Genomic DNA, 288,358 nt, shown 5'->3' with positions numbered 1-288,358 from the left:
GAAGACAGGGGCCTTCCAGTCTTCCATTAGTACAGTACTACAGCTACACACCTGGACCCCATCACGCCTAGCTCTTTATCTTCCCTATTTTAAACGTCCACCCCCACAAAGCTCTGGCAGCCAGAGCTAGGTATTGATATACGGCCACTGAGAGAAGATAATCGTTTTAAAAACGAGTTTACTTTAGTTACGTTCAATCTGATTATCGGACGGCAAAAGATAACAGTTAAGTCTGGGGGGAATTTACAGAACAGAGACGAACAATTTGCTGGCAATATGAACATTAAAATAAAGAATGGTCTCTCAATTCACCCATGTGATCAAATCAGTTGCTTCCAGTCCTCATGTCTCTCCTCCATGTGTTCATGGCAAAGCACGAGGGTGTTATTCTTTCGGATTCCTGCACACAGGAGGCAGATTGAGAGAAACAGACCAAACAGTCTGCAGTGAATTAACAAGTAAGAGAAGCATGAAAGCAGCCCCTCCCCTCTCCCCCTTGCTGTGTGTGACCCAAAACAACACTGACTAAGGCCAGTGTTGTCACCAGTATTATCCTAGTATCTTACACGTTCCTAGTCATAGCCACAACAATGAAAGATCTTGACCTTCTTCACTAGAACCAAACAATGGAGGGTGTAAACACAAAACCTTGGGCTTCGGTAGATATTCTACGACCAATCCATGTTGCTTCGTAGGGAGTTCACTACTGGTGATAGCATTACTCCTCCATGCTTACACAGGGTTAATAAACTGTCTTTCAGACAGACTCACTTCTTTGGTCAGCTACAGATTGACAGTGTCAATCCTTTTAATCCTAACTCCCACCTCTAAAAGACTGATAATGCCTTATGGCATGAAATAAATATTGAGAGTATATCTTCAGACAGCCCAACTTTTCATTGCTCTGTAAGCACATGGGCACCTAACACCCTCTGTCATTTAGACAGCCAAAGTGTTGAGTTGGAGTATTGGGTGCCACATCTTTTTAAGTAGCCTACACCTCCACACAGCTGGACATAAATGAAGGCAACACACCACACTCAACCCGAAGAAGCACAGGTGGTCAGTCCGCTTGCACCCCCCATACACACACTTTTGATTTGCGTAAGTGTCCGTCCTGATGTTTCATGTGCTGACTCTCGCTACTCTGTTAAAACCAGCAGCACAGTGCTAGATATCCTGCTCCAACCCAGACCAAAGCACACATTTATTTAATCGGAGGGTATTCATTTCTAAAGGAGATGAAGGGCTAGTGTGTGAGATCGAAAATGAAAACCTTGTGATCCTTTGTTTACTGTAGTACAGGACACAGGGGCTCAGTATGTTCTCTCACAAAATAACAATTTATAATTGTGTTAGGGGAAGTAGAAAGCTTACAGGACAGGAGGCTTAATGTGGTATTGAAGGACAAAAGGAAATGGGATTTGGGGATCTTTCATTTCAAAAGGATACACCAGGGTGTCCATGTGTGTGTCTCATTTGGATGTGTGTGTGTGTGTATATTTGAAAGCTAAATCAACCCATAACACTCCATGGTGAAACTGATCCAGCTGCTTAGCTGGGGCACCAGGCGACCTTCCTCTCCCTCCCCTTGGCCCCAGACTGTTATGCTTGTCCCTGGGGACAGCCAGGAGAGGGCAGCGGGGCTTCTCTCAGCCAGTAGCAGCCTGCCATGGTGGTTGTGGCACAGTGGGACCAGAGAGTATGCACACGGAGCCCCTTTAGAGAGTATGCACACGGAGCCGGGGATCGATGACTGACTCACTTGCCCGCGAGGGAGTACAGGAGGGGGGGCGTTAAAGCTATTAGCCTAGCGTCCTCACGGCAGTTCAGACCACTTTAGAGAATATCACAGTAGACGTCACCAGCATTAGCCCTTCCCCTCCCTTTGTCTTTACTCTCTCTCTCTGACCTTCTCCTCTAATGTTTCTGTATGTTTATCCTCTGTAGCTTCCTCTAAAACCAGTAATGTTTTGGTTTTAGAGATTCTCTGACACTGTTGTATACTTTTTTGCCAGTAGTTCTGAAAGTAGTGCTCACGAGCCAAAGGTGGTCCCCAAAAATTGTGCACTATGTCACAGATGTGCAGATATTGGCACCATGTCATTGCTGTTTCTCTCACTCTGCTGTGTGTGTGCATGAATTAACTACACATTTACACATCCAGCCCAAAACAATGATACTTTGGGCACACAATACTGTACATGCTACATCTACCTGGATGGATAGTGCAAGGAGTTTCCTTATTATAGACGCATATTATAGCAACCATCCAGCTGCCCTGCGGCGTTGTGAAAAAATGCTTACTTACGGGCCCTTCCCAACAATGCAGAGAGAAATCATTTAAAAAAAATAAAAGCAATAATACACAACGATAACTTTATACACGAGGTACCAGTACCGAATAGATGTACAGGGGTACAAGGCAACAGGATAAATAATAAAGAGTACCAGCAGCACATGTGATTAGTCAAAAATGTTAGAGCAAAAAAGGTCAGTGCAGATTGCCCGAGTAGGTATTTGGTAAACTATTTAGCAGTCTTATGGCCTGGGGGTAGAAGCTGTTGAGAGTCCTGTTGGTACTGCTTGCCGTTAGCAGAGAGAACAGTCTATGGCTTGGGTGGCTGGAGTCTTTGACAATTTTTAGGGCCTTTCTTTGACACCGCTTGGTATAGAGGTCCTGGATGGCAGGGAGCTTGGCACCAGTGATGTACTGGGCCATACGCACTACCCTCTGTAGCGTCTTATGGTCAGATGCCAAGAAGTTGCCATACCAAGCGGTGATGCAGCCAGTCTGGATGCTCTCAATGGTGCTGTAGACCTTTTTGAAGATCTGAGGGCCCATGCCAAATCTTTTCAGCCTCTTGAGGGGGAAGAGCCATTGTCATGCCCTTGTCTACTTGAAACATGTAGGTATTAGCGTATGCTCTGAGTATGCGTCCTGGTAATCCGGCTGCTCTGCGGCCTTGTGCATTTTAACCTGTTTAAAGGTCTTACTCATGTCAGCTACAGAGAGCGTGATCACACAGTCGTCCGGAACAGCTGGTGCTTTCATGCATGGTTCAGTGTTGCTTGCCTCAAAGTGAGCATAGAAGGCATTTAGCTTGTCTGGTATGCTCGCGTCACTGGGCAGCTCGCGGCTGGTTTCTCTTTTTAATCCATGATAGTTAGCAAGCGAGAGAAGGAAGGCGTGAGAAAATGCCAGAGATGTTAACTTCTTGGCGTACCCATCCTGTTAGCGTGATCATTTTCGTCAACATCCGCTGAATTCAGAGCGCCAAATTCAAATTAAATTACAAAAAATATTACATTTTCATGAAATCACAAGTGCAATATAGCAAAACACAGCTTAGCTTGTTGTCAATCCACCGGCGTGTCAGATTTCAGTAAAGCTTTTTGGCAAAAGCATACCAAGCGTTTATGTAAGGACATCTCTCTCAGTAGACAAAATATTACAAACAGCTAGCAGCCAAGTAGATTGGTCACGAAAGTCAGAAAAGCAATAAATTAAATCGCTTACCTTTGATGATCTTCGGATGTTTGCACTCACGAGACTCCCAGTTATACTTTAAATGTTCCTTTTGTTCCATAAAGATTAATTTTATATCCAAAAACCTCCATTTGGTTGGCGTGTTTTGTTCAGAAATCCACAGGCTCGTGCAGGTCATGACGGGCAGACGAAAATTCCAAATAGTATCCGTAAAGTTCATAGAAACATGTCAAAGTCTTTTATAACAATCCTCAGGTTGTTTTTATAATAAATAATTGATCATATTTCAACCGGACCGTAGCTTTATCAATAGGAGAGAGAGAGAAAATGTCTGCTCCAAGCTGTTGTGCATGCAAAACTCTGCTGGCACCCTGCCATCCACTGACGCGATGTGATCGTTCTCGCTCATTTTTCAGAATAAAAGCCTGAAACTATGTCTAAAGACTGTTCACATCATGTGGAAATCATAGGGAAAGGAATCTGGTTAATATCCCTTTAATTGGAGGGAAGGCATGAATTGGAACAGGGAGATTAGTTTCTCTTAGGCACTTCCTGGTTGGATTTTCCTCAGGTTTTTGCCTGCAATATCAGTTCTGTTATACTTACAGACAATATTTTGACAGTTTTGGAAACATTAGTGTTTTCTATCCTAATCTTTTATATGCATATTCTAGATTCTGGGCCTGAGAAATAGGCAGTTTCATTTGGGTACGTTTTTCATCCAAACATTAAAATACTGCCCCCTACACTCAACAGGTTATTAAGAGTGAGAGAGGTGGAGAGAAGTTCACTAGTTCATTCAACTGTAACAATATATTTGAGTGACAAGTGCTTATTGTGCACAATTATTTATGTTTTCAATAAACATTGGAGACGAAATATAGTTGACATGTTATCAACCATCTAAGCTAACCCCCTTCTATGTTGCCCTATATTTGCGCATGCATCTGTTTTAATGCTCAACATCCAACCCGTCTATATGACAAAAATGAGAACAATAGTAATTGTTTTTTCTGATGGTATGAATTCTTGAAGAATCAATTGGAGCTCTTTACCAGAATAGCAAGACAACACAATTATTTGATACAATCAACAGTTAATGACACTAATCAAAATATGTACAAACATAATGAGAATGATGGTGGAAAAAAGTAGGGAATAGAGTGAAAGATAAGAGGTAAAGACCTCGAGATAAGAATATTAAAGAGGTTATACTCAGTCTGTGAGCAAATTCTGTTGTGGCAACTTTGTTGTTCAGGCCATCTGTTGTCTCTTTTCTTGAGTTGCAGAGCCTATGCTCTGAAGTGTCTTCTTACTGGCTTAAGTTTACTGTTCAGGCTACACTAGCTAGTCTTTAATCTTCACGGAGACTGCTTAGAAGAAGCCACTGCTGTCCAAAAGAAAACATTGCCGCACGTCTGAAGTTCGCAAAAGAGCATCTGGATGTTTAACAGCGCTACTGGCAAAATAATCTGTGGACAGATGAAACTAAAGTTGAGTTGTTTAGAAGGAACACACAACACTATGTGTGGAGAGAAAAGGCACAACACACCAACATCTAAACCTCATCCCAACTGTAAAATATGGTGAAGAGATTATCATGGTTTGGAGCTGCTTTGCTGCCTCAGTGCCTGGACAGCTTGCTATCATCAAGGGAAAAATGAATTCTCAAGTTTATCAAGACATTTTGCAGGAGAATGTTAGGCTATCTGTCCGCTAATTGAAGCTCAACAGAAGTTGGTTGATGCAACAGGACAACGACCCAAAACACAGAAGTAAATCAACAACAGAATGGCTTCAACAGAAAGAAATACACCTTCTGGAGTGGCCCAGTCAGAATCCCAACCTCAACCCGATTGAGACCCTGTGACTTGACCTCAAGAGAGCAGTTCACACCAGACATCCCAAGAATATCTCTGAATTGAAACAGTTTTGTAAAGAGGAATGGTCCAAAATTCCTCCTAACTATTGTGCAGGTCTGATCCGCAACTACAGAAAACATTTGGCTGACATTATTAAATCCATTTTACCAAATTTCTATCAGCATGTTAAATGTGCAACCAGAGGGGGGGAAAAGCTCGAGACCACCTTTACTCCACACACAGAGATGCATATAAAGCTCTCCCTCGTCCTCTATTGGAAAAATCTGACCATAGTTCTGTCCTCCTGATTCCTGCGTACAAGCAAAAATTAAAGCAGGAAGCACCCGTGACTAGATCAATAAACAAGTGGTCAGATGAAGCAGATGCTAAGCTACAGGAATGTTTTGGTAGCACAGACTGGAATATGTTCCGGGATTCCTCCGATGGCATTGAGGAGTACACCACATCTGTTATTGGCTCCTTCAATAAGCATTTATTTGGGCTGCATTCTGAGGTGCAGTTAACAGTAATGAACTTATCTGTCACGTTCTGACCTCAGTTCTGTTGTTATGTCTTTGTTTAGTATGGTCAGGGCGTGAGTTAGGTGGGTTGTCTATGTTCCTTTTTCTATGTTTTGTGATTTCTGTGTTTGGCCTGGTATGGTTCTCAATCAGAGGCAGCTGTCAATCGTTGTCCCTGATTGAGAACCATACTTAGGTAGCCTGGTTTCACTTTTGAGTTGTGGGTGATTGTTTCCTGTGTCTGTGTCTGTACCACATGGGAATGTTTCGATTTTCGTTTGTTCATTCACGTTGTTATTTTGTATTTTGTAGTGTTCCGTTTTCTATATTAAAATGGACACTTACCACGCTGCACATTGGTCCGACCTCTCTTACTCCTCGTCAGAAGAAGAGGACAATCGTTACATTATCATCTGCAGCAGAGGTACCTGTGGGTCTTCCTTTCCTGTTGCGGTCCTCATGAGAGCCAGGTTCATCATAGCACTTGGTGGTTTTAGGGACTGCACTGTAAGAAACTTGAAAAAGCATTTGATTTTTCCATATTGACTGACCTTCATGTTTTAAAGTAATGATGAACTGTCATTTCTCTTTGCTTATTTGAGCTGTTTTTGCCATAATATGGACTTGGTCTTTTATCTTTTATCTATCTTCTGTATACCAACCCTATCTTGTCACAATACAACTGATTGGCTCAAACACATGAAGAAGGAAAGAAATTCCAAAAACTAACCTCTAACAAGGCACACCTATTAATTGAAATCCATTCCAGGTGACTAACTCATGAAGCTGGTTGAGAGAATTCCAAGAGTGTGCAAAGCTGTCATCAAGGCAAAGGGTGGCTACTTTGAATAATCTCAAATATAAAATATATTTTGATTTGGAACACACTAAACAAACACTTTTCTGGTTCCTACATGATTCCATGTGTTATTTCATAGTTTTGATGTCTTCACTCTTATTCTACAATGTAGAATAATGAGAAAACCTTGAATGAGCAGGTGACCAAACCTTTGGCTGGTACTGTACATACAAAAAAAATAAAAAGACATCACAACATACTATCCCTTCCCTCGCACACCCTCTCATATCCACTGTTGGCCATAATTCTTACTCCTGAACAACAGAAGGCTACTGTTCAAAAAAGGAAATTAAAGGCTGCCATCTCAAGAAAAAGTTATCAGTACAACCTTTCAAAGTGTATTAAAAAAATCTGAAGAAAATACATTACATCTTTCAACCAGGCTGATACAGTGGGAAGTTTGGAGTATTTCCGATTAAGCAAGATCTGCCGACAGGCTATGAGGGAAGCAAACGCTACAACGGCGGCTTTAAGGAGAGTATTAAAAAAGGATGACCAATACTCAGTCAGCTTAGAACATGAATAAAACATATGGGTGGGGTCTGCCAGTGCCCTCGCTGTGCCCTCACTGTGCCCTCGATGTGCCCTCGCTGTGCCCTCGCTGTGCCCTCACTGTGCCCTCACTGTGCCCTCGCTGTGCCCTCACTGTGCCCTCGCTGTGATTTAACATCTATCACGTGTCATTTGTGTCTGGGAGGAATTTACTAAGTTTGTCTTTGATGTAGTGAATTCTGTGCAAGACCTTGAAGTGAATTAAACTCAACAGAGCATATGAGGATGTGGAGTTAATCCTAAGAAAGGCCTCCTCCCACCAGTCAAGGTCACGTTCAAGTTCACTACCCCAGCGGACTTGATTTTGTTTATTGGAGAGAGTTCAGAGGAAAGCATGTCATATAATCTAGAATGGCAGGGACAAAATCTCTTCTAGCAACATCTTGGGAGATAGTTGGGAAAATGAGAGCGAACAAAATTACGGGATGGAAAATAGCAGAAAATATTAGAAGTAGTCAGATTACATTTAACTGCAAGATCATTAAAACTTAAATCATTAAAAACAAACTTCTCATCTAAAAATACATATTTGAAACATACTAAACCTCTCTTTCGCCACAAAACAAAAGCCTGGTTGAGTTTGGAGGGTTAAAATAGGTGGTTGTTACAGATGGGGCTTAAAAGAGAAGGGGCAGAAAGTCTAAAATGTTGATGAAAATGTTGATGTGCTCTCTACTTTCAAATTTTCAAAGTAGAGAGCACAATGAGGTTTCCAGTATACTTTGAAGGACACAAGGGCAGTGAGGCACAAGTAAGAGCAGAAAGGGAAGATGATTGGCAGGAGTGTGCTTCTATTGAGCTCCAGTTGGTACTTAGGGCAGTGAGGTAAGAGCAGAAAGGGAAGATGATTGGCAGGAGTGTGCTTCTATTGAGCTCCAGTTGGTACTTAGGGCAGTGAGGTAAGAGCAGAAAGGGAAGATGATTGGCAGGAGTGTGCTTCTATTGAACCGTTCAGATTTTTTTTGTCTCTGTCTGTTCACTGAGTTCTCATTAGCAAATTATATTTCTTAGGAACCTGTTTTCAGTTCCTACTGCTTCCACTGGATGTCACCAGTCTTTGGAATTTGGTTGAGGTTATTCATTTGTGCAATGAAGAAGTAGGCCATCTAGGAACTGGGTAACACTGTTGAGAGTTGCGCAAGACGTGAAAAGTAGCGTTGGTTTGTTGTCTTCCTGTATTGAACACAGATAGACCCGTCTACAATTTGATCGATTATTAACGTTTAAGAATACCTAAAGTTTTATTACAAATTGTCACGCCCTGGTCGTAGTATTTTGTGTTTTTCTTCATGTATTTGGTCAGGCCAGGAGGGTGTGACATGGGTTTTTGTATGTGGTGTGTAGATAATGGGATTGTAGCTTAGTGGGGTGTTCTAGGTTAGTCTATGGCTGTCTTAACTGAAGGGAGCTCTATCTAAAAAAAAAAAGGTGGTCTATGCGAGTCTATGTTCAATAATACAGTTTATGTCCCTGCCGAAGATGAGGCAGTGGGTGTCAAGATTAGGTAGAGAGGCTAGAAGAGATCTAATCTAGTGTCAGAAATTTAGAGTCATCCCAGTTGGGGGCATAAACATTTGCAAGTACTACAGGGGTCTGGAAGAGGTTGCCACTAACTATTGTATAACGTCCTCCATGATCTGAAATGATCTGTCAGGGTGAAAACCGTACAAGTTTGTGACTCACTATTGATGTTACGCTTTGTCGTTAAAATTAGAATGAAAAACCTGTCCAACCCATGCTTTACGCAATCTAGTATGGTCGTTAACACGTACAGTACCAGTCAAAAGTTTGAACACACCTACTCATTAAAGGGTTTTTATTTATTTTTACTATTTTCTACATTGTAGAATAATAGTGAAGACATCAACACTATGAAATAACACTTAGGGAATCATAAAGTAACCAAAAAAGTGTTAAACAAATCAAAGTATATTTTAGATTTGAAATTCTTCAAAGTAGCCACCCTTTGCCTTGATGACATCTTTGCACACTCTTGGCATTCTCTCAACCAGCTCCATGAAGAATGTTTTTCCAACAGCCTTGAAGAATTTCCCACGTATGCTGAGCCACTTGTAGGCTGCTTTTCCTTCACTCTGCATCCAATTTACCCCAAAATCTGGTCACTACATGATTACATATGTGTTATTTCATAGTTTTGATGTCTTCACTATTATTCTATAATGTAGAAGACTAACCGTTGAATGAGTAGGTGTGTCCAAACCTTTGACTGGTACTGTACGTATTATGTTATTTATCATATGGTCCCCAGGAGGATCAGCTGATGTTTATGTGGATCCTAATAAATACCAAATAGTATTCACATGGCCATTGTTGCTCTTTGTTTTGTGTATAGTTTGGGACGTTTATGGGGGTTTTCTTTCCAGTGCCAATGTAGTCTTATCAAGAGTCGGATAAACGAACAGTGTTGAATGCTCTCGGTGTGTGTGTGTGAGGGGGTCTGAGTGTGTGCGTGGTGTGTGTGTGTGTGTGTGTGCCACTGTGGCTGTGTGTAGAAAACTGGTACTTGAACTGATACACACTCTTGAGAAACACACAAACATTTGCACAGACAGACAGACAGACAGACAGACAGACAGACAGACAGACAGACAGACAGACAGACAGACAGACTTTTAGACTAATGTCAGTCTTTGTGTGTGTGTGTGTTGTGTGTGCATACTTGTGTGTTCTGTTAGTGTTCATGTTACGTGCTCGAGCCCCATTGTGGTTATGCTTCCAAATTACAATGAGGGAAAATAACCAGGTCAAGCTTGGAGTGAATAGAAAACTTGAAAGGGAGGGAGGTAGAGAAAGAGAAGTAGAGAGAGACTATATTAAAATGTGTCATACAGAGGGAGAGAAGAAATTAGTAGGGAGGGGAAGAGAAGGGTAGGAGGAAAGAGATAGGGCGGGAGGGAGTGTGCTTGGTGGTCGAAACACAGCAGTCTGGCCTTCTAGACTTACAGCAGGGGTGGGCAATTCCAGTCCTCCAGGGCCTGATTGGTGTCACAATTTTCCCTAGCCCCAGCTAACACACCTGACTCCAATAATCACCTAATCAGGATCTTCAGTTTAGAATGCAATTTGATTAATCAGCTGTGTTTGCTAGGGATGGAGAAAAAGGGTGACACCAATCAGGCCCTGAGGACTGGAGTTGCCCACCCCTGAATTACAGGAACTGCAACAAGACAAATCCTTATAGAAACACTTCCTTACAGGAACTTTGTGACAACAAAGCAAGTCCTTATAGCATTCTTAATACAGTAATACTCCAACAGCATTTCCTTATTTACTTTCTGTGGATTGTATCACAGTCGAAACCTCAACAAAACATACAGTCGTGGTTTGTATTGGCAGTTGAACAAAGTTTGCTTTATTTCAACATGGGCTGATTTCACCCAGTTGCATATGACCCCCATTCTAATCCCTATACCATGGTTTCAGGTATGTGATCAATGTGTGCCATTCCTCTGAAACTGGATGGCTAGCTAGCTAACAAACAAAAAGTTCCTACCGTTAGCTTGCAATGTAAACATTACCAGCTACTGTACATCGACAAATGCGACACTTATGCTGCTTGAGGCAGAGCCCACAAAGGATAAGGAATTAACCTACACAAAAGTTTAATGAATTAAGTGTCCAGTTTTATAATCACTCCAGTGGTGATTTTAAAATGTAAATCTTGGTGGGGCAAAAAAATATACACAAAAGTTCGAGGTCACTTAGAAATGTCCTTGTTTTTGAAAGAAAAGCTTTTTTTTTGTGTGTGTCCATTAAAAGAACAGTTAACATTTATTTAACAATGCCTTGAAAATGTCCTGGTTTCCATGGTTTCCATGCGTTTGATGCCATTCCATTCACTCCATTCCAGCCATTATTATGAGCCGTCCTCCCCTCAGCAGCCTCTACTGGGCTGCTCGGCCATGAAATCCCATTTCATGAAACTCCCGACAAACAGTGTTGATGTTGCTTCCATAGGCAGTTTGGAACTCGGTAGTGATTGACAGATGATTTCAGCCCTCTGTGGTCCCTTTCTGTTAGCTTGTGTGGCCTACCACTTCGGCAGCGGATCTGTTTTTGCTCCTAGACGTTTCCACTTCTCAACAACAGCACTTACAGTTGACCCGGGCAGCTTTAGCTTGACAGAAATTTGATGAACTGACTTGTTGAAAAGGTGGCATCCTATGACAGGGCCACTTTGAAAGTTACTGAGCTTTTCCACACGGGCCATTCTACTGCCAATGTTTGTCTATGGAGATTGCGAGGCTGTTTGTTTGATTTTATACACCTGTCAGCAACCAGTGTGGCTGAAATAGACAAATCCACTAATTTGAAGGGGTGTCCACATACTTATGTATATCTAATTTAGCTCACAGAGTTAAAAGGTTTGCTTATGTGAGTGGGCTTGTTCATTCCATAGCACATTGCGGCACTACTTAGCATCAACGTAACCACCTCTTTGTAAATAATAGTGCACACATAGATATGGGAAATTGGCTGAGACCACAGGTCCATCCTCAACCCATCCAGTCATTCCTTTCTCTTGTTCTTGTACAGGGGACACACTCACAAAGTTGTCTTGGATGTGTCTGCCAGGATGTACTTTTCCTTTTAAACTCTCTTTTTCTCCCCAGGAATAACCAGTAGTTCGTTCAATGTCCCACACACACGCACCACTTGGCAGTGCTACACCTTGTGTATGTCAGACAAAGTAGACAAATGCAGGCAAATGTAAGTGCTCCTCATAACTAGAGCCAGGAGTGTACGTGCAGTGTGTATGTGTGAGGTCCCTTCTTGTCTTCCCACTCTCCACAGAGAGCAGAGAAGTGACTGAACTTCAAGGATAGGCTGCCATTTATATTTATTTGACTTTTATCTAACTAGGCAAGTCAGTTAAGAACAAATACTTATTTACAATGACAGCCTACTCCAGCTAAACCGGGACATACCAAGACGCTCTCTCTGAGCAACAACCAATACAGGACATACCCAGAAGCGCTCTCCTCCTAACAAAGGAACACTGTCTTTTAAAGCTGCAGAATGAGTCGGTAATACAGCTGAAAGGGCGGGGTCAGAGCTCCAATCAATCATCAATGTGGCCGACCAATTGGCTGCTTAGGACTTCAGGAAGCCATTTCTTGAAATATACACATAAACAAATACAAACCCAACACAGAAACTGGGGAATGTAACAGACTCCCAATCACGGCCGGATGTAATACAGCCTGGAAATGAACCAGGGACTGTAGTGAAGCCTCGTGCACTGAGATGCAGTGCCTTAGATCACTGCGCCACAATAAACCCCTCTCACTGCAGCACAGCTTTGCCTTAGTACCACCCAAACACACACAGGAACACATATATGCACAAAGTCCCTCTCCTTCTTACTTCTCCCTCTTACTTTCTTTCTCTCCTTTTCTCTCTCCCTTTCTGTCTTTCTGTCACCCCTCTTTCCTTTTCATCTTCTATGTCTATCTGCACCTCCCCCTCCCCCCTCTCGATTGTTGGCGGCAGGGTGAGAGTGCCGGTGAAGCGCCACTGGAATGTCTGTAATAATTATAATATTGAGAGGAACCACACAAAAGTGACAGAGGGAGAGATGGAGAAAGTAAGAGATGAGGGGAAGTCAAGGAATCCACGCTAGTGGTAGTCATAGCGCCTGCCAGAAGGGGGGGGCAGGGAGGAGTGTGTGTTGTGCGTGTGTGGTGTGTGACAGGATTTTAAGACCCTGAGTCACTTCGAGGGGAAACTGAACCAGACCTGGCTGGACTGACACTTTAAGATTGTCAAAGTAATCCAAAGGCTTTCAATGGTCTCACTTTGTTATTCATACTTAGAAAAGTCAGTAGGTCGTAGTGAATGGTGCTGGGTTCTGTGTGTGCGAGTATGTATGTGTGTGTGTAAGCCAATCCCAAGCCAACTATGTGGTCCAAGCTATCTGGTGACTCACCAATTGGAGCCTGTTGATTGACAACCCCTTCCTAATGTGCCTTTCAGCACATCTAGTGTGTGTGTGTGTGTGTGTGTGTGTGTAATCTCCCTCCCGTTGTCAAAGCAGAACCATAAACAGACCATACACGTGTCTATTTTAGCGTAACTGTACCTAGCTGTAGGTATATCCTCACTACAAATAGTAAATCCTACTATATTAAACGCAGACACTTTGGAGAGTTCTGTAGCAGTTGACATACACACTCTCCAAATACTCACACACAGGGTCAGATCTGATGTACTGTACACACACACACACACACACACACAGTACAAGCAAACAGTACAAGCAAACTGGAACTGGCATTACTCTCTGTGGAGCCATGGCTATCTGGAGTGTGTTGGATGACATACCAGAACAGCCTGACAAGGCCAGGGCCAGAGCCATACTAAAGGGCGGATAGATTGGCTGGCAGGCAGGCAGGCAGGCAGGCAGGCAGGCAGGCAGGCAGGCAGGCAGGACAACAACAATGCAGCATCTGTGTCCGCTCTCCTTGAGCGATTACATTCCCTAACCCTGCCAAACCCTTCTATGTTTTCTTCTCATCCCCCTTATATGGAAGAGGCTCTCTCTCTTTTACTTCCTTGAAGTGAACTAAAACATACTGTTCGTATACTGTATCCGTGTTCTGGGTGTAGGTGCGTTCTGGGTGTAGGTGCAGGCTTTTGTTCCAACCAAGCGCTAACACATCCGATTCTCCTAATGAAAGTCTTGAATAAAGACTATGATTAATTTATTAGTAGAACCCACCACGTTACTGGTTGGCCAGAACAAAAAATTGCTGTAGGATGTACATTATATCCTGAACTATAATAGCTCAATGAACGTATCAGTCATGAAACTGAGTGTTTATATAGTCGTAGACATCACAGCGTAACTGTTCTCAGATCAGCTTTCTTGGCACAGACTGACACTGATACTGAATACGTGATACTGAACCTGTGCTGTGCCCTGATACTGATAGTCGTAGACATCACAGCGTAACTGTTCTCAGATCAGCTTTTTTTTGGCACAGACTGACACTGATACTGAATACACTGCACATGCTCACTTCAGTAAATATTTATACCACATGTTTTATAATATCAAATATTTGCCCGGCGATATTCAGTCCAGCTCAAAACTTTCTCAACACGTCACAGAAAGTCCGTCTGCCTTCAACGTCAGACTGTTCGCCCACCATGATGCATGGGTGTCCCCTATCTACGGTTGAACTAAACTGGATAGTTGAATAGAGTCTTGGCAGTGGCATTCGACATTGTGATCAAAACTTTGCATTGTGAATCCTTCAGTGCAATCCCAGATAGATGCAGTGCAGTGCTAAAAAGCCAAAAGCAATAGCAGCTACTTTAAAAACTGGGCTTTTTAAAAAATAATGTATTTTATACCGTCAAAATATCCTCCAATGTGTCTGCAAGCAAACCTGAGCCCATAATGTCCATTCTCTACCACCACAGCTGTTCAGTCCTCACTCTGTTTTAGAACATCCGCTTCTGCTATCAGCCCTTATCCACATCCTGTATGCCAACCTATAAGAAGGCATGCCCTGTGCTGTGCCCTGTGCTGTGCCCTGTGCTGTACCCTGTGCCCTGTGCTGTACCCTGTGCCCTGTGCTGTGCCCTGCGCTGTGCCCTGCGCTGTGCCCTGTGCTGTGCCCTGTGCCCTGCGCTGTGCCCTGTGCCCTGCGCTGTGCCCTGCGCTGTGCCCTGTTCTGTGGCCTGTGCTGTGCCCTGTGCTGTGCCCTGTGCTGTGCCCTGTTCTGTGGCCTGTTCTGTATCGTTCCCTGTGCTGTTTCGTGCTGGTGAACAGCTGGCTGGGGAACCAAAAACTACAGGGAACAGATTGTGGCAAAACATTGAGTCGAGTGCCATAATTGGTTTTGGCCCGAGGCTAGGTGTTAGTTAAATTGGGAGGTATTGAGTTGGACTCTGAGAGAAAAATCATCCATAAAAGAACAAATGGTTGGAGTGAATATTGTTTGGCCAGAGTGATATGGGTGTTAGCTACACTCACACTAACATCTGCTAACCATGTGTATGTGACAAATACAATTTGATTTGAAATCAACAGAAGGAGAGAGGCCAAAAGCTTGTGATGTCTGTCACTGGATAATGGGACTATAGCCTAGACCAGAGGCAAATAAAATCCCTTCCTTCTAAAACGTGTCACACAATAATACAAATCATGTGTGAAGGGGATATACTGTATTTCACAGCAATATACATGTAGTAGAGGTGATTTTACAACGCCGACACCGATACCGATTATTGGAGGACTAAAAAAAGCCGATGCCGATTAATCAGCTGATTTTTATTATTTATTTATTTGTAATAATGACAATTACAACAATACTGAATGAACACTTATTTTAACTTAATATAATACATCAATAAAACTATTTAGCCTCAAATAAATAATGAAACATGTTCAATTTGGTTTAAATAATGCAAAGACAAAGTGTTGGAGAAGAAAGTAAAAGTGCAATATGTGCCAAGTAAAAACGATAACGTTTCAGTTCCTTGCTCAGAACATGAGAACATATGAAAGCTGGTGGTTCCTTTTAACACGAGTCTTCAATATTCCCAGGTAATAAGTTTTAGGTTGTAGTTATTATAGGAATTATAGGACTATTTCTCTCTCTATACCATTTGTATTTCATATACCTTTGACTATTGGATGTTCTTATAGGCACTTTAGTATTGCCAGTGTAACAGTATAGCTTCCGTCCCTCTCCTCGCCACTACCTGGGCTCGAACCAGGAACACATCGTCAACAGCCACCCTCGAAGCATCGTTACCCATTGCTCCACAAAAGGTGCGGCCCTTGCAGAGCAAGGGGAACAACTACTCCAAGTCTCAGAGCGAGTGACGTCACCGATTGAAACGCTATTAGCGCGTGCTAACTAGCTAGCCATTTCACATCGGTTACACCAACCTCATCTCGGAAGTTGATAGGCTTGAAGTCATAAACAGCTCAATGCTTGAAGCCCAGCGAAGAGCTGCTGGCAAAACGCACGAAAGTGCTGTTTGAATGAATTCTTACGAGCCTGCTGCTGTCTACCATCGCTCAGTCAGACTGCTCTATCAAATATCAAATCATAGACTTAATTATAACATAATAACACACAGAAATAAGGTCCTTAGGTCATTAATGTGGTCAAATCCGGAAACTATCATTTCGAAAACAAAACGTTTATTCTTTCAGTGAAATACGGATCCGTTACGTATTTTATCTAACGGGTGGCATCTCTAAGTCTGAATACTGCTGTTACATTGTACAACCTTCAATGTTATGTCATAATTATGTACAATTTTGGCAAATTAATTATGGTCTTTGTTTGGAATAAATGGTCTTCACACAGTTCGCAACGAGCCAGGTGGCCCAAACTGCTGCATATACCCTGACTGCTTGCACGGAAAGCAATAAAAGTGACAAAGTGACACAATTTCCCTGTTAGCAGGCAATATGAATTAAATATGCAGGTTTAACTGACTTCTTAACTGACTTGCCCCGTTAAAAAAAGGTGTAAAAAAAATATAAAAAAATCGGTGTCCAAAAATACCGATTTCCAATTGTTATGAAAACCTGACATCGGCCCTAATTAATCGGCCATTCCGATTAATCGGTCGACCTCTAACATGTAGTCTATTAATCAATGGTTATATGTAATGCGTAGTTCGATGTGTAACTAAAGAAAAGCCAGCCCTTACCATTTGGAGAAATTCCACAATTAGTATGGACCAGGCTCCATTTTGCTTTCACGCGGAAAAAAGTAAGAAAGAGTATCCAAACCTCTATCTCTCACTTTTGTCTTTCAGAATGCGACCCATGAGATTGGTGAGGAGGTGGAGGACGGGGTGGTATACACCATCACCCTGCGGAAGGTGCAGATGCTCCACCACCGCCACCACGTTGGTGGCAGCGGGGCCGTTAAGGGCCAACGCTGGCTAGGTGTGGACGCATCGCTCAGCCTGTATGAGACGTGCAAGGTGCGCACCATCAAGGCAGGCACGCTAGAGAAGCTGGTGGAGTACATGGTGGCGGCGTTCCGGGGCAACGACTCCACCTACGTTACCATCTTCCTCTGCACCTACCGCTCCTTCGCCTCCACCAAGCAGGTCCTGGACCTGCTGCTCAACAGGTGAGTAGAGGGGGAGAGAGGGAGGGATACATTGGTGCATTAATGGATGGATACATCAGCTGATATCTCAAAGTGCTGTACAGAAACCCAGCCTAAAACCCCAAACAGCAAGCAATGCAGGTGTAGAAGCACGGTGGCTAGGAAAAACACCCTAGAAAGGCCAAAACCTAGGAAGAAACCTAGAGAGGAACCAGGCTATGTGGGGTGGCCAGTTCTCTTCTGGCTGTGCCGGGTGGAAATTATAACAGAACATGGCCAAGATGTTCAAATGTTCATAAATGAGCAGCATGGTCATATAATAATGAGGCAGAACAGTTGAAACTGGAGCAGCAGCACGGTCAGGTGGACTGGGGACAGCAAGGAGTCATCATGTCAGGTAGTCCTGGGGCATGGTCCTAGGGCTCAGGTCAGTTGAAACTGGAGCAGCAGCATGGTCAGGTGGACTGGGGACAGCAAGGAGTCATCATGTCAGGTAGTCCTGGGGCATGGTCCTAGGGCTCAGGTCCTCCGAGAGAGAGAAAGAAAGAGAGAAGGAGAGAATTAGAGAACGCACACTTAGATTCACACAGGACACCGAATAGGACAGGAGAAGTACTCCAGATATAACAAACTGACCCTAGCCCCCCCGACACATAAACTACTGCAGCATAAATACTGGGGGCTGAGACAGGAGGGGTCAGGAGACACTGTGGCCCCATCCGAGGACACCCCCAAACAGGAAGGATATAACCCCACCCACTTTGCCAAAGCACAGCCCCCACACCACTGAATGGAGGGTGTGGATGAGAGGGTGGAGGAATGAATGTCTTGATGCAGGGATGGATATATGAATAGATAGATTATTTTTTTTACTAGGCAAGTCAGTTAAGAACAAATAATTTCAATGACAGCCTAGGAACAGTGGGTTAACTGCCTGGTTAGGGGCAGAAAGACAGATTTGTACCTTATCAGCTCGGGGATTTGAACTTGCAACCGTCTGGTTACTAGTCCAACACTCTAACCACTAGGCTACCCTGCTGCCCCAGTAGATAGATGACTAACAAACTGATTTCCACCGGTCTAAAGTCCATTGCTCGTGTTTCAAGGCCCAAGCAAGTCTCTTCTTATTGGTGTCCTTTAGTAGTGGTTTCTTTGCAGCAATTCGACCATGAAGGCCTGATTCATCTCCTCTGAACAGTTGATGTTGAGATGTGTCTGTTACTTGAACTCTGTGAAGAATGTGTATGGGCTGCAATCTGAGGTGCAGTTAATTGCCCATTTCTGAGGCTGGTAACTCTAATGAACTTAACCTCTGCAGCAGAGGTAACTCTGGGTCTTCCTTTCCTGTTGCGGTCCTCATGAGAGACAGTTTCATCATAGCTCTTGATGGTTTTTGCGACTGCACTTGAAAAAGCATTCAAAGTTCTTGAAATGTTCCTCATTGACTGACCTTCATGTCTTAAAGTAATGATGGACTGTTATTTCTCTTAGCTTCTTTGAGCTGTTCTTGCCATAATATGGACTTGGTCTTTTACCAAATAGGGCTGTCTTCTGTATACCAACCCCACCTTGTTCAGGTATGCCAAGCTCCAGCACCTGCCTGGCTCAGAGGGCCACAGACTGACTCATGATGATCGCACAGATCTGAGGAAGTAAGTCTCTGTCTGACTCAGAAACACATTGTGGACAATACTTCTCTCAAATAGCCTCCTTTTCAACACATACTGTACAGTGACAGAAAACAGAGAAACTTACATAATTTTCACATTTTGTTGCCAGGAATGTGTAATATTTACACGTACAAGGCATTATTCTAAGACATAAGAAAGGAAGCCACTTAATCTGTCCTACAAGCTAGTATAGTTGTAGGATCTTAATTTGATCACTCTTTTGTTGCTGAGAATTTTATTTCGCCGCAGGAAATGCAGATGAACTTCATGATTTACATAGATTCACTGAAAACCTGCACTAACACACTGTTATAGTAACAGTATTCCACTTTTAATGTAGCCTAATTTTGACCAGCTAATATCCTACCCACTGATCAAGAAACATTATGGACTAAACACAGGTCAAATTAAAATCCTACATCTGTGTACCTTTTTTTTTCTCCTTGCCACCAGCACTATTCCGCTGACGTAAGCAGTTGTGCCATTATGGACATTGGATATGTTTCTATTGTCTTCATATACAGTGGGGCAAAAAAAGTATTTCGTCAGCCACCTATTGTGCAAGTTCTCACACTTACAAAGATGAGAGAGGCCTGTAATTTTCATCATAGGTACACTTCAACTATAACAGACAAAATGACAAAAAAAATCCAGAAAATCACATTGTAGGATTTTTAATGAATTTATTTGCAAATTATAGTGGAAAATAAGTATTTGGTCACAGATTTCTGGCTCTCACAGACCTGTAACTTCTTCTTTAAGAGGCTCCTCTGTCCTCCACTTGTTAACTGTATTAATAGCACCTGTTTGAACAAGAACAGTGAGCATAAATCCCAGAACCACACGGGGGGACCTAGTGAATGACCTGCAGAGAGCTGGGACCAAAGTAACAAAGCCTACCATCAGTAACACACGACTCAAATCCTGCAGTGCCAGATGTGTCCCCCTGCTTAAGCCAGTACATGTCCAGGCCCGTCTGAAGTTTTCTAGAGAGCATTTGGATGATCCAGAAGAAGATTGGGAGAATATCATATGGTCAGATGAAACCAAAATAGAACTTTTTGGTAAAAACTCAACTCGTCGTGTTTGGAGGACAACGAATGCTGAGTTGCATCCAAAGAACACCATATATACTGTGAAGCATGGGGGTGGAAACATGCTTTGGGGCTGTTTTTCTGCAAAGGGACCAGGACAACTGATTCGTGTAAAGGAAAGAATGAATGGGGCCATGTATCGTGAGATTTTGAGTGAAAACCTCTTTCCATCAGCAAGGGAATTGAAGATGAAACGTGGCTGGGTCTTTCAGTATGACAATGATCCCAAACACACCGCCCGGGCAACGAAGTAGTGGCTTCGTAAGAAGCATTTCAAGGTCCTGGAGTGGCCTAGCCAGTCTCCAGATCTCAACCCCATAGAAAATCTTTGGAGGGAGTTGAAAGTCCGTGTTGCCCAGCAACAGCCCCAAAACATCACTGCTCTAGAGGAGCTCTGCATGAAGGAATGGGCCAAAATACCAGCAACAGTGTGAAAACCTTGTGAAGACTTACAGAAAACGTTTGACCTCTGTCATTGCCAACAAAGGGTGTATAACAAAGTATTGAGATAAACTTTTGTTATTGACCGAATACTTATTTTCCACCATAATTTGCAAATAAATTCCTTAAAAATCCTACAATGTGATTTTCTGGATTTCTTTTCTCATTTTTTCTGTCTTAGTTGAAGTGTACCTGTGATGAAAATTACAGGCCTCTCTCATCTTTTTAAGTGGCAGAACTTGAACAGAATTGGTGGCTGACTAAATACTTTTTTTGCCCCACTGTATATATCTTGCCTGTCCTTCTCAGAATTGAATGTATGCTATTTTCACTATTGTATATATGTATGCTATTTCCTATCATTTTCCTGTACTTGATACACCCCTCTGTCTATGTACTTTATCTTTCCTATCTCTCAACTCCATTTTCCTCTTATTTTAATTTTTATTAAAGGTAGAGAAATTTGCCATCCAAACACATGTATTAAACTCTCTCCATCGCGCTCTCTCTCTCTCTCTCTCTCTCTCCACAGCACGATATCCTCCATCTTGGGGGCATGGCTTGACCAGTACTCTGAGGACTTCTGGAATCCTCCGGAGTACAGCTGCCTGCGACGTCTCATCTCCTACCTGCACCTCAACTTCCCGGGATCGGACCTGGAACGCCGCGCCTGCAACCTCCTGGCCCACTTCCACCGCCGGCAGCTCCAAGAGCCCGAGAGTGAGTGTAAGACACTCACCTAACCCCCGACTAAACTTACTGTATGTACTTTGAACCCTGACCCCAGCCCATGACCCCCTGACCCCAGCTGGTCATGTAGAGTCCATATAATTTGTATTAGTGGAAGGCCAGAGATGTTTTGGGTGGTACTCCAAATAAGAATACACTGCTGTTTGTGAATCCTTTTTTGTGTTACAGACAAAACTGTGTGACGTGATCGTGGGTGTCATGCAGTAAAAGTAGGACCAGCACAGTCAGACGCTCTATGACACACACCTGTATTAACTTACGACATTTCGTGCTACATCTTCAACGAAAGTTATATCTGAGGGTGGTCGCCCTCACTTCACTTACATTAAGGACTTTACAAACCCCAGCCGCTCATAAAAAGTGGTGAAAGTGTGTTTGACGTAATTAAGCTAATGAGTTGTGATGTCACCCCTCAGTGCTGGATCATGGCGGCTATCCCTTCACCTTATTGGAGGAGAATGGCTACGAGGATGACCGACTGGACTTTCTGAACTTTGACCCGGCGGTGGTGGCCGAGCAGTTCACCCTCATGGACGCGGTAAGATGACAAAACATTACAAAAACTCAGATTCCCAGCAGCACATGTCCTTGTACTAACAACATATCCTTATACAGTATTAACTCGGTCTTTGTTCTACTTTTAAATTACATTTAGTCTATTATTTTACATTATAATTTTCCACCATTGCACTTTATAGTGTTTAGTTACTTTCTCATTGTTTTCAAAAAGTTTGTATTTTTTCCACGCCAGATTTGAAACAAAATGAAAAATTAAACACCTTGTCCTTGTGAGCATTGGAGCCCAGATAGAGTCCTGCACGGGTCAGTTTTTTGGAGCCGCACCCGCCCCACACCCACCCCACATTCCAAGCCCCACACCCGCCCCACACCCGCCCCACGTTCCTAGCCCCACACCCGCTCCACATTCCAAGCCCCACACCCGCCCCACATTCCAAGCCCCACACCCGCCCCACATTCCAAGCCCCACACCCTCCCCACATTCCAAGCCCCACACCCGCCCCACCCCGCCCCACATTCCAAGCCCCACACCCGCCCCACATTCCAAGCCCCACACCCGCCCCACATTCCAAGCCCCACACCCGCCCCACACCCGCCCCACGTTCCTAGCCCCACACCCGCCCCACATTCCAAGCCCCACACCCGCCCCACACCCGCCCCACATTCCAAGCCCCACGTTGACCTTCCTAGCCCCACACCCGCCCCACACCCGCCCTAGCCCCACACCCGCCCCACATTCCAAGCCCCACACCCGCCCCACACCCGCCCCACATTCCAAGCCCCACACCCGCCCCACATTCCAAGCCCCACACCCGCCCCACATTCCAAGCCCCACACCCGCCCCACATTCCACTCTCTCGCTGCGTGGCTCCACTCTCTCGCTGCGTGGCTCCACTCTCTCGCTGCGTGGCTCCACTCTCTCGCTGCGTGGCTGTCTGCCTCACCGCTCACTTAGCCTAATGGACAACACAATTCATCACAACAAGCTCCTGTGTTTGTAAAAAAATATATTATCTTGATTTAAAAAAATGTTTTCGAGAATGTTTTCATTCCACCCACCAGTTGATTTTCTGCGTGGCTGTCTGCCTCACGCTCACTTAGTTCGGGTCCACTGATGCAGGACCCTCTCTCGCTGCGTGGCTGTCTGCCTCACCGCTCACTAGTTATCTTAGGCGAGGACAGAAGCTGCGTGGCTGTCTGCCTCACGTTTTCCATTCCACCCACCAGTTGATTTTTCTGGGGTATGTGACCTGATGCAGGACTATAAGCCGTGTTAGTTATCTTAGGAAGTGAAGAGAGACAGAAGACACCGAGGGCTTTATGCCCACTCTGCTGCTGAGTTACCACTCATAAACAAATGTCACTCCAAAGGCTTTCCTACGGACTTTTGTTGGGAGACTGGAGTGCAGCACACACTTTTATCATTCCTCCTCGAAGCCTTCTAAAGGATCTGCCTGCCTCTCTTTTCTCTCTCTTCTGTCCATGAAAGTGACAGCATGTTAAACTCATCTAAAATACATTACTGGTTGCGACCATTTTGTTTTATGGTTCTTACTCCCCTTTTTCCTCATAGGAGCTCTTTAAGAAGGTGGTCCCCTACCACTGTCTGGGGAGTATCTGGTCGCACCGGGACAAGAAGGGCAAGGAGCATCTGGCACCCACCATCCGTGCCACTGTCACACAGTTCAACTGCGTCACCAACTGTGTCATCGCCACCTGCTTGAGCGAGCGTTTGCTCAAACCTACACAGCGGGCCAAACTGGTGGAGCGCTGGATCGAAGTGGCCAGGGTGAGGAGCTGTTTTTAGTAGGAGTTGTTGTTGTTGTTGTTGTTGTTGTTGTTGTTGTTGTTGTTGTTGTTGTTGGCATGAGATTCTGAGGTGTCCTTGGCTTCAGTTCCTGCAGAGGCACAGTGTGTGTTGTGTAGCATGATGACTACAGTACCCATAATGCTATGTTCAAAATATTTTTTTTTAGTAAAAAAAAGTTCTGATGCTTCCCTTTCCTTAATAATACATTGTATTGATATGCCACCGGTGTTTAGTTGAGTTCATTGATATCTCCTTGATATTCATAGTCTTTTTTCCCTTCAGGAGTGTCGAATCCTGAAGAATTTTTCTTCGCTACGGGCCATCCTTTCGGCTCTGCAGTGCAACCCAGTCCACCGGCTGAAGAGGACGTGGGATGAGGTGTCCAGGGAAAACTTTCGCATCTTCCACGAGTTGTCAGAAATCTTCTCAGATGAAAATAACCATTCGCTCAGCAGAGAGCTGCTCATCAAGGTAGGATGTGTGCGTGTGTCTACAGTGCCAGTAAAAAGTTTGGACACACTTACTCATTCAAGGGTTTTTACTTTATTTTGACTATTTTCCACATTGTAGAATTAAAAACTATGAAATAGCACACATGTAGTCATGTAGTAACAAAAAAAGTGTTAAACAAATCAAAATATATTCAATATTTGAGATTCTTAGTAGCCACCCTTTGCCTTGATGACAGCTTTGCACACTCTTGGCATTCTCTCAACCAACTTCACCGTGAATGCTTTTCCAACCGTCTTGATGCAGTTCCCACATATGCTGAACACTTGTTGGCTGCTTTTCCTTCACTCTGTGGTCCGACTCATCCCAAACCATCTCAATTGGGTTGAGGTCAGTGATTGTGGAGGCCAGGTCATCTGATGCAGCACTCCATCACTCTCCTTATTGGTCAAATAGCCCTTACATAGCCTAGTAGCCATTGTCCTGTTGAAAAATAAATGATAGTCCCACTAAACTCAAACCATTCATTGCCCAACAATTTCAAATGCAATCGCCTGTTAAAAACTGTTTCTATATGTGCTCAGGCACGCACTTCCTCAACATTATCATAACAGAGAAACCAGACACATGCTCATTGCTCACATGGAGCACTCCAAACAAAAGGCAAATGAACTAATTTCAAATCTAGAAAATTATTGTTATAAAATTAAACCAAAACTTCTCACAAGTGTAGCAGCTTGTGAACTCTCCAAAAAACATTTCCACTCCAAGAATGAGAATGGTAAATGACTGTAATTAATACATGCATTAACATAAATTAATGTAACCAAATGATCAGGATAAACGGTACATTTACTACTGGTGACATGTGTAATGGGGAATAGATTTTTTTTAAATTAAAAGGGCAAACAATTCACAAAATGAAACAATGAATGAATTGGAGGGAGACAGCTGAGCCATTCTGGAGAGCGACTCGCCTATATCGCCACACACCCCTCCCCCTCTTCTTGTCTCAACGTTTTAAATTACACTCAAGACACATTATCTTCACACATATTTTAAAGATACTTTTCACTGATAGCCGAAACTCAATAATCAGCTATGCCTATGGTCACACACGCTGCCCAAATAGTGGGCTTCCCAAACAGGCCTACGAGCTTGTGATTTGAAACAATCCACAGCAATTTTTTAAAAGAAGCGATTGATCCTCTATTCTTCTGTGGCTAAGTAATGCTTTCTGGTGAAGTTGTTTGAATGATTTTGTTTATAGACACGATTCTGTGTATAGACAGGAGTAATTATATCATTTTGGCTCATTTATTTCCATTTACTTCCTTATTGGGCCCACCGCTATGACATTTCTCTCCTGTTCTATTGGTTTTCATATTTATTTTGTTGTCCAGAAGCCAAAGGAACAATCCCAGTCATATTATCCCTTTCTAAGATTCTGACAGAGATTTTTATCTCTTTCACTTATGGAACCGCTATCAGGTGGTCTGTTTAGAATGGTGTTTTCCCAGGTGTTCTGTTTAGAATGGTGTTTTCCCAGGTGGTCTGTTTAGAATGGTGTTTTCCCAGGTGTTCTGTTTAGAATGGTGTTTTCCCAGGTGTTCTGTTTAGAATGGTGTTTTCCCAGGTGTTCTGTTTAGAATGGTGTTTTCCCAGGTGTTCTGTTTAGAATGGTGTTGTCCCAGGTGTTCTGTTTAGAATGGTGTTGTCCCAGGTGTTCTGTTTAGAATGGTGTTTTCCAGGTGTTCTGTTTAGAATGGTGTTTTCCCAGGTGTTCTGTTTAGAATGGTGTTTTCCCAGGTGGTCTGTTTAGTTTGGTGTTTTCCCTGTTGGTCTGTTTAGAATGGTGTTTCCCAGGTGGTCTGTTTAGAATGGTGTTTTCCCAGGTGGTCTGTTTAGAATGGTGTTTTACCAGGTGGTCTGTTTAGAATGGTGTTTTCCCAGGTGGTCTGTTTAGAATGGTGTTTTCCCGCGGATCGCCTTCTGGCAAAAGTTTGAAAATGACCTTTTACTGGCTGCTTCATTACACGAGTTGTTGAGATGCATTACCTTAACATCCTGTTAAGATGCATTACCATAATCTAAATGTGATCTCTGTCATTCTGAGCACCGTGGGTTATGCACCCAATGCATATGGGTAATGTATATTTTGCAAATGGCCGGTAAATTCAAATCTTCCCGGTCAAGGGAATGTGTGCGTGCCTGTGCATGCATTATGTATTTGGGGGGCAGAATCAGTAAAGCATTAATAAATATATTATACACTTACGCACAGTTGAGTGATATGATGTCCTTTGTGTGGGGTCACACCCCTCTAGGACTACCCCTACACACACACTGATGGTGTCATCACTCAGGATCAGATGACAGGGTGTGGCTGACACACTACCCCCTGCAGTAAGTAGCATAATAGGGTAACTAACGTGTGACGTGTGTCACGCTTGGTGCCCAAAAAGGGCATTCTGAAATTAATTTGTGACACATAAAAACAAGACTTTATTCAGGTAGTTGAATGGACAGCAATACAATTTCTCCACCATCAAATTGAAAAACAAAGTATGTAATTCTGTCGTCAGGAGTTTCCCATCTTAATGTAATATCTTGGTGAAATGTCTGGTCATCTTCCCTATGAGTAGAGTTCTTACCTAACAATGTATGGCGCTTTCTGCACTTGGGAACATGATTCATTTAGCTAATCCATTATCAACGGTTATGTAACAGAACAGGACAGAACGATATAAAGGGCAGGTCATGGGTCATCTTCACTTGGACGTGGGGGTGTGTTTGTTTGGAGGGATAGTAACTAAGCCCACTTACGCACATGTGGACCTCAAACCCTAACATTCCCCAAATTCCAAAGCACACACACACACAGATGTCAGGGCATCTAGAGGTAGCCATTATGTGTGTATTAAGTATGGGTAGGTGTGTTATTGGGGGGGTGGGGAATCCCCCAGTGACATCATAGCATGGTGGTAGGCTGTGCCAGTTGAGGATATGCCTACTCTGCCTGATCCTCTGAAGTAGAATGTGGGAGTCTGTATGTTCACCATTTCATAGATTGATAAAGGACAGGATGCATTCCAGTGAAAAGTGTGTATTCTTCCATTTAATTAACCGTGTTTAACCAAACAAAAACAGAACCCCGTGTTATTTGATCGCTGAAATAGGGGCTTAGGCATTTGATCTCACTGGGGGTTTTGTTGTCTGTTCTTCTCTCTGTCTAGGAGGGCACTTCCAAATTTGCCACCCTGGAAATAAACCCCAAACGAGCCCAGAAGAGACAGCAGCAGCCCCGAGACCTGGTAAGGACATAAAGATAGAAGGAATGCAACAAAGGAGGGGGAGATTGGCTGGACAGAGAGAGATAAAGGACTAAAAAGATAGAAAAAGTGGCTTTAGGGAAATGGAGGATGACATGAAAAGCAGGGAGGGAGTGAAGAGAGAAATGAAATGACCTGGCAGACAGATTTAAAGAGAGAAGAGGGCAGGAGAAGAGAGTAAAGGGGAGCTCAAAAAATGAAAGTGAAAGAGAGAAAAAGAGAGAAAAAGAGAGAGGGATATAGAGGGGTTGGGAAAAGAGAGAGAAGACAGAGATGGAAAGAGAGAAAGAGAGATATACAGTTGAAGTCTGAAGTTTACATACACTTAGGTTGGAGTCATTAAAACTTGTTTTTAAACCACTCCACAAATTTCTTGTTAACAAACTATAGTTTTGGCAAGTCTGGTTAGGACATCTACTTTGCAAGACACAAGTCATTTTTCCAACTTATTATTCACTGTATCACAATTCCAGTGGGTCAGAAGTTTACATACACTAAGTTGACTGTGCCTTTAAACAGCTTGGACAATTCCAGAAAATTATGTTATGGCTTTAGAAGTGTCACGCCTTGGTCATTGTATTTTCTGTTTTCGTTATATATTTGGTCAGGCCAGGGTGTGACATGGGTTTATATGTTGTGGTTCGTATTGTTTTTTTTTGTAGTTATTGGGATTACGGCCGAGTAGGGGTGTTGCATAGGCTTGGCTGCCTGAGGCGGTTCTCAATCAGAGTCAGGTGATTCTTGTTGTCTCTGATGGGGAACCGTATTTAGGTAGCCTGGGTTTCACTTTGCATTTCGTGGGTGATTGTTCCTGTCTCTGTGTAGTTGTTCACCAGATAGGTGTAATAGGTTTCACGTTCCGTTTGTTGTTTTTGTATTTATTAGTTATCATGTATCGTTCCGTTTTTCTTCATTAAAGACATGAGTAACCACCAGGCCGCATTTCGGTCCGACTCTCTTTCAACAAACGAAGAACGCCGTTACAAGAAGCTTCTGATAGGCTGATTGACATCATTTGAGTCAATTGGGCGTGTGCCTGTGGATGTATTTCAAGGCTTACCTTCAAACTCAGCGCCTCTTTGCTTTACATCATGGGAAAATTAAAAGAAATCAGCCAAGACCTCAGAAAAAAGATTGTAGAGCACCACAAGTCTGGTTCATCCATGGGAGCAATTTCCAAACGCCTGAAGGTACCACGTTCATCGGTAACAAACAATAGTATAAACACCATGTATAAACACCATGGGACCACGCAGCCGTCATACCGCGTTCTGTTTCCTGGAGATAAACATACTTTGGTGCTAATCAATCCCAGAACAACAGCAAAGGACCTTGTGAAGATGCTGGAGGAGACAGGTACAAATGTATCTATATCCACAGTAAAACGAGTCCTATATCGACATAACCTGAAAGGCCGCTCAGCAAGGAAGTTACACTCAGCAAGGAAGTTACACCAGCTCTGTCAGGAGAAATGGGCCAAAATTCACCCAACTTATTGTGGGAGGCTTGTGGAAGGCTACCCGAAACGTTTAACCCAAGTTAAACAATTAAAAGGCAATGCTTCCAAATACTAATTGAGTGTATGTAAACTTCTGACCCACTGGGAATGTGATGAAAGACATAAAAGCTGAAATAAATCATTATCTCTACTATTATTCTGACATTTCACATTCTTAAAATAAAGTGGTGATCCTAACTGACTGAATACAGGGACTTTTTACTTGGATTAAATGTCAGGAATTGTGAAAAACTGAGTTTAAATGTATTTGGCTGAGGTGTATGTCAACTTCCGACTTCAACTGCCTGTTTCAAGAGACAGATAGGGAGAGAGAGGAGGTGCCAGATGTAACGAAAGCACTCCCATCTTGGCCCTATAGATAAGGAGAGTAATTGGGTTTTGTCAATTAACGAACAGAAAACAAGCAGCCCCTCTCTCTGTCCTCACTGAACTCTGCTGACGCATTCACTTTAACACACAACACACAGGTGTGCATAGTCATTCATAGACAAACACATACACACAACACACAGGTGTGCATAGTCATTCATAGACAAACACATACACACAACACACAGGTGTGCATAGTCATTCATAGACAAACACATACACACAACACACAGGTGTGCATAGTCATTCATAGACAAACACATACACACAACACACAGGTGTGCATAGTCATTCATAGACAAACACATACACACAACACACAGGTGTGCATAGTCATTCATAGACAAACACATACACACAACACACAGGTGTGCATAGTCATTCATAGACAAACACATACACACAACACACAGGTATAGTCACAAACAAACACATACACACAACACACAGGTGTGCATAGTCATTCATAGACAAACACATACACACAACACACAGGTGTGCATAGTCATTCATAGACAAACACATACACACAACACACAGGTGTGCATAGTCATTCATAGACAAACACATACACACAACACACAGGTGTGCATAGTCATTCATAGACAAACACATACACACAACACACAGGTGTGCATAGTCATTCATAGACAAACACATACACACAAAACACAGGTGTGCATAGTCATTCATAGACAAACACATACACACAACACACAGGTGTGCATAGTCATTCATAGACAAACACATACACACAAACAAAACGCTCTCCACTTGCCCTTTCACTCTCACTTGTCGTATCCTCTTTAAAATCACTGTCTTTGATATTGGCCCACTTTGTAGCAAATGACTGTCATGGATGCATCTAATGTAGATAGCTTAGAGGAACAGTATTTTCTTTTTCAAAATTAAGGGGTTCATAGTTATTTGCTCTCTCTCGGTGGTGGATAGAAGGGAGACACCTTGTCACGCCCTGGCCTTAGTTATCTTTGTTTTCTTTATTATTTTGGTTGGGTCAGGGTGTGACATGGGGGATTTATGTGTTTGGCCTGGTCTAGGGGTTTTTGTATGTTTATGGGGCTGTGTCCTTTCTAGGTAGTTTGTATGTCTATAGTTACCTAGATTGGTTCTCAATTAGAGGCAGCTGTCTATCGTCGTCTCTGATTGGGAACCATATTTAGGCAGCTGTCTATCGTTGTCTCTGATTGGGAACCATATTTAGGCAGCTGTCTATCGTAGTCTCTGATTGGGAACCATGTTTAGGCAGCTGTCTATCGTTGTCTCTGATTGGGAACCATATTTAGGCAGCTGTCTATCGTCGTCTCTGATTGGGAACCATGTTTAGGCAGCCATATTCTGTGGGTACTTTGTGGGTGGTTGTTTCCGTGTCTGTGTTTGTTTCGGTTTTCACATTTGTCGTTTTGTATTTTGTAGTGTTCTCGTTTGTCGTCGATATTAAATATGTTGAACACTAACCACGCTGCATTTTGGTCCTCCTCTCCTTCAGCGGAAGAAAACCATTACACACCTATCTAGTGGTTATTTATGGAATCATTCTTACTCGCAAAAGGCTCACAGCTCAATCTACAGTCGTGGCCAAAAGTTTTGAGAATGACACAAATATTAATTTCCACAAAGTTTTTAAACCTAATCATTGTACGCAGAGGGAGATGAATAAATATTTGTATTTACTTTCATCTACATGTGTCCTCAGCGGGGGGAAAAGTCTGTAATGCATTATTTCATCACTAGCAAAGTCATACACACACACACACACACACACACACACACACACACACACTAACCCCAGTCTCTGTCTGTCTGTGTGTGTGTATTTCAGAGTGTGATGCAGGGGACCATTCCCTACCTGGGTACTTTCCTGACAGACCTAGTCATGATGGATACTGCCATGAAGGACTACCTGGACGTGAGAGTCACACACACGCACGCATGAACACACACCTTCTTAAACAATTTCTGTTCTAAAGAACATATTTTCTTGCTTACAGGGAGGGCTGATACATTTTGAGAAGAGGAGGAAGGTAAAGGAATGCAACATGTATTTAATGAGTGATGATGATGAAGATGAACACCGCATACTTACCCTTATATTTCCTCTGGTCTCGTAGGAGTTTGAGGTGATTGCCCAGATCAAGCTTCTGCAGCTGGCCTGCAACAATTATAACTTCACCCGCAACAAGCGTTTCCGACAGTGGTTCTCCGGTGTGGACAAACTCACTGAGGCCGAGAGGTAAGAGAAGGAACAGAGACTATTCCGTTAGAAATACATTAAATAATATGTTCATAAACGCTATAAATAGATGATGGTGGGTGTGACAAACAGTATGTATTAGAATGGAAGGGTGGGAGAGAGGAGAGGGACGGTGGAAGAGAGGGAAGGGGAGGACCAGACACTTGAAAAGACAGGAACACACACACACACAGTCTTCTTCGTGTGCTTTCCACAGCTACAGTCAGTCGTGTGAGATCGAGCCGCTGTCGGCGTCGGCCTCAAATACTCTGAAAAAGAAGAACACGGGAATCATCAAACGCTGGAGCGAGTGAGTAAAGAAGGAAATCCTCCCAAAATGATTGCGGAAAGTATTTCCGCTCAATGGGTGCAATGTGGGTCCGATTCAGTCTTAGGAAATGTACATCTTTTAGACTTACCGTATTCATTCTTGTAACGTGCTCTGCATGTGCTGCCTTGCGTTCTCTGAAATGTTTTATTAAACAACTGAAAAACACTTGTTGGCCAAAATATTTTCTCAGTCGCCAGCCGGCCAGCTCGGAGCCAGGCTACTGCAGTGCGGGCAGCTCTCACTCCAAGTCCTTTGACCAGCTGCGCTACGCCCCCTGCTTGGGGGGCTCAAGTGGAGGTGGAAGGGGTGACGGAGCAGACTCCCTGAGCGTCACCTCAGCCGGCTCCAGCAGCTCCGACGTCGAGGAGATAAATATCAGCTTCATCTCCGACTCGCCTGACGCCCACGAGCGAAAGGTGAGAGAGATGTTTTATTTATCAATTTACACTGGAAGGTAAGTTAAGAATACATTCCTATTTACAACAAAGACATGTCAGAGGACAGTGTGCTATTGAATTCTGTCAGTGTTGATGTCTGTAAGCAGGAAGTTGCTCCACTGTGTAAGATGTTGATGTCATACCATTGAGTCTACCTTTAAAGACCATGATACCAGTATGATCACTATAGCAGTGTCATAGCATATTATAACTCTTCCAGCCCACAAGAAACAGCCCATGTGAAGCCCACTGGTGACTGTAGCTCTTAATTCCTTTTCCGTAGACCTCCACGCCTTCCGTAAAACATGCCAATTCCACGTTAGGGAAGTGCGGCCCCTTGCCTGACCTGGCACCCACGGTACTATTTACTACTTCCTGTACCATGTTTCACCTACACTAGCTTGTGGCCATTTCACACTACCATCAAAGGACTGTGCTGTTTGCACTGTTTCTATCCATCTGTGTGACGTCACCATTACATCATCCCTGTAGCCATTTTTGGGGGCGAGAATGGCGTGTGCATGTTGAGTAGTTTTGATTTATGCGTCTGCTCACGTTGATCATCACCGCACTTTGACCCGTTTGTTTTGACTGGTTTCCCTTTGTTGTGTCTTTAATTGGGGATGAAGAGTTCACCTTGTATCCATACTGCTCATAACAACTCAATAGAAGTAGCATTTGTGGGTTTCACCCGGTCGCACATTCATCACTCCATATTTTTCATTGTGTTTTCTTCATGCATGTCATGTTCATGGCATGTTCAAGTCATACTATCCCATTACTCATAATGTAAAACACCCGTCTCAATTCCAGTGTTCCCAAATGTTTGTCAAAATACACTGGAATTCATTCAACAGTTTCCAAACATGTGAAATGTACCTGTTTTAAGATGCATTGCTTTCCTTGATTGCATTTCAATAGTCCCCCTCCTCTCTCTTGGTCTCTCTCCAGTTCTGGGAGTCCACTTCTCTGTCCTCCTTGGACGCCTCTGGTGTGGGATCTGGCTCGGGCTCCAGCAGCGCCTCCTCCTCCTCCATGTCCTCCACGCCCGTGGTAGGGGCCGGCTCCCGCTCGCACAAGCGCTCCGTGTCGGGTGTGTCCAACTACTCGTCGCTGTCACTGCCCCTCTACAACCAGCAGGTGGACGATTGCTGCATCATCCGGGTCAGCCTGGACGTGGACAACGGCAACATGTACAAGAGCATCTTGGTGAGCTGCTGCGTTCGTGATGATTATGGTAGATTGGAAAGAGAAATTCCCTACCAATGTGTTTGGTGGTTGTGGCGTCTGGTTGAGCCAATCCCAATGTCTTAATGTGGTCATAATGTGATCTCCAGGTGACCAGTCAGGACAAGACGCCGGCGGTGATCAGGAAGGCCATGGTGAAACACAACCTGGACCGGGAGAGAGCGGAGGACTACGAACTGCTGCAGAAGATCTCTGAGGAGAAAGGTCAGTCAGCTGTCTGTCATGCTCACCTCGAGACTGGAATCTGAAAGATACAAACCTCAGAGTTGATGCATTTTGAACTACATTCTAAAGTTACAAACATTTCCGTGTTCCTAACCCATTTCCAATTTGTTCCTAGTATCTCTGGTCCTACTGTACACTATAAGCCTTGTCTAACTATCTCTCCGTCCGTCTTCTCAACCATATTTTAACATTCCATTTTGTCTGTTGGTTCAATGTGTCTTTTAACCATACCTGTGTTTCTTTTGCACCCCCTTCCCTCCACAGAGCTGAAGATTCCAGACAATGCCAACGTTTTCTATGCCATGAACTCCTCGGCCAACTACGACTTTGTCCTGAAGAAACGTGGCTTCCCCAAGGTGGGCCGGACCAAGCATGTGGCCAGCTCCACACTGCCGCGCATGAAGCAGAACGGCCTGAAAATCGGCAAGGGTATCTTCTGAGGGGCTACACCATGTCCTCGCCCACCTCTCGCTTCCTGCTGGGCTCTCTGGGTGCCACCTTTTAGTACCACCCTTGATGTACCATGGTAGAGGGGCCAGCCGCCAGCTCGGTCTTGTGTTCGGCGTCTGAGCGTCAAAGCCTCAGAGGACTAATACAGCTGAGTGGGATGGAAAGCCCTATAGGCCAATGAACTTGCACAAATCACTTCCTGTTAGCTTCAGCTCTCTGTGGACGTCCTAATCGATAGTGAGCACTCAAGAAGGGAAAATGGTAACTGTATTTTATCCAGGTGCGTCTGAAAATGCCTTCCCTCTAAAGGAGTTACACTCCCTGTCATTTCTACAGAACCCTCCCTCAGCCGATGCTGTGTGTGTGTGTGTGTGTGTGTGTGTGTGTGTGTGTGTGTGTGTGTGTGTGTGTGTGTGTGTGTGTGTGTGTGTGTGTGTGTGTGTGTGTGTGTGTGTGTGTGTGTGTGTGTGTGTGTGTGTGTGTGTGTGTGTGTGTGTGTGTGTGTGTGTGTGTGGTGTGTAAAGTATTCAAGCACTCAGAGAAAGAGCGAGAGAGAGAGAGATGGACAGAGATGGAAACATGAATGTTGTGAAATGAACCGTGGTCTTTAAATGTCTAGTCTTTTTGTTCTATGTAGTGTAAAGGTAAAAAAGAAGAATGAAAGGACTGTTCTGGTCTGCTCCCTCCTTTATTTCTCTCTTTCATTAAGGCCTGTTTTCCTTGTGTACCAGGGTAGGGGTCAGTTAATTCAGGAGATAAATGAAGGAGAGGAAAAGAAAGAACTCTAATTAAAACATACTGGTCCACTCCGCGTGTGCCAAAGAGCAGAGAAGAGTGGACTATGAGATATGATCATAGACCGTTTTTGGGGAGCATAGAGATTGCAGTGGGGGAGTGAGTTTGCTTGCTGTTGAGAGATTCCTTGTCTATGACTCTGATGGAAGATAATCTGATATGACGAGTCCTTGGTTTGTAGTACCCCCATGTCTATCCATTTCTTACAGTATTGCAGCACTTATGATCAAACCTAACGGCCCTAATTACCAGCAACCACAAGGATAGGTGAAACAGATCAGGGCATGACTATGTCATCCATTTGAGCTCCGGTGTGTCCGTATAGCCTCTCCCTAGTCACATTATGTAAGTACTGCGTTATGAATGCATTCAACTGTGCTGGTTGGTGACAGTGATGGTTGCTGTATGTTTGTGAATATTGGGGTCCGGGAGTCTACTGCCCTTATGTCATTCATTGGACTTCCTATCGGTGGTGTTGATGGAAGTTGCTCCTAAGCCCTGATTTTCAAGGTCAGTTTATATTCCTACGTCCTATGACCAAGGTTAGGATTGAGGTTGTGAACGCTAAACCTAGATCTGTGGTTAAAGACAACTTCTGTAATGTGTCAATGAATGAGGGATGGCTCCTCTGTGCACATCTCAAACTTGTTGTGTCAGTTCCCAGTTAATGTGTAAGTGAGAGTTCATCCCGGAATGTGTGCCTCCCCAGGTGCCCAAAATATCTATATATCAGAGTGGGGTGGGGGGGATCTGTCATAAAGATGTCAACATTTCAGGTTTCACAAATGTTAGTCTGTGTGTGTGTGAAAGAGACTCTCTTCTGTGTCTGCATTGTCGTTGGTAAAAGTAAGGGCCAACGACTGCACCGATCAAACTAAGTTAGTCCCTCTCAGAAACACTGCCTGATCAGGAATATGTCCTCATGCCTCACCCTCTCACAATGATCCTCCTTAAAACCTTTGTGCCATCGCTCTCCATCGCTGTCTGAGACTCAGAACTCTTAACGATTACCTGTTCAATGTTTTTTCTATGTTCTTTTTGTATTTTTTTTGTATTATAAAAGACTCAAAGTCCTTTGTACTTTAGATTTTTTGTGTGTGTTTTGCTTTATTTATTAACTTGTAAATACTTTTGTAGCATTTTACATTTTGTTTTCTTTTCCCCATGCAATTTACAAATGAATATGTAAATATATATGCGATGGTTATACCACTGTATTTGCCACTTGTCTCCATATCCCTTTGACTTTGGTTGCTTTACATCAACCCTGTCTTTTGGATAATGGTCAGTTTTGATATTGCTTTTCCCCCTTATTGCGCTGTTTGTAATGGAGAAAAACCCACCTAATAAACACTTACCATGTGTCAAATCATCTGCATTAGTCTCTGCTGTACTACACTGTACGTAAGAATACCCCACTGAAAAACTTTAATGGGTATACATAGGCAGTCATAACACCATGGAGAGTTGCGGTATGGTTCATAAAATCTTTATCTTTATTTAATCTTTATTTATTAACATCCACGGAGTGACGTTTTCAAAATAAGTTGCTTTCAATACAGTGGAACAAAATAGTTTTAAAAAACTGGGACATCAAAAGATGTGAAATATAATTAAACATCAAATCAAATGCTCTGTGTACATATACAATACATCAGTTCAAATGTCCTGTTGGACAAATTAGCAGTGACTACTGTTGCTCAGAAACTACTTAGTGCTCTTTGTTAGGGCTCGATTCAATCACTATCGCAGAAGATCTGTGGTAATAGTGCAATTGAAATGTAGAGGTAAATTACGATTGAGCGTGTTTACCGTGAATGCTGTCACGCGATTCCCTAGAACATTGCCTTTAAATGTAAATTGTGATACAGATTGAATCAAGCTGGCGGGTTGGTATTCTGGCGACATCGTACGCCAGAATGGAAGAGCAGGAGCAGACATGACACCCTCTCCCCACACAAGGCACATAGGCTATCCCCTCTGAGTTGGGCTCCTTTTAAATACAATACACCTGTTGTAAAGTCCTGTTTTTTTTTCTCTGCTATCTCTTGTTTCATTGGATGACCATTGTGATGTGGTAATATGTTTTTTTTTTATGTGCGCCTATTGCACTTGATGAAATAAAGCTTTTCCACAGACAGGACACATAAACAATCAGTTGCCAGTTTATTAGGTACATCCATCTATTACCGGGTCGGAACCCCCTGTAGCCATGAAGGGATGCATCAGGTCAGCAACAATGTTCAGGTACACTGTGGCGTTAAAAACATTCGCCACACCATTACACCACCACCACCAGCCTGTACCGTCGACACCAGATAGTGGCCATGAAGTCATGTCGCTTACGGCAAATCCTGGTTCCGCCGTCAGCATGACGCAACAGGAACCGGGATTCGTCAGACCAGGCAATGTTTCGCCAATCCTCAATAATTGTGTTCTGCTGTTGGTGATCGTGTGCCCACTGGAGCCACTTGTTCTTGTTTTTAGTTAACAGGAGTGGAACCCGGTGTGGTCATTCTCAAATTCCATTCTACACATCATTGTTGTACTGCACCGTTATTTGCCTATTTGTGGGCCCGTCTCTTAGCTTGCCTGATTCTTGCCATTCTCCTTCGACCTCCCTCATCAACCAGCTGTTTTCGCCCACAGGACCGCCGCTGACTGAGGTTCTTTGTTTGTGGCACCATTCTCGGTAAACCTTAGACACGGTCATGCATGAAAAGCCCAGGAGGCTGGCCGTTTTGGAGATACAGGAACCGGCGCGCCTGGCACCAACGATCATACAACACTCAAAGTCGTTTAGGTCACTCGTTTTACCCATTTTAACGTTCAATCAAACAGCAACTGAATGTCTCAATACCTGTCTGCCTTTATATAGCATGCCATGGCCACATGACTCAATGTCTGTAGGAGCGAACCATTTTTGTGAACGGGGAGGTGTACCTAACAAATTGGCTACTGAGTGTATGATCTCTCCCCTGTATGAATCCTCATGTAAATTGTCAGAGAAATGTGAGCGGTGAAACACAAACTGCAATTAAGGGATTTCTCCAGTGTCGATTTCTCCCCTGTGTGTCTCGTCATGTGCACTTTCATATCTGTGCCAAAGCGGAAACATTTACCACAAAAGCTACTAATATGTAGTATGAAGTTTCTTACATGTGTGAATCCTTATATGCAACATGTATGCTTTCTGAATGAATCCTTTGCCACAAAAGTGATACGATTTCTCCCTTGTGTGGCTCCTGATGTAAACTTTCAGATGAGAGCTATTGCTGAAACCTTTGCCACAAAAAGTGATACTATTTCTCCCTTGTGTGGCTCCTGATGTACACTTTCAGATGAGAGCTTGTAGTAAAACGCCAAATGGATCTACCTCCTGGTCCTCTTCCCCTGTCTTACCCACCAAGGGTAGAGACAGAGATGACCTCGCCTACTGAAATACCGGATTGGGCAAAGCCACCAGAAGACGACTCAAGCCAACCAACTACTGAACCTGACTGGTGTCAGGAAGAATCACCCTCTGCCTCAAGTGACACCTCTGAATGGGAAAAGTGTTTCCTCATTGTTGCTAGAGTAATGGGCACTGTCATGACCAGAGGCCCATATATGCACTGTAAGAAAAGTGTTTCCTCATTGTTGCTAGAGTAATGGGCACTGTCATGACCAGAGGCCCATATATGCACTGTAAGAAAAGTGTTTCCTCATTTTTGCTAGAGTAATGGGCTCTGTCATAACCAGAGGCCCATATATGCACTGTAAGAAAAGTATTTCCTGTTGTATAAGATATGTCATCACCCTCTCTGCTCTGAGGGAATGGGAGGAGCAGCAGATCGGGTGCAGAGAATCAAAAGGTATATAAAGAGACATTTGCCATTACTTTGGCGCTGACTTCTTGAATCCTGAATTCATTTAGACAGCCATTTGACTACGGGTAATTGCCACCTGACTCAAATCACTTGTAGATTCTAATTTGCTGGAACTTGGGCTCTTGCCGTTTAGCTATTGGACAGTAGTTTTGTCGTCAGAGTGCCTTTCGCCTGGCAGAATCAGGATGCAAAATATCTTAATTGATTGAGCTCCTCATCCCGGCTAGGTATTTCTCGCCACAGACACTGCGGTAGCTCAGCGGAGAACCTCTGATCTCTCCAGTCTAACTTGGATCTCTAAATTTAGTTAAACTACTAAAATTATCCATAGATTCTAATTTGCTGGAACTTGGGCTCTTGCCGTTTAGCTATTGGACAGTAGTTTTGTCGTCAGAGTGCCTTTCGCCTGGCAGAATCAGGATGCAAAATATCTTAATTGATTGAGCTCCTCATCCCGGCTAGGTATTTCTCGCCACAGACACTGCGGTAGCTCAGCGGAGAACCTCTGATCTCTCCAGTCTAACTTGAATCTCTAAATTTAGTAAACCACCGACTTCAAGTCAACCTCTCAGCCAGTAGAGGGGAGTCGCTACCAACTAAATTCAAAAAGAACTCTGGCCGATTGAAACTCTGCTCCTGATCTCCTGGGTCTCCTCGTCATCTCTCAAAGGTAATTAAATAACTATTACAAGTATTTAATATAGAGATAAGTGTTATCATTGTACCAGGCATTTTATAGAGCATTAAGGCATTTGCATGTTTTTGATTAACGCTGTGTGTGACCGAGTAACAATTGTGTATTTTGAAGTGTGTTTGATTGTAAAAGACAAAAAACAGAGTGTTTTCAAAAATAAATGGTAGTCTTATTTTGTCTCGAGTAAACGGTTCTCTCAAAGACAGTTAACGGCACGGGAGATAACAACTCTGACACTCCCCGCTACCGGGACACTGGAAACGGAGATCGGGGCTCTATGACGGAATGAGTTACTGTTAAAAGACAAAGAGGAAGGTGTGTCCAGTAGTGATTCATTTAATTGTCTTATCGATCTATCTAAGTTTTATTTTCCAAGCGATACATAGCCGACGGGCAGAGTAGTGAGACTAAGTTGACTAAAGGTCCTCACACTTTAAACTAGATACATCACAGAGGGGAAACACTCAACCACAGGGAAATCATATAGAGACTGGTAGGACTAGTGCTTAATAATAACTCAAGGACCAATTAGTGGTGAAACAAAGAGTCTGGAGGATAAAGGTGGGGTTCACACATCCCAGCTAGAGCTAGACCGTTGAGAGTGACAAGGCAAAAGACCTCTCTACGCGGACAACGTTTCGATATAGAAAGAGAGGCAGGGCTACGCGAGCGGTCCTGGTTATACCGAGATAACCTGAAGTACCTATAGTGCCCTGTCCAATCCAGGGAACGGGACGCTAACCACCTCTAGCATCCCCGCTGCCGGCCAAGGGGCGGGGCTGAAGGTTTCGTATCGCGACAAGCTATTGCTGAAACCTTTGCCACAAAAGGTGATATGATTTCTCCCTTGTGTGGCTCCTGATGTAAACTTTCAAATTAGAGCTATTGCTGAAACCTTTGCCACAATGAGCACATTGATAGGTTTTCTCCCTTGAGTGGCTCCTAATGTGTTGGATCATATTAAAGCTGTTGCTGAAACAGTTCCCAAAATTTGGCCATTTTAATAATTTCTCCCCTTTGTGAATTCCCATGTGCATTATTAACTTAGTACTCATAGTGAAGTACAATGAGTCACTTTCACTATGCATTTTCATGTGACTAACTAAAGAAATCATGGAGATGAAATGCTTTCCACACACCTTACACCAATGAAGAGGCGGAGCAGCAGGACTTTGACTTACACAACTAGGTGATTTCAAATGGGACAACTCCATTTATTTCCTACCCCTATTAGCACTGATGCAGGACCTTTGACTAAATTAGAAACGTGTCATATCTGAAGACGTAGCTAGCTAGACTCTCTTACCCGGATGGACTCTTCTCCCTCTCTGTCACGGATGCCATGGTTGCCCTTAGTTTGAAGATGTAATCCGGAGACGGCTGTTTTATACAACAGCCTTCTGTGTGTTCTCTTTTTGAATCCGTCTGCATATTTGCAATTACATTTACATTTCAAACGCCAGAAATGTCTCCATCTCCTTAGCTATCATACTCTAATTCCACTGATTTCAAAACTCTCCAGAAAGCCCTCCAGAAAGCGGAGAGCAACACTTAAGCAGTTCTACTCCGTGACATCTTTCAAAAAAGTCACGTTAGAAAGGATTGACATGTAGCACGCTTCTGTCTGACAGGTGCCTTAGACCACTGCACCACTCAGGAGGCCCGGCGTGGCAGTTAACTTGAATATTAAATTAACTTAAATATGATTAGACTGTAGTTTACTACAGCGTCTGTAAATAAATATAGATAACGGAAAGAAGTGGAGGGCACTCAACCAACGTGAGTCGAAATGCGATCAAAAAAAGTTATCATCATTGAAAAGGAAAAGGCACATAGCTTAGGCTACTTTGGTGAGAGAGCGTTGAGCCTTTCCATTTTCAATAACTATTGATTACCCATTTATTTGTCTCTGTCTGCAAATCGTCCTCATAAAAGGTAGGCTATATCGTATAGGCCTATGCAGAACGTAATAAGTGTCATCCTTGCTGCTTTTAGTTCATTAGCCATACCTATGAGATCAGGTGTGCGTATGGTCTCTATTAAATAGAGTAGGCTATAGCCTAGGCATTGGTGGAGAAGCATGGGGCAGTTATCTTTCCAATGAAATGTACTTCCTAAATAGGCTATAATTTACTACATTGTCTAGAAATATTGATCAGACATATTTCTCTGTCTGAAAATATTCCCACTCCTAAAAAGTTTAGGCTATAAAAATAGCTTAAGAGAAAGTGCAAGTCAACTCTGCTCTCTTCAAACTACATCTAGCATATTGGCTGATATAGCACAGTAATACAATATAATGGCCATGTGAGAATCTCTGGTAATTTAACCTATTTCTTAAATATTTTTTTTGCATTTAATATTGACTACACGGTGCAAAATTGCTGGAACCATGTTTGGCAAGTGAGTTGCGTCACATACACCTAAAATAACATTGCGGGACTGAGGTTGGGTTTAGGAGCAGTTCTCGTGGTAGCGGGTGGGAGTCGGACTGTACTGTAAGGGTGGGAGTCGGACCGTACTGTAAGGGTGGGAGTCGAACCGTACTGTAAGCCAGTGGGTAAGGGTGGGAGTCGGACCGTACTGTAAGCCAGTTGGTAAGGGTGGGAGTCGTACTGTAAGGGTGGGAGTCGGACCGTACTGTAAGGGTGGGAGTCGGACCGTACTGTAAGCCAGTGGGTAAGGGTGGGAGTCAGACCGTACTGTAAGCCAGTTGGTAAGGGTGGGAGTTGGACCGTACTGTAAGGGTGGGAGTTGGACCGTACTGTAAGGGTGGGAGTTGGACCGTACTGAAAGCCAGTGGGTAAGGGTGGGAGTCGGACCGTACTGTAAGGGTGGGAGTTGGACCGTACTGAAAGCCAGTGGGTAAGGGTGGGAGTTGGACCGTACTGTAAGGGTGGGAGTCGGACCGTAGTGTAAGCCAGTGGGTAAGGGTGGAGTCGGACCGTACTGTAAGGGTGGGAGTTGGACCGTACTGAAAGCCAGTGGGTAAGGGTGGGAGTCGGACCGTACTGTAAGGGTGGGAGTTGGACCGTACTGAAAGCCAGTGGGTAAGGGTGGGAGTCGGACCGTACTGTAAGGGTGGGAGTCGGACCGTACTGTAAGCCAGTGGGTAAGGGTGGGAGTCGGACCGTACTGTAAGGGTGGGAGTTGGACCGTACTGTAAGCCAGGGGGTAAGGGTGGGAGTCGGACCGTACTGTAAGGGTGGGAGTCGGACCGTACTGTAAGCCAGTTGGTAAGGGTGGGAGTCGGACCGTACTGTAAGTCAGTGGGTAAGGGTGGGAGTCGGACCGTACTGTAAGGGTGGGAGTCGGACCGTACTGTAAGCCAGTGGGTAAGAGTGGGAGTCGGACCGTACTGTAAGTCAGTTGGTAAGGGTGGGAGTCGGACCGTAATATAAGCCAGTGGGTAAGGGTGGGAGTCGGACCGTACTGTAAGCCAGTGGTTAAGGGTGGGAGTTGGACCGTACTGTAAGGGTGGGAGTTGGACCGTACTGTAAGGGTGGGAGTCGGACCGTACTGTAAGTCAGTGGGTAAGGTTGGGAGTTGGACCGTACTGTAAGCCAGTGGGTAAGGGTGGGAGTCGTACCGTACTGTAAGGGTGGGAGTCGGACCGTACTGTAAGGGTGGGAGTCGGACCGTACTGTAAGCCAGTGGGTAAGGGTGGGAGTCGGACCGTACTGTAAGCCAGTGGGTAAGGGTGGGAGTTGGACCGTACTGTAAGGGTGGGAGTCGGACCGTACTGTAAGGGTGGGAGTCGGACCGTACTGTAAGCCAGTGGGTAAGGGTGGGAGTCGGACCGTACTGTAAGGGTGGGAGTTGGACCGTACTGTAAGGGTGGGAGTCGGACCGTACTGTAAGTCAGTGGGTAAGGTTGGGAGTTGGACCGTACTGTAAGCCAGTGGGTAAGGGTGGGAGTCGTACCGTACTGTAAGGGTGGGAGTCGGACCGTACTGTAAGGGTGGGAGTCGGACCGTACTGTAAGCCAGTGGGTAAGGGTGGGAGTCGGACCGTACTGTAAGCCAGTTGGTAAGGGTGGGAGTTGAACCGTACTGTAAGCCAGTGGGTAAGGGTAGGAGTCGGACCGTACTGTTAAGCCAGTTGGTAAGGGTAGGAGTCGGACCGTACTGTTAAGCCAGTTGGTAAGGGTGGGAGTCGGACCGTACTGTAAGCCAGTTGGTAAGGGTAGGAGTCGGACCGTACTGTAAGCCAGTGGGAAAGGGTGGGAGTCGGACCGTACTGTAAGCCAGTTGGTAAGGGTGGGAGTCAGACCGTACTGTAAGGGTGGGAGTCGGACCGTACTGTAAGGGTGGGAGTCGGACCGTACTGTAAGCCAGTGGGTAAGGGTGGGTGTCGGACCGTACTGTAAGGGTGGGAGTTGGACCGTACTGTAAGTCAGTTGGTAAGGGTGGGAGTCGGAACGTACTGTAAGCCAGTGGGTAAGGGTGGGAGTTGGACCGTACTGTAAGGGTGGGAGTCGGACCGTACTGTAAGCCAGTGGGTAAGGGTGGGAGTCGGACCGTACTGTAAGGGTGGGAGTCGGACCGTACTGTAAGCCAGTTGGTAAGGGTGGGAGTCGGACCGTACTGTAAGCCAGTGGGTAAGGGTGGGAGTCGGACCGTACTGTAAGCCAGTGGGTAAGGGTGGGAGTCGGACCGTACTGTAAGCCAGTGGGTAAGGGTGGGAGTCGGACCGTACTGTAAGGGTGGGAGTCGGACCGTACTGTAAGCCAGTGGGTAAGGGTGGGAGTCGGACCGTACTGTAAGGGTGGGAGTCGGACCGTACTGTAAGGGTGGGAGTCGGACCGTACTGTAAGGGTGGGAGTCGGACCGTACTGTAAGCCAGTGGGTAAGGGTGGGAGTCGGACCGTACTGTAAGGGTGGGAGTCGGACCGTTAAGCCAGTTGGTAAGGGTGGGAGTCGGACCGTACTGTAAGGGTGGGAGTCGGACCGTACTGTAAGGGTGGGAGTAGGACCGTACTGTAAGCCAGTTGGTAAGGGTGGGAGTCGGACCGTACTGTAAGCCAGTGGGTAAGGGTGGGAGTCGGACCGTACTGTAAGGGTGGGAGTTGGACCGTACTGTAAGCCAGTTGGTAAGGGTGGGAGTCGGACCGTACTGTAAGCCAGTTGGTAAGGGTGGGAGTCGGACCGTACTGTAAGCCAGTGGGTAAGGGTGGGAGTCGGACCGTACTGTAAGCCAGTTGGTAAGAGTAGGAGTCGGACCGTACTGTAAGTCAGTTGGTAAGGGTGGGAGTCGGACCGTACTGTAAGCCAGTTGGTAAGGGTGGGAGTCGGACCGTACTGTAAGCCAGTGGGTAAGGGTGGGAGTCGGACCGTACTGTAAGCCAGTGGGTAAGGGTGGGAGTCGGACCGTACTGTAAGCCAGTTGGTAAGGGTGGGAGTCGGACCGTACTGTAAGCCAGTGGGTAAGGGTGGGAGTCGGACCGTACTGTAAGGGTGGGAGTCGGACCGTACTGTAAGGGTGGGAGTTGGACCGTACTGTAAGCCAGTTGGTAAGGGTGGGAGTCGGACCGTACTGTAAGCCAGTGGGTAAGGGTGGGAGTCGGACCGTACTGTAAGCCAGTTGGTAAGGGTGGGAGTCGGACCGTACTGTAAGGGTGGGAGACGAACCGTACTGTAACTCAGTGGGTAAGGGTGGGAGTCGGACCGTACTGTAAGGGTGGGAGTCGGACCGTACTGTAAGCCAGTTGGTAAGGGTGGGAGTCGTACCGTACTGTAAGCCAGTTGGTAAGGGTGGGAGTCGGACCGTACTGTAAGCCAGTTGGTAAGGGTGGGAGTTGGACCGTACTGTAAGCCAGTTGGTAAGAGTCGGACCGTACTGTAAGCCAGTGGGTAAGGGTGGGAGTCGGACCGTACTGTAAGGGTGGGAGTCGGACCGTACTGTAAGGGTGGGAGTTGGACCGTACTGTAAGCCAGTTGGTAAGGGTAGGAGTCGGACCGTACTGTTAAGCCAGTTGGTAAGGGTAGGAGTCGGACCGTACTGTTAAGCCAGTTGGTAAGGGTGGGAGTCGGACCGTACTGTAAGCCAGTTGGTAAGGGTAGGAGTCGGACCGTACTGTAAGCCAGTGGGAAAGGGTGGGAGTCGGACCGTACTGTAAGCCAGTTGGTAAGGGTGGGAGTCAGACCGTACTGTAAGGGTGGGAGTCGGACCGTACTGTAAGGGTGGGAGTCGGACCGTACTGTAAGCCAGTGGGTAAGGGTGGGTGTCGGACCGTACTGTAAGGGTGGGAGTTGGACCGTACTGTAAGTCAGTTGGTAAGGGTGGGAGTCGGAACGTACTGTAAGCCAGTGGGTAAGGGTGGGAGTTGGACCGTACTGTAAGGGTGGGAGTCGGACCGTACTGTAAGTCAGTTGGTAGTGGGAGTCGGACCGTACTGTAAGGGTGGGAGTCGGACCGTACTGTAAGCCAGTTGGCAAGGGTGGGAGTCGGACCGTACTGTAAGCCAGTTGGTAAGGGTGGGAGTCGGACCGTACTGTAAGTCAGTGGGTAAGGGTGGGAGTCGGACCGTACTGTAAGCCAGTTGGTAAGGGTGGGAGTCGGACCGTACTGTAAGGGTGGGAGTCGGACCGTACTGTAAGCCAGTTGGTAGTGTGGGAGTCGGACCGTACTGTAAGGGTGGGAGTCGGACCGTACTGTAAGGGTGGGAGTCGGACCGTACTGTAAGGGTGGGAGTCGGACCGTACTGTAAGCCAGTGGGTAAGGGTGGGAGTCGGACCGTACTGTAAGGGTGGGAGTCGGACCGTACTGTAAGCCAGTGGGTAAGGGTGGGAGTCGGACCGTACTGTAAGGGTGGGAGTCGGACCGTACTGTAAGGGTGGGAGTCGGACCGTACTGTAAGCCAGTTGGTAAGGGTGGGAGTCGGACCGTACTGTAAGCCAGTGGGTAAGGGTGGGAGTCGGACCGTACTGTAAGGGTGGGAGTCGGACCGTACTGTAAGCCAGTGGGTAAGGGTGGGAGTCGGACCGTACTGTAAGCCAGTGGGTAAGGGTGGGAGTCGGACCGTACTGTAAGCCAGTGGGTAAGGGTGGGAGTCGGACCGTACTGTAAGCCAGTTGGTAAGAGTAGGAGTCGGACCGTACTGTAAGTCAGTTGGTAAGGGTGGGAGTCGGACCGTACTGTAAGCCAGTTGGTAAGGGTGGGAGTCGGACCGTACTGTAAGCCAGTGGGTAAGGGTGGGAGTCGGACCGTACTGTAAGCCAGTGGGTAAGGGTGGGAGTCGGACCGTACTGTAAGCCAGTTGGTAAGGGTGGGAGTCGAACCGTACTGTAAGCCAGTGGGTAAGGGTGGGAGTCGGACCGTACTGTAAGGGTGGGAGTCGGACCGTACTGTAAGGGTGGGAGTTGGACCGTACTGTAAGCCAGTTGGTAAGGGTGGGAGTCGGACCGTACTGTAAGCCAGTGGGTAAGGGTGGGAGTCGGACCGTACTGTAAGTCAGTTGGTAAGGGTGGGAGTCGGACCGTACTGTAAGGGTGGGAGACGAACCGTACTGTAACTCAGTGGGTAAGGGTGGGAGTCGGACCGTACTGTAAGGGTGGGAGTCGGACCGTACTGTAAGCCAGTTGGTAAGGGTGGGAGTCGTACCGTACTGTAAGCCAGTTGGTAAGGGTGGGAGTCGGACCGTACTGTAAGCCAGTTGGTAAGGGTGGGAGTTGGACCGTACTGTAAGCCAGTTGGTAAGGGTGGGAGTCGGACCGTACTGTAAGCCGGTGGGTAAGGGTGGGAGTCGGACCGTACTGTAAGGGTGGGAGTCGGACCGTACTGTAAGGGTGGGAGTTGGACCGTACTGTAAGCCAGTTGGTAAGGGTGGGAGTCGGACCGTACTGTAAGCCAGTGGGTAAGGGTGGGAGTCGAACCCTACTGTAAGGGTGGGAGTTGGACCGTACTGTAAGCCAGTTGGTAAGGGTGGGAGTCGGACCGTACTGTAAGCCAGTTGGTAAGGGTGGGAGTCGGACCGTACTGTAAGCCAGTGGGTAGGGTGGGAGTCGGACCGTACTGTAAGCCAGTTGGTAAGAGTGGGAGTCGGACCGTACTGTAAGGGTGGGAGTCGGACCGTACTGTAAGCCAGTTGGTAAGGGTGGGAGTCGGACCGTACTGTTAGCCAGTGGGTAAGGGTGGGAGTCGGACCGTACTGTAAGCCAGTGGGTAAGGGTGGGAGTCGGACCGTACTGTAAGCCAGTTGGTAAGGGTGGGAGTCGGACCGTACTGTAAGCCAGTGGGTAAGGGTGGGAGTCGGACCGTACTGTAAGGGTGGGAGTCGGACCGTACTGTAAGGGTGGGAGTTGGACCGTACTGTAAGCCAGTTGGTAAGGGTGGGAGTCGGACCGTACTGTAAGCCAGTGGGTAAGGGTGGGAGTCGGACCGTACTGTAAGGGTGGGAGTCGGACCGTACTGTAAGCCAGTTGGTAAGGGTGGGAGTCGGACCGTACTGTTAGCCAGTGGGTAAGGGTGGGAGTAGGACCGTACTGTAAGCCAGTGGGTAAGGGTGGGAGTAGGACCGTACTGTAAGCCAGTTGGTAAGAGTGGGAGTCGGACCGTACTGTAAGTCAGTTGGTAAGGGTGGGAGTCGGACCGTACTGTAAGCCAGTTGGTAAAAGTCGGACCGTACTGTAAGCCAGTGGGTAAGGGTGGGAGTCGAACCGTACTGTAAGCCAGTGGGTAAGGGTGGGAGTCGGACCGTACTGTAAGCCAGTGGGTAAGGGTGGGAGTCGGACCGTACTGTAAGCCAGTTGGTAAGGGTGGGAGTCGGACCGTACTGTAAGCCAGTGGGTAAGGGTGGGAGTCGGACCGTACTGTAAGGGTGGGAGTCGGACCGTACTGTAAGCCAGTGGGTAAGGGTGGGAGTCGGACCGTACTGTAAGCCAGTGGGTAAGGGTGGGAGTCGGACCGTACTGTAAGGGTGGGAGTCGGACCGTACTGTAAGCCAGTGGGTAAGGGTGGGAGTCGGACCGTACTGTAAGGGTGGGAGTCGGACCGTACTGTAAGCCAGTTGGTAAGGGTGGGAGTCGGACCGTACTGTAAGCCAGTGGGTAAGGGTGGGAGTCGGACCGTACTGTAAGTCAGTTGGTAAGGGTGGGAGTCGGACCGTACTGTAAGGGTGGGAGACGAACCGTACTGTAACTCAGTGGGTAAGGGTGGGAGTCGGACCGTACTGTAAGGGTGGGAGTCGGACCGTACTGTAAGCCAGTTGGTAAGGGTGGGAGTCGTACCGTACTGTAAGCCAGTTGGTAAGGGTGGGAGTCGGACCGTACTGTAAGCCAGTTGGTAAGGGTGGGAGTTGGACCGTACTGTAAGCCAGTTGGTAAGGGTGGGAGTCGGACCGTACTGTAAGCCGGTGGGTAAGGGTGGGAGTCGGACCGTACTGTAAGGGTGGGAGTCGGACCGTACTGTAAGGGTGGGAGTTGGACCGTACTGTAAGCCAGTTGGTAAGGGTGGGAGTCGGACCGTACTGTAAGCCAGTGGGTAAGGGTGGGAGTCGAACCCTACTGTAAGGGTGGGAGTTGGACCGTGTGTAAGCCAGTTGGTAAGGGTGGGAGTCGGACCGTACTGTAAGCCAGTTGGTAAGGGTGGGAGTCGGACCGTACTGTAAGCCAGTGGGTAAGTTGGGAGTCGGACCGTACTGTAAGCCAGTTGGTAAGAGTGGGAGTCGGACCGTACTGTAAGTCAGTTGGTAGGGTGGGAGTCGGACCGTACTGTAAGCCAGTTGGTAAGGGTGGGAGTCGGACCGTACTGTAAGCCAGTGGGTAAGGGTGGGAGTCGGACCGTACTGTAAGCCAGTGGGTAAGGGTGGGAGTCGGACCGTATGTAAGCCAGTTGGTAAGGGTGGGAGTCGGACCGTACTGTAAGCCAGTGGGTATGGGAGTCGGACCGTACTGTAAGGGTGGGAGTCGGACCGTACTGTAAGGGTGGGAGTTGGACCGTACTGTAAGCCAGTTGGTAAGGGTGGGAGTCGGACCGTACTGTAAGCCAGTGGGTAAGGGTGGGAGTCGAACCCTACTGTAAGGGTGGGAGTTGGACCGTACTGTAAGCCAGTTGGTAAGGGTGGGAGTCGGACCGTACTGTAAGCCAGTTGGTAAGGGTGGGAGTTGGACCGTACTGTAAGCCAGTGGGTAAGGGTGGGAGTCGGACCGTACTGTAAGCCAGTTGGTAAGAGTGGGAGTCGGACCGTACTGTAAGTCAGTTGGTAAGGGTGGGAGTCGGACCGTACTGTAAGCCAGTTGGTAAGGGTGGGAGTCGGACCGTACTGTAAGGGTGGGAGTCGGACCGTACTGTAAGCCAGTGGGTAAGGGTGGGAGTCGGACCGTACTGTAAGCCAGTGGGTAAGGGTGGGAGTCGGACCGTACTGTAAGCCAGTTGGTAAGGGTGGGAGTCGGACCGTACTGTAAGCCAGTGGGTAAGGGTGGGAGTCGGACCGTACTGTAAGGGTGGGAGTCGGACCGTACTGTAAGCCAGTGGGTAAGGGTGGGAGTCGGACCGTACTGTAAGCCAGTGGGTAAGGGTGGGAGTCGGACCGTACTGTAAGGGTGGGAGTCGGACCGTACTGTAAGCCAGTGGGTAAGGGTGGGAGTCGGACCGTACTGTAAGGGTGGGAGTCGGACCGTACTGTAAGGGAGGGAGTCGTTACCGTACTGTAAGCCAGTTGGTAAGGGTGGGAGTCGGACCGTACTGTAAGTCAGTTGGTAAGGGTGGGAGTCGGACCGTACTGTAAGCCAGTTGGTAAGGGTGGGAGTCGGACCGTACTTTAAGCCAGTGGTTAAGGGTGGGAGTCGGACCGTACTGTAAGCCAGTGGGTAAGGGTGGGAGTCGGACCGTACTGTAAGCCAGTGGGTAAGGGTGGGAGTCGGACCGTACTGTAAGCCAGTGGGTAAGGGTGGGAGTCGGACCGTACTGTAAGTCAGTGGGTAAGGGTGGGAGTCGGACCGTACTGTAAGGGTGGGAGTCGGACCGTACTGTAAGGGTGGGAGTCGGACCGTACTGTAAGCCAGTTGGTAAATTTATATAAAAATTTATGCAGCTTTGAATGTTTTTATGTGTGGTATTTTTGGGTAGGGAAAAAATTTACACTACCCTCCCCAGTGCAAAAAACCCCAAAAACAACCCTTCACAAAGCACACAACCCTCCACTATTTTGGACCAACCCTCCCCCCAGTAAATTGCGATTCTGTCTGTCACACCCTGGTCTGTTTCACCTGTCTTTGTGATTGTCTCCACCCCCCTCCAGGTGTCGCCCATCTCCCCATTATCCCCTGTGTATTTATACCTGTGTTCTCTGTTTGTTGCCAGTTCGTTTTGTTTCGTCAACCCTACCAGCGGTTTTCTCGCTGTTCCTGTATCTCAATTGTGCCGGTTGTCTAGTTTTCCCGGTTTTGACCTTTTCTGCCTGCCCTGACCTTGAGCCTGCCTGCCGTCCTGTACCTTTGCCCCACCTATCTGCATTACTGACCTCTGCCTGCCCTGACCTTGAGCCTGCCGTCCTGTACCTTTGCCCCACCTATCTGGATTACTGACCTCTGCCTATCCTGACCCTGAGCCTGCCTGCCGTCCTGTACCTTTGCCCTACCTATCTGGATTACTGACCTCTGCCTATCCTGACCTTGAGCCTGCCTGCCGTCCTGTACCTTTGCCCCACCTATCTAGATTATTGACCCCTGCCTGCCCTTGACCTGTCTTTGCCTGCTGCTGTTAGATGAACCTTTCCAGTGCAGGGGTTCTGCTAGCGGAACAACATTCCGCTGAAAAGGCAGCGCGCAAAAATCAAAAAAATGTTTTTTTAAATATGTAACTTTCACACATTAACAAGTCCAATACAGCAAATGAAAGATAAACATCTTTCAAAAATGCTTTACAGCTAAAGCACAACATCTGATTATGTTAGATCCCCGCCAAGTCGAAAAAACACACAGACATTTTTCCAGCCAAAGATAGGAGTCACAAAAAGCAGAAATATAGATTAAATTAATGTTGACATCATGTTACACAATGAATGGACATACATGTATGCTTTGTTCGATAATGTGCATATTTATATCCAAAAATCTCAGTTTACATTGGCGCCTTACGTGCAGTAATGTTTTGATTCCAAAACATCCGGTAATTTTGCAGAAATACTCATAATAAACATTGATAAAAGTTACTAGTGTTATTCACAGAATTAAAGATAGACTTCTCTTTAAACAGCTGTGTCAGATTTTTTTTTACTTTACGGAAAAAGCATAATCTGAAAACGGCACTCAGAACCCAAAACAGCCAGAGGAATATCCGCCATTTTGGAGGCAACAAAGTTAGAAACAACACCATAAATATTCACTTACCATTGATGATCTTCATCAGAAGGCACTCCCAGGAATCCCAGTTTTGACAATAAATTACTGATTTGTTCCATAAAGTTCCATCATTTATGTCCAAATAGCCATTTGTTGTTAGCGTGTTCAGCGCAGTAATCCATCTTCATGAAACCATATTGTAACGAGTGCGCTGAGAGTCGGGAAGCAGGTTCAGGGAGTGAGTGTTTTAATAAACAAAAGAAACAATGAACACAAAACACAAACAACGCCTGACATGAAACAGGAACAATGACGACTGGGGAAGAAACCCAAGGGAGTCACATATAAAAGGTAGGTAATCAAGGAGGTGATGGAGTCCAGGTGAGTGTCATGGGGCGCAGGTGTGCGAGACGATGGTGACAGGTGTGCGGGATAATCAGCAGCCTGATGACCTAGAGGCCGGAGAGGGAGTATAGGTGACACATATATTCTGAGGCTGCATTTAATGTAGCTGGGGATTTTAACAAATTCTATGAGCACGTTGACTGTCGCACTCACGCTGGAAAACACTGGATCACTGCTACTCTAACTTCCGCAATGCCTACAAGGCCCTCCCCCGCACTCCTTTCAGCAAATCTGACCACGACTACATTTTGCTCCTCCCTTCCTATAGGCAGAAACTCAAACAGGAAGTACTCGTGCTTAGGACTATTCAACGCTGGTCTGACCAATTGGAATCCACGCTTCAAGATTGTTTTGATCATGCGGACTGGGACATGTTCTGGGTAGAAAAGAGAATAATATCAACGTATACGCTGATTCAGTGACTGAGTTTATAAGGAAGTGTATAGGAGATGTTGTACCCACTGTGACTATTAAAACCTAAATCTAACCAGAAACCGTGGATAGATGGCGGCATTCACGCAAAACTGAAACCGCGAATCACCGTATTTAACCATGGAAAGGTGACTGGGAATATGGCTGAATATAAACAGGGTAGTTATTCCCTCCGCAAGGCAATCTAACAAGGAAAATGTCAGTATAGAGACAAAGTGGAGTCGCAATTCAACAACTCAGACATGAGGTCTACAGTCAATCACAGACTACAAAAGGAAAACCAGCCGCGTCATGGATACCGACGTCTTGCTTTCAGACAAACTAAACACCTTCTTTGCCTGCTTTGAGGATAATACACAGACGCGGCCTGCTACTAAGGACTGTGGGCTCTACTTCTCTGTGGCCGACCAGTTGGCTGGTGTGTTTACGGACATATTCAATCTCTCCCTATCCCAGTCTGCAGTCCCCACATGCTTCAAGATGGTCACAATTGTTCCTGTACCCAAGAATGCAAAGGTAACTGAACTAAATGACTATTGCCCTGTAACACTTCTGTCATCATGAAGTGCATCATGAAGTGCTCTCCTTCCTTCCCTCTCTCCTCCCTTCCCTCTCTCCTCCCTTCCCTCCCTCCTCCCTTCCCTCTCTCCTCCCTTCCCTTTCTCCTTCCTTCCCTCTCTCCTTCCTTCCCTCTCTCCCCCTTCCCTCTCTCCTTCCCCTCCTCCTTCCTTCCCTCTCTCCTTCCTTCCCTCTCTCCCCCCTCTCTTCCCTCTCTCCTCTCCCTTCCTTCCCTCCCTCCCTCCCTCCTCCTCCCTTCCCTCTCTCCTTCCTTCCCTCTCTCCTTCCTTCCCTCTCTCCTTCCTTCCCTCTCTCCTTCCTTCCCTCTCTCCTTCCTTCCCTCTCTCCTTCCTTCCCTCTCTCCTCCCTTCCCTCTCTCCTTCCTTCCCTCTCTCCTCCCTTCCCTCTCTCCTTCCTTCCCTCTCTCCTCCCTTCCCTCTCTCCTCCCTTCCCTCTCTCCCCCCTTCCCTCTCTCCTCCCTTCCCTCTCTCCTTCCTTCCCTCTCTCCTCCCTTCCCTCTCTCCCCCTTCCCTCTCTCCCCCTTCCCTCTCTCCCTCCTTCCCTCTCTCCTTCCTTCCCTCTCTCCTCCTCCTTCCTTCCCCTCTCCCCTCCCTTCCCTCCCTCTCTCTCCCTTCCCTCTCCCTCCTCCCTTCCCTCTCTCCTTCCTTCCCTCTCTCCCCCTTCCCTCTCTCCTTCCTTCCCTCTCTCCCCCTTCCCACAGCCCACTTGTCTAAATAACAAAAGCATTTAATTGTGTCGCTGGAACATATCAAAACAGATCCGCCTACTCGGGCCCTTTTTGCTGACCTTGAAAGATGGAGGCTCTTAAGCTCCGTTGCCATGTTTTCGACAGTCACGGTCTCTGACCATATCTCTTGTTTTCATGGCATCTTTGTTTAGTTGCTGATTGTGTTTGTAACTAAGCTCTCTAGATGGTTTACGGTTGAGATAATAAACAAGATCCTAACATCATTTAGTATCTATCTAATGGTGGAAAAGTTCGTTTAGGAATAAGACACCCTTGACTTGTGAAAAATGGAGGCCTAAATAACGTAATTATTTGAAGGAACAAAGAGCGACGCAAACTGTGGATGAATGAACCGTGATGCCTTTTCACCTTGTATAGCCTATGATGCTATCATGCTAGTGAGGATGATTGAATGATAGAGAACACAGGTTGTTGGAAACAGCATTAGTGTAGTGTTCCCGAGATGCTGGCTTTGTTAGGGCTTGGATGGAATGCACCAGGGTGGGATAATACACAACACTTGTTTACCTCTGAGGTCTACTACTGTTCTGTTTGTTGGAATCCTCCTCACCAGGTCCAAAACAAATGTTATTCTATCATTTTCCCTGCTAGGCAGTCAACAATTGTGATGCAATTGTCTCCAAAAGGCCCATCCAATTCTAGAAAACACATCTTTTTTTTTTCTTTTTTTTTTTAAATCTTGAAAACACATCCGTCAGCATGTCTGGCTCAAAGCATTGCTCTTTTCCTGTGGTTTTAGCAGAGGATCCATTGTGTGGCCTCGCTAGTGAACATCTCTCCTTTTTTTCTGGTGCAGATGTGATCTGTTGAACAGTGCATGTTGTGTATGTTGTTCTCTGGATGCTGATGGACATTTAGTCCAGAAAATACCCTATAGAGCGACAGACGACTGAATCTTTCACTGTGCACCCAATTTTTACAGGACAATAGAATTGACCATTGTTGAATTTGAATTCTATTAGGATGCCCATTAGCGGAGGTCACGCCGTCAGCTAATCTTCCTGGGGTCTGACACAGAACTAAAAATACTTTACTGAGAATGTGTCGGATAGCAACCTGGTCCCATTCTGTATGTACGGAGCCAACTCTTCTATCGTTGTCATGCCAAACACATGTTGAGATAACAAATGAATGAACACGGAAAAGCAGTTGGCTAAAGTAAAAACAGCCTGGACCACCAGGCTCGTAGAATGATGAGAGAGAGAGAGACAATTCCCATCAAGTCATCATTACATTCCAAATGGTGGCCACCGGTGTACAATGACGCTTATTGGGTTCATCTTTTGTTAGCAACGACCAGCTGAAGACGAGTAGAAGCTAAATTAGGGGTAGATGTTACCACCTGGTATTCACGATAAGTGTCTTAAAATGTCTCCAACAATGATGGGGAGACAAAACAAATGATTCGACTACTTTTCGTAGGTTGTAGCGTGATCTAATACCGTGTCTTCTCCCCCTTTCCCCTCTGTGAAGCTTTGGCGACCACGACCCGGCGGTGATCCACGAGAATGAGTCTCAGGCCGAGGTTCCCATTGGTCCGGACATGGAGATTGACGGGCAGAAGCTCCGAGATGCCTTCACCTGGAACATGAATGGTACGGCTCCACTATCCATTCCCCTTGGCTGGAAGACCGCTTTGGAGTTACAAACTCTAGTTTGGGATGTTATTCTGAAAATGACTTATAAAGGTTATAGAATCGCTGCCCAGCAACAGCTGCACTTTGAGCCACATCTCAATAGTCTACAGTGGCTTCCTTCCTATTCTAGTCTCATCTGCTTCGTCTGCACTGATCTGAAAATACACTGGTTAGATGGAAGCAATGCCTACTAAGGAAAAATCCTGCTCTCATCAGCCTTGTTCTTTCACATCAGGGTGATTATAGGAAAGAACATGAGGATAGGAATCCACCCAAACTATTGACATTCACCCCTGTTCATTCTCTCTTTGCCTCCACTCACCGTCCTATCCTGTCCCTCCAGAGAAGCTGATGACCCCGGAGATGTTTGCTGAGATCCTGTGTGACGACCTGGACCTGAACCCCCTGGCCTTTGTCCCGGCCATCGCCTCAGCTATCCGCCAGCAGATAGAGTCCTACCCCACAGACAGCATCCTGGATGAACAGACCGACCAGAGGGTCATTATCAAGGTGGGCACATGCACAGTCACACACAATCAATTCACTGCTGCAATGGGAGCACAGGCCAACGGCTGCATCTCAGTAATAACATGAAGGGGTTGTCATAACATCAGTCCTATACATACTGTATTTCTTAAACGTGTGTGTCTCAGCTGAACATCCACGTGGGGAACTTCTCCCTGGTGGACCAGTTTGAGTGGGACATGTCGGAGAGGGAGAACTCTCCGGAGACGTTTGCCCTGATGCTGTGCTCCGAGCTGGGCCTGGGAGGAGAGTTTGTTACTACCATTGCCTACAGCATCCGCGGCCAGCTCAGCTGGCACCAGAGGACGTACGCCTTCAGGTACCACAGATGCTCAAAACATACATATAAATGCAATATATGCATTTGCACAAACATAGACACAAACGCACCAAACAAAAACAACACTGAATACACATGTATGGACACACAGAGCACACCTAATGACACTGATGGATCCAGACAGAACCTTCCCAGTTCACACACATGCTCGGTCAGGCATTTTAACATCCTATGCATTGCCCAGTGTAATGACAAAATGGAGAGTTGGAGAGTTAGAAATTCCCGCAGACATATTTTGCAACTCTTTGTCTTTGTCTCGGCACATTTTTCAGCCTAAATTCAGCATTCCCCATACTGTTTTGTAGAATAGATATTTTAAATACTCAAGATGTAACGTTGTCAGTATCATGGATACTTGCTGGAATAAGGCCAGAACACATTTAGTTCCCTCAGTGTGATGTATTTTAATATGCCTCTTGACTTATTCCACATTTTGTTGTTACAGCCTGAATTCAAAATAGATTAAATATATTTTTTTTCTCACTCATCTACACACAATGTCCCATAATGACAAAGTGAAGACATGTTTTTAGAAATACATCCACAGGTACACCTCCAATTGACTCAAATTATGTCAATTAGCCTATCAGAAGCTTTTAAAGCCATGACATCATTTTCTGGAATTTTTATTCCTGTTAGAGACACAAAACCAGCGTTTAGTTTTCAAGTCTGCAGTCTTTTTATCGGTTTTCAAAATACACGAAAACATATTTCGTCAAAATGTAGGCAAAATTGAAGTGGATGCAAGCTCTTTAAAGGCACAGTCAACATAGTGTATGTAAACTTCCCACTGGAATTGTGATACAGTGAATGATAAGTGAAATAATCTCTGTAAACAATTGTTGGAAAAATGACTTGTGTCATGCACAAAGTAAATATCCTAACTGACTTGCCAAAACTATAGTTTGTTAACAAGAAATGTGTGGAGTGGTTGAAAAACTAGTTTTAATGACTCCAGCCTAAGTGTATGTAAACTAGTTTTAATGACTCCAGCCTAAGTGTATGTAAACTAGTTTTAATGACTCCAGCCTAAGTGTATGTAAACCTCCGACTTCAACTGTATGTGTTCTGTAAGATGAACTATATCTCACAGTGACATAAACATGAGGTCAGGTTGAGGCATTTGCATGTGTTGTGTGGTCTTTTAAGAGTGTGTGGGGAGGGGTTTAAAAGTTGGCTGCCTGCCTATGACTCCCAAGTTGGGGTCTGTTAAGGATTTTAATTTCAAACACACAGACAGCCTGCATCTTGTTTACACCACAGAGCGTACACACACACACACGCACACACACCCTTTAGCCTTCATCCATTATTCACAAGCATGGGTACCATGTGTTTTTCCACCAAAACAAAAGCTTCATCCATAGGGGGTTTCCAGCCAACTAAACACTAAAACGGTCCCTTTCGCGTCTAATGGCTCGTTTTACATGTTGAAATGTCTTAACGTTGTACAGATTTTCTCCCAGACAGACATACAGTGGTTCCTCCTTTAAAAGTTGCGAGCTTTCACAGCGGGCCTTAGAGGTACCCAGCATCACGGCTTCATTGCTCCAGACCACCACAAGGGGGAGGTAGAGCACTCATTATGCATTTGGGTCCCAAGGTTTTTATATGACCAATCATATCGAGTGGTTCCATTGACAAATTTGACGCGAGCCACCCCTCCCTGGCGACTTTCTTCAGCAAAGATGGCTGACAAAACATTACAGGGGAAGCAAATATCAATAGTTATATCGTCATAACGAGTCAAGCAAAAAAATTACAATTGAGAGGAATATGTTAGTTAATGTAGAGTCAAACGATTGTGCAGATTTTTTTGTCATGAAGTTAACTTTCTAAATAGTGATTTCGTAAAGTTTCTTTTTCAATCATCCAATACCAGGTTTTTTTACATAATAAAAAACAGTACATCCTGCCAGCACGCCCACAAGCATCCTGAATGACGCGTGGAAGAGAGCGAGGAACGAGGTGGTAGTAACAATCCAGGCTATTTGCTCTGAGACCGACATAATAATGTAATGAAACAAGCAGGGAGCAGATTTCGAACCCTCAACATTCTAGCCTAAAGTCCAGCACGCTACCGACTGTGCCCAAATGTATTCATTGGGGTTGGGGCCGATTGTGGCTAAAAACACTATCAATTGAAGTTAAAAGCCTACAGCTATTTTAGCACCGTTTCGTGCTGCTCTGAGACCAGCATGGTGACTCTGAGACAATCCTACTCCTTCCTCCCCGTCGGGGGATTGAACCCCGGTCTCCCGTCCTCACACAGGGATTCTTTAGCTAAATAGCCCAGTACTGTGCTGCCGACCGTCACATTATACAGCGCCATATTTTCCTTTCCATTCTAACAGAAACTCGGAGGGTTTTAAAATTTCATGGAATAGAAACACCATAATATTAATCAATTAATTAAGCAAGTACCAGTCAAAGGTTTGGACACACCTACTCATTCCAGGATTTTTCTTTATTTTTACTATTTTTTACATTGTAGAATAATAGTGAAGACATCACAACTATGAAATAACACAGGTCCCCCGCGTGCCCTGTATTCTGTAGTACAGACATGACCTGCTCTCCCTTATGTAAGGAATTAGGCACTTTCCCATGTTTACTACAGTATGTATTGTAGACTGCACAGTAGCCTAATAAACAAATAAGCACATTTAGTTAATAAAATAATGATAAAAAAAATATTCTTTCAAAATGCAGATGTTGATTTTTAGTTATGGATCCATAATGAATTACTATGGGAATAAATATCAATGATTTACAGAAATATTGGAAAAAAGTTGTCTAATGAAGGCAAAACATTTAGAATCCTCCAATCCTGTAGCCTACTTCCAACCATCATGTTGTACATCGCCATATTTTCCATTCCATCGTAACGGAAACACTGAGGATTTCGTTTTTTTGTTTTTCTCTGAATAGAAACACCATAATATTAATCAAATGAATTAATCAACATTTCTTAAAATAAATCCCATATACTATCTTATTACAAAAAAGGTTTAAAATTCTCTTTTAATGCCAACACGGAATACTATCAAATGCTTCTCAAATATGCCCCCTGGTGGTCACACTAGAAATAACTTGCCATAACAAAAAAAATGGCTGACAATTTAAATGACATGCCACTGAATGCTGCGGCAGCACGCAAGATGTGCCGCAGTATGACGCAGCTTTTAAAGGAGGAACCACTGTAAAGTACAGCCTGTTTGTTTGTGTGTTGTTCCTCCCCCACTCTGCCTTGCATAGTTTCTCATCGCATTAGCTTGGCTCTGTTAATTTGGGATGTTTTGTTCACATGGGCTGTTCCATTGTGTGTCACCTGCTTATCAAACAGTGGTGGTCGATTCCATTTCACCAATGGACATTTCATGAAATTAACTGAAATAGCAAATGGAGAAATTAGTAATCGATTGCCAACCCTAATGCCAATGCTTTTGAGTCATTTCAAGTCATTGATTGTGTGGAGAGTTTTTCTATCATGCCTTTTTGTTTTGCATTGATCTTTAATACTCTCTTCCCCCACTTGTCTGTCTTTTTATAGGGCTGATTTCAGGTCAATATTCTTTTGAATTACTTGAACTTACTACCCCTCTCCCCCCAAGCTAAACCCTCACCACCCACGTTCTCTTGACATGATCTGCCTTGGGAAGCTGAGTACATTTACACTTTATCTCTCTCTCTCTCTCATCTCATGTTGACTTGACTTTGCAGGGCTTGTCCACCCCAAGGAAACCATTTTGACTTGTATTATGAATTTAAAAAAGCCTATGAAGTTGTATGATATTCTGTTTCTGCCAAGTCAGGGAAAACTATGTAGTTCTCACTGTTGGTTGGTCGACAAACTGAACTACACACAAGTTTGAAGTTGTATTCGTTGTATGTACAGGGTACACATGGAATACGCCGTCCAACGAAATGCTTACTTGCAGGTTCTTTTCTCGACAATGCAACAACAACAAGAAATAATATAAGAATACAAACAAAGTAAATGGCTCGGTAGAACACAGAAAACTGTGTGGCTTATTGTTGTAACTATGTAGAGAGAGGATCAGAAATCCAGATGTTATGAGACAAAACGGTCCCACTGGTGCCTTTATCTCCCAGTTCTTCATTTGTCAAACTGAAAAGGCATGTGTTAGTTTAGAATCCCTTAAACCATGGGGATAAAAACAAACAGAAATGGAGGCATTTAGACTACAGGTATGTCAAATGCCGTAGTGGGCCGAGCAGGGGTTGATTGATGGATGCTGTATGACTGTTTTCATTGCTTTGGCTGAGTGTGCTAGTGGTGAATCTGTGCTTTACTTATCAAGATGGCATCTTCGTTAAAAAAAAACATGATCGTCACACAATTCGAATAAGAAATTTCACAAAACCTTTTTTAAAAGTTTGAATAAGTCATGATTTTATCCGTTTGGATCAAGGGTATGTCTATTCCTCATCAAAATGGCACTAGCACAAGAGTGACAAGGGTGGTCATTTTGTTTTTCTCCTCCAAGATGCCTCTTATTTCCTCTCCCACTTCTTTAACACAACATGACTGCAGCATGACTGCAGCATGTCTCATCCTGGGCGCTCTCTTCCTAGTTTTGCCGTCTCATTTCCTGTCGCTCTGTCATTTTCTGCAGTGAGAACCCCCTGCCAAAGGTGGAGATTGCAACACAGGCGACGCTGACACACGGTGCCCTCTGCTGGAGACCCTGACAGATGCAGAGATGGAGAAGAAGATCAGGGACCAGGACAGGAACACCAGGTAAAACCTAGTTCTTTCTCAATTCATCTTTCCGTTTTTCCTCCATCTTCCCTCGAGGAGATGGGATGCGAGGAATCACAGAAAGACCAATTGAGATAGCCTTACTTTCCAACTAGCGCCCTTGTCTCCTCTTCATCTCTATGTCCACTGTTGTAGAAAAGGAATACCACATTCAAACTGTTTTTTAGTATTTTGTTCATTATTCCGCTGTTAATACAATCCCAAATAATTGTGCGCGTGTCATCAGTCAAATTTTAAGATGGAACACGTGTCATCATGACAGTTTTTTGCTCTGGACAGAAAGTACTTTGCTCTGCATTGTTCTCTAACTTGAACACTTGACTGCTGACATGCACCATTTTTGGGGGGATTGTTGTATTAACAGTGCACTAATTAAATATTCAGGAAGAGACAACAAGATTCAGGTTTTTCCTCAAAATCAGACATTTATTTTAGTCTGCACCACTCAGACAATTGAAAACTGATCCGTATAAAACCAGTTATAATTTGGAATAGGGTATTTGGTCAGAAAAGTATGAAAACTTCTATCCTACATCGTATTTCCCATCTAAGAATGTTTTCTACCGTGTTGTATTTATGCCAGCCCATCTGCCACATGAGGTGTTTTGTTAAATGCGGAAGACACATTTCAGTTGAATGCATTCAGTTGTACAACTGACTAGGTATCCCCCTTTCCCATAGTAACCTATTTAATGTGGGTTCCTTTCAGGCGCATGAGACGACTTGCCAACACTGCCCCCGCCTGGTAGAGAGAAGCACCAATAAGCTACTACAGAGCCTCTAGTCCAGTGGTTCCCAACCTCTTTTTGAACCGCGGCACACCTTGATGGGATATACAATTATGCCCTGCACACCAAAAATGTCCCTATTCATTCATTTAGTGGTGATGACATCCATCTGATCTATATTGCATATCATCTATTTTCTGTGACAAATGTTTATTAAATAGGGTTTGTTTTAAGTATTTTCATAGTTCCTTACTCATTTGTGTATACCCCCTTTAAGAGTATCACGTCAATTTAGTTTTGAACGGTCTGTGTTACAGGTACAACCACGTACACAAAGCCAAGCTCCGTTTGTTTTTATGGCAAGAGGCTGTGGTATAGCTAATAAATTACTCTCGCTAAGCCTAATCAAACTTACAAGTGATAATGGTTATCACAGACTAAGTAAAATAATAAAAATTACTGGTGGCTCGTGATGCGAGTGCACTGGACTTGGAACAATGATACAGATGTAACAATGTACCATTTAATCTATTATCTGACTGGCACAGGTGCTCCCAAATCAAAATTCCAGAGTGTTCAAACATTTTTATCAAGATTAGGAAAGGTTTTGTGGCACACCACTGCTTCTAGTCAGCAAAACAGTCAACTCATATGAGCCCTCTGTGGAGACACACACACAAACAAACATGACAAAAGACAGTCAACTGGTCCCTTCTTACAGCCCCCATAATATTAAACTAGCTCTATGCTTGATTGTCATACTAATCCAGTACCAATGTCACATCTCTGATCCCAGATCAGAGACTGTTCAAGGAGCCTTATCCATTTCTAGCCCCTCTAGTGGTTCAACCGGTACTCATTTCTGATGAGATGCGGCGACGTGGTATATAAAAGGTGCCATGGGTAGAGTGTATTTGTCCGTATGAAATGTAGCCATTGTCGATCGTACGGACTCACCATCTAAGTGAGCTCTACCTGTAATACTGCTTTGATGCACTTATATCTCTCATGATAGACAATGCTGACAGACTTGATCTGTCTGTTAATAGAAACACTCAGACTCTTGGGAATAATGTAAAGTTATGTATTTATGCTGATACTTTTAGTACATTTTTTTGTTTTTAGTTTCCTTTTTTAATAAAATAACATAAACCAGACATTTGAAATGAATATTATATGTTGCTCTACAAATTCTTGTACATGGGGACAAAGATCATAGAGAAATAAGAAACGTCGTCCGAGCAATGGGGTTTGAAGGTAGGCCTTGAAATACATCCACTGGTACACCTCCAATTGACTCAAATTATGTCAATTAGCCTATCAGAAGCTTCTAAAGCCATGACATCATTTTCTGGAATTTTCCAAGCTGTTTAAAGGCACAGTCAACTTAGTGTATGTGAATTTCTGACCCACTGGAATTGTGATATAGTGAAATAATCTGTCTATAAACAATTGTTGGAAAAAATTACTTGTCATGCAGAAAGTAGATGTCCTAACAGACTTGCCAAAACTATAGTTTGTTAACAAGAAATGTGTGGAGTGGTTGAAAACGAGTTTTAATGACTCCAACCTAAGTGTATGTAAACAAGTTTTAATGACTCCAACCTAAGTGTATGTAAACGAGTTTTAATGACTCCAACCTAAGTGTATGTAAACTAGTTTTAATGACTCCAACCTAAGTGGATGTAAACGAGTTTTAATGACTCCAACCTAAGTGTATGTAAACGAGTTTTAATGACTCCAACCTAAGTGTATGTAAACTAGTTTTAATGACTCCAACCTAAGTGTATGTAAACAAGTTTTAATGACTCCAACCTAAGTGTATGTAAACGAGTTTTAATGACTCCAACCTAAGTGGATGTAAACGAGTTTTAATGACTCCAACCTAAGTGTATGTAAACTAGTTTTAATGACTCCAACCTAAGTGTATGTAAACAAGTTTTAATGACTCCAACCTAAGTGTATGTAAACTAGTTTTAATGACTCCAACCTAAGTGGATGTAAACGAGTTTTAATGACTCCAACCTAAGTGTATGTAAACGAGTTTTAATGACTCCAACCTAAGTGTATGTAAACAAGTTTTAATGACTCCAACCTAAGTGTATGTAAACGAGTTTTAATGACTCCAACCTAAGTGTATGTAAACAAGTTTTAATGACTCCAACCTAAGTGTATGTAAACGAGTTTTAATGACTCCAACCTAAGTGTATGTAAACAAGTTTTAATGACCCCAACCTAAGTGGATGTAAACAAGTTTTAATGACTCCAACCTAAGTGTATGTAAACGAGTTTTAATGACTCCAACCTAAGTGGATGTAAACGAGTTTTAATGACTCCAACCTAAGTGTATGTAAACTAGTTTTAATGACTCCAACCTAAGTGGATGTAAACGAGTTTTAATGACTCCAACCTAAGTGTATGTAAACGAGTTTTAATGACTCCAACCTAAGTGTATGTAAACTAGTTTTAATGACTCCAACCTAAGTGTATGTTAACTAGTTCTAATGACTCCAACCTAAGTGTAAATTGATTTTGCAACGCACGCGATGCGAGCGGTGTGGTCAGCTTGTTAGGGCCCACATTAAGCTGTCCCAACAGCAGTCCCAACAGCTGTCCCAACAGCTGTCCCAACAGCTGTCCCAACAGCAGTCCCAACAGCAGTCCCAACAGCAGTCCCAACAGCTGTCCCAACAGCAGTCCCAACAGCTGTCCCAACAGCAGTCCCAACAGCAGTCCCAACAGCAGTCCCAACAGCTGTCCCAACAGCAGTCCCAACAGCTGTCCCAACAGCAGTCCCAACAGCTGTCCCAACAGCAGTCCCAACAGCAGTCCCAACAGCAGTCCCAACAGCTGTCCCAACAGCAGTCCCAACAGCAGTCCCAACAGCAGTCCCAACAGCAGTCCCAACAGCTGTCCCAACAGTCCCAACAGCAGTCCCAACAGCAGTCCCAACAGCAGTCCCAACAGCAGTCCCAACAGCAGTCCCAACAGCAGTCCCAACAGCAGTCCCAACAGCAGTCCCAACAGCTGTCCCAACAGCAGTCCCAACAGCTGTCCCAACAGCAGTCGCAACACTATTACACCTGGCTATCAGCAGAGCCTTGTCTGGCAGCAAAACAGTTCTTTCAGCCATTTACTGCCTTTAAAAAAAAACATATTTGATATGACTGACTTGCTTAAATAAATGTGGTTTCTACTGACAATTGACATATACAAACTATTGGATGAGGGGACGACTAGCGGCTGAGAGGCAATCCGTCATTTCGAATAAAAGACGAAGTCAAAATAACGATTTGTTCAACACTTTTGAAATGCGACAGAATTCAGAACATCAAATCAAATGCGATGTGTCACATGCGCTGAATACGACAAGTTTAAACCTTACAGTGAAATGCTTACTTACAAGCCCTAAACAATGTAGTTTTAAGTAAATACCCCCCCCCCCCAAAAAAAAAAGAGCAGCAGTAAAATAACAATAGCGAGGCTTTATACATGGGGTACCGGTATAGAGTCAATGTGGAGGCACCGGTTAGTCGAAGTAATTGAGATAATATGTACATGTATTTAGAGATATTAAAGTGACTGTGCATAGATAATAACAACAGAGAGTGGCAGCAGTGTAAAAGACTGGAAGAGGAGGAGGGGGGGGGGGCAATGCAAATAGTCTGGGTAGCAATGTGATTAGCTGTTCACAAGTCTTATGGCTTGAGGGTAGAAGCTGTTAAGAAGCCTCTTGGATCTAGACTTGGTGCTCCGTTACCTCTTGCCGTGTGGTAGCAGAGCGAATAGTCTATGACTAGGGTGTCTGGAGTCTTTGACAATTTTTAGGGCCTTCCTCTGACACCGCCTGGTATTTAGGTCCTGGATGGCAGGAAGCTTGGCCCCGGTGATGTACTGGGCCGTATGCACTACCCTCTGTCGTGCCTTGCGGTCGGAGGCCGAGCAGTTGCCGTACCAGGCAGTGATGCAACCCGTCAGGATGCTCTTGATGATGCAGCTGTAGAACTGTTTGAGGATCTGAGGACCCAAATCTTTTCAGTCTCCTGAAGGGGAATAGGTTTTGTCATGCCCTATTCACAACTATCTTGGTGTGCTTGGATCATGTTAGTTTGTTGGTGATGTGGACACCAAGGAACTTGAATCTCTCAACCTGCTCCACTACAGCCCCGTCGATGAGAATGGGGGAGTGCTCGGTCCTCTTTTCCTGTAGTCCACAATCATCTCCTTTGTCTTGATAACGTTGAGGGAGAGGTTGTTGTCCTGGCACCACACGGTCAGGTCTCTGACCTAACTATAGGCTGTCTCGTCATTGTCGGTGATCAGGCCTACCACTGTTGTGTCATCTGCAAACTTAGTTATGGTTTTGGAGTCGTGCCTGGCCGTACAGTCATGAGTGAACAGGGCCCTGCCACTGCCACATCCAATGAGTGTAGGAGCCGGTGTAGTACAATTCGATCTTAGTCCTGTATTAATGCTTTGCTTGTTTGATGGTTTGTCGGAGGGCATAGCAGGATTTCTTATAATAATATAATAATATATGCCATTTAGCAGACGCTTTTATCCAAAGCGACTTACAGTCATGTGTGCATACATTCTACGTATGGGTGGTCCCGGGAATCGAACCCACTACCCTGGCGTTACAAGCGCCATGCTCTACCAACTGAGCTACAGAAGGTTCCGGGTTGAAGTCCCAGCTCAACCCTTTAGCTCAGTGTGGCTGTTGCCTGTAATCCATGGCTTCTGGTTGGGGTATATACGTACAGTCACTGTGGGAACAACATCATCGATGCACTTATTGATGAAGCCAGTGACTAATGTGGTGGACTCCTCAATGCCATCGGAAGAATCCCGGAACATATTCCAGTCTGTGCTCGCAAAACAGTTACAGAACTGTTTAGCATCTGCTTCGTCTGACCACTTTTTTATTGACCGAGTCACTGGTGCTTCCTGTTTTAATTTTGGCTTGTAAGCAGGAATCAGGAGGATAGAATTCTGGTCAGATTTGCCAAATGGAGGGTGAGGCAGAGCTTTGTATGCATCTCTGTGTGTGGAGTATTGGTGGTCCAGAGTTATTTTCCCTCTGGTTGCAAGTTTTCCTGCATTAATGTCCCCAGCCATAAGGAGCACCGCCTCTGGATGAGCATTTTCCAACTCATTGAGTGTGGTCTTAGTACCAGAATCAGTCTGTGATGATATGTAGACAGCGACTAAAAATACAGATGAAAACTCTTTAGGTAGATAGTGTGGTCTACAGCTTATCATTAGATACTCTACCTCAGGCGAGCAAAGCCTCGAGACTTCCTTAGATATCATGCACCAGCTCTATCCTGCTGATACAGTGTGTAACCCGACAGCTGTATGGTATTCATGTCGTCGTTCAGCCACGACTCGGTGAAACATAAGATATTACAATTTTTTATGTCCCGTCTGTAGGATATACGTGCTTTTATTTCGTCCCATTTATTTTCCAGCGATTGTACGTTGGCTAATAGTATGGATGGCAAAGGCAGATTATCCACTCGTTGCCTGATCCTCACACGGCACCCAGATCTCCTTCTGTGAAATCTGTCTCTTTCACGTGTCGGGTTGAGGGCCTGTTTGGATGTCTGGAGTAAATCCCTCTCGTCTAACTCATTAAAAAACATTTCTGTCTCCAATTCAAGGTGAGTAATCGCGGTTCTGATGTCCGGCAGCAACATTATGTACAAAATAAGTTAGAAACAATGCGAAAAAAACAAATAAAATAGCATGGTTGGTTAAGAACCAATACAATCAAATCAAATATATTTATATAGCCCTTCGTACCTCAGCTGATATCTCAAAGTGCTGTACAGAAACCCAGCCTAAAACCCCAAACAGCAAGCAATGCAGGTGTAGAAGCACGGTGGCTAGGAAGAACTCCATAGAAAGGCCAAAACCTAGGAAGAAACCTAGAGAGGAACCAGGCTATGAGGGGTGGCCAGTCCTCTTCTGGCTGTGCCGGGTGGAGATTATAACAGAACATGGCCAAGATGTTCAAATGTTCATAAATGACCAGCATGGTCAAATAATAATAATAACAGTAGTTGTCGAGGGTGCAGCAAGTCAGCACCTCAGGAGTAAATGTCAGTTGACTATTCATAGCCGATCATTAAGAGTATCTCTACCACTCCTGCTGTCTCTAGAGAGCAGGTCTGGGACAGGTAGAACGTCCGGTGAACAGGTCAGGATTTCATAGCCGCAGGCAGAACAGTTGAAACTGGAGCAGCAGCACGGCCAGGTGGACTGGGGACAGCAAGGAGTCATCATGCCAGGTAGTCCTGAGGCATGGTCCTAGGGCTCAGGTCCTCAGAGAGAAAGAGAGAATTAGAGAGAGCATACTTAAATTCACACAGGACACTGGATAAGACAGGAGAAGTACTCCAGATATAGCAAACTGACCCTAGCCCCCCGACACAAACTACTGCAGCATAAATACTGGAGGCTGAGACAGGAGGGATCAGGAGACACTGTGGTATCTGATGATACCCCAGGACAGGGCCAAACAGGAAGGATATAACCCCACCCACTTTGCCAACGCACAGCCCCCACACCACTAGAGGGATATCTTCAACCACCAATTTACCATCCTGAGACAAGGCCGAGTATTGCCCACAAAGATCTCCGCCACGGCACAACCCAAGGGGGGCGCCAACCCAGACAGGAAGATCACGTCAGTGACTCAACCCACTCAAGTGACGCACCCCTCCTAGGGACGGCATGAAAGAGCACCAGTAAGCCAGTGACTCAGCCCCTGTAATATGGTTAGAGGCAGAGAATCCAAGTAGAAAGAGGGGAACCGGCCAGGCAGAGACACCAAGTGTGGTTCGTCGCTCCAGAGCCTTTCCGTTCACATTCACACTCCTGGGCCAGACTACACTCAATCATATGACCCACTGAAGAGATGAGTCTTCAGTAAAGACTTAAAGGTTGAGACCGAGTCTGCGTCTCTCACATGGGTAGACAGACCATTCCATAAAAATGGAGCTCTATAGGAGAAAGCCCTGCCTCCAGCTGTTTGCTAATAAAACGGCAGCCACCCTCTCCGGCGCCATAAAAACACGGTCTGTTCTTACAGTATTCTCCCTGTACACCAAGTCAGGTAGGATAAATAAAGGGGACAATAAGCCGACAATGAAAGCTCTTACAATATTCGATAATGACATTTCTCTGAAACAGGCTATAGACTACATATGCACCACCGAGTCAGAACAGTAGGCTAGATTATGAGGGGAAAGGGGATCAAATTATTAGGGTGAGGCACATGGGCTACTAACAGCTTACAATACAACATACATTTAGTATTACTCTCTTAGCTACAGTAGACATATCTCCCTGGCATATTACAAAATTTATGCAGCAGTATACAATACATTTTTGGACTCACCTTGTGCTGTGCTCACTTGGTCCTTCGTGGTCAGATTTTGTCATCAAACTTTCATCAAAGTCTGGCATTCTCTGGATTTATGGTGCTTTCGTGACAACTGGGAACTCTGGAAAAAAATAAGGTAGAATCATGTCGTTAGTGATCTTCAGGTCGGAGCTCTAGAAAGAGGCCGTTTAGTTCTTGAACTTGCTGAAGTCAGAGTTCTCTGAGTTTCCAGTTGTTTTGAAAGCGGCAGAAGTCATGCTGGATTGACAGCTTGCCCAATGTTGAATGGTTATCCTTGTGAGCTTGGAAAGGAGACCCTTAAAGCCAGACTTGGACCATACATCCTCTCCACTGAATAGCAGGCTAGTGATTGCTTTGCAATGCTTGCAGTTAGCCACGGATTCCGTCCAAAACACTCATTGCGATTTTCAACTTGTTGTGTAATGTTTATGTCCAATGGCCAATGAGCACTGATACGTTTTACCTATAATTGCTCTACATAATTTCTCTGCATATGACAACAATTGAAAAGGATTTGCCAGTAGATTGCCAACTTGATTCATGATGATGACTGCTAGCTTGTTAGATAAGATTTTGAAAGTATGATGTTGACATGATCAGTGCAATCACAGCTACTGAGGCAAGGTAACACGGTCACCACCGATAAATCCATGATTATCGAAAACTTCAACAAGCATTTCTCAACGGCTGGCCATGCCTTCCTCCTGGCTACTCCAACCTCAGCCAACAGCTCCCCCCGCAGCTACTCGCCCAAGCCTCTCCAGGTTCTCCTTTACCCAAATCTAGATAGCAGATGTTCTGAAAGAGCTGCAAAACCTGGACCCGTATAAATCAGCTGGGCTTGACAATCTGGACCCTCTATTTCTGAAACTTTCCGCTGCCATTGTCGCAACCCCTATTACCAGCCTGTTCAACCTCTCTTTCATATCGTCTGAGATCCCCAAGGATTGGAAAGCTGCCGCAGTCATCCCCCTCTTTCCAAGGGGGAGACACCCTGGACCCAAACTGTTACAGACCTATATCCATCCTGCCCTGCCTATCTAAGGTCTTCGAAAGCCAAGTCAACAAACAGGTCACTGACCATCTCGAATCCCACCGTACCTTCTCCGCTGTGCAATCTGGTTTCCGAGCTGGTCACGGGTGCACCTCAGCCACGCTCAAGGTACTAAACGATATCATAACCGCCATCAATAAAAGACAGTACTGTGCAGCCATCTTCATCGACCTTGCCAAGGCTTTCGACTCTGTCAATCACCATATTCTTATCGGCAGACTCAGTAGCCTCAGTTTTTCTGATGACTGCCTTGCCTGGTTCACCAACTACTTTGTAGACAGAGTTCAGTGTGTCAAATCGGAGGGCATGCTGTCCGGTCCTCTGGCAGTCTCTATGGGGGTGCCACAGGGTTCAATTCTCGGGCTGACTCTTTTCTCTGTATATATCAATGATGTTGCTCTTGCTGCGGGCGATTCCCTGATCCACCTCTACGCAGACGACACCATTCTGTATACTTCAGGCCCGTCCTTGGACACTGTGCTATCTAACCTCCAAACGAGCTTCAATGCCATACAACACTCCTTCCGTGGCCTACAACTGCTCTTAAAAGCTAGCAAAAAAACAAATGCATGCTTTTCAACCATTCGCTGCCTGCATCACAGGCCCGACCAGCATCACCACCCTGGATGGTTCCGACCTAGAATATGTGGACATCTATAATACCTAGGTGTCTGGCTACTGTAAACTCTCCTTCCAGACTCATATCAAACATCTCAATCTAAAATCAAATCTAGAATCGGCTTTCTATTCCGCAACAAAGCCTCCTTCACTCATGCCGCCAAACTTACCCTAGTAAAACTGACTATCCTACCGATCCTCGACTTCGGCGATGTCATCTACAAAATAGCTTCCAATACTCTACTCAGCAAACTGGATGCAGTTTATCACAGTGCCATCCGTTTTGTTACTAAAGCACCTTATACCACGCACCACTGCGACCTGTATGCTCTAGTCAGCTGGCCCTCGCTACATATTCATCGCCAGACCCACTGGCTCCAGGTCATCTACAAGTCCATGCTAGGTAAAGCTCTGCCTTATCTCAGTTCACTGGTCACGATGGCAACACCCACCCGTAGCACGCGCTCCAGCAGGTGTATCTCACTGATCATCCCTAAAGCCAACACCTCATTTGGCCGCCTTTCATTCCAGTTCTCTGCTGCCTGTGACTGGAACGAATTGCAAAAATCGCTGAAGTTGGAGACTTTTATCTCCCTCACCAACTTCAAACATCTGCTATCTGAGCAGCTAACCGATCGCTGCAGCTGTACACAGTCTACTGGTAAATAGCCCACCCAATTTTACCTACCTCATCCCCCACACTGTTTTTATTTATTTACTTTTCTGCTCTTTTGCACACCAATATCTCTACCTGTACATGACCATCCGATCATTTATCACTCGTGTTAATCTGCAAAATTGTAATTATTCGCCTACCTCCTCATGCCTTTTGCACACAATGTATATAGACTCTTTTTTTCTACTGTGTTATTGACTTGTTAATTGTTTACTCCATGTGTAACTCTGAGTTGTCTATTCACACTGCTATGCTTTATCTTGGCCAGGTCGCAGTTGCAAATGAAAACTTGTTCTCAACTAGCCTACCTGGTTAAATAAAGGTGAAATAAAAAAAAATATTGACGTCATTTTATCTGTGGCCAATGACCTTGAGCCTTCTTTATTTTTACATTTTTAAAAAACTTTTACCTGTTTTTTGTTCAATTGTCTTGTCCCCTGAAACACGACCCACGTCATTTTATCTGTGGGCATCTGTAGCTAATCATCAATGACCTTGAGCCTTCTTTATTTTTACATTTTTAAAAATATTGTAGGGAGTTTCTTGGAGGGCTGTTTTTCCACTGTTCAATTGTCTATTCCTTAGAGTAGCCAACAGATAACTTTGCCCCCTTATTTCAGCCTTGGATGCCAGGTCCCCAGAAACCTCCATTTCCGCTCGGCTGCCAACCAAGCCCCGCACCCTGCCTTCCACATCTGTTGTATCAGTTCAACTCTGGAAAATCTGAAACTGAACTTTTTCGAACTTGGCAACATCCTCTTGCCACCTGAATAATGCATGTATAAAATATGTATATGTGTATGTGTATGTGCATGCCTGTGTCTGAGCCTGTACAGGCTTGTTCCCCCCTCAGGCTGCGTTCCTCCTCCTCGACATGCCAATATGATTCTCATTCTTCAGTGTCACCATCAGGTCAAGTGCAGGGGCCTCATTTATAAACGTTGCATATGGACAAAATATGCCCAGAAACATGCGTGCGCCAGTTCCCACACAAAAGTTCGAAAATAACATGCCCAGGGACTGCGGTTGAAAATCAGCCGGCTGGCTAAAACCGGCACTTTTACTGAAACGTTGATTAATGTGCACTATCCCTGTAAAAAATAAAATAAACTCAAACTCAATAACTGAACTCGGCGTGAGAATATGCTCATCCTCCCCCAAACTTTAGACCATGTGTATGAGCAGTTTTTAGTGGTTGAAGCATTACATTGGAAGAAAGCAAAAGTAGACTAGTAGTCGCCTTGTGCAAATGGGGAATATATGATGACACTTTTATTCACATAAAAAAGGGCTCAATAGAATAACAAGATGGAACCCTTAACCGTTAGTGAGAAGAGCAAAAATATATTTAAAGACCGTCCACACCAAGGACGATAACGCGATAACTACAATGATCAAAAAAACAAATATATATACACTACCGTTCAAAAGTTTGGGCTTACTTAGAAATGTCCTTGTTTTTGAAAGAAAATCTATTTTTTTGTCCATTAAAATAACATCAAATTGATCAGATATACAGTGTAGACATTGTTAATGTTGTAAATGACTAATGTAGCTGGAAAAGGCTGATTTTTTTATGGAATATCTTCATAGGCCCATTATCAGCAACTGACACTGCTGTGTTAGCTAATCCATGTTAATAATTTTGAAAGGCTAATTGATCATTAGAAAACCCTTTTGCAATTATGTCAGCACAGCTGAAAACTGTTGCCCTGATTCAAAAAGCAATAAAACTGTCCTTGCCAAGAAGGCCAGCATCCCGGAGTCGACTCTTCACTGTTAACCATTGAGACTGGTGTTTTGTGGGTACTATTTTATAAAGCTGCCAGTTGAGGACTTGTGAGGCATCTGTTTCTCAAACTAGACACTCTAATGTACTTGTCCTCTTGTTCAGTTGTGCACTGGGGACTCCCACTCCTCTTTCTATTCTGGTTAGAGCCAGTTTGCGCTGTTCTGTGAAGGGACACCGCGTTGTACGACTTCTTCAGTTTCTTGGGAGTTTCTAGCATGGAATAGAGTTCCTTTATCAGAACAAGAATAGACTGGAAAGTTTCAGAAGAAAGCTCTTTGTTTCTGGCCATTTTGAGCCTGTAATCAAAAACCACAAATGCTGATGCTCCACATATTCAACTAGTCTAAAGAAGGACAGTTTTATTGCTTCTTTAATCAGGACCAAAGTTTTCAGCTGTGCTAACATAATTGCAGAATGGTTTTCTAATGATCAATTAGCCTTTTAAAATTAAAAACTTGGATTAGCTAACACAACGTGCCATTGGAACACAGGAGTGATGGTTGCTGATAATGGGCCTCTGTACGCCTATGTAGATATTCCATAAAAAATCTGCCATTTCAATCTACAATAGTCATTTCCAACATGTCTACACTATATTTCTGATCAATTTGATGTTATTTTAATGAGCAAACAAAATAGCTTTTCTTTCAAAAACAAGGACATTTTAAATTATGTATACACATACACAGTGATATACAGTATACACACACACAGTACCAGTCAAAAGTTTGGACACACCTACTCATTCAAGGGTTTTTATTAATTTTTGCTATTTTCTAAATTGTATAATAATAGTGAAGACAAAAACTATGAAATAAAACATATGAAATCATGTAATGAATACCCCAAAAAGTAATTAATAAATCAAAAAATGTTTTATATTTCAAATTCTTCAAAGAATTTGATGACAGCTTTGAACACTCGTCACATTCTCTCAATTTACAGGTGTGCCTTGTTAAAAGTTAATTTGTCGAATTTCTTTCCTCAATGCGTTTGAGCCAATCAATTGTGTTGTGACAAGGTAGGGGTGGTATACAGAAGATAGCCCTATTTGGTAAAAGACCAAGTCTATATTATGGCAAGAACAGCTCAAATAAGCAAAGAGAAATGACAATTCTTCATTACTTTAAGACATGGTCAGTCAATCTGGAACATTTCAAAAACTTTGAATGTTTCTTCAAGTGTAGTTGCAAAAACCATCAAGCGCTATGATGAAATTGACTCTCATAAGGACCGCCACAGTAAAGGAAGACCCAGAGTTACCTCTGCTACAGAGGATAATTTCATTAGAGTTCCCTGCCTCAGAAATTTCAGCCCAAATAAATGCTTCACAGAGTTCAAGTAACAGACACATCACTATATCAACTGCTCAGAGGTGACTGTGAATCAGGCCTTCATGGTCGATTTTGCTGCAAAGAAACCACTACTAATGGACATCAATAATAAGAAGAGACTTGCTTGGGCCAAGAAACATGAGCAATGGACATTAGACCGGTGGAAATCTGCCCTTTGGTCTGATGTGTTCAAATTTGAGATTTTTGGTTACAACCGCCATGTCTTTGTGAGACGCAGAGTAAGTGAACGGATGATCTCTGTATGTGTAGTTCCCACCGTGAGGCATGGAGGAGGTGGTGTGATGGTGCTTTGCTGGTGACACTGTCTGTGATTTATTTAGAATATAAGGCACACTTAACCTGCATGACTACCACAGCATTCTGCAGCGATACGCCATCCCATCTGTTTTGTGCTTAGTGGGACGATCATTTGTTTTTAAACAGGACAATGACCCAACACATCTCCAGGCGGTGTTTTAGTTCTATTTTACCAAGAAGGAGAGTGATGGAGTGATTCATAAGATGACCTGGCCTCCACAATCCCCCGACCTCAACCCAATTGAGTTGGTTTGGGATGAGTTGGACCACAGAGTGAAGGAAAAACAGCCAACAAGTGCTCAGCATATGTGGGAACTCCATCAAGACTGTTGGAAAAGCATTCCAGGTGAATGCCAAGAGTGTGCAAAGATGTCATCAAGGCTACTTTGTTTAACACTTTTTTAGTTTTTATATGATTTAATATGTGTTATTTCATAGTTTTGATGTCTTCACTATTATTCTACATTGTAGAAAAAGTAAAATAAAGAAAAACCCTTGTTACATAAATTAAACTTTTGAGTGGTACCAATAAAGTAATTGATGTCACAATCTTCTTCATCCTGTGGAAGGTAAGTGTCCATGTTAATTTAATAGAACTGAACACGAGTTGAATAGCCTCAAAGTGCTTCATCCGAAAATCAAAACAGTCCTGAAAGGTGACAACAAAACTCTCCTCACTTTCATCCAGGTGGGAACAGGCTACCTAAGTATGGTTCCCTCAATCAGAGACACGCAGACAGCTCCTCTGATTGGGAACCATTCAGGCCAAACACATTGAAAACAGTGGAAAAACAACAATGCCCACCCCAGGACCCACTGGCAGACTTGACCAAAATGGCTCTTAAAATGAACTAAGGGCCGACAATTAGTTAACAGGTTAACCCCAGGAATCACAGCAAAATTGAGTTTGAACTATAACGATGGCTCCTTTCAGAGAATCTTTTGTGGGCCCTCTGATGATAAAACATTGACAACCAATCAAAGCCTGTTCTTGTGAAAGTTCTTGGTTCTCGGTGCTTGCAAACTGCTCAGGAGAAATTCATGCATTAGGCTTGCCTCAATCCTTTCATGTTGACATTTCAGAACAATTAATTATAGGATGACTTGGGAATGATTCCATGACAAACAGCGCATAAAGCATGGCATCGGTGGAAATCTTAGGCCCAGGGCAGCTTTGAACACAGTTGTTAGTGCCTTTTCTCCCGATGCCGTTTACAAAACACAGGTGTAAACAAATCAGCACATTAACGTCAGTAGTGGTGTGTGGGTAAATCTACTGGTGGAAATACTACCATAATACAACCAAACCAGTTATGATAATTGTTTTGTTTGGTCTATAGAAATGCGTTCGTAGAATAAGCCTCTGTGATATAAGGTCAATAAAAGAGAGAACTGCACACTGCTCTTGCTCATTAAAACTTGTTTTATAAGCCCAGAATATGACTTTGTGCACAAAAAATATGTGTTCTCTTTCATTCTGTTATATACCTATTCTTACTATAAAATATATGTGTGTTGTTGACTGATAAAGCGTGTCAGTTTCAAGTTTAGGAAAGCACATTTTCACTAGAAAAATGCACCTTTATTATAAAGCATTCCATGCATCATCGCATTTGCAGACTTATGTAAGAGCATACTATTTATTGGTAAGGTGATGAGTCGATTGGATAGTCATATTTAAGGCTAATAATATAACTCAATCACTGTTGCAGCTAAGAACACAGGTGATGTGCACATATAGCCCGATAGACGTAGCAGCTCAGAACACAGGTGATGTGCCTTTCTTCTTACATCTAGCTAGCACTGCAATCCATAAAAGGTGAAGTAGTTGACTCCCGAAGAGTTGCAGCTCAGAACAATGGTGAGCAGTTTTAAACTAATTCATTTCTTTAAAAATTAAAGAAGCACAGGTGAAGAGGCTTTTATTTTGTTGTATTTTTTTTCAGCTCAGAACCTAGCAGCTAGCTAGTTTAGCCTACTCAAACACCTGGCTCAGAACACAGGGATGCTATTTCTCCCTAGATGACGTTGCAGCACTGGAACTTTTCAGGTGAAGTGCCTTTTTTTCTTAACCATTAAAGAACGGATAGGTGAAGTGCCTTTGGCTCCCGAAAAGGTAAGAGGAGAACACAGGTGGCGATAAAGCTTTACTAATTTCTGGACTATTAAGCGCACCTGAATATACACAGGTGAACGGATTTTTTTTCTCCCGATTTTGTAGCTAAGAACACAGGTGTAGTATTTTGTACATAAATAAGCCTTTTCTCCCGGTGACGTTGCAACAAAAACACAGGTGATGTGCCTTTTCTCCCGAAACCGGCAGCTAACAAAAAGGTAAAGTGCCTTTTCTCCCGATACGCCGTTGCAGCAAAAATAAACAGGTGAAGTGCTTTTTACAAAAATTAAACAGTAGCCTACCAATAAAGTCATTGAAGTCACTATTTCTCCTCCTGTGCAGCTGAGAACCAGGTGAAGTCATCTCCTTCGATGCCGTGCAGTTGAATACCTCAGGTGAATTGCTTTTCATCCGACGTTGGATCGTTTTCATTGTCGAACACAGGTGAAGTCACTTTCATCCGGAGGCAAATGCCCCGTGAGCTCAGCTGCCCTTCAACACAGGTGAAGTGCCTTTTCTCCCGAGCAGTCCAGCTGCCCCTTCAACACAGGTCCAGTGGCCCCTTCTCACGCAGCAGTCCAGCTGCCTCTTCAGAACACAGGTGTCCAGCTGCCCCTTCTCCCGATGCCGTTGCAGCTCAGAACACAGGTGATGTGCCTTTTCTCCCGATGCTCGTTGCAGCTCAGAACCCAGGTGAAGAGCTTTTCCCCGATAAGTTGCAGCTCTTCACAGGTGAAGAGCCCGTTTTCTCCCGAAGGATGCAGCCAGGAATCACAGCTGAATTGGTTTTCCTCTTGATGGCTTCTTTCACAGAATCTGGTAAGTGGGCCCCCATGCTGTGCAACCCAGAACAAAGGTGTTCTTGTGAAAGAATTCTCCCGATGCGTTGCAGCTAACAGAACCATTCATGCATTAGGCCTTTCATCCATCCTTTCTTGTTGACTTTCTCACAATTCCTCAGGAATGTTTCTTTTCTCCCATGACGTAATGCGTTTAAAGAACACAGGTGAAGTGCCTTTTCTCCCGATGCCGTGCAGCTCAGAACACAGGTGAAGTGCCTTTTCTCCCGATGACGTTGCAGCTCAGAACACAGGTGAAGTGGCTTTTCTCCCGATGACGTTGCAGCTCAGAACACAGGTGAAGTGCGTTCTTTCATGCCCAGTTGTTTTCAGCGTGACGGATGATTCGCCTTTCCTGTTGACAGTCCGAGTGAGAGGCAGGTCAAACGTCAGAGGAACCTCATCCATATTTATGATGTCGTGCGGGCCGATGGCATGCTCCTCTATCTTTGCATCAGTGAATTTGCGGAAGTTTGAAACTTTTTCCTCGTAGTCGGGAGGGAGCTGCTGACACAGACTCGTCCGTACCCTGATGGACAGGCCCTTACGTCTCATAAATCTTAGACACCATGATGGTCCACCTCTAAAATCCTCAAACTTCATTGCGCTGGCGATTGTTTTTGCTTTCAGTTGGATCTGCACAGTTGAAACACCTCGGCCGTCTGCTCTCTGTGTGTTGACCCAGTCTTCAAGCTCATTTTCTCGTTCGGGCCATCTGCTTTTCTTCACTCTGAAAGCTTTTGTTGTCTTTTTGCACTGAGTCAGTTCCTCACGCTGATGTTTCCAACGTCTTATCATCGACTCATTAAGGCCAAGCTCCCGTGCAGCAGCTCTATTTCCTTCTCCAACAGCCAGATCGATCGCCTTCAACGTGAAAGCTGCATCATATGCATTTCTCCGTGTCTTTGCCATGATGAGGGTGACAAAATGACTACCGTAATCAGAATGATGGGAAGGTTGAGCGCGCTCGATTTACGTCACATTATGTGACGGTGCTCAGTTTTTTGGCGGCATGAATCTTGTGAAAGCCGGAAAAATCCATAAATTAGCCGCGTCAATGTATAAACCGCGAGGTTCAAAAGTATCGGCTTATAGTCCGGAAATTACGGTATACAATGAGCAAATGGTCATGGGGATAAAAATACCGGTATTTGTCCAATAGAAACTCTCATTTGCAACTGTTATACTAATGATTACACCCTAGATCACCTAGATGCAGGCAAGAGCAAGGCGGTATTGAATGTGTCCCTGTCTGTCGCCTTGATTACTGTGGGGCGGGAGCACAGAACAGCCGGGTTCCATTTCCAACACAATAGAACCTGGTCATCAAAAAAGAAAGGAGGACCAAGGCTCTCTTCATATAATGAATTAAAATGTGGTTACAGAATTAATTGGACACACCTAGGTGTTTTGTAACCACTCCCTCTTCAAATGAGGGCTAATTGGAAAAGCTGTGAAAAAAGATGGCATTGTATTATTTTTTTGTACTCCCTGACGAATGATATGCAGAATGATATGCAGAATGATATGCAGAATGATATGCAGAATGATATGCAGAATGATATGCAGAATGATATGCAGCCGAAACGTGTCAGATTTTTCAACTGTTGTTTCTATTGAACATGCCATACTAATAAAGGCATTTTAATTAATTATATGAAGAGGGCCTTTGGTCCTCCTTTCTTTTTGATGACCAATTTACCCCTTTTACCAAAGAGCACCTTCTGTCTACCAAAATGTACTATTGTGTACCTTAGTAGCGCTTCCCTTCCTCCTCTTTCACAATAGAACCTGGGTTCTATTTCAACACAATTGGACCTCAGTGAGAAGGATAGATTGGTACCAGATCTGCTTTGGGCCCTCAGCTCATGACCAAAAACATGAGCACAGTCCACATTGTCCGGGAACAATCCTTACAATAATGCCTGCACTTCAATAGGATGCAGTTGACGCAATCCAAATGTATTATGTTGCAATGATTTAATAACATTACTGATACAGCACTGTGATAACAGTTTTAGATGTTTGCAATTTGTTGCAATTTGTTGCAATTTGTTGCATGGTATTCATGTTATATGGCATGTTATATGTGGTCCTTCTGTAGCTCAGTTGGTAGAGCATGGCGCTTGTAACGCCAGGGTAGTGGGTTCGATTCCCGGGACCACCCATACGTAGAATGTATGCACACATGACTGTAAGTCGCTTTGGATAAAAGCGTCTGCTAAATGGCATATATTATTATTATTATTATATTATAAATGGCCCCCGTATGCAGTCTTTCTGCTAATAATCATTCCACAACTTTGAGAGATTCAATGTTAGCGGATGTAACGCCTCCGGGTCCCATAATGTTAGTCAGAATATTTCAATAGAAGTAATTCTTTATCGTGTGTCAGATATGCGATTTTGTTTTTACTAATGATCTTCCACTGACTTCGGCTACGCCAGTAAAATAAATAACTGACACCCTTAACATAGCCATTCTAAACTGTCTGGAGCTCTAACTAGCAACAGGCATGGTGCTAAATAGCTCAAAACCCAAAGGCATCGTTTTTGGGACAAATCACCCACTCAATTCTAAATCAACCTAATTTAGATCTATCATTGAATAATGTGGTGATTGAGCATGTTGAGGAGATTAAACTGCTAGGTGTAACCCTAGGTAACAAGCTGTCATGGTCAAAACATGTATTCAATGGATGCTTAAATGGGAAGAGGTCTGTCCATGATTAAGCGTTGCTCTGCTTTCTTAACATCTCAGTCGAACAGACAGGTCCTACAGGTCCTGGTTTTGTCACACCTGGACTACTGCCCAGTTGTGTGGTCATTTGATGGCAAAGAGGGACCTAGGTAAATTGCAGTTGGTCCAGAACAGAGCAGCACATATCGCACTGAGATATACACGGAGGACGAATGTCAGTAACACGCATGTCGATCTCTCCAGGCTCAAAGTCGAGGAGAGATTGACTGCATAACTATTGGTTCTGTGCGGGGTGTTGAAGGTACTGCACTGTCTGTTCAAGCAGTTGGCACACAGTTCGGAGACTCATTAGAACAACACAAGACATGTAATCAGACGTCTCTTCACAGTCCCCAGGTACAGAACAGAGGCTGGCAAACAAAGTATTAAATAAAGCCATGACTACATGGAGCTCTCTGCCACCCCAGGTAATTGAAGCTAGCAATAAAACTATATTTAAAATAACAGAAAATAACCTTAAGGCACAATGTGGACTGTGAAGAGCCATCTCCTGTTTATAAAGCATGAGGCAGAGGAAGGAGATTATGTAGTATTATGTTCACTGCTCTCAGAACAGCCTTAATTCATCGAGGCATGGACTTTACAAGGTGTCGAAAGTGTTCCACAGGGACGCTGGCCCATGTTGATTTCAACGCTTACATTACATTTACATTTAAGTCATTTAGCTTCCCACAGTTGTATCAAGTTTGCTGGATGTCCTTTGGGTGGTGGACCATTCCTGATACACATGGGAAACTGTTGAGCCTTGCACCTACAAACCCATTCAAAGGCATTTCAATATTTTGTCTTGCCCATTCACCCTCTGAGTGGCACACATACACAATCCATTTCTCAATTCTCTCAAGGGTTAAAAATCCTTCTTTAACCCGTCTCCTGCCCTTCCTCTACACTGATTGGATTTAACAGGTGACATCAATAAGGGATCATAGTTTTCAGCTGGTCAGTCTGTCATGGAAAGAGCAGGTGTTCCTAATGTTTTGTGCATTCAGTGTATATCATGTATTTTATTTGCTGTATTGTTTCTGGTTTGGACCCCAGGAAGAGCAGCCACTGGTTGCCTTGGCAGCGGCTAATTGGGGATCCCAATAAAATACTAAATACAATATATAAATATAAGTGAATTTAGTGAAACATTTAATTTGAAAACCAAAATGTATTCAAAATGTTATTCAAACCAAGATATTTTTTATTGGTATCCAAAGTATTATACAGCATTTATACAAAATTATTTACATAAGTAAAAATATATTCAAGTAAAAAAAAAGGAAAGGTGAATTGTTAGATTGATATCCGGGATACTTACATACACATGGTTAAAATACTGTGTTTGGGAGACATTTCAACAGACAATGCAGCCAAAAAACAACCAGTGCAAGTGAGGGCTCTTTCACCTCAGCTATGTGCAATCAGTGACATATCCGGTCACAGCTTGTAGACTTGTTTACGTGCTGCTGTGCGGTTTGTTGCTACCTGCCAACTTTACGTTTTTTTACTTTTTAATTACCGTTTTATAGTTACATTTTTTTCCTCGCTCTACTTTTTTCATTCAACTTTTTCACCCCGGACGCTTTATCTGGACGTGCTTTGTCAGGACCTCCACCAGCCGAAGCTAAGTCGTAACATTAACATGATGCCTTCTAATTGCAGTCACCGTACTCGTAATATACAGGAGAACGATCACCTTACGGCGAGGATAGCTGTGCTGCAAGCCCAGCTTCAGACACAATCGTTAGGCAAGGGTAATTTCAGTGTAGGAAACGATGAAACAGCGTCTGTGCCACCAGTAAGTACAGATAGTAGTATAAATCCCCTCGCACAGTCCCCGTAGCCGGACAACTTTTTCATGGCTTCTGGAGGAAAATGCTGTAGGAATGCTCAACCGGTGTTGCTCATTCAGCCGGCAGAAACCTTCAACCGGTTTTCCCCATTAAGCAGCGAGTTGGAGTCTGAGGCCGAGCCTTCTCTGATCTACTCCTCCCGTTACGGGGTCTGAGACACCGAAGCCTCCCACCATTAGCTCTGACAAATTGAAAACCATAGTCATTGGTGACTCCATTACCCGCAGTATTAGACTTGAAACGAATCATCCAGCGATCATACACTGTTTACCAGGGGGCAGGGCTACTGATGTTAAGGCTAATCTGAAGATGGTGCTGGCTAAAGATAAAACTGGCGAGTGTAGAGAGTAGAGGGATATTGTTATCCACGTTGGCACCCAGTTAGGGGGAGTGATGAGCTCTACAGCAGTCTCACAACTCAATCGCTGGTTGAAAACTGTTTTCTGCCCCTCCCAAAAGAATTTGTAGATAATTGGCCCTCTTTCTGGGACTCAACCACAAACAGGACGAAGCCTGGCCTGTTGAGGAGTGACGGACTCCATCCTAGCTTGAAGGGTGCTCTCATCATATTTACAAACATAGACAGGGCTCGAACTCCCCTAGCTCCACAATGAGATAGGCTGCAGGCCAGGCAGCAGGCTGTTAGCTAGCCTGCCAGTTTAGTGGAGTCTGCCACTAACACAGTCAGTGTAGTCAGCTCAGATATCCCCATTGAGACCGTGTCTGTGCCTTGATCTAGGTTGGGCAAAACATTCCTGTCATTATTGAAAGACATTGTGTTATCTCACACCTCAAAATAGGGCTACTTAATGTTAGATCCCTCACTTCCAAGGCAGTTATAGTCACTTAACTAATCACTGATCATAATCTTGATGTGATTGGCTCGACTGAAACATGGCTAAAGCCTGATGAATTTACTGTGTTAAATGAGGCCTCACCTCCTGGATACACTAGTGACCATATCCCGCAAAGGAGGAGGTGTTGCAAACATTCACAATAGCAAATTTCAATTTACCCCCAAAAAACGACAGAGTTTTCGTCTTTTGAGCTTCTACTCATGAAATCTTTGCAGCCTACTCAATCACTTTTTATAGCTACTGTTTATAGGAGTCCTGGGCCATATACCATGTTCCTGAGTTCCCTGAATTCCTATCAGACCTTGTAGTCATGGCAGATAATATTCACATTTTTGGTGACTTTAATATAAACATATGGAAAAGTCCAGAAACTCACTCCAAAAGGCTTTCGGAGCCATCATCGACTCAGAGGGTTTTGTCTCTGGACCTACTCACTGCCACAGTCATACTCTGAACCTAGTTTTGTCCCGTGGAATCAATGTTATGGATCTTAATGTTTTTCCTCATAATCCTGGTCTATCGGACCACCATTTTATTACGTTTGCAACTGCAACAAATAATCTTCTCAGACCCCAACCAAGGACCATCAAAAGCCACGCTATAAAATCTCAGACAACCCAAAGATTCCTAGATGCCCTTCCAGACTCTCTCCAAGGGCGTCAGAGTACAAAAATCAGTTAACCACCTAACTGAGGAACTCAATTTAAGCTTGCGTAATACCGTAGATGCAGTTGCACCCCTAAAAACATTTGTCATAAGAAACTAGCTCCCTGGTATACAGAAAATACCTGAGCTCTGAAGCAAGCTTCCAGAAAATTGGAACGGAAATGGTGCCACTCCAAACTGGAAGTCTTCCGATTAGCTTGGAAAGACAGTACCGCGCAGTATTGAAGAGCCCTCACTGCTGCTTGATCATCCTATTTTTTCAACTTAATTTAGGAAAATAAGAACAATCCAAAATTTATTTTTGATACTGTTGCAAAGCTAACTAAAGAGCAGCATTCCCCAAGAGAGGATGGCTTTCACTTCAGCAGTGATAAACTCATGAACTTATTTGACGAAAAGATCATGATCATTAGAAAGCAAATTACGGACTCCCCTCTAAATCTGAGTCTGCACAACACTACCAGGACCTAGGAACAAGGGAGACACTCAAGTTGTTTTAATATTGTATCTCTGGAAACATTGCTGAAAATAATCATGGCCTCTAAACCTTCAAGTTGCATACTGGACCTTATTCCAACTAAACTACTGAAAGAGCTGCTTCCTGTGATTGGCCCTCCTTTGTTGAACATAATAAATGGCTCTCTATCCACCGGATGTATACCAAACTCACTAAGAGTGGCAATAATAAAGCCTCTCTTGAAAAAGACAAACCTTGACCCAGAAAATATTAAAACGAATCGGCCTGTATCGAATCTCCCATTCCTTTCAATTTTTTTTGAAAAAGTTGCTCAGCAACTCACTGCCTTCAGTCTGGTATTAGACCCCATCATTGCACTGAGACTGCACTTGTGAAGGTGGTAAATTACCTTTTAATGGTGTCAGACCGAGGCTGCATCTGTCCTCGTGCTTCTAGACCTTAGTGCTGCTTTTGATACCATCATTTGATCACCACAGTCTTTTGCAGAGATTGGAAACCCAAATTGGTCTACACGGACAAGTTCTGGCCTGGTATAGATCTTATCTGTCTGAAAGATATCAGTTTGTCTCTGTGGATGGTTTATCCTCTAACAAATCAACTGTAAATGTCGGTGTTCCTCAAGGCCCTGTTTTAGGAACACTATAGTTTTCACTATATATTTTACCTATATACCTTTGACTATTGGATGTTCTTATAGGCACTTTAGCACTGCCAGTGTAACATTCCATCCCTCTCCCCTCACTACCTGGGCTCGAACTAGGAACACATCGACAACAGCCACTCTGGAAGCAGAGTTACCCATGCAGAGCAAGGGGAACAACTAAGTCTCAGAGCGAGTGACGTTTGAAACGTTAATAGCGCGCACTCCGCTAACTAGCTAGCCACTTCACATCGGTTACACCAGCCTAATCTTGGGAGTTGATAGACTTGAAGTCATAAACAGCGCAATTCTTGAAGCATTGCGAAGAGCTGCTGGCAAAACACAAGAAAGTGCTGTTTGAATGAATGCTTACGAGCCTGCTGGTGCCTACCATCGCTCAGTCAGACTGCTCTATCAAATCATAGACTTAATTATAACATAATAACACACAGAAATACGAGCCTTAGGTCATTAATATGGTAGAATCCGGAAACGATCATTTCGAAAACAAAACGTTTATTTTTTCAGTGAAGTATTTTTTCCTAACGGATGGCATCTCTAAGTCTAAATATTGCTGTTACATTGCACAACCTTCAGTGTTATGTCATAATTACGTAAAATTCTGGCAAATTAGCAATGAGCGAGTCGGCCCAAACTGTTGCATTTACCCTGACCCTGCGTGCAATGAATGCAAGAGAAGTGACAATTTCACCTGGTTAATATTGCCTGCTAACCTTTCTTTTAGGTAAATATGCAGGTTTAACAATATATACTTTTGTGTATTGATTTTAAGAAAGGCATTGATGTTTATGGTTAGGTACACGTTGGAGAAACGGTGGTCCTTTTTCGCGAATGCGCACCGCATCGATTATATGCAACGCAGGACACGCTAGATAAACTAGAAATATCATCAACCATGTGTAACTACTGATTATGATCGATTGATTGTTTTTTATAAGATATGTTTAATGCTAGCTAGCAACTTACCTTGGCTTCTTACTGCATTCGCGTAACAGGCAGGCTCCTCGTGAGGCAGGTGGTTAGAGCATTGGACTAGTTAACCATAAGGTTGCAAGATTGAATCCCTGAGCTGACAAGGTAAAAATCTGTCTGAGCTGACAAGGCAGTTAACCCACCGTTCCTAGACCGTCATTGAAAATAAGAATGTGTTCTGACTTGCCTCGTTAAATAAAGTTGTAAAAAAATATATTTTAAAAAATCGTCAAAATCGTTGTCCAAAGATACCAATTTCCGATTGTTATGAAAACTTGAAATCGGCCCTAATTAATTGGCCATTCCGATTAATCGGTCGACCTCTATTAGAGACAGCAGGAGAGGTAGAGATACTCTGAATGATCGGCTATGAAAAGCCAACTGACATTTGCTCCTGAGGTGCTGTTGCACCCTCTACAACCACTGTGATTATTATTATTTGACCCTGCTGGTCAATATATGAACATTTGAACATCTTGGCCATGGTCTGTTATAACCTCCACCCGGCACAGCCAGAAGAGGTCTGGCCACCCTCATAGCCTGGTTCCTCTCTAGGTTTCTTCCTAGGTTCTGGCCTTTCTAGGGAGTTTTTCCTAGCCGCAATGCTTCTACACCTGCATTGCTTGCTGCTTGGGGTTTTAGGCTGGGTTTCTGTACAGCACTTTCTGACATCAGCTGATGTAAGAAGGGATTTGTAAATAAATATGATTGATTGATTGATCACAATGTATAAAAAAGTGAGGAAATGGTATCAGTGGCCTGCACTGATACACTGAAACACCAATGGCTTTTTCATTGACGGTAGCTGCATGACAAATGGCTACAACATGAATAAAGTTTACAGCACCATCTTGGAGTAGTCAGAGAAGAACATGAAGGACGTTTTACCTGATGAGGTATCACTGTGAAAACTGATAGGCGATGCTTGGCTTCCAACACTGTAAAATCATCATATCAATGTTGTGTTAAAGGGACATTACACTCCAAAATAAACTTTGTCATGTCTTCAGGCCTCAAAGTTTGTCTAAAGTCAGGATGAATTCACAACCCTCTCGCTATATTGGCTCCCGAGTGGCACAGTGGTTTAAGGCACTGCATTTCAGTGCAAGAGGCATCACTACAGTCCCTGGTTTGAATCCAGGCTGAATCACATCCGGCCGTGATGGGGAGTCCCATAGGGAAGCGCACAATTAGCCCAGCATCGTCTGGGGTAGGCCGTCATTGTAAATAAGAATTTGTTCTTATCTGACTTGCCTAGTTAAAGGTCAAATAAAAATGTGCGTCAAACCCAAATAAATTGAAAAGGTAAGCACAGCAAATTGAATGTTGCTTATCTTTTCCATTCATTTTGGATTGTGGCGTATAGCGGGATGTACAAAACAGATGTTCTGTTGAAATCAACGACCTAGGACACTACTTTTAAGGTATCAAAACATCTGACAAACTTTGATTTTGGAGTGTAATGTAACCTTTAACTGTTAAAGGCAAAGCACTTTATTTGAGGTACAAATGCACCTTCCTCGTTGAGTCTGTTTGAGCACCTGTGTGTGTAATAGAAAGCTCAATGAGGCTGGAGAGAAAATGTGGGTCCCTGTCAAATAGGTTTACATGGCTACACCTGATAAACAATGGCATGAAAGAAAGAGGGACTGCACAGAAACATTGAGACTCATCTGTGGATAAAAAACATTTGACAATAAATAAGAATCAAGGCTATACATCAAGTAAAAATATATATATTCAGCAGAGCTGTCCGTGTGCTCTTTAACGTATCTCTGAAAGCCTGTGCATGGGCAGCAGGGTAGCCTAGTGGTTAGAGTGTGTGACTAGTAACCGGAAGGTTCAAACCCCCGAGCTGATAAGGTACAAATCTGTCGTTCTGCCCCTGAACAGGCAGTTAACCCACTGTTCCTAGGCCGTCATTGAAAATAAGAATTTGTTCTTAACTGACTTGCCTGGTTAAATAAAGGTTAAAAATATATATATATATATTTTTAAAAAAGCCTGTGCATTGATTTTACACCAGAAAATATCATATTGTGGATGATGATAGAATGAAATATGACGTCAATTTCTAGTGGTCTTCAGTGGTCTTCAGACAGCCACGGACCTCAGACTGGGTTCATAATGAAAGTTTCAACCAAGTCCTCACCTCTATTAGACCAACAGCTGCAGTCAACCTGCTGATGTTACACAATGATGTAATTATATCAGTCTAAAGTCCCATTGTAATGACATCAGTCTTAAGAGCAAACTAATTAATTTGGTTGTGATATTCCATTCACCTCTTCGGGAGATATGGACTCTTCATGGGCTTTATCGATAATAGGAAGCGGGCAGCCAAAGAAGTCCATGCCGATATAGCGTGGGTATCCTTCCAGAACCGTCACCTCCACCGGGTCAAACTTCCAATACTGCATCCCACTCAGGAAATGAGCATATCCTGTCAAGAGGACAAAGGGTCAACATTTAGTCCACTGCAGTTCAACAGAATTATCATGGTTTGTACACACACACACACACACACACACACACACACACACACACACACACACACACACACACACACACACACACACACACACACACACACACACACACACACACACACACACACACACACACACATTTTCAATGTCATTGTCACTTTAAATGCATTCAATGTCAGCTAAATGAACCCTGATGACTCGGTGGCTCGCGACACGTACAAGGCAAGCAGGTACGAGCTCTGCAAATCCACGAGGGAAGCAAAAAGACAATTCAGTCTCAAACTTGAAGGCAACACAGGCTCGAGATGCTTGTGGCAAGGACTACAGACTATCACAGACTAACTGCAAATCCAGCTGTGTGGTGCCCACCGAAGCCTCCGTCCTAGACAAGCTTAACACATTCTATGCTCGCGTCGAGGCATCCAGTAATGCTCCTGCTGCTACAGGCAACCAAGTGGTTTCGCTCTCCGAGGCATGAGGAGAACTCTGAAAAGAGTGAATACACACAAAGCAGCCAGCTCGGATGGCATCCCTGGCCGCATCCTCAGTGTGCTGACCAGCTGGTTGGCGTCTTTTCGCACATAATCAACCTGTCCCTGTCTGTAGTCGCCTCCTGCTTCAAGGAGACCACCATTGTCCCAGTGCCCAATAAAAACAAGGTGACGCCCAAATTACTAATTGCCCCGTCGCACTCACCCTGGTCATCATGAAGTGCTTTGAGAGAGAGGCTGGTCATGGCCCACATCAAGACCAGCATGCCGGGCACACTGGATCCACTTTACATCGCTACTCACACAGCCCCAACAACATCTGGACAAGAAGAACACCTACGTGAGAATGCTGTTCATTGACATGCTGAGATCCACATCATTGGGAGTAGAGAGTCAGCAGTATTACATTCCTTGGAATCCACATCACAGGAGGACTTGATGTGGACCAACAACACCACCACTCTTCCCACTGGGCACCGGTTGAATCAATGATTTTGTACGTTTCTATGCGGAATTTTCAATGCAATTTCAACGTATACATTGGTTTGATGATTATGTTGAAATTAGATTGATGTAGCAACCTTTTAGTCAGTTTAAGTCAATTGTAACGCTTGTCGTCTGGGGAAGGAGAGGAGGACCAAAGCGCGGCGTAGTAAGTATCCATATTGATTTATTTAAAAAACAACTGAACACTGGAACAAAATAATAAACTTGAAATATACAAAACCGAAACAGTACCGTGTGGCCCAAACACTCACACGGAAACAAACACCCACAAACCAAAAGTGAAACCGAGGCTACCTGAGTATGATTCTCAATCAGAGACCACTAACGACACCTGCCTCTGATTGAGAACCATACTAGGCTGAACACAAAAACCAACATAGAAAAACAAACATAGACTGCCCACCCCAACTCACGCCCTGACCATACTAAAACAAAGAATAAAATAACAGAACTATGGTCAGAGCGTGACATCAATGTATTCAAGTTGTACCCTAATTCCAATGTTCACTACAGTAGGTTGAAATGAAATAAAAATCAGTGCTGGTTAATTACTTTTTCAAATCCAATGTATTTTCCATGTTGATTCTGTCACAATACATTGAAAAATTATGTTGAAACAACGTAAAGGGTGCAATAGCGTCTCTACTTTCTAAGGCGGATGAAGAAATACGGCATCTCAGTTTCTGTTGCGTTTACGTAGGTGAGGAGTCAAACGCAGGAGAGCAGAAATGTCATTGTAGCGTATATTTAATCAGGGCAAGTCCAAAAAACACGGTACAGTACAATTCCCCAAAACAACATCCAAGGCAATGGGAACTAACAGTACTCCCGTAAGGCACAAAGACACAACGCACTTTACTATAATAACCACACGCGAAATACACTGAGGAAAGCCTCCACAAGCAACGAGACAAATAATCCCGCACAAACCTAAGCGGGGGAAACAGGGGTAAATATAAACACAGAAATTAAAGCAAGTGAAAACCAGGTGTGAATGAACCAAAGACAAAACAAACAGAAACATGGATCGGTGATGGCTAGTAGGCCGGCGACACCGGCCACCGTGCACCGCTCGAACAGGGAGAGGAACCACCTTCGGTGGAAGTCGTGACAGTTTCAAGGTCTCAGCTTGAAGAGAAGAAGCCTCGTGAGGTATTGGTTAGTCACTAAGGAGCTAAAGTTAATGATGAATAATGTAAATCATGCTTATATGACTTTTTTTGTATAGTTGTATATAAGAGAACTAACGGGACTGCCCCGGGAGCTCCAGACCGACATGTACTATGGTGCATTAAGTTTTTTGCAACATCTCCAGCTTGCTGATAATAAATAATTATTAATTTAATAGTGGTAATTTCAATTACAAAACCTTCCAACAACTTTCTGAGGATGGTGCAGGATAGTTGCTTCGCTTTGGAACATTCTCAGCACATTTAAGGAACTTGACCAAACAACTTAATTTTTTTGGTATTTCATTACTTTAACAGAACGTTTTCATTCATTTCAATTTTAGTAATGTTCTGGGAACATTCTCCAATGGGGTTGACATTGGGAATGTTCTCAAATAGTTCAGAGAACATTAAGAAACAACGTACTTCAGTAGGAATTTCAGTACTTCAGCATAATGTTTCTAAATGTTTCCTCTTGGTTCTATTTAAACCATTGAGAAAACTTAAGTAACGTTTAGAGAACATTCTAAGAATGGGATTTTAAAAACATATACATTCCTTTCTCAACATCAACAAAATATTCTCTGTCCTCAATCTTGTTCAGTGTCTTAGTGAGTGCTTGTTTCCTTTTAAATGGGGTCTGTTTCAATAGACTAAAATGAACAACTTTGTATGCATAGAAAAACATGGCATTTAAGTTCCTTCCTGGTGGTGCAGTGGACTAATTCCATGGCTAGAGAACAGAAGATAATAGTTTTAAATCTGTTACAATAAAAAAAAAATGGGTTTGCATGATAAATGCCTAATGAAATTAATTGACTTGTGCTTGGAGTTCAAAAAAGTTAATTCAAAATAAGCTAGCAGTGTTATTAAAAGTCATATTAAACATTCAGTGAACATGTTAAGTAAATTATAAACAAAAATCTGAATAGCCTATAATTTCCATTCTCAGAGCGTTAATAAAACCTCCCAGGAAAACGTTCATGGAACCACGATAAAATGTTCTCAGAACCAATGGGAAACCAAAAACAGACATTTCCACAACTTCCAAGGAACCAAATGTGCTAACTGGGTTTCCATCTACAAGCTATCAGACTGCTGAACACTTGAACTGGACTCAACACCTGCACTGACTCTCCTCACTCACTCATGCACAGAGACATACACTCATCCACACACATTCATTCTACACACACATCACAACTGCTGCGACCAGACTCCTATTATTATTGCTAAATACTGTACAATTTACACACCTGCCCCAACCACCCTTCCCCAAAACACATGTAAATATTTAACTATAAATTGTGCCTTCGTGTATTACACTTATGCTAAAATGTTTATTATATTTTACTGAGCCATTTACTTTATGTTCATATACTTATATTTTATATTATTGTTGTTGCATTGTCGAGAAGGACCCTGGAAGTAAGCGTTTCGTTGGGCGGTGTCTACCATGTGTATCCTGTACATACTACTCAACTCAGCAAAAAACTAAACGTCCCTGTTTCAGAACCCTGTCTTTCAAAGATAAATCGTAAAAATCCAAATAACTTCACAGATATTAATTGTAAATGGTGTAAACACTGTTTCCCATGTTTGTTCAATGAACCATAAACAATCAATGAACATGCACCTGTGGAACGGTCATTAAACCTGTTTGGGAAAGGGGGCACCCGGATGAAAAGCGTGCCTAAAGTAAACTGCCTGTTACTCAGGCCCAGAAGCTAGGATATGCATATAATTGGTAGATTTGGATAGAAAACACTAACGTTTCCAAAACTGTCAAACTAATGTCTGTGAGTATAACAGAACTGATATGGTAGGCGAAAACCTGAGGAAAATCCATCCAGGAAGTTTTTACATTGTAAGCCTATCCACCATATAAATGGATATGACCCTCTGGCCCCCCAATGGTGGAACAAACTCCCTCACGACGCCAGGACAGCGGAGTCAATCACCACCTTCCGGAGACACCTGAAACCCCACCTCTTTAAGGAATACCTAGGATAGGATAAAGTAATCCTTCTCACCCCCCCCTTAAAAGATTTAGATGCACTATTGTAAAGTGGCTGTTCCACTGGATGTCATAAGGTGAATGCACCAATTTGTAAGTCGCTCTGGATAAGAGCGTCTGCTAAATGACTTAAATGTAAATGTAATGTAAAATGACCCCGATTGCGTTCCCGATGGCCTCCACTAGATGTGAAAAGGTCTTTAGACATTGTTTCAGGTTTTAATTCTGAAAAACTAAGGAGAATGACCACTTTGAATGCGTGGACAGTGGAAAGTCCCAGACCTGTTTGGATTTTTCATCTGCCTGTTGTGACTGCCTTTGAGCCAATGGATTTTCTGAACGAAACAAGCCAAAAAAACAGAGGTTTTTGGACATAAAGAGGGACTTTATCGAACAAAACAAACATTTATTGTGTAACATGGAGTCTTGTGAATGCAACCAAATGAAGCTCATCAAAGGTAAGTGATTAATTTTATTGCTATTTCTGACTTTTTTGACTCCTCTACTTGGCTGGAAAATGTTTGTATTGTTTTGTACGTGGGGCTCTATCCTCAGATAATCACATGGTATGGTTTCGCCGTAAAGCCTTTTTGAAATCTGACATGGCGGATGGATTAACACGTAGGACACTAAAGAGGCCTTTCTACTGACTCTGAAAAAAAACAAAAGAAAGATGCCCCGGGTCCCTGCTCATCTGCGTGAACGTGCCTTAGGCATGCTGCAAGGAGAAATGAGGACTGTAGATGTGACCAAGGCAATAAATTGCAAGGTCCGTACGGAGAGAGACGCAGACTCTGTCTCAGCATTTAAGTCTTCACTGAAGACTCATCTCTTCAGTAGGTCATATGATTGAGTGTAGTCTGGCCCAGGAGTGTGAAGGTGAACGGAAAGGCTTTGGAGCAACGAACCGCCCTTGCTGTCTCTGCCTGTTCCCCTTTCTCCACTGGGATTCTCTGCCTCTAACCCTATTACATGGGCTGAGTCACTGGCTTACTGTTGCTCTTCCATGCCGTCCCTAGGATGGGTGCGTCACTTGAGTGTGTTGAGTCACTGACGTGATCTTCCTGTCTGGGTTGGCGCCCCCCCCTTGGGTTGTGCCGTGGAGGAGATCTTTGTGGGCTATACTTGGCCTTGTCTCAGGATGGTAAGTTGGTGGTTGAAGATATCCCTCTAGTGGTGTGGGGGCTGTGCTTCGGCAAAGTGGGTGGGGTTATATCCTGCCTGTTTGGCCCTGTCCAGGGGTATCATCGGATGGGGGCACAGTGTCTTCTGACACCTCCTGTCTCAGCCTCCAGTATTTATGCTGCAGTAGTTTATGTGTCGGGGGGCTAGGGTCAGTCTGTTATATCTGGAGTACTTCTCCTGTCTTATCCGGTGTCCTGTGTGAATTTAAGTATGCTCTCTCTAATTCTCTCTTTCTCTCTTTTGTTCTATCTATCTCTCGGAGGACCTGAGCCATAGGACCATGCCTCAGGACTACCTGGCATGATGACTCCTTGCTGTCCCCAGTCCACCTGGCCCGTGCTGCTGCTCCAGTTTCAACTGTTCTGCCTGCGGCTATGGAACACTGACCTGTTCACCGGACGTGCTACCTGTCTAAGACCTGCTGTTTTCAACTCTCTAGAGACAGCAGGAGCGGTAGAGATACTCTTAATGATCGGCTATGAAAAGCCAACTGACATTTCCTCCTGAGGGGCAGACTTGTTGCACCCTCGACAACTACTGTGATTATTATTATTTGACCATGCTGGTCATTTATGAACATTTGAACATCTTGGCCATGTTCTGTTATAATCTCCACCCGGCACAGCCAGAAGAGGCTGTGCCGCCCCTCATAGCCTGGTTCCTCTCTAGGTTTCTTAGTAGGTTCTGGCCTTTCTATGGAGTTTTTCCTAGCCACCGTGCTTCTACACCTGCATTGCTTGCTGTTTAGGGTTTTAGGCTGGGTTTCTGTACAGCACTTTGAGATATCAGTTGATGTTAGAAGGGCTATATAAATTAATTTGATTTGATTTGAAAAAATGCTCTTCACTGATGAGTCATAGTTTTGTCTCACCAGGTGTGATGGTCGGATTCGTGTTTATCGTCAAAGGAATGAGCTTTACACCGAGGCCTGAACTCTGGAGCGGGATCGATTTGGAGATGGAGGGTCCGTCATGGTCTGGGGCGGTGTGTCAAAGCATCATCGGACTGAGCATGTTGTCATTGCAGGTAATCTCAACGCTGTGCGTTACAGGGAAGACATCCTCCTCCCTCATGCGGTACCCTTCCTGCAGGCTCATCCTGACGTGACCCTCCAACATGACAGACCCACCAGCCATACTGCTCATTTTGTGTGTGATTTCCTGCAAGACAGGAATGTCAGTGTTCTGCCATGGCCAGCGAAGAGCACGTCTGGGACCTGTTGGATTGGAGGGTGAAGGCTAGGGCCATTCCCCCCAGAAATGTCCAGGAACGTGCAGGTGCCTTGGTGGAAGAGTGGGGTAACATCTCACAGCAAGAACTGGCAAATCTGGTGTAGTCCATGAGGAGGAGATGCACTGCAGTACTTAATGCAGCTGGTGGCCACACCAGATACTGACTCTTACTTTTGATTTTGACCCCCCCCCCCTTTGTTCAGGGACACATTATTCCACTTCTGTTAGTCACACGTCTGTGGAACTCATTCAGTTTATGTCTTAGTTGTTGAATCTTGTTATGTTCATACAAATATTTACATATGTTAAGTTTGCTGAGAAAACATTATTAACTTATCTTTTCTTCTTACAGTAATGGAAGTACGACTCTCACCATATTGGTCCTGGAAGGCAGCGTCGATGTCCATTGGGATGCCCCCCCAGTCCTGCATGCTGCGTGGGTGGGCTGTCTCCACCCGGTTCTCCAGGGGGCTGAAGCGCCAGTAGGTTCCCGACTTGAAGAGGTAAGTATTCTGGGCCTTGTCCTCGCCCCACATGAGGGCTGCCTGGATGTCCGACACGTGGAGGCCCAGCCGACTCAACGAGTCCGGCCCTGTTATCTTCCTCTCTGCGTCAAACACCCAGTAACTGTCACCTGTTAATGATGTCACACACAGGGGACACAAATGAGAACACACCAAACATTGCCCATGTCTTTTAAGAAACAGATCTAGGAACCGATTAGTCCACGCCCAATTGTAATGTGAACTTTTTGTGGGATGGAATAATATCTGACCCTGTATCAGTTTGTAGGGGCAACTTTTGTGCTAAGCAGATGGTGGGTCACATGAACCAGGCTGAAACCTTCACCTGGTGAATGGACCTACTGCTGTGTTTTTACCCACGCAAACACTGTCTTAGCCCTTCTGCATATTTCCCCCCTGGTGATCTGCTGTCCAATACTTTCATTTTAGAAGTTTGACCTAACTAAACTTTCATACAAATGGCTCTCAAAGTGCACACTTTCGGTTCTACTCAGAACTGCTACCAACGTGCCAGAGTCTGGTATAGCAGTCTAAACTCCCGACTCTGGACCATACATACCACCTGGCAAACGGGCAAGTCTCGCCTTGGGCCTCTCCGGTCTGTGCCCTTCTTTTCTTTACCCCTACCATATTTGCTACAAGCGGTCCTGTCATAAAATACTATCTCCTTTCAAAAAATATATATATTTTGCTGCAAGCAGCCTTGTTTCAAACCCAATGGCAGTTCAGTGCCACCATCAGGACAACTTGGACTTATTGCCCTTTTGGACGAGCTACTTCTGTACTCCTTGCCATGCCTTCCAAATATCAGAGCTTAAAAGCAACCAACAGAGCAGTGGCGTCCATAGACATAGACTTACTCAAATGGGTGAAGACCCCCAGGGCGGTTATTCTGTTTTTTATGGTGGAACCCACCTTGGAAGAACCAGCTGTTTCCAGTCTTGTCTTCGTAGGCCGCATCGATGTTGTCGGGGATCCCCCTCCAGTGGCGCGTTGCTAGCGCCGGGTACCCAGCCTGCAGTCGGCCGTCGCGGATACGCCACACATAGCAGGACTTGAAGAAGAACAACTCACCTCTGATCATGGACACTGCATCAAAGTTAGTCCTGCAGGGGTCTGGCTGTGGCCAAGTCATGGCGAGAGAGACCCACAGTGAGCACAGGTTGTCATGCAAAAGCAATATTGGAAGGCAAGACACTTTCTTGAATCTTAACTTTTGTCAAGAGATTGAATTGGGCGTATAAGCTTAATAATGTTTCAGTGTCTAACTACAGTATCTTGAGAAAGTATTCACACCCCTTGACTTTCATTTTGTTACAATGTTACTTCCACTTTGACATTACAGAGTATATTGTGTAGATCATTGACAATAAAAAAAATAAAAAATAAAATGTAATCCCACTTTGTAACACAACAAAATGTGGTAAAAGTCAAGGGGTGTGAATACTTTCTGAAGGCACTGTATATGCTCCCAACAATGGATGTGATCACTAATAAGTTGAACTTCTATTCATGTTTTTTCCTCACCACAGTGGTCTCGATCTCATTGGTCTCTGTGATGACAGGCGTGGCTTTCCGCGGTGGGCCGTACAGGTATTGGATGCCCTGCTTGTCATCGTCACTCAGCTCCAAAGGGTATGAGAAGCTGTAGAAGGGGGACATGACGGCTCTGTCGACCAGGGAGTGCTGGAGGCCAAGAACATGGCCAAACTCATGGGCCGCCACCTGCAAGAGGTCCGTGCCTGAGGGACCACCATGGGACATAGGACAAGAGACAGTGACTGTGAGACAGAGGGATTTAACCAAACTTTCCTGAGCAAGATTTAGGCAGTAACTTTACAGTATCTTTGGAAATGTTTATTCAGTATCTTCCCGTATAAACTACTACAGATGTAAGATCCTAATTTGATCAATTTTGCAACAGAAAGAAGATAATCCTGCAGCAACAAGAAATGTTCATTATTATTTGGATTATTTTTTTATTTTATTTAACCTTTATTTAACCAGGCAAGTCAGTTAAGAACAAATTCTTATTTTCAATGACGGCCTGGGAACAGTGGGTTAACTGCCTGTTCAGGGGCAGAACGACAGATTTGTACCTTGTCAGCTTGGTGGTTTGAACTTGCAACCTTCCGGTTACTAGTCCAATGCTCTAACCACTATGGACATTTTTGTAGGGGTTGTCATAATGTAAAATCAAGTCAAATATTTCTAAGTGGAAATTACAAATTTCAGAAGCCTTTTTAAACCTCAAATAAACTACACGTCTTAAATGTCCTGCATTGCAGGAAATGTATCCTGCAACAGGGTGATCAAAATAAGATCCTACATCTGTACCTATAGGCTCGTCAATCGCTTATTTATGCTATTCACTCACCCATGCTGTTGCCCACAGTCCAACTCTCGTCATAGTCAAAGTGGATGTCGCCTGCCCGGTGGGTTCTGGGAAAAAAGGCATGAGCCAGAATGCCTCCAGGACCATCAAAGGGCAGGTTGTCACCATGCCAGTACCTACACAACAAACAGAGGCACGAGGCAAGGTGGTCACCCATTTGTTTAAGACAAAGTTCACCTCATGACCACTTCAAAAGTCATAACATCACTTTAGGGGCTCCGTAACAAATCTGATTCACGTGTTTGTTATTAAGTTTGTACTGTACGTACCAGGGATGTATCCATTTTGAGATGAATTAAGATTCACTGGAAGTGGAAATTGACTATTTGCTGGGTTCTCGGCTCAGATATTCAAGTAGGCTCCATGGACCTTTTGTACAGTAACTGATCAAAGTAATGCTGTCATCGCAGTCAGTATTTAAAATAGATTAAATTTAGAATGTGTCCCTGGCCTACACACAATACCTCAAAATGCCAAAGTAGAATTATGATTTTAGAAATGTTTATAAATGAATTAAAAATGAAAATCTCAAATGTCTTGAGTCAATAAGTGCTCAACCTCTTTATTATGGCAAGCCTAAATAGGAATAAAAATGTGCTTTACAAGTCACATAATATGTTGCATGGACTCACTTAATAGTAGTGTATAACATGATTTTTAAAAGACTACCCCATCTCTGTACCCCACATATTCAATTATCTGTAAGGTCCCTCAGTTGAGCAGTTAATTTAAAACACAGATTCAAACACAAAGACCAGGGACGTTTTCCTATGTCTCACAAAGAAGGGCACCTATTAGTAGATGGGTCAAAATAAAAAAAGACGACATTGAATATTCCTTTAAGCATGGTGAAATTATTAATTACACTTTGGATGGTGTATCAATACACCCAGTCACTACAAAGATACAGGCGTCCTTCCTAACTCAGTTGCCGGAGAGGAAGGAAACCGCTCAGGGATTTCATCATGAGGCCAATGGTGACTTTAAAACAGTTAGAGAGTTTACTGGCTGTGATAGGAGAAAACTGAGGATGGATCAACAACATTGTAGTTACTCCGCAAAACTAACCTAAATGACAGAGCGAAAAGTAGTAAGACTGTACAGAATCAAATTATTCCAAAACATGCATCCTGTTTCCATTAAGGCACTAAAGTAAAAATGTAAAAAAAAAAAAATCCAACACAACACAACATATCACTGAGTCCCACTCTTCATATTTTTAAGCATGGTGGTGGCTGCATCATGTGATGGCTATGCCTGTCATCGGCAAGGACTATGGAGTTTTTGGGGTTAAATAAATGGAATAAAGCTAAGCACAGGCAAAATCCTAGAGGAAAACCTGGTTCAGTCGGACACTGGGAGACAAAATCACCTTTCAGCAGAACAATAACCTGAAACACAAGTTGCTTACCAAGATGACATTGAGAGGCCTAGTTATAGTTTTGCCTTAATTAAATCAGATTGAAAATCTATGGCAAAACTTGAGAATGGCCGTCGAGCAATGATCAACAACAAGCTTGACAGGGAACAAAGGATTTTTAAAAGACTAATGTACAAATATTGTAAAATTCAGGTGTGAAAAGATCTTATAGAGAAAAAAAAAACAGAAAGAGTCACAGCTGTAATCACTGCCAAATATAATTCTAACATGTATTGACTCAGGGGTGTGAATAATTAGTGTTACTTTGTAAAGTAGTCAAACCCCTTCACTTGGAAGTTACAGCCTTATTCTAAATTTTTTTTTTTTTTTAAACACACAATATGCCATAATGACAAAGCAAAAACAGGTTATAGAAATGTGCGCAAATGTATTACAAATAAAAAACTGAACTATAACATTGACATAAGTATTCAGACTCTTTACTCAGTACTTTGTTGAAGCACCTTTGGCAGGGATTACAGCCTCGGATCTTCTTGAGTGTGATGCTAGAAGCTTGGCACAGCTGTATTTGGGGAGTTTCTCCCATTCTTCTCTTCAGATGCTCTCAAGCTCAGTCAGGTTGGATCGGGGAGCGTTGCTGCAGGTCTCTCCAGTAATGTTCGATCAGGTTCAAGTCCGGGCTCTGGCTGGGCCACTCAAGGACATTCAGAGACTTGTCCTGAAGCCACTCGTGCGTTGTCTTTGCTGTGTGATTAGGGTCGTTGTCCTGTTGGAAGGTGAACTTTCGGCCCAGAGGTCCTAAGCGCTCTAGAGCAGGTTTTCATCAAGGATCTCTCTGTACTTTGCTCCGTTCGTCTTTCCCTCAATCCTGACTAATCTCCCAGTCCCTGCCGCTGAAAAACATCCCCACAGCATGATGCTGCCACCACCATGCTTTACCGTAGGGATGGTATTGGTCAGGTGATGAGCAGTGAGGGTCTCCTCCAGACGTGATGCTTAGCAAACTTCAAGCGGGCTGTCATGTGCCTTGAGGAGTGGCTTCCGTCTGGCCACTCTACTATAAAGGCCTGATTAGTGGAGTACTGCAGAGATGGGTGTCCTTCTCGAAGTTTCTCCCATCTCCACAGATGAGCGCTGTCAGAGTGACTATCATGCTCTTGGTCACCTCCCTAACCAAGGCCCTTCAGTTTTCCTCGGGCGGCCAGCTCTGGGAAGAGTCTTGATGGTTCAAAACTTTTTCCATTTAGGAATGATGGAGGCCACTGTGTTCTTGGGGACCTTCAATGCTGCAGATATTTTTTGGTACTCTTCCCAGATCTGTGCCTCGACACAATCCTGTCTCGGAGCTCTACGGACAATTCCTCATAGCTTGGTTTTTGCTCTGACAAGCACTCTTGTCTTCAACTGTGGGACTTTATATAGACAGGTGTGTGCCTTTCCAAATCATGTCCAATCAATTGAATTTACCACAGGTGGATTCCAATCAAGTTGTAGGAACATCTCAAGGATGATCAATGGAAACAGGAAGCACCTGAGCTACATTTCAAGTCTCATAGCAAAGCGTCTGAATACTTATGTAAATAAGGTATTTATTTTTTGTATTTTTAATACATTTGCAAAAATGTTTAAAAACCTGTTTCCTTTTTGTCATTATGGAGTATTATGTGTAGATGGGTGTGAAAAAATATATATTTAAACCATTTTGCCATTTGACAACAAACTGTGGAATAAGTGAAGTGGCATGAATACTCTGAAGGCACTGTAGGTCTGATGTGTAGGTGGATACTGTAAAACTACAGTCATTTAAGACAAGGGAATATAATTCTGTCGTGCTCGTGCCAGATCAAAAAATCAGATGAGGGTGGAAAAAGTTTGCCCTGAGGACGTTCATTCACATAAACCGCTGCAAACATGTCCTGCTTTGTAAAATTCAAGTGCAGGTTCAAGAGTGTGTGTGTGTGTGTGTGTGTGTGTGTGTGTGTGTGTGTGTGTGTGTGTGTGTGTGTGTGTGTGTGTGTGTGTGTGGTTGGGGGGGGTCCACCCTGAAGCATGGTTTACAGACCTAGGATGTTAATTAGAGCCAGTTTGCTACAGCAGGAAAATAATCCTGCCACAGCAAGATATGTGGACTATAATTAATGGACATTTTGAAGTTGAAATTACAAACTTTAGAAGCCTTTTAAACATTGAACACACTACAAGTTTGCATTTCTGGCTGTGCAGGACAATTCTCAGGAACAAAACAGTGATTATATTAAGATCCTACTGTTGTATTGTATACATGGGTGAGTGACGGGCAGGGATGGGGTCAATTCAGGTGGAAATTCAGGAAACTAGACCCTATCAAAGAGGTTATTAACATACACTAAGTTGACTGTGCCTTTAAACAGCTTGGAAAATCCCAGAAAATTATGTCATGGTTTAGAAGCTTCTGATAAGGCTAATTGACATCGTTTGAGTCAATTGGAGGTGTACCTGTGGATGTATTTCAAGGCCTACCTTCAAACTCAGTGCCTCTTTGCTTGACGTCATGGGAAAATCAAAATAAATAAGTCACGACCTCAGAAAAAAGATTGTAGACCTCCACAAGTCTAGTTCATCCTTGGGAGCAATTTCCAAATGCCTGAAGGTACCACATTTATTTGTACAAACAATAGTACACAAGTATAAACACCATGGGACCACGCGGCCATCATACCGCTCAGGAAGGAGATGCGTTCTGTCTCCTAGATATGATCGTACTTTGGTGCGAAAAGTGCAAATCAATCCAAGAACAACAGCTAAGGACCTTGGGAAGATGCTGGAGGAAACAAAAGTCTCCATAACCACAGTAAAACGAGTCCTATATCGACATAACCTGAAAGGCCGCTCAGAAAGGAAGAAGCCACTGCTCCAAAACCGCCATAAAAAAATGACTACGGTTTGCAACTGCACATGGGGGCAAAGATCGTACTAATTGGAGAAATGTCCTCTTGTCTGATGAAACAAAAATGTAACTGTTTGGCCATAATGACCATCGTTATGTTTGGAGTAAAAAGGGGGATGCATCAAAGCCGAAGAACACCATCCCAACCGTGAAGCATGGTGGTGGCAGCATCATGTGGGGTTGCTTTGCTGCATTAGGGACTGGTGCACTTCACAAAATAAATGGCATCACGAGGGAGGAAATTGTGGATATATTGAAGCAACATCTCAAGACATCAGTCAGGAAGTTAAAGTTTGGGTCTTCCAAATGCACATTGACCCCAATCATACTTCTAAAGTTGTGGAAAAATGGCTTAATGACGACAAAGTCAAGGTATTGGAGTGGCCATCACAAAGTCCTGACCTCAATCCTATAGAACATTTGTGGGCAGAACTGAAAAAGCGTGTGCGAGCAAGGAGGCCTACAAATCTGACTCAGTTACACCAGCGCTGTCAGGAGGAAATGGCTAAAATTCAACTGAGTTTAAATGTATTTGGCTAAGGTGTATGTAAACATCCGGCCTCAACTGTACATACAGTACCAGTCAAAAGTTTGGGCTCATTCCAGGGTTTATCTTAATTTGACTATTTTCTACATTGTAGAATAATAGTGAAGACATCAACTATGAGAACACACATGGACTCATGTAGTAACCCAAAAAGTGTTAAACAAATCAAATTATATTTTATATTTGAGATTCTTCAAAGTAGCCAACTTTTGCCTTGATGACAGCTTTGCACACTTGACATTCTCTCAACCATCTTCATGAGGTAGTCACCTGGAATGCATTTCAATGAATAGGTGTGCCTTGGTAAAAGTATATTTCAGTATTAATACATTTGAGCCAATCAGTAGTGTTGTGACAAGGTAGGGGTGGTATACAGAAGATATCCCTATTTGGAAAAAATAACAGCTCATACAGCTCAAATATGACAAGAACAGCTCAAATAACCAAAGACAAACGACAGTCCATCATTACTGTAAGACATGAAGGTCAGTCAATCCGGAAAATGTCAAGAACTTGCAGTTGCAAAAACCATCAAGCACTAGGATGAAACTGGCTCTCATGAGCCAGGAAATGAAGACCCAAAGATAGCTCTGCAACAGAGGATAAGTTCATTAGAGTTACCAGCCTCAGAAATTGCAGCCCAAATAAATGCTTCACAGAGTTCAAGTAACAGACACATCTCAACATCAACTGTCCAGAGGAGACTGTGATCGAATTGCTGCAAAGACACCACTATGTGTGAGTTGAAAAAGAGTTGATCTTGATCTCAAGCCTGGCACTTTGGATGCCTCAGGTTCTCATAGTGTTAGCAGTTACAAGTTGTTTTTGCCTCTGACCACAATGCCCAAAATGCACAACTACAAACTTAGAACAGCTATCATCTAGTATGATTATTACCTGGTGAAGTCGATGATGATGTCAGCTCTCCCACTGCTGACCTCGGTGAACCTCAGGGGCGTGACGTCACTCCACACAAGCAGCGCCTCCTGTAGGATTCGACGCACTTTCTCCTTACTCAGTTGCCAAGGGAAGCGCATAATCCTGCGACACACATACACACACACACTTGTGTCAGGGACCACCAGTGTGATTGGCATCTTTGTGTTCTACCCATAATCCTCTTTTGCAGGGGGCATTTCTCTGGTTGCTTTATGGGCACGAGGTGACCCTGGCCTCGGCCCGGGATAATCTGGCTGTTGTGAGAGAGGCTGCAGTAAAGTGGGCGCAAACCCCAGTCTGATGCTGCCCAGCTTGACTGGTGGGTTGGAGCTGACAAAGGAATCTGATATCATACGTTGCTGAATGGGATCTATGGATTAGCTCAACTGTCTGCACAATGGCAGATCAACTGACACCATGATGGCATGGTTCGTATACAGCAACATGAACAAAGACTATGAGATAGAGGTGCTTGCATACTGACCTAACTAACCAACCAACACTCTTTATTCAGAATCATGTATTCGGAATGATACTTGTTATTCAAAGCATAGGTCATGTGCCGTGCATAGCAACATAACTTCACTTGTTCACAGCTGATGTGGATTAGCAGAGAAGGCTAAAGGGAGAGTTGACGGTGGTTGTTTGTGCTTCCAAACACTAAGACCTGCATTATTATGACAGGCGTTGACAGACGGAGGGCATCACTTGTTTTAAATGGAGGGCATTTAAACAACCGTGACATGTTTTGTCTCAATCTCCATCTCGTGCCATTACCCACCACCTCTTCCGTTGCCCCTCTGCCCTGCCGACATTTTCTCTTCTACCTCCCTTGACACCAGCCATGGCGGCTATCACTTTCATTCTTCATTTTAGATTTCACGAGGTAGTTGTGTGGGTAGTTGGGTGGGTAGTTGGGTGCGTTAGAGAAAAAGATTGTGTCTCATTGCGTTTAGGCCCTACATGCATGCCCAGACAGGAGAGGCCACGTTGTGCTGTCACTCTATAACCCCACTCTACCTAAATGAAAACTCCCTAACCCTTCGAGGGCGATGCATGCCGGGGCGTGATTCCACCGACGGCACCTGACGCCTGGAGCATTAAAGTGGAACTGATAGCGTTTTAACAACATGAAATCTTATTAAAAGCATATACACCTTCAGAAAGAATATGCCACCTTTAAAGAAATATATGACAATCAAGCACTTAGATATGGTCGCTTTTCACATTTTCATGAATGTATGACATTTTGGGGAAGGACGTACAGTACCAGTCAAAGGTTTGGACGAACATGCTCATTCAAGGGTTTTTCTTTATTTGGACTATTTTCTACAAGGTAGACTAATAGTGAATGCATCAAAACTATGAAATAACACATATGGAATCATGTAGTAAACAAAAAAGTGTTCAACAAATCAAAATATATTTTATATTTTAGCTTCTACAAAGTAGCCCCCCTTTGCCTTGATGACAGCTTTGCACACTCTTGGCATTCTCTCAACCAGCTTCACTTGGAATGCTTTTCCAACCGTCTTGAAGGAGTTCCCACGTATGCTGAACACAAGTTGGCTGCTTTTCCTCCACGCTGTGGTCCAACTCATCCCGAACCATCTCAACTGGGTTGATGTCGGGTGATTGCCAGGACATCGGATGCAGCATGCCATCACACTCCTTCTTGGTCAGATAGCCCTTACACAGCCCTTACACAGCCCTTACACAAATGATAGTCCCACTAAGCGCAAACCAGATGGGATGGCGTATCGCTGCAGAATACTGTGGTAGCCTTGCTGGTTAAGTGTGCCTTGAATTCTAAATACAGTGCCTTGCGAAAGTATTCGGCCCCCTTGAACTTTGCGACCTTTTGCCACATTTCAGGCTTCAAACATAAAGATATACAACTGTATTGTTTTGTGAAGAATCAACAACAAGTGAGACACAATCATGAAGTGGAACAACATTTATTGGATATTTCAAACTTTTTTAACAAATCTAAAACATTAGTCATTTAGGTCAACATTGGATCATTCAGAGATCCTCACTGAACTTCTGGAGAGAGTTTGCTGCACTGAAAGTAAAGTGGCTGAATAATTTTGCACGCCCAATTTTTCAGTTTTTGATTTGTTAAAAAAGTTTGAAATATCCAATAAATGTCGTAAATGCAAAGTTTTCATCAAGGCAAAGGGTGGCTACTTTGAAGAATCTCAAATATATTTGTTTAACACTTTTTTTGCTTACTAGATGATTCCATATGTTATTTCATAGTTTTAATGTCTTCTCTATTATTCTACATAGTAAAAATAAAGTAAAACCCTGGAATGAGTACGTGTGTCCAAACTTCTGACTGGTACTGTACAGTAAGACATTTGTGAAAATTCTATAGCAATATAGAGTGGGAAGATGGCCGTGGGTTTGGACAATTAATAGACACTGCCATAAATAAAACATCTGTCTTGTACGAGCCTGGAGTCTACACAGACCGATGTGCCATAGCCAATCAGAGCTACATTAGGCCTATTTGCAAATAAGCTATTTGCCACATGGGCCTGCACTTTGAACTGGAGTGTGTGTTTTCAGTCAGTAGTAAATGATAGCTGTATCTTTAGCCACTGAAAAACGATATGAGGGGGACAAATCGTGCACTTACCCACTCCTCCAATGACATGACATCCTCCTAGTAGATAGCTAATGTTAGGCTCTGTGTTTTTAGCTTGCTAAATAATAATATATAATATATGCCATTTAGCAGACGCTTTTATCCAAAGCGACTTACAGTCATGTGTGCATACATTCTACGTATGGGTGGTCCCGGGAAACGAACCCACTACCCTGGCGTTACAAGCGCCATGCTCTACCAACTGAGCTACAGAAGGACCATGATGGACCACCCATAGGACCATGAGGACCATAATGAATGCTGCATTGATGTATGGTGCACTCAAAATGTATTGTAGTTGAGCAGCCAGCCTAGGCTACTGCTGAAATAGGTGTATTGGTGTGCATGGTGTTTTGTTGCAGATTTCGTTTTTTCATTCATTGTCAGTGCTTGCTGGGACTTGTATTGACATTCCCAGCCTTAGTAACAGTCGTCCGTTTATTCAAAATATTGAGTCATTGAAACTGAAACAGTGCATTCCAAATGGGTGGAGGTAGCAAACAATGTACCAGGCCAGCTTTGATTTACAACCCGCAATATTTTTGGGACTACCAAGAAATGTATTGTTGAATTGGTTGGTTTTGGTTTTGTAGCATAAACTGGGAATTTGATATTTTGACTGATATGATGATTGTGTTTTTCATATCTGCAAAGTAATTAAAACACTGTCAGTTCCACTTTAAAGTTGTGCTCTGGGAGGAGTAAGAGACTACTATGGAACAGTCACTGTGTTGCTAATGCTACAGTCCATTATTATTACAACAAAGTCAACACAGAGAAGACAGCAAAACACTGGCCTGGTAATGACCCCCCTGGAGTCAGTTGCTCGACTTGTTCCTCACCACAGCCGGGAGAAGAGGAGTGGAACCAGACTGGGAACAACAGTGCTGATTGCTGGCTTGAGGGGCAAAAGTTGCAGGTCCCGCTCTGTGATGTTGTGTGTCTCCTGAGGTGAAAATGTGATGAGCCAGCAGAGTGCAGTACACACCCTTACTGTGCTGTAAATCATTTCTTTCTTGAAAAGAGGACACCCAGCTGTGTGTGCAGAAATGATTGTGTGTGAGAGGGAGTAAAGGGCACGGGAGGTTCTGTGCCTGTTGACAATCAGCAAAATGACCATGAAGCTATATTTAGGGATACTTAGTAAGTGGTTACCTCAAAGGGAACATGAGTAATGACTAATGAGGCAATATTTTGTTTGGCAAAGGGTGGTTGATTAAACTCAGCATTTTTACGTGAAAACTTTGTAAGTCGCTCTGGATAAGAGCGTCTGCTAAATGACTTAAATGTAAATGTAAAACATGAGCTCTCTATTTTCTATTCTACACCATTATTTCTCTCTTCTATGTTTTTACATAGTCTAGATTTTTTTCTCAGGAGTGACACTCACTGTCATGTTGAAAAGGAAATTGAGTTGCGCAACAACAAAGAGTTATTCTTCTTGGCCCTGCTCTGATATCACTCTCCTGGAAGTAACTATTAGCTTGACCTTTCCACTCTCCAGCCCCCTCCCTGCTGAGCTGTATGTGCAGATGTTGGGAGATATTTGGGCTGCTCTGCTGTAACATGCTTGAGTGCTCTGACTCTTGTAAATGGCTGTGGTTTTTCAGGTCACGACTGCCAGACTCCTACTGACAGAGAAGGAGGGTGGCCAATGTCTGGCTAGGCCTGTCTTTTAACTGTAATGGAAGAGCCGAGGCAGTCAAAACACAAGGAAGAGACCAAACACGCCCGAGGGCACAGGGTTCATCGTGTCAATCAAAAGATGCTTCAAAGGCAAAGAAACACCAAACTAAATTGAAGTTGTGCCTCCTAGTTTTCTGTTACGTTTGGTTTGAAATGACATCATAAACATAAACACAGCTAAACACTGAATACACATAGACTGGGCACCCTCTCCTTTGAGGTCCTTTGTAGCTCAGTTAGTAGAGCATGATGCTTGTAACTAGAGGTCGACCGATTATGATTTTTCAACACCGATACCAATACTGATTATTGGAGGACCAAAAAAGACGATACAGATTAATCGGACGATTTAAAAAAATGTATTTGTAATAATGAGAAGTACAACAATACTGAATGAACTCTTATTTTAACTTAATATAATACATCAATAAAATCAATTTAGCCACAAGTAAATAATGAAACATGTTAAATATGATTTAAATAATGCAAAAGTGTTGGAGAAGAAAGTAAAAGTGCAATATGTGCTATGTAAGAAAGCTAACGTTTCAGTTCCTTGCTCAGAACATGAGAACATATGAAAGCTGGTGGTTCCTTTTAACATGAGTCTTCAATATTCCCAGGTAAGAAGTTTTAGGTTGTAGTTATTATAGGACTATTTCCCTCTATACCATTTGTATGTCATTAACCTTTGACTATTGGATGTTCTTATAGGCACTTTAGTATTGCCAGTGGAACAGTATAGCTTCCGTCCCTCTCCTCACTCCTCGCTCCTCCCTGGGCTCGAACCAGCAACACAATGACAACAGCCACCATCGAAGCAGTGTTACCCACAGCGTTACTAGAAGGCTCAGAGCGAGTGATGTTTGAAACACTATTAGCGCACGCTAACTAGCTAACCATTTCACTTTGGTTACACCAGCCTCATCTCAGGAGTTGATAGGCTTGAAGTCATAAACAGCTCAATGCTTGACGCACAAAGAAGAGCTGCTGGCAAAATGCACGAAAGTGCTGTTTGAATGAATGTTTACGCGCTTGCTTCTGCCTACCACCGCTCAGTCAGATACTTAGATACTTGTATGCTCAGTCAGATTATATGCAACGCAGGACACGCTAGATAATATCTAGTAATATCATCAACCATGTGTAGTTAACTAGTGATTATGATTGATTGTTTTTTGTAAGATAAGTTTCATGCTAGCTAGCAATTTACCTTGGCTTACTGCACTCCTTGTGGAGTGCAACGAGAGAGAGGCAGAACGTTATTGCGTTGAACTAGTTAACTGTAAGGTTGCAAGATTGGATCCCCCGAGCTGACAAGGTGAAAATCTGTCGTTCTGCCCCTGAACAAGGCAGTTAACCCACCGTTCCTAGGCAGTCATTGAAAATAAGAATGTGTTCTTAACTGACTTTCCTAGTTAAATAAAGGTATAAAAAATATCGGCAAATCGGCGCCCAAAAATACAGATTTCCGATTGTTATGAAAACCTAATTAATCGGCCATTCTGATTAATCGGTCGACCTCTACTTGTAAAGCAAGGGTAGTGAGTTTGATTCCCGGACCACCCAAATGTAAAATGTACGCATGCATGACTAAGTCGGTTTGGATAAAGGTGTCTGCTAAATTGCATATGTGACCTACCGACCGACCGCCTTGATTCAGTCTTATGTAGCAACATTTGAAATTGTGTTTTTTACATTGGATAAAAGTAGATACTCAGAGCTACAAAGTGGTATATCATACACTGCATTTGAGGAACAATGGGAAAGTAATTCTGCTTTGAAAGTTGATCAACTTGTAACCTCACTTTTGAGAAAATGGCCTTTGAATGTTTTGGTACCTACTGGAGAACTTTTCTTTGTCTACACCCACTCATCATCGTTCACACCCTCTTAAGCTTTAGTCCCCATCCAAACTCTAACCACTCTACCCACCCTAGCAGAGCTGGTTAGACATGTTATCCAGAGCGTTGGTTACTACCTGGGCTGCTGACAACAATTTATTTACACTTTTTTGCTGACGTTTACTGACACCGGCCATATTCAATGTTTGTTGAGCGTCCGTAAATTCATTAGTTATTCTGTGCTCTGGCACACTCAGTCGAGTGTGCTCTGAAATCGGAGTAGATGGCCAGACTTAATTGACAAACTCACCCGAAATGATTACTTGCATAGTGACATGCAGCTATCTAAATCATGAACCATAATCCCAACTCATGACGTTACTACCCTGCATGAATCTGCAGGTAGCTAACCAACCAACTTTTTGCAGTTGCAAGTCTACAACAAAGTCAGTTATCCAACACTGAAATGTCTTTCGTTTTGGATTAAAGGACCAGTGCAGTAAAAAATGGATTTTCCTGTGATTTATATACAGTGCATTCAGAAAGTATTTATACTCCTTCACTTTTTCCACATTTTGTTACGTTAGAGCCTTATTCTGAAATTGATTAAATCGTTTTTCCCCCTCATCAATCTATACACAATACCCCATAATGACAATGCAGAAAACGTTTTTTAGCGATTTTTGCAAATTTATATACGTAAATATATTTCCTTTTTTATATAAGTATTCAGACCCTTTACTCAGTACTTTGAAGCTATTTTGGCAGCCGTTTCAGCCTCGAGACGCTACAAACCTGGCACACCTGTATTTGGGGAGTTTATCCCATTCTTCTCTGCAGATCCTCTCAAGTTCCGTCAGGTTAGATGGGGAGTGTTTCTGCACAGCTATTTTCAGGTCTCTCTAGAGATGTTCGATCGGGTTCAAGTCTGGGATCTGCCTGGGCCACTCAAGGACATTCAGAGACTTGCCACCCCTGAGTTGTCTTGGCTGTGTGCTTAGGGTCATTGTCCTGTTGGAAAGTGAACCTTCACCTCAGAGCTCTGTCAGAGTGACCATCGGGTTCTTGGTCACCTCCTTGACCAAGGCTCTTCTCCACTGATTGCTCAGTTTGGCCCGGTGGACAACTCCAGAAAATGTCTTGGTGGTTCCCAACTTCAACCATTTAAGAATGATGGAGGCCACTGTGTTCTTGGGGACCTTCAACGCTGTGGATAAATGTGGAAGAAGTGAAGGGGGTGCACTGTATATTTCCACACAATGAGGTTGGAATAATACTGTGCAATTGTGAAAATTATGATTTCAGCTTGTTTTGGCCTTTGGACTTTCAAACCTCTGCCAATAACAGCTAGTTTTCCCCTCCTCACTCTGAGCGCTCCCAGACAGTCCAAGCAAAATTCTTGTCTTGCTTGAAAAATTGCCCTTTGCTAAGAAGCTATTTTTTGTTTCTTATTGACCATTTTAATTGAAAATAATCACTGAATTGTCACCCAGAAATGATTTGCTATTGAGATAAAATGGCTGCAGTGGAGCATCAAATGTAAAGGCTCCTCCCTCCTCACAGGAGCTGGGTAATCTCACCCAAATAATGACTGTTTTTGACCATATAAAATAAGTTAGGATGGGGACCAGCATGATACATATTTCCCCATCACCCACCTTTCATTAAGAAGAAAATACCCCCCCTGTAGCGGCCTTTGTCAGCCAGTGTAATGTAGGAGTGAACCAGTCTATCTTGACAGGGATTGCCTTTCTATCTCTGTGCATGCTGGCTAAACTACTAAGACATCAGTGACATATTGAGTGTGCCCGCCACGTATAAAAGTTCCCCAGAAAGCGTCACCTAAATAGTATACCCCATTGAAAAAGAAATGTATGAGTGTGTCTAGACTCTAGAGCGACCAAAGAAGACCCTTACTTGTAGGTGAGGTCAGTCTTGTCCCAGCGCCCCCCAAAGAGAACAAATCGCTTCTGACGCTGCTTTCCTCCAAAGGTTTCCCCCTTCCGCATGTGGTAGTCCAAGACACCACCTTGCTTCTGAGTAGGATAGTCTGGAACGCCACAGCGAGGCCGGTTCCAGACCAACTTTGTTCCATTCCCTGGAAGCATAGTCTCTGGATAGACACTTCCTGACGGGCGCGATCGTTCCTTCAGCATGTCGTGAGTATGGCTAAACCTGCCCCTCTTCTTCAGGCCATAGTTGTGGGTCTTCTGAGGCCATCCCTGTGAACAGAGGTATATGCAATTAAGTACCGTTTGAAGAAAGTAAATGAGGCTGTTGTTTAGACAAAATTGCATGTATTTGTATGTATTCCTGGGATCCAGCTAAATTAAGGCAGTTTATACCATTTAAAAAAACATTACAATGCATTCACATATTTCACAACACAGTTTGTGCCACTATCACATGTGTCTGTGCTACTTCACAGTCCCCGCTGTTCCATAAGGTGTATTTTTATCTGGATTTTAAATCTAATTGTACTGCTTGCAACAGTTACTTGATATGGAATAGATTTCCATGTAGTCATGGCTCTATGTAGTGCTGTGCGCCTCCCATAGTCTGTTCTGGACTTTGGGGACTGGTGGCATGTCTTGTGGGGTATGTATGGGTGTCTGAGTTGTGTGCCAGTAGTTCAAACAGACAGCCCGGTGCATTCAACTTGTCAATACCTCTCCCAAATACAAGTAGTGATGAAGTCAATCTCTGCTCCACTTTGAGCCAGGAGAGATTGACATGCATATTATTAATATTAGCTCTCTGTGTACATCCAAGGGCCAGCCTTGCTGCCCTGTTCTGAGACAATTGCAATTTTCCTAAGTCCCTTTTTTGGGGCACATGACCACACTACTGAACAGTAGTCCAGTTGCAACAAAACTAGAGCCTGTAAGACCTGCCTTGTTGATAGTGCTGTTAAACCTCCCCTGGGATAGACAGGACAGTCGAGTCCCACTTGGCCAATTGCCAGGGAAAATGCAGAGCGCCAAATTCAAATAAAATACTATAAAATTCTAACTTTCATTAAATCACACGTGTAAGATACCAACACTCGTTGTGAATTCAGCCAACGTCAGATTTCAAAAAGGCTTTTCGGCGAAAGCATAAGAAGCTATTATCTGATGATAGCACAATGGTAAACAAAGAGAGAGTAGCATATTTCAACCCTGCAGGGGCGAAACAAAACCCAGAAATAAAATATAAATCATGCCTTACCTTTGACGAGCTTCTTTTGTTGGCACTCCAATATGTCCCATAAACATCACAAATGGTCCTTTTGTTCGATTAATTCCGTCGATATATATCCAAAATGTCAATTTATTTGGCGTGTTTGATACAGAAAAACACAGCTACCAATTTGCGCCACGTCACTACAAAATATCTCAAAAGTTACCTGTAAACTTTGCCAAAACATTTCAAACTACTTTTGCAATACAACTTTAGGTATTTTTAAACGTTAATAATTGATCAAATCGTAGACGGGACAATCTGTGTTCAATACAGGAAGACAACAAACTCACGCTACTTTTCTAGTCATGCGCCTTCTCAAAAAGTACACTTCAAATGACACAAATTCAAGATGGCCGTACTTCTTCATTACACAAAGGAATAACCTCAACCAATTTCCAAAGACTGGTGACATCCAGTGGAAGCGGTAGGAACTGCAGCCAAGTGCCTTAGAAATATAATTTCCCAATGAAATCTCATTGAATAGACCTCAAAAACAAAAAAAATCTGAATGGTTAGTCCTCGGGGTTTTGTATGCTACATAAGTTCTGTTATACTCACAGACATGATTCAAACAGTTTTAGAAACGTCAGAGTGTTTTCTATCCAAATCTACTAATAATATGCATATCTTATATTCTTGGCATGAGTAGCAGGAAGTTTAATTTGGGCACACTATTTATCCAAAAGTGAAAATGCTGCCCCCTATCCCAAAGAGGAAGGTAGCGCAGTGCTTTGTAATGGGCAGACATCTCCCCATCTTAGCTACTGTTATATCAATACGATTAGACCATGACAGTTTACAATCCAGGGTTTACAAGCAGTTTAGTCACGTCAACTTGCTCATTTTCCACATGATTTATTACAATATTTAGGGTTAAGTGAGGAAGGCTATTGCTTCAAATCCTATTATAACAATTGGATGACTTTGGGTGTTCCAGTAAGCAACAATTTGTTGCTTTCATTAGCCTACTTTATTCCAATATTTCTGTCATTCAGTGATATTTACTCCCATAGCAAATCATTATGGATCCATCCAGATGTGGTTAACCTCTTGGCGCACAGATCCCATTAGCGGGATCATTTTCGTCAACATCCGGTGAATTGCAGAAATCACAAGTGCAATATACCAAAACACAGCGTAACTTATTGTTAATCCAGCTGCTGTGTCAGATTTCAAAAAGGCTTTACGGTGAAAGCAAACCATGCGATGATGTGAGGACAGCTCTCAGCAGACAAAACATTACAAACAGCTAGCAGCAAAGTAGATTGGTCACGAAAGTCAGAAAAGCAATCAAATTAATCGCTTACCTTTGATGATGTTCGTATGTTTGCATTCACGAGACTCCCAGTTACACAATAAATGTTTGTTTTGTTCGATAAAGATTATCTTGGCTTGAATTGTAAAACCCTATGTAAGTATCTCTTATTTCTTAAAGTGCCTTAAGCTTTAAGGTTTGGAATCTCCCTAATAAATCTGTTGAAATGTGGAGATCTCTTACCTCTGAAAAATTATGGCATAAGAATGTAGACTTGTTGCCAAGTGCCAAGCTCCAGTAAAGCTCCTCTTAAGCTTCAATTATCTGGACAGGCATCTACATGTTCAGATATCACTGATGATCACTAGATAACACTCAGTAGTATCTCTCAAAGTGGAGCTGTCAGTGTTGCTTTAAACCATATTTACGTCTCAATTGACAGGTTTTTTAAGGAGCATCGGCATGCTCCCTTTTCGATATACAGCATGTCTGTGGCTGCCCTCTGACCGTTAATCTACGCTTTACCATGGTAACTCTTGTCTGTTTATCATTCAGTTAAAGTCAGCAAAGTCGTTTGAAAAGAAAGTGCAGACTCTTCTGTAGTACGCCTCAGTTGTTGATGAAGACTGCGAAAACTAGTGGGAAAGATAAGTTACTGAAAGAAAACAAGGAAGATGTGAGAAAACTATCAATTGCACCCTGGGGAGTGAGATGTTATTCAATAGGGAACAAGAATTGAAGATGCCACTGCAGTGAATAGCAGCCGTCTTACGGGCTCCTGTCCAATTCTGCATGTTTTTTATGATCTTAACTTCCATCATTTCCTATCACCGAAAACAGCTCCTGTACATCAGAACAGTGATCACTAACCTTAAATTGGATCAAAATGTCTACTTCAACAAATCAGCAGCTCTGGACAGTCTGCTCACTCTGGACCAGGCCCTAATAATCCCCGGGACTCGAAAGAGGAAGTGGCGGCGAAAGAGAAGCAGATGAGGCGGCATCCTGACAAACTCACTAAGAGTGGCATTAATAAAGCCTCTCTTGAAAAAGCCAAACCTTGACGCAGAAAATATAAAACACTAATCCGCCTATATCAAATCTCCCATTCCTCTCAAAACATTTTGAAAAATCTGTTGCACAGCAACTCACTGCCTTCCTAAAGACAAATAATGTATACTAAACACTTCAGTCTGGTTTTAGACCCCATAATAGCACTGAGACTAGACTTGTGACCGAGGCTCTGCATCTATCCTCGTGCTTCTTGACCTTAGTGTTGCTTTTGAAATAATCGATCACCACATTCTTTTGGAGAGATTGGAAACCCAAATTGGTCTACACGGACAAGTTCTGGCCTGGTTTAGATCTTATCTGTTCGGAAATATATCAGTTTCTCTCTGTGGATGGTTTGTTCTCTGACAAATCAACTGTAAATGTCGGTGTTCCTCAAGGCTCCGTTTTAGGACCACTATTGTTTTCACTATATATTTTACCTCTTGGTGAGGTCATTCGGAAACAGAATGTTAACTTTCACGGCTATGTGGATGACACACAGCTGTACATTTCGAAGAAACATGGTGAACATGGTGACTCTTTGCTGTCCCCAGTGTCGTGTCTTTGGCTGTAATTATTATTACCTGATTGAGCTAATCATGTAAATGTAGTTAACTAGAAAGTCGTGGAACCACAAAATATTTATAGAACTGTTATCTTCTGAATGAACTCTTAAAGACCTAGTAATATTTTACATCAATAGCGGTCAATATTAATCGTCACCTTATTTCAGTCTCATTTGAAAGTTGTAAATTCTCGGTTATCTTCACAAACCATGGCTGCTAACAAGTTGAATCAGCAATACAACATTGGGTTTAGTTAGGTATTTAATAAATAAATAATTAATCACACAGAATTACATATACAAAGAATGAATCATACCTTGATTACAAATTATGTCATAAAGGAAAACGTCCCTAGCGTACAGAACAAATATGAGTGCTGGTTACACAAAGAAAAGGGGGCTGGGTTTGAAGTGAAAGAGTGGGAAGCTTGAAGAACAAAGGGAGAAGCGATGTCTCTATCAGGCCGTAGACAGCTACTCTATCGTAAATTCAGAATCGTATTTATTCTAAATTACCGCCCATTTGGAAAAGGAAAACGCAATAAATATTTACTCTGAGCAGCGCTTCAATAGGTTGGTGGTAGATGGAAGGCCGTGTTACCCAACAGAGTCCTTTGTCCTTTGAAGAGCGTCTCTGGTGGTGAACAGGAAACGTTGTAGTGTCGTCGTTGTGTGGTAGATGGAATACTCTGTCCGTCCTTTCCTAGCGCACGTTTACAGCGGCCGCTGCTAACTCAACGGCTAGGAGGTATCACTTCTGTAGCGAAATTGAGTTCAAAGTTCATACCATTCGCAACCAAAGCTCACGCTGAGGTTGGCTTCATTCTGTAGTTATTATCTGAATCCTTCTGACATCGGATCGTCATCCTAATGTACCCGGAACAGGAGGTTACATTATCGTCAAGGGCTTATATAGTGGAGGGAGAAGGGTGTCTTTCATAGTTTATAGCCCATGTCTCTTCACAGGGGCGGGCCACTGATTCAGCAGAGCCTTAACCTTATGAAAACCCAAATCTCTCATTTGGTAGTTAAAATTACATGGAATCTTTTCACCAATAATTGTATATTTAAACATTTGAATTGCACAACAATTCCATGTGAATCTGATAACTATAATGTGTAGACCTTCCCAGATACAGTTTCGGTCATCCTGTCATCAGTCATAATGTCTCAGATGACAACTGAACTGACATCATATTCATTAAGTACCTGTCTCTTTTAACACAGATTGCAAGGTTAAGCAAAATTGGTGGTAAAGGTCACAAAGGACTGTGCCAACAAGGTCATGGACAGGTATGTCATATCTTTAGAATGGATCCAATAGGAAAGTAATTTTAAAGGTATCGTTAGTGATACAAACTGTCTGCAACAAAGACAGTAAATCCAACAGTAAATCTCCTCAGCAGTTTGAAAGTGTTCAATTCACAAAGTACATCCTATGTGTTTGACTTTCAGGCTCTTTACCAATGCCTGATGTCAACGGCCATTGCGCAAAGTGGGGATTAGGAAAACACAACGGTGTACTCTGTTGTCAGCGGTACCTACAAACATGTCATTATTCTGTAGTATATTAATAACTGGGTGATTTGAGCCCTGAAAGCTAATTGGCTAACAGCCATGGTATATTTAACCAGTGATCCGGGTCAACAGCATCAATGTAACAGTATAGCTTCTGTCCCTCTCCTCGCCACTACCTGGGCTTGAACCAGGGACCCTCTGCACACATCAACAACTGACACCCACAAAGCATCATTACCCATCACGCCACAAAAGCCACAGCCCTCGCTCTGAGACTTCAGGTCTCAGAGCGAGTGACATCACTGATTGATTCATTGATTGAAATACTATTAGCGCTATATGCTATTAGCGCACACCACCGCTAACTAGCTAGCCATTTCGGTTACATATGGAACCAGCAGATAAGGGGGGAAAACTATCTCTGGAGGATGGCCACCAAGAGAGGGGAGTTATCCACGAAGAACCATTAAGACAGTGACAAACCTGTGACTTTTGTTGAAGTTTAAAGATAATTGTATTGTGTTCCTGTTTCATCTGGAGAATAAGATGTATGCTTTTCCTGGGGAGATTTTCATTGATTATGTTGGAGTGTTTGTATTGACCAAAATCCCTCAATAGAGAACTGTGTTCAATCAAGAAAACCTACTCCTGACTCATTTATTCCACCTTTCCGCTTTAGAGTGACGACAAATGACTTGGTCCACTCACAGTTATGATGACATTTTTATCATGGCTGTGAGTGTCATAGCCAGAAAAGTAAAGTCCTCTGGATTTTGTGATACCGTAACCACGCAATACATGGTTACGGTCTGTATCCAGGCACGCAGAGTTGCATTGTGCATAAGAAAATCCTTTACTACACCCTCCCATTGCTTAAAGGGTCGCTACGGTCGGCAGAGTAGCCTAGTGGTTAGAGCATTGGACTCGTAACCAAAAGGTTGCAGGTTCAAACCCCTGAGCTGACAAGGTACAAATCTGTCATTCTGCCCCTGAACAAGCAGTTAACCCACTGTTCCTCTATATCTTGCGCTTAGTAGCGCAATCTTGTCACATACACTGAGTGTACAAACATTAGGAACACCTTCCTAATATTGAGTTGCACCACTTTGTCTTGCCCATTCACCCTCTGAATAGCACACATACACAATCCATGTCTCCATTGTCTCAAGGCTTAAAAATCCTTCTTTAACCTGTCACCTCCCCTTCATCTACACCGACTGATGTAGATTTAAAAACTCGGTGTACATAGTCACCTCCTACAATAGCCAAGCATTAAATTAAATGGAATAAGAAAAGCATTTATCTTCAGAGTTCAGACCTAAGTATTTTTCCACCTAATTGGCCTGAAGCATTCCAAACCACTCCCACACTCCTTCTGTATGAATAACTCATAATCCTTATGTTATCTCTCTCTCAGCGAAGGGCCACTTAATGCTGCCATTAACTGTACACAAAGCCCAGCTCCAATGTGAAATCTGAGGCAAGTATTGTGTCTAGGGCTTCTCCCTTGTCATGTCCGTCTACCAATTGAAAATATTGAGGGCTATCAAGGTGTAAAGGCTCGACCCAGTTTGTTACCATGTCATTAGCGTGTCACTAATGGTCTGTTACAAATCCCTGGGAAAATTGTTTGCATCCTTAATTATTCATACATTGGCAATCTCTATCAACATTCCACCAAGGTCACCCTCAGCTTCACACGCACACACACACACACACCTGTTCTATCGTATTTCAGTACCCGTTGATTGACATGTAGCCTGTAGCTGCAAATAATTTGAAAAAAATTATTTGCCATGAATACCTGTAAATTGCACAACAAAGTTACGGATTTACGAAAGACCTTCACAAGAAAAGAGTGCGTGCATTGTGCACATTTACGCATGTGCTCGCTCTCTCCCTCTCCTTTTCTCTCTCTCCCTCTCAAAACACACACAGAGAGTGATTCTGGACCCACATACAGACTCCATAATATCAACTCATGAAACGCGACTGCTCTGCAAAATGTAAAGAATTCCACATCATCTGCATTTATATCGTAATTCACTCACCGCCACTGCTTTATACCTGTTGCTGGCTCTCCCCTCCAGTACTGGCATAGAATGAATGCAGAGCAAGAGGTGATATGCCAAGACGCTACAGTAAACCCAAGGAAGCAACATCATCTAGTTTAACTGGGCTGGAGCACACTTTGGGGGATAACAAGGGCTGAAGAAATGAATGACGGAGAAGTGTCTCGCAGGGGGATTTTATACTCCCTAATTTCTTTGTTCTCTTTCTTCAAATTACACATTTTTATGGGCCTAAGTGATAAATTCACAGGCGCCCACGTGATTTAACCCCTTGCCAGCTGCATCCATGTCCTCAAGCGCCTTCTGAACCTTCTCTTTTAAAATACCTTAAGCATAAACTCAGTGTGCTAATGTAGTCTCTAGGCTAACAGACCACTAGAGTTACAACCTGGTCTCAGAGCATTTCATATTATTCTGTACGTAAATCCAAGACACTCCATTTAGTATGATGTCAGGTTCCGTATGGTATGTATTCATTTGAGACCACCATTTGTATAATATGTTACGAATTTGCAAAATGTACAATATGTTACAAATTCCAATTTGTTTTTGCTAACGTTAGCTAGGTGGCTAACTTTAGCTGCTGACTAACATTAGCTAGGCTAGTAGTTAGGGTTAAAGTTAAGTTTAGAGGATTAGGGGAAGGGTTAGCTAAAAGGGTTAGGGGTTAGGTTTAGGGTTAGCTAACATGCTAAGTAGTCACAAAGTAGCTAAAAAGTAGTAAGTAGTTGCAAAGTTGATAATTAGCTAAGTTGTTTTTTTGAGGAGATTCGAACATGCAACCTTTGGGCTGCTAGATGTTTGCATTATACACCTACCCATCCACCCCGAAAAAAACATCATCCTTTTGATTTTGCCTTAAGTAACCTTCTGTCTTAAGTCATCATAACAAACATAACATATCATACTCATTTGATTGTCCCAGATTTACATTGACTATGTTATGTTTAGTCTGAGACCAGGCTGTAGAGTTTGATAGGTTGGAGACATGTTATTAATAACAAGTTTATTGCCCTTGATTTATAGATTACTTTGATGGAGATTTGTTTTTGTAACTCAAGATGTTTACTTGCAAAGATACTTTTTCCAGTTTTTAGGTTAGCCTATTAAATGTCCAATGCAGCCATTTTTATCTCATTATTAAATAATTTCTGTGTAACAATGAAGTACAGTACCTTACTGTGATTGATAACAATTAAAATGGTCAGAAATAGCAAGAAGCAAGAACTTTGCTAGGGCTGTCTGAGAGTGGTCTGAGTCGGGAGGGGAGGGGGGAACTGAAATCTAGTTGTTATTGGTAGAGAGGTATGGGACCCTCTTTCTTATTGGTCTATGAACATCACCAAGCAGGCTAAAACTCCATCCCTCCAAAACAGGCAGAAATTTCAGGCAGTCTTTTCAAACAGCTCTTATACTAAAAGGGCAGTTTTATCATTATTCCACCCTCATAGTGTGGAAATACATACTGAACAAAATATAAAAGCAGTATGTAAAGTGTTGGTCCCATTTTTCATGAACTGAAATAAGAGATCGCAGAAATGTTTCATATGCACAAAAAGCTTATTTCTGTTCGTGAGTATTTCTCCTTTGCCAAGATAATCCATCCACCTGATAGGTTTGGCATATCAAGAAGCTGGTTAAACAGTATGAACATTATAGAGGTGCACCTTGTGCTGGGGATAATAAAATGCCACTCTAAAATGAGCAGTTCTGTCATGCATCACAATGCCACAAATGTCTCAAGTTTTGATTGAGCGTGCAATAGGCATGCTGACTGCCGGAATGTCTACCAGAGCTGTTGCCAGAGAATTTACTGTTCCTTGCTCTACCATAAGCAGCCTCCAACTTGTTTTAGAGAATTTGGCAGTTCATCCTACCGGCCTTACAACCGCAGATCACATGAAACCACACCAGCCCAGGACTGCCACATCCAGCGTCTTCACCTGCGGGATCGTCTTAGAAGCCTTGTAGATGCCTCACAAGTCCTCAACTGGCAGCTTCATTAAATAGTACCCGCAAGTCACCAGTCTCAACGTCAACAGTGAAGAAGCGACACCGAGATGCTGGCCTTCGAGGCAGAGTTCCTTTGTACAGTGTCTGTGTTCTTTTGCCCATCTTAATATTTTTTTTTTTGGCCAGTCTGAAATATGGCTTTTTCTTTGCAACTCTGCCTAAAAGGCCAGAATCCCAGAGTTGCCTCTTCACTGTTGACGTTGAGACTGGTGTTTTGCGGGTACTATTTAATGAAGCTGCCAGTTATGGTGGTCTTTCCTTTATTTGATCAGTTACCTGGAGGTTTCTCACTTAATGGTGGCACAAATGTTGATATGGGGGAGGGGAGGTATATGCAAATAAATTAAATACTGTAGTATGTATTATAGTTTTAAAAAGTGTTGTGTTTTTGCGGACATTACTGTAGTATTTACTTCAGTGTTTTTTTGATGATTATAAGGTAGTATTTACTCTGGTATTCTACATTAAACTGCAAAATTATATCGAGGGATACTACAGTGTGTAATATAGTATTCTACATTATACAAAATGTTACTGTAGAATTCTATTGTAAGTACTGTAGTATTCTATAGTAAACTGTAGTATTTTTTCATGTGGGGGAATGCAGTACAGCACACCATAAACATCACATTCATTATGGGTTTCTATAAATAAGACAAGTTCTCCAGTACTTTTGTATACTTTTTAGTCTGTAGTTCTGAAAGTAGAAACATATTTAGTAGTCGCCAAAGTTGGGGAACATGTCAGGCCATATTAAAGTTGTGCAGTTGAGGTATTCTTGCCACCACCTACTGATTGTTGACTCGACTGCATCTGCATGATGATGATATTCCATTCAAATAAGGTTTTACAGAACTCACAGATTTGTTTAATTGTTTAGTTAATTAGTTGTCTATATAAAAATAAATGATAATTAATTAACAACTGATGGGAGTTATTATATAACAGAAGAACTTTGAAATGTAATCTTCATTCTAATCATAGTTCGATCAAATGCTGAGGGTTGACTTAATTTCTGATGGAATTTCAGCGCCATCAAGTGGCCAAAGGCAATACATCAGCAAGTGACCGATTGTCATATTGTTCTTCAATTTGTCTGTTGAAATGTCACATGTAGAAAGACACTTTGTTTGTTACAGCATAAAATGTTGACGATTAGCAGTCCAACAGATATTTGGCGACACTGGAACGTCACTGAAAGATTATCATGCTTGCCATCGTATTAGCCAGAGTAGAACATTTTCATAATCTGGTTACCATTCTGTTTACCATTCTGTTTACCATTCTCTAAAACTGTTGTCAGAGTTTTAGAAGGAACAAACTACATATTTTGTTTGTTATGTGATAAAAAAAAAACGTACTGTACTTCAGTAAATAGGTAATCGCCTCTACTCATGAGTGAGAATTTACCGGTATGTCTGCGCATGCGCAATCCACACAGGTCATTGGCACGTGTGCGTGCTAACATACATTCTATTTGCGTTTTCAAGAGGCTTCAGAAGAGGACCAGACGATCCTGGCAGAAACAGTTTGAAGTTGTGAAGAACATATTATCCTCATAAAAAAATGGCTAGAGGAAGTCGCAGTGCCAGTCGTTCTTCGGCACCAACCAGGTAATGAGTTTTGAACGATAATGAAACTAGGTCAGATGCCGGTTTATTAAAATGTTAACAGCCTCGGTTGCATAGCAGTTACCTGGTTATAGTGTCCATATGCATAATTGTAATTGAATGACACACAGCCCTAAAACTAGTGCCATATGACACTTTTCCTAATAGTTGTCTGCATCACAAAGGTCCTTAGCTACATTTGTGGGTCATTTTTCAGTTCTTGACCCCAAGGGCAGTGGGTAGATGGTCAGTATTTGCCCGAAAAGTTTGCATAAACCAAAGAACAAATTATTCCATCAATTTTGAATAATTGCTGTTTCTTATTGTCAGTCAGACTGTTTTCCTGCACATATTCGTTCTTGGTGATAATAACCAATGTGGAGGTATAAGATTAGGAGATCAGCTGTTTATTAACCAATAGAGGCCAAGTATTTGAGTGGATGCATCCTCCGAAGATGGAGAGGGACAATTCATGGCTTGATCAGAGGAAAGTGGTCAGGTAGATAGATGGTTGATGAAGAGTCTGGTGATGATCATGTAGATCAGTGGTTCCCAGGCTTTAAACTTACTCTTGAAAGTTGTAATAGTAAAATGCACACGGTGCAATTTTGAAATTGGGTAGTGCATCATCAGTTCCTCTTGTCATGTTAGTCATTGCTTTGTCATACCTCATACCTCACCTGTCATATTGTCATACCTTAGAGCTATTTATAACTTGTCAGAAAATCCAGATCAACTAGCCCATGTCAGCTAAAAAAATTGTTTTGTTTTTTTAGCCCGTAGATATTGTTATAATTTTTGTCACTCATATCATATGACACACATTAGACATTGCAATGTATATAATTGCAAGAAAAGGTGCTTTAAAACTACAACATTTTATTTTGCACCCCATGACAAAATGTGTAGAATTGCAAGAAAACGTGCTTTAAAACTACAACATTTTCTTTTGCACCCCATGACAAAATGTGTAGAATTGCAAGAAAACGTGCTTTAAAACTACAACATTTTCTTTTGCACCCCATGACAAAATGTGTAGAATTGCAGGAAATAAGCTTTAAACCATGTGACGTTGCAGTTTGATTTCTTGATACCTTTTCTTAAAATGGAACTAGACCTGTCCTAGAAAGCCCAAACTCCTCCCTTCAGCTAAGTGAGGTCACGCAAGCGACCCATTCACTCACTGAGAAGTGTCACAAAATACTCCTTGATGTCAGACATTGACTACACGACGACTGAGGCAATTGAATCTGTCGCTGACAGTATTACAACAGCTAGAAAGAGTTTTGTATGAAGCAAACTATTAAAGGATTGTCTGGCCCATGGGATGTCTCAAAAGTGGCATTACTCCAACAGGATTAGTTCTGGTATTTCTACAATTATGGTTGATGAATTTGATTACTTAATATTATATCATATAAGCCTGCCATTGAGGTTTTGGAAGCAGAACATCATGTGGCCTAGCAATAGCAATGGAATGCCATAGATGCAGTAAACAAGGAACATAAAAGATAGCTTGTCGATACTGTTTTATGAAATCTCTGCAGAACCAATTCAAAAGGTGCATTATGCAGAAATGTATTGATAATTTAAATTTGCCTTGAATTTCCATGAAAGTATACAGCATGGTACTTGGAATGGCCAAACCAGACATTTGTCAGTAAACAAGCAACATTATGCAACTTTGAAATATTCTATCAGGTAATTGCACTCCTTTATGTGTGATGCCAGGTTATCAACCTCTCCCTCAACGTGATCAAGACCAAGGAGATGATTGTGGACTACAGAAAAAGGAGGTCTGGGAACACCCCCATTCTCATCAACGGGGCTGTAGTGGAGCAGGTTGAGAGCTTCAAGTTCCTTGGTGTCCACATCACCAACAAACTATCATGGTCCAAACACAACAAGACAGTCGAAGAGGACACGACAACGCCTATTCCCCCTCGGGAGACTGAAAAGATTTGGCATGGGTCCTCAGATCCTCAAAAATGTCTACAGCTGCACCATGGGGTTAGAAGCTGGTTGCATCACCACCTGGTATGGCAACTGCTCGGCCTCCGTGACACAAGGCACAACAGAAGGTAGTGTGTACGACCCACATTACTGGGGCCAAGCTTCCGGCCATCCAGGACCTCTATACCAGGCGGTGTCAGAGGAAGGCCCAAAAAGGACTCCAGCCACCCTAGTCATAGACTGTTCTCTCTGCTACCGCACGGCAAGCGGTACCGGAGCACCAAGTCTAGGTCCAAAAGATTTCTAAACAGCTTCTAACCCCATAACACTCCTGAACAGTTAATGAAATGGCTACCTGGACTATTTGCATTGTCCCCACCCCCATTTTTATGCTGCTGCTACTCTCCGTTTATTAGCCATGCATAGTCACTTTACTTCTACCTAGATGTACATATTACCTCAATTACCTCGACTAACTGGTGCCCTAGCACAATGACTCTGTACCGGTACCCCCTGTATATAGCCTCGCTATTGTTATTTTACTGCTGCTCTTTAATTATTTGTTATTTTTATCTCTAACTTGTTTTAGGTATTTACGTAAAACTGCATTGTTGGTGTATCCCTCTCTGGTGCTATGTTTGGACGTTAGCCAACAGCCAGTGAAATTGCAGGGCACCAAACTCAAAACAGAAATCTCATGATTAAAATTCCTCAAACATACAAGTATTATACACCATTTTAAAGGTACACTTCTCGTTAATCCAGCCACAGTCGGATTTCAAAAAGGCTTTACGGAGAAAGCAGACCTTGTTAGGTCAGCGCCTAGTCACAGAAAAACATACAGCCATTTTCCAAAGAAGGAAAGGTGTCACAAAACTCAGAAATAACGTTATACATATTCATTTACCTTTGATGATCTTCATCGGAATGCACTCCCAGGAATCCCAGTTCCACAATAAATGTTTGTTTTGTTCGATAAAGTCCATAATTTATGTCCAAATACCTCCTTTTTGTTCACGCGTTTAGCCCAGTAATCCAAATGCACAATGCGCGAGCAATTAGTTCAGATGAAAAGTCCAAAAAGTTATATTACAGTTCGTAGAAACATGTCAAACAATGTATAGAATCTATCTTTAGGATGTTTTAATCAGAAATCTTCAATAATGTTTCAACCGGACAATTCCTTTGTCTTTAGAAATTAAAAGGAATGCAGCTCGCTCTCACAGCCGCCCGCCTGACTTAGCTCATGGTATTCTGACAGACCTCTTAGTCAAACAGCTCTTATTTGCTCCCCCTTCACAGTCGAAGCCTGAAACAAGGTTCTAAAGACCGTTGACATCTAGTGGAAGCCTTGTGAAGTGCAATATGACCCCATATACACTGTATATTGGATAGGCAAAGACTTGAAAACCAACAAACCTCAGATTTCCCACTTCTTGGTGGATTTTTTCTCAGGTTTTTGCCTGCCATATGAGTTATGTTATACTCCCAGACATCATTCAAACAGTTTTGTTTTCTATCCAAATCTACTAATTATATGCATATTCTAGCTTTTGGGCCTTAGCAGGCAGATTACTCTGGGCACCTTATTCATCCAAGCTACTCAATACTGCCCCCAGTCCAAGAGAAGGGTTTTAAATAAGCATTCACTGTAAGGTTGTATTGTATTCGGCGCATGTGGCAAATAAAATTTGATTCCATTTCATATCTAGGAAAACCAACTTTCCAAAGACTGTACCTAAAATAGTGTATAAGCAATCATACAAGAGGTATTGCAATGATTCCGATGTTGAAGATGTGCGTAATGAGGAACATTCTGACGCTGCACTGAAAACATTGATGAAATTGCTACTTCCGGTTACTGACAGGCATGTACCCATAAAGAAACTGACTGTTAAGACTGCTATCCCCATGGATAGAAGATTAATTGACAAACTGTATGGCTGAGAAGGACGATGTTAAGGGAATGGCAAACAAGTCTGCTAACACAGCAGATTGGCAAACATACAGTAAGTTGAGAAATCCCGTAACTAAACTAAACAAATATGAAACTAGGTCTCAACCAAGTTACATATCTTTCCGATTTGGTCATAACTACACGTACGCTACGGTCACAAGACGCAGGCCTTCTTACTGTCCCTAGAATTTCTAAGCAAACAGCTGGAGGCAGGGCTTTCTCCTATAGAGCACCATTTTTATGGAATGGTCTGCCTACCCATGTGAGAGACGCAGACTCGGTCTCAACCTTTAAGTCTTTATTGAAGACTCATCTCTTCAGTAGGTCCTATGATTGAGTGTAGTCTGGCCCAGGAATGTGAAGGTGAACAGAAAGGCTCTGGAGCAACAGACCACCCATGCTGTCTCTGCCTGGACGGTTCTCCTCTCTCCACTGGGATTCTCTGCCTCTAACCCTATTACAGGGGCTGAGTCACTGGCCCTAGGAGGGGTGCATCACTTGAGTGGGTTGAGTCACTGATGTGATCTTCCTGTCCGGGTTGGTGCCCCCCCTTGGGTTGTGCCGTGGCGGAGATCTTTGTGGGCTATACTCTGCCTCTGGTAAATTGGTGATTGAAGATACCCTTCTAGTGGTGTGGGGGTTGTGCTTTGGCAAAGTGGGTTGGGTTATATCCTGCCTGTTTGGCCCTGTCCGGGGGTATCGTCGGATGGGGCCACAGTGTCTCCCGACCCCTGCTGTCTCAGCCTCCAGCATTTATGTAGTTTATGTGTTTGGGGGCTAGGGTCAGTCTGTTATATCTGCGGTATTTCTCCTGTCTTATCTGGTGTCCTGTGTGAATTTAAGTATGCTCCCTCTAATTCTCTCTCTTTCTCTCTTTCTTTCCTCCTTCTCTCTTCTTTCTTTCTCTCCCTCGGAGAACCTGAGCCCTAGGACCATGCCTCAGGACTACCTGGCCTGATGACTCCTTGCTGTCCACAGTCCACCTGGCCGTGCCAGTCTAACAGGCCACTCTAAAATGTGCAGTTTTGTCAGACAACACAACACCACAGATGTCTCAAGTTTTGAGGGAGCATGCAATTGGCATGCCTGTTTTTAAGGTATCTGTGACCAACAGATGCATATCTAGCTATTCTTTGAGTCAGCTACTCAGCTACTGTAGCTTATGCTTTCAGTACAAGATTCATTCTCTGATCCTTTGATTGGGTGGACAACATGTCAGTTCATGGAAAGGGGTGAGAACCGCGAGCCTCCTACGTTTTGTATTGAAGTCAAGGTACCCAGAGGAGGACGGAAACTAGCTGTCCTCCAGCTAAACCATGGTGCTACCTTACAAAGTGCTGTTGAGGATACTGTAGACCTTCATTGCAAAACACACCCATTGTCATTACTTTACGTGAATTGATATCTCAGAATTTTTAAATGTGAAAAATTTGAATACAAAATCATTGGTTTAGCTTCTATCTATTCTGTGGCTGCATGAAATAGCAAACATAACGTGAATTCAGTGAAGACATCACCTCATCTTTGTGGCTCCCTGATGAAGCGGTAACATCCATGACTGTAGATAGACAATGAATGAATTAATGGGTTAGTTATAAAAAATCTTGAGCAGGTGTTTGGCTCCTTCTCGACGCTGTGTGCACACATATACACGCTGAAATCTGCGCCCATTGTGACGTATGGCACCGCCCGTGACAAGAGTATGTCCCTTGCCACTAGCCTAGCCGAGCAAGGAGTTTTTGTACGGAGGTCAATGAGAGAGTGTCGAATTGTATCAACAACAAAAATGGATGGCTTATCTGCTATGTGAGGTTTATTTGGTCGAATAGAAGAGTCGTAATGCTTAATTAAGTTGTTAGGAGTGCACTGATATAAGTAGGACATGTGACATCCTGGCAACTTTGAGGAAAATTGTTTATATCGGGGCCGCCTCAAGATGGCTGTGCATATTCATGGCATGAGGCTAGTAGCATAGCATCTCTATCTATTGAAAACAGGCGGTTGACGTCAACAACCCTCATCAAATATTCAAAAAACTATTACAATAATGAGATGTATCCACCAATCCAAAGAAAAGATAGGCGGGAGCTAGACAGCCCGCCGTGCCGCTTTGTGGACAACGATTCCCATTGTTGGGGCGTAGAGACATGCATCCTGTCAGTATATACATCATATTTGGCCAAGAGGATAATAGGAATTTACTAAGTGGGAACCTGAGGTGGGAACTGTACCAACAAATCACAGCTTGTGAGATATTAACGTCATGGCAGCAACGTTACTGTCCTGGCAGAAACATCAAGACTTCCGGTTTTCAGATTTTACCATCAAAATAAAAGTCTGTGGGAAAACACTGTGTGTATGATACGAAATCAATCATTTTTTCAGCTTTGTCCATAATGCATAAAGTTAAAATAATGTTACAAAAAATCTAAACCAAAGATAATTCCTGCTTTATACATGATAAATCATATTATAAGGTGGAGCACATTGATAAATGGAACATAATACTCTACAGACCCTATTGAAGTAGCACGAGTGTCTACAGTGCATTCGGAAAGTACTGAGAACCCTTCACTTTTTCCATATTTTGTTAGGGTACAGCCTTATTCTAAAATGGTTTAAATAGTTTTGTTTTCACACAATACCTCATAATGACAAAGCAGAAACAGGTTTTTAGAAATCGTTGCTAATTTATAGTAAAAAAATAACACAAATATCACATTTACATAACTATTCAGCCCCTTTAATCAGTATTTCTTGAAGCACCTTTGGTAGCGATTACAGCCTTGGGTGTGATGAATGGGTGTAGACAAAGAAAAGCTCTCCAGTAGGTACCAAAACATTCAAAGGCCATTTTCTCAAAAGTGAGGTTACAAGTTGATCAATTTCAAAGCAGAATTACTTTCCCATTGTTCCTCAAATGCAGTGTATGATATACCACATTGTAGCTCTGAGTATCTACTTTTATCCAATGTAAAAAACACAATTTCAAATGTTGCTACATAACCTTTATCCAAACTGACTTAGTCATGCATGCGTACATTTTACATTTGGGTGGTCCGGGAATCAAACTCACTACCCTTGCGTTACAAGTAGAGGTCGACCGATTAATCAGAATGGCCGATTAATTCGATTTTCATAACAATCGGAAATCTGTATTTTTGGGCGCCGATTTGCCGATTTAAAAAAAAAAAAAATTATACCTTTATTTAACTAGGCAAGTCAGTTAAGAACACATTCTTATTTTCAATGACTGCCTAGGAACGGTGAGTTAACTGCCTTGTTCAGGGGCAGAGCGACAGATTTTTACCTTGTCAGCTCGGGGGATTCAATCTTGCAACCTTACAGTTAATTAGTCCAACACAACAACGTTCTGCCTCACTCTCGTTGCACTCCACAAGGAGTGCAGTAAGCCAAGGTAAATTGCTAGATAGCATTAAACTTATCTTACAAAAAACAATCAATCATAATCACTAGTTAACTACACATGGTTGATGATATTACTAGATATTATCTAGCGTGTCTTGCGTTGCATATAATCTGACTAAGCATACAAGTATCTAAGTATCTGACTGAGTGGTGGTAGGCAGAAGCAGGCGCGTAAACATTCATTCAAACTGCACTTTCGGGCATTTTGCCAGCAGCTCTTCTTTGTGCATCAAGCATTGAGCTGTTTATGACTTCAAGCCTATCAACTCCCGAGATGAGGCTGGTGAAACCGAAGTGAAATGGCTAGCTAGTTAGCGTGCGCTAATTAATAGTGTTTCAAACATCACTCGCTCTGAGCCTTCTAGTAGTTGTTCCCCTTGCTCTGCATGGGTAATGCTGCTTCGATGGTGGCTGTTGTCATTGTGTTTCTGGTTCGAGCCCAGGGAGGAGCGAGGAGAGGGACGGAAGCTATACTGTTACACTGGCAATACTAAAGTGCCTATAAGAACATCCAATAGTCAAAGGTTAATGAAATACAAATGGTATAGAGGGAAATAGTCTTATAATTCCTATAATAACTACAACCTAAAACTTCTTACCTGGGAATATTGAAGACTCATGTTAAAAGGAACCACCAGCTTTCATATGTTCTGAGCAAGGAACTGAAACGTTAGCTTTCTTACATAGCACATATTGCACTTTTACTTTCTTCTCCAACACTTTGTTTTTGCATTATTTAAATCAAATTGAACATGTTTCATTATTTACTTGTGGCTAAATTGATTTTATTGATGTATTATATTAAGTTAAAATAAGAGTTCATTCAGTATTGTTGTAATTGTCATTATTACAAATAAAACATTTTAAATTGTCCGATTAATCTGTATCGGCTTTTTTGGTCCTCCAATAATCAGTGTTGAAAAATCATAATCGGTCGACCTCTAGTTACAAGCATCATGCTCTACTAACTGAGCTACAAAGGACCTCAAAGGAGAGGGTGCCCAGTCTATGTGTATTCAGTGTTTAGCTGTGTTTATGTTTATGATGTAATTTCAAACCAAATGTAACAGAAAACTAGGAGGCACAACTTCAATTTAGTTTGGTGTTTCTTTGCCTTTGAAGCATCTTTTGATTGACACGATGAACCCTGTGCCCTCGGGCCTGTTTGGTCTCTTCCTTGTGTTTTGACTGCCTCCGCTCTTCCATTACAGTTAACTGCCTTGTTCAGGGGCAGAACGACAGATTTTTTACCTTGTCAGCTCAGGGATTCTATCTAGCTACATTTCAGTTACTTGCCCAATGCTCTAACCACTAGGATACCTTTCAGCCAAAAGGCAGGGATACAATTTCTCCAAAAATGTCACTCCCACTGGTCCAGAATCATCCTTTGCATGACCAGGTAATTCGTCATCACTCTCGTCGGGTTCAATTTCTTAGCCATCAGAGACAGCAGAGTACAGTTTATACTTGGTGTCGTTTTTTCCTCAGCACACATATTTCCTCTGCACTCGGCTCTTCTTCTTCCACGCTGTCCATAACCACGTCTGTCAGTTCACCATGCTCTTGCACCGCATTCTTCCGCTATATTGGTTGCAGAACACGCACTGATGGCCTTTCTCCAATACCCAACTTCTGTTCCTTAGCCCAATTTACTCATCTGGCTCCTCTCCTGCCTCTACATGCTTGTAAAAAGTGGGATACTCTTTATCTGAGATCAGTGTCCTCGTCTTGATATATCAAAGTTTGCTGATGTTTTTTTGAAGAAACCCGCCATCTGAGATTTCTAAACAACACTTCCACTCTGGCCAGGTGTTAAGGGAATTTTGATCAATAATGACTAATTATGTATACATTTCAATCTGGACTGACTAATCAGAATACTATTATGTTACTGTATATATACTAATCAGAATACTATTATGTTACTGTATATGTATGAATTTTATTTTTAATCTTAGTACTGAATATAATGTGTGTAAATATAATCAAGAATTAGAACAATGACTGTCTGTTCCTTGGTAGAAATGAATGAACTATATCTTCAGACTGGCTAGAATGCTTATCGACACAAGAAGACCTTGGCTCGGGCATAAATGATATTAAATTGGTAGGGAGACGATGTGGGAAGGCTTGAGATACTGCCTTTGTACCAGGGTGGGAGAAGAGACGGGTTGTTACTGGAACTAATGACGTCATTTTCAGTTTATAACCTGTGGTAAACTGTATCGTGTTCAGTAATCTCGTGAATAAAAGCTGCTATTTGACTTTAAGACTGGGCTCTGTCCATTTTTATAAAATAAGGGTCATACAAATCCTTATGAATTGACAGTGTTTAATTTTAATTGGGTGTTAAAACATAGAGGAATTAAATTCCTGTAACACAATCTCACACAAGTTGAATTACAGCAGTTGCAGACACCAAGTTGGACACCCAGCAACAAAGTAATGTAGTGACCCGCACAGACAGCTAGCTGTGTGTTAGGTGTTAGGCTATTCGTTGGTTGTGTTGTACTGACCAGTACCCGGTGTTCGCGGCGTCCGACATGCCAATCAACCTGCTATCTGCCAATCACGGGAATGCCTGGAATGTTCTGATGCCGGGCATCCTGGTGGTTGGCGGAGTGGTGTGGAGGGGGGTTGGGCAGGGGAATGGAGCGTTAGAAATTAAGACCAGGTTTAGCCATTGTTCTTCCTCTTACGTCTGGGTTTCACAAGAGAAGGCCAGGGTTGGTTTGTGGGGAATCGTTCATGTATTTGGCGTGGGCTACAGCCAAACAGTAGCCTGTGTAAAGTTGGGTTAATAAACCGTCAATTCGTAAACTCAATTCTCTGGACAATTGTTCCTTTGTGATCTAGTCCGGTCATTACAGTAATAAACCCAGTCTAACTCTAACCTTACACCTGACCCTACATTTTTGATTTCATACATTTTATGACCTAGACCAATTTGGCTGTTGTAACTGGTGGAAACCGGTAAACACTTCCTCGAGTGGAAATGATGCGATTAGTCGTTCTGTCTGGGGCGGAGTTTTTTTCCCCCTACTTTTGGAAGGCGCGTTCTGGCGAGCGTGTGTGTGTGCATGAGCAAAGCCTCTCTTGTTCACGACACGCGCGTTATTCGCACTCTCCACCGTTGAAGGTGGAACGTAATAAACTTTTCTCTTCCCCGAGGAGACATCTGAACAACTGGGAATATAATATTCTGTCTCAAACATCTAAGGTGTTCGGAAATCATGTCAGCCTCGGCGGCGAAAGTCGGTAGGAAGGAGAACTCGAATCATGATGGAGCGGACGAGACCTCCGGTAAGAAATGGCGGCCTCCTGTAAAAATGTTACAACGCCATTTTCAGTTGTTTTTACCTGGCGATAGCCATGGCGTATTCATTTGTTTTTTAGCTATCGCCCGTTTTAGTTAGCCTGACACTAAATGCTTCTTGATGAAGGTTTAGCCAAATCGTTTTGATTGCTCGCACAGTGAGAATGGATCTGCGACCTGACGTTAGCTTACTGACTAGCCCGCTGTGCTAACGTTACAGCGCTGGAGGCCATGTTGTGCTTTGCACAAGCTCATTGTGCCACGCATGTTTGGGAGGGATTCGCGTTTACTTACAAATGAAAGGAACTCACTTGTTACGGTTAACTACATTGCACATGTTACATTGTTGCACACGTTTTTTTTTTTGTTATCTAACGTTAGTTGTTTACGAACTAGCCAGTTAGTAAGCTAACATGCGCTAACGAGAGAACATTTGTTTTCGTGAGGCCCAACATTCATTGTTGCTCCGCCATTGCGGTTTTCCATACACGAATGGAAATAAATCAAGAAATTGCAGTATTAGAACTGGCACGGAATGAAAGATAACGGCTAAATATTGCGTTCGTAAGATTACTAGTATCATCCGCCAGAATGTAACAGGCATGTCGGTGAGGGGCGAAAACAGTCCCAAGCGCGCGGCCCCCCTTCATTCAAACCACGCGGCCTTGAGGAACTGCAGGAAGCTGCATCAGTGCTTTGGCTACCTGAGCTCGCGAGCTAACTTCTTGATAGGTCAAGATACTACGAAATATGTTGGAATGCATAGCTACGTATCCCGTGGGTACCTCGTGCTGACGTTTTTATGTACCGGACAGATTGTTTGTGTTTACACTGTTTATTCACAGCCAGTAATATTTTCTGCTTAGAAATGCACATCCCAATTTCGTCATTGTCTTGTAAACAAAATTAAGACCGAATTTAATCTCTCTTCAGAAAAAGAGCAACAGGAAGCAATTGAACACATTGACGAAGTACAGAATGAAATTGACAGGTGAGTTAATTATCCTCACACATTTTCAAGACTGCCCATGTACCTTATGGCTATGATCTAATTATATATATTTTTTGCATGATTTTCTCCCCTTTAGATTGAACGAACAGGCCAGCGAGGAGATTTTAAAAGTAGAGCAGAAGTACAATAAATTACGCCAGCCGTTCTTCCAGAAGCGGTCAGAACTCATAGCAAAAATCCCCAACTTCTGGGTCACAACATTTGTTAACCATCCACAAGGTAAATGCAGATATTATGCTCTTTCACTACTTCATGTTCTTGATGAATGAAGACTTATTGCACATGGTCGGATTCTGCACATTATATTTTTGTTGCCCACCAACCACCGTTATCACAGTCTGGTGGTTAAGCTGTTGGTATACAAACTGCTGCTGTCCATTGACGAACCTATGGTTCTATTCCTGTTGTCAGTTTCAGCCCTTCTTGGTGAGGAGGATGAGGAGGCACTTCATTACCTTACCAGGGTGGAGGTGACTGAGTTTGAGGACATCAAGTCGGGTTACAGAATAGATTTTGTGAGTTTAAAAAAAAAATGGTTTGTAGGAATTGTGCGTGTTATATAAACAGAACCGTGCATTAGTTAACCAGATTCTTGGTTTATTTCTCAGTACTTCGATGAGAACCCGTACTTTGAGAACAAAATTCTCTCCAAAGAGTTTCACTTGAATGAAAGTGGGGACCCATCTTCAAAGTCAACTGAAATCAAATGGAAGGCTGGAAAGGTATGTTTACACATCTACAACTTAAAGTAAATGGTCTATAAAAAAAATGTGAATTTCAATTGCCGTCTGTCCTGCTGCAGGAAATCAAAGCAAAATGTATGGTCTTACTGCTTGTGATTTATTTGGTATTTTCCTTTGATCTCAGGACTTGACAAAGCGTGCCAGCCAAACGCCAAACAAAGCGGGTAAGAAGAGGCAACACGAAGAACCAGAGAGCTTCTTTACCTGGTTCACAGATCACTCCGACGCGGGGGCAGACGAACTCGGAGAGGTCGTCAAGGATGACATCTGGCCCAACCCGTTACAGTATTACCTGGTATGATTCCATGCTATTGTCTATATTTCTTTGTTGACTCCCATGGTGTCTTACTCTGGTACGCCAGGTAAAGTATTCACTGTGTTTCTTAGTTAGCCAAAATATATTTGCATTGGAGCCATGGCATTAGACCAAGGGGTCATCTGTAATAGGGTTCTAATGAACATGGCTGACAACCATGTCCAGCCACCTAGACATCTCAACTGGACGCCTCAGTTTCAAACTGAAGATCAGCTCGTGCCTACATCGTTGTGTTAGTTAGTGCTGTATTTGGGACTCGTTAATACATCATCTCTCAACTTTACCAGGTCCCTGACATGGATGATGAGGAAGGGGAAGGTGACGATGATGATGACGACGAAGAGGGCTTGGAAGACATCGATGAGGAAGGAGACGAGGATGAAGGCGAGGAAGATGATGAAGAGGATGGAGAGGTAACTCCCATTTTTTTCCCACTATTGTAAAACTGTCCCTTTTTTTTTTAAAATAAATGTTTATGTAGTGGAAGACTGTCACTTGTAATGTACGGTGTCTGTCACTTGTCTGGAATGTTAGTCTTCATAGGCATGTGGGTAAATGTGTATCTCTTCTACAGGAGGACGGCGAGGATGATTAAGGTTGAAAGGAACATTCCAACCTACACTTTTCCCTGTTCTTTCCTTTCAATCATCCTTCAACCCTTGGGAGCAAGAATATTTGTTTTCATTTTATTTTTGTATTTTGTGCTCTCTCCTGTTCTACAAGTGTCCGCCTGTCCATACCATGTCTATAGATGCGTTAATTTCCAGGCCATGCCCATATCAGAAAGCTAGTGGCAATCTGTCATAAAACTACTACACGTGTCCCCGAAGACCAATAAAATAAAAGTACTGGCATTCTGCACGTTGTCGTATAGACCAATCGTTTTGAATAGCAATTTATATATGTATGATATATAAATAAGGTTTCTCTTAAAGTTGTGAGTTGAGTAAAGAGGAGTCATGGTGCAGTGATAATAGCATCTCTAGACACCTTTTTAAAAATATATATATATATATACCTTTAAGTAGCGTTTGGGGGGGGCCTCCTGGAGTTGACAGCTTTTTAAAAATATATATATATATATACCTTTAAGCAGCGTTTGGGGGGGGGCTCCTGGAGTTGACAGCTTTTTAAAAATATATATATATATACCTTTAAGCAGCGTTTGGGGGGCCTCCTGGAGTTGACAGCTTTTTAAATATATATATATACCTTTAAGCAGCGTTTGGGGGGGGGGCTCCTGGAGTTGACAGCTTTTTAAATATATATATATACCTTTAAGCAGCGTTTGGGGGCTCCTGGAGTTGACAGCTTTTAAAAAATATATATATATACCTTTAAATATATATATACAGCGTTTGGGGGGCCTCCTGTAAGCAGCGTTTGGGGGGCCTCCTGTAAGCAGCGTTTGGGGGGCCTCCTGTAAGCAGCGTTTGGGGGCCTCCTGGAGTTGACAGCTTTTTTTCTTCGTAATGTGTTGTGCTAATGGAAAGCATCGGCTTCTTCCTGTCAACTGTTGTAAATGTTTTGGGGTCGATATCTTGATATGACGCAGTTATTGTAGACCATTAAATGGGGGTTTGGTGGGTCTAGTGGGCATTTGGCGCATTTTGGGTTTGTTGATTGACTTTTCATTGTAATGTTTTACAGACACCCATGAGGTTTGAAAAATTACATTTTTAATAAAAACAAAACAAAAATTTCCTCTTGTAATTTTGAGCTTGGCTAATTAACAGGTTATTTATAGAGAAAATAAAGACCATGTATAATCTCATGTGGAATCTACACTGGTGTTCTTCTCCACCTTTTCTACTGGAAACCTGTTCATGCTCACCTTTAAGTGTACCGGTTTCTTTGTAACGATAAATACATGTAATGCATTCGTGTAGGGTAGTGTCTGAGTGTATTGACTGTGTTGTGTAGGAGTAAATATCCACTTTATGCTGATCGGGAAAGAATTGGGCGGTAGGTAGCCTGGCGGCTAAGAACGTTGGACCTGTGGCTTAAAGTTGACCGGTTTGAATCCCGGGCCAGGCGTAATTGATCTGGCAACAAGAGGGCTGCTAGGTTCACTTAGGACATTCACCTACCGTTTGGGCCCTTGAGCCAGGTCCTTAAATGGGAAGTTCACTATTACAGCTTGATGTTGGATGGATCCTCACCCAGTTTTCTTTAAAATGCCATTATAAACTTCATCTAACATTAGCTACCACTAGCAAATAATTGTATAAAATAAGAAGTTTAAATCAACTTCATATTTGGTTTGTTCATCTGGCCATTTTAACCAAAAATTATAAATATGCTCACATACCCCCTTCACTTCCACAGAATTATTATTTTTTTGCTAGCGGAGTTTGTAATGGCTGTTTAAAGAACTATGGATTACAGTTTTTCATGGCTCAAGACTATTTTCAGGGGGAAGAACCATCTAATATCAAGTTGTAACATGTTGAACTTTAACCCCACAACATATTCTCCATACAGAGGCAGCTTGTCTCAACAAATGTCTTGTATTATGTGACTGACTGTCCAGGACCTTCTACTGATAATCATATATTTTCAAGATCATTCAAACAATGAAGATGCAATTTCAAGCATTATTATATAGTTAAAAGACAGCCAGTTTGTCCACTTTAAAGGGTACCTTTTAATACTGGGTTTGAATGGGGGATTATTCATTTTCAATAGGATCTTTGTCTACGAAAAAATATTTACTGGGGGGGTCCAGAATAGAGGGTTGTCAAACTTATTTTATTTATTTTTTGCTTTGGGGGGGAGTGTGTTTTTTGGGGGGGACCCCTATTGCGTTTTTTCCCCTGGTTTACGTTTGTACTTCTGCTCGTATTTTCCCTATAAACAATGGCTTGACTTTTTATATTACCCTAATAAAGTTTAGAAAAGTTTGTGAGGTTATGGTGTGGCTATTATTAAGCTTTAGCTAATGCAGCCTATGATATGAAGGCATTGTGCCCCTGTGCTCCAACTGACTCCCGACAGTTGAGTTTGAGGTGAGGAAGTCTGTTTCTAGCCTACCAGAGTTATTCCTATAATCTAAAAATATGATGCTTATGTTTATCCAAAATATTAGTCTAGAAAATTTATGAATTTACCCTCCTGTACATCTATATTTGTATAGCAGAGGCAGTAGCCATCTGACAAAGATGTATATCTACTGGGGTTAGGCCTAAGATTCTCTCCCTTTATATAGGCTATATGTACTGAACTAAAATGTAAACACAACATGCAACAATTATACTGAGTTACAGTTCATGAACAGTCGCTCTGTGTTTATTTACACTTAAAGTGTAAATATTTGTATTAACATAAGATTCAACAACCGAGACAAACTGTACAAGTTCCACAGACGTGACCAACAAAAATGTAATAATGTCTCCCTGAACAAAGGGGGGTCAAAATCAAAAGTATCAGTCAGTATCTGATGTGGCCACCAGCTGCATTAAGTACTGCAGTGCATATCCTCATGGACTGCACCAGATTTGCCAGTTCTTGCTGTGAGTTGTTACCCCACTCTTCCACCAAGGCACCTGCAAGTTCCCGTTCATTTCTGGCAGGTCCCTGAGGTGCTCAATGGGATTGAGATCCGGGCTCTTCGCTGTCCATGGCAGAACACTGACATTCCTGTCTTGCAGGAAATTATGCACAGAACGAGCAGTATGGCTAGTGGCATTGTCATGCTGGAGGGTCATGTCAGGATGAGCCTGCAGGAAGGGTACCACATGAGGGAGGAGGATGTCTTCCCTGTAACGCACAGCGTTGAGATTGCCTGCAATGACAACAAGCTCAGTCTGATGATGCTGTGACACACCGCCCCAGACCCTCCACCTCCAAATCGATCCCGTTTCAGAGTACAGGCTTCGGTGTAACGCTCTTTCCTTGAACGATAAACGTGATTTTGACCATCACCCCTGGTGAGACAAAACTGTGACTCGTCAGTGAAGAGCACTTTTTGCCAGTCCTGTCTGGTCCAGGGACGGTGGGTTTGTGCCCATAGGCGACTTTGTTACCAGTGATTTTCGGTGAGGACCTGCCTTACAACAGGCCTACAAGCCCTCAGTCCAGCCTCTCCTCTCGTCCAACAATCATTAATTGTTTATGGTTCATTGAACAAGCATGGGAAACCGTGTTTAAACCCTTTACAATGACGATCTGTGAAGTTATTTAGATTTTTACGAATTGTCTTTGAAAGACAGGGTCCTGAAAAAGGGACATTTCTTTTTTTGCTGAGTTTATATAGAAATCAGTCAATTGACATGAATTCATCAGGCCCTAATCTATGTATTTCACATGACTGGGCAGCGGTGCAGCCATGAGTGCGCCTGGGAGGGCATAGGCCCACCCACTTGGGAGCCAGGTCTAGCAAATCAGAATGAGTTTTTCCCCACAAAAGGGCTTTATTACAGACAGAAATACTCCTCAGTTTCATCAGCTGGTCAGGTGAAGAAGCCGGATGTGGAGGTCCTGGGCTGGAGTGGTTACACTTTACGGTTTACGGTTTACGGTTGTGGCAAATTCTCTAAAACGCCGTTGGAGGCAGCTTATGGTAGAGAAATTAACATTAAATTATCTAGCAACAGCTCTGGTGAACAGGAGAAATGCTCACTAAATGGGGATGTAAACAAATTTGTGCACAAAATGGAACATTTCTGGGATCTTTTCTTTCAGCTCAAGAATCGTGGGACCAACACTTTACATGTTGCGTTTATATTTTTGTTCAGTGTATATATATATATATAGTATATTTATTAAAATATGAATATCATACAGTGGACATCAACGCCTATTCATAGGTTGCACCTTTGTCACTCGATCTCGTCATGCCAATGTTATGAACGTTCTCTCTACCGGTGGCGCAATAGTCTAATAAGCTATAGAGGCTAACGACTGTTTAGTGTAAGTTACACTATAGTGCTTGGAAAATACGATGACATTGCTAAAGTAGTCAAAAGTTTAGTAGGAAACAACTTTGACAGTATTATCATGTCGTCAAATTTACTTTAGACAGCTGGCAATGTCATTAGCTAGCAAAGTTTGTAAAAAAAAAAATAGATATCAATGCTAACGTTAGCTAGTTAAAATCAGGTGACCGCCCCTCAATTTTAGCTGACTAGCTAACGTTATACTGTAAAGTCAATATGGTGATATCAAGATGATGACAAAAGGTTTTCCTTCAAATTATTTGCCTCATTTTGAATGGCATTGTATCTCTACTGTAATGCACTTTTGATGAAATCTTAATCATATGGATGTCCATAACATTTCTGAAATGTTATTAAATATTTTTGGTAAATTAAAATCTTCCCGGTCATGTTGTTCGGTGCCAAATTTTCCTAAAATAAATTTTGAAATTGCATGTTGTTTTTATGAAGATATTAGAATAATCACATGAAAATCTGTCGCCAATTGGATGGAGACCTAGCTATAGTCACCCTAAAGACTCTGGCAAGTGCGCTAGTCCATTGTCACTTTGATTATGCACATCATGGATCACCAGCAGCCACAAACATCTAAAGAATAAGCTACCAGCCAAACAAGCTTGTAAGAATTGTACTTAAACACACCCCTCATACTCTTCTGGAGGTTGAGCTTATTTTCATCTCTAGCTCTGTAATGTGTCTGTATCTATGTATGTAAACAAAAACACACAAATTCTGACAAACTCCAAGCGTTGATTATGCAAGAATGGGCTGCCATCAGTCAGGATGTGGCCCAGAAATTAATTGACAGCATGCCAGGGCGGATTGCAGAGGTCTTGAAAAAGAAGGGTCAACACTACAAATATTGACTCTTTGCATCAACTTCATGTAATTGTCAATAAAAGCCTTTGACACTTATGAAATGCTTGTAATTATACTTCAGTGTTCCATAGTAACATCTGACAAAAATACCTAAAGACACTGAAGCAGCGAACTTTGTGGAAATTAATATTTGTGTCATATTCTCAAAACTTTTGGCCACGACTGTACATTACTGTCTAGTTTGAGAAACAGATGCCTCACAAGTCCTCAACTGGCAGCTTCATTAAATAGTACCTGCAAAACACCAGTCTCATCGTCAACAGTGAAGAGGCGACTCCGGGATGCTGGTCTTCTAGGCTGGCCTTCAGCTGTTTCCAGCTACATTAGTAATTTACAACATTAACAATGTCTACACTGTATTTCTGATCAATTTGGTGTTATTTTAATGGACAAAACCTGTGCTTTTCTTTCAAAAACAAGGACATTTCTAAGTGACCCCAAACTTTTGAACGGTAGTGTACATCGAGTTAGGGCTGGGTAGAGCCTGTTTTTTCATCAATAACTAGGGTACGGTAGGGCTCGGGTATCACAAAATGTATTACTAACATTTTGAAGCTGAGCATTTGCTCATGCTCTGTTGCGTAGTAGAGTCATATCTGACTAAGATCTTAACTTTGTGTCAGAAGTGCTTCAACCTCGTCAAATATAAAACAGGAGAGATTATTTTTCAGAAAATAATGTTCCTTGAGTTCGAGAGTGACGAAAAGTAGTTAACAGCTCACTACTCTCTCATGTCTTGTCATTGAGCAGAGCAGCCCAAGAGGAGCTGTTGCTATTTTTTTTTTTTTTACCTTTATTTAACCAGGCAAGTCAGTTAAGAACATATTCTTATTTTCAATGACGGCCTAGGAACAGTGGGTTAACTGCCTGTTCAGGGGCAGAACGACAGATTTGTACCTTGTCAGCTCGGGGGTTTGAACTCGCAACTTTCCGGTTATTAGTCCAACGCTCTAACCACTAGGCTACGCTGCTATGGATGGATACTCACCAACTCAGAGCTGCCATAGTGTACCACAGTATGAGTCATAATACCCATAAAACATAGTGGTCAAACAAGGAAGTATTTCCAATTGTTTCTCCACAACTCTCCACATTGTATCCCCGTAGGGGATTTTAGAAACACAATATGGGCTGTGTTTTGTGTAGAGATACCCTGGCGTGACATTTTGATAATTGTGTAAATCTCTCTAGAAAAAGTTGACTTTTATCAATATATTCACCTGTATTTACCCCCCAAAATGAAATGCTAATTAGCTGCTAATGTGACTATCATAAAACAACTACAAATGCCATGATGATCTGGACGAGACTGCTGAATCGAGGCAAAGGTAAGAATTTCTGTATTATCTAAAGTTAACTAAATTTAGTCATTCATAATTTGGCTACGTTTCTTTAAATTGACTATTCTGTGAACTGTCTTGTGCAAGTTTTAAATTGACACAATACCTGTTAGCAAAGGTGTCAGCTAGCGATGATGTGCAGGGAGCTTGCAGGGATTTGTCGTCTTGAATGATGTCTACTTTGATGCTAAATGACATTTACGAATCTGAGTGTAAATATAGATGAATGTATTGATAAAAGTCACCTTGTCCGAGAGAGATTTACATGGTTATCAAAACTTCACACCAGGGTAAACCTACACAAAACACACTCCTTAATTTAAGTGTTTCTAAAATTCCCCCTGGGGAAAATTAATGGTGGAAAAACAATTGGAACCAATTCCCTGTTTCACCACTAGGTTTTATGGGTATTAAGACACCTCCACTGTGGGGCTCTATGAGCGGGAAGCGAGTGACAGGCAGAGAGGAGCAGCTAATGGATTTACTAACGAATTCAGTTATTTCTGATTTAGGGCAGGATGTGTATTCATGGATGCCAAGGGAATCCAGGCTTCCCCCAATCTGTTGTCTCTGCGTTTCATAATTGTCCTTACATTCACCAGAGGATGATTATATCTTACCGGAGAAAGCATCCGAGAGAACAAAACAGCACCCCTCTGTATCTGTATATGTAGGCCATATATCTGATGGTGTCTGGTCCAAAAGAGTAAGACATTGTCGTAGCATTGAATGCAAAGGAAGCCAGCAAGCATTTGGCCTCCCTTGATAAAAAAAAAAAAATGTTTTAATCAGCATTGTGCTAAACTAAGTGAGCTCAACTGTAAATGGTCCTGGCGCACCAAAAAGAAGCGTCAAGAGAAGTCAGTTTTGTTTTGGCTTCACTCCAATCACATAACATCGAGCAGTACGTCATTGACAGAAACAACTTGAATTGTTGTGTTGTTGTCCTCCGGAAAATGGGCCCTATCCTAAATTTGCCATGGATGGAGATAGGGATTTGGACTTGTGGTTTTATTCAATTCTCTGTACTAGCCAATGATTATAATGGCAATGCTATTCCAACCATAAATTCATACATTGTGCCCCTGGTCTGAGAAGATGGAAATTCAATATGTAGTTAGATGTAGAAGGCTAATGTTAAACTAGTCAACGTTGCCCGTGAAAGGAAGTTAGGCTAGCGAGCAAGCATTTTAGCCAGGTGGCCTAGGGAAAGGTACGAAGACACGCGCACACACACACACACACACAGATACATCTAAACCGTGGACAGCCACATCATATATAGCTTACGTTGACTGGACTAAGTTGTTTTTTGGTATCTTTTAGTTGTCACTGTATTAGACTAAGCAGAGGTGATTTGATGATGTTGAAAGTTAAAACAGTGCTGAAACAGTGGAGGCAGCAACTGTTTGTTTTGTTGCGACTTGGGTTCTATGGTTCTAAAAGTTGTTTAGTAGTCCGAAAATGTTGGAAACATTAACTTGACATGCTTTACATGTTTACATGCAAAACGCTTTGTGGACTTCACCTGACAGAGGTTACTCTCCGGTTTTGTGAATAAACAAAGGTGTGGTTGAATTTATTCTGCCACTGTGTCTTCTTATTGTCGCGGCCTTTAGGCCAATATATCACAGTCGCAAGGCATATGAACTAACAAGTTATAGAGCAAACAACACAATTATCACAACACATCGCTACTGTACATTTGGCAGAAGCAATCAGGCCTGGGTAGGGTAGGGCATGAATGTCGCAGGCAGATCAGCTAGCTTAGTAGCCCAATGACTGGCAGATGTCAAGGCAGATCAGCTAGCTTAGTAGCCCAATGACTGGCAGATGTCAAGGCAGATCAGCTAGCTTAGTAGCCCAATGACTGGCAGATGTCAAGGCAGATCAGCTAGCTTCGTAGCCCAATGACTGGCAGATGTCAAGGCAGATCAGCTAGCTTAGTAGCCCAATGACTGGCAGATGTCAAGGCAGATCAGCTAGCTTCGTAGCCCAATGACTGGCAGATGTCAAGGCAGATCAGCTAGCTTAGTAGCCCAATGACTGGCAGATGTCAAGGCAGATCAGCTAGCTTCGTAGCCCAATGACTGGCAGATGTCAAGGCAGATCAGCTAGCTTAGTAGCCCAATGACTGGCAGATGTCAAGGCAGATCAGCTAGCTTAGTAGCCCAATGACTGGCAGATGTCAAGGCAGATCAGCTAGCTTAGTAGCCCAATGACTGGCAGATGTCAAGGCAGATCAGCTAGCTTAGTAGCCCAATGACTGGCAGATGTCAAGGCAGATCAGCTAGCTTAGTAGCCCAATGACTGGCAGATGTCAAGGCAGATCAGCTAGCTTAGTAGCCCAATGACTGGCAGATGTCAATATTGAGTCGTTTCAATATCGCCATCTGTCGGCCTATGGGCTATTAGCTAAGGTTTTAACTCCAGTGTCAATATTCATGTTTACAGTTCATAAACATAACATGGACACTGGAGTTAAATATTATTGCTAAATACTATTGCTCTCACCAATACAACCAAATCATATTAGTGATTACTTCAAGGAAGGGAAGAATGAAGGGTGCATTGTAAAAGTATTCGAACAGGGCCAAAATGACAACTCTGGACCAATGAAAGGGTAATGCACATGGCGCTTAGAAGGGAACAGATTATTTTCATCAGTTTCAATTTGGGACTTTTATTTTGAAGGTTACCCGCTGATTCCACTATTGCTGCTCACACTACTGTTCACTACACATTGGTGCGATACCGTGATAAACGGAAGTCCACCTCTAAATATGGCTGTCTGTCAATACGTTGGGGGAAAATGGCGGAAGCAGGTGTTCTGTTTGAATCAGATGAATTGTTGAGAGGAGATGAGAAGAATTGGATTACAGCGGCGAATGCAAAAGGAAATAAGAGAAGTAAAGTGGTAGTGGAAACTAGTAAATCCAAACCTAATGCGGATGCATTTGGATGAGGTGGTGTCGATGAGAATAATGAGAAGTGGGCTTATTTAGTTTTTTTCCCCCTGTGTTTCTATGGAACAGAAGAAGTGCCTCAAGAAGATCTTCGAAGCAGGGCGCCTATCAAGGTTGTTACCTCTGGGGTGGCGCTAGAAGTAAATGCAAAGGATATACGTGAAGAATTGGATCAAACGATTGACCCGAATAGTAGGTGGAGTGCCGAAGCCCACTCCATCCATTCTATTGTTTTTTGACGAAGAGTCTCTCCCTTTTCATGTGTATTTGGGCTATATGTGATTCCCTGTGAGAGCCTTCATGCCCAAACCCATGCAGTGTGATAAATGTACATTATTTCTAAAGTGTCCTGTTAGGGTGAAGAAGACGGCGGTGGTAAGAATAAGGGCTGTCCAGAACGTTTCCTATCTGGAGGTGTTGAGAAGAGTGGAAGAAAGGAGTGAAGTTGAAGAAGAAATGGCAGTAGTAGCGACACCAGAGAATATTCCTTTTCAATTGAGGGATCCCGATCCTGTTGCATGTCAAGAAGGTGGGCTTTGTAGAGCGTTTATTACTTTGGTTATCAACGGCACAGCGCAAACGGAGAGGAAATCTGACAAAATAGGCATCGTCGAGCGCCTGGCCGTTTTTTTGGACAAGGAGATTTTTCTGCAGAGGTATTGCAAGGAATCCTCTCGATGAATGCTCAGTCCTCATAAATAATTTTGTTTCTATAACCCGTAGTTTACTCCAATTGGGGGAGGGGTGGTAGGGTTTGTGGGGAATAATCAAGGAAAATATATTCTAAAAAGGTGTATATATAAAAGCATAAATATTATATAAAGTTCTGCACCTATATACATTTTACTGACCCCGTATGTTTTACATTTGTTATCTTGTTATTATTAGTCGCACCTTCAGCTCCATTCAACCCCTCCCATCTATCTCTCAACACCATCCATATTGGATTTCTATTTGCCATATATTTTTCAACTGTGCTGTGATGCTTCACAAAAGTACCGAACCTTTCTATTCACATAGTTTCTAAAGATTGTAAATTAAAGATAAACATCTTTGCTAAAATAATTATATTATTGATCGATTGACTAGGACTTTTCAAATCACCCAGTATTGCTATCTGCAGCGTTAGTTTTAGGCAAATGTTGCAATTCTTCAGCCATTCCTGGACCTGTGACCAAAAACGAGCTACATTATGGACAGTACCAAAATAAATGATCTAATGTCTCTACCTCCTCACAGCTAAATCTGCAGAGCTGGGAAGAGTGTATCCCCCATATATATATATATATAACATTCTATTAGTTGCAAGAATTTAGTATAATTTAAATGTTAAAAATCAAAGTTTTGAATCCGGCGTCGTTTTGCGTGTCAATTCTTAAACCATGTGCGATAGAATAGGTACATCTAAAATCTCTTCCCAACTATTTTGCAATTTATATGCCACATTTGTCCAATTGTTGGTCCTCATATGGAACTGGTATATCTTTTTATTTATCACAATTTTGTTGAACCAATTTTGGTATTTAATGCAGGGCCGACAGACCTTTTGACCTTTCCACTCGACTCTTCCCTTTTTGCGGGTCATCTGCATTACATCTGAGTTAAACCATTTGTTATGTCTTTTCAGGTGAAATTGCAACCGACTTTCTATGGCTTCTAATGGTACTTTAAAAAAAGGCCCCTTTCTAAAAAAAAAATGTTTTTTAAACAAAGCAGGTGTTGGCCTCTTGCATGTTAATGTCAGGAGTCTATTTACAGAAATAGACATGACCTTCTTGGCCAGGTCTCCCTTGAAAAAGAGACTGGGTCTCAAATGGGCTTTTCCTGGTTAAATAAATGAGTTAAAATGCTTTTGAGATGTTGAAACAGCAAATGTGTATTTATTTATTACTCCATAGGCACCGAGTGGTTATTCAGACCTCCATTGGTTGTTTCTTTGTATACTGAACTGAAACAAAGGTGGATTCATGTTGTAATAGAAAGGTACAGAGAAGACATGTCCAGTTCTAACCAGTAGCGTTTATTAAAGAGAACAACAGTCCTTATTGTGATGTTAGAAGCAGATCGTCTCTGGGTTCTTAAGTCCAGCAAAAGCACAAACATTCAAATGCAGACAGAGTCACTAGGCAGTGAAGCACAAAGAGTGAGAGATATATTCTAGTTTGACGTGTGTGTGTGTGTGTGTGTGTGTGTGTGTGTGTGTGTGTGTGTGTGTGTGTGTGTGTGTGTGTGGCAAATGCATCCCGATTGGTTACTGGCAGGCAAGGGATCAGTTGACGAAAAGCGAGCGGGTGAATTCAACAAAGTCGAAGGCAGATGGCATTTCCCGGCCCTTGCTGTCTAGGTAGGGCTTCATGTGCGAGATGCAGTAGTCTGCCTGTTCCTTGCTCAGGTTCTAAAAAAAGAAGGAGAAACAAGAAGAGATTAAGCTAGATGGGCAGGTATTTCTTCAGAGGTTTTATGCAAGTTTTGATAAGTTATTTCAGAGCCATTTATAAAATGCACAAATGTTATGGCTGCAGCTCATATTCATAATATTCTGGTCCTATTCATTAGCCACTGTGACTGAGAAACAGTCGAGTCAGAATGTGGTGTAAGGAAGGTCGGCCTATAAGTACCTGGTAGAGCTCCTCCTTGGTGACGTAGGGCTTGGCATCGACGCTGAGGGCTCGGAAGGCGCTCTCAATCTCCTCGCTGGACTTTACGTTCTCTGTTTCGCGGCTGATCATGAAAGCCATGTACTCCTGCAAGGACACGTTGCCATCCCTGGAACACACACAACCAGTTAGCCATAAGAAAGCAGCTAAAGGAAGCCATAACCCAAAGGACACGTTGCCATCCCTGGAACACACACAACCAGTTAGCCATAAGAAAGCAGCTAAAGAAAGCCATGTACTCCTGCAAGGACACTTTGCCATCCCTGGAACACACAAAACCAGTTAGCCATAAGAAAGCAGCTAAAGGAAGCCATAACCCAAAGGACACGTTGCCATCCCTGGAACACACACAACCAGTTAGCCATAAGAAAGCAGCTAAAGGAAGCCATAACCCAAAGGACACGTTGCCATCCCTGGAACACACACAACCAGTTAGCCATAAGAAAGCAGCTAAAGGAAGCCATAACCCAAAGGACACGTTGCCATCCCTGGAACACACACAACCAGTTAGCCATAAGAAAGCAGCTAAAGGAAGCCATAACCCAAAGGACACGTTGCCATCCCTGGAACACACACAACCAGTTAGCCATAAGAAAGCAGCTAAAGGAAGCCATAACCCAAAGGACACGTTGCCATCCCTGGAACACACACAACCAGTTAGCCATAAGAAAGCAGCTAAAGGAAGCCATAACCCAAAGGACACGTTGCCATCCCTGGAACACACACAACCAGTTAGCCATAAGAAAGCAGCTAAAGGAAGCCATAACCCAAAGGACACGTTGCCATCCCTGGAACACACACAACCAGTTAGCCATAAGAAAGCAGCTAAAGGAAGCCATAACCCAAAGGACACGTTGCCATCCCTGGAACACACACAACCAGTTAGCCATAAGAAAGCAGCTAAAGGAAGCCATAACCCAAAGGACACGTTGCCATCCCTGGAACACACACAACCAGTTAGCCATAAGAAAGCAGCTAAAGGAAGCCATAACCCAAAGGACACGTTGCCATCCCTGGAACACACACAACCAGTTAGCCATAAGAAAGCAGCTAAAGGAAGCCATAACCCAAAGGACACGTTGCCATCCCTGGAACACACACAACCAGTTAGCCATAAGAAAGCAGCTAAAGGAAGCCATAACCCAAAGGACACGTTGCCATCCCTGGAACACACACAACCAGTTAGCCATAAGAAAGCAGCTAAAGGAAGCCATAACCCAAAGGACACGTTGCCATCCCTGGAACACACACAACCAGTTAGCCATAAGAAAGCAGCTAAAGGAAGCCATAACCCAAAGGACACGTTGCCATCCCTGGAACACACACAACCAGTTAGCCATAAGAAAGCAGCTAAAGGAAGCCATAACCCAAAGGACACGTTGCCATCCCTGGAACACACACAACCAGTTAGCCATAAGAAAGCAGCTAAAGGAAGCCATAACCCAAAGGACACGTTGCCATCCCTGGAACACACACAACCAGTTAGCCATAAGAAAGCAGCTAAAGGAAGCCATAACCCAAAGGACACGTTGCCATCCCTGGAACACACACAACCAGTTAGCCATAAGAAAGCAGCTAAAGGAAGCCATAACCCAAAGGACACGTTGCCATCCCTGGAACACACACAACCAGTTAGCCATAAGAAAGCAGCTAAAGGAAGCCATAACCCAAAGAATCAAAGAAATATAAACTATAAACATCAAAATATAAGACAAACCACTAACACACCCATTCTGAATAATAAAGTAACATTCTTGGGAAGGTTTAATCGTTTTCTCAAATACTATTCCAACAAGTGACTGGCCAGATGAAAACCCCCAGGTAGAGTTGACTGAATCTGAATAGAGCTCGGGTTCCTGACCTGTTGGGATCGACCGTGTCGAGGATGGACTCGAACTCGGGGTCTGGTTCTCCCTCCTCCACCATTGGCAGGTCGTAACCCAGCGAGCGCAGACACGACTTGAACTCCTGATGGTTTAAACGACCAGACTTCTCTTTGTCAAAATGCCTGGGGAGTAAAGGGAAAATGGTTGAGGTTATTAAGTTCCTTCACCTAACTAAGAGCAAAGGGAGAGCTTCTTTGCATTTCAGCCTTGCACCCCCTCCCCCACACACACACTGTCCTGGTTCCTTCACCTAAGCTACTTGGTATGACCAAAAGGTACAGTGAAAATGGCCACCACTCACTTGAACATCATGCTGAACTCCTTCAGGGCATCCTCTGTCACTCCAGTGGTGTTCCTGCAGTGAACAGATATGACCAGATTAGGAGTGAAGGGACACGTCAAATAGGTTTACTGCTTGAACATCTATAAGGGCTATCAACATGGGAGTTTATAGTGTGTGTGTGTGTGTGTGTGTTCGTCTCCCTTTCTCTGACCTGGCCTGGATCTGCTGCTCCAGGTTGTGCTGCATCCTCATTCCTAGTTGGTCTAGCTGGTCCCACTGCTGGGCCAGGCCCACCGTGCTGTGTTCTGTGTACTTGTTGTCCAGGATCAGAGCTTCCTCCATGGCCGCTCCCAAGTCCTCTATCTTCTTCAGCTGGCTGCGCATGGCCCGGATCTCCTGGTGCTTACGCTACAGAGTGCGAGTGACACACAGGTAAGGAAGGCTATGTAACGAAATAGCCAAAATGGTTGTCTCCAGCATAAATGACAAGGGTTTCTTTCTTACCTTGGTTGCCTCAAGCTGTGATTCCAAGGTTCCGGACTCTTCTACCATACAGGACCTAGATGTATATACACAAGTGTCAGGGGAGAGGAGAATTCTAGGCTGATAAAATATTGGGATAAACAACATGCCATAGCCATCAAGATCAGGTGATCCAGTCAGTCACATTCACGCAGTCTCAGACAAATGCACACGCACCAATTTGGTAGTTGGAACCAGTGGTGTAAAGTACTTAAGTAAAAATAAAGTACTACTTAAGTAGTTATTTTGGGTATCTGTACTTTACTTTTTATATTTTTGACAACTTTTACTTTACTACATTCCAAAAATAAAAATGTACATTTTCCCTGACACCGAAAAGTACTTTTTTTCCCCCACAGGAAAATGGTCCAATTCACAAGAGAACATCCCTGGTCGTCCCTACTGCCACTGATCTGGCAGACTCATTAAACAGAGAACATCCCTACTGCCACTGATATGGAGGACTCATTAAACAGAGAACATCCCTACTGCCACTGATCTGGAGGACTCATTAAACAGAGAACATCCCTACTGCCACTGATCTGGAGGACTCATTAAACAGAGAACATCCCTGGTCATCCCTACTGCCACTGATCTGGAGGACTCATTAAACAGAGAACATCCCTACTGCCACTGATCTGGCAGACTCATTAAACAGAGAACATCCCTGGTCATCCCTACTGCCACTGATCTGGCAGACTCATTAAACAGAGAACATCCCTGGTCATCCCTACTGCCACTGATCTGGAGGACTCATTAAACAGAGAACATCCCTGGTCATCCCTACTGCCACTGATCTGGCAGACTCATTAAACAGAGAACATCCCTGGTCATCCCTACTGCCACTGATCTGGAGGACTCATTAAACAGAGAACATCCCTGGTCATCCCTACTGCCACTGATCTGGCAGACTCATTAAACAGAGAACATCCCTGGTCATCCCTACTGCCACTCATCTGGAGGACTCATTAAACAGAGAACATCCCTGGTCATCCCTGCCACTGATCTGGCAGACTCATTAAACAGAGAACATCCCTGGTCATCCCTACTGGCAGACTCATTAAACAGAGAACATCCCTGGTCATGATCTGGCAGACTCATTAAACAGAGAACATCCCTGGTCATCCCTACTGTCTCTGATCTGGCAGACTCATTAAACAGAGAACATCCCTGGTCATCCCTACTGCCTCTGATCTGGAGGACTCATTAAACAGAGAACATCCCTGGTCATCCCTACTGCCTCTGATCTGGCAGACTCATTAAACAGAGAACATCCCTGGTCATCCCTACTGCCACTGATCTGGAGGACTCACTAAACACAAATGCTTGGTATGTAAATGTTATGTTGGAGTGTGCCCCTGGCTATTCGTCATTATTTTTTATTTTTTTGTGTAATCTGGATTGCTTAATATAAGGAATTTGAAATGGTTTATACTTTTACTTTTGATATTTAAGTATATTTAGCAATTTCATGTTCTTCTGATACCTAAGTATATTTAAAACTCAACACTTAGACTTTTATTCAAGTCGTATTTTACTGGGTGACTTTCACTTGAGTCATTTTCTATAAAAAAAAGGTATCTTTACTTTTACTCAAGTATGACAATTGAGTACTTTTTCCACCACTGGTAGGAACCCTTGGATTCTTAACCAGAGATCCAACTTCATTCCTACTCTATGATTCATTCTCATTTTGACAATAAGATTCAATTCATACATTTGAATATACCAGTGGCGTTTCAAGAGATTCCAAACAAATCTTGCAATTTACTAATTTACTACTAATCAAAAATAGCAAAACCATCTTCAAATTTCAGAGAACACAAGGCTGGAAACATTTGGTAAATTTAAAAAGAGTAGGGAAACAGAAGTACAAAACAGTAGTAAAAATAATAACTGTTTCCTTACACTCAAAATGTTCACAACCATCCATTTCCCTGGAAATGTCACTGAACTTACCTCAAATGGTGGAAAAATGACTCAAAAAGTACGAAGAAAAACTAGAAGAAATCCTAAAATACACTGGCCTTTACACAAAGCCAATCAATCCATGCCAAAGAAGCTAACTGATAGCTGTGGTAATCTATACCATGGTTAGGGCTACAGTGCACAGCGTTGGAAACTACATTTTACTCTGAATCTGTTGCGAATGAATTAACAAATTCAGCTCTCCTTTAAAACAGTGCTCAATGTAGTCAGACTTGAAAAAAAGTATGCAGACCAATCACGAGGTTGATCTTAGTTTCAGTGAGCTACATTGCAGTAAAGTTAGTAGAGATGAAACTGAGCACACCGAGCCCAAATGGTTGGTTTTAAAAGAGCATGAGGACACGCAACCCAGAGGGCATGACGGAAGTAATGATAGGAGAAAAAGGAGAAGACCTTCCGGAAAGATCATCACCGACTTCATACTGAAAGACACGGACAACCCTTCGATAAGCTATGCTATTCAGAGGAGGAGAATATAAAAAGAGAGTAAATAAGAAAAGTGAGGACCATTCACAAGGAAATTATACAAAAGATGAAAACATTTGTCAGAAAAAGGACAAGGCATACAGAAACAAAGGGCGTCAACAGAATATAGATTCTCTGAAGTGAAAGTGGTCCAGTTGGTTCAACTTCTTCACGTGGAGACCGTTACCCGGTGGTTCTATGTAAACAACATGTATGATGCAACACTTTACCACCGACTTGATACCAGACCCGCAGTGGCTCAACAAACCTGATTTGTGGAAAAGCGCCATCACTCCAATCTACCCATCTTTCAGATCACAGACCTTGATTTCATCATCTTCGCATTATGTTGATTTGACCACACACACACACACACACACACACACACACGACAGTAAAATGTGATATTCACCCATCCAGAAGATATGTCCTGATAAGCAGAGTGATTCCCAAGCATCAGCGAGGTATAGCAGCAAGAGAGGGATAAAATGAGAAAGAGACAATGGTTAGAAACACTAGGCAGGGGCACCATGGTCATTGCCCTTTGACAAACACAGAAATACAGTGTGAGCACAGGTACATCCGCAGTATGATCCATTTTCAGTATGAAACATTCACAGATCACTTGTGTGGTTGTGTAGAAGTTGTATCAGTGCTCCCCATCCACCCACAACCCCAAAAATACCCAAATCATGTTTTGCCTGTGGCCTATTCTGTGAGGAAAAACATTCAGAGCATTTCAGACACAAGTGTGTTGTGTACAATTGACAAGAAAACAGTGTCCTGGTGGAGTCGAGCATCATGTCAGTTTCATACAAATCTATCTGCAACTGTTCACTCGTCGCTCCGATGAATAGCACCATGTTTTCCTTATGGCCAGAGAACAACAAAGTGGCAGAGAAAGACGGGACATACATTTCTGAGCAGCACATTTAAAGTTCAGGTAGCTCCATTGATTTCTTATTGGGTAAGGTGATGCGTGCACATTTAAAGTTCAGGTAGCTCCATTGATTTCTTATTGGGTAAGGTGATGCGTGCACATTTAAAGTTCAGGTAGCTCCATTGATTTCTTATTGGGTAAGGTGATGCATGTACATTTAAAGTTCAGGTAGCTCCATTGATTTCTTATTGGGTAAAACAGTTCAGGTAGCTCCATTGATTTCTTATTGGGTAAGGTGATGCGTGCATTTAAAGTTCAGGTAGCTCCATTGATTTCTTATTGGGTAAGGTGATCTATTTAAAGTTCAGGTAGCTCCATTGATTTCTTATTGGGTAAGGTGATGCGTGCACATTTAAAGTTCAGGTAGCTCCATTGATTTCTTATTGGGTAAGGTGATGCACACATTTAAAGTTCAGGTAGCTCCATTGATTTCTTATTGGGTAAGGTGATGCGTGCACATTTAAAGTTCAGGTAGCTCCATTGATTTCTTATTGGGTAAGGAGATGCATGCACATTTAAAGTTCAGGTAGCTCCATTGATTTCTTATTGGGTAAGGTGATGCAGCACATTTAAAGTTCAGGTAGCTCCATTGATTTCTTATTGGGTAAGGTGATGCGTGCACATTTAAAGTTCAGGTAGCTCCATTGATTTCTTATTGGGTAAGGTGATGCGTGCACATTTAAAGTTCAGGTAGCTCCATTGATTTCTTATTGGGTAAGGTGATGCGTGCACATTTAAAGTTCAGGTAGCTCCATTGATTTCTTATTGGGTAAGGTGATGCATGTACATTTAAAGTTCAGGTAGCTCCATTGATTTCTTATTGGGTAAGGTGATGCATGCACATTTAAAGTTCAGGTAGCCCCATTGATTTCTTATTGGGTAAGGAGATGCATGTACATTTATGTGGATTTTAAAATGGAATGGTATTAACATTCTCCCATCCTATTCCTAGAATATACCTATATATCAAATGGCAAGTGCACTGCCTTCCTAGTACAACAGGTCCAGGGACCGTACCTGGTCTCCTGCAGCCACTGGTGGAATGCGTTGGCATGCTGCGCAAACTCCTGCCGCAGCTTGTCGTTCTCCTCCTGCCTTCTCTGCTCCTTCTGCAACTCTAGCTCTCGTTCCTATATAGATGGATAATATAATAATATATATGCGTTCCTATATAGATGGATGGATGGATGATGAAGTGCTTCCCAGACAAAATGCAGATTCCCCCCCTGTATTAAAATAAATGTTTCCCAAATGCTCTGTGTGATCACCCGCCAACGTAGCTACTGAAAATCTACCCACATTTGGCAAGTGTTAATTTCCCACCCTGTTGGAGATACAGCACAAACAGATCTGGAACCAGGCTATCTCCCACCCCTCTTCACCTTGATGATCTTCTGCAGGTTTCTCCAGGTCTCCTCCAGGGCCTCCATGGTGAACCAGGTGTAGGGGTTGGACACCACCTGGTAACTCTTAATCTGCCGGTCCAGCTCAGCTAGCTGGTTGAAGTCGGCCTGCGCCGAGCTCAGCGACGAGCGGAAGGCCTCGTGGGCGTCGCGCAGAGCCCGGATCTCCTCCAGAGAGTTGCAGCGCACCGGGTCCGTCAGGTCCTCCTCTGCATTCTCAAACCAGCTATTGAAGGCCGATGCCTTCTTGGCAAAGGTCAGGAACAGGTCTTCCACCTGGGGGCTCGATTCAGTGATGTTTGACGGACTATAATATGAACACCAATGATGATAATCTATGAATTGTAGTCATTAAGATATCCTTGCCTTCCTGAAGTGATCCTGGGCCTCCAGCAGCTTCTTCTTGCGAGCCTGTGAGTTGTCTAGCAGCTTGTTCCAGCGCTTCATGAGGGCGGCGTGGCGGGCCTCAATGGCCTTGGACTGGACGTGCTTGGCCGCCAGCAGCTGGTCCTTGAGGGCCGTGATGTTGGTTATGCCCTCCTGCTGGAAGGCCTGAAGACCAGCGTCAAATGTCTCCTGTAGACCCAAGGAGGGAAGGAGGAACATGAGGCTGGGACAATGTGTCTAGCTGATGTGAGGTGAGCTTTCTGGCAGGAAATGGCGGCCGTGGCATCCCTCATTTAGGAGATAGACATTGCTACAGCGTACCTGCTTAGTGAGCAACGTCTGCACAGAGGAGAGATCTCGTCCGTAATCGTCAGTCTTCAGGCTGTTCTCCTTCTCACCTGCACAAACAACCGTACAGATTGAATAATGCACTCAAATACACATCCTTTCATCTTTTGTGAAAACTTCAGAGTTAGTTCACCCTCAAGAAAGTGAAGAGCTTAAACACTGAACAGAACAGTAACAGTATTATTGAGAAGCCCCTCTCGTGTACCGATCCAGGACTCCACCACGTCGGCCTTCCAGTTGAACTGCAGGAAGGCAGAGTTCTCGTCCAGCTTGGCTTTCCTCATGGCAGCGGCCCTCTCCAGCTCAGACACCTTGCCCCGCAGGGACGTCATCTTGGCTGAGATGCTGTCCACGTGGTGGTTGTTCTAATTGAAGGACAGGGACACAGACACACAAAATATGCATTTTAAAATCAGTCTGGGACAACAGCCAGTCTAGTGAAAGTGTAAATTGTAAAAAAATATATATTTAATCATAACATATCATTTGTCCGGTCAGTGTTTGGCTGAGACGTACCTTGTTGATGAGCTCGTCTCCGTTGGAACACACATCCTTCACTCTGTCCCTGTGCACGGTGAAGTCAGTCTCAAAAGCCTCATGCTTCTTCAACAGGCCCTGCACGGCGGCCAGGGTATCCCCGTAGTCTTCGCTTCCCACCAGATTCAGCTTCTCGTTGATCCAGGCTTCCTCCTCTTCAACATTCGCAACAAACTGCTGGTATTCCAGCGACTCCTCCAGCCTCTGTCCCCTGATCACACATACACAAAGAAATAACATTATCAATGAATGCCCAAGATAATGGGGTTCCACTGGTGTGTGGTGTGCATGTTCATTTGTTTTTGTATCAGATTGGGCTGGGACGATACCAGTATTGCGATAGTATCAGAATGTGTATGTCAGTATGTACCTGTGTGCGTGTGTGTGTCCAGTCTCACCTTGCTGCAGCCAGGTCCTTCAGCTCCGTCCAGTGCTCCTCAAACTGGCCCAGCCTCTGCTCAATCTCCTCCTGGCCGATGGTGTTGTCATCAGACAGCTTCTTCCCAGTGTCCTGCACAGACTGGATGGCCGGCTCGTGGGCCCCCAGCTCAGCCTCCAGCCTCTTGTGTTTCTTCCTCAGATTCTGCACTCCTGTCAAATCACGTCCATAGTCCTCCGAACTCACCAGCAATTTCTTTTCTCTGAATGGAGATTAAAAAGAGACGGAGAGAAAGAAAAAAAAGAGAGCGAGTGCGTTAGTAATTGACCTCAATGTCTCAACACCAACAATCCTCCAAGACATTGTCTTGCATCCATTCCTCCACAACTCCAGGGGGCGCTCTTACTTTATCCAAGACTCCTCATCGTCCAGGTCCCTGAAGAACTGGTGCAGGCGGTGAGACTCGTTGAGCTTGGCGCGGCGGCCGGCAGCCATGCTCTTGATCTTGGCGAAGCGTCCGTTGACGGCGTTGCGCTTGTCCTTGACCTGGGTGGGGTCGAAGGCTGTGCTGGCCGTCAGGCTGTCGGCCTGGCCGTTCAGGTCCTTCAGGCGATCCTGTAGACACACGGAAAGACATTCAACGCACAAACCTGTACTGGTGGATATCTTTAGTGATGTGTACAAAAAAAACATTAAAAGACAGACGTTATGTAAGAATGATAAGTTCAATAGGCGATGCTTGACCAGCGGTTTCATTGTCGAACCAAACTGAGGCAGTGTCACCTTTCAGCCAGTTATCATTTAACACGGAAGTGTACAGATAACAGATTTCACATATAGCATTTCTCACATTAAGTACATCAAGGACCCCAGCTAAGGCCAGACTTTCTCACATTAAGTACATCAAGGACCCCAGCTGAGGCACTATCATTCAGCCATTTTCAGACGAGGTCTTCCCCTGGTCCAACTGAAGAAGCTCAGTCCCATGATGGTGGTGGCTGTAGTTTAACAAGTGGGATATGTGGACGTAGGATACATTACCTCATGAGCAGAGATGTCGGCTTCCAGAAGCTGGTGTTTCTTCAGCAGGTTGTTGACGGAGGCCAGGTCTTTGCCATAGTCCTCAGAGGCAAGAAGGGCCTCGACCTGCAGAGAAAAAACAAGAGAACGGTAGTTCCTCATCGTCTTTGTCTTCAGAGAGCATTTTCCCCAAAAGTATTTCTCGGCATCTTTTATTTTTTAGGTAGGTGAGCGCGTCAAATCCAACTATTTTAAGCCCATTTGAAATCTGTCTAACATTAACTAAATTGCTGGAAACAAACTCGGAGGTGATGTCTTTTTGGGTGTCTGTTCAGCAAATCAAACCTCTCCTTTTCTAATCTTACTGACTATCTGTGCAGGTCTCAGATAAATCCTATTAAGCATCAGGGTTTTCAGTACTGAGTACATGATTTCTCATGATAAACCTAATATCAGCATCTTTAACTTCCGAGAATTGTGTGGTGGATGGGAACCTTTCACGAAAGTGATCTAATTTTTACATCTAGATTTTTTTTTAATATTTTATTGTCATTTGTTTTTACCTCAGATAGCCAGAAGTCAAAGTCCTTGATGCCAGTGTTGAAGTTCTGCTGCTTGTTGGCTTCCTTGAGCTTCTGGCTTTTCTCTGCTGACTTGTTCACCAGGAACTGCCACTGCTCATCCAGGGCACCGAGACGAGACTAAAAAAAACACAAGACCGGTTAGACACCCAGTTTTGGACTACTGACAAAACCAGTAGATGTTGAACTAGGCAAGAATCCATCACGTTGCTTGAATTGCATAGAAAGAGAATGTATATAACATTTGTTTGCAATGTGATCACCATGTTTTTCTCAAAGGCTTTTGTCCTTGAAGTGGATTTGTATGTAACTAACATTTTTATACTTACAATTATAAAGGTGTGTGTATAGGACAAGTAAGCTGTTTAAAAAAAAGTGTGTGTGTACCTGAACTGCGTCCTCACTGCCGGCGCAGGCCCCTCTCTGGATGAGGGCGTTCCCCGTGTCGATGACCCCACGGATGCGGTCTGCGTTGGCGTGCAGCTCCGCCTCGAAGGCCTGGTGCTTCTGGTGCTTACTCTGTGAGAGCAGGCAGGGGAAGGAGGGGGGAAGGAGGGAAGAGACCGGGGAGATGGAGGGAGTGAGGAGGGAAGAGACGGGGGAGATGGAGGGAGTGAGAACCATGGAGAGAGCCAGTGGGTTTGGTGCTGGATGGGTGACATCTTCCCTTGGATTGTGTGAAAACACAATCCGGTAGGCTACTTAGATACGCGTTGGTAAGGGTTGATGTACAATTGAAAAGGTAATTTAGTCATTTAGCAGATGCTCTTCTATAGAATAAGTGCATTCAAATAAAGAGGCAAAGTATACAGTGAATTTGGAAAGTATTCAGACACCTAGACTTTTTTCCACTTTGTTATGTTACGGCCTTAATCTATTAGACATTTTAATTTATATAAAAATAAACATTTACATAAGTATTCAGACCCTTTAACTCAGTACTTTGATGAAGCACCTTTGGCAGCGATTACAACCTTGAGTCTTCTTGGGTATGACGCCACAAGCTTGGCACACCTGTATTTGGGGATATTCTCCCATTCTTCTCTGCAGATCCTCTCAAGCTCTGTCAGGTTGGATGGGGAGCGTTAATGCACAGCTATTTTCAGGTCTCTCCAGAGATGTTTGATCGGGTTCAAGTCCTGGCTCGGGCTGGGCCACTCAAGGACATTGAGACTTGTCCCGAAGCCACTCCTGCATTGTCTTGGATGTGTGCTTAGGGTCGTTGTCCTGTTGGAAGGTGAACTTTCGCCCCAGTTTGAGGTCCTGAGCGCTCTGGAGCAGGTTTTCGTCGAGGAGCTCTCTGTACTTTGCTCCGTTCACCTTTGCCTCGATCCCAACTAGTTTCACAGTCCTGAAAAACTTCTCCACACCATGCTGCCGCCACCACCATGCTTCACCGTAGGGATGGGGCCAGGTTTCCTCCAGAAGTGACACTTGGCATTCAGGCTTGGTTTCATCAGATCAGAGAATCTTGTTTCTCATGGCGTGAAAGTCTTTAGGTGCCTTTTGGCAAACTCCAAGCGGGCTGTCATGTGCCTTTTACTGAGTGGCTTCCGTCTGGCTACTGTACCATAAAGGCCTGATTGGTGGAGTGCTGCAGAGATGGTTGTCCTTCTGGAAGTTTCTCCCATCTCCACAGAGGAACTCTAGACCTATGTAAGAGTGATCATTGGGTTCCTGGTCACCTCCCTGACCATGGTCCTTCTCCCCCGATTGCTCAGTTTGGCCTGGTGACCAGCTCTAGGAAGAGTCTTGGTGGTTCCAAACTTGTTCCATTTAAGAATGATTAAGGCCACTGTGTTCTTGGGGACCTTCGATGCTGCAGAAATGCTTTGGTACCCTTCCCCAGATCTGTGCCTCGACACAATCCTGTCTCAGAGCTCTACGGACAATTCCTTTGAATTGGTTTTTGCTCTGACAACTGTGGGACCTTATATAGACAGGTGTGTGCCTTTCCAAATCATGTCCAATCAATTGAATTTACCACAGGTGGACTCAAATCAAGTTGCAGAAACATCAAGGATACTTGCACCGGAGTTCAATTTTGAGTTTCATAGCAGAGGGTCTGAATACGGGGCCAGTTTCATTTTATTTGCAAACATTTCTAAAAACATATTTCACTTCATCATTATGGGGTATTGTGTGTAGATTGCTGAGGATTATTATTTTTTAAATCCATTTTATAATAAGGCTGTAAAGTAACAATGTGGAAAAAGTTACGGGGTCTGAATACTTTCCGAAGACACTGTATATATTAGAAAGGCACTTTTTACAATAAGGGTCAGTCCTTTTTGACACATGTTTATGTTTGTGTGTGGAGAGTGAATATCTCCTATTGGGGCTATTGATTATGCAGGGCTTGACATTAATGCTTGTCTGCTTGCCTGGGGCAAGTAAAATAAAATGTTGGACTAGCAGATTATAGATTTCAGTTTGAACAAGTATAAAAATAAAATACAGGATTTTTTATTTTATTTTTAAAATGTACAATATCAAACAATTAGGCTACTCCGATCATAACTGGGTGCGATGTTTTGCTCACTGTCCTCCCAATCTCTGCAGATCGCATTGGAGTATAATTATTGTAGGCCTGCATTGACAGGCACGAGTAGTCTTTCAATCATGCATTCACGAGATATGTTTTTGAGATCAAAGCGAGCTTAGCTGCATTTGCACATTTGTTGATAATAATAGCTAGTGAGTTATTTGCCCAGATATAGATCATTTTTGGTCAGCAATGAAAATCATGAGAAAGTAATGGTTTGTGCCAGTGGGCTGTTGCCACGGGAGAGAAAAAGCTCGCTAAAGAGTAAATTGCTCAGCAGGTAAAACAGACTAACTAGATAACCAGCCGAAACTACACTGTTTTTCTTATGCATTAATGTCATTGTCATATCTGAAGTCCTAAAGTAACATTCCACTGGCAAATGGAGTTGATACAGTTGATGAAACCAATGTTACATTTTCCAGTTGTAAAAGTCTCTCAAGGACTCAAAAATTGGCTATGATTCTCCTCTATTCAATACTGGCCATGTAATTCTGACAAGGTAAAAAAAAAGTTCAAACACCATCAAATGAGGACAAGACAAACTGACTTCTACAGACGATGTGTCAAACTGACTTCTACAGACGATGTGTCAAACTGACTTCTACAGACGATGTGTCAAACTGACTTCTACAGACGATGTGTCAAACTGACTTCTACAGACGATGTGTCAAACTGACTTCTACAGACGATGTGTCAAACTGACTTCTACAGACGATGTGTCAAACTGACTTCTACAGACGATGTGTCAAACTGACTTCTACAGACGATGTGACGAACTGACTTCTACAGGACGATGTGCCGAACTGACTTCTACAGGACGATGTGCCGAACTGACTTCTACAGGACGATGTGCCGAACTGACTTCTACAGGACGATGTGCCGAACTGACTTCTACAGGACGATGTGCCGAACTGACTTCTACAGGACGATGTGCCGAACTGACTTCTACAGGACGATGTGCCGAACTGACTTCTACAGGACGATGTGCCGAACTGACTTCTACAGGACGATGTGCCGAACTGACTTCTACAGGACGATGTGCCGAACTGACTTCTACAGGACGATGTGACGAACTGACTTCTACAGGACAAGACACACCAAGGTGACAAACAAAATGGAGATGGAACGGACCCACAACGGGGCCGCGACAAAATATATTTTTGAAGATGCCTACAAGATGAGAGGGTCTTTTAAAAACTCATTCCACACTTTGTTTTTACATAACCAGAGATTGAGAGAGGTAGAGAGCAGAAAAACACTTATTCGAGGTGTCCGCGCTATCCTTGATGTTACTGTGTTTGCGGCTAAAGTGTGGTTTTTGGTTTACAACCATGAATGCAGCTAGCTTGCAAAAAAAGGCAAGGCACATTAATCTCTCTCTCTCTCTCTCTCATGTTTAAATACATTTGGCAAGATTTATAGGACTACTTTTTACAAAAACAAAAAAGCAACAATTATGTGGAGCAAGTTTGAAGACTACCTAGCTGCAGACAAACAAAAAAAAAAACAATATATAGAAGCAACAACCAGCAACAAAATGGAAACCGCTGCAGTCACATACAAACATGTGCATTGACGGTACGAGACGGGGGAACATTAAGACATGTATGAAACCCATACAACAACAACAAAAAGAAAGCGGGCACTAAGCGAGTGCAGATGAACAGGTAAAACACGGGATGGCATTCTACACACGTGTCTACAACAGACAAAGGCCACAGAAAACCTACGTTGGGTGTTAAGTTTAAGCAGACACACTACTCAACTTACCAGCAGCTTGGACAACTATAAACGAGATAAAAAAAAAAACAGAGGAGAGATTCAGTCCCATATAGACACACATGGGGGTTGGTTCAGTAGGTACAGGTAAGGGGGCATTGTAGTCATTAACAGGGAGCAACAATACATTTACACAGTATTAAACTGCAGTATTGAAACCACTGACAAGTTAGATTTAATTTATATTAACAAAACACTCCCTCCCCCCGAAAAGGGTTTACCCTCTTTTGAAACCAAATTAAAATGCCTCGTAGGCCTTTTTAATAAATACATGTCTAAAAACAATGAAAGTACAGAATTATGGCAACATACACATGTTTGAGACAGATCATTTGAAAAAAAAAAAAAACATGGAGTAAATGTATTTATTGGTTTTATTATGAATTTAAAGGTTATTTGTTGATGTAAAAATCGACACGTATCAATTTTAAGGTTAAACCGTTTAGATTTAGGGTGGGGTCACCAGAAATTCAGAAAAAAAGTGTTTCAAGTCATTATTTGATCATGATCTTTTGATCAAGTCAAAGTATGTCAGATATTTGTCATCCTACTAATGGTTATGGGGTAAGGTAAACTGACCCTAGATCAGTGGTTAGGGGAAGCCCTTCGAGATGCTGAAAGCCCTCTATGGCGCTACCGATTGCCATCGGTCTTTTGTGGCAAGTGTGCCCACAATCCATCTCTATGGTTCAGCCTTGAAACTCCAAATGTGGAACCGGTCATTGTGATATTCTTAGCCAATCCTGTACCTGGATGTTGGTGGGGTCCTTGTAGGACTCGTCGGTGGCCGTCTGCAGCTTCTCGCTGATCCAGGCCTCAATCTCATCCACATCACGGCTGAACTGCTGCAGGGTCTGGGACTCGCCCAGCTTGGAACGCTTCTCAATCATCTGGGCCTTCAGACGGCGCCACCTACAGACCGGGAGGACAAACGCAGGCAGGCACAGTTACACTAGGGCAGGCAGTTACACTATGGCAAATCCATGGTAATGGAATTACGCTGAGACTTTAAAAAGTATGCCAAACAAAAACCATTGATTTCAAAGTTTAACAAACCATATATCAGTGGCCAATTCCATGGTAACGGTATAATGCTAACAGATACGCACGTGCAAAGTTGCACAGATGGTCATCTAAAGAGAAAGCTAGAGTGACCTGTCCAGGACTTCGTTGCGACGTTTGGAGATCTCAGGCTTGGCGTAGTGGTCAGCGCCGACCAGCTGGTCAGCAAAGGACTGCAGGGCAGCGATCTTCTCCTCCTGCACATTGATGGCCTTGTCAAAGTCCTCGTGTTTCTTGATGAGGGCCTCCACGCTGTCCAGGGAGTCGCCCTTGTCGTCGCTGGCCAGGAAGGCCTCGCGCGCTGCCATCCAGTTCTCAGCCTGCTCACAGTCACGGTTGAACAGCTGAGGGAGGAGTGAAGAGAGATTACTCACTAGGATAAGTTGTATACTGGCTAGGCTAGTAATTGACTTCGTCTCGAGGTTGTGTGTAGTATAATTATTACATTTTTTATTCCACACAAACTAGATTAGGCCTAGTTCATCAAAGGTACACTGTCAAGTCTGGAGCAAAGGAAACTAAACTAACAGGCACACCAACATGTCCTTAAGTTTAAATAACCAAAAGCCACTGAGACGAGGTGTTTGCTTTTGCAAGGCTTAAGGAACGATCTGCCACCCTTTCGTGCCCCAGAAGGTAAGCAACGGGGAGTTTCTAAGACTGCATCGTTTAAAAAATATATTTCTATTGAGGTTTTATGCCGTGTAATTTCATTTACTTAAATTAAGTTATAGTTAAATTACGGTCAAACATTGCCAATTTGCGAGCTTGGTGTGTGTGCCCTGTATGGAGGCAAGCTCAGTTTCATAGTTTGTTCTACAGTGTTAATGATTGGATGTGTCTGTCGGTGTCTGTGTGCGCGCATGCGTGTCTCCAACCTGAAGCTCCAGGCACTGGTCGAGCATCATGCGTCTCTGCACCCAGGCCTTCTCCAGGTCGGCCCTCTCGTGGTCCAGGGCCTCCAGCTTCTGCTGGATCTCCGGACTGGCGTAGTGGCCGCGTGCCAACAGCTGCTGGCCAAACTGCTCAAAGGCCTGGAAGGTGCCCGCACGGGCGTCGATCTCAGTACGGTGCTCCTGGAAAGAGGGACAGAGGATGGTAAGATTACAGGTTTATATTGGATGAACTAGATGTTTGTGTATGTCCATATGTGGAATCTGGTTCACCTGTTATGTCCACAAGATACAGGGGATGGATGGTACAAGTGCTTGTGTGTGCATCTATGTGTATATACCAGTACCTGGTGTCTCTCCAGCAGGGCCTCAGCCCCGGTCACATCTTTGGCCAGTTCCTCTGAGGAGACCAAGCTTCGGATGCCGTTAATCCAGGACATCAGGTCCTTGAAGTCTGAGAGAAAGCGCTGCAGATCGTGGGAGTTGCCCAGCTTGTCCTTGCGCTGGTCGGCACGCGCCACCAGGCTGCTCCAGGCCGTGTTGAGCTCTGTGCACTTCTCCCGGATGTCGTCCACCGCCTCCGGGTGGGACTGGGTCAGACGCTCCGCCGTCTCCCCCAGAGACTTCACCTGGAACAGGAAGCCAAAGATCCGCCAAGGGTTATTACATTCTTCAACCTTTTTTTAGTCCCTGTATTGTTTGGCTGGTCCTGCTCTTACTGAGACGCAGTATCTTCTTGAAGAAGATCGACACAGATAAATGCATGCGTTTCTGCTCACCTCATCTTCAAGACTTTGATCAATACTGACCTTCCGCTGATCTAAATGGCAAGTTAAAGTGTGTGTTTCCGCTCACCTTGTCTCCCAAGGCGGCCAGATCTCTCTCAAAGCCCTCATGTTTCCGCTCACCTTGTCTCCCAAGGCGGCCAGGTCTCTCTCAAAGCCCTCGTGTTTCCGCTCACCTTGTCTCCCAAGGCGGCCAGGTCTCTCTCAAAGCCCTCATGTTTCCGCTCACCTTGTCTCCCAAGGCGGCCAGGTCTCTCTCAAAGCCCTCGTGTTTCCGCTCACCTTGTCTCCCAAGGCGGCCAGGTCTCTCTCAAAGCCCTCATGTTTCCGCTCACCTTGTCTCCCAAGGCGGCCAGGTCTCTCTCAAAGCCCTCGTGTTTCCGCTCACCTTGTCTCCCAAGGCGGCCAGGTCTCTCTCAAAGCCCTCGTGTTTCCGCTCACCTTGTCTCCCAAGGCGGCCAGGTCCCTCTCAAAGCCCTCATGTTTCCGCTCACCTTTGTTTCCGCTCACCTTGTCTCCCAAGGCGGCCAGGTCTCTCTCAAAGCCCTCATGTTTCCACTCACCTTGTCTCCCAAGGCGGCCAGGTCCCTCTCAAAGCCCTCATGTTTCCGCTCACCTTTGTTTCGCTCACCTTGTCTCCCAAGGCGGCCAGGTCTCTCTCAAAGCCCTCGTGTTTGCGCTCACCTTGTCTCCCAAGGCGGCCAGATCTCTCTCAAAGCCCTCGTGTTTCCGCTCACCTTGTCTCCCAAGGCGGCCAGGTCTCTCTCAAAGCCCTCATGTTTCCGCTCACCTTGTCTCCCAAGGCGGCCAGGTCTCTCTCAAAGCCCTCGTGTTTGCGCTCACCTTGTCTCCCAAGGCGGCCAGGTCTCTCTCAAAGCCCTCGTGTTTGCGCTGCAGAGCCTGAACGCTAGCCAGGTCGTGGCCGTAGTTGTCGGTGTTCAGGGCCTGGTTCTTCTCCTCGATCCACTCCTTGGTCTCATCCGCATCCCTGAGGAAAACAAGCAGCCATTTAATTTTTCATTTCACACCAGCCATTTTGTTCAGTGTGTTCAAAATATTAATGTCCACCAACTTTCTCCTTGAGGTGATCTTGGTCTTCATCAGGAACCTTATTGGGCTAATAAATGTGTCACCTTACACAGATGTCTGTGTGCAGACTTCAATATGCTCCTACAAACACCCCCCCCGACACCGTTATCACCCAATCACAGAGCTAGACAGAGCTTCTCCAGGATCCAATAACACCCATGAGGCCTTTGCCAAGGTTTCTTGATGTCTGTGTGCAGACTTTAATAAGCAGGTTTCTTCTGCAACCGTTTGTACATAGCGTGTATGTGCACTTCATATGTAATATGCCTTCTGTGTGGATGTGTACCTGTGGAACCTCTGTGCCTCATGGGCACTTCCCAGCATGTTGCTCCTCTCCTCAGCCAGCTGCTGCAGGGACCTCCAGCGGTTGTTCAGCTCCTACAAACACACCCCCCCGGACACCGTTATCACCCAATCACAGAGCTAGACAGAGCTTCTCCAGGATCCAATAACTCCCATGAGGCCTTCGTCAAGGTTTCTTGAACCCAGTGCTCCAATTTAGCCGATTTAAATTGAGTGAATGTTTTAAGGAATTGATTAATGACTTATTTTCAGGATATTATTTGATATATAGACTCTTGGTTGCATATCCTTCCAGGTTGGGATAAATTCCACTTCAACTCAATGAATCAACATGACTTAATTGTTTTAGATTAATTTGAAGTCTTCTCTGAATTGACTGAGTTACAATGGAGTCCAGTGGAATAGAGCCCAATACTGGTCATCTTGAGCAATGAGGGTCTTCAACTGATATCAGTTGTGAATATAAATTGTGAATCAGTAAAGTGCTCATTGATTCAGGTTGTGCTCCATGTGTGTTTGACAGACAGACTGGTGGTAAAAGGAGGCTGTTGGATAAAAAGGGGTTGGCAACGAGGAACATGGAAAGTCAGACTGGGAGATGGATGAATGTCAATGACGATACACAGGAAGGAGAAACAATGGAGAAAGAAATGACAAAACGCTAGGGTAACAAAATATGGTGTTGAGGCATATTTCATATGCCTTTTGTACCAGCCCATCCTTCATTTAGAAAACAAATAACAATGGTTAAAGGAGAGGGGGATGAGACAAATGAAAAACAGGAACGAGGGACAAGGCCATTCAATGACAGCGACGACATGATGAGAACAAAAATACAACGTAGAGACTGTAGACACAGACAAGAGTCCAGACCGATGATGGACAAGACAATGGAACCACAGGATGACCACGTTGATGGAGGGGTCTCCAGAACGAACAGGATGCAGGTATGAGGCCAGCCAGGAGGACATAAATGCGAGGGAGGCGGGATTTGGGGGGGGGGCTAGTCTTTAAAAACCTTACCTTGATAGTATTAAAGTTAGCCGTCGTTTGAACAGCCAAGCGTACATTCTACAATCAAAAGGTGGAAAAGAATCAGAGCAGAAAGAAGGGAGGACAGGAAAGGGGGGTTGGGACAAAAACACCACACCAGTCAAAAGAGGAACCATATTAGCACCGCAGGGGGTAAAGATAGACCATTGTCTTTACACTGTTGCCCAAAAGACAGCCGGCACCATCAACATGGCGATAGAAGACCAGCAGGCCCCAAAGCACCACCATTACCGTACATGCAGTGGAGACGGAGACTTAAGCGCTGACTAAGTTACTACAGCTCAAGGCAAAAGTTAATATTGGGTTGATGTGTAGGCTGCGTCAACAAAGATGCCTATAATACAGTCTTCTAGCTAAATCCATCTATGGGTGTGTCAACATGTGTCTGCTATGGGTTTTCACCTGTTTTAGCTGTAATGAGAGTTTTTAAAAATGACCTTAACACATTATTGTTTACCCAAATAAATTAATACCTTATAAACAGGTAGCTAGAGTAAACAAGTAAACAGGTAGCTAGAGTAAACAGGTAGCTAGAAACAAGTAAACAGGTAGCTAGAGTAAACAGGTAGCTAGAGTAAACAGGTAGCTAGAGTAAACAGGTTCACTAGAGTAGCTAGTGAACAGTAGAGTACTTCAAAATATAGAGTAGAATATATTGAATGGTGAGTGGCAAGTGCCAGGTCTACCATTCATTTCTTTATCTCTGGTTTGTTAACAAGTACGTCTTACATCAACTGATACAAGGTCCTATGTACAAGGCTGAATTACTGGGCATGAATCCAAGATTCAGGTTCATTTAAATATTTTTGGCAGGCTACAATGCTGTCCAATCTTTTATGGAGGGGGAAAAAAAGACATGGTCACACTAAAAGGGTTTAGTTTGGGAGACAAAATGCTTTGATTGGTCAAGACTTTCTTGCCTTCCATGGTGAAGCATTTTTGGAATCGGTGTCATCCTGTTGGAACAAAGAGGGGAATTTGGGTTACATACGTGACAGAAATAAACATTCTAGATACATTATACTGTTAATGAAATCAAAATGTATTGAAACTCAGGAGTCGTCTTTACCTTGCCAGGAACGGAACCCACCATTACTTGTTCCTGGAGTAAAAAAAAGAAAAGTTAAGCTAAAAACGTTTTACACTGGCATCCCTGGAAAGCGAATACCTTTGCTGCATTTCAAACAATGTAAAATACTTTCACACAAATACTCACGTAAAAACAATTGCTTCATAGGCTTTCATCTTTGACAAATGAAACATGACATCTCTCTGCATTAGCTACATTACCTGAGCTTGGACCATGTTTGCCTCCTCTGCCATTAGGCCCTCAGACTCCAGCTCAGATGCCACCTTGTTGATGTCCCTCAGACGAGACTCGTTGGCCTTCAGGTCCTGGTGGACACGCAAAGGAGAAAGAAAGACCGTCACTACACAACTCGCACACATTTTATTCACCAAGGTACTGGTCGAGATGGGTATGGTATAAACGAAGAAAGATTGCAGTGCACGCCACATTCCCATGATGCATTAATAATGATGTTCTAGCATCATTATTAATGCATCATTATTAATGGCTCTGCAACCGGAATATAGAAGCTAATTGGAGTCAAATCAAATTGTATTTGTCACGTGCGCCAAATACAACAGGTAGACCTTACAGTGAAATGCTTTCTGGCACGCCCTTAACACTTATTCTTCTTAAAACTGCATTGTTGGTTAAGAAAGTATTTACTCAAATAAACAAAAACAAAATATTAAAGAGCAACAATAAAATAACAATAGCAAGGCTCAATACAGGGGGTACCGGTAGAGAGTCAATGTGCGAGGTAATTTAATTTAATTTAGGTAATATCTACACTACCGTTCAAAAGTTTGGGGTCACTTAGAAATGTCCTTGTTTTTGAAAGAAAAGCAACTTTTTTTGTCAATTAAAATAACATCAAATTGATCAGAAATACGATGTACATTGTTAATGTTGTAAATGACTATTGTAGCTGGAAACGGCTACTCCAAGTTTATCATTTTAAAAAGGTTAATTGATCATAAGAAAACACTTTTGCAATTTTGTTGGCACAGCTGAAAACTGTTGTCATGATTAAAGAAGCAATAAAAACTGGCCTTCCTCAGACTATGTGAGTATCTGGAGCATCAGCATTTGTGGGTTTGATTACAGGCTCAAAATGGCCAGAAACAAAGACCTTTCTTCTGAAGCTCAGTCTATTCTTGTTCTGAGAAATGAAGGCTATTCCATGCGAGACAATTCCAATAAACTGAAGATCTCGTACAACGTTGTGTACTAACTACTCCCTTCACAGAACAGCGCAAACTGGTTCTAACCAGAACAGAAAGAGTGGAAGGCCTCGGGGCACAACTGAGCAAGAGGACAAGTACATTAGTGTCTAGTTTGAGAAACAGATGCCTCACAAATTCTGAACTGGCAGCTTCATTAAATAGTACCCGTGGAGTGAACTTCCGACCTCAACTTTAGGTACCGATACGATATGTATTGTGATTCTGTATGTATCACGATTTATCACAATTCTATATTTATTGTGACTTCGATACTACTACAGAGGGAAAAGAGCCATGAGACAAGTTTTGATCAGTCATAATGAAAACATGTTGGCTCACCAAGATTGAGGCCAAACCACAGAAATCCCCGTTTTTTGACAGCCGACTAAGCGCAAGCTGATATTACCCATCTAGCAGAGAATCGATACTTAGAATATATCGTCAAAAATATTATTGCGGGGGCGTCCCGGGTGGCGCAGTGGTCTAGGGCTGTGCCACCAGAGACTCTGGGTTCGAGCCCAGGCTCTGTCGCAGCCGGAGGTCCATGGGGCGAAGCACAATTGGCCTAGCGTCGTCCGGGTTAGGGAGGGTTTGGCCGGTAGGGAAATCCTTGTCTCATCGCGCACTAGCGACTCCTGTGGCGGGCCGGGCGCAGTGCACGCTAACCAGGTCGCCACGTGCACGGTGTTTCCTCCGACACATTGGTGCGGCTGGCTTCCCGGGTTGGATGCGCGCTGTGTGAAGAAGCAGTGCGGCTTGGTTGGGTTGCGTTTCAGAGGATGCATGGCTCTCGACCTTCGTCTCTCCCGAGCCCGTACGCCAGTTGTAGCGATAAGACAAGATAGTAGCTACTAACAATTGGAAACCACGAAATTGGGGAGAAAAAGGGATAAAACCTATATTAAAACCTATATTATTATTATTATTACTTACTTGGATAAAAGCGTCCGCTAAATGGCATATATATTATTATATATTATTATATTATATATATTATTACTATACTGTATTGATTTTCCCCCTCATCACTACTAAAGCCTAAAAGGATGAAGTACAGTAAGTCAGCCCTCTCCTACTCCCCGGCAGTACCTTCTGGAAGTCGTCAAACTTCTTCTGCAGCACCTCCACCTGCTCCAGGTCGGAGCCCATCTCCTCGTTGGTGAGGGCTCCCTCCTTCTCGTTGATCCACTGCTGCAGTTCGTTAGCCTCGCGGAACAGCATGAACTTCTTGCAGCTCTTTTCTAGCATGTCCTTGCGTTTCTCGCCCAGCTCCAGGAGAGTGCCGTACCTAAAATGACAGGATGGAGATTTGAGAATCCCCTTTGTGTAGAGCGAGAGAGCGAGCACTGGAACCACGACATTGAAATGGGTATTGATTGAGGGACTGGCAGGAATGGCAATGGCTGCGTTGCTCGTGGGAATGCGTGGTGGCTTCACAAACATGACACCTAGAGGGACACTCTGGTCCTACTCACAGTTCCTCCACCTGCTTCATGCGTACAGACACACTGTACGCCTCCTTTGCGCCCGGCCTACTCAGTCACAAACATGACATGCGCAGGCAGGCATTAGCAGTTAGGGAGGGAAACAGAGAAACAGACAGAGAGAAAGGCAAGGCCGTTAGTGACAGAAAAGTTTAAGTGCTACTGGCTCACTGGACTGTAATGATAAGGAAGAGACTAAAGGGAGACTAAGAAAAACAGACCGAAATTTTGAGGGAGGGGGAGAGAGAGAGACTGGGACATTGAAGAGGTTAATTGTTAATTTGCTCGGCTAAGATAGGAACGTACATTTGTTAAAAACATTCAACCAGTCGGGTCAACAGGTTACGTTCTTAGTTAGAGGTAAAAAGGTGGTAAAGAACCACAGGAGTGGACTGAAGATGAGTACTGGGGCATGTAAGAGCAGAAGTCAGAAATTACAGTGGGAAAGGGATGGTAATTTGGAAGTGGGTAAGGTAGAAGTGGGTTAGGTAGGAGGAGGCCCTTACTGGTTCTCGATCTGGTCCTGGCGGAGGCCGATGCTGCCCTGCTCGTCCAGCAGGTTCTCCCTGGAGGAGGACTGGGTGGGGTCTAGCTTCTTGACGTAGGCCGCTGGCACAAAGCCCTGGCGGTCGTTCACCTCCACCTTCCACCAGTCCTTCAGCAGGCGAGAGAGGTCAGGAGAGAAGACACACAAGACAAACCTGTTATTTTTGTCCCCCATAAGGGATGAACATGCATCCCATTCAGTTCATACTATCTTGCCTATACCCATCAAATTATTTCTGTTCTACATGAAGTGCCTGATCATGGGTATGGGCTAGCAGCAGTTATTTGTGGACCTGGCCCTGCTTGGAGCAAGGCTTTTGTTCATCTCGCTAAGATTTTCTTTTATCACACACACACACACACACACACACACACACACACACACACACACACACACCTTGTTGGTACTGTTGAGCAGGGTGAGGATGTCTCCCTTCTTCATGGTGACCTCACGGGGGCTCTTCTCCTGGTAGTCATAGAGGGCCAGCACCAGCTCCTTGCCAGTCTCATCGTCGGTGGGCGCAACTTGTTGCTGCAGGTGGAAAGGAAACAAGTGTTAAAGGTGCAATCTAGACAATAGCAACATGAAAATATCAGTTTGTGTCTATAACAGACCAGGAGTAGTAAAGAAATGATTGATTTGTTGGTACTCTGGTTCTCAGATGTTTGCAAAGATGGAAAAATAGTTGAATTGTTCGTAGAATGTTAGCTAGCTAGTTTAGGCATTTATAAAAGTTGTATAATGGTGCACATTCATTTCACGATAAGACTAAAGATGCAATGTGGGTTCCAGACTTACCCTGCAGGATTGGGCCTGCTCCTTCAAAGCCTGGATGCTGGTGCCATAAGCACTCAGGTCAGACATCAGGGCTTCGTGCTTCTTCAGCAGGGCCTCAGCCGAATCCTCATCCTTGCCGTAGTCGGGACTGCCCACGATGGGCTCTTTCTCCCTCATCCAGGACTCTGCCTCGTTGGCGTCGGCGAAGTACTGCTGTGCCTGCAGTGAGTCCTCCAGGTCCTGCCTGCGCTGCCCGGCCTTGCCCTTCAGGGTGTCCCAGCGGCTGTTCAGCTCCCCAAGCTTCACCTTAACCTCCTCCCCAGCAAAGTGGCCTGGTGGGGACCACAGGGAGAGGGGGGTTGTTTATTTGCAGCGTCTTAAGAAAGCACCCCTAGACTTTTTCCACATTTTGTTGTGTTACAAAGTGGGATTAAAATGGATTGATAATTTTTTGTCAACGACTACACAAAAGACTAAGTGCAATAAAAATTCTAACATTTGTCAAACATTTATGAAAAATAAAACATTTATTAGATAGATATTCACAGCGCTGAATCAATACCTTTGGCAGCGATTACAGCTGTCAGTCTTTCTGGGTAAATTTCTAAAAGAGCTTAACACACCTGGATTGTACAACATTTGCCCATTAATCTTTTCAAAATTCTTCAAGCTCTGGTAAATTGGTTTTTGATCATTGCTAGACAACCCTTTTCAGGTCTTGCCATTGGTGGCAACCCACCTGTTTTGAGCCCAACCTGTTTAGCAAACAAAAAATAATCATCTTTGAGTCAATAAAGCTGCATACAAACAGTCTCTTTTTTGCTATCTTGAGTAAGGCAGCTCCAAAATGCAGGCGTTTCAGCTTAGCTCAGTGCTTTCTGTGGTGGTGGGGCAGCCAGTGGAAAATATTGAGTGTAGGGGTTGGTAACTTTCTCTAGTTGTGCCACTCATGAGGACACTACATCACCACAAAATCTACTGGGAGAGCTTGAAATTTCAAGCCCCCTGCCATAGACTTACATTAGAAGTGCCCATCCAAGAAGGCTTAAGGTCATTGGCCACAGATCAAGTGGACGTCAAATCATGTTATATCTACAGTAGTTTTGATTGGACTGATCATGTTAACATCATACTTTCAAAATCTTAGCTAGCTGGCTAGACACACAGTCATCATGAATCAAAATCGGCAATCTTCTGGCAAATTCTTTTGAATCCCTGTCATATGAAGAGAAATATTACAACAAAAAAAATTTAAAATCGGTCATTACACATAAACATTACACAATAATTTGGAAATCACAAATTCAACAGTGAATCTAAGGGTAGAGCTCCAAATTTGATTGGACTCATGTCAACATCATACTTTCAACATCTTAGCTAGCAGTCATCATCAGGAATCAAGTCGACAATCTACTGGCAAATCCTTTTTAGTCCTTGTCATATAAAAGAGAAATAATGAAGAGAAATTATAAAATAAAAACATATTGGTGCTCATCGACCACTGAACATAAACATAACACAAAAAATTGGAAATCGCAAATTCAACAGTGAGTGGTTTGGAAGGAATCAGTGGCTAACTGCAAGCATTGCAAAGCAATCACTAGCCTGCTATTCCGTGGATTGGGTCTGTGGTCCAATTCTGGGTTTAAGGGTATCTATTCCAAGCTTAAAAAGGATAAACATTCACACGCAACACCATGGGCCAGAAACAGTTGAATACATTGGCCCTGCTGTCAATTCAGCATGACTTCCTGCCGTGTTCAAAACAACTGGAAACCCGGAGCTCCGATTGGGGGAAAATAAATAAACGTTTCATCCAACTCGAAGTTGGGAACTCGGGTCAGAGCTCCGACCTGAAGATCACTGACGTCATGATTCAACCTTGTGTCTCCCCCCGAGTTCCAAGTTGTCTTGAAAGCACCATAAATCCAGAGAATGCCAGACATTGATGACAAAATGTGAAGGACCACCCACCACGCCACCTTCCTGTTCAAGTGAGCACAGCACAACAAGGGGAGTCCAAAAAATGTACTGTATGGTGCAGCATAAATTATGTAATATGCCAGGGATACAGGTATACTGTAGCTGAGAAAGTAATACTAAGTGTATGTTGTGCAGTAAGCTGTTAGTTGCCCATGTGCCTCACTATTCGTGTTTTGTCTCTTTCCCCCTCAAAACTTTGCCTACTTTTCTGACTCGGTGGTGCACATGTAGCCTATAGCCCGTCTTAGAGAAATCATTGAATATTGTATGAGCTTTCATTGTCTGGTTATATGGCCCCTTTATTTATCCTACGGTTCTGACTTGGGAGAATACTGCAAGAAACGCCCATGTTCTAAATTCTGGCGCTGTACATTTCAAAAGTGCTAAACAAATACAGTACCAGTCAAAAGTTTGGAGACACCTACTCATTCAAGGGTTTTTCTTTATTTGTACTATTTTCTATATAGTAGAATAATAGTGAAGACATCAACACTAGGAAATAAACACATACACATACAAACACAAACACATCATGTAGTAACCAAAACAGTGTTAAATAAATCAAAATATATTTTAGGTTCTCAAAGTAGCCACCCTTTGCCTTGATGACAGCTTTGCACACTCTTGGCATTCTCTCAACCAGCTTCACCTGGAATGTTTTTCCAACAGTCTTGAAGGAGTTACCACATATGCTGAGCACTTGTTGGCTACTTTTCCTTCACTCTACGGTCCAACTCATCCCAATTGGGTTGAGGTCAGGTGATTGTGGAGGCCAGGTCATCTGATGCAGCACTCCACTCTCCTTCTTGGTAAAATAGCCCTTACACAGCCTGGAGGTGTGTTGGGTCATTGTCATGTTGAAAAACAAATGATAGTCCCACTAAGCCCAAACCAGATGGGATGACGTGTCGCTGAAGAATGCTGTGGTAGCCATGCTCATTAAGTGTGCCTTGAATTCTAAATAAAACTAACAGTGTCACCAGCAAAGCACCCCCACACCACCTCCTCCATGCTTCACGGTGGGAACCACACATGCAGAGATAATCTGTTCACCTTTTCTGCGTCTCACAAAGACACAGCGGCTAGAACCAAACATTTCTCTATAAGAATCTCTGTTCTTATCAGACCATAAGGACAGATTTCCACTGGTCTAATGTCTACTGCTCGTGTTTCTTGGCTCAAGCAAGTCTCTTCTTACCGGTGTCCTTTAGTAATGGTCTCGTTGCAGCAATTCGACTGATTCACGCATGTTGAGATGTGTCTGTTACTTGAACTCTGAAGCATTTATTTGGCCTGCAATTTCTGAGGCTGGCAACTCTAATAAACTTATCCTCTGCAGCAGAAGTATCTCTGGGTCTTCCTTTCCTGTGGCGGTCTTCATGAGAGCCAGTTTCATCATATCGTTTGATGCTTTTTGTGACTGCACTTGAAGAAACTTTCAAAGTTCTTGACATTTTCCAGATTAACACACGAAGATCAGTCAAAGTATTGGACTGTCGTTTCTGCTTATTTGAGCCGTTCTTGCCATAATATGGACTTAGTATTTGACTAAATAGGGCCATCTTCTGTATACCACCCCTACCTTGTCACAACACAACTGATTGGCTCAAACGCATTAACCTTTTGCGGCAGTATAAAAAAAATGTACCAATGTGAAACTGATTATTATTTCAGTTTAGATGTCTTCACTATATATATAACACACACACACACACACACACACACACACCTCAAAAAAATTAAGTGAACACTAAAATAACACATCCTAGATCTGAATGAATGAAATATTCTTATTAAATACTTTTTTCTTTACATAGTTGAATGTGCTGACAACAAAAATCACACCAAAATTATCAATGGAAATCAAATTTATCAACCCATGGAGGTCTGGATTTGGAGTCACACTCAAAATTAAAGTGGAAAACCACACTACAGGCTGATCCAACTTTGATGTAATGTCCTTAAAACAAGTCAAAATGAGGCTCAGTAGTGTGTGTGGCCTCCACGTGCCTATATGACCTCCCTACAACGCCTGGGCATGCTCCTGATGAGGTGGCGGATGGTCTCCTGAGGGATCTCCTCCCAGACCTGGACTAAAGCATCCGCCCATTCCTGGACAGTCTGTGGTGCAACGTGGCGTTGGTGGATGGAGCGAGACATGATGTCCCAGATGTGCTCAATTGGATTCAGGTCTGGGGAACGGGCGGGCCAGTCCATAGCATCAATGCCTTCCTCTTGCAGGAACTGCTGACACACTCCAGCCACATGAGGCCTAGCATTGTCTTGCATTAGGAGGAACTCAGGGCCAACCGCACCAGCATATGGTCTCACAAGGGGTCTGAGGATCTCATCTCGGTACCTAATGGCAGTCAGGCTACCTCTGGCGAGCACATGGAGGGCTGTGCGGCCCCCCCAAAGAAATGCCACCCCACACCATGACTGACCCACCGCCAAACCGGTCATGCTGGAGGCTGTTGCAGGCAGCAGAACGTTCTCCACGGTGTCTCCAGACTCTGTCACGTCTGTCACATGTGCTCAGTGTGAACCTGCTTTCATCTGTGAAGAGCACAGGGCGCCAGTGGCGAATTTGCCAATCTTGGTGTTCTCATACCACCCTCATGGAGTCTGTTTCTGACCGTTTGAACAGACACAAGCACATTTGTGGCCTGTTGGAGGTCATTTTGCAGGGCTCTGGCAGTGCTCCTCCTGCTCCTCCTTGCACAAAGGCGGAGGTAGCGGTCCTGCTGCTGGGTTGTTGCCCTCCTACGGCCTCCTCCACGTCTCCTGATGTACTGGCCTGTCTCCTGGTAGCGCCTCCATGCTCTGGACACTAAGCTGATAGACACAGCAAACCTTCTTGCCACAGCTCGCATTGATGTGCCATCCTGGATGAGATGCACTACCTGAGCCACTTGTGTGGGTTGTAGACTCCGTCTCATGCTACCACTAGAGTGAAAGCACCGCCAGGAAGCATAGGAACTGCCAAGGGGGTCTGTGGTCCCCACCTGCAGAACCACTCCTTTATTGGGGGTGTCTTTCTAATTGCCTATAATTTCCACCTGTTGTCTATTCCATTTACACAACAGCATGTGAAATTTATTGTCGATCAGTGTTGCTTCCTAAGTGGACAGTTTGATTTCACAGAAGTGTGATTGACTTGGAGTTACATTGTGTTGTTTAAGTGTTCCCTTTATTTTATATATATATAAAGTAAAAAGAAAAGAAAAACCCTGTAATGAGTAGGTGTGTCCAGACTTTTGACTGGTATTGTAGTTATATAGACTGTCCTAGCACGCTCATTAATATGTCTTAATCGAAATTAGGGACTCCCTCTTATCTGTTCATTGTCCCCTTATGCCATCGCTTGTACATCTCAAATTGTCACAGTAGAAACCATATTTGTTTAAGTAAGTCAGGCATAAGCTATGTTTTTTTTTAAAGGCAATAAATGAAGTTGAATGAAAGGCTCTGCTGATAGCCAGGTGTAGCAGTGGTAAGGATTCACTGCATGGTGCTGAAAAGAAAGCTCTGCTGTTGGGACAGCTTTATGTAGACCGTAACATTTTGTGGGCACCGTTTGTCACCGTTATAGTGCCATTAATGTATTGTTTAGTGGCTTTGCTGGCATGCATCTAAAAAAATGTTATTTTTTTTGTTTGCCCCACCAAGATTTACATGCTAAAATCGCCACTGCTTGCCATAGATTTTCAAGCCGATTTAAGTCAAAACTGTAACTCAGCCACTCAGGAACATTCACTGTCTTCTTGGTAAGCAACTCCAGTGTAGATTTGCCCTTGTGTTTTAGGTTTTTGTCCTGCTAAAAGGCACATTCATCTCCCAGTGTCTCCATGAAAGCAGACTGAACCAGGTTCTCCTCCAGGACTTTACTGGTGCTTTGTTCTGCTCAGTTTCTTTTTTATCCTGAAAAACTCCTCAGTCCTTACCATTTACAAGCATACCCATAACATTATACTGCCACCACTATGCTTAAAAATATGAAAAGTGGTACTCAGTAATGTTTTGTATTGGATTTTCCCCAAACCTAACAAATGTTTGGCTGTATAACTTTAGTGCCTTGTTGCAAACAGGATACCTTTTTTTGGACAGGCTTCCTTCTTTTCACACTGTCATTCAGGTTAGTATTGAGGAGTAACTACAATGTTGTTGATCCATCCTGTTTTCTCCTATCACAGCCATTAAACTCAGTCATTCAGGTTAGTATTGTGGAGTAACTACAATGTTGTTGATCCATCCTCAGTTTTCAGTTTTTTTCTCTTATCACAGCCAGTAAACTCTCTAACTGTTTTAAAGTCACCATTGGCCTCATGGTGAAAGGGTTTGGACAATTCACTTCAATTTACGAAGTAAACTAAAATTAACGGAATTGAAATTGACCCAAACCTGCTAGATGGTGAAAAAAGGTGCCAGTAGGGCCTATGCACATTTGTACGAAACAACTCACCTTCCTCCACCATAGCCTCTCCTTTCTGGGTGACGGCCTTGATGCGGGGCTCATGGCCGGCGATCTCCGTCTGCAGGGCCTGGTGCTTCTTCAGCAAGTTCTGGACGCCGATCAGGTCTTTTCCCCGGTTGGTGGAGGCGGCGATGGGCTCCTTCTCCCGGACCCAGGTTTCCTCGTCCTCCACGTCCCTGAAGAGCTGCTGCAGCCGCAGGGAGTCTGACAGCTTCTGCTTGCGGGCGGCCATGGGGTCGCGGAGCGCATCGTAGCGCGTCACCAGCGCCTCCTGCTTGCGCTTGATGTTGTCGCCGTCAAAGTGACCGGCTTCCTGGAACTGACGCGCCTGAATGGTGATGCCATCGATGCGGTCCTGGAGAGAGAGGGAAAGTCAGTCAGCCAACTAACTACCTGGTGGCAGTAAAGGCTTCCGATCTGAAACAGTTCATGCATATATTATGACTTTTTTGTTCGTTTTGGTCTTCGGCAAGGGTTTTTTCAGCTGTTCTTGCACACTACATTTTTTTTCTTGAGGGATGCCAAAGTATGTAGCAGTCTACATCCCGTCGTCTGGGATTGGTCAACAATAGGGATACTACAATGAAGCGTGTTGACATTCAACGACAGACTAATCGTCCTCACGCAAATGTTTTCAATTGAGAAATACTTTACCATCATGGCTGTAAAATTGTGCGACAAAGATCTCCTCTCCAAAAACGTCAATGAATGAGACGCTGTGGCGTCTCAAGACGAAGAAACAGTACTACTGACGCTCTTTCTCGTTTTTAAAGGGAAGGTCATTTTAAGGGAGTTTGCGAGCACACTAGGTTCAGTCCGCCTAGGTGTCAGCCGAACCAAATCATGCCGACGCCTTAAGTCAGTCAGCCAGTCTTACCTTGTGCGCAGCCAGACCACATAAGTCAACACTACTATTTGAATGCCTGAATATTATAGACCATGATGATGTCACTGCAACCAGGCTATGGAGGCGACTTGGAGTGGCAGCTCCCATGCATAGAATCTGAGTTTATTTTTGTATTTATTTTTATTTAACCTTTATTTAACCAGGTAGGCTAGTTGAGAACACCTTTATTTAACCAGGTAGGCTAGTTGAGAACACCTTTATTTAACCAGGTAGACTAGTTGAGAACACCTTTATTTAACCAGGTAGGCTAGTTGAGAACATGTTCTCATTTGCAACTGCGACCTGGCCAAGATAAAGCATAGCAGTGTGAACAGACAACACAGAGTTACACATGGAGTAAACAGTTAACAAGTCAGTAACACAGTGTGTGTCTGTCAATCAAAGACACCACCAGGCATGGATGGGATTCTTATGAGGAGATCCCTCTGGGACCAGCTGCTAGACAGTGTAAATGCAAGTGTCTAAGTAGTTAACTTTTTGGGTCTGAAAACATCTGAGCTGGAGGCTACTGGTTAGCGCGTTCGAGCAGATCAAAACGGTGGTGCATTGTGGGTAAATTGTGACTTACTGACCTACAAATGATAATAAGTAGTTATATATGATGCAAGGTCGACTTGTAGATCAGTCAGCAGTTGCCTGCACTTTCGACTGCAATGTCAAACAAGCCCTTTACCTGGTGGGCAGCCACGTCAGCCTCCAGCAGGGCGTGCTTCTTCTGCAGGTTCTGGACGCTGGTCAGATCCTTGCCGTAGTCATCTGAAGCCAGGTGGCCCTCGACCTCATACAGCCACAGCTCAATGTCCTCCACGTTTCTGTTGAACTGCTGCTGCTGGTTGGCCTCGCGCAGCTTGATGCCTGGGGAGAGGAGAGCATGGTGAGGAGAGGTTTAGGAGTGGTTGAAATTAAGATAGAAATACCCTTCATCCTTAAAAAAAAGTTTAGAGGTTTGGTTTAAAATCTTGGGGCGCCAAAAATGACCTTGTCTAGTAACTAACAGCTAATCACATAAGATAACAAAAGCACCTTCACTTTGAAATGTTACTCTCCAATAGATGTGGTAGAAGTCAATGACACTCGTCCAAAATAATGTAAATCCCATGGAAATGTGCGTGGGAAAGATCCCAAATCTCCTCATTGCCCCCCCCCGGAAAAATTAAGCCTTCATATAGGCTATTGTTAATATGTGTATTTCACACTATGGAGATAACAATCGGAGTATAATGCTCGTATGGATGTCAACCCCAATACATGTTCATGTCATCGTCACCAATCAACTGCATTAGATAAAAGCGACTTACCAACACCGATTTCTCTAAGCTAGCTATGGGAAAGAGGGATGCCTAGTCAGTTGCACAACAATGCATTCAACCAAAAAAAATGGGTCTTCTGCATCTAACCCAACCACTCTGAATCAGAGAGGTGCGGGGGGGGCTGCCTTAAAAATCGACATCCACGTCACCGGCACCCGGGGAGCAGTTGTTAATGGAGGTTAACTGACTTGCTCAAGTGAAGAATGGCAGATTTTTCCACCTTGCCAGCTCGGGGATTCAAACCAGTAAACTTTTGGTTACTGGCCGAACACTTAAGAGCTTAGCTACCTATGCTACCAGCTATACGAACGAGTGTTAGCATTCAGCAGGCACTTCTTCTAAACCTGAAAAGTGCCTAGTTCTAAAATGTCATGCAGAAAGAAAAAAAAAACAGCCAAATATATCCAGACCAGATTTTAGTAACCACATTGTGGGCATGTTACAAGGCGTCAATCACAACGGATTTGACGAACAATCACTTTGTTTAGATCAGACTTGTTGAATGTGCACCAGTCTGGCGTCCTTCATATATCCTCCACGATCTGCATTCCATTGACCTTTTTACCGCATCTGTTCACTAGCATTGCCGCCATTTTGTACTACTTCCACTTGCTATAATAATAATAATAATAATAATAATATAATAATAGTAGCCACACACTTCATCTGAACTTCACCTCTCCTCACCTTTGAGTTCGGTGGCCTCCAGCAGCTTCTTCCACTGGGAGCTGACCTCGTCCATGCGTACAGACACCTCGTCGGCGGCGTAGTGCTTCCCGTCTAGGAGCTCCTGGCCAGACTTCTGCAGAGCATCGATGCGGCTCTGGTTGGCTGACAGCTCCGCCTCGAAGGCCTGGTGCTTCTGGACCTTGCCCTGTAGGTTGGACGGGTCCTGGGGACAACAGAGAGAACAGAGAGATGGTGTAAGGAACGTGTTGCTATTAGGCCAGAGTACTGTGAATAAGAGCTCAGTGTGGTTCACGGTGGTACTGCATCCTAATGGGATCTCGTAGCAGTCTAGGAGAAAGCCATGTTGAGCATTGAAACCCCATTATAAAGTAACTAGCTAAAGTATACCACTTTAAAAGTAGCTGGTTCCAACCGTACCTTGTAGGCTTCGTCGGTGGCCGTCTTGGTCTTCTCATTGATCCAGCTCTTGAGTTCGTCCGAGTCACGGAAGAACTGCTGCAGGTGAAAGGAGTCCTCCAGAGAGGCGCGGCGGGACTGAGCACGCTCGTGCAGGGCGTTGCGGCGGCTCAGCAGCTACAGGGGGGGAAACACAAGATGTGTATAAAATGTCTGCCCCTAACATCCAGAATATGATATAAACAGATAGAGAGTTCAAAGTGCTGCAAACATAGGATTACATTCCGGTTCTTATCGTATTCATGTGCATGTGCAGAATGTTTCCTCTCTGTACTTACAGCATCTCTACGAGTAGCAACATCCTCCTTGGCATAGTGGTTGTTCTGGATCAGTTTGGTGGCAAATTCATCCAGGGCCTAAAGAGGAAGAGGTCAGTGGTTAAGTTTAAGATTTGAGGAATGAAAATGGATTCTAGATCTATGGTTATGGACGGGTACTCACGGTGATCTTCTCCTCCTGGGCGCTGAGGGACTTCTCAAAGTCCTCGTGTTTCTTAAGCAAGGCCTCCACGCTGTCCAGAGAGTCACCAAGGTCCTCGTTCAGAAGGAAAGCCTGGACATGCACAAAAAAAGCATACTTACTTACTAGGATCACACACCCCACCATTTTCGGGTGAGTATATTGTTTATTATTATTATTATTATTATTGTGTGGATGGATATACCTCTTGCTTGCTCATCCAGTTGTCGACCTGCTCTGTGTCCCTGTAGAAGAGCTGCAGGTCCATGCACTGCTCGTACTGCTGCCTGCGCACCTCCCACAGCTCCAGCAGAGACTCCTTCTCTTCAGTCAGGACACCCAGCTACACGTAAAAATAAACAAGGTAAAAGGAGGATCAATGAATCTGTGTGGAAATCCAAAACCAAGGACAAGAAAAAAACAGGAGACAGAAAGACCAGTCCTACCTTCTCCTTGACCTCCTCTAAGGCGTAGTGTCCGGTGTTGAGCAAGGCCTGACCGGCTTCGTCCGTGGCTTTGAAGCTGTCCTCATGGGCATCAATCTCACCCTAAGGACCCCACACACACACACACACACACACACAGTAAACATCAGCAACATTGGAGGAAAAAAGAGCATCACTGATTGAAGATCTGAGAAAATGTACTTTTCAACTGCTAAAATAAAGTTAATTCATTTTAGTGTGTTTCTGTACCTTGTGCTCCTGGTGGCGGTCGAGAAGAGCCTCGGCTCCGGCCACGTCGTTGGCCAACTCGTCAGCGTTGATCAGGGCCTTCATCTCCGTCACCCAGCTGGTCAGGTCACGGAAGTCGGCAGTGTAGCGCTGCAGCCTGCAGGGGGACAAACACAGTCAGAGAGGGTTCTACATACATAGTAACGCTACAGTGTTGACACAGTAACGCTACAGTGTTGACACAGTAACGCTAGAGTGTTGACACAGTAACGCTCAGCCTGAACACAGTAACGCTACAGCCTGCACACAGTAACGCTACAGTGTTGACACAGTAACGCTACAGCCTGCAGGGGGACAAACACAGTCAGAGAGGGTTCTACATACTTTCAACTAAACTGGGCCCAAACAGCTGATATAGGAGTTTTTCACCATGCCATTGTTGGGTGGTCGCTGTGTTGAGCACAGTGGTGTTGACATAGTAACGCTACGGTGTTGACATAGTAACGCTACGGTGTTGACATAGTAACGCTACGGTGTTGACATAGTAACGCTACGGTGTTGACATAGTAACGCTACGGTGTTGACATAGTAACGCTACGGTGTTGACATAGTAACGCTACGGTGTTGACATAGTAACGCTACGGTGTTGACATAGTAACGCTACGGTGTTCGCTGTTAGGGCAGCCAGAGTGGTACCAACCTGTAGGAGTCGTTGAGGTGGGCGTGGCGCTCGGCGGCCAGCGTGCGGATCTGCTCCCAGTTGGTGATGAGCTCGTCCCTCTTCAGGTGGATCTGGGAAGCGTTCTGGGGGTGGGTCTGCTGCAGACGTTCAGCCTCTCCGCCCAGAGTGTTGACCTTGTCCTCCAGGGCAGCCAGGTCTCTCTCCAGGCCCTCGTGCTTGCGCAGCAGGGCCTGAACGCTGGCCAGGTCCCGGCCAAAGTCATCGGACGCCATGAGTTGCTCCTTCTCCTTGATCCAGCTGATGGTCTCGTCCACATCCCTGGAGGCCACATAACACATACACCCAGTCAGAAATTAACATTTCTTGATTCACTCAGGTCTTTCGTGGCTTCTCTATCACACAGACACCCACACTCCAAAAAACTCACACCCAAACATACACAACAGTCCGTCCTGGACATACCTGTTGAAGCGCTGCACCTCGGCGGCTCCGAACAGCCTGCCCTGCCTCTGCTGCGCCAGGCCCTTGAGCCTCTGCCAGGCGGCGTTCACCTCCTCCTGCTTGCGGACGATGAGCTCCGCCTCGGGGTGGGACTCCTGGCTCAGCTTGCCCGCCAGCTGGTTCACCTCGTTCACACGCTCCTCGTGAGCCGCCAGGTCCGTCTGGAACTCCTCAAACTTCTTCTGGAGCACCTCCACATGCTCCAAGTCCTGGCCCAGCTCCTCCGAGGTGGCCATGGCCTCCTGTTAAACACGGCTTTGGATTAGGATAGGTTATCTAGCAGGATCCTGTACACATGGTTTAGGGAGGCTAATGTTTAGGATAGGTTGTCTTTCGGGTCCTATGACAATGGTCTCCAGTTGGACGTGATTTAGGGTAAGGCAATGTTGTCTATTAGGGTCCTGTAGACATGGTTTAGGCCATGGCCTCCAGTAGATATGTGTGTGTGTGTGTGTGTGTGTGACTACAGGTTGAGACACTGACCTTGTCACTAATCCAGTCCAGGGCATCCTCACACTCGCGCAGGTATTGCACCAGCTTCTGGGCCTGCAGCAGACGAACACCTTTCTCCTGGGTCTTCTGCAGCAGCAGGTCCCAAAGACGGTGCAGCTCCTCCAGACGAGTCTGTTGGGCAGAATGGGAGACAATTTGCACCACAGAATGGAAGCTGATGCAAGACCAATAATCAGCCTCTCAAGAGTAAGAGTGCTGATCTAGGATCAGGTCCCCTTATCCATTATGGGAAATCAGGGCCTGTATTCATAACGCATCTCAGGGAAGGAGTGCTGACCTAGGATCAGGCCGCACCTGTCAAAGTGATCTTGTTCAATATGATCCAAAAGTTCAAACTGATCCTAAATCAGCACTCCTACTCGAGACGCTTTATGAATATGGGCCCAGTACTCGCTGAGATTGTAGTTTGAGACCAAGATAAGTGCTTATCAATGGAACAAAATGTTCCTTTTAGTCACACAAATCATGCACTTTTCATGAAGTATTCTTAAATATGGCATAACCACACAAACAGAACAGTGGATATGACAGAAGTGGAGTGGAACCTAGAAGTGAGAGAATCAGAAGAGCCAGGAGGTCGACCAGCACTCAAGCACCTACTTTTATATAGGCCGCCATATTGAAACTTGAGACTGTGGGTCTCTGGAAAGTCCGGTAGGGCGTGAAGGACTGAACCAGACATGATTGGGTTAAAGGGGGTAGATTGTGTAGTTCCATCTTGGTTAAGCATAAAGCTCAGCGGACTGTGTGTATGCGTGTCTTACGCGGATGGTTTCAGAGGCAAAGTGACCCTCGGAGATCATGAGGTTGCCAGTCTCATCAAGCTTGATGATGGCTCCAGCGTTGGCCTGCACCTCCGCCTCGAAGGCCTGGTGTTTCTGGAGCTTGCCCTGTGGGGGAGGAGGCATGTTAGCGTGGCACAAAGACTAGCGGATAGGACAGACATACCTGGCCAAGGGTCACAGCAAAGAGGGTTTTATGACGTACTGATAATTCTGCGTGTGTGGTTTTATGGACACACTGTTTTGTTTTGGATGACCACTGGCAAGCCTTAAAGCCAGTAAATTCACAAGTTGCTTGTGCATCATATAGGCCAATCAAATCAGGATCTTTACTTCAGTATTCACTTTCTATGCCCTGCTTAGAGCTCCACCCAAGTCCAAGTCATCATTTATTTTATTAGCCTCAACTGGCTTCCTATCCATCTGCACTGACCTGGAGGTTGGTGGGGTCCTTGTAGTTCTCATCGGAGGCGATCTGCAGCTTCTCCTGGATCCACTTCTCCAGCTCGTCGGCATCGCGGCGGAAGAACTGGAAGCGGTACGAGTCCTCCAGCTTCTGCCGGCGCACACCCGACAGCTCCTTGAAGCGCCGGTACCGATCCAACACCTGCTGCCGGCGCTCCTGGATGTCGTCGGCAGACTCCAGCACTTTCACCCCACTGGTATCCATTCTCTGATGACACAGAAATACAGGGGGAAATTAGGATTTAGAACGTTTTATAATATTACAGGAGTAGCCCATTGTTATCCATAGAAAATAGAATTACTGATGGGCTTTGCCTGTTCTAGTAATTATATTTCCGTTGTAGGCTAATCATTATTACTACTTTCTATTTGAAACAATGTTTCAGCTGGAACTTTTGTTTTCTAGTTGTCAACATTAATAGTTACTACAATTGGGATGAGTGGATGAGAATGTTAAGATGGCTGCTGGCAAATGCATGAGTGTATGAACAAGATGGCTGCTACCATCTCTTTGAATAGAACAAAAATAAAATGGTCCAACTGAGACTGCCATGGTTACGCTAGCATGATCACATTGACTATTACTTATTTTAATTGACCCCTTTTTCACCCCAATTTCATGGTATCAAATTGGTAGTTACAGTCTTGTCCCATCTCTGCAACTCCCGTACGGACTCAGGAGAGGCGAAGGACGAGAGCCGTGCGTCCTCAGAAACTCAACCCAGCCGGCTTCTTGACACAATGCCCGCTTAATCCAGAAGCCAGCCGCACCAACGTGTCGGAGGAAACACTGGCGACCGTGGCAGCGTGCAGTGTGCCCGGGCCCCCACAAGGGTTACTAGAGCGCGATGGGACAAGAACATCCCTGCCAGCCAAACCCTCCCCTAACCCGGACGACGCTGGGCCAATTGTGCGCTGCCCCATGGGTCTTCCAGTCGCGGCCGGCTACAACAGAGCCTGGACCCGAACCAGGATCTCTAGTGGCACAGCTAGCACTGCGCCACTCAGGAGGCCCACATTGAGTATTTCTACTTGCCCATCATCCGATTTCTCTCATCATTAGGCTTTTAAAAACACAAGAGCTCGTAGACACACAATACATGTGGAGGACTTCCAAAAGGGGTTCCAAATATCACACAGTGCAGTTCATTCTTTTCTCTTTCCCTGGGGGCAATTGAACACAGTGCAGCACATTATGGATCGCTACTCACCACACAAGAACGGATCTAGAGGAAATGCCACGTAACTTTGTGGAAGAGAACCAGACAAGGCTAACCATGCTATGAATTGACAAAAACTCCCCAGTGAAGTAGCCAGCTCCTCTCCAGTCAAGCAGCTAAGATGACAAGAATGTCATGGGGGGGAATAGGCAGAAATTCCACACAGCTCTGAACCAACAGTAACCAGGCCCCCATGCACAATAGGACTGCGGCTGTCAGCCCACACAGTGGCCCTCACACCCTGCCTATACACCCCAAACCCGACCCATCCAACCGTACACCAGGGGAGAGTGGAGGCCTGTAAGGTAGATGAGTAGGGTGAGGTCAACAGACAGGGTCAGTGTCACTCACCCTGTATTCTTGTCCCCCAGCCTGGATAGCAGAGAGGGGCTGCTAGAGGACCCCACTCTGGGTGGCTGTTACTCAGTCGCTGCAAGGCAGGCATACCCCAAATGCTTCCTCTCACACATGAATGAGAATGGGGGGCTACAAATATGGTGCTATTTAAGGAGTGTGTGTAACACCACAAATTCCTGAATTACCATCCAACGATTTAGGCCTTTGAAGCTGATGTAACAGTGAACTGTATCATCTACATTGCATTCAAAATGGCAAGTTGGACCATTTTCCATCACTGAATATTTTTAAATAGACAATATTTTGTTTTAGCACGTGAGGCCTCCAACTATGAGAACGACTAAGATTTTCACGCAAAAATATACAGTACCAGTCAAAAGTTGACACACCTTCTCATTCAATGTATTTTTTTAAACTATTTTCTACATTGTAGAATAATAGCGAAAACATCAAAACTATGAAATAACACATATGGAATCATGTAGTAAACAAAAAAAAGTTATTTAAAAGTAGCCACCCTTTGCCTTGACAGCTTTGCACACTCTTGGCATTCTCTCAACCAGCTTCATGAAAGTCACCTGGAAGGCTTTTCCAACAGTCTTGAAGAAGTTCCCACACATGCTGAGCATTTGCATCTGCTATTCCTTCACTCTGCGGTTCAACTCATTCAACCCATCTCAAAATTGGGTTGAGGTCAGGTGATTGTAGATGCCATGCCATCTGATGCAGCACTCCATCACTCTCCTTCTTGGTCAAATAGCCCTTACACAGCCTGGGGGTGTGTTGGGTCAATGATAGTCCCACTAAGCCAAAACCAGACGGGTTTGTTTTAGGGTACCAGAGGTTGGATTAGGAACATTGTTTGAAATGTTTGGACCAAGTTTACAGGTAACTTATTAGATACTTTGTAGGCATGTTGGGACCGAGTTGGAACCGGTGTATTTCTGAATCAAACACGCCAAATAAAATTGACATTTTGGGGATATAAAGAAGGACATTATCGAACTAAAGGACCATTTGTGATGTTTCTGGGACATTTTGGATCTTCAAACTCCTATCAGACAATAGTTCAATTAATTAAAACCCCATCTTAATGGGAAAAAGGATCTAACCAAGACATGCAGTATGGCCCGTGAGTTCTCAGACAAATGTCCTAAACTGTAGAATGGGTGGAAGTGTGTGTGTGTGTGTGTATTATATCGTTATTTCTGACTTTTGTGTCGCCACCTGCCTGGTTGAAAATGATTTTCATGTGTTTGTATGCGGGGGAGCTGTCCTCAGATAATCGCATGGAGTGCTTTCACCGTAAAGCCTTTTTGAAATCTGACACAGCGGCTGGATTAACAAGAAGTTAAGCTTTATGTTGATGTATTACACTTATATTTTCATGAATCTTGAATATTGAATTAGTTTGAATTTGGCGCTCTGCAATTTCACTGGATGTTGTCAAATCAATCCCGCTAAAGGGATTGGCGCACGAAGGGACCACTAACAAGTTAACACTTTTTACATCACTATTATTCTACAATGTACACATTTTTACTATTTAAGAAAAACCCTTGAATGAGTAGGTGTCTCAACTTTTGACTGGTACTGTAAATTCAAATTAAATCTATGTCGCCCCAGCCCTAAATCTGGAGTCTTTCTCAGGGCGGCGTTACAGACACTGTGCCTTATCAGGTCACTGTGACCTCTGACCAGGCCATGGTGGAGGGAGGCCAGTCCAGCTGAACACCATAGCTAGAAAACTCACAGACCCTTCATCTCAGGTCAGGAATGTGTGAGCATGAGTCTCTCACCCAGTTCCAACAGACCATGTCATACCGCTTTCATACACTGGCTTAAGACATTGTCAAAATAAATTGTCTTAGCCATTTTTACTTCCAACTTGTTCTCAAGTGCTTCCATAATTAAAGATACAGATATGGGGTTTCACAACAGACATGGAAAAGACAATATATATAATAATATGATAATATTATGAAAATTAACATAATTTCAGTGAAAAGTGAATCCTAATTACTTTCAGTAAGGAGGGACAGAACATTGATCTGTCAGTGAACACCATGAGCAAAGGGGAACACACACACAGAGAGACAAAGACAAAATATCACTGACAGTCAGTCAGTCAAATGGGCACGGGGGACTGCTAGACCAGATGAGAGGCACACTGTTAGAGCACAGCTACCATTCAGACCGAGAGAAAGAGGGATGAGAAAGAGATGGAAGGTGAAAGAGTGAAATGGTCCCTATCTGACAGTAGGATTATTGGTGTCAGCAGTATGGTGGCTTTCCATTCAGCAGATCCAGGAGACACCGCCTGGTCTGGTCCACACAGGGGCTTCTGGGCTGGCTGGCTCTCCTCAACAGACCAGGCCTGATTCCATTTCTCCCAAAACAACCTCGAACCTTCACACCATTAAGCTAACCCACGGAGGAGACACCAGCAGCACAGGAAACTGGTGAGTGTTCTGAATAGCTCTTGGGAGTACATTGCCACTGCCATCGAAACAAACACAGCTACATAGATAGAAATGGCAGAAACAACAGACTAGATTGTGAAAAACACCACGAGTCAGGCTGTCTGACTAAGCTGATTACTAGCCTCTCTACATTGGCCCATTTTCTGTAAAAAGCAACCGACTAGTTGATATCCCCCCCCACCACATCCCCTAACGCCAGTCCCAATTCACTAACGGCTTAAATCATCCCAGCATTTAGCTAACCGAGACACGTTCTGCTCTGATATCTGCCTGAGAGCATAAATGCACACACTTCTTGACTAAGTCTGCTAACTGGGCTGAGGGACAGCTCTCTGGACCAATGAGAAAACAGTCTTTGGAACACGGTGTCTTTGGGGCACCGGCTTCTCCTGGGAGAGACTATGCTGCTCTTTGACACAATGTGCCAAAGTTATTGTAGAAGGAGTGACAACAAGATCTGTAAAAATTGCTGCTTTGGTGTAAACTTGAAATCACACAACCTGTAAAGAGTTTGGCATCTTTGACGAGTGGCTTAAAAGTCAATTGAATCGGTGTGCAGTTCCAGGTGTCAAGTAAATGGCTACATTACAGACCAAAATACATTTAGTAGTATTTATCAAATGACATGAATTAACTTGTGGAGGGAGGAGGCCATTTCATAGTACAGGTTGTATCTTCGACCGCCAGAAGGCCCTCTAGCACAGTGCTTCTGCAATAGCAGATAGCACTCGACTCCGAATGGTGTGAATGGTAGATAACACTAACCACCTCCATCTACCACCTCCCTCTCTATGACACTTTCCCTCAATCACCTCCCACCCACACACACACACACACACACACACAACTACTAAACAGCAGAGCGGAAGACTTCCTTGAAGCTCACTGTTTATGTAACCTTTGCTCTCTCTCCAACAAGCACATTCAATTTTCGTGTTAAGAGGAGACTGAAAAACACACAACAGCACAAATTCCATCCGCAAGGCGATAAGTCAGTCAAAGTCCAACCACCTGATTTCTACACAGCAGCAATAAAAATAAAAACCGCTCCATGGTGGTTAAGACCCAACAGTGTTTAGGACTGGCCTACTGTACACATACAGAGGTTGTTTCTTGAGGTAGTCGACCCGCATCCTGTTGTGGTGAGGCCACTAAACACACTATACTAGACCACTTTTTTTTTCAACCTTTATTTAACCAGGCAAGTCAGTTAAGAACACATTCTTATTTTCAATGACGGCCTAGGAACAGTGGGTTAACTGCCTGTTCAGGGGCAGAACGACAGATTTGTACCTTGTCAGCTCGGGGATTCGAACTTACTAGTCCAACACTCTAACCACTAGGCTACCCTGCCGCCCCACTAGGCTACCCTGCCGCCCCACTAGGCTACCCTGCCGCCCCACTAGGCTACCCTGCCGCCCCACTAGGCTACCCTGCCGCCCCACCTGCCGCCCCACTAGGCTACCCTTCTGTAGCTCAGTTGGTAGAGCATGGCGCCCCACGCCAGGGTAGTGCTACCACCCATGTAGAATGTATGCACACATGACCCCACGTCTACTAAATGGCATATATTATTATTTTTTATATTTACCCTGCCGCCCCACTAGGCTACCCTGCCGCCCCACTAGGCTACCCTGCCGCCCCACTAGGCTACCCTGCCGCCCCACTAGGCTACCCTGCCGCCCCACAGGCTACCCTGCCGCCACATGAAGGATGGATCATCACTATAGGCCTTGATAGCAGGTGAGAAGTATGGGTTAAATACTGGCCCTGGTAGCTGGCTAAATTGCCACTTCAGTACCAAGTTCATAGGACATCTTTTGAAAAACAAAGACATTATGTCAGTACTCAAGCACAGGCCGGCACACTTGAAGTGTTATGTAATCTTAGCTGTTTCAAGGTTCTCTAGAAGACTCATCGTTCTCTCACGTCCCCCCCTTCAGTCATTTAGCAGAGGTGCATTCAACGTCTGTGTTTTTCAATGCAAATCTAATTTTATTGGTCACATGTGCCGAATACAACAGCTGTAGGTAGACCTTAGAGTGAAATGCTTACAAGCCCTTAACCAACAATGCAGTTAAGAAAATATTCACTAAATTAACTAAAGTTAAAATAATAACAATAACGAGGCTATATACAGGGGGTACCGGTACCGAGTAAATGTGCAGGGGGACAGATTAGTCGAGGTAATTTGTACATGTAGGTAGGGGTAAAGTGACTATGCATAGATATTAAACAGTGAGAAGCAGCAGTGTAAAAACAATGCAAATACTTCGGATGGCAATTTGATTAATCGTTCAGTAGTCTTATGAACATGTCACCAGCCATTCTGTGCAAGCAAAACAGTTCTGTAGCGTAGCATCCGCATCATCTGACCACTTCCGTATTGAGGGAGTCACTGGCACGTCCTGCTTTAGTTTGTACTTGTAAGCAGGAATCAAGAGGATAGAATTATGGTCAGATGTGCCAAGTGAAGGGTGAGCTTTGTACGCGTCTGTGTGTGGAATACGTTTTACCGGAGGTCGCCGTTCTGTCTTTCTGATGCACGGAAAACCCAACCAACTGCATATTATCCGTGTCGTCCTTCAGGCACTTTGGTAGGATAGTCTCAAACAGAGCTCGTCCAGTTTATTCTCCAGTGATTGCACGTTGCGGCCCCTGTATCTCCGTCTATTCTTAATGCAAATGATGGGGATTTGGGCCTGGTCCGGAAGCAACAGTATATCCTTCACGTCAGACTCATTAAAGAAAGAAATCTTTGTCCAGTTCGAGGTGAGTAATCACTGTTCTGATATCCAGAAGCTATTTTCAGTCATAAGAGACAGTAGCAGAAACACAAAATAAGTTAAAGAATACAAAAAAATATTTTTTTTAAATAGCACAATTGGTTAGGAGCCCCTGAAACGGCAGCCATTCACTCCGACGCCTGAATGAAGGGAATCAACATTATCCTAAACTAATAGCCTATTATTTTGCTATTCGTGACAATATTTACTCAAAAGCTAATATTTTCACATAGTTACTGTCTGCCATAGCTCTTCGTCACTGAAGTAACCACTTGTGATCACCACACACACTACCTTTTCAGACATAGCTAATGTTATGAAGGCATATTATATCAAACATATGATCGGCAGGCTTAAACAGCTTGCTGAATAGGGGTTGGGGTAAGGACAAGATGGTGGAATGGGCTATATCTGGTCTAGAGTGATGTATATGATATTTCTCCTAGTAATGGAGGACAGGAGACCAGGAAGGAGCAAGTCTCCAAATGAGGTTTGGCTATTATCTCTGTATTATAGAGATGTCTGGGCCTCTCGAGTGACGCAGCGGTCTAAGCCACTGCATTGCAGTGCTAGAGGAGTCACTACAGACCCGGGTTTGATCCCAGGCTTTGTCGCAGCCGGCCGCGGCCAGGAGATCCATGAGGCGGCACACAATTGGCACAGTATCGTCCGGGTCCGGAGAGGGTTTGCCTGGCCGGGATGTCCTTGTCCCATCGCGACCTCGGGCGCATGCACACTGACTTCGGTCGCCAGATGTACAGTGTTTCTTCCGAGACATTGGTGCGGCTGGCTTCCGGGTTAAGCAAGCAATGTGTCAAGAAGCAGTGTTTCGGATGATGCATGACTCTCGACCTTCATCTCTCCTGAATCTCTACGAGAGTTGCAGCGATGAGACAAGTCTAACTACTAATTGGATATCACAAAATTGGGGAGAAAAGGGCAAAAAAAAAAATTTTTTTATTAAGAGTCTCATATTCCCACCATAGCAGCGATGCTTTGACAATACAGTATCTATTCCCACCCTCTCACAATTTTAAAATCAGGTCTTTCTCATAAGGATATGCCACAGATTCCATTCGAGGAGGCCAGAGATATTTTTAGAGCCCTGTGTGGCTCCCATCACTGCCCAAGTGTGCAGAGAGAAATCGCTCTACGGAGAGAGAATACAAAATGTGGGTGGGTGGGAGTGAATGAGAAGGAGGGGAGGCGAGGGGTATCAATTTGCTCCATTAGAATTACTGCCACTCATAGTACCACGACCTAGATCATTCATTTGAGCGCTGCGAAGTCCTCGCTGGCTTCCTGGCATAAAGTAATTAATTTTGATTTGAGAACAAATAAGGATTTCACTTTGACATCCCTACCTTATATGTTCAAATTTCCACAGGCAAGTGAGAAAATCTTGAGTACCAGGTTATGGAAAAGCTTTTTTTTTTCTTAATTCTTGACCATGTATGACTGACTTGTCCAAATGATTAGGCTACAGAATGAGATAAAAAAATACATTAAAAAAAGAGAATGAGGAATGAAGTTAAGCTTGGGTGTAACCTTGAGAATAAACAGTCCAACACAAGAACCCTTTCCAAATTAACTCAGAAAGGCACCAGTCGGTAGAGTAGTAGAGCACTCTATCCTAAAGGCCCAGTCTCATTCCCAAATGGAGTCCTGAGAGACAGTAGAAAACCGATGAAGTCACATAACAGCCCCTTCCTGGTTCCCATGGAAACAACGCTTCTCACTAACATATGCCGTAGTGGGAGGATGCTGGCCGGAAGAATTTACAGGAAACGGCAGGGCGCTCCCACAGTACAAGCAGAGTTTCTAAACCCAAAGGCGCAACATCGTGAGACGTCCAGGAATGCTTGCTAAGCAGACTCGGGAGACTTGGGGTTTTGCAAGCCAATGGGAGAAGTGAAAAATGTGTCCTTCGTTAACTTTCTCAACATCTAAATACAAAACCTAAAAAACTGGAGCCAATGTCTTAAGTAGCTGAAACTGTCATTACTACAACCTTGTGAAAGTGACCAACACATTTTCATTAAAAACAACTTTACATCAAAAGGAGTGCCTTTGATTTGAAGGCTTTCAAATGCGCAGTTTCAGCATGACACCATCGTTAGATCTGATAACATGTTTTTGCGAATGAGCTAACATTGCCATGACATCACCTACAAGCGTGATCAGGGATTTCTATCGGAGAAGCAGATTCTGCCCATCTTCATACTGTATCATCTTTGGTACATTCCATATGATTTCAGTCACTTTGACTGCACCCATCTTAAATCTGAACGAAAACCTTCCATACAAGTTTGCCCATGTTAGAAGAGGTCAGAAAGGGACTTTTTGGACCTGGATGCCAAAACAAGTAAACCCATTTTGCATACCACACCCTAACACGAGACAGCCATGTCTTCATCACTGAAAAATATAAACGGTTTAGTGTAATGTCATTTGAAAGCTTACAAAGGTTGTCAAACTGATTTATTGAGAAAACTGTTTGCTTTAAACAATGTTTTTTTGCTTAGACTCTATTTTACATTATCTGAGGTGTTTGTTGTGCCTGCCATCGGTTGAGACACAGCATACTTCACTACAGGGTGTCGTGTTTTGGCTGATAAATATTACATTTTAGTCATTCAGCAATGCTCTTATCCAGAGCGACTTACAATTAGTGCATTTATCTTAAGATAGCTAGCTGAGACAACATCACAATCATATGTACATTTAATTTCATTGACGGCGCCATGAGAGTTATTTAAGTTACTAATCAAATTGGTACGGTTTCAGACGTTTTCGAAAGATGGGCAGGGACTCCACTGTCCTGACTTTAAGGGGAAAGTTTGCTCCACCATTGTACTAAAACGTGAATAAAATTTAAATTTCAACTTTCAAAAATGGTACCACAAAGATGGTTGGAGGTCCACACAAACAATTTTGACTTGAGTGGGAATATCTACTGTTAAATGGAACTGTCAATCTTCCATAGAAAACCTATTGAATCATAGAAATACAGATAATAGAATAGACATACCCATTCAAGTTGACATTCGATGGTGGGTGGACCGGCAGCCATTTTACTGGTAGTAATTGCATGTTGAAGATTCAACTAAATGTTAATGTCAAAATGGTGTAACCAGCTACATTGCAGGGTTCTGAAGGGTTAAGTCCATTCTACGAATTATATTTCTATGATTTAAAATGACACCCTGCATTTTTAGATAGACATTAAAACCTAATGTCAATTTCTTCATTAAATTTTCGAGAAATTATAGAATAGTTTGACAACCATGTTTGTAAGCTTTCAAATGATATCAAACTCAACCATGTATCTTTTTCAGTGGTGAACACATCGGAAGTCTCATGGAAGGGTGGGGTACGCAAAATTGGTCAACTTTGAGCACCTCTATCTCCTGAATGCTTCATGAATAGTAACTTTATGACCACTTTTATTATGGGCAAACATGTATGAAAGGTGTTATTCAAATCAAAAGGGGTGCAGTCAGAAAGTGATTGAAATCATACAGAACGATACACAGTCCAGAGGAATGTGCAAAGAGGAAAAGCAGCGCAGCAGAAAGGAAAAGGATATGAGCCCAACAATGCTTCAGTTCCCTTCCCTCGAGTGAACCTTGACCTCTTACAGCTCCCTCAGAGTCCTGGCCAATCGACAGCATGCCCAAGGGGGGATTCGAATTCATTCGCAAACCCACCATCCACTGTTAAAACTATCTACAAGACTGAGATTAGGCTACATGACAAAATATTGAACTCTATTGTTAATCTTTTTCCCACAAATCATCACAAAAGTCATACAAGTCCCAAAATCCTACTCTGGAACATTACCAAGACAATCATGTCTGGATTAGGCTAAATCAAAATGGCTGTCATCCAGTCAATGACGCATTGGAAAGCCTGTGTCAAAACATTTGACATCTGTGAAGGTTTACCATGCCAAATGCAAACCTGACTCTCTTGCATTTTTCATAAATATTGGTCAGTGCCATTAATTTAATCCAGCTCAATTCAAGTAACACAAACCCTCGGTTCATTGAACACAAATCCAGTCGCACAACGCATGCAGTACACAGGCCTGAATTCAGTGATTCAATTACCATGGAGTCCAGTTAAAACCAATCAAATTGACCAAATTAACCCATGTTACCATGGAGTCCAGTTAAAACCAATCAAAACGACCAAATTAACCCAGTTACCATGGAGTCCAGTTAAAACCAATCAAATTGACCAAATTAACCCAGTTACCATGGAGTCCAGTTAAAACCAATCAAAACGACCAAATTAACCCAGTCCTTCAAGACAAAAAATAAATGTCTTGCACACAAACAACGCATGCAGTAAACGCATGCAGGAATTCAGTGACTAATTATCAACTAAAACCAATCAACTGACCAGAGTTACATTAACAGTCCACCATATCCAGCTACTCAATTGAAATTCTCAAAATGAGAGGACATAGGCTAACCAGCAAACTGAAACCCAACGTTAGTTATAATCAGTGAGTCAAGGTGTTCTAGGCTCCTTATCCAGAGCCTTGTCTGTCCGACTGCCTTTGCTATGTCCTATCAGTACCTGAGGAGAGGTGGTGGCCAAAGTCTCCCTAGGCAGACAGCTTGTCTCCCGCTGTTGCCCTAGGTCTTGGATTTCAATGGTGGCCATGAAGCCAGCAGCAGTCACTCCGGTCTCGGCTCCCGATACAAATCTCAACTGATAAAGGAAGAATGAGAAACTGAACGCCTCTTATTCTCTCTCTCTCTGCAGAGAGCGGACAGACGCATTGCCCCTGCAGTGGCTCGGCCGTGTCGGGAGCAAGCCAAGATAACGCCCAGCCCTTGCGTCTTTCCCTCTCCCTCCCGCCCTCTCTCTCTCCTCATGGCCTCCTTTCTCTCAAACAGTCCGCCTGACTACTCTCAGCATTCTAGAGACTTCGATGAACACCCCAGCACACCCTTACGATAGGAAAACAAACAGCAATGCACACACCACACATACACACACACACAGTAGTGACACAACGTTAACTCCAGTTTTGTTTTGATAAACTGGGACACGATGACAGGTGTCTGTGCTGGCTAAAGTCAACAACAGTGAGCATACGCCAGTTTCACGTCAGATCGACGGGCTATTTTCAATCATTCAAAAATACATCATTAAATTAACATAACTTGACATTATGACGAAGAAAATTGTGATTCGTTACAATATGAATTCAGTCACATGACAAAGTGGTCCGTTATTTGCTTTGTGTTGAGTGTGCATGCCCAAAGTGTAGGGTGAGTTAGGACAGCCAGCAAGCAGCCTGACAGGACAGAGGCCAGGGTAACAGCATTGTCATGACAACCAGAAAAGGGAGACTCCTCAGTGTGTGGAGTATGGGGGGGATAATTAGATTAGGCTTAAAAGGGAAGGCAACCTGAGGCCAGTTCATATGCGTTAGGCTACACAAAATTGACAAACTGAACAGAACATATAGACTGCTGACAGTATAACTAAGTAAGAGTGGAATGTAATTGTCATGCAAAAGACTGCCAGTCTTTTGGTAATTGACCGTTAATGAACATCTCCAGGCCTCCATGCCTACAAGCCACTGATGCGCACCTTTGGAAAATCTGCATTTAACAAAGTCTAATAAATCAATTCAATATACATCCATTATTGATTTTAGTCCGGTCTAAAGAAACATGACATGAAGAAAATGTATTTCCGAATAACAGAATGTGTTGGCCTACCATATGTTATCTGGCTATGTGCCATACCATAGGCTGTAGGCTTGTTCATTTAGCAGACAAGATATGCTTATAAGTCCTGTGCCATTATTTTACATACATTTCATAGTAAGAAGAATATAACTAAACTTTGCTGAATGAAATAGAAAGCATAAAATGGATAATTTACTATATTTAGGAGTTATTTGGCAACTTTAGTTGTGAATGATACAAACCCTAGAATGTCTTAGAAATCAAAACATATCATGGGCTAAATGATGAGACGACAGGCTATTGATGAGTTGAGAAAGTCGCAATAAAAGCTCGCCTCAGGCGGCACAGCTGTCCTCTCAAGTGATCCTATTTTCACGCATCAGACCATTCTCAATTTCATCTCGTCTTTATTATCAAATGGTCAGTGAGAGCGGCAGGCAAAAAAAGACGTCATCTGTATGCACTCGAATAGAGAATGTTTGCTGCACGCTTTCCTGCCGGTCCATTTTTCCAATTATGCCCGGTAAGCTACTTCGGTGTTATGGCGGAGCTGTGCTTAATATGAGCAGATGAGAAATAAACACTTATTTGACTCCATGCATCAACTACTGTTTGAGGAGCATGCTCAATACATATATTTTTAAATAATAAATCAGCCGATTAATCGGTATCTGCTTTTTTTGGTCCTCCAATCATCGGTATCAGCGTTGAAAAATCATAAATCGGTTCCCAAGTTTCTAAACCATCTTTGGTATGTAAAATGTAAAATGTAAATGTTGGTATAGTGCCGCCATAATATTTAAATTGAAAATGTGTGATCATAACCTTTAGGATATTTTAGCGATCTGCAGTAGACGCCCTAAATGCCCCCAAGCCTTCAGAGATGTGAGCTAAACAGTGCACTGCATTTTTAGGCTATGGATGTAAACTTATCATTTCCAAACGTTTAGGTCTGTTTTATGTTGCTTTTGCGATCTATTAACAGCAAGGGTTACATTAAATAGCCATAATATTTTTTTACTGGTGCATTTGGCAATATTCAATTCATACACACAAAACATATGAACAAAAGCATTCACTGTGTAAGTTAATACACGTAGGCTCTTCATATATAGGCTGTGTGTAGCACTTCATTCAATTTATCAAAGCAGTTATTGTTCTCTTGCTCAAACCGTGAGCAACACCTGCCAAACTCAAGACATTTCTCTGAAAACACAGGGATGTCGATTCACATGGGACTAGTATTATCAGAGGACCTTGGGAGTTCACCAAACAGTAGGTTACTCTGGCAGGAACTGTTACTCTCCTGCCATGTACAAATTACTGACATGGCTGATTCGGACGGGAATGAAATTACAGATGTGGTGTTTTGTGCATATAATTGCATTGTCCGACGACCCTCAGAAAAACTAATTCCGTCCAAATAGAGTTTAAGGCAAGGGCTGTTTCCTTGTCTCTGCTGTCACTACATCCGCCACATTGTTCTCAATCCCGATATGCTGGCTAATTTTGCTATTATGCACATTGCAACATAGGGAAAGGCGCCAATTCTACGGCGCACCGAAGACTGTTTCAGAACCATGGTCAGCAACAGCAACCATATCCAACGAGGGAGAAAGTGCATGTTATCAAATCCTATTCGAGTTATTAGCGGTGCACAATTATTTTCCCATAATATAACCATATACAATTTCAGTATCACATGTCTTAGAGTGATGGACTGTGCCATCCCCATGGCCTACACAATGGATTAGTCCACTGAGACTGTCGCAAAACAGACAGGTGTCTTGTACACCATGAACAATAAATATGGCTGCTCAACTAAAGAAATCTCGGCAGACCAACAGCCTATTGACCAAACAAATCGACCAGTTGACTAAATGGAGTCAGCCCTAAACATGATCTAGTCCAATTGTGGCACGTATCAACAATTTTCCCATTAGTATCAGTTTCAATTGGGACTTTTATTTTGAAGGCGACCCACCATTCCACTATTGTTGCTAATGTTATTCACAACGCACTGGTAATTTGTTCAATGGCAAATATATTTAAGTAATAAAGCCCGAGATGGCTAAGGGCTGAGATGGCTAAAGGCTGTTCTTATGCACGAAGCAACTCGGAATGCCTGGACACAGCCCTTAGCCGTGGTATATTGGCCATACATCAAACCCTGGGGTGGCTTATTGCTATTATAAACTGGTTACCAACATAATTAGATCCAGAAAAATAAATGGTTTGGCATACCCATGGTATATGGTCTGATATACCATGGCTGTCAGCCAATCAGCATTCAGGGCTCGACCCTCCCAGTTTATAATGGTGGTTGACTGACAGTTGTGGTATATCACGGGTATGACAAAACATGTATTTTTACTGCTCTAATTAAAAGTTGGTATCCAGTTTATAACATCAATATGGGACCTGGGAGGGGTAAATGGCCAATATACTCACCGTTGCCTCGTGCTTAAGAAAAGCCCTCAGGCGTGGTTTATTGGCCATATACCACACCCCCTCGGGGGGCCTTTTTGATTCAATAACTAACCCTTCTTACCAGTTCTGTCTGTGATGCCACTATCATATTGCGGTGATGCCGGGCGGGTCCTTCGGCTATGGCCGACAACATAATATATAATGTACCATGTATTAAAATCGTCCATTAATTTATAAAGATTTAACAGGTGCACATGTTGCTGTTGAATAGGTGGTGACCTGTCAAAGTCAGCGCAAGGAAGCTTGTTGACTTAGCCAGAGATGGTTTACGACTCAGCTAATGTAGTTAGTTAACTAGCCTCCTCCAATAATAAGGTTTTTGCTCAATAAGATAAGCAAGCTTGTTTTCAACCGAGGAGGAGATGACGGTGCCCTGACAGTTGTTGTCGGGCCTGCATCTAAGAAAACGATGCAAGTAGCTTACTAGTTAGCAGGGGGGTGGTGAGGCTAGTTGTGAGTGACAATGCTAGCTAGTAGAGCCTACACAAGTTACTTTATAAGTAGAAAGTGCACGTAAGTAAAGCCGTTTTTATTCAAAGCTACCATGTGCAAAATAACTGTTCTAAATAGCACTCTTACCTCTACTGTGCAGTGAGCTTGGGTAGCCTTCTAGGACTCGATCGAAAATGGGGCGAACCTCCCGGAATGAAATAGCTGTCGCGCTTTTTGAACCACCGTCTCGTCAGCAACACTAAGACAAGAGCACGGAATTTCGAAAATGTTTTAAAAAAATAAAAGTTTCCCACGTAATAGTAGAAGTGTCATTACCTGTATTTATTAATGCTATGGAAAATTGTGTAAACACGAACAACGATTCATATTTGTTCATATTTAATTGACATTTACATTAAATGTGGGTTTTAAGACATGTTCCAAGGTTAAATACACTGCTCAAAAAAATAAAGGGAACACTTAAACAACACAATGTAACTCCGAGTCAATCACACTTCTGTGAAATCAAACTGTCCACTTAGGAAGCAACACTGATTGACAATAAATTTCACATGCTGTTGTGCAAATGGAATAGACAACAGGTGGAAATTATAGGCAATTAGCAAGACACCCCCAATAAAGGAGTGGTTCTGCAGGTGGGGACCACAGACCACTTCTCAGTTCCTATGCTTCCTGGCTGATGTTTTGGTCACTTTTGAATGCTGGTGGTGCTTTCACACTATTGTAGACCCACTACAATTTGCATACCTCCCCAACAGATCCACAGATGATGCGGTCTCTATTGCATTTCACACTGCCCTTTCCCACCTGGACAAAAGGAACACCTATGTGAGAATGGTATTAATTGACTACAGCTCAGCGTTCAACACGATAATGCCTTCAAATCTCATCAATAAGCTCAGGACCCTGGGACTAAACACCTCCCTCTGCAACTGGATCCTGGACTTCCTGATGGGCCGCCCCCAGGTGGTAAGGATAGGTAACAACACATCCACCACACTGATCCTCAACACAGGGACCCCTCAGGGATGCGTGCCCCTCCCCTGCTGTACTCCCTGTTCACTCATGACTGCACGGCCAGGCACGACTCCAACACCATCATTACATTTGCCGATGACACAACAGTGGTAGGCCTGATCACCGACAACAACGAGACAGCCTATAGGGAGGAGGTCAGAGACTTGGCCATGTGGTGCCAGGACAACAACCTCTCCTTCAATGTGATCAAGACAAAGGAGATGATTGTGGACTACAGAAAAAGAGGACTGAGCACGCCCCCATTCTCATCGGCGGGGCTGTAGTGGAGCAGGTTGAGAGCTTCAAGTTCCTTGGTGTCCACATCACCAACAAATGTACATGGTCCAAGCACAGAATGACAGTCGTGAAAAGACAAAACCTATTCCCCCTCAGGAGACTGAAAAGATTTGGCATGGGTCCTCAGATCCTCAAAAGGTTCTACAGCTGCACTATAGAGAGCATCCTGACTGGTTGCATCACTGCCTGGTATGGCAACTGCTCGGCCTCCGACCGCAAGACACTACAGAGAGTAGTGCGAACGGCCCGGTACATCACTGGGGCAAAGCTTCCTGCCATCCAGGACCTCTATACCAGGCGGTGTCAGAGGGAGGCCCTAAAAATTGTCAAAGACTCCAGTCACCCTAGTCATACACTGTTCTCTCTACTACCACACGGCAAGCGGTACCGGAGTGCCAAGTCTAGGTGCAAGAGGCTTCTAAACAGCTTCTACTCCCAAGCCATAAGACTCCTGAACATCTACTCCTGAACAAATGGCCACCCAGACTATTCATATTGATCCCCCTCCACACCACTGCCACACTCTGTTGTCATCTATGCATAGTCACTTTAATTAACTCTACCTACATGTACATAAACTCAGCAAAAAGAAATGTCCCTTTTTCAGGACCCTGTCTTTCAAAGACAATTCGTAAAAATTCAAATAACTTCACATATCTTCATTGTATAGGGTTTAAACACTGTTTCCCATGCTTGTTCAATGAACCATAAACAATTAATGAACATGAACCTGTGGAAGGCTCGTTAGACACTAACAGCTTACAGACGGTAGGCAATTAAGGTCACAGTTATAAAAACTTAGGACACTAAAGAGTCCTTTCTACTGACTCTGAAAAACACCAAAAGAAAAATGCCCAGGGTCCCTGCTCATCTGCCTGAACGTGCCTTAAGCATGCTGCAAGGAGGCATGAGGACTGCAGATGTTACCAGGGCAATAAAATAAAATGTTCGTACTGTGAGACGCCTAAGACAGCGCTACAGGGAGACAGGTCGGAGAGCTGATCGTCCTCGCAGTGGCAGACCACGTGTAAGAACACCTGCCCAGGATTGGTACATCACATCTGCGGGACAGGTACAGGATGCCAACAACAACCGCCTGAGTTACACCAGGAACGCACAATCCCTCCATCAGTGCTCAGACTGTCCGCAATAGGCTGAGAGAGGCTGGACTGAGAGCTTATAGGCCTGTTGTAAGGCAGGTCCTCACCAGACATCACTGGCAACAATGTCGCCAATGGGCACAAACCCACTGTCTCCGGACCAGACAGGATTGGCAAAAGTGCTCTTCACTGGCGGGTCACGGTTTTGTCTCACCAGGGGTGAGTGTTACACCGAGGCCTGTACTCTGGAGCGGGATCCATTTGGAGGTGGAGGGTCCGTCATGGTCTGGGGCGGTGTGTCACAGCATCATCGGACTGATTTTGTTGTCATTGCAGGCAATCTCAACGCTGTGCGTTACAGGAAAGACATCCTCCTCCCTCATGTGGTACCCTTCCTGCAGGCTCATCCTGACATGACCCTCCAGCAAGACAATGCCACCAGCCATACTGCTCGTTCTGTACGTGATTTCCTGCAAGACAGGAATGTCAGTGTTCTGCAATGGCCAGCGAAGAGCTCAGATCTCAATCCCATTGAGCACGTCTGGGACCTGTTGGATCGGAGGGTGAGGGCTAGGGCCATTCCCCCAGAACTGTCCGGAAACTTGCAAGTGCCTTGGTCGAAGAGTGGGGTAACATCTTACAGCAACTGGCAAATCTGGTGCAGTCCATGAGGAGGAGATGCACTGCATTACTTAATGCAGCTGGTGGCCACACCAGATACTGACTGTTGATTTTGACCCCTTTTGTTCCACACCAGATACTGACTTTTGATTTTGACCCCTTTTGTTCAGGGACAGATTATGCCATTTCTGTTATTCACATGTCTGTGGAACTTGTTCAGTTTATGTCTCAGTTGTTGAATCTTGTTTTGTTTTTTCAAATATTGACACATGTTAAGTTTGCTGAAAATAAAATCAGTTGACAGTGAGAGTTGAGTTTACTACCTCAACTAACCGGTGCCCCCAAACATTGACTCTGTACCGGCACCCCCTGTATGAACACTGCTCAAAAAATAAAGGGAACACTAAAAACACATCCCAGATCTGAATGAATGAAATATTCTTATTAAATACTTTTTTCTTTACATAGTTGAATGTGCTGACAACAAAATCACACAAAAATGATCCATGGAAATCAAATTTATCAACCCATGGAGGTCTGGATTTGGAGTCAGCTCGCATTGATGTGCCATCCTGGATGAGCTGCACTACCTGAGCCACTTGTGTGGGTTGTAGACTCCGTCTCATGCTACCACTAGAGTGAAAGCACCGCCAGCATTCAAAAGTGGCCAAAACATCAGCCAGGAAGCATAGGAACTGAGAAGTGGTCTGTGGTCACCACCTGCAGAACCACTCCTTTATTGGGGTGTCTTGCTAATTTCCTATAATTTCCACCTGTTGTCTTTTCCATTTGCACAACAGCATGTGAAATGTATTGTCAATCAGTGTTGCTTCCTAAGTGGACAGTTTGATTTCACAGAAGTGTGATTGACTTGGAGTTACATTGTGTTGTTTAAGTGTTCCCTTTATTTTTTTGAGCAGTGTATATATTTTTTTTCTGCCCCTCTTTAATTACTTGTTACTTTTATCTCTTATTCTTATCTCTAATTTTTGAAACTGCACTGTCGATTAGAGGCTCGTAAGTAAGATTTTCACTAAGGTCTACAACAGTTTTATTCGGCGAATGTGACTAATACAATTTGATTCGATTTGATTTTGACATGCACTGAATACAACAAATGTTGACTTTACCTTGTACTGGGCCGTACGCACTACCCTCTGTGGCACCTTGCGTTCGGATGACAAGCAGTTGCCATACCTTGCCATATTCTTGATACACACAGGAAACTGTTGAGCGTGAAAAACCCAGCAGCATTGGAGTTCTTGACACAAACCAGTGCCATACCCTGTTCAAAGGCTCTTAAATATTTTGTCTTGCCCTTGTACCTTTTGAATGGTACACAAACTGTCTCAATTGTTTCAAGGCTTAAAAGTCCTTATTTAATGTCTCCTCCCCTTTATCTACACTGATTGAAGTGGATGTAACAAGTGACATCAATAAGGGATCATAGCTTTCACCTAGATTCACCTAGTTAGTCTGTATTTAAAGTTATGTAACATGCACATGTACAGTGAATTGCCTTTCTTGCTAACTCAAAGCACAACAATGCAATAATCAATAACAATGTATTACTAGGAAAAAAATTAAAAATAAGAATAAGAAATATGAAATTCACAATAAAGTATTTACAGTAAGTAAGCATACTATATACAGCAAATATTGAAAAAGTCAGTTCCAAAACCATATGTACATGTGCAGGGATACTGGAGTGATGAAGGTAGATACGTATAGGGGTAAGGTGACGAGGCAACAGGATATAAGATAAACAGAGTAGCAGCAGCTTGTATGTGAGTGAGTCAGTGTAAATGTATGTGCGTATTATGTGTGATTGAGCAATTTATGCAGTGAGTGTGTGTTGGAGTGACAGTGTGTGTGTGTGTGAGTGTGCATAGAGACAGTGCAAATACTGAAATAAAAGATCAATAAAGATGCAAGGTCAACTCAGTCCGTGTGGCAATGTCATGGAAAGAGCAGGTGTTCTTAATGTTTTGTACACTCAGTGTACATGTTGGTTTACAGAGAGAAAACTATTCTAGGTGTCAAAGTAAAAGTGGGGTTGGGATTACTCACTACGGTCTGTAGAATCTATATATGGTGTTATTTCATTACAGCCTATATAGTAATGATTTAACAACAATTTAATGGAATAAAATAGAATAAATTAGGGAAGGGAGCTGGTCACAGAGGTCTGGTGTTGGTGGAGGGACTTCTAAAGGGTGGTCCTACTGCTATGGTAGGAGTTGTCTGTGGTGATAGAATTAACTGGGGTGTTGACCTACTAATAAATGCATAGAACACTTTGACCGCTGATAAATTAAAAACAATGCTGCTGAATAACCATGTTGTTGAATGTTGGGGATAATCATGCTATTTTAACGACAATACATTCCGTTATGCAGCATAATGAACATTTTTATTTCCAATTTTGGGAGGAAGTTGACAAAACTCTGCAATGGCCAGTTGGAAAAACCCATTGTCACTAAACGTAGTGTCCAAAATCTTTGGAATATGAGGGACAAAGACTAGAGATAACATTCAAAGTCTTGTTAATCAGCTTGAGGAACAGGTTGGGTTGACCAGCCCCTAACCCATATGCAATGGTATAGGAGATGAAGATGAGAGCACAAACTTAAATCATCCCAGTCAATAAACAAATGTAAACAAAGTCACCAATCAAAGATAGAGGGGAAACGCAATGAAACATAAATGGTGAGGAATGGGTCACACAGCCCAAGAAACGCGAAACACTGTTTTGTTTCTGTAAATGACCAAATAACATTGAACAAGCAAAGCTAGCATGTGATATCTGTGCAAAATATTATCACTTTGATTGTGTTGGCTTATCTCCAGATAGTCAAAAGGATGTAGAATATGCTACGTTTCTATGCAACGCAGAATTATGTTGAGTTCAAGTGCAGACATCGCAAAACTGATTTAGTCTTAAAGGGGACTTTGACACATTGATGCAGTACATTCTACTGCTAGTGACAACATGGTTCAATTAAACTGATTTAGTCTTAAAGGGGACTTTGTGACAGCATGGTTAAATTAAACAAAATGGTACAAACAGAGAATGTAAATGAGGCTCAGGTACAAAACCTATTGCCTGTGGAGTGTTTAAATGAGGCTCAGGTACAAAACCTATTGCCTGTGGAGTGTTTAAATGAGGGAATGTCAACTGCTCAGAGAAGACCTTCAGACTGCCAACTTAATTTGTTAAACATAGAAGCCTTTGAGGATAAAGAACCTGCTTCTGATCTTCATCCTGATGTAGCCAAGAGCTCATATGATGGAGTGAGTGTCGGTGGTGGAGCCCAATCAAATCTCAGACACCCAAGATATTGGGAATGAATACTACCACTTAGAGACAGAAAGCTGTGGTTTATCAGATGAGGAATTTGTAATCTCTGTGAAAACTGAATCAGATGAACAGCATGTAACTGGAGAGGTTGACATCAACATTTGCAAGGATACACTGAAGTGTGTTTAGTCAGATGAAGCAATTAGAGGGTCCATTCAGAAATAAGTGGTAGATATGTAAAAAAGTTCTCTCTCAGGCCTATTTGCACCTCTGAGAAGCTCCAGGTCCAGAAAAGTTGGATCCACAGCCTCTACCTTTTAGAAAACAGGTAGCAGTTGTGGTGTTTATGTATGCTGGTTCTCTGATGCAGTCTTTTCATTTTTATTTCACCTTTATTTAACCAGATAGTTGAGAAGTTCTCATTTACAACTGCATCCTGGCCAAGATAAAACAAAGCACGTTGACACATACAACAACACAGAGTTACACATGGGATAAAGAAACAGTCAATAATACAATAGGGGGAAAAGTATTTATACAATGTGTGCAAATGAGGTCGGATTAGGGAGGTAAGGCCGTAGTGGTGAAATAATTACAAATATAGCAATTAAACACTGGAGTGATAGATGTGCAGAAGATGAGTGTGCAAGTAGAGATACTGGGGTGCAAAGGAGCAAAATAAATCAAATAAATAACAGTATGGGGATGAGGTAGTTGGATGGGCTATTTACAGATGATCTATGTACAGGTGCAGTGATCTGTGAGCTGCTCTGACAGCTGGTGCTTAAAGCTAGTGAGGGAGATATGAGTCTCCAGCTTCAGTAATTTTTGCAGTTCGTTCCAGTCATTGGCAGCAGAGAACTGGAAGGAAAGGCGGCCAAAGGAGGAATTGGCTTTGGCAGTGACCAGTATAATATACCTACTGGAGCGTGTGCTACGGGTGGGTGCTGCTATGGTGACCAGGGAGCTGAGATAAATCCAATCAAATTTATTTATATAGCCCTTCTTACATCAGCTGATATCTCAAAGTGCTGAACAGAAACCCAGCCTAAAACCCCAAACAGCAAGCAATGCAGATGTAGAAGCACGGTGGCTAGGAAAAACTCCCTAGAAAGGGCAAAACCAAGGAAGAAACCTAGAGAGGAACCAGTCTATGAGGGGTGGCCATAAAGCGGGGCTTTACCTAGCGAAGACTTACAGATGACCTGGTGGGTTTGGTGACGAATATGAAGCGAGGGCCAACCAACGAGAGCTTCAGGTCGCAGTGGTGGGTAGTATATGGGGTTTTTGTGACAAAATGGGTGGCACTGTGATAGACTGCATCCAATTTGCTGAGTAGAGTGTTGGAGGCTATATTGTAAATGACATCGCCAAAGTCAAGGATCGGCAGGATAGTCAGTTTTTACGAGGGTATGTTTGGCAGCATGAGTGAAGGATACTTTGTTGCGAAATAGGAAGCCAATTCTAGATTTAATTTAGGATTGGAGATATTTAATATGAGTCTTGAAGGAGAGTTTACAGTCTAACCAGACACCTAGGTATTTGTAGTTGTCCACATATTCTAAGTCAGAACCATCCAGAGTAGTGATGCTGGACGAGCGGGCAGGTGCAGGCAGCGATTGGTTGAAGAGCATGCATTTAGTTTTACTTGCATTTAAGAGCAGTTGGAGGCCACGGAAGGAGAGTTGTATGGCATTGAAGCTCGTCTGGAGGTTAGTTAACACAGTGTCCAAAGAAGGGCCAGAAGTATACAGAATGTTGTCGTCTGCATAGAGGTGGATCAGAGAATCAACAGCAGCAAGAGCGACATCATTGATGTATACAGAGAAAAGAGTCGGCCCGATAATTGACCCCTGTGGCACCCCCATAGAGACTGCCAGAGGTCCAGACAACCGGCCCTCCGATTTGACACACTGAACTCTGAGAAGAAGTCAGTGAACCAGGCGAGGCAGTCATTTGAAAAACCAAGGCTGTTGAGTCTGCCAATAAGAATGTTGTGATGACAGAGTCGAAAGCCTTGGCCAGGTCGATGATTACAGCTGCACAGTACTGTCTCTTATCGATGGCGGTTATGATATTGTTTAGGACCTTGAGCGTGGCTGAGGTGCACCCACGACCAGCTTGGAAACCAGATTGCATAGCGGAGAAGGTACGGTGGGATTCTAAATGGTCGGTGATGTGTTTGTTAACTTGACTTTCAAAGACCTTAGAAAGGCATGGTATGATAGATATAGGTCTGTAGCAGTTTGGGTCTAGAGTGTCTCCCCCTTTGAAGAGGGGGGTGACCTCAGCAGCTTTCCAATCTTTGGGGATCTCAGACAATATGAAAGAGAAGTTGAACAGGCTAGTAATAGGGGTTGCAACAATTTCAGCGGATAATTTTAGAAAGAGGGTCCAGATTGTCTAGCCCGGGTGATTTGTAGGGGTCCAGATTTTGCAGTTCTTTCAGAACATCAGCTATCTGGATTTGGGTGAAGGAGAAATGGGGGATGCTTGGGCAAGTTTCTGTGGGGGTGCAGGGCTGTTGACCGGGGTAGGTGTAGCCAGGTGGAAAGCATGGCTAGCCGTAGAAAAATGCTTCTTGAAATTCTCAATTATTGCAGATTTATCGGTGGTGACAGTGTTTCCTAGCCTCAGTGCAGTGGGCAGCTGGGAGGTGTTCTTATTCTCCATGGACTCTACAGTGTCCCAGAACGTTTTGGAGTTTGTGCTACAGGATGCAAATTTCTGTTGAAAGAGCTAGCCATTGCTTTCCTAACTGTCTGTGTATATTGGTTCCTAACTTCCCTGAAAAGTTGCATATCGTGGGGTTATTCGATGCTAATGCAGTACGCCACAGGATGTTTTTGTGCTGGTCAAGGGCAAGCACAAGCACTGAAAATAGACGGGGCAATCAGTTCACATATGCTGTCCAGGGCACAGATGGGGGCACAGGGTGGTCTATAGCAAGCGGCAATGGTGAGAGACTTGTTTCTGGAAAGGTGGATTTTAAAAGTAGAAGTTCCAATTGTTTGGGTACAGACCTGAATAGTAAGACAGAACTCTGAAGGCTCCCTCTGCAGTAGATTGCAACTCCACCCCTTTGGCAGTTCTATCTTGTCGGAAAATGTTATAGTTAGGGATGGAAATTTCAGGGTTTTTGATAGTTTTCCTAAGCCAGGATTCAGACACGGCTAGGACATCCGGATTGGCAGAATGTGCTAAGGCAGTGAATAAAACAAACTTAGGGAGGAGGCTTCTAATGTTAACATACATGAAACCAAGGTTTTAACGGTTACAGAAGTCAACAAATGAGAGTGCCTGGGGAATGGGAGTGGAGCTAGGCACTGCAGGGCCTGGATTAACCTCTACATCACCAGAGGAACAGAGGAGGAGTAGGATAAGGGTACTGCTAAAGGCTATAAGAACTGGTCATCTAGTACGTTCGGAACAGAGAGTAAAAGGAGCAGGTTTCTGGGCATGGTAGAATAGAGTCAAGGCATAATGTACAAACAAAGGTATGGTAGGATGTGAATACAGTTGAGGAAAACCAATGCATTGAGTGACGATGAAATAGATATTGTCTCTAGAAACATAATTTAAATCAGGTGAGGTCACTGCATGTGTGGGAGGTGGAACTAAAGGGTTATCTAAGACATATTGAGCAGGGCTAGAGGCTCTACAGTGAAATAAGGCTGAGGTAGTTACTCAACAATATTACTCAACAAAACAGTAATGGACAAGGAATATTCACATTAGAGACAGGCATGCGTAGCCGAAAGTGATCATAAGGGTCCAGGCGGGTCGAAGAAATGGCGATTCAGGTAGCTAGCGGGCCGGGATAGCCAGCTAGCAGAAGGGCCTTAGAGGGACGTCGCGACAGAAGAAGTCAGTAGTAGCCCCTCGTGCTGTAACGTCGGCAGACCAGTCGTCGTGGAGCAGCAGGGCTCCGTGTGGTAAAAGGGTCCAGGCCAAAATAGATATAGTGGCCAAAGAATTTGTCGGATGGGCCTCTTCAGCTAACAGTCCGGTATACGCTTTCTCACGATGGCATGCAAGGCTATGTTTTACATGAGTTATCAAGAGGAAATTACTCAGTTGAAAGAAGTTAAGGTTTTAAGCTTCAATGATACAGCAGATTGATGAAATTAGGCTATATGCTTAATAATTTAATTATATTTAAACACAACGCCAGTCAAAAGTTTGGACATACCAACTGATTCAGGGGTTTTCTTTCTTTTACTATTTTCTACATTGTAGAATTATAGTGAAGACATCAACACTGTGAAATAACACATATGGAATCATGTAGTAACCAAAAAGTGTTAAACAAATAAAAATATATTTTAGATTTTAGATTCTTCAAAGTAGCCGCCCTTTGCCTTGATGACAACTTTGTACACTCTTGGCATTATCTCAACCAGCTGATACTCAACCATGCTGAGCACATGTTGGCTGCTTTTCCTTCACTCTGCAATCCAACTCATCCCAAACCATCTCAATTGAGTTGACGTCAGGTGAATGGGAAGGCCAGGTCATCTGATGCAACACTCCATCCCTCTCCTTGGTAAAATAGCCCTTACACAGCCTGGAGGTGTGTGTGGGTTATTGTCCTGTTGAAAACAAATTATAATCCCACTAAGCGCAAAACCAAATGGGATGGCATATCGCTGCAGAATGCTGTGCCAAGCTGGTTGTGTGCCTTGAATTCTAAATAACTCACCAACAGTGTCACCAGCAAAGCACCCCAACACCATCACACCTCCTCCTCCATGCTTCACGGTGGGAACCACACATGCGGAGATCATCCGTTCACCTACTCTGTGTCTCACAAAGACACAGCGGTTTGAACCAAAATCTCAAATTTGTACTCATCAAACCAAAGAACAGATTTCCACTGGTCTAATGTCCATTCCTTGTGTTTCTTGGCCCAAGCAAGTCTCTTCATATTATTGGTGTCCTTTAGTAGAGGTTTATTTGCAGCAATTCGACCATGTTGATGTTGAAATGTGTCTGTTACTGAACTCTGTGAAACATTTATTTGAGCTGCAATTTCTGAGGCTGGTAACTCTAATGAACGTATCCTCTGCAGCAGAGGTGACTCTGAGTCTTACTTTCCGTTGGTGGTCCTCATGAGAGCCAATTTCATCATAGTGCTTGATGGTTTTTGGGACTCACTTGAAGAAACTTTTAAAGTTCTTGACATTTTCCATTTTCATGACCTTCATGTCTTAAAGCAGTGGTCGCCAACCAGTCGATCACGATCGTCAAGGCATTCCTAGTCGATCACCAAATTTTTCTGTAGAAAAGCCAACGACCGATAAAGGTTTGCGCTCCTTTTTAAAAATAGTTTTGAGCAGGTGTTGCCGGTAGGTGTTGCCGGTAGGTGCACTTTTTATTTTTTATTTTTTTTAAACCTTTATTTAACCAGGCAAGTCAGTTAAGAACATATTGTTATTTTCAATGACGGCCTGGGAACAGTGGGTTAACTGCCTGTTCAGGACCCGCCCCAATTAAACTGTCATGCGCACCAGGTAAGCAAAGTGTTCCTATGAGACAAACTCCGCCTACCCGGCGGACCGGGCGCTGCCCAATCGGATAGCTCAAATCACCCTGGCCACAGAGCTTCAATGACCCTGGCCACAGCCAAGTTTAATAGGCTACTAGCCTACGTAAGATTTAATTACTTTTAAAACCATGACCACAGAGAGACTGTCAACGAATACAGCGAATAGGTGCTGTTTTTATGAGTGAGTTAATGTTTATATTCAGCACGGTCACTGTTTTTATTCAACACTATTACAAAACGTGCTTATTCGTACTTCCGCTCGGCTGCAGCTGCAATGAATGAGTAGCCAAGTAACGATAGCCCTGCGTTTTAAAATTATTTGCAGCTCGTGGTGTTGATTTTAATATTAAGGAATATTTAACATTCTCGGGTCATAAGAACAACATGAATTTGTGCATGAGGCAGATGCGGTGCGACTCGAGTTTCGCCATCAGGTGGAAGACGGTGTCCCCTCTCTCTGGTCAGTCTCACCGGAGGAAAGGAAGGAGAGAGCAGGGACCGTGAGAGGCAGAACCTCTCTCTGGTCAGTCTCACCGGAGGAAAGGAAGGAGAGAGCAGGGACCGTGAGAGGCGGTTGAGAAAAATAGTTTTGAACTGTCATCCAAGTCGGAAACTGGCATCTTTCTAGAGCTCCGACTTTTCGACCTGAAGATCACTGACGTTGTGATTTGACCTCGTTGACCATCAGATGCAGGTACCATCAGTCCAGTAAAATAAAAATCCTAATTTTTTCAATTCATTCTCCACAGTGTCACACAAGTGCTAAACCAACTGATCTATTTTGTTATCAATGCTTGAGTTTTGAAATATGATATGGTCTGATTAACAATGTTGGCAGGCCAATCATATAGCCAATATGCTGTGATAATGTACTGCCCAAACCTCATTCCTACAAAACTGTTTGTGTGAGGTTAATTCATGTAAAAACAATGTTATCTTGAGCAATAGATCTCAGCTTGATTTTTGACTATGAAAGTGATCTTGACTCAGAAAAGGTTGGTGACCACTGTCTTAAAGTAATGATGGATTGTCGTTTCTTTTTTTTCTTTTTTTTTTAGCTGTTCTTGCTATAATATGGACTTGGTCTTTTACCAAATAGGGCTATATTCTGTATACCACCCCTACCTTGTTACAACACAACTGATTGGCTCAAATGCATTAAGAAGGAAAGGAATTCCATAAATTCATTTTAACAAGGCACACCTGTTAATTGAAATGCATTCCAAGTGACTACCTCATGAAGCTGGTTGAGAGAATGCCAAGAGTGTGTAAAGCTGTCATCAAGGCAAAGGGTGGCTACTTTGAATAATCTCAAATTATTCCATGTGTTATTTCATAGTTTTGATGTCTTCACTATTATTCTACAATGTAGAAAATAGTAAAAATAAAGAAAAACCCTTGAATGAGTAGGTGTGTCCAAACTTTTGACTGGTACTGTAAATGTGTTATTAATTTAATGTAGTTGTGGGCACCAATATTAATCATTTGATATGATATTGATACCGTTAGATATTGATACGAGCAAGGTATATACCGATTTTGGTTTATTCTTCCTGTTAACCTACACTATTCTGTAAAAAAGCTTACAGTACTGTTACATTGAATTCTGATTTGCCACTAATAAACACTGACAACTAAAATATTGTGTTGTCATTTTTATGCTGATTAATTATAATAATTAAAGATTAACCCCAAAAATATATTTGAGGAACCATTAAATGGGGTTATTTGAAGAACCCTTTTTAAAGGGTTCTTTCAAAGAACTTAGAGGTTCCCCAACACACTCTAAAAATAAAATGTTCCTGGACTATCCATTAGGGGTTCTTCAAATGGAAACTGCGGGGGAACCCCTATAAATTCTTTGAAGAACCCCTTTTAATGCATCCTTGAAGAACCTTTTGAACTAATCCCTTTCTCTTTTTCCCCTTTAAAAACAAATCTTAAACAACTTTGTCACCTACAGCAGACAATTACAGGTAGGTCTACGTGTTCTTGCTGGATCAGGCTGTGTAGGTAGGGCTGTATTTTTGTACAGATACTGAAAGCTAAAGGCAAATGTGGTGAACATTCCTTGTGGAAGAACACAATGAAGGCCAGATTTATGTGTCAATCATTTGTGTTGAAATTAGATGCAGAACTTTTTGCTGTATTTTGATCTCTTGCAGGAACTGCGTGAACAACTGCATGAACAGGCTAGAATGCCTATCCTGAAAATAACTGTTTGTGAATCTCAGAACAATGCTATGCCAGGCCATGGTGACACTGCTCTTGTTGGCCAACCTATTGCCCCCATCAGCATTCGCCTATGAGATGCCGGCAAAAATGGAAAAACAGCTTTCTTAGGCAGTTCGCAATGATAACACAAACGTGACAAGTACAAGAACAAAGCGAGAAAAGACAAAGCTACGGCATTGGCCGTGCATCATTTAGAGTGATACTGCCTCTTTAGAAGGCAGGGCATTTATACTACTTGCGTGTCGCCGAGCAACGCAGAGCTGTTGAGGAAGTTGTCAAGGAAGTGAGTTTGTGTTTATACATGACCTCCCGCCCCCACCAACCGTCAACCAATCATGTCAATGCGGAGCCTAACCGAGTCCTCCGCAATGTGACTAAATTTGAGAGGCGCTCGTCGATGCTGTACGGAGCTTGAATTGGCCTCTGCATGCCCTCATAGCCTCCGCAATTGCATCACACCTTCCGTACGTAACCTCAGATCACATTTTCAGATCAAGCATAAATGATCTTTTAAGAGACATCGAGTTACCGTAATCTCGACAACCCTCTGACCTCAGGCCAGCTACTTGATTTGGGTCTGAAACTGGAGGATGTGATGTTGGGACTAGTATGTGGCAAGAAAAGGGTAGTTATTTACAACTCTACAACATCCGCAGAGTACGACCCTGCCTCACACAGGAAGCGGCGCAGGTCCTAATCCAGGCACTTGTCATCTCCCGTCTGGATTACTGCAACTCGCTGTTGGCTGGGCTCCCTGCCTGTGCCATTAAACCCCTACAACTCATCCAGAACGCCGCAGCCCGTCTGGTGTTCAACCTTCCCAAGTTCTCTCACGTCACCCCGCTCCTCCGCTCTCTCCACTGGCTTCCAGTTGAAGCTCGCATCCGCTACAAGACCATGGTGCTTGCCTACGGAGCTGTGAGGGGAACGGCACCTCAGTACCTCCAGGCTCTGATCAGGCCCTACACCCAAACAATGGCACTGCGTTCATCCACCTCTGGCCTGCTCGCCTCCCTACCACTGAGGAAGTACAGTTCCCGCTCAGCCCAGTCAAAACTGTTCGCTGCTCTGGCTCCCCAATGGTGGAACACACTCCCTCACGACGCCAGGACAGCGGAGTCAATCACCACCTTCCGGAGACACCTGAAACCCCACCTCTTTAAGGAATACCTAGGATAGGATAAAGTAATCCTTCTCACCCCCCTTAAAAGATTTAGATGCACTATTGTAAAGTGGCTGTTCCACTGGATGTCATAAGGTGAATGCACCAATTTGTAAGTCGCTCTGGATAAGAGCGTCTGCTAAATGACTTAAATGTAAATGTAAATGTTATTTTATGCAAGGTGATTTGAAGTTGAACAGGTCCACAGTTTTATGAGGCTATAACCAGAAAGAAAGAAATATTCTTGATGAAATTGCTTTATTGCAACTCAATACAAGTTTATACACATTCAAGGTATATAAAATGGCCATTACAAATATATATCTCCTATTTCATAATTAAAGCAGAAATATTTAAATTATTGACAAGAGCACAACTCCTTCACTGTTGATTCCTCCTCTCATGGGTATCACATTTTAGACAAATACTGACACAAACAGCAAACAAACCAAACTAAATAATTGGTTTCATTGATATGGCTCTGTTTAGCAGATAGCACCATCATTAGCCTGGGTACCAGTCTGTTTGTGTCATCATGCCACTCCTTGTCATTCCAAACAGGAGTTGACACGATAGCACAAACAGATCTGGGTCGAGGCTAACCAATCATAGCACCATTGGAACAATTCCGTAATATGATAAGATGAAAAATAGCCAAGATATATAACTCTACTATGACAAGTCCCAGATCTGTTGGACAGCTATGTTTTGGTACATTACATCTGTTAGGTGGGTGGTTACATGCTGTTGTACTGTAAGGTACAGAATGATACAGTATGCCGAGACATCAACAGTAGAACTGAAAACATAATGAAGTCAGAAGGACGTGAACAACTATAGGACAACTGTAATTAATGCAGACAAGCTGGAAGTAAAAGCTGTGTAAACTTGATGTATTATATTGTAACATTATTGATATAATGTATAATTGGGAACATATACACCCACAACATCAACATTGAATATAGTTGAAAAGAGCTCTGAGTATAGACCTGGATAATGATGTGTGTGTGTGTGATCCGAGAGAATCTTTGGGGAAGAGTTCCCTCAAATGGGGTGTGTGTATTTGTGTGTGCGTGTGCATAGTGTAGGTGTGTGTGATCTGAGAGAATCTTTGGGGAAGAGTTCCCTCAGATGGGAGAAGGGGCCCGCAGAGTGCTGGTGAGGGCCGAGTCTCCGAACACGTTGGCATAAGAGGCTTTGAGGAACTGGACGTAGTTCTGCAGACTCCTGTTGGTGCTGTCCGACTGCTCCAGACGGTCCTTCACATCCTGAAGACGGGACTGGTACCGTCGCTCTGCCTGAGGGTGGCGGAGGTGCACACACACGCAGACAGACACACACCACAGCAATTCTATTATTAGAATTACATATTATTTGATTTCTAAAGTGTGTGTGCCAAGATGTGTACTGTTATGTACACACACTATGTCTTTGACCGCAATAGTTTTAGAGATTATGAGAGATTATAATCAGAGTTGACGCTAGAGATGTATATTTCTAAAACACTCTCCCTCACCTCCTCTTTGCTGCGGCGGAGGGTGGTGAGTTCTGTGGTGGTCCTGCTTAGCTGGGTCTCCAGGTCCACCACCTTGGACTGGGTGGAGTGCTCTTTGGTGATCGCACGTTCCCGGGTCTGGGACACCTAATGTAATAATATATGCCATTTAGTAGACACTTTTATCCAAAGTGACTTAAAGTCATGCGTGCATACATTTTATATATGGGTGGTCCTGTGAATGGATCCCACTATCCAGGAGTTGCAAGCGCCATGATCTACCAACAGAGCTACAGAGGACCACCTATACACCAGGACTGTGATACTCCATCATACAGAGCAACTGACTTGTTACAACAAGCATAAAACAAAATGGCTGTGCACCCATTGGAAGAAAATGACAAAGTCAGTGTAAACTAATGTTGCTAAAATTGTGAGTATTCACAATGCTAAAACGTAAAAACAACCAAATCACTCAATTCAATACTTGCATCTCAATTTTACAATGTCTATGCAAAATGCAGTAATAATTTACGACTTTTAAATGACCAGGGATCGGTTCGGATTTCTAAACTTTAAATATAGTTAATAATCAGTTATACTAGAGACATGAAGAGTGCCATAGTCAGGTTTCTACACCAGGAGTTAATGGGTATCTAATCTGTAGGAGGAAAGTATATGGTGGACGCCTTTAAGCTTGGAATGCACTGAGTGAAGGAAAGACGATCACATCTTGGCAGGCACTGATAAGGAGGGAGAGGATTGGTTTAGTGAGGAAAGGTGGCCGAGGTCAGGTTAAGGGAGAAGGAACAGTTTATTGCCCGCGTAACTTAATTTCCTGCCTGGCAACAGAGATGTAATGTTTCGAGAGAAGGAGGAGATTCCACCCCAAATTGGGGTATATATACTACCACTTGTGGAACAATGCATTTGTCTTATGCAGCTGTATGACCCAATGGGGGAATACACTTGGTTTAAGCTTTACTAATCGTTCGTGAGTTTCAATAGGTTCATTTCGAACCTAACACCAGTGAACATAATCTGATGCACATATTGATCTCGAGCTGCATTGCTCCCTCCCACCCAGTTATTCCCCAAGTAGCCAATCCCCAGCCCCCCTCTCCCCATACCCGGGTGCCCCAGACAGACCTGGCGTCGGGCATCGTCCAAGGCCTCCTCCAGCTGGCGGGTCAGGTGCGTGCACTCGTGGGACTTCTCCTCCAGCCGGAGCTGATTGCCATGGATGGTCTCCTCCCGCTTGGCGATCACCCCCACCAGGTCTCTGTTCTGACAAGTGGCCTCCTCTAGCTTCCTGTAAGGCAGAGATGGGATGGGCTCTCAAGCCCAGGTATGTTCACACATACACACACCATACAAACACGGTATACATAAACACACACACACAGGGGGTCACATGTTTCTGCCAGGTCACAAACTAACAACGTATGAGCTCACTGTACTGTAAGTTGGATAAAAGCGTCGGTATATATTATGTATCATACTACCGCACACACACACACACACACACACACACACACACACACACACACACACTCTCTGTTCAGCGCGTTATGATATTGGCTCTGGAATGGCCATGACAGTCTGACCTCTCCAGACTCTCCACACGGTGCTGCAGCTGTTTGTTCTCCTCCAACAGGACAGACTTTTTCTGTCTCAGCAGCTCCACCTGGCTGCCCTGCTGCTCCACCTAGACACACAACATAAACCATTATACTATTATTACCATATTATTCAATTGATAAAGCCAGTTTGGAAGATGTGCATACCATCACATTGTGCACAGCACACATACACCACCCCCCCACCACACACAAGCACGTCCCACCCCACACAACCCCCGACCCCCACACCTTTATGCGCAGGTCAGCCAGGACGACACTCAGCTCGGTGCTACGTCTCTCCTGGGCATGTTCTCTGTCCTGAGCTTCTTCCAGTAGGACCTCAGAGCGCCGCAGTGCCTCAGGAAGAGGCTCCAGCTCCGTCAGCCGGCCCAGCAGCTCCCTGCGCACCGCCTCCACTTCGCTCTCCAGCTGGTCCCGGACCTCCCGCGCCTCTCGCTCTGCTTGTCCCAGCCTGGCACAGTACTCGTCTGCCTCGGCCCGTGTCTTCACCACCTGGGTGATGGGTAGCATTACACAGAAGCACAGAAAAGACGAGGCACGCACGAACAAACAACACACACATTGTAATTTATGGACTATAATTGTCCCTTTCATTTATCATATTATTGCATGTTTGCTTTCAGCACATTAAGAGTCTGTATGTGGGTACAACGTGTGTGCATACCTGTGTGTGCATACCTGTGTGTATACCTGTATGTGGGTACAACGTGTGTGCATACCTGTATGTGTATACCTGTGTGTATACCTGTGTGCATACCTGTATGTGTATACCTGTGTGTATACCTGTATGTGGGTACAACGTGTGTGCATACCTGTATGTGTATACCTGTGTGTATACCTGTGTGTGTATACCTGTGTGTGTGTCTGTTTACCTGGGTCTTGTAGTTGTCCACTAGGCTCTCGTATTGCTTCACAGAGGCTTTGACATGTTGTACCTCTGACTGGGACAGAGTCAGCTTCTCCTCCACTGCAGACAACATGGCCTGAAAGAGGAGAACATGTGCCTGTCAGCCTACAGTACAGCACTGTGTATGTGTCTACAGTACAGTACAGCACCGTGTATGTGTCTACAGTACAGTACAGCACCGTGTATGTGTCTACAGTACAGCACCGTGTATGTGTCTACAGTACAGCACTGTGTATGTGTCTACAGTACAGCACTGTGTATGTGTCTACAGTACAGCACTGTGTATGTGTCTACAGTACAGCACTGTGTATGTGTCTACAGTACAGCACTGTGTATGTGTCTACAGTACAGCACTGTGTATGTGTCTACAGTACAGCACTGTGTATGTGTCTACAGTACAGCACTGTGTATGTGTCTACAGTACAGCACTGTGTATGTGTCTACAGTACAGCACTGTGTATGTGTCTACAGTACAGCACTGTGTATGTGTCTACAGTACAGCACTGTGTATGTGTCTACAGTACAGCACTGTGTATGTGTCTACAGTACAGCACTGTGTATGTGTCTACAGTACAGCACTGTGTATGTGTCTACAGTACAGCACTGTGTATGTGTCTACAGTACAGCACTGTGTATGTGTCTACAGTACAGCACTGTGTATGTGTCTACAGTACAGCACTGTGTATGTGTCTACAGTACAGCACTGTGTATGTGTGTACAGTACAGCACTGTGTATGTGTGTACAGTACAGCACTGTGTATGTGTGTACAGTACAGCACTGTGTATGTGTGTACAGTACAGCACTGTGTATGTGTGTACAGTACAGCACTGTGTATGTGTGTACAGTACAGCACCGTGTATGTGTCTACAGTACAGCACCGTGTATGTGTCTACAGTACAGCACCGTGTATGTGTCTACAGTACAGCACCGTGTATGTGTCTACAGTACAGCACTGTGTATGTGTCTACAGTACAGCACCGTGTATGTGTCTACAGTACAGCACCGTGTGTATGTGTCTACAGTACAGCACTGTGTATGTGTCTACAGTACAGCACTGTGTATGTGTCTACAGTACAGCACTGTGTATGTGTGTACAGTACAGCACTGTGTATGTGTGTACAGTACAGCACCGTGTATGTGTGTACAGTACAGCACTGTGTATGTGTCTACAGTACAGCACCGTGTATGTGTCTACAGTACAGCACCGTGTATGTGTCTACAGTACAGCACCGTGTATGTGTCTACAGTACAGCACCGTGTATGTGTCTACAGTACAGCACCGTGTATGTGTCTACAGTACAGCACCGTGTATGTGTCTACAGTACAGCACTGTGTATGTGTCTACAGTGTGTAGTACAGCACCGTGTATGTGTCTACAGTACAGCACCGTGTATGTGTCTACAGTACAGCACCGTGTATGTGTCTACAGTACAGCACCGTGTATGTGTCTACAGTACAGCACCGTGTATGTGTCTACAGTACAGCACTGTGTATGTGTCTACAGTACAGCACTGTGTATGTGTCTACAGTACAGCACTGTGTATGTGTGTATGTGTCTACAGTACAGCACTGTGTATGTGTCTACAGTACAGCACTGTGTATGTGTCTACAGTACAGCACTGTGTATGTGTCTACAGTACAGCACTGTGTATGTGTCTACAGTACAGCACTGTGTATGTGTCTACAGTACAGCACTGTGTATGTGTCTACAGTACAGCACTGTGTATGTGTCTACAGTACAGCACTGTGTATGTGTCTACAGTACAGCACTGTGTATGTGTCTACAGTACAGCACTGTGTATGTGTCTACAGTACAGCACTGTGTATGTGTCTACAGTACAGCACTGTGTATGTGTCTACAGTACAGCACTGTGTATGTGTCTACAGTACAGCACCGTGTATGTGTCTACAGTACAGCACCGTGTATGTGTCTACAGTACAGCACTGTGTATGTGTCTACAGTACAGCACTGTGTATGTGTCTACAGTACAGCACCGTGTATGTGTCTACAGTACAGCACTGTGTATGTGTCTACAGTACAGCACTGTGTATGTGTCTACAGTACAGCACTGTGTATGTGTCTACAGTACAGCACTGTGTATGTGTCTACAGTACAGCACTGTGTATGTGTCTACAGTACAGCACTGTGTATGTGTCTACAGTACAGCACTGTGTATGTGTCTACAGTACAGCACTGTGTATGTGTCTACAGTACAGCACCGTGTATGTGTCTACAGTACAGCACAGCACTGCATATGTGTCTACAGTACAGCACTGTGTATGTGTCTACAGTACAGCACCGTGTATGTGTCTACAGTACAGCACTGTGTATGTGTCTACAGTACAGCACCTTGTATGTGTCTACAGTACAGCACTGTGTATGTGTCTACAGTACAGCACTGTGTATGTGTCTACAGTACAGCACAGCACTGTGTATGTGTCTACAGTACAGCACTGTGTATGTGTCTACAGTACAGCACCGTGTATGTGTCTACAGTACAGCACCTTGTATGTGTCTACAGTACAGCACTGTGTATGTGTCTACAGTACAGCACTGTGTATGTGTCTACAGTACAGCACTGTGTATGTGTCTACAGTACAGCACTGTGTATGTGTCTACAGTACAGCACAGTGTATGTGTCTACAGTACAGCACCTTGTATGTGTCTACAGTACAGCACCTTGTATGTGTCTACAGTACAGCACTGTGTATGTGTCTACAGTACAGCACTGTGTATGTGTCTACAGTACAGCACTGTGTATGTGTCTACAGTACAGCACTGTGTATGTGTCTACAGTACAGCACTGTGTATGTGTCTACAGTACAGCACCGTGTATGTGTCTACAGTACAGCACTGTGTATGTGTCTACAGTACAGCACTGTGTATGTGTCTACAGTACAGCACTGTGTATGTGTCTACAGTACAGCACTGTGTATGTGTCTACAGTACAGCACTGTGTATGTGTCTACAGTACAGCACTGTGTATGTGTCTACAGTACAGCACTGTGTATGTGTCTACAGTACAGCACCGTGTATGTGTCTACAGTACAGCACTGTGTATGTGTCTACAGTACAGTACAGCACTGTGTATGTGTCTACAGTACAGCACTGTGTATGTGTCTACAGTACAGCACTGTGTATGTGTCTACAGTACAGCACTGTGTATGTGTCTACAGTACAGCACTGTGTATGTGTCTACAGTACAGCACTGTGTATGTGTCTACAGTACAGCACTGTGTATGTGTCTACAGTACAGCACTGTGTATGTGTCTACAGTACAGCACTGTGTATGTGTCTACAGTACAGCACTGTGTATGTGTCTACAGTACAGCACTGTGTATGTGTCTACAGTACAGCACAGCACTGTGTATGTGTCTACAGTACAGCACTGTGTATGTGTCTACAGTACAGCACCGTGTATGTGTCTACAGTACAGCACTGTGTATGTGTCTACAGTACAGCACTGTGTATGTGTCTACAGTACAGCACTGTGTATGTGTCTACAGTACAGCACCGTGTATGTGTCTACAGTACAGCACTGTGTATGTGTCTACAGTACAGCACAGCACTGTGTATGTGTCTACAGTACAGCACCGTGTATGTGTCTACAGTACAGTACAGCACTGTGTATGTGTCTACAGTACAGCACTGTGTATGTGTCTACAGTACAGCACTGTGTATGTGTCTACAGTACAGTACAGCACTGTGTATGTGTCTACAGTACAGCACCGTGTATGTGTCTACAGTACAGCACTGTGTATGTGTCTACAGTACAGCACTGTGTATGTGTCTACAGTACAGCACTGTGTATGTGTCTACAGTACAGCACTGTGTATGTGTCTACAGTACAGCACTGTGTATGTGTCTACAGTACAGCACCGTGTATGTGTCTACAGTACAGCACTGTGTCCAAGTTATGATGCAATCCAATATCTGGGTCGGCTAAATCTATGCATATTGAATTACTTTCAAATCTTTGTAATTTACTAGAACCAGAACCAACACCTACTATTTGGTACCGGGTACAGATGTAATTCTTGTAAATGACAAAGGACCACATGATTGGATTACTTCCCTGGCACAAATTAAGCCTAATGTATGATTTAAGTCGCTCTGGATAAGAGCGTCTGCTAAATGACTTAAATGTAAATGTAAATTTAAAAAGTGAAGATGAAGATGATGAAGAATATCCATTCAAAGTGATTTTTTTGTCCAACTAAAATGAATCTGTGAAAACTGGCCTAATAATTCCAAGAGTTAGTCCATTGTCATCGCTGACCTTGAGGCTCTGGTTCTCTAGCTTGGCGTGGGTGCCCTCTGTGGTGAGGCTGTGCAGGCGGTCCAGGAGCCCCTCTCTCTCGGCCCGGGCCCTGTCCTCTGTCCCATGGAGTTGCTCTGTCAGGTCTGACACTCGGCTGCACGCATAGGGTATGGTCAGGATTATAAAGGTTTTTATGTTAGACCATAAGTGTACAATTTGACCATATTCATGATTGCTCATGATGCTGTGTTCCCTATTATTCTGAGAAAAACTGAAGCAACTCTCTTTCTCTCACCTGTTGAGGACTGAGACCTCCATATCTAGCTGAGTCTTGTCCTTCATTTCCTGGGCGTGGCGACCACGCCAATTCTCTGCTGCTGATAGGGCCTCTGCCATCTGGTTCTCCTGTGTAGGTAGCAACATCATCCAATAGATGTGAAAAGTCTATAAACCTGGTCCTGGTGAGCTACATGGTACATCTGGCTATTGTTCTAGCCCATTACTAACAAATGTAATTCGACCAATCATCTGGCTATTGTTCTAGCCCATTACTAACAAATGTAATTCGACCAATCATCTGGCTATTGTTCTAGCCCATTACTAACAAATGTAATTCGACCAATCATCTGGCTATTGTTCTAGCCCATTACTAACAAATGTAATTCGACCAATCATCTGGCTATTGTTCTAGCCCATTACTAACAAATGTAATTCGACCAATCATCTGGCTATTGTTCTAGCCCATTACTAACAAATGTAATTCGACCAATCATCTGGCTATTGTTCTAGCCCATTACTAACAAATGTAATTCGACCAATCATCTGGCTATTGTTCTAGCCCATTACTAACAAACGTAATTCGACCAATCATCAAGAAGGTTGGAACATCTTGTTCTTAAGTATTGATGAGTTGTTCCATGTCAAATCAGCCAAATTGTTTCTGTAGTTACACTGAACAAAAATATAAATGCAACAATTTCAAAATGTTTACTGAGTTACAGTTCACAAGGTAAATCAGCCAATTAAAATAAATGCATTAGTCCCTAATCTATGGATTTCACATGACTTGGCATATAGATATGCATCTGTTGGTCACAGATACCTTAAACAAAAGGTGTGGATCAGAAAACCAGTCAGTATCTGATGTGACCACCATTTGCCTCAAGCAGCGCGACACATCTCCTTCGAATACAGTTAATCAGGCTCTTGATTGTGGAATGTTGTCCCACTCCTCTTCAATGGCTTTGCGAAGTTGCTGGATATTGGCGGGAACTGGAATAGGCTGTTCAATCCAGAGCATCCCAAACATGCTCAATGGGTGACATGTCTGATGAGAATGCAGGCCACGGAAGAACTAGGCCAGTTTCCAGGAATTGTGTACAGATCCTTGTGACATGGGGCCATGCATTATCATGCTGACACATGATGTAATGGCAGCTGATGAATGGCACGACAATGGGTCTCAGGATCTCGTCACAGTATCTTTCGTGCATTCAAATTGCCACTGAAAAATGACAATTGTGTTTGTCGCCCACACGCTGTCTGCCATCTGCCCGGTACTGAAACCGGAATTCATCTGTGAAGAGCACTCTTCTCCAGCCTGGCAGTGGCCATCAAAGGTGAGCATTTGCCCAGTGAAGTCGTTTACGACGCCGAACTGCAGTCAAGACTCTGGCGAGGACAACGAACACGCAGATGAGCGTCCCGGAGATGGTTTCTGACGGTTTTAGCAGAAATTCTTTGGGTTGTGCAAACCCACTTTTATTTCTGCTCATGAAACATGGGACCAACACTTTACATGTGGAGTTTATATTTTTGTTCAGTGTAAATACAGATGAGATTAGCATTCCAGCAACAATATTAATGTATAGGATAACATTCAATAAATATAATACCTAACATCCAATTTTGGACCAAAGAAATTGTAAAAAGCCACCCACGGGCCCCCCACGCCAATCCAAACCTAACAACGAGTATACAGTATCAGTTCTCTATGTCAGACAAGTAGTATGGAGCTGCGGTTTGGAGTATTGTTTCTTCATCCTATGTAATGAATTCTCAGTTAATTTAGTGATTGATTTCCTCTGCTCAGTGAAATTAAGTCATTCAAGTTGTTTGGTTGATGTCCCAGCCAACATCCTGATATTACCAGGTTCTGACCACTTGATGGTGCTGTTCCTGCTATTAAGTGGCAAAAATATATAATCCCCCACCTTCCCCCAAGCATTACAAGCATTTCGCTACAACCGCAATAACATCTTCTAAATATGTGTATGTGACCAATTACATTTGAGTTGATCGGGCGGAAGGTAGCCTAGTGGTTACAGCATTGGGCTAGTAACCGAAAGGTTGCTAGATCGAATCCCCGAATTGACAAGGTAAAAATCTGTCATTCTGCCCCTGAACAAGGCAGTTAACCCACTGTTTCTAGGCAGTCATTGTAAATTAGAATTTGTTCTTAACTGACTTGCACTTAAATAAAAGGTTAAATATAAAAATGCAAATGAAATAAAACTGTTACCCAAATTATAAAATTACATTTTGGTTTCCTTCCCCTGTGGACAAGATGACAGCAACCCATGCAAATCCAATTCAAGTCAATGGTACCTATATTACCATTTTTTAGCGACATTTCATCATCTACAAGTAACATCAATGAGTTAAACAATACATTTTTTAAAATAATTTCATGATTTGAAAATGAAGAGTAATAATTATAATATATGTACCAATGACTTGCAATGGATTTGTACAAAAATGCAAAAAAGATAGCAATTGAAACAGTGGCCAATAAAACGAAAGCATGGGTTACTGTCATTCCTTGTCAATAGACGGCTTATAGGGTAAGGATACCAATGTAAAATTGTGTAATTTGGGCGAAACAATCTTAAACAATCTTCCAATTTTTTTCACCTAATAACAGGAACAGCGACATCTAGTGGTCAGAACCTGGTAATATCAGAACGCAGGATGAGGCAAGTAGCTAACAACTCAAATGACTAATTTCTCTGAATGGGTAAAACGCCATCACCAAATTCACTGAGAATATAATACAAAGGATGAAGAATCAATATTTTCAAGCCGCAACTCCATAGTACATGTCAAACAAAGAGAACTGATTCGGGAAAGGATTCAGACCCCTTCCCCTTTCCCACATTTTGTTACATTAATATATGCCATTTACATTACAGCCTAGTTCTAAAAAGTATTACATTCACTTTCCCCTCATCAATCTACACACAATGCCCCATAATGACAAAGCAAAATACGTTTAAAATTTTTTTTTTTGTAAATGTATAAAAATAAAAAAACAGAAATTCCTTATTTACATAAGTATTCAGACCCTTTGCTATGAGATTGAGCTCAGGTGCATCCGGTTTCATTTGACCATCCCTGAGATGTTTCTAGAACTTGACTGGAGTCCACATGGGGTAAATTATATTGATTAGACATGATTTGGAAATGCACCCACCTGTCTAGATCAGGTCCCACAGTTGACAGTGCATGTAAACAGTTGACAGTGCATGTTAAGAGCAAAATCTTAGCCTTGAGGTTGATTGAAGGTCCCCAACAACATAGTGACCTCCATCATTCTTAAATGGACGAAGTTTGGAACCACCCAAGACTCTTAACTAGAGCTGGCCGCCCGGTCAAACTCAGCAATCGGTGGAAAAGGGCCTTGGTCAGGGAGGTGAGCAAGAACCCGATGGTCACTCTGACAGAGCTCCAGAGTTCCTCTGTGGAGATAGGAACATTTTCCAAATGGACAACCATCGCTGCAGCACTCCACCAATCAGGGCTTTATGATAGAGTGGCCAGACAGAGCCAATCCTCAGTAAAAGGCACATGACAGCCGGCTTGGATATTGCCAAAAGCGACCAATAAAGGACTCTCAGACCATGAAAAACAAGATTCTCTGGTCTGATGAAAACAAGATTGCACTCTTTGGCCTGAATGCAAAGCGTCAGATCTGGACAAAACCTGGTACCAGGATTGAGTAAAGGGTTCGAAAACTTATGTAAATGTGGTATAAAAACCTGTTTTTGTTTTGTCATTATGGGGTAATGTGTGTAGATTTATGAAAAAACAACTTAATCAGTTTTAGAATAAGGCTGTAACATAACAAAATGTGGAAAAAGTCAAGAGGTCTGAATACTTCCTAAATGCACTGCAAATTTATTGAATATTATATGAATCCTACACACTAAATTGCCAATTTGGATGCAATAAATTATCTTAATTTCTCAGAGATAAATTATATTTCAACAAAATAATGTTGCAAGAATGCTAATCTTATCTGTTTCTAACAACAGAAATGATTTCAAAATAATCTGAGTGGATGAGTGTCAAAATTCTCTTTCTTGCCCTTTTTGAGATGAAACGAGGATTAGACCAAAACTGGTCCTAGATCTGTTCTAAGGTCACCATCTCCCTTCTTCCACCTACCATGTCCAGTAGCTGAGCTCTGAGCTGACCGGCGGTGTCTTCACTGCGCTCCGCCCGGTGTTTCTGGGCCCGCGTAGCCCTCTTCAGGGCTTCTTTGTTGGACTCCGCCTGAAGTTTCAGACCCCGCAGCTGCTCCAGCAGGTGATCCATCTCTCCCTGCTGCTGGTTGGCCGCACGCTCCAAGTTCTGGACCAATCAGAAAGGAGTGGATAAAAAACAGGAAGACATTTTGTTTGCAGAGCCTAAAAGTAACAATACATTTTGTATGCAAAGAAAGAGAAAAAACAAGTGAGCCTCCACCCCCAATGTCCTGCCCCATTCCCCCAACCCCATGTCACCCTACAACCACCCACCTCCTGCCCCCCTCCTGGAAACCATGTTTTCAACTCCTTCCCATCCCCCCAGTACCCCTTACCCTTGGGCCTGAAAGCAAAAATATATATATAATAATGAAAATAGGTAAATACGGTATATTTTGTTTATATGTTTGGGCTTTATAGATTGTTTATTTGTATGTGTTGGGCTTTAGTTGAGATTATTCTTTACATAGTCAAGTGTACTTTTTCAGGCCTCAATAAAAAAAAATGTACATTCATTCTCGCTGTCGATAATTCTAAAGTTATAACTTCTAATAGTAACTGTATTCACTGGCGAACTGGGAGAGAGTGAGATGATTGCCATCTAAGAGCCAATATCTTTTTTTGCAGCAGTGCTACCTGTAATCATCCCTCTGATTTATTGTGAGATTCAAGGAGCTATCATCATTAAGTAACATAGTAGATGCAAAGAATTTAATATTTATATTCATGCACGTCTAAATTAATTTTGTAAAAGGCTGCACTCCAGACCTCAAGGCATTATTGTGAAATATTGGTGTATGGGCATGCCATTTTGATTCCAAGTTAAGTAGTTTAAAAATTGTAATGGATTTTCTATGGATTTTTTCCCAATAGCCAGAAGGGGGAGGCAAAAATACAGAAATTCAGCCATGGAAATACAATGCATTTGGAAAGTATTCAGACCCCTTGAATTTTTTCACATTTTGTAGTTACAGCCTTATTCTAAAATGGATTAAAATGAATATAGAAATGTTTGCAGATGTAATAAAAATGTAAAACTGAAATAGAACATTTACATAAGTATGCAGACCCTTTACTCAGTACTTGTTGAAGCACTTTTGGCAGCGATTACAGCCTCGAGTCTACTTGGGTATGACACTACAAGCTTGGCACACTTGTATTTGGGGAGTTTCTCCCATTCTTCTCTGCAGATCATCTCAAGCTCTGTCAGGTTGGATGGGGAGCGTCACTGCACAGTTATTTTCAAGTTTCTCCAGAGATGTTCCATCAGGTTCAAGTCTGGACTCTGGCTTTGCCACTCAAGGACATTTGTCTTGGCTGTGTATGTAGTTTTTTTTTGTCCTATTGGATGGTGAACCTTTGCCCCAGTCTGAGGTTCTTCATTTTTCTCTTTATTTAACAATCTTACAGTGGGGCAAAAAAGTATTTAGTCAGTCACCAATTGTGCAAGTTCTCCCACTTAAAAATATGAGAGAGGCCTGTAATTTTCATCATAGGTACACTTCAACTATGACAGACAAAATGAGGGGAAAACTCCAGAAAATCACATTGTAGGATTTTTAATGAATTTATTTGCAAATTATGGTGGAAAATAAGTATGGGACCAAAAAAATCATATAATGTGATTTTCTGGATTTTTCCCCTCATTTTGTCTGTCATAGTTGAAGTGTACCTATGATGAAAATTACAGGCCTCTCTCATCTTTTTAAGTGGGAGAACTTGCACAATTGGTGCCTGACTAAATACTTTTTTGCCCCACTGTACATATGAAACCTTATTTGTTCATCGAAAACTGAATAACTCACCACAGGTTAATGAGAAGGGTATGCTTGAAAGGATGCACATAAGGCACAGGCAAAGTACATCACTATAGCGAAATTAAGCTGCAAGTTGAATTGTGTCCATATGGAAGCCATATAATGTCACTTTACCTTGATTTGCACAGCAAGACGGTTGTTGTCGGCCTCTTTGCTGCGTAACTGGCTCTGCAAATGGGCCCGAGTAGACTCCAGTACTTTAGACAGCTCTCCTGTGGTCTTAGCATTCTCCTGGAACAACAACAGAATGCAAATAAATTAATCAAATCATTCAAATAATGAAACATTTGTTGAACACGCTGTTAGTGTGTGGGATGTAAAATACAGCAACTATAGTTCACCTTCTCAGTGTCCATAAGTGTAGTCAGTTGATTAACCTCCCTCTCTTTCTCTTGAAGTTTCAAAACAAGATGCTGTGTGAGGAACGACACAGAAATGTAATTCAGTACAACCTTCTATCCATCAGCCGTCCAATAAGCACAAAGCATTTTGAAGAGGACATTTTGGGGATTCATGATTCACTGAATATTTTGTTGACTGACAGTGGCATATTTAAAAGAAACACACCGAGTTTTCTGCCTCTGTGTTCGTCAGCCTCTTCAGAAGTACATCTTTCTGCTCTGAAATCCTCATGGATTCCATCTGTTCAAAAATTTAAAAAAAAACTGCCACCACCACAACAGGTAAAAGTGTAGCTATAAGAGGCCCGTATTTCAGGCCACAACATGATTAGATTGTGATCCTAGTTCCGAACGTCCATGGTTATTCATCATGTCAGCATTTTCACCATCGTGGAAGTTTTTGAAACTTACGGGTTCAAGCAGGGTTAGGTTTCAAGATAAGGAAATTCGCTTACTTCGCTAATCATGTTGTGGCCCCAAATCAAGGCCGGCGTTATGGATTAAAGTGAGTTGCTCTACTCTTAGTCTGCCCTCTACAGGCATGGAGGGTGTACCGGTACCTCACGTCCATGCTGTTCCCTCAGTAGGTGGCGGAGAGTGAGGTTGGTGGACTCAAATGTTTCCAGTTTTTGGAGCAGCAACTCCTTCTGACGCGCCAGGAATGAAGACTCAGACCCCGACATTCTCTTTTCCAATCAAAATAAAGCATTTCAGATATCAATACCTACCAGATATCAATACCTATCAGATATCAATACCTATCAGATATCAATACCTACCAGATATCAATACCTATCAGATATCAATACCTACCAGATATCAATACCTACCAGATATCAATACCTACCAGATATCAATACCTACCAGATATCAATACCTACTGTATATCCTTGAGGTTACACCTACCGTATGTATTTTGAAAGCCTATATTGGTATCTTTGCATGGTTGGGGTCAATTCCAGTTCAATTCAGTCAACTCAGGAAGTCAATTGATAAATGGTCTGTGCATTGGCATTTTAATCCATCCCCTGAGTAGAAATGGTATTGACCGCCAACCACGTCTCTGCTGACACTCACACTGGCGCTGGAGCTCCTCATCTTGGTGACGGTCTCTCTCAGGGCTGACACCTGCCTGGCAGCAGCCATCCCGTCCATCTCTGCCTCCATCAGCTTCCTGAGCAGGGTGTCCTTCTCCAGCTGAATCGACTCCATAGACCTCTCCACTCTGTACGTACAGGGGGGTTATGGCAGACACAACAGGAGAGAGGCAAAGGGATGGAAGATTTTGAATAAGGGGTACAGGAAAGATGTTTTATAGTTTCACATTTATTTAGCACCTCTGTATATTATTAAGTAGGACAATTATATTATTTTGTGTGAGTCACTGGGGGCTGTTGACAACTTGTATTTTGCAACTACTGACAATCAGATTTTATGAAAAACTACCAAATAGGCCATAGTGTGATAGCCTGCTAGGACTGTTGTTGGGTTAAAGGAATCTGAGAATCAAGGCTTATTACAGTCATGAGAAGTTTTACTGGAGTCTGGTCTAGTGGTGGCGCTGCAGACTCCTGACAACACTTACCTGCTGGCGACGGGGTTATGAATCCCACCAGGGCCCTTCCTTTCTGCCTGCCACTCTGTATCGGTCGCCACCTCTACTTTCTGACTAAGACAATTAAATACAATTTGAATGAACAGTGGCTTCAAGTGTGTCTGTCTGGGCCATACCTGCTGGTGCAGTCCGTCTCCTCCAACATCTTCTCCATGGAGTGGCGCAGGCGGGAGTTTTCCCTCTCCGTGACCTCTAGCTCCTTGGACACCTCGGCTAGCTCCTCCTCCTGTTCCTCGATGACCCGCTGGGAGGCGCTCAGCTTCTCCGACTGGCGCTCCAACAGCTGCTCCTTCCTCCGCAGCTCCACCTGCACACATACACAGGCATGTACATACACACACGCACAAAAGCACACACTTAGAAGATGAATAAATGTATCAATGGGTGAGGGACTAGGGCAACATGTGGAACCCGGTTCTAAATTAGAATTAAATGGGAGGGACAGACCTCACTCTTCAACGAGCTGACCTCAGTCATCAGGCTGTCAATCTTCCTCTCGTACTGGTTGATTCGTCCATGCAGCACTTCCTCCTCCTCTGACGACAGGTCGGCCAATCGCAGGGGAGAGTGGGAGGTCTCGGGCTCAGGTAATGGTGTGATCTCCAGGCGATGAGTCGGCCCCTAAGACATGGACAGGTCCAGTGACCACAGACTATATGGCTTCTTTTGATCCATTTTATACCATAATAACCAAAGTGCTGATAGGAAAGTGTTGATATGAGTGCTTTCATAAGATATTGCTTCAATAGGTGCAGTATGAATACATTGCATTAGTGGAGATGAGATAAAAAGGAATGAATAGCATGTCAGACCTCCCATTTGTAAGAGGCATCCCGCATTGAGGCCTTCCCAGGCGGTATCCATGGCACCCGTGTCTTCACCTTTGCAGTAGGTCGCAGGATCCCTCCATCACCCTTGGTCTTACCCTGCAAAGCAGACAGCATGAAACTCAAGGGAAACACATTTAGGCCCACATGTAATGCATTCATGTGCAGGTAAATCCAGCAGTTTTCACACAAGCAGGGTATACAGTATTAGATAGCATAAGAAAAAGGAATATACATTCAGAGACCTCTGGGAGGTATTCTCCGCTCTGTATCAATTCAGCACCTTAGACCCCGAATCGGAACTGCATTGATATGAAATTAGGACATTTAATTAACGGTTTCAAATGTGTTTCCCTGAAAAGGGTTTTCCAACCTGTGGTGTCCTGGAAGGGCTCCTGCTCTTCTTCACATGCACGTGCACAGGCGTAGTCTCATTCACATGCACATGTAGGGGCGGTGAGATTGACCGGGTCCTCATGGCTTTTTTCTGTAAAAGACCAGTGAGTCAACTAGGCAAAAGCCACAATATAGGCCCCCTTTTCCCCCCGTATCATATTAGCCTTTATACTGTTGCCCATCACTACCACACCATCAAACAAACGCAACCAAAGTAATATCAAAGGAGACTTTTTCAAAGGGAGACTGAATTATTTGCACCGTTAGGAACAGAGTAAATGGTGCAAAGCAGGACTTGATAGGAACAGATTCCATGGTTCAATCATCAACACAAACATAGAAATGAGAGGAGGAGGAAGTGTAAAACAAACAGGTTGGTTGACTGTCAGATGTGAACTGGCAGCTGATATGTAGTGATCATTCAAGTCAGTCCTTGTTTACGGTGTAGACAACACATGGCTGGTGTGTCATTTTACCTGGGTGACTTACAATTACTAGATCAAGAGTGGACTGGCTGGTTACATTTTTGCCTAATGGGCCTGTATAACTTGTTAATTTTGCGCAAAGTTATAATTATCAGGCTAATAGTGCGGGCCTTGAGGAAAACAATGGACCAATGTGGGGGCCTCAAGGAAGAAAATGGGCTGGTGTGTTAGAAATACCAGAGATTATTTCTGGTCCCAGTCTGCCCCTGACTAGGATCATATGTCAGAGCAGTAGCAAAAAAGGTATACTTTTAGCGAATGAAGGCACGGCAGGAGCATACCTTCTGAAGTTAAGTAGGGTTGGTCCTGGTCGGTTCCTGGATAGGAGACCAGATGTTACTGGAAGTGGTGTTGGGGGGCAGGAGGAGGCACTCTTTCCTCATGTCAAATAAAAACATATCCTAATGCCCCAGTGCAGTGATTGGGGACATTGCCCTGTGAAGGGTACAATCTTTCGGATTGGACATTAAGACGGGTGTCCTGACTCACGGTGGTCACTAAAGATCCCATGGCACTTATCGTAGGAGTGTTAACCGTAGGAGTGTCCTGGCTAAATTCCCAATCTTAGCCTCATATCATCCCCAGTTTCCAATTGGCTCATTCCTCACCCCTGTAACTATTTCCCAGGTCGTTGCTGTAAATGAGAACATGTTCTTCTCAGTCAACATACCTGGTAAAATGAGTGTGGTGAACGGAGAGTGGCAAGGTAGAAGAACAGAGGGAGGACGTGCGTTGAGGAAGAATGGCACCAAGTACAACCCGTACTCTGATGGCTCAGAAATTGAACTTGACAAGAGTGAATTGCGTGTGGTGAAGACCTCTGAACCATGCCCCGATGATCATGCAAAGGATGATTCTGGCACAGTGGGAGTGACATTTTTATAGAAAGTGGATCCCTTACTTTTGGCTGACCCATATAATTTGGGTACTGTTAAATCGGTGAAGGTAGCTCGAAGTGGAATTGTGATTTTCTGTTATCTTCCCCCCAGAGGGAGTTGACACTTCGCGTCACGAGCCTCGGGACAAGACCTGTGACTTGCTTTGCTCTCCGGAGCAGAATGCCTTTGAAAAGAGTGATTACTGGCGTTGCGTTAAGTGTTTAGGTGGAGCAACTGAAATGTAAGATTCCCTGTGTCTGTGACACCCGCTGATCCAGTGGCGAGCGTGGTGAAACTGAGAAGACACTGTCTGTCCTTTTGAGTTTTGAAGCAAAGTCTTTATCTGACAGAGTCATGGTAGGATGTGTCAGTTATCCCATGAGAGCTTTTGTGCCGATCCCAATAAGGTGTTTTAGATGCCAAGCGTATGGTCATGTTGCAGCAGTGTGTGGGAGGGAAATTCCGAGATGTGAGAAGTGTGCAGGAGGGCATGGAAAAAAGGAATGTGTAGTATCGGTGGAAAAAACTGTGTTTCAATTGTGGGGGTGCCCATGTTACTGGGGATCAGAAGTGCCGGTGCAAGAGATGGGTTGAGGTTGCAAAGGTCAGAGTAGAACAGAAGGGCACAAAATGTTGTCATAATATATGCACAAACTCACCAAAACTGTTTCGGCTGGGAAGCATGCCTTAACACCATCATTAAGTTTGCCGACGACATGACGATGGTAGGCCTGATCACCGATGAAGATGAGACAGCCTATAGGGAGGAGGTCAGAGACCTGGAAGTGTGGTGCAAGAACAACAACCTCTCCCTCAACGTCAGCATGACAAAGGAGCTGATTGTGGACGACAGAAAATGTAGGGTTCGAGCACAGAACCCACTCACATAGATGAGGCTGTAGTGGAGCGGGTCGAGAGCTTCAAGTTCATCGGTGGACATCACTAAGGATCAATCATGGTCCACACACACCAACAGTCTTGAAGAGGGCATGACAACATCTCTAACCCCTCAGAAGGCTGAAAGTATTTGGCATGGGCCCTTAAAACCTAAAAAACGTATTCGATAGCTGCATCACTGTTTGGTATGGCAACTGCTTGGCATCCAAACGCTACAGAGGGTAGTTTGTACGGCCCATTACATCACTGGAACCGAGCTCCCTGCCATCCAGGACCTCTATACTGAGGTCGGATGTCTTAGCCGTGTCTGAATCCTGGCTTAGGAAAACCACCAAAACCCCTGAAATTTACATCCCTAACTATAACATTTTCCGCCAAGATAGAACTGCCAAAGGGGGCGGTGTGGCAATCTACTGCAGAGATAGAGTTCTATCTTACTATCCAGGTCTGTACCAAAACAATTCGAGCTTCTACTTCTAAAAATTCACCTTTCCAGATACAAGTCTCTCACCGTTGCCGCTTGCTATAGACCACCCTCTGCCCCCAGCTGTACCCTGCACAACGTATGTGAATTGATTGCTCCCCATCTATCTTCTGAGCTCGTGCTGTGCTAGGCGACCTAAACTGAGACATGCTTAACACCCCGGCCATCCTACAATCTAAGCTTGATGCCCTCAATCTCACACAGATTACCAGGTACAACCCCAAATCCGTAAACATGGGCACCCTCATAGATATCATCCTAACTAACTCGCCCTCCAAATACACCTCTGCTGTTTTCAACCAAGATCTCAGCAATCACTGCCTCATTGCCTGCATCCGTAATGGGTCTGCGGTCCTCATCACTGTCAAACGCTCCCTAAACGCTCCTACCCCGGTCAACAGCCCAGCGCTCCCCACAGCAACTCGCCCAAACCTCCCCCATTTCTCCTTCACCCAAATCCAGATAGCTGATGTTCTGAAAGAGCTGCAAAATTTGGATTACTACAAATCAGCCGGGCTAGACAATCTGGACCCTCTCGTTCTAAACGTACCAGCCGAAATTATTGCAACCCCTATCACTAGCCTGTTCAAACTCTCTTTCGTATCGTCTGAGATTCCCATAGATTGGAAAGCTGCCGCAGTCATCCCCCTCTTCAAGGGGGGCGACACTCTAGACCCAAACTGCTACAGGCCTATATCTATTCTACCCTGAATTTCTAAGGTCTTTGAAAGCCAAGTTAACAAAGAATATTGACCATTTCGAATCTCACCGTACCTTTTCCGCTATGCAATCTGGTTTCAGAGCTGGTTATGGGTGCACCTCTGCCACGCTCAAGGTCCTAAATGATATCATAACCGTCATCGATAAGATACATTACTGTGCAGCAGTATTCATCGACCTGGCCAAGGCTTCGACTCCTTCAAACACAACATTCTTATTGGCAGACTCAACAGCCTTGGTTTCTCAAATGTTTGCCTCGCTTGGTTCACCAACGACTTCTCCGATAGAGTTCAGTATGTCAAATCTGAGGGCCTGTTGTCTGGACCTCTGGCAGTCACTATTGGGGAGTTCAATTCTCAGGCCGACTCTCTTCTCTGTATACATCAATGATGTCGCTCTCGCTGCTGGTGATTCTTTGATCCACCTCTAAGCAGACGACACCATTCGGTATACCTCTGGCCCTTCGTTGGACACTTTGTTAACTAACCTCCAGATGAACTTTACTGCCATACAACTATCCTTCTGTGGTCTCCAACTGCTCTTAAATGCAAGGAAAACTAAATGCATGCTCTTCAACCGATCGCTGCCCGCACCTGCCCGCCCATCCAGCATCACTACTCTGGACGGTTGACTTAGAATATGTGGACAACTACAAATACCTAGGTGTCTGGTTAGACTGTAAACTCTCCTTCCAGACTCACATTAAACATCTCCAATCCAAAATTAAATCTGGAATCGGCTTCCTATTTCGCAACAAAGCATCCCTCACTCATGCTGCCAAACATACCCTCGTAAAACTGACCATCCAACAGATCCTCGACGATGTCATTTACAAAATAGCCTCCAACACTCCACTCAACAAATTGGATGCAGTCTATCACAGTACCATCCATTTTGTCACCAAAGCCCCATATACTACCCACCACTGCATCCTCTCGTGGTCTGGCCCTTGCTTCACATTCGTAGCCAAACACACTGGCTCCAGGTCCTCTACAAGTCTCTGCTAGGTAAAGCCCAGACTTAGCTCACTCGTCACCATAGCAGCACCCACCCGTAGCAGGCACTCCAGCAAGGAATTCTCACTAGTCACCCCCAAAGCCTATTCTTCCTTTGGCCTCCTCTCCTTACAGTTCTCTGTTGCCAATGACTGGAACGAATTGCAGAAATCATAGCAGCTGAAGACAAATATCTCCCTCACTAACTTTAAGCACCAGCTGTCAGAGCAGCTCATAGATAACTGAACCTGTACATATCCCATCTGTAAATAGCCCATCCAACTACCTCATCCCCATACTGTATCTATTTATCTTGCTCCTTTGCACCCCAGTATCTCTACTTGAACATGCATCTTTTGCACATCTATCACTCCAGTGTTTAATTGCTAAATTGTCATTATTTCGCCTATTTATTGTCTACCTCCCTTCCTTATCTTACCTCATTTGCACACACTGTATACTACTTACTTTCTCTATTGTGTTATTGACTGTATGTTTGTTTATTCCATGTGTAACTCTGTGTTGTTGTTTGTGTCGCACTGCTTTGCTTTATCTTGGCCAGGTCACAGTTGTAAATGAGAACTTGTTCTCAACTATCTGGTTAAATAAAGATGAAATAAAGTAAATAAATAAAAAAGAATGACCATCGTTATGTTTGGAGGAGAAAGGGGTATGCTTGCAAGCCAAAGAACACCATACCAACCGTGAAGCACGGGGGTGGCAGCATCATGTTGTGGGGATGCTTTGCTGCAGGAGTGACTGGTGCACTTCACAAAATAGATGGCATCATGAGGGAGTAAAATTATGTGGATATATTGAAGCAACATCTCAAGACATTAGTCAGGAAGTTAAAGCTTGTTCGCAAAAGGGTCTTCCAAATGGAGAATGACCCCAAGCATACTTCCAAAGTTGTGGCAAAATGGCTTAAGGACAACAAATTCAAGGTATTGGAGTGGCCATCACAAAGCCCTAACCTCAATCACATAGAAAATTTAGGGGCAGAACTGAAAAAGCGCGTGCGAGCAAGGAGGCCAGAAACCTGACTCAGTTACACCAGCTCTGTCAGAGGAATGGGCCAAAATTCACCCAGGTTATTGTGGGAAGCTTATGGAAGGCAACCCGAAACGTTTGACCCAAGTTAAACAATTTAAAGGCAATGCTATCAAATAGAGGTCGACCGACTATGATTTTTCAATGCCGATACCGATTATTGGAGGACCAAAAAAAGCTGATACGGATTAATCGGACGATTTTTTAAAATGTATTTTTGACAATATAATGACAATTACAACAATACTGAATGAACACTTATTTTAACTTAATATAATACATCAATAAAAATCTATTTAGCCTCAAATAAATAATGAAACATGTTCGATTTGGTTTAAATAATGCAAAAACAAAGTGTTGGAGAAGTAAAAGTGCAATATGTGCCATGTAAAAAAGCTAACGTTTGAGTTTCCTGCTCAGAACATATGAAAGTTAGTGGTTCTTTTTAACATGAGACTTCAATATTCCAAGGTAAGTGGTTTTAGGTTGTAGTTAATATAGTATTTATAGGACTATTTCTCTCTATACCATTTGTATTTCATATACCTTTGAGTATTGGATGTTCTTATAGGCGCTTTAGTATTGCCAGTGTAACAGTATGGCTTCCGTCCCTCTCCTCGCCCCTACCTGGGCTCGAACCAGGAACACATCGACAACAGCCACACTCGAAGCAGCGTTACCCATCACTCCACAAATACTTGCAGAGCAAGGGGAATAACTACTACAAGTCTCAGAGCGAGTGAAGTTTGAAACGCACCCCGCTAACTAACTAGCCATTTCACATCGGTTACACCAGCCATTAGGCTGATAGGCTTGAAGTCATAAAAAGCGTTGTGCTTGCGAAAAGCTGCTGGCAAAACGCACGAAAGTGCTGTTTGAATGAATGCTTACGAGCCTGCTGCTGCCTACCATCGCTCAGTCAGACTGCTCTATCAAATCATAGATTGAATTATAACATAACACACAGAAATACGATCCTTTGGTCATTACTATGATCGAATCCGGAAACTATAATTTCGAAAACAAAACGTTTATTATTTCTGTGAAATACGGAACCGTTCGGTATTTTATCAAACAGGTGGCATCCCTAAGTCTAAATATTCTTGCTACATTGCACAACCTTCAATGTTGCATATACCCTGACTCTGCGTGCAACGAACGCAAGAGAAGTGACACAATTTCACCTGGTTAATATTGCCTGCTAACCTGGATCCCCCAGTGTTGCATCGATTATATGCAACGCAGGACACGCTAGATAAACTAGTAATATCATCAATCATGTGTAGTTATAACTAGTGATTATGATTGATTGATTGTTTTTTATAAGATAAGTTTAATGCTAGCTAGCAACTTACCTTCGTTTCTACTGCATTTGCCTAACAGGCAGTCTAGTCTCCTTGTGGAGTGCAACAAGAGGTAGGTGGTTATTGTGTTGGACTAGTTAACTGTAAGGTTGCAAGATTGGATCCCTCAAGCTGACGTTCTGTTGGCTTCGGATCGTTGTCCTGTTGGAAGGTGAACCTTTGCCCCAGTCTGAGGTGCTGAGTACTCTGGAGCAGATTTTCATCAAGCATCTCCCTGTACTCTTTGCCTCGATCCTGATTACCCTCCCAGTCCTTGCCGCTGAAAAACTTCCCCACAGCATGATGCGGCCCCCACCATGCTGGGGATGGTGCCAGGTTTCCTCCAGACGTGACGCTTGGCATTCAGGCCAAATAGTTCATTCTTGGGTTCATCAGACCAGAGAAACTTGTTTCTCATGGTCTTAGTCTTTCTGTTTCTTTTGGCAAACTCCAAGTGGGCTGTCATATGCCATTTACTGAGGAGTGTCTTCTGTCTTGCCACTCTACTGTAAAGGCCGGATTGGTGGAGTGCTACAGATATGGTTGTCCTTCTGGAAGCTTCTCCCATCTCCACAGAGCTCTTTAGCTCTGTCAGAGTGATCACCGGGGTCTTGGTCATCTCCCTGACCAAGACCCTTCTCCCCCGATTGCTCAGTGTGGCCACATGGCAAGCTCCAGGAAGAGTCTTGGTGGTTCCAAACTTCTTCCATTTAAGAATGATTGAGGCCACTGTGTTCTTGGGGACCTTCAATGCTGCAGAACTGTTTTGGTACCCTTCCCCAGATCTGTGTCTCAACACAATCCTGTCTCAGAGCTCTACGGACAATCCCTTCGACCTCATGGCTTGGGTTTTGCTTGGACACACACGGTCAACAATGGGAACTTATATAGACAGTTGTGTAACTTTCCGAATCATCCCGGAGTCGCCTCTTCACTGTTGACGTTGAGACTAAAGGTTGACCAATTAATCGCCATGGCTGCTTAATTATGGCCGATTACATTGCAATTCACGAGGAGACTATGTGGCAGGCTGACTACCTGTGATGCGAGTCCAGCATCAAAAGGACCTTGTGGCTGTAAGGAGCCATGGTAAGTTGCTAGCTAGCATTAAACTTATCGTATAATAAAACAATCAATCTTCACATAATCACTAGTTAACCTAGTAATATCATCAACTGTGTGTAGTTAACTAGCTTGCCCTGCGTTGCATATAATCAAAGCGGTGCCTGTTAATTTGCCATCAAATCACAGCTTACTTCAACTTCGCGAAACGGGTGGTGATTTAACAAAAGCACATTTGCGAAAAAAAGGACCATCGTTGCACAAATATACCTAACCATGAACATCGATGCCTTTCTTAAAATTAATACACAGAAGTATATATTTTTAAACCTGCATATTTAGTTAAAATAAATGCATGTTAGCAGGTAAGATTAACTACGGAAATTGTGTCACTTCTCTTGCGTTCAGTGCAAGCAGAGTCAGGGTATGTGCAGCAGTTTGGGCCGCCTGGCTCGTTGCGAACTGTATGAAGACAATTTCCTAACAAAGACCATAATTAATTTGCCAGAATTTTACATAATTATGACATAACATTGAAGGCTCTGCAATGTAACAGCAATATTTAGACTTAGGGTTGCCACCCGTTCGATAAAAAAGGGAACGGTTCCGTTTTTCAATGAAAGAATAAACGCTGTGCTTTCGAAATGGTTTCCGGATTTTACCATATTAATGACATAAGGCTCGTATTTCTGTGTATTTATTATATTATAATTAAGTCTATGATTTGATATTTGATAGAGCAGTCTGACTGAGCGGTGGTAGGCAGGAGTGGGCTCGTAAGCATTCATTCAAACAGCCCTTTACTGAGTTTGCCAGCAGCTCTTAGCAATGCTTGAGGCACAGCGCTGTTTATGACTTCCAACCTATCGACTCCCGAGATTAGGCTGGCAATACTAAAATGCCTATAAGAACATCCAATATTCAAAGGTATATGAAAAACAAATGGTAAAGAGAGAAATAGTTGACACGTCATAATTCCTATAATAACTACAACCTAAAACTTCTTAACTGGGAATATTGAAAACTCATGTTAAAAGGAACCACCAGCTTTCATATGTTTTCAAGTTCTGAGCAAGGAACTTAAAAGTTAGCTTTTTAACCTGGTACATATTGTACTTTTACTTTCTTCTCCAACACTGTTTTTTTGCATTATTTCAACCAAATTGAACATGTTTCATTATTTATGAGACAAAATTGATTTTTATTTATGTATTATGTTAAAATAAAAGTGTTCATTCAGTATTGTAATTGTCATTATTACAAATATATATATGAAAATCGTCCGCATTTTTGGTCCTCCATTAATCGGTATCGGCGTTGAAAAATTATAATCAGTCGACCTCTGGAATCTAGTACTGAAAGCATAAGCTACAGTTAGCTAGCACAGCAGTGCATAAAATGTGGTGAGTAGTTGACTCACAGAGAGAGAAAGACAATAGTTTAACAGTTTTGAACACATTCACCTCTTCCAATATGAAGAGAGATTGTCTTTTTTAAAAACTTGCTAGCTAGTTTTGCCTACTCAAACAGAGGGATGCTTTGTTATTTAGCTGGTTATGGCTATCCAACACAACACTGGAACTATTCCAAGTCAAGGTAAGCTTTTGGTATGACTAATTTATTGCCACCGGGGCCCACTGGTGTAAGTGCTAAACTGCTTACTGACTGTACACTGTAACACTACTGCATTATTATAGCGGTTTACTAACATGTTATTTCTATTAGCCATGTTGATTGATGTTACTTTAGCTAATATGGTGACAACAATGTAGGCTGTCTGTAGCAGTTATGACATGGCTTGGAAAGTTTTTTTTTTGCATGGTCTCATGCAGCTGATGTGTTGTGCATTGAAGTCCAGAAGTGAAGGGAAAAGGTGAGAGGAAGAGAGCGCATAGATGCGAGAAGGAACACAATGTGGCTGCTATGAAAGTGCACTGTGTTCACGTTATCAGGGGAGTATTCATTCCTCCGATTCTGTTGAAAAACGTTTCTTAAACGAATGCAAACGGAACGAAACTAAGATAAACATACCTGAATTTGTCCAATGGAAACTCTTGTTTGCAACTGTTGGACTCATGATTACACTCTAGATCAGCTAGATGCAGGCAAGAGTGTGCAAGGCAGTATTGAATGTGTCACTGTCTGTCAACTCAAATGTTTCTCTCCACCTTTGTTTACCTACGTTGTAAACTTTCATTCATAGACTAGGTTGTAGCAACCTCGATGGGTATAGGGATAATTTCAGTATCATGTAGTAGCCTAAACCTTTTACATTGAACTGAGTGAATGGGATATGAATGACAGTCATCCAATATGCTGTAATATAAATAAGGCCATGCTCATAAAATGTGTTTTGTTCTCCCTCATCTGAAACGCCCCCCGACCGACCGCCACTGTACCTGTCTCCTGTTATGTTGACTCAGTTTATAAAGAACGTAGATAGTCTTGTTCTTTCTACATAACAGTATTCTCTCTTGAACGGAGTTCCTGGAGTTTCCCTGCCCTAGCCTGCCTAGGCCATATGCCTGTGCTCAATATCAACATAGGCACACATTTATTGCTTTAAAATATATATTATTGGCACTGGCAGCTAAACTTATCAACACTAAATAGACACTTCTTAAATATACATGTCACAATTCCAGACATAACAATGCACAATATATATGTTCTGACCGTGTATGCGCTCACTTTGCCTGCGTTGCTTTAGGTTGACGCGAGAGAAATAGACTTTCTAATTTCCAGTAACGTTATACATGGCGGCGTTGACGCTCGCGGCCCGTCTGTTCTCTCTCATTCAGTTCCGTGCGTTCTAATTCCAGCGTGTACACGCTCGTAAAAATAAACACTTTTCGTTTGATTTTGTCTTCAGAGTAAACTGAAGCCAGTGTACTAACGTTACTGTAGTTCCACCTCTTCCTTCCCAATACAATCCAATTTGTCAGGCTGAAGCTGCAACTTGTTGAGCAGGAGCTTGTAACTGCCAATCAACATATAAGTAGTTAGTAAGATAGCCACTATCTAGTAAGCTAGATAGATATAAATAGCTAAATAAATGCACTAATGTATTGTAGCTAGCTAACGTTAGATAGCAAGCTAAACCACGGGCTTTGGCTAAACAGAATTTATGCTAAGGAGACTGCGATGTGTTCAAATTGATTAGCTAAAATAACCAATTGTTTAAGTACCTTTTTAAGAACACCAGAAGTAACTCACCATGTGAGAATCCAAATATTCGTCGAAATTGTGGTTTGTGGATATTGTGACATATAGTTTACGTAGCTATAGCTACCATTTCATTCAAAAGGCAAAGCAAAGACAGTGGGCAAAGCGTCCTCCAAAACACCATTCTTCCGGTAGCAGCGTTCCGGTAGGTGATTGGCTCATTCAAAACTTTGCTGATCTGTGAATGGAGCAAAGAGCTGACCTTTGGTGGAGTTATGTTCCACGTTGTCCGTAGCAACGGGTCCCTACAAATCAAATCACATTTTATGTTTCAAACGCGCCGAATACCGCAGGTGTAGACCTTACCATGAAATGCATAAAACAATGTAGTGTTAAGAATAATACGACTTTAAAAAATATTTACAAAAAAATAAAAATAGTTTTTTTTAATGACCAGCACTGTAGGTGCGCGAGACAAGTTTACCAGCATCATAGCATAAGTATCATTGACATGTTCCTTGCCATTTTAAACAAAATTACAGTACACTAATAAAATGACCCAGCAGGTGCTGTTGCAAGGCAAACAATAACGTAAAAAGCACACATCCTAAATGTTTATTTTTTTGTTGCCTTCAGTGGCCTGTATCACATGGAAAGATAGCTACATTTTTACATTGGTTTACAGTCCACTTTTCCTAAATATCTAGCTGTTCAATGTCACATTTGCACCTTGAATTATTTTAAAACCCCTTCCACTCTTCCTGTTGAGTGTAAAGAAATATTGGCAAGACAGTAAATAATTTAGTCATGCGGGACACAATCATTTAAGTACTTTTACTTCTAGTATGACAAATTGTACAGCAAAGCCTTCACAACGTTTACTTGATACTCATATATTTAAAAGGACTGAAATTGAAAGGAATACATTACATGTACATTTACTAAACACCGTCCTTCACAAATACAGAGTGCATGTTAGTCCAATGCAACACTGTTATGTCCTTATCTACTTCTATACTCTTAACAAATGCATAGAATGGTGTTTCACAGCTGCCATTGACATTTACCTGAATTCCATTGCACAGTACGTACTTAAAGATGTACTGTTAATACTAGTCTATCATCTATGCTGGTCATTGTGGTTATTACTAACAAAACATAGCAGAAAAAACATCTCAACCACATTATCAGATGGTTGAGATATGAAATGAATAGGTGAACTTACATAGTAATAGATTTGAATAAAGGTCAATTGGTTTACATTTCCTCTAATCAAACATTAATATTTCTTATATCATCTAGCTTGTCAAATGTGCGGTTCTGGTTTACTGTCGCAATACAAATGAATGCGTTTCCAGGGCATAGATTCATGGGGTCAAATACCATAGTGATAAAAATCCAACACAGGTCTTTGTCATATGGTATGTCATGTCCAATTGAGTGGTGGAAACCCACTGCCGGGTTTTGGTAACTGTTGTGGAACAGATGTGTGAAGTCATTCTGGTGCAGAAAGTTCCTCCTACAGGTAACTCATAATAGTTCCTTTCTTTCCAACCTGATGTGGCTCCAGGACATAGAACCTGATCATGACCCTGTGGAATACAAGTTCACCTACAATTAGATTCATGTATTGAAAACCATATACAGAAGACCATGTGGCTATAATTTAAATCTACTAAATGCAATATTCTATTTAATGCAATATAAAGTCAATACATACTTTGAATGCTATATGGTGTTGCAAGATCTCCTGTGCAACCCCTTACACGCATAGGTAGTTAGGCTATAATCGATACCTATTGGTAGTAATAACCTAGACATTTGAACTATCCAGACACACCATGGCATAACAGATAAGAAACAGATGAAAAATTGTAGTTGAGTCAAAGTTGAGTTGGGCTTTAAAGAGTCTGCAGGCAGGCCGGGTACAGGAACTGACATACAGAGACACTCCATCTTTCAATCTGAGATAAGGTATCATATGACATACTGCCCTTTATCCACACCAATGCAGAAATGCAAAATCCTCTTATCTTATGCATAAAACATATTTTTCATTAGAACAGAGCTGAAGCTCTGCAGTAGAGGATAGTAGAGGATAGTACTAAGGTAAAATAAATGAATGATTTGTAGCATAATCAGCTTCTAACCGGTCTTCAGTAAGTTCAAGTTCTCCTGTAAGGAAAGGGAAGATATTGGCACTGTGTTTCTTGTTCTTCTCAGCAGTGTCAGTGACACCGATGGCGGACACAGACAGTCTCACGCAAGGAGCACAGGTTCCACCCATGAGCATTGGCCGTCCTGGTTTCACCACCAACATCATTCTCTGCATGGAAAACGGACAACATAAAATACACACAAGCACCATTTTTTAATAGAATTAGCTAGCTAAGCTATATCTAAGTATTTAAATATGGACACTGGAGTTAAAACCTTGATATTAAAACCTTGATAGCTGCTAACTATAGTGCCTTCAGAAAGTATTCACACCCTTGACTTTTTCCACATTTTGTTGTGTTACAGACTGAAATTAAAATGGATTAAGTTGAGATTTTGTGTCACTGGCCCACACACAATACCCCCCGATGTCAAAGTGGAATTATGTTTTTAGACATTTTTACAAGTATTCAACCCCTTTGTTACGGCATGCCTAAATAAATACAGGAGTAAAAATGTGTTTAACAAGTTGAATGGACTCACCTTTGGGATGAATTGTAACGCCGACTGCGAGCCAGGCCTAGTCGCCCAACATCAGTGCCCGACCTCAATAATGCTCGTGGCTGAATGGAAGCAAGTCCCTGCAGCAATGTTCCAACATCTAGTGGAAAGCCTTCCCAGTAGAGTAGAGGCTGTTATAGCAGAAAAATAGGGGGACCAATTCCATATTAATGCCAATGATTTTAGAATGAGATGTTTGAAGAGATGTCCACATACTTTTGTTAATGTAGAATATATGCTACTGCTCGACTAACAAAATATCTTGGTTGACCAACAGCTTATCGACTAATTGGTGTCAGCCCTAAAAGGAACTAAAGAAAAACGACCATAAATTGGGAAAACAAATTAACTTCATGTCCTCAATACAACACGTTATGTTTGGGGAAAATCCAACACAACACATCAGTGACTACCACTCTTCATATTTTCAAGCATGGTGGTGGCTGCGTCATGTTATGGGCATGCTTGTCATTGGCAAGAACTAGGGAGTTTTTAGGATAAAAATAAATGGAAAAGAGCTAAGCTCAGGCAAAATCCTAGAGGAAAACTTGGTTCAGTCTTCTTTCCAACAGACACTGGGAGACATTCACCTTTCAGCAGGACAATAACCGAAAATACAAAGGTCAAATATACAGTTGGTTACCAAGATGACTTTGAATGTTCCTGAGTGGCCAGAAAATCTGTGGCAAGACTTAAAATGGCTGTCGAGCAATGATGAAAAACTAACTTGACAGGACTTGAATAATTTTTTTAAAGAATAATTTGCAAATATTGTAAAACACAGATGTGCAAAGCTCTTAGAGACTTACCCAGAAAGACTCAAAGGTGATTCTAACTTGTCACATTGACTCAGGGGGATGAATACTTATGTAAACATGAGTGTTATTTTTCATAATTATTTGACGAATGTTTGAATCCATCCGAGTATGTAGTGTATATCGTTTAGATTATCGTTTTCAATTAAAACTATTTTAATCCCACCTTGTAACACAACAAAATGTGTTATGTCAAGGGGGTGTGATTATTTAAGAGACATGACACTCAGTGTAGCCAATTTAGCAACTTCGTCACTATATTTAGCGAGTATTCAGATCCCTCTAGCAACACATTTCAAAAATATCGACTAGCGACAAATCTAGCGTTATTGGAGACTTTTGGAGACTCTGATGTGAAAGCACGTATTGTTCTTACTCTTCTCAACGAGCAGCGGGTGCTGCCGTGGGCCCCACCACCCGTCCCATAGCACTCGCAAGCGGCCCAGTCCTTGCGCAGCAGTCCCTCCCAGCTGCAGTCAGAGGAGGAGATGTTCACCCCTCTGCGTCAAGACTGCAAATGAATTGCGCATGCGGGAAGCCACCGCTGGCTTAAATTCAGGGCGGGATGTAAATGTAAAAAATGTCTTTGTCAAAAAATAAATCACTGCACAAAAATAAATCACTGCATTTGACTAACACAGCCTCAGTAACTTACTCACTTACTCACCTTGTCCACTGTGTGTGTGCCTCTCTGTGACATAAGCTAAACATCGAGCTGGCTAGCTTATCATGTCTCAGTCTAAACTGTACACTCAAAAATACAGAAAGGAGTGGGAATCAAACCCTGAATTCAAAGGCTGGTTGAAGCCGTTTATTGGAGATGATACACGGACATACTGTCTGTATTGTAAGGCTGATTTCTTTGCCAAACTTAGTGATGTAAAAAAACACATGGCAACTCAAAAACATACTCAAAAGGCAAAGCCTTATAACAGTTCCACCCAAAACAAGCTGCCATTTATGGTTTTAAAAAATTGACCCTGCAAAAAAGGCTGAGGCCACCATGGCATTAGCTATAGCTGAACACTGTTCCATGCTGCATGTGATCACATTGGAGAAGCATGTAGAGCTGCTTCTTCCACTGCTGCTACCCACTTCAACATGCACAGGACAAAGTGTACAGAAATTATTAATGGGGTTCTAGCACCATACTTTATGAAAACGTTGGTTGCAGATGTGTGTGACCAGTGTTTCAGCCTCCTCCTCGATGGGTCCACAGATGTGGGTGACCAGTGTTTCAGCCTCCTCCTTGATAAGTCCACGGATGTAAGTGTTTCTAAGTGCCTGGGGGTTGTGATAAGGTACTTTAGTGACACCAAACAGACAATTCTATCAATATTTCTGGAGCTTGTTGAGTTGGAGGGAGGAGATGCCAAATCTATAGCCCTGTGCTGTTGTGGCTTTCCTCGAGAAGTGTAGTCTTAAAAAAGAGAAACTCCTGGGGATAGGGACTGACAATGCCTCTGTTATGCCGGGGATTAACAATGGAGTCCATAAAGTGCTGAAGGAGGAGTATGGCCTCAAATATCTGGTTCTTATTCGCTGTGTGTGCCACTCTGCAGCTTGCTGTAAGTCATGCTTCCAATGACATCATCCCCGTAGTGTGGAGTACTTGGTACGAGAGACTTATAACTGGTTGTCAGTGTCTCCAAAGCGCAGGGAGGCCTACAAGGCCATATATGAGACCATCAACTGTGGGGAGAAACCTTTACAGGTAACCAAGGTGTGTGCCACGCGTTGGCTCTCCATTGAACCCACGGTTTCACACATTTTTTTGGTAATGAAGAAATCTTTAAAAAACCACTTACTGTGGTTTTGCGGCTTTTTGGCACATCAGCTGCTTACTAATTTAAGTCAGCTCCGTCAGTTGCTGAACCTGCCATAGAGAGCCTTGACCAAAATGACGATGATCCACTCTTTCTGTGAGGGGGGTCTGGTGAAAAAAAAGACAATTAACCTGAATTAGGGCAGACTAGTTACCATCTTTTTCTCACATTGCCATTGACAGTTTTTTCATATTGTCTCTTGTTGGTCCATTTAGATGGTATACAACAAATATAAAAAATATTATGGTTAAAAATGTTCATGTTTTACTGTGACTTGTTGTAGGCTCCTAAGTGGACCATATGGTTAAAAACCAAACCAAATTAAGAAAACTAAACAAAAAAAACAAAAAAAATTAATTAAATAAAAAACAAAGTAACTCCATCAGTGTCTCTTTTGGGTCACTTTTGCCGGTCCCAAGCCCGGATAAAGGAGGAGGGTTGGAATTGTGACATAAAAAAACAAGAATCGAAAGAAGAAAGTTCATTTGTAGTTCTAAACATATTTAGGGTGTTTTTGACTCACTTTTTTGTCTCTCCCACGATGTTATTTCTCTCTCCTACAGCGCCCATCACAATTACATGCACATTGCCAATTATGCAAATTAGGGGATGACGTCCTTTAGCGACTTCTAGGACAGCCAATAGCTACTGTCCTTTTCATTATTCTTTTGGCCAAATTTCATATACACAAATGTAAATTTACAAACAGAAAACCACATTTTCGTATCCTACAAAAAGAAATTGAACTGTATTTTAAGACGGTTAAATGCTCTACTAACAAAAAAGCTGTTAGAATTGTAAGTATATGCATGTCCTTGTGTAATTGTAATGTGATATTGTACCCCCTAGCTCGATTGTCTATTGTTTGTAATCTATGTATGCTTGTGTTCCCTCATCTGGCAGGGCCTCTGCCTAGCGTTGCCCTGCCGTGGCTTCGTCTCTGTTAACATGATTCCGTTTCCAGTACAGTAGCCTACTGTTACACTTTATTGTTGTTGGTATGTTCAACTCATATTTCTGATTTGGAAGTTTATAATAAACAGCATTGGAGCGATTGTAGATAGTACATGAATGCTGCACGACTTTCCCAGTCAGTGTTCTGAACTTCTGAGAGCACATGAACACAACAAAAATATATGTACACAATGATGTCATACATGACATATACCACGTGAATGCAATGACCAATAGAATGAGCGTATCCAAAGGAACGCCAGCAACCCTGGACAATAATATTGCAGCCCTTCAGAGACGCTCTGATCATATTTATTAGAGCGGAAATGATTGAATGCTATTTTGGTGATTAGGAATACATGTAGCTAGCACACTAGTTTTAAGGTTGTATGTGTCTAACCAGCAAACTTGGCATGTTAATTTCGGAATTTAGTTAATGTTAGACCATTCCATTCGCCATTTGGAGAGAAACCTCGAGCTGTTGGGTTAGTTGGCAAGATAACTGGACACAGTAACGCTGACCGCTAGCTACGGTTATGTGGGACGATGGTGATAAAGGCTAGTTAGCTAAATGCATTTTGTTAGCTAACTATAGTAGGCCAGTTCTCGTAACCTGATGCATACCGGTACCAGTCTATTGCTACGTGTTGAAAAATGCTAGGATGTTCAAAAATGTGTTCGGGTCAGGATTTATTGTAAGAACCGCGCACGTTATCCTGACATGGGTAATAACACTGATACTCTTCCTACATGATACAGGTAAGTGCACTGAATTTAAATTCATTTTCAGATACCAGTATCCGTTGCATGTAATGCATAGATGGCATATGCATTATTACACTGTAATGCATACCATCAAACCACACGTCCACTTAACACCAAATATGGTGTTGTGGGGAAGTCCAGTGCCATTGCGTGGAGGAAAGTGGGAGAAGATGGAGCTAGATGAAACTTGCTGTATTTTCTCATCAATAAAATTTGATATCAGTACAGTTTCCCAAAACTAGAATCTGTTAAATAAAATAAAGTGTTAAATAAAATAAAGTGTTAAGTAAAAAATACATAAATAAGAAATAAATTAAACAAATAATTAATGGTACCGGTAGAGTCAATCAATGTGCGGGGGTACCTGTTAGTCGAGGTAATATGTACATGCATAGTCACTTTAAATCTACCTACATGGGGGGGGTAGTCTGGGTAGCCATTTGATTAGCTGCTCGGTAGTCTTATGGGTTGGAATCTGTTAAGAAGACTTTTGGACCTAGACTTGGCACTCCGGTACCGCTTGCCTTGTAGTAGCAGAGAGAACAGACTATGACTAGGGTGGCTGGAGTCTTTTTGACCATTTCTACCACTGTTGTGTCATCAGCAAACATAATGATGGTGTTGGAGTCGTGCCTGGCCGTGCAGTCATGAGTGAACAGGGAGTACAGGGGGGCTGAGCACGCACGCCTGAGGGGCCCCGTGTTGGGATCAGTGTGGTGGATGTGTTGTTACCTATCCTTACCACCAGGGGGCGGCCTGTCAGGAAGTTCAGGATCCAGTTGCAGAGGGAGGTGTTTAGTCCCAGGTTCCTAACCTTAGTGATGAGCTTTGAGGGTACTATGGTGTTGAATGCTGAGCTGTAGTCAATGAATAGTATCCTCACATAGGTGTTCCTCTTGTCCACGTGGGAAAGGGCAGTTACGAACAGAGTGCGCGCTAAGTTTTGTAGACTTAACCCTTTGCCAAATTTGCTTTGTGTGGAAGGAGTGCGACAGCGAAATTAGTTATTGCACAGGCGCACTTTTCAGAGTATCTGTGCCCTGAGTACATGCTAAAATGCGGAAATTGGATCTTTCTAGCTCGTGCGTGGCTCTGCCCAACTCCTTGCTTGTTCTGCCCGCTGTGCTTTATTTGCTCCCTTTGGAAACGATGATTTTATCACAGTGCCACCAACATGATCAACAAAGCAGCCAATTAGGTAGCTGATAAAAGTAGCTAAGGTCCTTATTGGTCAAGACAGTTTGACTAATCTCATAAGCCACAGTCTGTGTAAGATAAGACTATATGTAACAGTACTCTTCTTGCGTTGTGTACAATCAGTCATCGACACTGAACTCCAACATGTAGCACCAGTCATGTAGATTTATTCTGATAGGAACGGCACAAAATTGCACGTCATGCAATGCACGTCTCACCATCCAACTCTGCACTCACGCACTGTACAAAATGCCCCTTGTTCAGGGGCAGAACGACAGATTTTTACCTTGTCTGCTCGGGGATTCGATCTTGCGACCTTCCGGTTACATTGATTTGAATGAATAGTCTATTACTTATAAATGAGATAAATACAACTGCCTTACCGTTATCATATCTTAGGACCTATTACTCTCTGCTGGCATAGACTTAGTAAGCCTTTGCCTGATCCTGTATAGCTTGGTATGTCATTCCTAGAGCACTTCATGCAGTGTCACAGAAAGCAATTGCTATTTGCAAGTGAAAATGTCATGGGATGCATAGGCTCGCTCCATTATTAACCTTTTGGTGGCCATTTATTTGATCGTATTTCATTATCCAACATTTTAGTAGGAGCTACTAGTTAGTAAACATTGCTAATTTATTCTTGTTTTGCAGACCTGAGGAAGCAAGAGGAGAGGGGAGAGCTCATCCAACCTGTGCTCTTTGTCTTGCTGGTCCTTGTGTCTGTGTTGCTGTACTTTGCTGTCTCACTCATGGACCCTGGCTTTGTCCTATCTGACGGTAGTGACTTACAGGTGCGTCAAACCACGTTTTGCTTACTTCACAACACACGAACACAGTAATGCATATCAATGCTCAGGAAATGCATAACAGCTAAAAAAAAAAAACTATGCACTTTGTACTGCATTTTTAGTTTACCCTTGGCATCGCTGAGGAGACGCAGGATATGATTCCCCCAACAACCAAGTCTCTGCGACAGCGGCGCTGTGGTCATTGTCTGCTCCAGGTATGGAGTGGGCTACTGTAATATTTATTTATTTATTTTTGTTGTTGTTGTCTTTAACCTTTATTCATCCAGTGGAAACCCATTGAGACCAGCGTCTCATTTACAAGGGTGCCCTGGGAACAATACATTAACATGATCAGTCTCAATACAATACTATACATTTTCAATTACACATCACAACAAGTCAAATTCAAGAGCGACAGATAACATGTATATGCGCTAGGGGCACAATAACTAAAAGCTTCCTGGACTCTGGAGACCCGCGGAACCTCTAAAAACTTGAGAGCGAGTCTGATGGTGGGTTGCTTTCCAATTAAAAAGTGAGGTGAGGTGGTATGAGTGTTTCTGGATAACTGCTTTATATACAAATAGTAGCTGATGTTGGGCCCTTCTGGTAGTCACAAAGCCAAAGCTGACAACATTACATAAAAGGCAATGATGTGTACTAAACTTGTCTCCAGTGATAAGATACAGGCTGAATCATGTGTGTAGATAACATCGCCATAGTCAAGTACTGCCAGGAGTGATGCTTGAACACTTCTCCTCCAGTTTTCAAAAGTAAGGCAGCATTTTTTTTCTATACAGGAATATAATATATACACTTTAATAATGGGAATTGATGGGAAATGATGTAAATATATCACTAGCCACTTTAAACAATGCTACCTTATATAATGTTACTTACCCTACATTATTCATCTCATATGCATACGTATATACTGTACTCTATATCATCGACTGCATCCTTATGTAATACATGTATCACTAGCCACTTTAACTATGCCACTTTGTTTACATACTCATCTCATACTGTACTCGATACCATCTACCGTATCTTGCCTATGCTGCTCTGTACCATCACTCATTCATATATCCTTATGTACATATTCTTTATCCCCTTACACTGTGTATTATACAGTAGTTGTGGAATTGTTAGTTCGATTACTTGTTGGTTTAATACTGCATTGTCGGAACTAGAAGCACAAGCATTTCGCTACACTCGCATTAACATCTGCTAACCATGTGTATGTGACCAATACAATTTGATTTGATTTTGATTTGATTGTAATTCTCAGCTTCTTTGTTAGTTTTTCAATGTGTGTTTTTTAAAAGACCGCTTATCATCAATGAGGGACTTGTTCAATTTGGCGTCCCTTCAAGGTGCAGTTACGCAGATGTTCTCCAACATTTAGCACTTATTTAATATTGGTGAGCGATTTGTTGAATTGAATCAAAGCCAAGCTGACGGTTGTTAATGGCCTGCTGCACTGAGGGGGGCACAGGAATAAATAGCTGTCATCTGCATAGCTATGTAGGCCCCAGTTATTATTATTATTATTCAGAGACAAACCAACATTATTCATGTAAATAGTGAACAGTAAAGGGCCTAGTATTGAGCCTTGTACACCAGTTTACATGTATATTTAGTGCGTATGTATTCCTGAGGTGACATTAGGAGGGATAATGTAATCCTAGGATGCTGACAGACACACCATCTGCTCTCACTCTGTTAAGAGATTCTCTCACTCAATTATGGTCATGGCAAGATAAGCTGCTGGCATATGATATGAGTACAGGTCAGTGGACTAGTTTATGACCAGAAAGAGCTTTCTGTAACTCCTCCTTCCCCCCTTTCCCATTCATGTGCCCAAACAGCAGCCAATGAGATCCAAGCACTGTCAGACCTGTCAGCACTGCGTGCGTCGCTACGACCACCACTGCCCCTGGATCGAGAACTGCGTGGGTGAGAGGAACCACCGCTGGTTCGTGCTCTACCTGGCTGTCCAGCTGTTGGTGCTGCTGTGGGGCCTCCACATGGCCTGGTACGTGAAGATGGGTCTTCAGAGCCCATTCATACATGGTTGTGGTGACCCACAGGGTATGCAATGCAGGGTTTACAAAAACATTTGCACACCCCGTGGGTCACCACAACCAGGATCGAAGATCTTGATGATTTTTGCTTCAATTTATCATATGATGCACTGTTGTTTCAGAAGTGTGGCCAATCTCACTTGTTCTGTGACGCAGGTCGGGCTTCACCACGGCACCCACCTGGCAGCTGTGGCTGCGCGGCAATGGCGTGCTGCTGGGTACAGTGGCGGTAGTGGCGGTGCTCTCCCTCACCGTGCTCCTACTCCTGGGCTCCCACCTCTACCTAGTCTCCCTCAACACCACCACCTGGGAGTTCATGTCGCGCCACCGCATCTCCTACCTCAAGCACTGCGGCGCTGACGAGAACCCGTTTGACCGTGGTGCGCTGCGCAACCTCTGGGGCTTCTTCTGCAACTGGGGCGCCATAGTGTGGGAACAGGTGTACTTCAGAGAGGGCAATGACCCCATCTGATGAGCAAACAAGCTAACTAACTCGTCGTCTACTCAAGTTCTTCATTCCTTCCCTAGAATTCCTCCAATTGAGTTTACATCCTCCTTTCTAGAAGTATCTTTACATGAGACAGACATCCAAATGAACTATGAACTCCTCTCATTACTTCAGTTGGTCACTGAACTTTGCAAGTTCAGTTTAGTATGTAAGTGGATTTCAATGGAATTGAGCGCAATCCTGGTATTTATTTCAGTTGACTAGTGACGTGATAAAAAAAAAACATTTGTCAGGAAGACAGGAAAAGTTTCACTGAAACAAACAGGTCAGATATTCAGTAAGAAAGGTAATTGCAGTGAGCCTGTGAATAGTAGCGCGATTCTTAGTGTTGCTCTGTTTATTTCCTATCCTTCCAACTTACCATTGCCTTTGACAACCACTACACTCCCACCCACTCCAATACCTTCTTCTGTCCAAAGAATAATATCTAAGAGTGAAGAGTAAGAAAAATATCACTGAAGTATTAGGAATTTGAGCGAAGGGAACTCGTATGTGTTGAAGGGAACACATTTACAGAACAGATCAATAGATCACATAATACCTTGACAGTTAGATTAACAGAAAGGCAATTCACGAATGGCCTGTTTTTACATTTACATTTAAGTCATTTAGCAGACGCTCTTATCCAGAGCGACTTACAAATTGGTGCACTCACCTTATGACATCCAGTAGAACAGTCACTTTACAATAGTGCATCTAAATCTTAAAGGGGGGTGAGAAGGATTACTTATCCTATCCTAGGTATTCCTTAAAGAGGTGGGGTTTCAGGTGTCTTTCTATTCCCTGAGTTTACTAAGCTTTAACACGCTATAAGCTAACTGTTGTTATATACAGGATAAAGGTACTTTTATATACTGTTGTTGATGTAAAACTGTCTATACTTGAGAGCATGATTTGATTCCTTGTTGGTGTATTTTCCCCAATATTGACTCGGCATTGACAGAGGCTCTGTAGCGACCAAGTGGCTGATTTGACTCAGTCAATCAAGTCTTTAGGCTGTGTTTAAACATGCAGTCTAATTCTGATCTTTTGCCCAATTATGGGCCAAAGATATATGATCTGATTGGTCAGAAGACCAATTATTGGCAAAATATCAGAATTGGGTTACCTGTGTTTACACAGCCTTAGATTTCCAGAAGCACATTCCTCTTAACCATTTGAGTATTTTTGCATATTGTTACGAATATCACATTTTCAATGCCTGGTTTACTGTAATAGTTTAATTGAATCTGTACAAAAAGGAATGTCATGTTTTAAGGCTGCACTTACAGCTCAAAGCTTCCTGGCAACAGGGTTAATATGAAGGCAAAGGTCAGCCATGTGTTGGCAAATGAATAAGTAACTAAAATGGTAATTTAGTTATCAATATATTTTTGGTAGTACCATGATCCATCGACAAATTATTGCACCTCTTATAAAATGGTAGTGAGGCATTTATTTGCAATTGTATCATCTATTACTATAAAGGATAGTAAAAGGTGAAATGCACACAATTTGCACCATCACCAGAGGTGGTTTGAAAAATGATCTGATCTTGGGTGAAACTCCAAAAATGTTTAATCGTTCACTTAAATAATTTATTCTCACTTTTTCAATTGACAGAATGTCATACTATTTTTGTAAACGGGGGTTTATCGCTCTTGATGCAAATCAACCTTTTTTGATCGTCCATTTTGGAAAATAAAAGAGTTTGCATGAGATTTTTTACATCTAGTTTTTTGTAACTTTAGGAATAATCGTAGAGAACTTATTTAAAGGAGTGCAATGTTGTGTGTGTGTTCCCTAACTTAATCGTTAGCTTATTCTCTGTGCAATAGGAGAGCATAGAAAAACACGACAGAAATGAGCAATAATGGTAATATTGTCATCTTTTTATAGTATCAGAAAATCTTTCTGGCTCTTCCAGTAGAATTGAAAGATAAGTGATGTGATTTTATATACATTCGTTTGGTCTTGTAAGTGCTGATTTCAGTGTGAACTGTTTATGAACAAAGTAATTTATGCAATATTTTATTTTTCAAGAAATTGTTTGAAATGCAGTAGACCTATCAATAAATTGAAATGTTTATTTCAGAAAAATGCTTCATGAGTCCAGTAGATGTATTTATTAAATTTACATTTCCTTCATGTTGTGTCAAAAACATGCATGTCTCATCTCTAGACACAATAGTCTTTTTCCCCCATTGTATTGCACAGCATATGTATTTTAGTAGCAAAGCATGTACATTCATATTCATGACTGGAATGGAATGAAAATGACTCCCTAGGAATACTTACAGTTTGTATAATTCTTAACTTACAATTTTTTTGTCTTTTAGGGACATTCAAATGTTTAAGCAGCCCAAGATGGACCCATGGAATATGTTGATTACAAAGCAGCACAATGCACATCAAAGATGAAGATGACATTCCTGTATTCCTAGGCTAGTTAGTGTATGGCGATTCAGTTTGGATTCCCAGGCTAAATATACAGACCATCAGTAGCTATAATCAGTGTTAGTAATTGGATAGAGCCAATACATGTAAAAAACAATTTACAGCAAAGGTTCTTATGATTGGAAGTGTAGTGTTATGAAGCGCTGGTCTGTCCAATATCCTTTGGATTAGAACTCATTTAAAAGCTCATTATTGCACTGCTGCCAATGTTTGAAACAAAGCACTCGTTAGTTTCACAAATGAATAAGAAAGTGCAGCAAATGACCTAATTCGTGTTGTCACAGTAACAAAACAGTGGCATGTCAAGTATTCATTTGGCAATATCAATGTTAGTTGACATACTGTCAATATGGAGTTGACAAATAAACAAAAATAAGGCAAAACTAGATTAGTCAATATTGACCACCAACATAGCTCAGTTGGTAGAGCATGGCGCTTGTAACGCCAGGGTAGTGGGTTCGATCCCCGGGACCACCCATACGTAGAATGTATGCACACATGACTGTAAGTCGCTTTGGATAAAAGCGTCTGCTAAATGGCATATATATATACAAATACAGATTTGAACAAGGTAGAGAGAAACAGAAGACCGTTTTCACAGTGGCTGAAACTCCCATGGATGAGGAGTCCCCTCTCTACAGCTCAGTGTAACTGACTGGGGTCTCATCGGCAGGCCGAGCTCAGAGTTCTGATAGGCTGTAGAGGTTCAGGTGGAGTGCTCATCATCACCCACAGAACATTAATGGTCCTGAGGAGAGATGACAAGCCCAAGAGGACATCACAGTGGCCTATCTGGTCAGTACTCATTCAGCCACAGGTAGCTGTTTTCCACAGTGAAGTAAAGGAACCAGCTTCAGTGGAGTAGCGACCATTTTGGATTTAAGTTCTGTCCGTCCCGTTCCTCTATCTGGCCGTCATTGTATACATGTGTATGTTTAAGGTCAGGGCAGCGAGGAGAAGTCGGTCGGCAGAGATCTCCTGTTGGTCGGCAGTGAGGAAGGAGGGTGTCTGTATGTGGGGGGTGAGAACTGGCTTGAGCTTTGTGAACTCCTCGTCAAAGTTACTGATCTGTGGGAAGAACGGGGGGGAACCACTTTTTTTGTGAAGCAAAGCCTTACAAAAGTATACATCCAATTATTATACATTTCATTGGATGATTGCCTTCGTTTCAACATTGTAGGAAAGTTGGCAAAGGCGCTACAACAACAATCTTGGTGATGCTCAACTGAAATGAAAATGACCCACAGGCCACAAATGAGGCCAGTTTTTACTTGGAAGTACCTGTGTTTCTTGACCTCGTTGGGCACGGCTCTCCTGATCCCAGCCTCCTTCCAGGGGTTTTCTGTAGTAGCTGCAGCACAATACGAAAGTCTGGCTCAGTATTCATCCCACTATACATCTTTGTAAATTATTTCCACACAGTTTTCATTTTCTGTATTTGCAATGCAGCTTGTTGTTGATTCCGACTGTGTAAGGAGGCAGTATTCTGTACAAGGCAGTATATCCCGAGAGGATGGCCCACATACCTTTTGGAGGATGGAGACTCTGGGGAGAGGAACCTCGGATAGCGCACTTCATCATTTACTATGCTATCAAACACCTCATCGTCACCAGGGAAGGGAGACTGCCACAGATGAGAAGAGAGAGAGAGACGCCCTTGCAATGAAAGTCCAAACAACCTCATTCCTATCATGATACCAGACGAAAACATCTTCATTCATACAAGACCAAAAATCCTTATTCAACCAAGAACAAACATCAGAATAAAACTTATTGGGTTCACCATATGAGTGGATATTGTGAGCCAACTGACCGGAAAGATCATTTATGTATCTCGATTAATTTCTCTGCTCCAAACATCTAAATTCAACCGAGACCTACAACTCAAAATACTTGGTTGGTTCACTATAGGAGTGGACCTTGTGAGCCTACTAATTGGAGACATCCTCTAGGTATTTCTATTCTACTGACCTGCCAGCATCTCACAGAAGAGGATACACCACAGAGCTAAACAGGACACATATGGCACGCGCACCACCAGTTTGAGATCTCTGCTATAGGTTATTTTATTAATCTCTCTGCTACCGACCTCTCGCACCAAAATCTCGTAGATGAGGACACCCAGGCCCCACCAGTCCACACAGCGGGTGTAGTAGTTGTCTGTCGGGGCCAGGAACTCTGGTGTGCCACAGAATGTGGCGGTGCGACCTCCGTAACCCATACCTGCAGATACATACAGGGAAAATATAACTCATATATATATATATAGGAGGGGAAAATATAACTTTTTAGACGGATGGAAGTGTGTACCCAGGGATTTTTCTGCCATTGAAATCCTTGGGTGGGCCGCCTAAGCATTTTTTGGGGGGGTTGGCTAAGACCAAAAAAATATTTGAGAACTAACCATCACAAAAAAGTCTATAAAACTGCAGTATTTTCTCTCAGCTTCATGGCAGAATATGTAGAATTGCAGGAAATTAGCTTAAAAACTACACGCCAAGATGGGATTCTCTAAAATGTTCTCATATTCAGCCGGACCGACCGCGCCCCCTGCCACGCCCATCACCTAAGACCTTACTTCGTGCAGCAAGCTTGACACTGTTGTCCCACTTTCAATACTGAGGGGTTCCTTAGACCAGGGCTAAAAGCGAATAACTTTAAATTAAAGAGCAACATAAATCATTGATTAATAACACTGAATGTTCATTTAATAAAACAAGTGAGTGGGTGGGACAGTGGGTGGGACAGGGGATGGGACAGGGGGTGGGACAGTGGGTGGGACAGGGGGTGGGACAGTGGGTGGGACAGTGGGTGGGACAGTGGGTGGGACAGTGGGTGGGACAGGGGGGGGGACAGTAGGAGGGACAGGGGGTGGGACAGTGGGTGGGACAATGGGTGGGACAGGGGTGGGGCAGTGGGTGGGACAGTGGGTGGGGCAGTGGGTGGGACAGTGGGTGGGGCAGTGGCTGGGACAGTGGCTGGGACAGTGGCTGGGACAGTGGGTGGGACAGTGGGTGGGACAGGGGGTGGGACAGTGGCTGGGACAGTGGGTGGAACAGTGGGTGGGACAGGGGTGGGACAGGGGGTGGGACAGGGGTGGGACAGGGGGTGGGACAGGGGTGGGACAGTGGGTGGGACAGGGGTGGGACAGTGGGTGGGACAGTGGGTGGGACAGTGGGTGGGACAGGGGTGGGACAGGGGTGGGACAGGGGTGGGACAGTGGGTGGGACAGTGGGTCTCAAAGGGTGGGACAGTGGGTCATAATGCAAAACCAATGTTTCCATAACCATAATGCACCTTTCCATAACCATAATGCACCTTTCCATAACCATAATGCACAATCCAAAGTCTGCTATCCTCACATAGCCATCTGCTTCCATCAACAGGCTGTCTAGCTTCAGATCCCTGAGAGAGAGAAAAAGAGATGACTGGATGAAATTAGAAAAATAATGACTGACAGGCAGGTTATTAGGTGTGCGAAGGCAGAGGGCTGGAAAACAGTACTGAGATATCTTACTTACCGGTAAACTGTCTTGTTCTGGTGCAGAAACTCTAGTCCCAGCAGCACGCACGAGGCATAGAACCTGAACAGGGCACAAAATGGCACACATATAACGGTGAGTTTTGATGTATCACCAACTCTAAAGCTTGAAGGAGAATTAGACAAGCCTGCATTAACCATTTGTAGTCACTCACTGGTACATGTTTAAAGTGCCTGTAGATAGTATACACAACCCGTGCAATATTTGCATATTTTGTTGCCTTACAGCCTGGAATTGCAATGCTTCACATGGTGTCATAATGGGGCCTGTGTGTGTTGTGTAAGGCTTACCGAGCTCTGTCTCCCAGTGAAGATGTTGATGTGTATGTAGGTCATGAGGTCTCCCCCGGGGGAGTACTCCATCACAAAGGACACATGGTCCGCCGTCTGGAAGCAGCCATGCGTATTCACCAGGAAGGGATGGTGGGAGGAGTTGATCGTCTCAAACTAAAATCACAGAAATGCACACGAACAAACACACACGAAAGAGCAAACACATAATAATAGTATATTTCAGGTGGAATGTAACTGCTAGTGTCTTTCAAATCCAGTTCCCTCAACATGTGTTTTGTCTAAATTCACTCACTGTTCGCTCTCATCCATTTCCTCACGTGTCATGTCTCCTTTCTTCAAGGCCTTGATGACAATTTCAAAATCAAATTTTATTAGTAAGATGCGCCAAATACAACCTCACAGTGAAACGCTTACTTACAAGACCTTAACCAACAATGCAGTTTTAAGAAAATACCAACAAAAAAGTAATAGATAAAAATAACTATTAAAGAGCAGTCGTAAAATAACAATAGCGGGGCTATATACAGGGGGAACCAGTACAGAGTCAATGTGTGTGTGGGGGGGGCACCGCTGTCGAGGTAATATGTACATGTAGGTAGAGTTATTAAAGTGACTATGCATAGATAATAACAGAGAGTAGCAGCAGCGTAGAAAAGGGTGTGGATGGGGGCAATGCAAATAGTCTGGGTAGCCATTTAATTAGATGTTCAGGAGTCTTAAGGTTTGGGGGTAGAAGCTGTTTAAAGCCTTTTGGACTTTGGACCTAGACTTGGCAATTTTTAGGACCTTCCTCTGACACCGCCTGGTATAGAGATCCTTGATGGCAGGAAGCTTGGCCCCGGTGATGTACTGGGCCATTCTCACTACCCTCTGTAGTACCTTGAGGTCCGAGGCCAAGCAGTTGCCATCCCAAGCAGTGATGCAACCTGTCAGGATGCTCTCAATGTTGCAGCTGTAAAACTTTTTGAGGATCTGAGGACCCGTGACAATTTTTTTCAGTTTCCTGAGGGGGAATAGGTTTTGTCTTGCCCTCTTTACGACTGTCTTGGTGTCCTCGGACCATGTTATTTTGTTGGTGATGTGGACGCCGAGGAACTTGAAGCTCTCAACCTGCTCCACTACAGCCCCGTCGATGAGAAAGGGGGCGTGCTCGGTCCTCCTTTTCCTGTAGTCCACAATCATCTCCTTGGTCTTGATCACGTTGAGGGAGAGGTTGTTTTCCTTGTACCACACGGTCAGGTCTCCTCCCTATAGACGGTCTCATCGTTGTTGGTGATCAGGCCTACCACTGTTGTGTCATCGGCAAACTTAATGATGGTGTTGGAGCCGTGCCTGGCAGCGCAGTCATTAGTGAACAGGGAGTACAGGAGGGGACTGAGCACGCACCCCTGAGGGCCCCCCCATGTTGAGGATCAGCGTGGCAGATGTGTTGTTACCTATCCTTACCACCTGGGGGCGGCCCGTCAGGAAGTCCAGGATTCAGTTGCAGAGGGAGGTGTTTAGTCCCAGGGTCCTTAGCTAAGTGTTGAGCTTTGAGGGCACTATGGTGTTGAACGCTGAGCTGTAGTCAATGAATAGCATTCTCACATAGGTGTTCCTTTTGTCCAGGTGTGACAGGGCAGTGTGGAGTGAAATAGAGATTGCATCATCTGTGGATCTGTTGGGGCGGTATGCAAATTGGAGTGGGTCTAGGGTTTCTGGGATAATGGTGTTGATGTGAGCCATGACCAGCCTTTCAAAGCATTTCATGGCTACAGACGTGAGTGCTACGGGTCAGTAGTCATTTAGGCAGGTTACCTTCGCTTCCTAGGGCACAGGGACTATGGTGGTCTGTTTGAAACATGTTACTACAGACTCAGACAAGGAGAGGTTGAAAATGTCAGTGAAGACACTTGTCAGTTGGTCAGCGCATCCTCAGAGTACACGTCCTGGTAACCCATCTGGCCCTGCGGCCTTGTGAATGTTGACTTGTTTAAAGGTCTTACTCACATCGGCTACGGAAAGCGTGATCACACAGTCGTCCTGAACAGCTGATGCTCTCATGCATGTTTCAGTGATACTTGCCTCAAAGCGAGCACAGAAGTTATTTAGCTTGTGTAGTAGGCTTGTGTCACTGGGTAGCTCGCGGCTGTGCTTCCCTTTGTAGTCTAATGGTTTGCAAGCCCTGCCACATCCGACGAGTGTCAGAGCCGGTGTAGTACGATTCGATCTTAGTCCTGTATTGACACTTTGCCTGTTTGATGGTTCGTCAGAGGGCATAGCAGGATTTCTTATAATCTTCCAGGTTAGAGTCCCGCTCCTTGAAAGCGGCAGCTCTACCCTTTAGCTCAGTGCGGATGTTGCCTGTAATCCATGGATTCTGGTCGGGGTACAGTCCCTTTGGGACAACGTTTTCGATGCACTTATTGATGAAGCCAGTGAATGTGGTGGTGTTCTCCTCAATGCCATCGGAAGAATCCCGCTAGCAAAATAGTTCTGTAGTTTAGCATCTGCTTCATCTGACCACTTTTTTATAGACCGATTCACTGGTGCTTCCTGCTTGAATTATTGCTCGTAATCAGGAGAATAGAATTATGGTCAAATTTGCCTAATGGACGGTGAAGGAGAGCTTTGTGCGTGTCTTTGTGTGTGGAGTAAAGGTGGTCTAGAGTTTGTTCCCTCTGGTTGCATTTGACTGACCTCTTGAGGGGTGGATGGAAGGCTTTAGGTGCAACACAGTAAACAGGGTCGTGTTCATTAGGCACTGAACAGAAGAAAGCAGATGTTTTATTCTTAATGATTACGACCCAGTGAAATGGAAAAAAAGGTTCTGTCCTGTGGTATGAGGGCCTTAGATCGGGAGTGTGACAGTACCTTTCCAATGATTATGACCCAGTGTAATGGAAAAAAAGGTTCTGTCCTGTGGTATGAGGGCCTTAGGTCGGGAGTGTGACAGTACCTTTCCAATGATTACGACCCAGTGTAATGGAAAAAAAAGGTTCTGTCCTGTGGTATGAGGGCCTTAGGTCGGGAGTGTGACAGTACCTTTCCAATGATTATGACCCAGTGTAATGGAAAAAAAGGTTCTGTCCTGTGGTATGAGGGCCTTAGATCGGGAGTGTGACAGTACCTTTCCAATGATTATGACCCAGTGTAATGGAAAAAAAGGTTCTGTCCTGTGGTATGAGGGCCTTAGGTCGGGAGTGTGACAGTACCTTTCCAATGATTATGACCCAGTGTAATGGAAAAAAAGTCCAAATTGCCCTCGTCCCAGAACAGAGATGTAGTTGAAATCTTCCATCAACATGCCACCATTCGCTTTCGTCCTGATCAAAGAGCGAAGAAGGAGGGAATGTGAAAGACGGGGGAGCGGGACGTTAGATACCAAAGGTAACAAACACCATTTCCAGACCTGAGGGTGCTTAAATAATACGTTGTGGATTTCAGTTACTTTTGTGTGTGTGTGTGTGTGTGTGTGTGCGTGCGTGCGTGTGTGTGCGTGTGTGTGTGTGTGTGTGTGTGTGTGTATGTGTGTGAGGGACATGTTTAGGAGTTGGCCTGGGTGTTGACCTGTTGTCTTCTGCTAGAGTATATTTGGAGGTCTGAGTTAGGGAAAGGAGAGAACAAAAATAACCATGAAGACAGACATTTGACGAGCCCCTAAACATTGTGCAACTTCACTGGGAAAGTGAGACTACAGAAATAGAATCCTATTTTTAGGAGTGAAAATATGAGCGGAGACTTTGTAATGATTAGAAAAACAACAAGAACAATTGCGGACACTCATGAACCATAGTACAGTGTATTAGTATTCAGATCCTTTGACCTTTTTCCACAGTTCGTTACATTACAACCTTATTCTAAAATGGATGAAATATTGTCATTTTTTTAATTAATCTACACACAATGCATCCTGTTTCCATTGGTCATCCTTGAGATGTTTCTACAACTAGGTTGGAGTCCACCTGTGGTAAATTCAATTGATTGGACATGATTTGGAAAGGCACACACCTGTCTATATAAAGGTCCCACAGTTGACAGTGCATGTCTGAGCAAAAACCAAGTCACGAGGTCGAAGGAATTGTCCGTAGAGCTCCGAGACCAGATTGTGTCGAGGCACAGATCTGGGGAAGTGTACAAAAACACTTCTGCAGCATTGAAGATCCCCAAGGACACAGTGGCCTCCATCGTTCTTAGATGGAAGAAGTTTGGAACCAACAAGACTCTTCCTAGAGCTGGCCGTCCGGTCAAACTGAGCAACTGGGGGAGAAGGGCCTTGGTCAGGGAGGTGACTCCGATGGTCACTCTGACAGAGCTATAGAGTTCCTCTGTGGAGATGGGAGAACTTTCTAGAAGGACAACCATCTCTGTAGCACTCCACCAATCATGGCTTTATGGTAGAGTGGCCAGACAGAAGCCACTCCTCAGTAAAAGGCACATGAGTTTGCCAAAAGGCACCTAAAAACTCTCAGACCATGAGAAACATGACGCTCTGGTCTGATGAAACCAAGATTGAACTCTTTGGCCTGAATGGCAAGCGTCACATCTGGAGGAAACCTGGCCCCATCCCTACGGTGAAGCATGGTGGTGGCACCATCCCTACGGTGAAGCATGGTGGTGGCAGCATCATGCTGTGGGGATGTTTTCCAGCGGCAGGGACTGGGAGACTAGTCAGGATCGAGGGAAAGATGAACGGAGCAAAGCACAGAGAGATCCTTGATGAAAACCTGCTCCAGAGCACTCAGGACCTCAGACTGGGGTGAAGGTTCACCTTCCAACAGGACAACGGCCCTAAGCACACAGCCAAGACAACACAGGAGTGGCTTCGGGACAAGTCTCTAAATGTCCTTGAGTGGCCCAGCCAGAGCCCGGACTTGAAACCGATCGAACATCTCTGGAGAGACCTGAGAGGATCTGTAGAGAAGAATGGGAGAAATTCCCCAAATACAGGTGTGCCAAGCTTTTAGCGTCATACCCAAGAAGACTCAAGGCTGTAATCGCTGCCAAAGGTGCATCAACAAAGTACTGAGTAAAGGGTCTGAATACTTATGTAAATGTGATATTTCAGTTTATATTTTTTCATACAAAAATGTTTTTTGCTTTGTCATTATGTGGTATTGTTTGTAGATTGATGAGGGGGAAAAACGATTTAATACATTTTAGAATAAGGCTGTAATGTAAAGAAATGTGGGAAAAGTCAAGGGGTCTGAATAATTTCCAAAGGCACTTTATATAAAATGTTTAATAGTGATTGTTGATATTAGTGATTGTGACATGTTTAATGGTGCTTGTGAAATGAAGGGTGATTGTGAAATAAGGGTGCTTGCTACTGAACTCAGCGAAGAGCATGCCCTGAGGCTCCAGATAGAGACACATGCAGTGGCGCTGGTTGTCCTAATTATCCTCTAGAAATTTGAATAAGCACAGAGCCCTCCAGTCCTGCCAGTACACCCCAATCTCCAGCTCCCAGGACTGGACACGTACACACAGATTTTTAGAATGCTCGAGGAAGAAATTTAAAAAGATGAACCATCTTTAACAGATTGCAACACGGTCTTCCCTTATCTTCCTCTACAAGAAAAACTGTTTATCTCCCTTCCCTTGAAATAGTCCCAGCCAGAGGCTTTCAGCCACACAACGGAACAGTGCAGCACGACCTTTAAAGACCTAGGCTGAGAGTTTAGAACTGAAAGTAGTGTGTGCCCTCGCGCTAGGAGCAGCAGCTCAGCTGAAAGTAGTGTGTGACCTCGCGCTAGGAGCAGCAGCTCAGCTGAAAGTAGTGTGTGCCCTCGCGCTAGGAGCAGCAGCTCAGCTGAAAGTAGTGTGTGCCCTCGCGCTAGGAGCAGCAGCTCAGCTGAAAGTAGTGTGTGCCCTCGCGCTAGGAGCAGCAGCTCAGCTGAAAGTAGTGTGTGCCCTCGCGCTAGGAGCAGCAGCTCAGCTGAAAGTAGTCTTGGAGCTGAATCATAGCCCCATGTTAGGCTTTTGGAGACAAGGATTGAGATTAGTGGAAAATGTTAGGATTAGCAGTGGGATTACATCTGCAGAGTGGGAGTGGAGGCGTGAGAGAGGGGTGATTTCTCTCTGCTACCCAACAGCAGAGACTCTGGATGGCCACGGTGAGAGTTTCCGTCTGAGCACGCTGGAGCTTGATGGTTGCAGCTACTAGTCGATCTGGAGATTATCAAGGAGGAAAGCTGCTGGCACGAGATGGTCATGTCTGTAGCAGACTGCTTTCCAACAGCAGACACTTAAATCCTACCCCTCTTGAATATTTACTATCAATATGGGGTGATTTTTTTTTTTACAAAATGTAACATGACTCCTGGCAACTCCAGGATGTTATCTGAGAAAATAAAAAATAATGCTTGAACTACTCCTACTGGTGCTAAAGAGAACCCGTTCCAGCTCGATACTGAAGCTCTGGTCCCAGAACTCTCCAGTGTGTCCGGCCCACTAACCCTTTCCAGCTCGACACTGAAGCTCTGGTCCCAGAACTCTCCAGTGTGTCCGGCCCACTAAGCCGTTCCAGCTCGATACTGAAGCTCTGGTCCAGGTATGGGCGAGGGGAGTGACTAAAATGATACTGTTACACATACAGTGCATTCGGAAAGTATTCAGACCCCTTGACTTTTTCCAAATGTTCTTATATTACAGCCTTATTCGAAAATTGATTAAATATATTTTTCCCTCATCAATCTAAAATGGGAGTTTCTCCCATTTTTCTCAGCAGATCCTCTCAAACTCTGTCAGGTTGGATGGGGAGCGTCGCTGCACAGATATTTTCAGGTCTCTCCAGAGATGTTAGATCGGGTTCAAGTCCAGGTTCTGGCTGGGCCACTCAGGGACATTCAGAGACTTGTTCCGAAGCCACTCCTGCATTATCTTGGCTGTGTGCTTAGGGTCGTTGTCCTGTTGGAAGGTGAACCTTCACCCCAGTCTGTCCTGAGAACTCTGGAGCAGGTTATCATAAAGGATCTCTCTGTACTTTGCTCCATTCATCTTTCCCTCTATCCTGACTAGTTTCTCAGTCCCTGTCACTGAAAAACATCCCCACAGCATGATGCTGTCACCCCCATGCTTCACCATAGGGATGGTGGCAGATTTCCTCCAGACGTGACGCTTGGCATTCAGGCCAAAGAGTTTTATCTTGGTTTCATCAGACAATATAATCTTGTTTTCTCATGGTCTAAGAGTCTTTAGGTGCCTGTTGGTAAATTCCAAGCGGGCTGTCATGTGCCTTTTACTGAGGATGTGGCTTCCGTCTGGCTACTCTACCATAAAGCCCTGATTGGTGGAGTGCTGCAGAGATGGTTGTCCTTCTAGACTCTAGAAGGTTCTCTCATCTCCACAGAGGAACTCTTTGTCAGTGTGACCCCAGGCAGCTCGGTTAGACAGTGCTCCAGAGACAGATGCAGCAGGTCTAGCTTCTGGCATGACTCCTGCAGCCTTGGCCTGGTGAACACTCAGTCACACACACTTTTAGAGTGTCTCTGTGACCCACCAGCTATGCATAACGAATGTTTCCAGCCATGAAAACATTAACTAGGTGTCGTAACCTGCAACCCAAAAAGAATCAGACTTGCATTAACCAGATCCCCCAAGACCTCACTTATATCCTGGTGCCCACCCACCTACCTGGTGCCCGGCGGTCCTGCACCTTGTGCCTCCCCAGCTGCTTGCCCACTTTCCTGGCCACCCGGTAGCCTCGATCTACAGGTGGTGCCGGAGCTCAACCACACGTAGATCCAGAGGACTGATCGTCTCAGAGGGTCGGCCTGCAGGGACCAGTGAACAAACACAGAAATGGCACTGGGAAAAACACAGTCACACACATAAAACCAAAACAATGACATGGCGAAGGACACACACACACACACACACACACACACACACACACACACACACACACACACACACACACACACACACACACACACACACACACACACACACACACACACACACACACACACACACACACACACACACACACACACACACACACACACACACACACACTCAGTGTCTTCCCGCTCCCCCTCTTTAGCACGGGTGACTGACAATCTGCATGCGGAGCAGCTCAATCTTGGTGCGCATCTTACGGTCCTAGGGAGGGTAGACCAGACACGAGAGTTCTACATCAATGATACGCATCTAGTGCACAAGTCAACCATGTCGTGTACTTCGGAGCGGCAGCGTAGCCTAGTGGTTAGAGCGTTGGACTAGTAACCGGAAGGTTGCGAGTTCAAACCCCCGAGTTGACAAGGTACAAATCTGTCGTTCTGCCCCTGAACAGGCAGTTAACCCACTGTTCCCAGGCCGTCATTGAAAATAAGAATGTGTTCTTAACTGACTTGCCTGGTTAAATAAAATAAAGGTTGTGTACTTCCCTCCTTTAGTCCCATGATAGAGCAGCCCTTAACAGCATTGGACACTGCCACCAGTCTTAGTGCCCTTATTCATTGACATGCATGGTGCTAGCCTGCATCCATTACAACTAACACACCTTCCCTGTCAATGTCCAAGACAGCGTCTCAAGCCCCCTTGAGAGCCCAGTTTTAATTGACAGTGCGGCCAAGCCTTTACATTGCCTGGCTACCCAAACTCCTTTGCTCTGGCCATTCGCTACGCCACGGACATAATATTCTTCTCCGCAGTGATCCTGGATCTGAGTACCAACCCCAACGATATCTAGAACGCAAACACATTCTAACTGTTCTGATTGGTCCCAGAAACCGATGGGTTGTGCCAGAGCCACAACACAAGGTGGGTAAAGTGGCATTTTGAAAATGTGTCATTGGCTTTTTGATACTCCTGATTGGTTAGAGATGATCCAAACCGCTGATGACTTTTATACAACAACCATGACGTAACCACAAACGACTTCAACGATGGCAGTCTCACTGAAGAATGTATCAAATATAGAGCAGTGGGAGAAATCAGATTGAAATCGAATCAAGGTGGTGGAACCTATCCAATTCTTCCATGGTCATGAATGGGGAAAGGAAGTGGTGTAATAACTAGTGATGAAACAAGTAAAAAAAAAAAGTTACATATCGTAATATTTTGGACGATTAGTATATTGATACTAAAATAAAATTGTTCTAGGTATAGTTAGCTCGCGCTAGTAGGCTGTACCTGCGCTAAAACTCTGTGCATTTTCATCCTCCCATCTTCTTTAGAAAATAGTGAGCCAACATGTTTTCAGCACTTTAATTTCCATGACTGGAACTACATTTGTTATGGCTCTCATATACAGAGCAATGTCTTTGGAACATCAAATCGCAATATCGAATCGTAATTCATATAGAATCGTCAGAATCACAATAGATATCATATGGGCACCTAAGTATCGTGATAAGTGTTTTCCATAAGCGTCGGCTAATCAGCCGGTTACAGAGTGATTTTCACCGGGTTACATTTTCCAAGTCATATTAACTAGGCTACTTTTCATTTCAAAGTTTCAATTGTCTGGTCCGTTGAGCCCTCTCCCGTTAGATATGCATCTGCTAGCGATCTATCGATAGGATAGGCGCCTGTTAGTCATAACGCGTGCGATGACAGGAAAAATCAGAGGTGAAGAGGCGAAGTGAGAGGTTTCAAAATAAGCACAATGCGCTTCTACGGGCTTATTTTGGGACCTAAGCTTGTCACCTGCCTTCCACCGTTGGGACAACGACTCCCATTGTTAAGAAGGAAACATGAGCATCTCGTCATTATAGTCCTACAGATCTCATGAATTTGCATGTACCATGTAATGTAAGTGGTAACGCTGAGTCTAATGACTTAGCCTAATGATTGTTTTATGACACATTCATTTATGTTCTTTTGTGTATTTCACAAAGCCAGCCACGCGGAGTCGTGACGCATAGACTATTTACTGTGCGTTGATTGACAACTGAACAGCAAGTGTCGACTGGTTTATAAAAAGGTGTGCACAACTATTTATAAAAAATGTCTGTTAGTGAGCATTTCTCCTTTGCCAAGATAATCCACCCACTTGACAGGTGTGGCATTTCAAGAAACTGATTAAACAGCATGATCATTACACAGGTGCACCGTGTGCTGAGGACAATAAAAGGCCACTATAATGTGCAGTTTTATCACACAACACAATGCCACAGATGTCTCACGTTTTGAGGGAGTGTGCAATTGGCATGCTGGCTGCAGGAATGTCCACCAGAGCGGTCATAAGCTGCCTCCAACGTTGTTTTAGAGAATTTGGCAATACGTCCTACCTGCCTCAGGTGTTGTGTGGGCGAGCGGTTTTTGATGTCAACGTTGTGAACAGAGTGCCCCCTCTGAGAGAGAGATACTGTGAAAAGATCCTGAGGCTCATTGTCGTACCAATCATTCGCCGCCACCCCCTCATGTTTCATCATGATAATGCATGGACGGCCCCATGTCGCAAAGTTCTGTACACAATTCCTGGAAGCTGAAAATGTTCCAGTTCTTCCATGGTCTGCATACTCACCAGATGTCTCCATGTTTGGGATGCTCTGGATCAAACAGTGTGTTCCAGTTCCCGACAATATCCAGCAACTATATTCTCCCAGCCATTGAAGAGGAGTGGGATAACATTCCACAATCAACAGCCGGATCAACTCTATATGAAGAAGACACGCTGCATGAGGCAAATGGTGGTCACACTAAAATATAAACACAACATGCAACAATTTCAAAGATTTTACTAAATTAGTTAATTAGGCCCTAATCTATGGATTTCACATGGCTGGGAGTACAGATATGAATCATAAAACACGGGACGAGATGTTAAAAACTGTCCATTGTGCCAATAGATGGAATGCACTCACATGAGATTTGCCATGATGTTGACAGAGTGGCATGGGAGGTTTATTTCTTAGACTGGGGTAAGATGTCAATTTTGGGACACATCCTCAGTAGTGTGCCTTCGAATCAGTGGGTGTTTCGGCCTTTAATCACTAAACACCCTCATCAAAGGTGGCCAGCTAAAGGGTAATCAAGCCTTAGCTTGTGTTACAGTTCATATCAGGAAATCAGTCAATTTAAATAAATTCACTAGGCCCTAATCTATGGATTTCACATGGCTGGGAGTACAGATATGCATCAATTGGTCACAGATACCTTAAAAAAAGGTAGGGGCGCGGATAAGGAACCAGTCAGTATCTGGTATTGAAATTGTTGCATGTTGTGTTTACATTTTTTGTTCAGTGCATTTACATTTTTCCCCCTATGCAAAACACCTTTGGAGATTGTATTTTGTAGTCTACATTGCATTTTTCCTGAAAATGTTGTGTGAAGTTTGTGGGGGTTCATTTGGTAGCCTTTCACAGGCCAGATAGGTTGACCAATACTGCCACCCAGGGTGAAGGCTCACTCTTTTCATAGTTATACATGTTCTGCCAGTTGCTTTTGTCAACTGCCATCCCAGTGCAACAGTGACAAAAGCAGAGTTAAAATATAGTTTGACAAATTTTCACTATGGTCTTCTTTATTGTCTGAGACAAGTTTCATGTTTGGTCACTTTTTTTTCTCTTTACAATCTAACTCCCTCTCCAACTATCAAATCAAATGTATTTATATAGCCCTTCGTACATCAGCTGATATCTCAAAGTGCTGTACAGAAACCCAGCCTAAAACCCCAAACAGCAAGAAATGCAGGTGTAGAAGCACGGTGGCTAGGAAAAACTCCCTAGAAAGGCCAAAACCTAGGAAGAAACCTAGAGAGGAACCAGGCTATGAGGGGTGGCCAGTCCTCTTCTGGCTGTGCCGGGTGGAGATTATAACAGAACATGGCCAAGATGTTCAAATGTTCATAAATGACCAGCATGGTCGAATAATATATAGTATATAGTGCTCAAGATGTGGGCAATTAAACCATGACTCAATACAAAAGTATAATATTGAGTTACTTTATTAACAGTTGTTCCCATATAAGCATAAATACATTTAGCTTTACATTCATTCAATAGATGCATTCTTCTACAAAGGACAACAATGGTTCATTTACATAGTTTTCAATACATTCAATTTTCTAAATGCATTGAGCTCAAAGTATTGGGACACTGACAAATTGTTTTGTTGTTTTGGCTCTGTACTCCAGCACTTCGTGTAAATAATGTATTGAGACTTGAGTCACTTATTGTAAATAAGAATATATTATTATTTCTAAACACTTCTACATGATTATGGATAGTCTTGAATGTATCGTAAAAATAATGATGAGTGAGAAAGTTACACAAATATCATACCCCTAAGACATGTTAACACCTCACCATTAAAATAAGAGGGGAGGTTAGTATTTTTTTTGGGGGGGGGCGGTATGAGGTTTGTGTAACGTTCTCACTCATTATTCACAATTCAGGATGATCCGTAACCATGGTAGCATCCACATGAATGTAGAGGTGTTTAGAACATTCTTATTTACAATAAAAGCGACTCCAAAATGACCGAACACCTTGTTTACCATTCATTTCTATTGGGCACAAAATCATCTGAAACACAACCAAAACAAAACAGCAAATGCATCCAACATGTTTGTAGAGTAACGAGCTTGATGTAATCATTGTGTGCTAGGAATATGGGACCATATACTGTACGAAACCTTTGACTCCCTAAAATGGAGGGATTATGTACAAGTGCTGTCATTTCTAAAACGGTCACCAAATATGGACAAAGATAAATTAAAGCTAACAGTCTGCACTTTAACCCCATAGTATCATTAGGAATCCAAAGTGCTGGAGTACAGAACCACCAAAACAAAAACATGTCACTGGCCCAATACTTTTGTAGCTCACTGTAAATGAGGATTTAGTCTGGATATGTTTAGCAAAATATTTCAATACCGTGAAATGGGCTGTTTTGATTCAAGAGACCACCTAAAGACTAATGAATATACCAAACATTAGGAACACCTTCCCAATATCGAGTTGGCTGGATGTCCTTTGGGTGGTGGACCATTCTTTATACACACAGGAAACTGTTGAGCATGAAAATCCCAGCAGCGTTGGAGTTCTAAACACAAACTGATGCACTTGAAACCTGCTAACAAACCCCGTTCATAGGCACTTAAATCTTTTGTCTTTCCAATTTACCCTCTGAATGGCACACAATCCATGACTCAATTGTCTCAAGGCTTAAAAATTCTTATTTAACATGTCTCCTCCCTTTCATCTTCAACGACCGATGTGGATTTAACAAGTGACATCAATAAGGGATCATTTCACCCGGATTCCCATGGTCAGTCTACATCATGGAAAAATAATGTGTTCTTAAATGTTTTGTATAGTGTATAGATAGATACACTATACATTTTAGCCTTCAGCGATATAGGGGGACAATATGAATTTCGAGTTCACAAAAGCGTAGTCTGATTTCCTGCTCGTCAATGCAGGAAATAAGGCGCTACACTTCAGGCAGTATGGAGTGGTATCCTTAGGTGGGGTACAATAATACAGACACAGCCTTTTCCATCCTCTTGTGGAGAGAATATATGGATTCGGGCTCCGGTATTTGCTCTAAAGCAAAAGTGCAAAAGATTAGTACTTATTTTTGTGGAGCTGCACCAACTAGAAAAAGCATTTAGCTAAATAGTGACAACCGACTAAACTCAAAACAAACAAGTCCCAAACTCAAGAAATACTAGCTCAAAGGCTGTCAGATGTTGATATCGAGTAATTTAATTTCACCGTCCAAAGAAAATCTATGCAGCCGGCTTTATACTCGTATCCCCGTGGACCGGATTGTACAGAAAACATTCTCCATTCGGGCTGCAAAGAAATGTTACACAGGAAGTGACAGCGTAACGTCTCAACCCTTGATCAGTAGGTAGGTAATCATTATGTGTTGCATTTTATCTTGGAAAACAATATATTAACAGTTTCTGAATATGTTATAGTATCATAACTAAACATCTGCTAACAGTATCTATTCTTTGAGCGTTGCCTGTCTTGGACCATATTTATTTAAATATCTGGTTACAATACAAAAAAAATGTCTTAGCATCAAGACATACACACTTCTTACCAGCGGTTTTAAGACTAAGTGGACAATAATACACTATGGGCATCCAACCTGCATCGCCCTTTCTGTTCAAATCAGTTGTTTAACATTCTCATCAAGCTATACAATGAGAAAAACGGAAAAATATGGAATTAACCAGATTAATCAAAATTGTGAGTTGAGGTTTTGCTCCCTCCAGACAAATAACAGCAAATGCCCTAATAGTTGCAGCCTCTTACATGTTAATGAATGCTGCATTAAGGCGGATACATATTACATAGGACAACTTTAGATGACAATTAGAAAAGGAGTCTTTCACAAGCCAGATAGGTTGACTAATACTGCCACCTATAGGATAGTACTATTGAGTGAACATAACAGTAAATACATTTCCGTTAACACATTTCAAGCAAGTTGGAGAATACTGGAGTTCCAGTGAAGAGATTGCTTTTCAGTTAATCTGGGTCTTCAATTTGATAATAAAAAGCCAACAGTGGACTCATGGTGTTGTGCCTCTGGATTGATAACAAAATAACTCCTTACATAATGATACTTTAAGGTCACAGCTACGTGGAGAGGATCTCCATCCCTTCATCCTCCCTTCCAGTCATAGTGTCCGTTCCAAACTCTCCATCGTTTTTTTTTGTCCTTAGTGTTGTAATAGCTCTCCCCGTCTGTCTTCATAACATTTACAGAATGAGATTGTCTCTAACAACCCCAGCTCTGTCTGCTGAGATTCCTCCCTTCCCCCCGAGTCACCCGCACCGTTGCTTGGCAAAGCAAAAATGATCAATTTGGTCTTAAGGGAAGGTGATACCTTCCTCTCCCCCCAGGCCTCAACGTGACACCACCCCCAGACTCATCTTGAGGTTCTCGTAGACCACGTAGCTGATGCTGACCGCTGGAATGACCTTCATGAAGTTTGGGGCAAGGCCTCGGTAAAGTCCGAATGCACCCTCAGTCTTCACAATGTGTTTGAACAGCCCCGACATGGTCATCTGGGGACCGCTCTCGATGGTGGCTGAGGGGAAAAAACATGAGAAGATGAGCGACATGAAATACACATCAACAATAGGGATGCACTACTATGGAAACTGGGTCAATGTCGATATTATTAGCCATGCTGGTCAATGCTGATGTGGCAACTATATACAGTGCATTCGGAAACTATTCGGACCCCTCGACTTTTTCCACAATTTGTTTCGTTACAGCCTTATTCTAAAATATATTACAATAGAGTTTTCCCCCCTCATCAGTTTACACACAATACCCTCACAAAGCAAAAATAAACTGGAAAATCACATTTACATAAGTATTCAGACCCTTTACTCAGTACTTTGTTGAAGCACCTTTGGCAGCGATTACAGCCTTGAGTCTTCTTGGGTATGACGCTACAAGCTTGGCATACTTTTATTTGGGGAGATTCTCCCATTTTTCACCACCCTCAAGCTCTGTCAGGTTGGATGGGGAGCATTACTGCACAGCTATTTTCAGGTCTCTCCAGAGATGTTCGATCGGGTTCAAGTCCGGGCTCTGGCTGGGCCACTCAAGGACATTTCAGAGACTTGTCCCGAAGCCACTCCTGCATTGTCTTTGCCGTGTGCCTAGGTCCTTGTCCTGTTCAAGCATCTCTGTACTTTGTGGAATTTATTTTCTTCTTAATGGATTTGAGCCAATCAGTTGTGTTGTGATAAGGTAGGGGTGGTATACAGAAGAAAGACCTATTTGGGAAAAAAGTCCATATGTGAAAAAAAGTCTATGTGCTGTACCAGATGACCCGGCATCCACAATCATACGACCTTATCAAAATTGAGTTGGATTGGGATGAGTTGGACCGCAGAGTGAAAGAAAAACAGCCAACAAGTGCTCAGCATGTGGGAACTCCTTCAACATTGTTGGAAATGCATTACAGGTGAAGCTGGTTGAGAGAATACTAAGAGTGTGCAAAGCTGTCAAGGCAAAGGGTGGCTACTTTGAAGAATCTCAAATATAAAATATTTGTTGATTTAGAAAATAGAACTGTTTGGCCATAATGGCCATTGTTATGTTTGGAGGAAAAGGGGGAGGCTTCCAAGCCGAAGAACACCATCTCAACCGTGAAGCACGGGGGTGGCAGCAGCATGTTGTGGAGGTGCTTTGCCGCAGGAGGGACTGGTGCACTTCACAAAATAGATGGCATCATGAGGGAGTAAAGTTTTTGAAGCAACGTCTGAAGACATCAGTCAGGAAGTTATTGAAGCAACATCTCAAGATATCAGTTAAAGCTTGGTCGCAAATGGGTCTTCCAAATAGACAATGACCCAAAGCATACTTCCAAAGTTGTGGCAAAATGGCTTAAGGACAACAAAGTCAAGGTATTGGAGTGGCCATCACAAAGGCTTGACCTCAATCCTATAGAAAATTTGTGGGCAGAACTGAAAAAGCATGTGCGAGCAAGGAGGCCTACAAACCTGACTCAGTTACACCAGCTCTGTCTGGAGGAATGGGTTAAGTTAAACAATTTCAAGGCAATGCAACCAAATACTAATTGAGTGTATGTAAACTTCTGACCCACTGGGAATGTGACGAAATAAATAAAACCTGAAATAAATCTCTACTATTATTCTGACATTTCACATTCTTAAAATAAATTGGTGATCTTAACTGACCTAAAACAGGTACTTTTTCTAGGATTAAATGTCAGGAATTGTGAAAAACTGAGTTTAAATGTATCTGGCTAAGATATATGTAAACTTCCGACTTCAACTGTATGTTGATTTGTTTTTTGGTTACTACATGATTTCATGTGTGTTATTTCATAGTTTCGACGTCTTCTGGACAAAAGGAACACTTATGTGAGAATGCTATTCATTGACTACAGCTCAGCGTTCAACACGCCCCCATTCTCATCGACGGGGCTGTAGTGGAGCAGGTTGAGAGCTTACTTGGTGTCCACATCACCAACAAACTAGAATGGTCCAAACACACCAAGACAGTTGTGAAGAGGGCACGACAAAGCCTATTCCCCCTCAGGAAACTACAAAGATTTGGCATGGGTCCTGAGAGCCTCAAAAGTTTATAGCTGCAACATTGAGAGCATCCTGACTGGTTGCATCACTGCCTGGTACAGCAATTGCTCGGCCTCCGACCACAAGGACTACAGAGGGTAGTGAGTACAGCCCAGTACATCACTGGAGCTAAACTGCCTGCCATCCAGGACCTCTACACCAGGCGGTGTCAGAGGAAGGCTCTAAAAATTGTCAAAAGACCCCAGCCACCCCAGTCAGACTGTTCCAGCTACTACCTCATGGCAAGCGGTACCAGAGTGCCAAGTCTAGGACAAAAAGGCTTCTCAACAGTTTACCCGGGCCTCCCGGGTGGCGCAGTGGTTAAGGGCGCTGTACTGCAGCGCCAGCAGAGACCCTGGGTTTGCGCCCAGGCTCTGTCGTATCCGGCCGCGACCGGGAGGTCCGTGGGGCGACGCACAATTGGCCTAGCATCGTCCGGGTTAGGCCAGTAGGGAAATCCTTGTCTTATCGCGCACCAGCGACTCCTGTGGTGGGCCGGGCGCAGTGCACGTTAACCAAGGTTGCCAGGTGCACTGTGTTTTCTCCGACACATTGGTGTGGCTGGCTTCCGGGTTAGATGCACGCGGTGTTAAGAAGCATTGCGGCTTGGTTGGGTTGTGTATCGGAGGACGCATGACTTTCAACCTTTGTCTCTTCCGAGCCCGTACGGGAGTTGTAGCGATGAGACAAGATATGTACATAGCCGATCAACCAGTGCTCCCGCACATTGGCTTACCGAGCTATCTGCTTTATGTCCCGCCACCCAACAACCCCTCTTTACACTACTGCTACTCTCTGTTCATCATATATGCATAGTCACTTTAACCATATGTACACACTACCGCAAATTAGCCTAACTAACCGGTGACTGTACTCACTTCTGTATATAGTGTCATGACGTTGGCTTGAGGGGGAGGTTTAGGACCCCCATAAATACCTTCCCCCTTTTTCCTCTCTCTACTCTACTGACTATTGAAAATCCTTTTGTTAACATTGAGAGAGTCTGGTGACATCAGAAGATGGGAAACGGAACCATGTTTCAGTAATCCAACCAGTTGAAAATATGCGTTGGTACTTAATGAATATGACAGATCAGTTGGCGTCGGAGACATTATTACTGATGATAGGACAACATAAACTGTATCTTAGAAAGTCTACACATTCTAGTTATCAGATTCACATGGAATTGTTGTGCAATTTAAAATGTTTAAATATGAAACTATTTAAATGAGAGAACGGTTTGTCATAACACCACTTTGCCCAGTCAGAGGCCGCGCCCAAGTGAACGGACATGGGTTGTAAAACTATGGAACACGGCCCGCTCTCCCAATCCTATATAAGCCCCTTGAAGAACTTTCTGTTCCAAGGACGTGCGGACTGGCATTGAAAGGACAAAGACCACCTACAGAACTAATCCAACATCAGCAAGAACCTAACGCAATTGCCATCGAATTTCAATGTGAAGGTGATGACCTACATGCCGGAAGGATGAATTTCGACTATACCAGCCAGAATATAGCATGAGCTTAAAGAATGGCAACTTGGTATGAACTTTGAACTCTTATTCACTAAAGAAGTGCTACACCCTCCGCCCGCTAGGAGCGGACAGACAGAGTATACATTCTACCACGCTCCAGTTCACCACTAGACAGTTTTCAGCAGACCAGAGATCCATGCTGGACCACCCGGCCTACGATCTACGACCAATCTACCGAAGCGTAGCTCAGAGGAAATATTTATTGCATTTTCCTTTTTCAAATGGGCGGTAATTTAGAATACATGAGAAAATGTATTTACGATAGCATAGCTTCTCCCTTCGTTACTCAGTCTTCCCGCTCTTTCACTCAAACCCAACCCCCCTCTCTTTGTGTAACCAGCTGTCATATCGGTTCCGTCCACTAGGGACGTTTTCCTTTATGACATCATTTGTAATCAATGTATGATCAATTCTGTGATTTAGGTATTTAGTAAATAAATAATTAAACCAAATTTTGCATTGCTGATTCAACTTGTTAGCCAGGGTTCGTGAAGATAACCAAGAATTTACAACTTTCAGATGAGACTAAATAAAGTGACGATTAAATATTGACTGCTATTGAGGTAAAAGATTACTAGGTCTTTAAGATTCGGAAGATAACAGCTCTATAAACATTATTTCGTGGTGCCCCGACTTTCTAGTTAATCACATGAACCTGAATATCTTAATCAGGTGAAATTAATTACAGAGAAATTATTTTATAGAATAGCATGTCCTATCACTTAATTTGGCATAGCCAAAGACACGATAATAGCCTCGCTACTGTTTTTCACTGTTGTTTTTATTTCTTTACTTACCTACCTGGGGCGGCAGGGTAGCCTAGTGGTTAGAGTGTTGGACTAACTGGAAGGTTGCAAGTTCAAACCCCCGAGCTGACAATGTTCCAATCTGTCGTTCTGCCCCTGAACAGGCAGTTATCCCACTGTTCCTAGGCCGTCATTGAAAATAAGAATTTGTTCTTAACTGACTGACAAATTCCTTGGTACCACAGATTTTGGTGGGTCCATGAAACAAACCTTTCACTAACTATATGCAAGTTATCTAATAAAACTCCAAATAGGTTTTGGCAGTGGGTGTACCTTGAGCCTGCATTCGGGTCCTGACCAGGGCCAGGGGGTAGCTGGCCAGCTGTCCACAGGTGCTGGAGGTGGTACCGCAGGCTAACAGCACGAACACCCCCGGGTCAGCACTGTCTGTGGCATAGCGCTGCAGCCATGAGTTCTTCAGAGTCTGGATGGAGACAAAAGAGTGGGAAAAAGAAAGATAGAGAAAATGGTTAGCTGAAGAGAGCAAATGTGTGGTCCTGATTGATAACACCAGAGAGGAGACAGATGTCCTAATATTATTACAAAGCCTCCTAGCAACACACACACACAATTTCCGTGAGACAGTAATTGCTGGCTTTTGGCCAATATTACATTTTTTATTTTTTAATTGCCGACCAAATTGATTAATTGATGGAAATACCAGTCGAGTGTGTGTCTTCGTTAGGTAAATAAGATGCCTGATGACGGATGACGAACAACTATCACATGCGCACAGCACAGGCCTACAAAGCCTATTTTCAGCTGGATTTCTTCTGCATCTCCCCAGTTGGTTGCTGCTGTAAAACATGTGAGACTCAAAATAGACCCGAAATAGAGCTCAGGGGCATCCTGTTTCCACTTATCAGCCTTGTGATGTTTCTACAACTTGATTGGAGTCCACCTGTGGTAAATTCAATTGATTGGACATGATTTGGAAAGACACACACCTGTCTATATAAAAAGGTCCTACAGTTGACAGTGCAGGACAGAGCAAAAACCAAGAGTTCGAAGGAATTGTCTGTAAAGCTCAGAAACAGGATTGTGTGGAGGCACAGATCTGAGGAAGGGTACCAAAACATTTCTGCAGCATTGAAGGTCCAAGAACACAGTGGCCTCCATCATTCTTAAATGGAAGAAGTTTGGATCCACCAAGACTCTTCCTAAAGCTGGGCTCCCGAGTGGCACAGCGGTCTAAGACACTGCATCTCAGTGCTAGAGGCGTCACTACAGAACCTTGTTCAATTCCAGGCTGCATCACAACCGACCGTGATTGAGAGTAGCGCACAATTGGCTGCCCGGCCAAACCGAGTAATCGGGGGAGAAAGGCCTTGGTCTGGGAGGTGACCAAGAACCCGACGGTCACTCTGACGGAGCTCTAGAGTTCCTCTGTGGAGATGGGAGAACCATCTCTGCAGCAGTCCACCAATCAGGCCTTTATGGTAGAGTGGCAAGACAGAAGCCACTCCTCAGTAAAAGGCACACGACAGCCCGCTTGGAGTTTTCCATAAGGCACCTAAAAGGCACCTAAAGACCATGATTAACAAGATTCTCTGATCTGAGGAAACTAAAATTGAACTCTTGGCCTGAATGCCAAGCGTCACGTCTGGAGGAAACGTGGCTCAATCCGGTGAAGCATGGTGGTGGCAGCATCATGCTGTGGGGATGTTATTCAGCTGCAGGTACTGGGAGACTATTCAGGATCAAGTGAAAGATGAACGAAGCAAAGTAGAGATCCTTGTTGAAAACCTGCCCCAGTCCTCAGACTGGGGCGAAGCCCGGAATTGAACCCGATTGAACATCTCTGGAGAGACCTGAAAATAGCTGTGCAGCGACGCTCCCCATCCAACCTGACAGAGCTTGAGAGGCTCTGCAGAGAAGAATGGAAGAAAACCCCAAATATAGGTGTGCCAAGCTTGTAGCGTCATACCAAGAAGACTCAAGGCTGTAAATCGCTGCCAAAGGTGCTTCGACAAAATACTGAGTAAAGGGTCTGAATACTTATGTAAATGTGATCCGTTTTTTTCTTTAATACATTTGAACATAATTCTAAACCTGTTTTCACTGTCATTATAGGGTATTGTGTGTAGATTAATGTGGGAAACATGTATATAATCCATTTTATAACAAGGCTGTAACGTAACAAAATGTGGAAAAAGTCAAGGGGTCCGAATACTTCCCGAATGCACTGTAAATTAAGCTGACACAAACAGTACAAAATATCTGGAAGAAATTCAGGTTATTTCTATCGCTTCCGCCTGTCTGCCTCCCTTTCTATCTGTCTCAGCTTGAGCTATTGCTAGTGAAGTGCAACATTCTATCATATCAATCAACTGGGTTGGCTGAAGTCGTCACTAGCGAACTTGCGGGTCGATCACATACAGTATATCGCACTTATGCGTGGGGATACTTTGGAGTATGAGCTCAATCGCTGGTGTTAAGGTATTTAAGTACTTTATTTTTAAACCTATTTTCGCTTTGTCATTTTGGGGTATTATGTGTAGATGGATTAAATAAAACTCATCAATTTTAAAATAAGGCTGGAACGTAATAGAATGTGGAAAAGGGGAAGGGGTCTGAATACTTTCCGAATGCACCATATATACAGACACTTAGGTGGCCAAATAAAATCACCTGCGGGCCAAATTCGATGAACCCCCCAAATGCTAACCTCCCCTGTTATTGTAATTGTGAGAGGTTAGCATGTCTTGGGGGTATGATATAAAATGTTAACCTCCCCTGTCATTGTAATTGTGAGAGGTTAGCATGT

At 43.5% G+C, this 288,358-nt stretch overlaps 7 protein-coding genes, 4 long non-coding RNA genes and 2 pseudogenes across 41 annotated transcripts in view; 8 read left to right on the top strand and 5 right to left on the bottom strand.

Moving 5' to 3' along the window:
* The window catches only part of LOC118385547 (ral guanine nucleotide dissociation stimulator-like), a 54,034-nt gene extending 17,575 nt beyond the window's left edge, over positions 1-36,459 (top strand). For 2 of the 4 annotated variants that reach the window (XM_035772764.2, XM_035772768.2), the window contains exons 2-17: positions 17,095-17,417; positions 18,974-19,048; positions 21,134-21,327; positions 21,768-21,889; positions 23,444-23,659; positions 23,963-24,151; positions 27,367-27,444; positions 31,191-31,277; positions 31,360-31,392; positions 31,480-31,601; positions 31,819-31,911; positions 32,123-32,348; positions 32,653-32,727; positions 33,321-33,578; positions 33,707-33,821; positions 34,107-36,459. In XM_035772764.2, coding sequence (XP_035628657.1) covers positions 17,095-17,417; positions 18,974-19,048; positions 21,134-21,327; positions 21,768-21,889; positions 23,444-23,659; positions 23,963-24,151; positions 27,367-27,444; positions 31,191-31,277; positions 31,360-31,392; positions 31,480-31,601; positions 31,819-31,911; positions 32,123-32,348; positions 32,653-32,727; positions 33,321-33,578; positions 33,707-33,821; positions 34,107-34,282 — 2,382 coding nt within the window. In that variant the 3' untranslated portion in view covers positions 34,283-36,459. The remainder of the gene's footprint in view (positions 1-17,094; positions 17,418-18,973; positions 19,049-21,133; positions 21,328-21,767; positions 21,890-23,443; positions 23,660-23,962; positions 24,152-27,366; positions 27,445-31,190; positions 31,278-31,359; positions 31,393-31,479; positions 31,602-31,818; positions 31,912-32,122; positions 32,349-32,652; positions 32,728-33,320; positions 33,579-33,706; positions 33,822-34,106) is intronic. The other 2 variants (XM_035772765.2, XM_035772766.2) reach the window with 2 other exon arrangements.
* Positions 24,163-27,359, top strand: LOC127930810 (uncharacterized). Of its 2 annotated transcripts, none has more exons than XR_008139577.1 (3): positions 24,163-25,795; positions 25,882-25,939; positions 25,997-27,359. It is a non-coding gene; the product is annotated as an uncharacterized LOC127930810 (long non-coding RNA). The 2 variants fall into 2 exon arrangements; XR_008139576.1 differs by having other exon boundaries at positions 24,167-25,795; positions 26,055-27,359.
* LOC127930809 (uncharacterized) lies at positions 27,452-31,160 on the top strand. 2 transcript variants are annotated; one of them, XR_008139575.1, is made up of 3 exons: positions 27,452-29,763; positions 29,801-29,980; positions 30,071-31,160. It is a non-coding gene; the product is annotated as an uncharacterized LOC127930809 (long non-coding RNA). The 2 variants fall into 2 exon arrangements; XR_008139574.1 differs by having other exon boundaries at positions 30,026-31,157.
* A 16,600-nt stretch (positions 36,460-53,059) lies between the features above and the next one.
* Positions 53,060-62,347, top strand: LOC118385600 (SWI/SNF-related matrix-associated actin-dependent regulator of chromatin subfamily B member 1-A-like; annotated as a pseudogene).
* A 7,141-nt stretch (positions 62,348-69,488) lies between these two features.
* LOC118385546 (stromelysin-3-like) lies at positions 69,489-120,346 on the bottom strand. 4 transcript variants are annotated; one of them, XM_052521723.1, is made up of 9 exons: positions 120,152-120,346; positions 112,402-112,706; positions 104,263-104,406; positions 98,494-98,627; positions 97,644-97,858; positions 97,032-97,236; positions 95,966-96,226; positions 88,788-88,945; positions 69,489-69,622 (listed from the first exon to the last, which is right to left on the bottom strand). In XM_052521723.1, the coding sequence occupies exons 1-9, from the start codon at positions 120,263-120,265 to the stop codon at positions 69,560-69,562; spliced, it is 1,599 nt and encodes a 532-aa protein (XP_052377683.1). In that variant the 5' UTR covers positions 120,266-120,346; the 3' UTR covers positions 69,489-69,559. The 4 variants fall into 4 exon arrangements, with proteins under 4 accessions (XP_052377683.1, XP_035628655.1, XP_052377684.1 ...); XM_035772762.2 differs by lacking the exon at positions 69,489-69,622 and adding an exon at positions 82,202-88,685 and having other exon boundaries at positions 120,152-120,345; XM_052521724.1 differs by lacking the exons at positions 69,489-69,622; positions 112,402-112,706; positions 120,152-120,346 and adding exons at positions 82,202-88,685; positions 107,800-107,977.
* Positions 120,347-123,642: 3,296 nt separating this feature from the next.
* LOC127930808 (uncharacterized) lies at positions 123,643-133,404 on the top strand. Of its 2 annotated transcripts, none has more exons than XR_008139572.1 (2): positions 123,643-123,798; positions 128,622-133,404. It is a non-coding gene; the product is annotated as an uncharacterized LOC127930808 (long non-coding RNA). The 2 variants fall into 2 exon arrangements; XR_008139573.1 differs by having other exon boundaries at positions 125,527-133,404.
* Positions 133,405-134,189: 785 nt separating this feature from the next.
* LOC118385545 (protein SET-like) lies at positions 134,190-137,522 on the top strand. The gene is made up of 8 exons (XM_035772761.2): positions 134,190-134,437; positions 135,384-135,441; positions 135,539-135,681; positions 135,874-135,977; positions 136,071-136,184; positions 136,330-136,500; positions 136,809-136,934; positions 137,096-137,522. Exons 1-8 carry the CDS (start codon positions 134,368-134,370, stop codon positions 137,114-137,116), a joined length of 807 nt encoding a protein of 268 aa, XP_035628654.1. The 5' UTR covers positions 134,190-134,367; the 3' UTR covers positions 137,117-137,522.
* An 11,120-nt stretch (positions 137,523-148,642) lies between these two features.
* On the bottom strand, positions 148,643-204,332 carry LOC118385544 (spectrin alpha chain, non-erythrocytic 1-like). 6 transcript variants are annotated; one of them, XM_052521720.1, is made up of 49 exons: positions 204,181-204,332; positions 188,520-188,759; positions 188,069-188,194; positions 187,275-187,415; positions 186,753-187,033; positions 186,309-186,608; positions 185,630-185,765; positions 185,381-185,482; positions 185,140-185,277; positions 184,917-185,027; positions 184,754-184,831; positions 184,437-184,592; positions 184,017-184,221; positions 182,693-182,874; positions 181,101-181,467; positions 174,677-174,987; positions 174,275-174,409; positions 173,838-173,986; positions 173,323-173,379; positions 172,937-173,135; positions 170,843-170,947; positions 170,622-170,654; positions 170,473-170,508; positions 169,523-169,570; positions 168,483-168,574; positions 167,951-168,095; positions 166,670-166,951; positions 166,308-166,505; positions 165,523-165,773; positions 165,117-165,279; positions 164,359-164,373; positions 160,428-160,559; positions 160,023-160,160; positions 159,481-159,585; positions 158,846-159,054; positions 158,459-158,701; positions 158,040-158,271; positions 157,729-157,888; positions 157,497-157,573; positions 157,155-157,364; positions 156,768-157,064; positions 156,403-156,515; positions 154,858-154,875; positions 151,974-152,028; positions 151,681-151,877; positions 151,488-151,541; positions 151,162-151,308; positions 149,262-149,409; positions 148,643-149,038 (listed from the first exon to the last, which is right to left on the bottom strand). In XM_052521720.1, the coding sequence occupies exons 2-49, from the start codon at positions 188,754-188,756 to the stop codon at positions 148,913-148,915; spliced, it is 7,440 nt and encodes a 2,479-aa protein (XP_052377680.1). In that variant the 5' UTR covers positions 188,757-188,759; positions 204,181-204,332; the 3' UTR covers positions 148,643-148,912. The 6 variants fall into 6 exon arrangements, with proteins under 6 accessions (XP_052377680.1, XP_052377675.1, XP_052377676.1 ...); XM_052521715.1 differs by lacking the exon at positions 204,181-204,332 and adding an exon at positions 199,985-200,201; XM_052521716.1 differs by lacking the exons at positions 164,359-164,373; positions 204,181-204,332 and adding an exon at positions 199,985-200,201.
* Positions 155,270-156,394, top strand: LOC127930807 (uncharacterized). 11 transcript variants are annotated; one of them, XR_008139571.1, is made up of 6 exons: positions 155,270-155,417; positions 155,528-155,553; positions 155,694-155,777; positions 155,831-155,856; positions 155,966-156,214; positions 156,270-156,394. It is a non-coding gene; the product is annotated as an uncharacterized LOC127930807 (long non-coding RNA). The 11 variants fall into 11 exon arrangements; XR_008139568.1 differs by lacking the exon at positions 155,528-155,553 and having other exon boundaries at positions 155,274-155,527; positions 155,723-155,777; positions 155,966-156,159; XR_008139562.1 differs by lacking the exon at positions 155,528-155,553 and having other exon boundaries at positions 155,274-155,527; positions 155,723-155,777.
* A 15,242-nt stretch (positions 204,333-219,574) lies between the features above and the next one.
* LOC118385543 (outer dense fiber protein 2-like) lies at positions 219,575-248,516 on the bottom strand. Of its 5 annotated transcripts, none has more exons than XM_052521711.1 (20): positions 248,359-248,511; positions 247,819-248,122; positions 237,206-237,319; positions 236,818-236,931; positions 236,453-236,626; positions 236,122-236,312; positions 235,468-235,615; positions 234,951-235,076; positions 234,557-234,631; positions 234,331-234,402; positions 234,104-234,220; positions 232,093-232,278; positions 227,942-228,051; positions 227,665-227,800; positions 223,349-223,459; positions 222,705-222,968; positions 222,441-222,541; positions 221,983-222,145; positions 220,855-220,980; positions 219,575-220,636 (listed from the first exon to the last, which is right to left on the bottom strand). In XM_052521711.1, exons 3-20 carry the CDS (start codon positions 237,308-237,310, stop codon positions 220,466-220,468), a joined length of 2,490 nt encoding a protein of 829 aa, XP_052377671.1. In that variant the 5' UTR covers positions 237,311-237,319; positions 247,819-248,122; positions 248,359-248,511; the 3' UTR covers positions 219,575-220,465. The 5 variants fall into 5 exon arrangements, with proteins under 5 accessions (XP_052377671.1, XP_052377672.1, XP_052377670.1 ...); XM_052521712.1 differs by having other exon boundaries at positions 247,834-248,122; XM_052521710.1 differs by lacking the exon at positions 247,819-248,122 and having other exon boundaries at positions 248,359-248,516.
* Positions 248,517-254,879: 6,363 nt separating this feature from the next.
* On the top strand, positions 254,880-260,676 carry LOC118385540 (palmitoyltransferase ZDHHC12-B). Its single transcript, XM_035772753.2, has 5 exons — positions 254,880-255,379; positions 257,237-257,376; positions 257,496-257,588; positions 259,245-259,411; positions 259,617-260,676. Exons 1-5 carry the CDS (start codon positions 255,283-255,285, stop codon positions 259,930-259,932), a joined length of 813 nt encoding a protein of 270 aa, XP_035628646.1. The 5' UTR covers positions 254,880-255,282; the 3' UTR covers positions 259,933-260,676.
* Positions 260,677-263,067: 2,391 nt separating this feature from the next.
* On the bottom strand, positions 263,068-274,315 carry LOC118385703 (serine/threonine-protein kinase N2-like; annotated as a pseudogene).
* Positions 274,316-280,943: 6,628 nt separating this feature from the next.
* Positions 280,944-288,358, bottom strand: part of LOC118385539 (calcium-binding mitochondrial carrier protein SCaMC-2-B-like) — a 31,247-nt gene continuing 23,832 nt past the window's right edge. For all 3 annotated transcript variants that reach the window (XM_035772750.2, XM_035772751.2, XM_035772752.2), the window contains 2 exons: positions 285,865-286,015; positions 280,944-281,222 (listed from right to left, as the gene is read on the bottom strand). In XM_035772750.2, the coding sequence (XP_035628643.1) occupies positions 281,038-281,222; positions 285,865-286,015 (336 nt within the window). In that variant the 3' untranslated portion in view covers positions 280,944-281,037. The remainder of the gene's footprint in view (positions 281,223-285,864; positions 286,016-288,358) is intronic.

This window comes from Oncorhynchus keta, chromosome 6 (genome assembly GCF_023373465.1).
Source record: "Oncorhynchus keta strain PuntledgeMale-10-30-2019 chromosome 6, Oket_V2, whole genome shotgun sequence".
Taxonomy (NCBI): Eukaryota; Metazoa; Chordata; class Actinopteri; order Salmoniformes; family Salmonidae; genus Oncorhynchus; species Oncorhynchus keta.
Note: the sequence above shows the minus strand (reverse complement) of the source record. Positions and strands in the feature narration are given on the sequence as shown.

Excerpts from the sequence above, each read along its gene's own strand:
- LOC118385546 (XM_035772762.2), bottom strand. The coding sequence starts at position 120,265 with ATGATGTTGCTTCCTTGGGTTTACTGTAGCGTCTTGGCATATCACCTC. Across the intron at positions 112,707-120,151 it reads ACAGGTATAAAGCAGTGGCG|GGATGGCCTCAGAAGACCCA; the intron begins GTGAGTGAATTA and ends CTCTGTTCACAG. Across the intron at positions 88,686-88,787 it reads AGTCCATATCTCCCGAAGAG|CAGGTTGACTGCAGCTGTTG; the intron begins GTGAATGGAATA and ends GTGTAACATCAG.
- LOC118385545 (XM_035772761.2), top strand. The coding sequence starts at position 134,368 with ATGTCAGCCTCGGCGGCGAAAGTCGGTAGGAAGGAGAACTCGAATCAT. Across the intron at positions 136,185-136,329 it reads TCAAATGGAAGGCTGGAAAG|GACTTGACAAAGCGTGCCAG; the intron begins GTATGTTTACAC and ends CTTTGATCTCAG. Across the intron at positions 136,501-136,808 it reads ACCCGTTACAGTATTACCTG|GTCCCTGACATGGATGATGA; the intron begins GTATGATTCCAT and ends CAACTTTACCAG.
- LOC118385544 (XM_052521715.1), bottom strand. The coding sequence starts at position 200,071 with ATGGCCACCATTGAAATCCAAGACCTAGGGCAACAGCGGGAGACAAGC. Across the intron at positions 159,055-159,480 it reads CCGACATCTCTGCTCATGAG|GATCGCCTGAAGGACCTGAA; the intron begins GTAATGTATCCT and ends GTGTGTCTACAG. Across the intron at positions 157,065-157,154 it reads CCCAGGATCACTTCAGGAAG|GTGGAAGACCTGTTCCTGAC; the intron begins GCAAGGATATCT and ends TCGAGCCCCCAG.
- LOC118385543 (XM_052521710.1), bottom strand. Across the intron at positions 234,221-234,330 it reads CACTTATGGACACTGAGAAG|GAGAATGCTAAGACCACAGG; the intron begins GTGAACTATAGT and ends TTGTTGTTCCAG. Across the intron at positions 222,542-222,704 it reads TGGCTGACCTGCGCATAAAG|GTGGAGCAGCAGGGCAGCCA; the intron begins GTGTGGGGGTCG and ends TTGTGTGTCTAG.
- LOC118385540 (XM_035772753.2), top strand. The coding sequence starts at position 255,283 with ATGTTCAAAAATGTGTTCGGGTCAGGATTTATTGTAAGAACCGCGCAC. Across the intron at positions 255,380-257,236 it reads ACTCTTCCTACATGATACAG|ACCTGAGGAAGCAAGAGGAG; the intron begins GTAAGTGCACTG and ends CTTGTTTTGCAG. Across the intron at positions 257,589-259,244 it reads GTGGTCATTGTCTGCTCCAG|CAGCCAATGAGATCCAAGCA; the intron begins GTATGGAGTGGG and ends GTGCCCAAACAG.